The following is a 243,793-nucleotide window of genomic DNA, read 5'->3' as shown; positions in this document are numbered from 1 at the left end:
GACATCATGTTGCCTGTGAAGTCCTTGTTTTGTATAGATTGTCTCTGTGAATTTCTGTTCTATGTCACTCTTGTGTTCTTTCTTCTTTTATAAAACCTCCTTTAGTATTTCTTGTAGTGCCAGCTTGATGGTCACATACTCCTTTAAACCTTGTTCTTCTTGGAAGCTCTTTATCTGTCCATCTATTCTGAATGTCAGCCTTGCTGGATAAAGTATTCATGGCCTCATGTTCTTCCCATTTAGTGCCCTGAATATCTCTTGCCCGCCCTGTCTGGCTTGCCAGGTTTCTGTAGATAGGTCTTACATTATTCTGATGGTCCTCCTTCTGTACATAAGGAATATCTCCCCCACCCCCCGCCAGCTGCCCTTAAGACATCTTCTCTGAATATGTATTTCATGTATTTCACATGTATCTCATGTGTTTCACAATAATGTACCTGGAGGTCTTTCTACCCTTGTTGATCTTGAGGGGGTGTCCCCTCTGCCTCTAGGACACAAACACTTGTTCCATTCCTCGGATGAGCTTTTCTTAAGCTCTTCAGTGTCCCTTTATGAACTGCTGAGGGCTACAGGCTCCTGAAAGCAAACTTCTTCCCCATTAAATTGTTTAACCTTTTTTTGGAAAGATCACACTCAGCTGCTCACATGGGCCATCCTTAGTGCTGCTTCTACACTCTGTTCCATTAGGCAAGATATTGCAGAAACACAGAACCAATAGGATATACATATGTATTGTAATGATTGACTCACATGATTCTGGTGGCTGAGAAGTACCAAGATCTGCAGTCAGCAAGGAGAGAACTAGGAGAAGCAGTGGTGTGGTTCTAGTTCAAAAGCCAGCAGTCCCAACACCCAGGATGCATCCTGGTTTCAGCTGAAGTCTGTGGGCAAGGAAAGATAGGGCAGTCAAGAAGGAGGAATTCTCTCTTACTCATGGGACGATTTGTCTTTTTGTTCTACTCAGGCTTTCAGCTGATTGAATGAAGCCCACCTATATTGGGGCCGGCAATGTTTTATTTAGTGTACCCACTCAAATCTGAATTTCATCCCAAACTCCCTCATAGACACACCAGAATAATGTGTGATTAACTGTCTGGGCAACCCATGGCCCAGTCAAGTTACACGTAAAATTAACCATCCTATATCTTTGCCCTCCTTCTTTTTACCTCTTATGCCCTGAAGACCTTTCCATTCTTCTGATCAATATCCATATCCCACCCACTCCATGATGTCACATGTAATTTTGAAGGATTCTTCACTGGTTATTTGTGGCAATCTATCTGCAAGATTCTAAATTTCTAGATGAGGATGACAAGGATTTTATTTATTAAAACAAGAGATATAGGAATCTGTTATATTTTCTGTCTCTTCCTTAATGGCACATAAGTGGGCATTCAGTAAATACTGTTTAGTGCTATACATTCAGTCCAGTTGGAGAACACGTTTTCTGATAACTTGGATCCCAGGAAAGCAGCTAGGGAGGGTGAGTGTTAGTAAGCTTGGGATGGACAAGGGGATCTCAGGCCTTCCCTTAACCCTCTGCATGTCCTCACCCTGGGGCTTTGGACTAAGGCAGAAGAGCAAGAGCTGCTTTGCTTCTTCACTCTTGCTGGGTGAGAAGGGCTGGACCTGAGAGGTTCCCTTTAAGGTCATAGTCATCCTGGCACACCCAGGAGATTTGCCTGTATCCAAACCCTAAGGCAGTCTTTCTCAACTTCAGCACTATTAGTATTGAGGCCAAAAGACACTTCTTTGATGTGAGGGACTGCCCTGTGTATTGTAAGATGTTTAGCGATGTCCTTAGCCTTGATCTGTTAGATGCCAGGTAGTACCTGCACCCCAAGTTGGGACAATTAGAAATGTCTCCAGATATTGGCAAATGCACCCTGGGGAACAGAACCACTGATTCTGGGTTTTGTTTTGTTTTTTTTTTTTACAAAGGAGAGTCACCTATGTGATCACATCTGTGAATCAAGAAGGAACTTGTTCTTTTATCTATTTTACACAGCTGGTCAAGTGGCAGGAAAAGAAAGAACTCGTATCTTCTAACTTTCAGACTACAGCTCTTTCTCTTATATCTCTCCAATGGCTCAGTAAAAAGACCACTAGGAATGAAGGATTAGAAGAGAGAGTGGATTGACCCCACCCTGAAGGAGATACCAGTTTTGAGCTGAAGAATGAAAATCCTTATTGAATTACAAGTCTTGATGAAGTGATATCAGTAGCTACATTGCTATTTTCAGACTCTGCTTCTTAATTGTATTTGGTGACCTTTCAGTTTGCCCTTTTGAAAGGGAAGACATTTAGATTTCCTTTCTTAGTGGCTAGTCTTATTTTGACTGCTAATATCTCCCAAACTTCCAAACCTTTGAAGGGGAGAGTTAAGGTCCTAATAAAACTTGTTCACTTCCTCTTGAAGATGCGTCACTGTGATAACCTTGTGTGTGCGGCCTTGACGGTGGTGGTTTCCAAGAAAACCAAAATACAATACTGCCCTTCAAAACAAAAGTTTGCACCAATTGTTACTGAGACTAGATCAGAAAACTAGAAGTACTAAAAATAAGCATCTGAAAGGCACACAGTTTCTGAGACTATATTAATTATTTCTTTTAAAAAAAGAAAATGTAGTGTCTTTTTAAATTGGCTATAAAACTAAAGACCTAAAGTTTGCTAAGTATGGGTACACTTGAACTTAAGATTTTAATTACATTCTTCACCTCTGAAATATAATTCAACTATGCTTAGGTATCTAAGACTTTAAGTTCATTGTATTGGAAGCATGTTATAATCAGTGATAATCATTATTATTCAGTGAGAGCTTACTTTTTGCTGCCACTGTTCCAAGATTCAGTTTTATAGGGAGGCAGTGTGTGTTAAAATGCCTTGGCCTATTCTAGACGTTTGACCTTATGTAAATTATGCAGCCTCTTTGAGTCTAGGCTTCCTTCTTTGTAAAATGAGGCAATAATATGAACTCCTGTATTTGGATTAACGATATCAACTTTTGTGCAGACTAAATGAAAAAAAAGTGCAAAAGCTTAATTAATATTAAATTAGTATTTAATGTTGATAATTATTAACATTGCATAAAATTACATACTATGCTATTGATAGTGTTAATTATTAATATTACATAGAAACATTGATATGAAGTGAAAATCATGTGAAAGAAGAATTAACACTAGTATTAATTATTATAATTAATAATTTTGTGTATGCTGAGTTAGTTGTAAACAGTTAAGAACATTTTTTTTTTTAAAGATTTTATTTATTTGAGGGGTGCTTGGGTGGCTCAGTGGGTTAAAAGCCTCTGCCTTTGGCTTGGGTCATGATCCCAGGGTCCTGGGGTCGGTTCCGCATTGGGTGCTCTGCTCAGCAGGGAGCCTGCTTCCTCCTCTCTCTCTGCCTGCTTGTGATCTTGGTCTGTCAAATAAATAAAGTCTTTAAAAAATAGATTTTATTTCTTTGAGAGTGAGAGTGTATGAGTGGGGGAAGGGCAGAGGAAGAGAGAAAAACAGACTCTCTGCCGAGCAGGGAACCCAGTGTGGGACTCCACTGCAAGACCATGGGATCATAACCTGAGCCAAAGTTATGAACATTCCTGATCAACAAGGTGGGTTGGTGTTTTGGGGTTTCCATAGTTTTCTCCAAGTTCGGTTTATTTATTTTTTGTATTTTTATTTTGAAATTGCTCGTGTTCCTCATTTAGGAAAGTTCCTAAATGAACTTCTTGGACAGGGGCCAATCTAGATATGAAATAAGTGTCATTAAAAAGATGGTACATGGAATTTGCATCACTGGTTACACTTATTTTGGGAAAGTGATCTGGATTGCATGTGATGATGGCATTTTTGAGCAAGTGCACAACTAAATTTTAAGTCTGGGATAAATAAAATGTTCCTATCTGCTTTCTCTTCCTCCCTGCCTGCCTGCCTGCCTGCCTCCCTCTTCCTTTCCTTTCTTTCTCCCTCTCTCCTTACTTCTTTCTTGACTCAAATGTCTCATGGTCAAACATAGGTTTCCATTTTGAAATACCTTTTTTTTTTTTTTTTTAAGATTTTATTTGACAGAGGGGCACCTGGGTGGCTCAGTGGGTTAAGCTGCTGCCTTCGGCTCAGGTCATGATCTCAGGGTCCTGGGATCGAGTCCCGCATCGGGCTCTCTGCTCAGCGGGGAGCGTGCTTCCTCATCTCTCTCTCTCTGCCTGCCTCTCTGCCTACTTGTGATCTCTCTCTGTCAAATAAATAAATAAAATCTTTAAAAAAAAAAAGATTTTATTTGACAGAGAGAGACACGGTGAGAGAGGGAACATGAGTGGGGTAGGGAGAAGCAGGCCTCCTGCTGAGCAGGGAGCCCGATGCCAGGACTCTGGGATCATGACCTGAGAGGAAGACAGACACTTAACAACTGGGCCACCCAGGCACCCTTTGAAATTTCCTAGTAGTAACACAGAATGCTGTTTCCAGACAACAGGTCCTAGGGTACTGCCTGGCATTGTTCTCAATAGTTGCTTCTTGAACTGAACAAGTTGCTTAGATTATATTAAATTTGTTACAACTGTGAAGATTATTTTTCAGTTGTCATATGAAGGGGAAAAAAAATCCCTCAAAGTCCTACTATAATAGAGTTTCATTTAACCTGTATCATGTTCTGATTTTTTTTTTGCATTTTGTACTTTGTTATGATATCTTCCTTTATTTTCATTCTGCTTTTTAAAAATAGTACAGCATAGGCATTTGTATTTTTTTCAAGCATAATTTTAGGATGCATAATAGTTAATTGTTTACCTATTATAGCTGAATCTAAAACACATATGGAAATGCAAAAATGCAAAGAAAAGTTGACAAGCTTGAACAAAGATTAGATTTGAGGGACTTTAATTGCTAGATATTGAGACTTATTAATAACTCTATAGTAACTAAAAAAATAACAAGTAGATATATGGAAGAGAATATAGGATATGGAAACAGATCCTCATATAGTCATCTGATTTAGGAAAAGTGCTACTACAGTGACATGAAGAAATGATGATCTTTTGCATAAATGGTCCTGGAGCCATTAAACACACAATTTTTAAAAAAAAAAGCAACTTGACCCTCTACATCATGTTCCGTTTATCTATTATTGCATAATAAATACCCCAAACTGTGGTGGCTTAAACCAACAGTCATTTTACTGTATCTCAATTCTGTGTGCCAGGAGTTCAAGTAGGATTCATTTGGGTAATTCTTCTGCTCTGTGTGGTGTTGATTCATCTGATGGATGGTGGTGGTCTGGAGAGTCCATGGTGATTTTACTTGCCTGTCTGATCCCTTAGTGGGAATGGTTGGAAATCTAGGCTCAGCTGGCACTATTAATTAAAACATGTATTTGTCTTCTCCAGCATGGTGGTCTCAAATAGTTGGGCCTATAACATGGCAGCTCAAAGTTTCCTGAGTGTTCCATGAGGCCAAGATGAAGGCTATAAGGCTTTTCATGGCTAGCCTCGGAAGTCTCAGAATGACACGTATGCCACATTCTATTGGTTATGCAAGTCACTAAGGCTAGCCCAGATTCACAGGGGTGGCATTTAGACTTGGCCTCTCAAGGAGTTCAGCAAAGAATTTGGGCCATTTTTATCATTCTAGATGGATCATAGACCTGAAGGAGAAATATGAAACAAGGCTTTTAGAAAAAGACATGGAAGAAAAATCTTCATGACCTTAGGAATAGAATTAAAATACAAACTACATATAATGTATCCAGAGTATAATAGAACTGTTCAATCAATAAGATAGCTAATTCCATAAAAAAATTAGTTAAAAGTAAATAGGTACTACACAAAGAAGATATATAAATGGCCAATAAGAATATGAAAATGTTCTCAACTTCATTAATTATCAGGTAAATGCAAATTGAAATCACAAATCCAGGGATGCCTGGGTGGCTCAGTGGGTTAAGTGTCTGACTTGATTTCAGCTTGGGTCAATATCTCAGGGTTATGGGATCAAGGCCAGTGTGGGGCTCCACACTCAGTGGGGAGTCTGCCTGAAATTTGCTCCTCCCTCTCGCCCTCCCCCAACTCTCTGTCAAATTAATAAATAAATCTGAAAAACAAAACAAAACAAAGGACCACAAACCCACCTACCAGAATGACTAAAATGAAAAGGATTGACAATTCTAAGGGTTAGCAAAGATGTGGAACAGTTAGAATTCTAATACACGGCTGATGGAATTGTCACTTGATACATCTGCTTTTAAAAAATGAACATATGAATATCCCATGACCTAGAAAATCCACTCCTAGAGATATAATAAATATATTAATAATAATAAATGCAGGGGTGCCTGGGTGACTCAGTCAATTAAGTGTCTGACTCTTGACCTCAGCTAAAGTCTTGACCTTAGGGTTGTGAATTCAAACCCTGTGTTGGGCTCCATACTGGGCATGGAGCCTACTTAAGAATGAAATGCATATGCTCACCCCAAAAGTGAACAATGTTCATAGTTTATGAGGTGTACTAAAAATAGTCTCAGATTGGGAAAACAACCCAGATGTCCTTCAACAGTAGAATGACAAATTAATTGAATATTAATACACTTTTTATTATAATACTAATTAAAGTGGAACAAATTATAAATACTATATGACAAGGTCGATGAACATTATAGATGTAATTACGAGCAAAAGAAGCCAGGAACAAAAAGGGATATACTGTAAAATGCCACTATATGAAGCGCAATAAAGGCAAAATTAAATGGTAATAAGTCAGAATAGTGATACTGTTTGGAGGTATATTGACTGGGAGGGAAACGTATGAGGTGGTAAATTATTCTATATTGTGATCTGTTGGTGAGTACTCATATGTTGAACTATGCAATTAAAATTTGTGCCCTTTTCTGTACATACATTATAACAAAAGATAAAGTTCGGGGCGCCTGGGTGGGTTAAAGCCTCTGCCTTCAGCTCAGGTCATGATCCCAGGGTCTTGGGATCGAGCCCCATATGGGGCTCTCTGCTCAGCAGGGGGCCTGCTTCTCTTCCTCTCTCTCTGCCTGCCTCTCTGCCTACTTGTGATCTCTCTGTCGAATAAATAAATTAAAAAAAAAAAAAAAGATAAAGTTCAAGTAAAAGCAATGCTGAACTTAAATAAAGCAATACTCTGGGCAAGATGGCAGAGAAGTAGGAGACCCTGTTTCAACTGGTCTCCTGAATTGAGCTAAAATATCTACCAGAACACTCAACACCCATGAAATCAGCCTGAAATGTCAGATTATCCACTTTTGGATCTCTGCAGGGGCAGAAGATCATCGTGGAGAGGTAAAGCAGAGTGGGAGCCCTTGGACTGATATCAGAGGATAAACAGAAGGGGGAGGGAGCCACCAGAAATGACCCACTGCAAAGTAAGACCCCAATACAAAGTGCCCTATGCCTGGGGACCGGCATTAACTTGGAGTCTGGTTAAAAGAACACAAAAAGAACAAAGGATTTTAAGGAGGAATTGGTGGAATTGGGCAGCCACAGGCATGGACCAAAGCACACGGTCCCAGGGTGGTCAGGCTGGGGCTCACCCATGTCACCATGTCTGAGAGAGCCCAGTGGGGCCTCCAGTCAATGGTCCCTGAGCCCACAGCTTTCCGCTGCTTGCATCACCACTGGGGCTGCACACACCCCCGCCGCACCCTGGAAAGCTCAGCACAGTCTCCTGCTGGAGGTCCCTGGACCCACAGCATTCCGTGACCTGCGCCGCAGCCCATTCTGACCACACCCAGCATGGGAATGGACTTTAGACAGCAGTCCTGGCAGCGGCAACCACTGGAATTCGGCTCGCCCAGACCAATATCACTCGCAGCTTTAGAGGCATGGGGGTGCAGAAACAAGCAGGGGCCTCGCGTGACCACTGAGATGGTGGCTGGGAGTGCACAGCACTTGTGGGAGGTGCAGTGTTCAGCAGAGATTGCAGAGGGGGGAGTATCTGTGTGTTCTCTGGACCACCTAGAGGGGAGCAGACGGAGGCTTCTTTCTGAGGCAGAGGTCTCGGTGCAGAGAGTTTACTTGGCACTAATCCTCTGAAAAGCCGCAAAAAGCGACCAAAGAACAAAAATCGCCAGAAAACAGAAGTCTGAAAAACCAGTTTCCACACACCCTAGCCACACAAGCCTAGCCTTGACAGGGGGCAGGGTGACTCAGCCGAAGCAAGACTGACTGAAAAACAACGCGCCCCAGTCAGACACTTAACCCACTGCCCCAGAAGACAAGCCAAAAGAACAAGAGGACAATAACCACAGGGTCCCCATAAAACTAAAACCCCAATATCAGGAGAAAACAATATACTAAGGCCCTGGTATTACCCCAAACCCTGTATATTTCACAGATATAACTCTTTTCTTTTTAAAAATTTTCTCATGATTCTTCTTTCTTTAACCTACTTACCATTAAAATTAGATGCTTAATATAACATATTACATAATAACTTTTTAACTTGAACTTTTTCATACATATATCTATGTTTTATTCTTTTCTTTTTTTTTATACATCTATAGATATAAACTTCAAGGTAATCCTTTTCCCCTATTCAATACTACCACTATATATAAAATATATAAACCAGTTTTAATTTCCCTATATCTCTGGAAAGTGAATCCTTCACTGAAGATAATAAGATGTACCCAGGAAGAACTGAAATAAAATTCCTTGCCCACATCGGAGGTTTATAACCACCTTCCCATCTTATCCTTCTGTTATTGTTTCTGTGTTTTGGTTTTGTTTTTGTACTATATAAATTTTATTCTTGGGGTTCATTTTGGCTGGAATTTTTCTTTTTTTTTCCCCAAAACTTATGGGATACAGCAAAGGCGGTCCTAAGGGGGAAAAACATAGCCATCCAAGCCTCACTCAAAAAAAACTGAAAAATCCTGAATACACCAACTCTCTTTACACCTTAAAGAACTGGAAAATCAACAACAAATTAAGTCAACCCCATGCACAAGAAGGGAAATAATCAAGGTGAGAGCAAGATCAAAGAGTTAGAAAGTAGAGATATAGTAGAACACATCAACGAAACTAGAAGCTGGTTCTTCGAATCAGTAAGACAGATAAACCACTGGCCAAACTAATCCAAAAGAAAAGAGAGGACTCAAATTAATAAAATGATGAATGAAAGGGGAGAGATCACGACTCACACCAAGAAAATAGAAACAATCATCTGAAATTATTATCAACAGTCACATGCCGATAAGTTAAGCAATCTAGAAGAAATGGATGCATTCCTGGAATCCTATAAACTTCCAAGACTGAAACAGGAAGAAATTGACAACCTGAATAGACCAATCTCTAGTAATGAGATTGAAGCAGTGATCAAAAACTTCCCCAAAAACAAGAGCCCAGGACCTGATGGATTCCCTGGGGAACTCTACCAAACATTCAACGAAGAAATAATAGCTATTCTCCCAAAGCTGTTTCAAAAAATAGAAACAGAAGGAAAACTTCAAGACTCTTTCTATGAAGCTAGAATTACCCTGATCTAGGCAGAGACCCCATCAAAAAGGACAATTTCAGAGCAATATCCCTGAAGAATATGGATGCCAAGATTCTCAACAAATTCCTAGCTAATAGGCTCCAACAGTACATTAAAAAGATTGCCCACCATGGCCAGGGGGATTTATCCCTGGGATGCAAGGGTGGTTCAGCATTCACATATCAATCAATGTGATAGAACAAATGAATAAGAGAAGAGAGAAGAACCACATGGTCCTCTCAACTGATGCAGAAAAAGCATTTGACAAGATACAGCAGTCACTCCTGATTAAAACTCTTCAAAGTATAGGGATAGAGGGAACATTCCTCAACTTCATAAAATATATCTATGAAAAACACAGAGCAAATATCATTCTCAATGAGAAAAAGCTAACAGCCTTCCCTTTGAGATCAGGAACACAATAAGGATGATCATTCTCACCACTGTTCAACATAGTACTAGAAGTCCTAGCAACAGCAATCAGAAAACAACAAGAAATAAAAGGTATTCAGATTGGCAAAGAAGAAGTCAAACTCTCTCTCTTCACAGATGGCATGATAGTTTATGGAAAACCCAAAAGACTCTACTACCAAACTACTAGAACTCATACAGCAATTCAGTAATGTGACAAGATACAAAATGAATGCACAGAAATATGTTGCTTTCCTATACACTAACAATGAAAATATAGAAAGGGAAATTAGAGAATCGATTCCATTTACTATGGCACCAAGAACCATAAGATACCTTGCAATAAACCTAACCAAAGAGGTAAAGGATCTGTACTTGAGAAACTACAGAACACTCATGAAAGAAATTGAAGAAGACACAAAAAGATGGAAGAGCATTCCATGCTCATGGATCTGAAGAATAAACATTGTTAAAATGCCTGTACTGCCCAGAGCAATCTATACTTTCAGTGCCATCCCAGTCAAAATTCCACTGGCATTTTTCAAAGTGCTGGAACAAACAATCCTAAAATTTGTATGGAACCAGAAAAGATCCTGAATTGCCAAGGAAATGTTGAAAAAGAAAAAAATCTGGGGGCATCACGTTGCCTGATTTCAAGCTCTATTACAAAGCTGTAATCACTAACACAGCATGGTACTGGCACCAAAAGAGACACGTAGATCAAGGGAACAGAATAGAAAACCCAGATATGGGTCCTCAACTCTATGGTCAACTAGTCTTCGACAAAGCAGGAAAAAATATCCAGTGGAAAAAAGCCTCTTCAATAAATGGTGCTCGGAAAATTGGACAGCTATGTATAGAAGCATGAAAGTTGACCATTCTCTTACACCTTACACAAAAATAGACTCAAAATGAATGAAAGATTTCCACGTGAGGCAGGAATCTATCAAAATCCTAGAGGAGAACATGGACAGTAACTCCTTCAACATCGGCTACAGCAACTTCTTTCAAGACACGTCTCCAAAGTCAAAGGAAACAAAAGCAAAAATGAACTTTTGGGACTTGATCAAGAACAAAAGCTTCTGCACAGCAAAGAAAACAGTCAACAAAACAAAGAGGCAAACCACAGAATTGGAGAATATATTCGCAAATGACAGTTCAAAGGGCTGATATCCAAGGTCTATAAAGAACTCCTCAAACCCAACACCTAGAAAACAGATATTCAATATGTCAAAAAATGGGCAGAAGACATGAACAGATACTTCTCCAAAGAGGACATTCAAATGGCTAACAGATACATGAAAAAATGTTCCATTACCATTAGCCACCAGTGAAATTCAAATCAAAACCACATTGAGATACCACCTTATACCAGTTAGAATGGCCAAAATTAACAGGACAGGAAACAACATGTGTTGGAGAGGATGTGGAGAAAGGGGAACCCACTTAGACTGTTGGTGGGAATACAAGTTGGTGCAGCCACTTTGGAAAACAGTGTGGAGATTCCTCAAAAAAATTAAAAATAGAGCTACCCTACAACCCTGCAATTGCACTACTGGGTATTTACCCCAAAGTTACAGGTGTAGTGAAAAGAAGGGCCACCTGTACTCCAATGTTCATAGCAGCAATGGCCACATTCACTAAACTGTGGAAAGAGCCAAGATGCCCTTCAGCAGACGAATGGATAAAGAAGATGTGGTCCATATATACAACGAAGTATTATGCCTCCATCAGAAAGGATGAATACCCAACTTTTGTATCAACATGGATGGGACTGGAGGAGATTATGCTGAGTGAAATAAGTCAAGCAGAGAGAGTCAATTATCATATGGTTCCACTTGTGGAGCATAAAGAATAACATGGAGGACATTAGGAGAAGGAAAGGAAAAGTGAATTTGGGGAAATCAGTGGGGGAGATGAACATGACAGATTGTGGACTCTGAGAAACAAACTGAGCGTTTTGGAGGGTTGGGGGGTGGAGGCTGGATGAGCCTGGTGGTGAATATTAAGGAAGGCACATGATGCATGGAGCACTGGGTGTGGTGCACAATCAATCAATCTTGGAACACTGAGAAAATAAATAAATAAAACAAGCATGCAAACGTGCACTATGCAAATGATTTAAGACACAGGATATTTCCAGTCCATTTTCATAACTGCTGTGATCTAAATGTTTGGTCCCTCCAAAACGCATATGTTGAAATCCCACTACCCAAAGTAATGGCATTAAGGAGATGAGATCTTTGGGAGATGATTAGGTGGCAAGGGCAGAGCCCTCATGAATGACATTGGTTCCTCTATAAAAGTGGCCCCAGAGAGCTAGGTTGCCCCTTCTACCATGTGAGAATACAATAGAATTCTGGGATCCAGAAGAAGACCCTCACCTGACCATGCTGCTACTATGATATTGGGTTTCAGTCTCCAGAACTGTGAGCAATGAATTCCTGTTGTTTATAAGTTATCTGGTCTATTGTATTTTGTTATACCAGCCTTAATCAATAATGACAATTACCATACATATAGAGGCCCATTAACTTGGTATTTTATAAAAATAAAAAAGGATGTTTGAAAAAAATTCGGTTCATAATATGAAATTTAAGAAATTATGTATATTTAGTACTTTAATGAATAAATATAACAACAACAAAGATCATTCATGAGTTTTGATCTAAACTCATCTCCTTCTCTGGATGTCTGAGAGGAATGATCTTCAGTGTGACTAGGAGAACAGTCTCCAGCCTGGTCTGATCTAATGTGCAGTCTTGTTTTCTTTGCCTGATTTAGATTTGGATTCTGGTCATGCCTTTCCCCCATCATCCATGCATGGTGGAATATTATATAGCCATGATAAAGGATGAGCTCTTTGTCGTTTGGGACAAGATGGATGGACCCAGAGGTTATTAGTCTAAGTGAAATAAGTCAGACTGAGAAAAACAAATACTATGTGACTTTCCTCATATGTGAAATCTAAAAAACAAATGAATAAACAAACAAAAAGCAGACTCATACCTAAAATACAGAGAACAAACTGATGGCTGCCAGAGGGAAGGGCGGGAGGAAGGGAATGGGTAAAATGAATGAAGGGGAATGGGAGGCACAGGCTTCCAGTTATGGAATGAATAAGTCCTGGGAATAAAAGGCACAGCATAGGGAATGTAGTCAAGGATACTGTAATAGCACTGTATGGTGGCAGATGGTAGCTACAACTGGAATGAACATAGCACATAGTATGGAGTTGTTGAATCACTATGTTGGACACCCGGAAATAATGTAACATTGTGTATCAACTATACTTAAAATTTTTTAAATAAAAAATAAAACATTGATTTTCAAATTAATGACTAATTGTGAGTTAATAAATTATCTTACTAATTATTAAATTTAATGTTGATTTAAAAATCATTCCCTCCACCCTTTCCCCCTGCTTGTGCTCTTGCATTGCTTGTGTGCATGCACTCTCTCTCATTCTCTCTCTCTCTCTCAAATAAATAAATAAAATATTTTTTAAAAAGATGGGTTTAGGGCACCTGGGTGGCTCAGTGGGTTAAGCCTCCGCCTTTGGCTCAGGTCATGATCTCAGGGTCCTGGGATCGAGCCCTGCATCGGGCTCTCTGCTCAGCAGGGAGCCTGCTTCCCCCTCTCTCTCTGCCTGTCTCTCTGCCCACTTGTGATCTCTGTCTGTCAAATAAATAAATAAAATCTTTAAAAAGTATGGGTTTATCCAGGAATGAAAGAAAACTACAACCTGGAACAAATAACCTGCAGTATAACCATAGGAAAGTCTGAGGAATGAAGGAGAGGTATGGTTTCTTAAGGAGAAAAGGGGTAAGGTGAGAAGGCTTTTAGGAACCAGAAGGCTGTTGGAGTAAACTGAGAGTTGAAGTGTGGTGGCTTCTCACCAGCTGAGCTGTCTTGGAGGGGAGTTGAGAGGGTTGGTGCTGGGTGAGGGGTAGAGTGGGGGATGTGGAAAGCATCTCTTTTTCTGGCTGGAATAGCAGAGTGATGTCCATGTGCGAGGTTAAATCCATGCAAGGTCAAGTCCAGCTCTTCCTATTGGGTCTGCAATTGACTGTGAGCATAGGGCACGAGAGCTCTCCCTGCTGAAACCCCTGACTCCATTTTTGTGAGGTTTCCCACTACTAATTTTCACGTTCTCATGGGGCTTAAATTCCAGTAGTGCACACCTAGAAGGCAATAAGCTCCATTATAGAAGTACACACAACGGATGTGCTGTGGGAACACAGTAGGAAGTTGGACATCATCAAGTGGTGGGCATGAAGGCTGAGGAAGTAGTGTGGGCAGAGGTAATGACACATACAGCCTGACAGAGCGTGAGCAAGTGTTCTTTTGGTTCAATAGACTGAGAAATGAATCAAAATGAAGAACTCAAGAATGGGAAGAATGATGTAAAACAAAAACCAGTAAGCAGAGAGGCCAATAAATTTCAGAGTTGTTACTAAGTTCATAACACCATGAAAATGTAAATAATATTTCCTACAAGATAAGATACATAAAGTAAGAAAAAATAAAATAATCATCTGGATCAGAAAGCTCAGTCAAAGCTTGTAAGACAGGCAGGGGAGAAGTCAAGATTTCACAAGTGGAAATCATTACTGATTTTTATTTAGAAGTATGGGTTCAAACGTATTTATTATAATTACTATAATGTAAAGATGACAGTGGTGTAAGTAGGATATATGACGAGTTCATCACTAGAAAAGAAGAGAAAGCTAATATAAGTCAGTGCAGCAAAAGATAGGATCATAGAGAAGGGAAATAGCAAAAAGTATGGAAATAGCATACAAGATGATTGTAATCATAACAGGCGTATTGCTTAGAGTAATTAATATGAGTGCTCCAGGGGCACCTGTGTGGCTCAGTCATTAAGCGTCTGCCTCTGGCTCAGGAGGCAGGGTGCCTGCCTCCCAGGGTCCTGGGATCGAGCCCTGCATCGGGCTCCCTGCTCAGCGGGAAGCCTGCTTCCCCGTCTTCCACTCACCCTGCTTGTGTTCCCTCTCTTGCTATATCGCTGTCTCTCTAAAATAAATAAATAAAATCTAAAAAAAAAAAAAAAAAAACTTTAATATGAATGCTCCAAATGTCCCCACTATAAAGTCCATTCCTAGATGGACCCCTAAAAGCAAAATCCAAATATTGCTATTGACATACCATAGACTCACCTAAACCTAAATTACCAGACAATTCAGAATAAGGAGATGAGATTGGCTTGCACACTAGGAAGTGTAGCATGTAATATGTGTATATGTGTAATATGTGAAGAGAAAAAATATACTTCCCATGATTAACGAAAATTGACATGTTTTGAAGAGAAATATTGAGAGTCTGTAAAAAATGTGCTCAATTCTAGGAGAAATTATATAAAGTATTCTTTTAAAAGAAAGAAAAACCCAGAAGAGATCAAAAGCAGTGGGATAAATTCTTGAAAATCACTCTCGTACCTTCTTAGAAAATGTAAGAGCTGTGATGTAACACTGATGTATGGGAGATGAAAAAATATACTGTCACAGGTAGTGTGTTCCTGCTTGGGAGAGGTGACATTAGAGGTATGTTTATGTGCGATCTGATGGGGGCGCCTGGGTGGCTCAGGTAAGTGGCTGTCTTCCGCTCAGGTCATGATCCTGTGGCCCCGGGATCCAGCCCCACATCGGGGTCCCTGCTCAGTGGGGAGGCTGCTTCTCCCTTTGCCTCTGCCCCTCCCCCTGCTTGTGTTCCCTCTCTCACTCACTTTTTCTCTCAAATAAATAAATCTTAAACACCACCCCCCACCCATACGTGAGATCTGACGTTCCAAAGTAATTCTGAAATGGGCACAGTAGGCACATAGTTGAGAACGACACTGAATTGTCCAATAAATGAGTGAGTTGTTAGTAACTAAAAATGTTAAAAGGTTTTATCTTGTGTTCCTAATGAATTCTTCAGAGTCCTTGCATTTTCTGTCAAAATGCTAAGTATTCAAAATATCTGTTTTTAGGAAATCACATAAAAATTGAAGCAAATGATAAACTATAAGGGGAAAAAAAGGCCTGCAGATATCGTTAATGTATTGAGATCTCTCATGTAGAGGAAACCACTTTCTCTTCTTCACAGAATCCCTACACAGGCCACCAAAATAGAATGTTCAAGTCTGCAGTAGAAAAGGAAGGGAATTTCCACCCTACAATCTGTTCTACTCAAAGCTTCTGAGCTACTGAGAGAGAATTAGGCGCTTGGGGCTACCATTTCCACAGGCTGCCCCTGTGCCGGAGACTGGGGGCTGAAGCTGAGCTAACGTTCAGACCTCATGCCCTGGAAGAGAGCTGGGTTCACCTGGAGGAAAGAGTGAATTCCAGCAAAGACATTGTGCCTGGGGGGTCTAGATTCCCCCCTCAAAAGTTTACTTCTGTCTATAAAGCTGACCCCCTTACTCGCTGGGGACCTTCTGTATTTCAGCCCCTTTGGGGTTCTTTCCTCCTTTAGATCTGCCTACCCCTGAGCCCCACAAGTATTCTAAGGCTCCTTTTCTTCTGTGACAAGCCTAATAGGGGAGACATTGTCTCCTGAATTAAGAGGCCTATGGTTTATGCATGTAACCGCCAGAGGGACTGGTGTTAAGTCTGATTAATTCAGGAGTGAAGTATTAGGAGGTATTAGCATTTGACCTCTGAATTCCCTAGATTGTCAGTATGAAAGCTGATAATTTGATTTGATTCCTGCGCTTGGAGTCTTTGCTATTTCCCCGTGATTAGATGTAGCCTACGCAATCTCAGCAGGCATAACTGCGTCGGTAAGCTTTTGTCCTTAGTCCATCGACAGTGTCTAATTTGACCTGGCATGAAGTAGAGAGTCACTGTATCTCATCTTACTGCTATATTTTTTTTTAAAGATTTTTAAATTTATTTCAGAGAAAGAGCGTAAGTGCTCAAGAGTGTATGAGTGGGGGCAGGGGCAAAGGGAGAGGGAGAGAATCAGACTCCCTGCTGAACAGGGAGCCCGATGGGGGCTCCATCTCGTGACCCTGAGCTCATGAGCTGAGTTGAAACAACGAGTTGGCTGCGCAACCTTTACTGAGCCACCCAGGTGCCCCTACTGTTGTGTTATTTATTTATTTATTTATTTATTTATTTTAAAAAGATTTTATTTATTTATTTATTTGACAGAGAGAAATCACAAGTAGATGGAGAGGCAGGCAGAGAGAGACAGAGCGAAGCAGGCTCCCCGCTGAGCAGAGAGCCCGATGTGGGACTCGATCCCAGCACCCTGAGATCAGGACCTGAGCCGAAGGCAGCGGCTTAACCCACTGAGCCACCCAGGCGCCCCAACTGTTGTGTTTTTAAGGTGAGCAATTTCTCAACATTTTAACTAGAGAACGAACTGATTTAATAAATAAAATTTTATTTACTTATTTAGTATTCGATGTATGATTGTGTCTGTATGGAAGTCGGCGATGAAAGCTCCAACAGAAGCAGGTTGCCTAAAACGGACCCTTGCGAGTGGCAGGTAGTAAGATAGTGTACTCAGACGCAGTGAGGATGCTTCAAGAAAACCATCTGGAGAGTTTTCATGGGCTTCTGACATGGGACGGGATGGAGGGCCTAGCATCGGACCCACCACCATGGAGTCTGAAGACGAGAGTCAGTGGCCTGAGCTTCACGGACTTGCAGCAGAGCGAGGGAGGTGGCTCTGGGGGAGTTTACCACAACTTCTAGCCTCTGGTGGGACAGGGATGCTTGAACTCCCCAGGAACCTGGGAGGCCCCATGGCCGGAGGGAATCCTACTGGGCTGTTCTCAGTGGGACTCCACAGGAGGCGACTGACCCAGCAGACAGGCGGCTGCGAGAAACCAGCAGCTAAAGAGGAAGCTGTGAGTGGCCAGCTGGAGGCAGCAGAGCCTGCGTCAAAGGAACTGCAGGCAAGAGATTGCCCGTGATGGAAGCTGTCTCTGAAAGAGGCCACAAACCAGTCCAAGAAGAAAAGCACGGACATTTCGAACACTGAGAGGCTGTCTCTGCCCGAGTAGAACTGTGTTATGAATCAACAGTACTTGGACTGGCCCTGACTTCCTCTCACTCACCTTATTCCGTCCCTGAAAGGTCCCAACACCTCAGCTGTGGACTGAAGGAGAAGGTGGAAAAAGAGGTTGACAGGAATCTAGTCACTCCTATCTTTACTCGTTATAGGCTTCCAAGCCTGAAGTAGGTCGGCGCTCCAAGAAGGAAAAAGTTTTATATTAGATGACAATAGAATTGTGCTTATTATACTTGAATAGATTTTGGCGGGGGGGGGGGGGCGTGAGAGAGAATCTTCAAGCAGATTCCATTCTGAGCGCGGATCCCAACGTAGAGCTTGATCTCATGACCCTGAGATCATGACCTGAGCTGAAATCTAGTCGGAGGCTTAACCGACTGAACCACCCAGGCACCCCTTGAATAGACTTTTTTAATACTGGAAAAAGAGACACTAAATTAAGATGCTGTTGATGATAAGGTGCTCCATTATTTTATATACAACTAAGGGAAAAAAAAACCCTTCAATTATGATTATAAGATGACATTAAGACTCAGATGAGATGTTAAGATGGAAACATATGCACATTTTAGATAAAATACGGTAGTATTTTACCATTTAAGAGAAAAATTAGGAGATCTGCTTGAGATTTCATTGAGGGGAGGGTAAATGAATGAATTATAGAGAATATCAAAGGAGGCAGTGGTGATAAAAAGTAAAGTTTACTCCTGCTTGTACCCTTCAGTGTACAACTGGTTTAAGAAACTGGTTGAATGATGTAATTTCTCAGCCTGATTACTAGCATAGAAACACACCAGAGACATACATGTCTTCCACAGAAGTCGGGACAGAAAAGAGGATCTGGGTACCTGAAGACTTGTTTTAAGGTTCACATTCTCCAACTTAAATATGTCTAATCCTGCCCCAACAGAACAGAACACAGTCCTTGAATGCTCATGTAGGTGCTAAATTTTCTTGTTTGGAACTAAAATTTGGAATACATGGAAATAATGACCACTTGGCATGTTCTTACAGCTTCTGAGGACTAACAGGAAAAAATCAGATCTCATGGCCTCGTGAACACAGTTGGTAACAGGTAGAGGTTCGCAGTGTAACTGAAGTATCTTGTGGCCTCCCTGCCTCGCAGATGTCTAGATAAACTAAACCACCCACTTCTATGGTCTGGGAAAGTCTGAAGAACTCCCTTTTGTTTCTGTCAGTTCCTGGAGAATTGTGCCTCACAATCTCCTCAGGTTCTGGCTCTCATAGGCATCAATCTGGACTTGAAAGTAGACTCCTGTGCTGGTTTTGAAGCATGTCCACAAAGTCCCTGACACTCCCCTCTTTGAGACATGGCACTTGGTGGAGTACAGAAGGACTCCTGGAGGAGGTCGGTCCCCTGAAGTGTGGGACAGACAGACTGCACGACTTACTTCTAATGAAATGCATGGGGCAGATGTCACCTTGAGCAACTTCTGAGACTAGGTCGTAAAGCATGTGGCTTCCTCCTTGTCCACTCTCTTGCTCTGGAGGGAGTAGCTTTCATGTCCTAAAGCTGCTCAAGTAGCCCTCTAGAGAGAGAGAGCCATTTAATTAAGCCATCTTGGAAGTGGAGTTTGGTTCTTTGGCAATTTAATAAGGGCAAGGGCCATTTTAGAAGGGAAGGTCCGAGTTTGTACTTACACTTCTGACAGCAGTGATGGTATCAGGGCCCCAATAATACTTAATACCGTAATCAAGTAAGTAAAGTAATAGCTTAAAAAGGAAAATATTACTAAAGTATAATACTTAAATCTTTAAAAAACCTCTTCATTCATGAGCAACTGGGTCTCCTTACCCCTGGGTTTTCCCTCTTCTAAACCACTATCTTCAGCTGCTATGATCTTCCTATGTCACTTATCTGATCATGCTCTCTGCGCAGGAAGGCAAGCATTTGTGTCCCACCATCTCCCATTGCCTCCAGCATGAAGTCCAAAGTCCTTTACTTGGTTTATAGGAATTCTAAGGACTGCCGTGCTGTGAGATTGTGGTCACTGCTCTGGCCACGGGACGTTGAGTCTCATGCAGTCAAGATTTTATTTTTCACAAGTTTTGTATGATCAGAAGACTCTGTAACCTTTACCTGAAGATCTTTTCATTCCAGAAATGAATAATTATTTCTTGTCAACATTTCTTGCATACACAGAATTAGTGGACCAAGTGACCAAAGCTTCTGGGAAACACAGAAATGACTGTTTTCACACGCATATAGTAGAAACAACTAACAGTGTGTGGGCGGTTCACACTGGACAGGATGGGGAAAAGAAATTGGTGGAGCAGTAGGTCTTTCTTCTGAAAAGATCACTGTATTAGATTCCTAAACAAAGAAAAAGGAATAATTACGGTATGCCCACTGTGTAGCAATAGAAAAGACAAAGCAGATCTGTCTTGTTGACTTGAGATATTGTCTGTTGTATAGAGTGGAAAAAGAAAGAAGTGGTTAAGGAACTGTATGGAGTGAATGGCCACAAGAAGGCAAAGGTTCACACAGGCATAAACAGATACGGTATAGACGGCAACTAGGTCGGACTGTAAATGATGATTGTCTCTGGGGAGGAGCTTATGAGGGGAGTTGGTGGCATATTTTCTACATTATTCCCTTCTGAATTTTTTTTAGATTTTAAGATTATTTATTAATTTATTTGAGAGAGAGAGAGAGAGAGCACAAGTAGGAAGAGAGGCAGGCGGGGGGTGGGGGGGAGGCAGGCTCCCCCCGGAGCAGAGAACCCGATGCAGGGCTCGATTCCAGGACCCTGAGACCATGACCCGAGCCGAAGGCAGAGGTTTAACCCACCGAGCCACCCAGGCGCCCTTGACTTCTGAATTTTAAAAACATGTATAAAAATATATCCTTTTATAATTTAAAAAGATAGTTTCATTTTATAAAGATCAAGGATCACAACTAGGAACTTTAAATTAATGTCTGTCCCTTTGTCTTCACACAGACTCTCATTCAAATCCTCCTGGAATGATGTAAGGTTTGATGTCAGGGTTTAAAACCCATCTTGAAACCATATTCCATAGGTATCTTTCATAGCCTCGTTAGTGGCTACAACACTGTATCTGTTATTAAATCACCCCTCATAGCTAACCTCAAGCTGCTCCACATATATTTCCCCCCAGAATTCAGTTCAATCTGGAAAAAAAGAGTTGATAATTCTCCTTTCTTTAATGGTTGAGTAAATTTAATTTTCTCTATAGCCTGTGTCTCTTTGTCCAAATTTCTTGCCCTTGGTATTTCTTGGAAGCAGCATGGTGGCCACGGAAAGTGTGGGGTTTGAAGTCACAGGAGCTGTCCACACAGCCTGCGGTGTTCATTTACGCAGGACCCCTGTGGGGGAGACCATGCCCTTAAACTCTCTGGACTTGAGTTTCCTGATCTAGAAAATGGGATGAGAGCCGCCGTGAGGGTCCCAGGAGATCATGAAAGTGATGAACGGCCGCCTCTGGCAAATAACGCTGCTGGACCCCTCGCTCCCCCGGCCTTCCTTCTCTCTTTCCTTGCTCTTTTCTTACCAGTCAGAAGAACTCGGTACATACTAGTAAAAAGCAGAATGAATATAGTTGCTGCCCTTTCGTGCCACAATGGGTCGCATTTCTGAGACTCAGTGGGCAAAGTCTCACATATTACCAAATTCTCTGGGAGAACGTGGTAAAGAATCAGGTCTGAATGCTGGCTACGTTTGTGTATTTGTAGGTTTTGCCACAGGACAGCCCTCCAAGTAGGTTTGTCAGAGAACACTTCATCCTTCCTATTTTACACACAAGGACATGGTTGGAGAACCTGTGACTTGCCCATGGTCTCACAGCATGAGAGCCCAGGCTCCTAGAGGATCAAAGGCCACTTTCCCATGTTATTTTGCTTCTGTGACCTGCAGGGGTGACAGGATAGTGTTTTGGACAAGGTGGGACCCAGACCGAGCGGCCAGAGAAGGACTCTCGAAGCAGATGGCAGTGAGCTGACTTAAGAGCAGGGCTTTCAAACTATGGAAAGAACCTAGATGTCCATCAACAGATGAATGGATAAAGAAGATGTGGTATATATATACACACAATGGAATACTATGCAGCCATCAAAAGAAATGAAATCTTGCCATTTGCGACAACATGGATGCAACTAGAGCGTATCATGCTTAGCGAAATAAGTCAAGCGGAGAAAGACAACTATCATATGATCTCCCTGATATGAGGAAGTGGTGATGCAACATGGGGGCTTAAGTGGGTAGGAGAAGAATCAATGAAACAAGATGGGATTGGGAGGGAGACAAACCATAAGTGACTCTTAATCTTACAAAACAAACTGAGGGTTGCTGGGGGGAGGGGGGTTGGAAGAAGGGGGGTGGGGTTATGGACATTGGGGGAGGGTATGTGCTTTGGTGAGTGCTGATTCACAGACCTGTACCCCTGGGGATAAAAATACATGTTTATAAAAAATAAAAAATTAAAAAAAAAAACCAAAAAACAAATGAGAATGGCCATGTTCCAATAAAACTTTATTAAAAAAAAAATGGGGCGCCTGGGTGGCTCAGTGGGTTAAAGCCTCTGCCTTCAGCTCAGGTCATGATCCCAGGGTCCTGGGATCGAGCCCCACATCAGACTCTCTGCTCAGCAGGGAGCCTGCTTCCTCCTCTCTCTCTGCCTGCCTCTCTGCCCACTTGTGATCTCTGCCTGTCAAGTAAATAAATAAAATCTTTAAAAAAAAAAAAAAACTTTATTAAAAAAAAAAATGGGGCGCCTGGGTGGCTCAGTGGGTTAAGCCGCTGCCTTCGGCTCAGGTCATGATCTCAGGGTCCTGGGATCGAGTCCCGCATCGGGCTCTCTGCTCAGCAGGGAGCCTGCTTCCCTCTCTCTCTCTCTCTATCTGCCTCTCCATCTACTTGTGATTCCTCTCTGTCAAATAAATAAATAAAACCTTAAAAAAAAAAAAAAAGAGCAGGGCTTTGTCTTCACCATGTGTCCCCCGTTCCCAGTGATGAGACCAGTGCCCTATAAGCAATGTGCGTCCCATTGGTTTGGTTGAATGAATGACTCAGTGAACGGAGGAGCTGTGCCTGCAGACGACAAGGAGTGTCTGGAAACGCTTTTGTGATAACAACTCGTTCGCTGAGCTCGTTTTCTCTTGCTCTTATTACATTCCAGAGATTTATGCTTAATGATTTCCATTTCTTTAAAACTTGAATCCTCAGGACAATTCAAAGAATGAATTACGCTACTTCCCCATTTATCAGATAAGGGCTATAATGACATTAGTGTTAAAGGGAATGGAATTTCACGTTTTAAAAACCTTTAATATTCTTGTTACTCCTTTTAATCTGAAACACTTAAAAAATAGTCACATTTTAATTAGTCAAATGCTAAGAAATGTGGTTTTCTGACTTACCTAATTTTCTATCAACCATACTTATTAAAGTTCTATATAAAAATAATAGTGTCTCTATCTGCTTCATTCATATGTTAGTTATAACTGAATCATAGAAAGTCTGGGTTGAAAGAAACCGTAGAATTCAGCTAGTCCAATGCTACTGCTTTATATATAAAGACAGGCAAAAAGAAATTAAACGAATCTTTTTCTTTTCTTTAATGACTGTGGGGTTTTGTTGTATTTGTAGTTGTAAAACTATAACAAGAGTGACCATCGTTTGTTAAGCTCACAAGTCACGTGTTCAACAAACAGTTCATGTCCCCTTGGTAAGAACTGCAGTGACACAGACGTTAGAAAACCCACTTTACTGATAGACACCTGAGGTTCCGGGCCCTAAGTAACTTGCTCAAGGTCACATTAACCATAAATGGTAGACCTGGGATTCGTGGTCAGATATACTCTTTCAAAACACCGTGCTGCCACTCCCCAAATAGGACCAATTAATAGTGAAATTATTTTAGAGACCGCTCGCAGGAACGATAGCAGGTTGGATTGAGAGTTTACTCATCCCGGGGCACTGGAATTTATGTTAATTCTGTTTCTTGGGAAGGCTGCAGCAAATGTGTCTCCATCCGAAAAGAAAGGGGGGAAAACCCCAGTTATTCGCGTTTCGATTAATGCCTGTAGCATTATCACACATCCATGATCAACAAAATCCAGGTCCTTTGGTCAGTGAGACAGCAGGCTCTGGGCAGCTACAGAGAGAGGAACTTGTCAGAGACTCTTGGGGAAGTCCCGACCCTAAGAAAATCCCTCCAAGATGACAAAGTGCCCCAGGGACCTTTGAGATTCCGCGAGGGCTGATAAGGTGCAGTCTAAACACGGCGGGCCGATACCATCTTTCATGGCTTTTCTGAATGACTGAGGACTTCAGCCTCTCATATTCTTCTGTCCTCTCCCCCATAGGAAGTTCCTGCCTGGAGAAACCCCCGGTAGGGGTGGGCTAACGAGAAAGAACTCTGGGACTGCTTGGTCTTCCCCAGGGGCTGCTTTAAAAATTAACTTCAGCTTTTATTTTTGTCCATCATCTATCTGTCTATGATCTGTCTATCATCCATCACCGATCTTCTACCTACCTACCTGTCATTTGTCTGTCCTCGCCATCTACCTTTCCATCATGATCTGTGTTGGAGGAAGTGGGGGATTATAACGAGCCGCTGCCTAACGACCAAAAGACCCTAGTGACTGAATTTATAAAACGTGCCTTCCAGAGGTTGGGAGAAGCTAGCCTATAAGAATTTTAGCCATTCAAGGCCATTCGAGGATGCATGTGAACATCACCTAGTCCTTGCAGCCGGGGAGACCCCGAGCCCTGACGCCATCCTCCCCGGCCCCATCCCCCACATACATCCATTGTGGGCACACGCTGAAATTCTAGTTGATCTAGTCATCGCAGACTCAGAAACAGGTGCACTTTGCATTCATGACTACACATTCTAACTATTTCTGCAAAATCATTGTTAGGCATCAGCCCCAGAGAGAGCCTTAATCCCAAGTTTACAAATCAGTCACTACAAAAAGCACTTCTGAGTTAACCTGCTGCAAATATTTTGATTAAAACATGATGAAATTTAGAAGTTAGGCTCTCCTAAGCCAGTAGAACAATATTCCAAGGAAATAGGGAGAAAAAGTCTTCGGCTCCTGAAATTATGTAAATGCCGAGCCTTGATCTTACTGAGCTAGTCCTTCGGACTCTTCTCATGCGTCCTGACAGGACTCTTCCGAACGGATGGCCACAGCCTTCTTGGCCACTGAAATTAGCGTGAAGAGAGAAGAACAGAAGAACATTTTACAACAGAAGACTCTCAAGGGACACGCTATTTTCTGTGACTGGAATTTATACTCTGTTACCCCTGCTCTTCCCCAAGATAAGGCTCTCACCGAACACTGGAATTACGCCTTTGCTTCTTCGCCTCCCCCACTAGACCGGCTTCTTTCACAGGCAGCTCACCTCGCCCGTCTCACGGTGCTTGTCTGCGAGAAGATTCGGCTGGAAAACATCTCTGCGCGACAAGGACCTGTGTACGGGAGATTCTCACCCCTGGGAGGGAATGAAGGCCGTAGGATGGGCACGACGGGAGAGCTGAAATGGGGAACAGTCACAGCGAAGACCTCCCGAGATCCCACGGACACCGGGGCTTACCTCCAAGGCTGGAATGACCCCTTCAGAATCTTCCCACCTTGGGACAAGGGAACTGGACCGTTTCTGCTCGTCTCCTAGTCTTGGGGGCAGGGTGGCTCTCTGAGGGAGGCACGGCCTCAAGCAAGGCAGCTTCCACGGGCTGAGGGCAGTTCTCAGGAACCAACGGAGCCGCCAGCTGCTGTCCAAACACCCCAAAGCTCAGGAAATAGTGAGTGTGACGCAATTCCGAATGCAGGGATCTGGGGGCCGGGCCCCAGCGTCCCCTAGAGCACTCAAAAAATATTCTTAAACAAGAGACATTATAGTCCAGACATTTCTCCAAGCGACTGGTGTTATTTGACTTCCTCTGTGTAACCGGGATATTTTAGCCGACTGGGCAGGCAGCGTGCATAGCTGGCAATTTAGAGGCCTCACTTTCAGGGACTCGTGATATCGCTGCCAGGGGTCAGCAGGAATGTGATTTGATGTGTAATTAGTTTCATTTATCCAGTGTGACCTGCTGGAAGAAATTCGGAGACTTGGCTTGAAAGGCCTGGGCTCCTAGTAGAAGCCTGCCGTTTACCACAGGACAAACCATTAAACTTCTTTGTTCTCAGTTTTCTCATCTGTAAAATGGCAACAATGATACTCTGCCCGACTCTCGGCAGGCTTGTGGCCCACAGTAACGAGATGCTTGTCAGATGCTTGTCAGAGCCGCTGCTCCTGGCAGGTGGGACGGGCCCGAGGAAGCCCTGGGAGCCCCCAGTCGGCATGGGGAGCCCTGGACGCTGAGGGTCGTGCAGCTGTAGAGAGAGGAATGGGGGGAGGGGGCGGTGAGGGGAAGGGCCCGGGAAGGAAGGTAGCCTTTTCCTGAGGGGCCAAAACCCGTCTCTTGCTACGTCACCACGGCAACTCAGACCGGCTCCACTGAAGTGAACTCAGAACGGAACAGAACAAAACAGAAAAGACACAGACAGTCAGGCGATTGAATGATGTACGTTAAGTCGGTATGCATTTTAGAACTTGTTTCTCGCCTCCTCCTGACCAGGAGAGGCTGTAGTAATCGCACTTTGGGGAGGAAAGGAAACCCACTGTGTTTGTTTAGTTCTGGGGGTTCTTGGATACATGCGCTGCAGGAGCTGTCACCTCAACACCGCTTTGACTCAACTCGCTCATCCGAAAGCGAGTGGGTGTTCATTTCTAAGTCTCTCTTTATCTCTCTCTTTTTGTTGTGGTCGTGGTTGCTCTGGTCTCATTTTTAATCTTCCCCTGTGACAGCCCTCTCTCAGTCCCTGTCCTCAAAGTCAGTGATCATCCTTCAGGTCAGGGCAGAGCGGGCGTGGATTTCCCCAAACCCTACCCGCAACAGTGGAAACGTTTCCTTTGAATTTTAAGCTTTTCGGCACTGATGGCACAAACTCGGTTTTGGTTGAAAACTAGAGAAAAATGTCATGTGGCCACCTCCAGGGACGTGGAGTCCGCTTTCTACCCAGAGGCATTTCCCAACTGGCTGCCCACATGACCCTCGTTTTGCCTTCAGCCCCAGAGGATTGCTGCTGCACATTCTGCTCCTTCCCCTCTACTCTCTTCTGAATACCCATTCATCCGTCCACCTCCCTCCTCTCTGGCTAAGAAGCCAGCTTGGTTGCGTTGCGTATTTTAGAATTCCCTTCCGCAGCGTCCTTGCCTGGGCCACATGTAGATGAATTCTGGGACCCACATTGTTTCTGGCTTAGCTTCCATCTCTGGGAACTGCTGGTTGGCTAGGATAATTTCAGCAAAGCAGCAGGGCTGACTGGGGTCAGGTCTGCTTTGTGCTTCCTGTTGTTTCAAGACTTACGGGTTAGATTAATCTGGCACTCAACCCTGACCTTGCTAACAACGTGTTTGTGTTTGTCCATAAAGTGCCCTAGAAGGAGAGCACCAGTGGCTGGGAAAGTTGACTTCACTTGGTCTGTAACAGATCTGGCCTCTATACCAGTGCTTTTTTTCCAGCGTAGACAGAGAACTCTTCCTTTAACCCTTGAACTCCTGCTCTAGTGTTTAAAGGAACAAGGTATCACATCTCACTTTGTGGCATATGGATATAATGGAAGCATTTTTCTCGTGGAAGCGTACCCTGATCCCCACCCCAGCCTGCAACCAAGGGTAGACTGTGTACCTTTCTTAAGCCCTTTAAGGGCACCATGTACTTTTCCTTATATTTTTTTGACTTTTTTTTTTTCTTTCTACTTTCTCTTCTATTAGACCCTGTGCAGAGGAAAAAAAAAAAAATCTCTCATTCATCATTGATTCTCCAGAGTATGGAACAGAGAAGTGTCAATATACATTTGTTCATGAATTAACTACAGTTCAGAAAGTGTGGTTCCTCTTTTAGTTTTCTGAGAAGGAGGAAAAGTAGCAACATCTGATTTTCTGGGTGCATCTACCCAGGGTTCTGGGGCTCATGAAGAGGCAAGGCTGAGGGTAAGAGGATATTGGCCTCTTACCATGGGACTGTCTCCCTGTCACTTCTGTCTACCCATTCCAGTCTCCTTGCTCTACCTAGAACTCGGCAATCTTCTCCATGGGGGGAGCATGGCTGGCAATGGAGAAAACTGATGAGGAAGAAATAGCAAGCTGGTAATAAATGTCTTTCTCTTCCTGCCTACCCACATCCATTAACCTGGTGAGCAAATGTGTGCCTAGAAGTACATCCATGCTGTCAAGGTCCTTGCCAAACTTTTCTTCTTTCATTCTTAAATCTCCCTACTTCTCCCTGCCAGTCGTCTCTTCTGCCGGCTAACAAAGCCACCACATCTTCCATGAGACTAGTGCACAGCTTAGGTGGTATCTGAAACTGATGGGGGTTACTCTGCAAACCCTGCACAGTTTAAGCCCTGTCACCCCCACATCGGGAGCTCCCTGCGAGCATGGCTCTTTCTCACACTCTGACCCCCGCGAGTAGAATAGATGCCTTCTCCGTGGCAGGACTGTGACCACTACTTGTTGGGTGAGACTGACATGCACAGGGGTCGCCATCTAGGCTGTGATGGACCCATGTGCTCCACAGCACCACCTCTCATCTCAGGCGGTCAGGGCTCCCGGCCAAGCACATTCTCTTCTAGCTCTGTTCGGCTCCCTCATCCTTATCTTAAAAATGCCTTCCTCTGAGACATTTTCTTGGGTGAGGCAGACTTGGGCTAGGAGTTCCTCCTATGTGACTGCATAGCACCCTGTACCATTATAGCTCTATCATGTTGTAATTGCTTATGTAATTTTTGTCTTGAGGCCAGACATTTCCTTAGGGCAGGGAACTTTTCCATGCCTTTGCTTTTTTGTGATCTGTCCACGAAAACTCTCAGTGACGGGGGAAATGCTCTATTCTCCTGTCCACTGAGGTAGTCACTAGCCCGATGTGGTTACTGAACCCTTGAAGTATAGCTAGTCTGACTGAGGAACTACATTAATTGTATTTAATTTTAATAATCAGTATTTAAATTTAAATAGCCACACAGTGACTAATGGTTGCAGTATTGAGCAGCACAGTTAGAAACTTCTCTGTTTCTCTTATTCTTTCTGAAGAACTAACTCTTAGCTTTTTTGATTCTCTATTTTGTTTCCTTCTTTTCTGTTTTAGTCAGTTCTGCTTTAATCCTTATGATTTCCTTCTACTTTCTTTGCCTTTTTTTTTTCTTCTTCTCTTGTCCTTTTAAATTCTTCTCTTGGAAGCTTATATTATCAATTTTAACATTTCTTCTTTCCAACATATGCATTCAAAGCTGTACATTTTCCTCAAAGTGTTATTTTATCAATCTACAGTATTTTAATCTATAGTATTTTATTTATTTTTTAAAGATTTTATTTATTTGAAAGAGAGAGTCTTTTATTTGGGGGGCAGAGAGAGAGGGAGAAGCAGACTCCCTGCTGAGCAAGGAGCCTGACATGGGGCTCGATCCCAGGACTCTGAGATCATGACCTGAGCCAAAGGCAGACGCCTAACCAGCTGAGCCACTTAGCCATCCCTAATCTATAATACTTTAAATCAGCTTTATTGACACTTAGTTTACACACATTAAAATATACCCTTTTTAGGAATACAGTTAGATGAGTTTTAGTCATTATATATAGTATAATAAATACTATATAATATATACTATAATTAAAATATGGACTTTTCCCTTTATCCCCAACTGGACACTCATAACCCTTTGCAGTCATTCCCTTTCCCATTAACCTATTTTACTATAGATTAGTTTTGCCTTTTGTAGAATTTCATATAAATTAAAACAATTAGCATCTACTCTTTGCCTCTGTTTCATTTCAGCAGAATGTCCTTGAGAATTATCTGTGCTGTTGTATATAACAATAATTACTCCCTTCTTATGACAGATGGATAGATCACACTTTGCTTATGCATTTATTTCTCAATGAATGTTTGGGTGGTTTTCAGGCTTTGGTTATTATGAATAAAGCTGTTGTGAACATCTATACACAGGTTTTGGTGTGGAGATACATATTTTAATTTTTCTTGGGTCATTACTAGGTGTAGAATTGTTGAGACAGATGGTACATGTAAGTTTATAAGAAACAGCCCAAGTGTTTTTTTTTTTTTTTAAAGATTTATTTATTTATTTGACAGACATCACAAGTAGGCAGAGAGGCAGGCAGAGAGGCAGGAAGAGTGAGAGGAGGAAGCAGTCCCGATGAGCAGAGAGCCCGATGCGGGACTCGATCCCAGGACCCTGGGATCATGACCTGAGCCGAAGGCAGAGGCTTTAACCCACTGAGCCACCCAGGCACCCCCAGCCCAAGTGTTTAAAAAAATTGTATAATTTTCAGTTTTTAGCAGGAATATATGAGAATTTCAGTTGCTCAACATCCTCATCAATACTTGCTATTGTGGGTCTTGTAAGTTTTAGACATTCTAATGTGTGCAGTTATCTAACTGTGGTTTCGTATTGCAGTTCTCTGATGACTAATGATGTTGAACATCTTTTCATATCCTCATCAGACATTTGTGTAATTTTTGTGGTATCACTATTGAAATATTTTGCCCATTTAAGAAACTGGATTGATTATCTTCTTAGCATTCAGTTGTAAGTGTTCTTTATATATTGCTTTCTTTTCAGTCTTAGGGGGAAATATTAATCTTGCAATATTAATTGTGGTAATAGCTCTGGGTTTCTTACAGATGCTCATTCTCGGGTTTGCTGGGTGGTTTTATCACAAAAGGGTGTTTAATTTTTTAAATGCTTTTTTTTTCATCTATTGAAAATTTTTAATTTCAATTTTAATTTTTTTAATCTGTTACTATGACTACTGTCATATAAATATAAATATACAATATGTGTCTTTTTGTTAACATTATGGTTTAAAAATGTATCTATGTTGTTTTGTGTATCAGTAGATTTGTTTTTTAAAGTTGTTCTGAAGAGGGACACCTGGGTGGCTCAGTCAGTTAAGCCGCTGCCTGCAGCTTGGGTCATTATCCCAGGGTCCTGGGATCGAGTCCCGCATCGGGCTTCTTGTTCCGCGGGGAACCTGCTTCTCTTGTTGCCTCTGTCTGCTTGGGTGTATTCTCTCTCTGACAAATGAATGAATAAATAAAATCTCTAAAAAAAAAAAAGTTCTTCTGAAGAGCTCCATTGTGTAAATAACTTCCCGTTCCATATTCCCTATTTAGGTTTTTTCCAGTATGGAGCTGTAGTAAGTAACCTTTCTACAAACATTGTTGCGTATGCCTTTTGTGGAGAGAAGAAACATTCACATTTATTGGTAAACGCCCAGGAATAGAACTGCTAAGGCACAGATTAAGTTTGCATATCATTTTAGTAGATACCGCCAAATAGTCTTTGCAAACTAACTGCACCAATTTCCTCTCCTGTTAGCACCACATGAGAGTTCCACATGCTCTACAGACTTGCAAGCACTTGGTGTTGTCTAGCTTTTAATTCTGTTAATTGCTGAGTCTGTAGTGTGATCTGATTGTGGTTTTTAATTTGCATTTCTCTGATGACTAATGATGTTGAACACAGTTTTATATGCTTATTGGCCATTTGGATTTTTTTTTTTAAGTGAATATTTGGATTCTGGCTCATTTTACCCCCACAAATTTGTCTGTCCATAACTTACTGATTTACAGAATTTTAAAGGTATAATAGTGTCTTAATTTCTTCAGTTTCATAACGTCTTGAGGTCAGATAGTGTGAGTCCTCCATGTTCATTCTTCTTCAAGACCACCTTGGCTATTGTAAGTCCTTTACGTTTCTATATAAATTTTAGAATTAGCTTTTCAAAATCCAAACAAAATTAAATAAACCTCTGCTGGGAATTTAGATTGAAATTAAATTGAATCTATAAAACAATTTGGGGTGAAATGATGTCTCACCAATTTTGAGTTTTGTAACCCATGAGTATTCTTCTATTTATTTATATCCTCTTTAATCTGTCTTGTCAAGATTTTGTTACTTTCTGAGGCTGCTTTGTTAGTTGCCAACAGTTAATTTAAAAAAAAAATATCTTCTAGTCTAGCTGAATCTTTTAACCTTTCCATGTGTTTATTTTAGGTCAGGTGTCAGCAAACTCTAAAGTGCCAGAATAAATATTTTCAGATTTGCAGTGCATAGTCTCTGGTCCAATTACACAGCTCTGCTGTTGTGGAGTGAAAAACTGCCATAGACAGTGTGTAAGCAAATGGGCATGTCTGTGTCTCAATAAAACTTTAAAAAACAGGCAGTGAGCATGATTTGGCTTGGAGGTCATAGTTTGCTGACAGTCTTACCAAGTGCTCTTGTAAGAAGCCTTTAGCTGGCTCTCTTGTAAACAGGATATAACTGAATTTCTAAAAGGTTAAACCAACGATCTCTTTTAATTGTTGGCTTTAGTCCATCACATTAAAAAAAAAAAGATTCTCATATATTGGCTTTTTTCCCATCCCATCTTACTGTTACTTTGTATTTGTTCTACTTTTTCGTGCTTCTGTCTTGTCTTTTTATTAATTATATTTTTATTTTCCTCCAGTTTTTCATCCTTATTTCTACTACTTTTAGTAATTACTTTTGAAGTTTTGCCATCGTATTTATCAAAGTCTAACTTTTTGAACAAGAAAAGATCTAGAATATTTTACTTTTATTCACTTTCCTGTTAGCTTATATACTATTGCTGTCATACATTTACTTAGGTCCTTATTTTTTAACCTGTTGATTAGCCTTTACTACTGTGGTTTTCTTATAAAAGTGTTTAAATTCACCCATACATTTACCGTTTTCTTTGCTCATAATGTTTGCCCCACCATCTTAGACTTTTTCGGCGGAAAGTTTTCCTTATTACCCAAAATAAATTCTTGGAATTCTCTTTAGAAATGTCTGTTGGTGGTGACTACTAGTTTTATTTATCTGGAAATGTCTTTATTTAACCTTCATTTTTGAAAGGTGGTCTTAATAGTATACAGTGTTTGGTTGACAGTGATTTCTTCTCAAGACCTTAAAAACACCAGTTTGGTTTCCATTGTTAAAGCTGCAGAGTCAGCTCTCTATTTAACCTAATTTTCATTCCTTTGTAAGTGATCTGCCTTTTCCCTCTGGTTTTCAAAACTCCTCTTCAACAATTATGCTTTTTTATTTCTAAAAGTTCTATCTTCATACCTGTCTGCTCCTTTCTGATGGTCCTTCAATTATTGCTCATTTTGTGACTCCATTTCTAGAAGGATTTCATACGTCATCATTCTATATATCAGCCGATTCCAGAATTTTAGTAATTTCTCCTCTAAATTTACTGTTTTTCTCCCCCTCGGTCATTGTGCTTTCAGTGACTGGGAAACTAAGAAGTTTTCCTTTGAATTCCTAGTTGCTTGAAATTCATCTGTGAGGACCCTGAGGCCATAAATTGGGAGTGTTTGCACTCAGTAGAGGATTTTCAGTTGTTTCTCCTGCCTCCAGAAGGCACCAGCAAACGGGGACTGCTTTCACCACGTTCTAGGTTTCTGACTTTCCGTGGGAGTCTTTGATTTAGATCTCTAACCTAATTTGAGGCTCAGTTTCTTATTTAGCTGCAGTCCTGACCAAACAACCTACAGAAAAACTTGTCTTTTTTGTCTTGCTTATTACTCATTGAGTCCCGCTCTGGTTTCAGCTCACTCTTTTTTGGGGAGGGAGGATTTGGCATTGGGGGGTTGTCATTCTTGGAGTCTTCAGAGACATCCCAGAAGTGTGTTTAGAGTTTTGTTTCATCCAGGAAAAAAAGAGGAGGCGGGTCCTGCAAGTATGTACCACAGAGACTAAAGTTGAGGTCTTCAAGAACCATGCTCAGGGGTGAACTCAGGGTGAACTAGACCTGGGGGGCTCAGTCGTTAAGTGTCTGCCTTCAGCTCCGGTCATGATCCCAGGGTCCCGAGACTGAGCTCCATATCAGGCTGACTGCTCAGGGGGGGTCTGCTTCTCCCTCTCCCACTTCCCCGCTTGTTCTCCCTCTCTCTCTCTCTCTCATAAATAAAATCTGAAAAAAATATATTATATGCTTCAAATCAAAGACCCATCACATGTTCAAGCTAAAAGGAACATTAGACTTTATAGAATTTAATAATTTAATTATAAATATTGATACACATATTATTCAGAACCAGGAAGTTTAAGTGTCCAGGCTAAGATGCAAAAATTGACTCTAAAGCCACGAAGGACAAGCAGATTTCTGACAAGAGGTTTGGGGTGGGGAGGGAACCTAAGAAAATCTAGCAGCACACATACCTAGCTCTGCCACTTAGTGACGCGTGACTGGGCAGATTCTCACTCCTTCTTAGTTCACTTTTCTTTGAAACAGGACTCTTTTTGTACCTCTTCCACAGCATTGCTGTATCAAATGAGACAAGGTCTGGAAATCATTTAGCAAATACCTCCTGCATAATGGGTTCAGTAACTGTCCTCTGTTGTAATCACCTCATGCCTCTACCTGCAGCCAAATATAAACCTCAAGAACCACGGATGGGTATGTACTGGTCACCTTGAGCCACCAAATTATCTTACTGTTGCCTTTAAAAAATGGAGTAATTGGGGCACCTGGGTGGCTCAGTGGGTTAAGCCTCTGCCTATGGCTCAGGTCATGATCTCGGGGTCCTGGGATCAAGCCCCGCCTCGGGCTTTCTGCTCAGCGGGGAGCCTGCTTCCCCCACTCTCTCTGCCTGCCTCTCTGCCTGCTTGTGATCTCGCTCTGTTAAATAAATAAATAAAATCTTTTTAAAAAAATGGAGTAATTTTAGCATTGTTATGTAATGTGTTTTATGCATAATAATAACGAAATTTTGCAGTTTAAAGAGGGTGTATAATAACTCCCTGTGAGATGCGGTCATGTATTAGTGCTTATTCAATTTCTGATGATGACATAAATGAAATTAGGTTTGTATCGACCACTTTGCCAGATTCCCACATTCTTACATTCACTCTCAGGATGAAGATTTTGAAGTTTAGAGGCATGGAATAATTTGCCCAAGGTCATAGAGTCAGAATTCTAAGATTCTATCCCAAAGCATCCAGGATTTAAGCATGGGATGTTTCCACGTAGAATATAATGTATCCTTCTACATCGTGATTCTTCCATAACCAGAAATAGAGTATCTAATGAACTAGAAGAAAAACTGTGGGTGTGTGAGTGAGAGAGAGAGAGAGAGAGTTTTATAAGTGAAGAGTGATCAAAAGCATTGAATATCACTGGGAGATGAAAATAAAGTGGAGAAAGGTATATATATTTGATTTTGAAATGGGGTACCCTTGATTACCATTCCTTCTTAAAAAACTAGAAGTTGTGATTTTGACCTACAATTTGCTAAGGGGAACGAGCTGGCTGACTCTTGAGACTCACCAAGTGATAACTGAGTCAGTGGCCAGGAGAAAAGAGAATTTCTGGCAATAACAATTTATGGTAATTGGACAAATAAAATAACTACTATGTTTCTTGTGTGCTAATAAGTATTTCTCTTCAAATATAGAGTTTTAATATTATAAGTTTTCATCACACTTGTGATGTTCCTCAAGATTTTGTTGTTGTTGACGACAGTGGGCACCCTAATTTATTTTATAACAACCACTGTGGCTGGTTTTGCATCTTGCAGGGTTTCTAGTGCTTTTACTGGAAGTTCTGATCTTGCCTTCCTTCCTCATTACTTGGCCAAATTATATCACTGTATCAGTCTATTTCAAGGATGCTTTTGTTATCTGGGTCACGTATCCTGGAAATTCCTCCCCTTATGGTGCCTCCCATTTCCCCAACTAGAATTGAAACACCATTTGTGTGAAAGGATAGTTTCACCATATTTATAAAGTCGTTTATATATGAGCTGTGCTCTGAGATCATATTTGACTTGTTAGGATGTTAAGTGTAATTTTTTGAGAACTTCATATTCCATATTGGGCTCTGCCTCTTAGATGTCAGGTTTCCGTACTGGTGTGGACACGATCTCCAGATGGTGGTGGAGTTACTGAGTAAAGACAAAGACAGTGTTATTAAAGTATCCATCCAAGCTAGAATCGGAAATAAATAGGAATAAAAGAAAAAATCTCTCTCTGACTAATCTCAGGGAAACCAGAGATAACTAGAAATGCATCAGTTTGAAGGCTCAGGAAGAAGAATATAAGAGATATATTGATTCATTTACTCAATCATTAGTGTAAACACTTAATTGAGCATCTGTTTGATAGCAGGCTGGGTGCTAGGTGCTGATGTCTGGTAGTTAAGACGACCATCCAAATCTGTGCATCGTGTGGCGGGAACAGAGGAACGTCTTCTTCGTTGGAGGTTGTCTGGAAAGGCTAGGGAAACTGAAGACGAAACTTGGATGACGTTTTTCTTAGATGGGCAAATCTCACCTAAATTCTCACCAGAATTTAGGTCTGCACAAGATAGAGGAAGAATTCAGACCTACTCTGATGTGGGCACGCTGCCTGGATTTCTTGGTGGAGTCATTCTTCCCGAGCGCGGGCCTCCTCTTACGCGCGCCATGTTCTTTCTGCCAAGAACCTCTCCTGAGAGCTTGACTGTGTAACACAGCGACGAGGAACATGAGCTCAGAATCCGGCTCACTGGGGCTCTAGTTCCAGTTTGTCATTAATGAGCTCTGTGTCATTAGTTAGAGTTCTTTCTCTTTCTTGAATTTGTTTCCTGTCCACTAATTGGGGGCAACAACAATGCTTAATTCACAGGACTCTTGTGAAGATGTAATGAAAGAAATTCCCAAATCTTTCGGCGTAATATCTGACTCATACTTAGTAGCCATCATTATTGGACTGGGCTGAGTTCATTTACTAACATGTCCCAGCTTTGTGCTAAGACACTTATATGTGAGTTAATAATGTCTCTTTCTCCTTACCACCTTTCATCCCTCATTTTTTTGGGTCCCTACTGGTGAAATCCCCAGGAAGCCTAGAAATAGAGCCTTCCCTAAATATTGGGGTAAGGAGCCTAAAAAGATTACACAGGCCTTAGCAGAACTCTGATTTTTGATTCCTGGGTTTGAGACCCCACTTTCCCTCCGATCTGAATTTGGACCTCTTTCTGGTCACTGTCATGGTCAAGACCCCAGAAGCTGATGGGACAGAACAGATCTCGAGTAGTTACATTTATGACAGATGAAAACTGCTGCAAATTCCCCCATGTTCTTCACTCCAGACGGGTTTCTGTCTCACCCCTGTGGAAGGTGGTGGGGCGAGTACCATAAAACCATGTGCTGCTTTCTTTTTTCACCGCAGGCAGAGTTTCACTCTGGTTGAACGGGTTCAAAGAAAAGGTTTCACTCTAACTGATGGCCTTACAAACACCTGGGACGTTTGAAGCATCATGATTGTAACTGACTGATTCCGAAGAACTAGGGCTCTTCTTATTTCGAGGGACTATAGCTGTGTGTCCTTGTGTGAAGGGGATAGAAATTTTATCTTCAGAAATGACAGTTTGATCACAGCATCACATGTAGGCGTTTTACCTCATACCCAGCTGCAGAAGGAAGCAGCCGTGCTGTGGAAACCGAGGGTCTCAGGAGCCTGGTCACTGGGTTGAGCCTGGCTCTTGGCTCACAGATGAGCAAGTTCCTCCCTGATCCTGCTTGTGATTCACCTGTTTTCATCTCCCTTTCTCAAATGCAAATAAGTATCAATTTTCTTGTCAATATTTTTGCAAATTTGGAATACAAAATAGGAAGTCTGTGCCAAGCTGAGTCCTAAAGTAACGACAGTCATGGGAGCTAAGCAGGGATGCAGCTGGGCTGGACGTCAGCTTCTAGTGGCCTTCTAGTGGCCACACCTTCTGTGGCCTGCAGGGTCCGATTCAGTGACTTTTCCTCCTCTGCTACTTCGTTCATTTCCACCTTAATGTGCTCTTCCCTTGAGCACAGTTACAGGGTTCTGAACTGGTGCTTGAGAATCTTTCCCAATCACGGGATGTTGGGAACAACTGTGTAAAGTTTGAAGATGTTAGTAGCAGAGGCAAGGAGAGGAGGAGGAGGAAGACACGTGGGAGAAAATTTGGAGCCTGTAGCTTAGATGGTGTCTTCCTGGGGAAAAATTCCACTCACTGTGTAGCAGAGTTAGAGAGACAGGTAGATTTGGATCAGTCTTTCTGTAAATCTATATTAGGATTTTATTTTTATTATTTATTTATTTATTTATTTTTACATCAAACAGCTGTCACTGACCCCTGTCATTTCTCTTTGGCATGGGATCAACACAATTATCTTTAATTTTTCATTCCTCAGTATGATGTTGATGTTGATTTGAAATTGATATTCTTTATCATGTTAAGGAAACATCAATTATAAATGTTTAAAGAATTCATTTAAAATCAAGAAATAGTGTTTGATGACAGATGTTGGTGAGGATGCGGAGAAAGGGGAACCCTCCTACACTGTTGGTGGGAATGCAAGTTGGTGCCATCACTCTGGAAAACAGTATGGAAGTTCCTCAAAAATTTGAAAATAGAGCTACCCTACGACCCAGCAATTGTGCTACTGGGTATTTACCACAATGATACAAAAGCAGTGATTCAAAGGGGCACGTGCACTTCAATGTTAATAGCAGAAATGTCCACAATAGCCAAACTATGGAAAGAGTCCAGTTGTCCATTGACAGATGAATGGATAAAGAAGATGTGACACACACACACACACACACACACACGCACCATGGAATACTATGCAGCCATCAAAAAATGAATTCTTGTCACTTGCAACAACATGGATGGATCTAGAGGGGATTATACTGAGTGAAATAATTCAATCAGAGAAAAGACCATTAATCACATGATCTAACTGATACATAGAATTTAAGAAACAAGGCATAGGATCATAGAGGAAGAGAGGGAAAAAAAAATGAAACAAGACAAATCTAGAAAGGGAGAAAAACCATAAGAGAGTCTTAATCTTAGGAAACAAACTGAGCATCGCTGGAGGGGAGGGTGGTAGAGGGGGTGGGGTTGACTGGGTGTTGGACACTGGGAGGGTATGTGTTGTAAACGAGCATGGGGTATTATATAAGACTGATGAGGGGCCGTGGGTGGCTCAGTGGGTTAGAGCCTCTGCCTTCAGCTCAGGTTATGATCCCACGGTCCTGGGATCGAGCCCCACATCAGGCTCTCTGCTCAGCGGGAAGCCTGTTTCCCTTCCTCTCTCTCTCTGCCTGCCTCTCTGCCTGATTGTGATCTGTCAAATAAATGAAATTAAAAAAAAAAAAAGACTGATGAATCACAGATGGTACCCCTAAAGCCAATAATACATTATATGTTAATTAATTGAATTTAAATTAGAAAAAAGAAAGTGATCTGTTGAGAACTCTTACGGAAGCAACCTAAGTGTCCATGGATAGATGAATAAACAAAGAAGATGTACTATATACATATGATATACAACAAAATTTTACTTAGCCATAAAAAAGAATGAGAATTTGCCATTTGGGACAATATGGATGGACCTAGAGGGTATTATGTTAAGTGAAATAAGTCAGACTGAGAAAGACAAATACCGTATGAGTTCATGTATGTGTGGAATCTAAAAAAAAGATGAACAAACAAACAAAAACAGAAACAGTTCCACAAATACAGGGAACGAATGGATGTTTGCTAGAGGGAAAAGGACAGGAAGATGGGCAAAAGGCTTGAAGGGGAGTGGGAGGTCCAGGCTCCCAGATGCGGAGTGAAGACGTCCCAGAGAAGAGAGGTACTGCATAAGGAATATAGTCAGTAGTATTAGAATAGTGTTGTGTGGAAACGGAGCGTAGCTACACTTGTGGTGTACAGAGCATCACTATGTTGAATCGTTACACTGTAGAGCTGAAGCTAATATAACAGGTACAGGTCAAGTGAAAGTCGTGTGTCAGTTGTATCTCAGTTAAAAAAAGAAATTACCAAATTCGATTTTGTCAAATTTTTTTATAAAAACCAATTGAGATGCTCTTATTGTTTTTCTCATTTAATATAATGACATTTTCAACCACACTGTTGTAAGATTTGAATGGGTCTATGTATGTAAAGCTCTTAGAAATGTGTCATATAAGTGTTAGCTATTATAACTGATGTGCTGTGTTACTGGGAGAGGAGGGTCTCCAAGAATCAAAAACACTTTTTTTTTCAACAATTGAAAATACATTTTTTTTTTCAGGGATACAGCGGGTGCCCTTGAGATTATAACTCTTGTGTGTAATTCTTTCCTTCTCTCCCAGAAAACCCTGGTCATAAGAGAGCTGCCCGTGTTTACAAATTGAATGGATGGACATGGTCTTATCTCATCAGTCAGATTAGAGTGCGGGATAGAATGTTCTACTCAGAGAAGTGTGTGGACAAAAGGTAGGTGTGTTTGAAGGCAATTCTCCGTGGTGTTTTTACACAACTTGTGTCAGCTTCCATTCCAGACTGCCTTTTCTAGCATTGTAGAGCACAAAGCCTCATTCAAAACTAGAAGTGGTGTCCTTCCTGGGGGGAAAAGGACAGATTTGCTTCCAGCCCAGGACAACAAAGATGGCATCTCTCTGTGGAGCGAAGTCTGGACAGAACTGCTTACAGCTCTTTAGAAGACTGGAAGTTTGCTAAACTTGGGGTTCCTCAGCTGGGACATGGACACGAGCCCTTTCCCTCGGCACATGGGACCCGGGGACAATGGGGGCAGATGTGAACATGGAACTCATGCTGCCTGTCGTGCCATGAGTACAAAATGTCTAAACCATTTGGGTTATTGTTTCCATCGCCACAGATTTTGGAAGTGCAACAAGTCAGTTCAGTATGTGCTCAAGCCCTTGACAAGACCTGGACGCATGACTCAAGAACAAAATGGTCAAAGTACGTGAAGTGGGGACTCACAGAAGGGGAAATCTGAACAAATAAAAACACACGGCAAGGTACTCAGTCTTACTCAGAAATACAAAATAAAGGGAGTCTTTACTGAAAATGTATCAAAAATGAGAAAACCTTTCCTTATCCTTGAGTCAACTTATCAAATTGACTCAGTTAAACAATATGCATAGTTAACTTTTGCTGCTGGTAAGATGAGAAAAATAGGTACCTGGTGCATTGCTGATGGAAAGGTAAATCCTCACTGTATTAATTTTCTTTGCTGTGTAACATTACGACACACCTGGGGGCTCAAAACAACACAACCGTATTAGCTCACAGTGTCAAGAGGTCAGAAATCCAGGGACGGTGGGGCTGGGTTCTCTTCTTAGAATCCTGCACGGTTGAAATAAAAATGTGTGTAGGGCCACAGTACTTATCTGGGGCTGCATCATGCCCTCGACTTGCCGGCAGAATTCGTTTCCTTGCAGCGGCAGGACTGAGGCCCCTCCCATTTCCTTGCTGGCTGTCAGCCACGAGGGTGACATAATCAGGGAATCCAAATTACTCAGAGGACTGGGGATTATCGCAGGGCGTGTACATGGTGGGGAGAAGGAGGTCATCCTAGAACTCTGCCTGTCATCACTGTAATTCGGGAAAGTAGTCTGGTAATATTGAGCATTCATATACATTTTAATTCTGCATTCCTACTTTTAGAACTCCCATTTTATAAGAGGGATGAACGTCCAAAGATGTTTACTGCATTATTTGTGATGACCCCAATTCTTCACCAGAGGAGTAGGTTGAATAAATTATGGTTTATCTATCACATTCTTTAAATGAATAACTTAGATCTTTATCTGTTGATAGAGGATTAATCAAGATCTACATTTTTCCCCAGTTGGTTAACAATTAGCCCGATAACATTTACCAAATACTTATCTAGAATGACTAGAAATGCCACTTTTATTGTATATTAAGTTCTTTTTCTTTTTTTTCTTTTTGAAGACTTATTTATCCAACAGAGGCAGAGACAGTGAGCCCAAGCGGGGGAGGGGCAGAGGGAGAAGCAGACATCCTGGTGAGCAGGAAGCCTGATGTGGGGCTTGATCCTGGGACTCTGGGATCATGACCTAAGCCCAAGGCAGATGCTTAACCAACTGAGACACCCAGGTGCCCTAGAGACATCAGATTCTTATATAGATTTCTGGAAATTTCATTCTGCTCCATTGGTAACTCTGACAGATAAAAAATCCTACTAATTAGATCAGTGTCTTGCAGTGTGGATGAGCAGTTACTATTACGTATACAAACTAGCAGATATTTTGTTTCCATCATTGGATGGATCTGCTGGTATGTGGAGCAGGAACCAGCATTTGCCATTTGTGACAGCACCAGGTAAAAGGTGATCAGTATTTTACCTTCTTCGATCAGGCGGTGGCCTTTCAAACTTAACGCTTATCACTTGCTGTGGAGCTGCTCTCCGTAAACCAAACAGTTATTTGTTGGTCAGTTGGTAGCTGTTTCCAGGGCGCTATCCAAGCGGTGATAGGGTCTGACAGCTTTTAAAGTGTTTTCAGAGAGAACCCTATGGGAAAGAGGATCCCTGCTCACAGGGGCCGCCTTGCAGTCCCCCAGCAGCATGTGGCTGTACCAACAAGTTCTGTCTTACCACGGAACCTTCTGGGCGCTGCTCTCTCCGTTGGAACTATTCTGTCTGCAGAAGAGAGAGGCAGAGATTGCAGATGGCTATGAGGCAGATTCCCTGGGGGAAGGCCCCGCACATAGTTGGCAAGTTGGACCGATACTAGTAGCTCCAGAAGGCTGCAAATGGTCCAGAAAGGAAGACGCTTCGGACACGGCTTTGCCTACTTGGTGATACATGTAAATGCTAGAAATAGTCTAATAGGACCAGAACAGAAAACTCTGCAACAACTTGGATCACTGAATCACAATTCTTCAGTCTAAGGAACACATTTTAGAGTCCATATTGTCTAGCCATGGGCAGAGGAGATCTCTTCTTCAGATGAGCAGTTTAAGAGAGAACTGGGTAGGGTAGCTGGAGCACTGGCTGTCGAAGACCAACGGCAGGAGAGACAGACACGAAGGACTGGCTTACGTACTTTCCTAAGTGTGAGCTCACCTTCCACATGAAGGAAGCCAGGGGAGGGCCCCGCTACATAAATCCCTCTGCTTGCCTGGTGTATCTGGGGGAAAGGACGGGGGGGGGGGGGTCATGGTACGACAATGACTGTATTTTTTCTTTCTTCCCCACATCATCCCAAATGTTCTTTTCCTTACTAATGCGGTGGTCCTAGGATGGGGGACACGACTGCAAGTACTGGAAACAGGGATGGTTTGTAAACAGGAAACTATAATGTACCTTGAAACCTTTGGGTCAGAATTCTTTTTTTTTTTTAATATTTTATTTATTTGACAGACAGAGATCACAAGCAGGCAGAGAGAGAGAGGAGGAAGCAGGCTCCCTGCCAAGCAGAGAGCCTGATGCAGGGCTCGATCCCAGGACCCTGAGATCATGACTTGAGCTGAAAGCAGAGGCTTAACCCACTGAGCCACCCAGACGCCCTTGGGTCAGAATTCTTAAGGGCTTGATGGGTTGGACCGTGCCTTAACCACATCTGGCAAAACTGACCTTTATGTTAATGCAGCTGTACCTCCTAGTGGTAGAAGTAGCCTGTTCATTCCCTACATATATAATCACTCCCCGTATGGATGGCAGTAGATGTGGGGGAGCGAGGGCTCTTGCTGAATGAGTGTATCTGGCAATCTACACCAGCTCAGCAGCTGAAACGAACATCCTTTCCAAAGGTCCAACATTTCGGGTACAAATGGAGGGGAGAGATAATAGCTAAGGGAAAAATGAATGAATGGGTTACCCAGTCAGGGAATAATGGGTTACCCAATCAGGGAATTCCAGTGTATCACATTAACACCTGGAAAGAGGCTCGGAGCAAGTGACTGTATAGTCCTTTAGCTCAGTTATACCAGATGCCTAAAACGGTGATGACATATATTTCTGAGACAACTTCTATTTTGCGCACAAGCCTCATTTATGTAACATGCAACGTGTATAGGTGTGTTTCCTTAAGGCACGTGCACTGCCTTATGCCAGCCTCTTACATACTACAGCTTCCCTAAATACTCGTCCTAACCCTCAGTAAAGGGAACCCATCCACCCTTGCTCAGGGAGTCCTGGCTTTGGAAGTTACTCCTGTGATCTCCTTATTTGCTGCAAATAAAGTTCACTTTGTGCAACAACTCCACCTGGTGTGTCTGTGACTCACCACAAAGTGAATTCCCGTTGGTTCTGTTGCACAACGGCTTAGTGGGACTCCAGTAGTATGCCAGATCTTTTTATCCTTATTTTTCAGATTACATGTATCACACTTAGGGTGGAACAGTGCATTGTTGGTGAGATAATACTGATATTGGTCAAAAGTACTGTGACATTGGGTCAAAAGCCTCCTGAACCTACCCCACATTGGCTACTCCAGATGTTAGGCATACAGAAAGAACCATAGCCAAAGGCCAGGGGGTAGCCTGTATAATAAAGAATTGGGCTTTCTTTTATCTCTGGTTTCTGGGCCATCGCCTCAAAACTCCTGGAATTTCCTGATAGGAAGTGTCTTTGCTCTTTATGGTCAGTCCTGATAGTTTAACAGGCTGACTTAGGGTGGGTCCCTGATGGTTTGTGTTGATGAGATGACTCAAGATGAGAGGCGGGCTATGCCTGAAGGAGCAACCATGTGACTAGAGGGCTGGGGCTTTGAGCCACAGTGATAGATCTCTAGAGAGGGAAGGTGGGGCTGGAAATTGAGCTCAGCGGTTGATTCTGACAGTGATTAACTATGTAATGAAATCCCCATAAAGTTTTGGACACCAAAGCTTGAGTGTGCCTCCCCGGTTGGCGTTGTTCTGTTATCGAGTATTCTGTTGATGTGTGAGGAGGGTGATGTAACTTGGCTCCATAGGGAAAGCACAATGGGAGATTGGAGCATAGAACCTCCCAGACCCCGCTTTATGATTTGTGTCCTTTTGCTGAGATAATACTTTAATTAAAAAAATAGTGGTTTTCTGAGTTCTTTGAACTGTTCTTGTGACTTATTGAACCTGAGTGGATATAAATTCGAGGGGACCCTCAAATTTATAGATAGTTGGTCAGAGGTGAGGGTGACCTGGGGACCTCTGCAGTTGCAGCTGCTGTCTTAGTGGGCAGTAGTCTTGTGAGTGGCCATGCCCTTCGCCTGTGAAGTTTGGTCCAACTTTAGATAGTTGATGTCAGAAGTCATTGCAATGCCCCCACCCCCGACCCTGCCCCAAATTAATTCTGGTTAAGAATATTAATAAAGTATTATCTAAAGGTATTCTTCTCAGTGTAGATGCTGTATGTCTAAAACCACAATTCTGCAGAAAACGGAAGTCAATCATGAGGGACTAGATTAACGTCTGAATCTCTACCATGCAGTATTTGGAGTTTTGTGAATGAAGACATGATGAAGCTTCCATCTCTTACTGCATTGCCCTGTCCTACCTTAGAAGCATGATTTATAACAACTACAAAAAAAGGACCTTTCTTATCTACCAGGGAAGACCCTTTGAAGTGGGTGGTTGAGCCATTCCTCCATTTTTAACCACATTCCTACCTAAAAAGAGCACTCGGGAGCTCCTTCTAGGTCAGTATGCAGCTTCATCTTATCTTCAGTCTCTCCAAGTTTATTGTTTCCAAGGTCCGGATTTAAAACAGGTTATGAAAGTTTCTCAATTTGACTGTCTCTCTTCTATGGTTGCCACGGACAGAACTGTGTCCCCTAAAATTTGTATGTTGAAGCTCTAACTCCCAGTGTGCTGGTATTTCAAGATGGGGCCTTTGGAAGACAATTAGGTTTGGAGGAAATCATGAGTATGGAGCCCTTATGATGGGATTAATGCCCTTATGGGAAGAGAAGAGACATAGAGTGCTCTCTCTCTGCCATGTGAGACACAGGGAGAAGGCTGCTGTTTGCAGTTTTGCTCAGCACCTGGTAAATCTTTTATTAAATATTATGATAGGATTTTTCTGTTTGTGTGATTCTTCCAATCTTCATAGATATGCTGATCAAGACAAAGTCTTATATATAGGCATATAGATATGCCTGACAATCAAGACAAGGCACTATTATTTCTCTATTTTTTTAAACTAAGAAGCTCAGCCTTGATATTTTTGAGTTAACTTCCCTTATCTTTTTCAAGTCTGAGCTGCAACAACTATCTGATCTAATTTCTCCTATTAAAAAAAATAATACCCAAATAAGAATAGTGGTGTTATTAAGTGATATTTTATTAAGACGCAATCCAAACACTACCTACAACATCCTTCCCCATTCATAGTGAGGATGAGGATGGGGGAGCAGATAAAACCTGACAGATGACGAAGGTGAAGCAAGACAAGGCAAAGAAATATTAGATTAGGTGCTAAGCCTAGTGCAGAACTACAAGAGGTTTCAACAGACCCCATGAAGGACTCCTTTTTTGCCTATTTAGCCAACAGTGGAAATTATTTCTGTCTCCCCTAGAAAAAGCCCAGTGCTGGGGCGCCTGGGTGGCTCAGTGGGTTAAGCTGCTGCCTTCGGCTCGGGTCATGATCTCAGGGTCCTGGGATCGAGTCCCACATCGGGTTCTTTGCTCGGCAGGGAGCCTGCTTCCTCCTCTCTCTCTCTCTGCCTGCCTCTCTGTCTACTTGTGATCTCTCTCTGTCAAATAAATAAATAAAATCTTAAAAAAAAAAAAAATTAAAATTAAAAAAAAAAAAAAAAGAAAAAGCCCAGCGCAAATCAACTCTTTTCCCCCTCACTTTCCAAAGAAGAGAATCCACAGCCACATTATACCAGTATTAACTTGGCAATATGGTGCCATCTCATATCAAAGAACCAGTAAAATCCTAAACTTAAACCCAAGCAATTCTCCCTGGGACGGAGAAAGAAGGGAGGTGGGGAGAAGGAGCCTTGAGCTCCCCCTAGAGGTTAGCAATAACATTCCCATGAAGTAGGATTTCTATTGGAAACTGACATTTGTTTCTTCATATACTAAATTTTCCATCATCATACTGCCAAAGTCTGTTCAAGAATTTGAGGAGCATTATAGTAATCAACAAATTGGAAAAAAAAGCATATATATAATACATGGGCTATAAAAAGCACGAAGACACTGTCGTTTTATCTCTTTTTTAAATCCTTGTTGCAAGCATCCTGGTGTGGACGTGAGTATGGAGGTTCAACCCATTGTAATTAGTAGTATCAGTCAGACATGACCACATGAGTTGCTTTAAAAGGAGAAATGCTAGTCTTACTTCCTTTCCCAATCTCTCCTCAAACCAGTTAATCAGAATTTCTGGAGGTGGGCCTAGACATTAGTGCTTAAAAATTTTTCTCAAGTGATTCTAATGTGCAGCCAAGTAGAAAGATGTGCTCATCAAACCTACTTTCTTCTTGTGAGCCACATGTTTTTTCTTCTTTTATATTTTATGTTTCTATTTTCTGTGGTTCCATTTTGTTGCTGGCAATTCCTCTTTTGATCTCTTTTATATTTTAATTTTATCAATCTAATTTTATTCTTGAATACTCTCTTTTAGCCTCTGTTCAAAAGATGCTTCTAAACCGCATTTAATAAACCCAAGATATTCTAGGTTTGTCCTATAATTCTCACTCTGGTAATTCCTACTCCTCTAGGACCCTGGATCTTGTTTATGAGAAATAAGGTAGAAATCTATATCCAGGTACAGGGCCTCCTGAGAAGAATTTGAATGTTAATGATTTTTCAGTACTTACCATTCTTGGTCTTAGAGTTGCCTTTGCATTACATTCATTTTTCAAAATTGCTCCACCTAGAACTGCATTCTCTTTTTAGCATATTTTAAAAAGATTTTATTTATTTGAGAAAGAGAGAGAGAAGAGGGGGGAGGGGCAGAGAGAGAGGGAGAAGCCCACTCTTCCTGAGCAGGGAGCCTGATGTGGGGCTCGATCCTGGGACTCTGGGATCATGACCTGAGCCAAAGGCAGACGTCCAACTGACTGAGCCATCCAGATGACACAGAACTTGATTCATTAATAGAACACGGAAGAGATTAAGGTCTTATGAAGAAAGTCATCCAAACATAACCCTAAACGCAGTACTAGACCTAAAAACGCCAAGTCCTCAGTTTTGTACCTCTCATTCTGGGATGCCTTTCAGAACAGCTGGGAAGACTGATGACAGCCTACCTATCTGCTGGCTACTGCGTCCACCTCCTCCTACAACTAATGTTTAGCCATGACTAAAAAGACAAAATAATATGGAAGCTTTCAAGGAAACAGCTTACTTTAGTTTATGTGCTTGATTCGGCTGAAGCAGGAAAACTCCATAATGCCAAGGGAACTTGTCTAGTTGTCTTCCTAGGGCAGGTCCAGCGCAAACCCAGAAGCTGATTTATCTTGGCTTCCCTTTTACCTATAGCTCAGCTCTCTGCAGGCAAGAATCAAATGTGAAGCAACTGTGAGGTACTGATGTTTTTGCCTCAATTTCCGTTTGTGCCAGTAACACCGAACTGTGGGACCCACGTCCTCCTCGCTATTCCCCCCTCCAAGGCTCAACTTTCAGTTTCTGAATTCTCCTCCTGTGTTTGCTCTGAGAACCCTTTGCCAGCATGGTGAAGGGCAGTCGCTGGTCTGGTGGGGATCCCTCTTCTTCTGGCTTCTGCTGACCCTCTTTGGCATGTGCCTTTCTTATTCCATCCTTTCCAAGTGAATTTGTTTACTCATGTTTCAGGATCCTGGCTCTTGACCTCTCTCTTGGACAAGTAGAGGTCTTTAGGCTGAGTTTTGTGTTTGGAAGGGATATAACTCGTATATATGTGCAGGACTTCAACAACTAAAAAAAGGTCTGATGGCTGAGTACAGAGGACGACTTGGCTGTGAGAGGAGGTAGAAATATCAGGTCCAAATGAGCAGGGAAACAGCAAGACACTAAATTGAAGGGTTGGTAAAACAAGAACAACAAACAAAAACAAAGAAATAAACAAACCTGGCAAGACAGAATGAGTAGGTACAAGGGAAAAAACTCGAACATATTTCCAAATGCAAGGAGGTGCCGGGGGTGGGAGTCTCAGAGTTGCCCATAGTTAAGGCATGGAAGAAAGGCTTGAATGATTCCTAGGAAGTTCTGAAACTTATCTTACTGGAAGTGAGCTGGTAACCATTTCATCTGCAACTTCTAAAATACATTTTAAGTAGAACTTCTATGAAAAAAAATTTCAGTGACGCTTTGGTACTACCAAAGTGTTCCATGAAGTGCCTGCTGCAGTTCCTTGTTAAACTAGGGACATCTCTCTTGGTCTTGATCTGACTGGGGCTCCTTCTGGTGCCCGAGGGGCTGCTTTCTCTCCGTGTTCATTGCTGGTCCGCCCACAGTGATGGAGCACACAAGCTACCCTGGTGGGAAGAGATGTTTCCTGATGGGAATCCAGGTCATCTTACAATCCACAGAAATATAGAAGTTGAGATACTTGCCATGTGAGACAAATAATCATTCTTCCAACCTCGACTCAGGGCACAGGTGCACTGTGTATTTAACCATTTAGTGCTAAGTATTACATAGATAATTATCCCAAAGGAGGAGAAGAATGGAAAGTTCCATTCTGGAAGGGCTCCTTAAGTAATGACCTATATTTAATTTCAGTAAACGAGTTTGTGTTTTAATGATTTCAACAATCTGAGCTTCAAATCTCTGATTCGATTTGGATGAAGATTGTCTGAAGATATATCAAGAGATCCATAATTAAGCTGTTAGAATCTGAGGCCAGCATTCCTCCAACATGATAGTTAGCAACTGGATTCATCATCCTTTAAGATCGGACTTCAGGGAGCTTTTTATTTCTTCTCTATCTTCCTTCCTCCATCCCTCCTTCTACCCCTTTATATTTTTCTTTCCTATCATCAGAGCTAAGAACTGGATTTATTACAAAAGTGGCCAAATCTTTACTTTGACAGATGTTTCTATAAACACTAAACTTTTGACCTTGTTTAGCTAACTGAAACCTGCCTAAAATTCAAGAGTCATACAATAATAGGGCATTTATCTTATTCTCTGGTTATAATTCTCCAGCTCCTAGAAAGAACTTCAATAAAGAAAAATTCCTATGCTTCTTTCCAGGGAAAGCAGGTTGCCGGATGGGGTAGGCTGAAGTCCTAATAATGTAAACTGAATAAGACAGGGGTCTCATGCCTAACCATTGGTTCCTCCACAGTAGTGTTACTGAAATGACAATAAAAATAATTTAAAAATTACCAAAAGGGCTAACATTAGTTGAAATTTCATATATTGCAGGCACCCTGCTATGTACTTTATAGGTATTTTCTCTTTTAATCATCAGAATAACTCTATGGGTTAGAGACTATTACTATCTTTGCTGCCCTTTAAGGGCAATAAAGCTTAGAGAGACTAATTAGTGTAAGGTCACTAGCTACAAGGGGTGGAACTGTGACTCAAGCCCAGGTTAATTTCATCAACTTCCCATTTGGACCATGTGGAAGAACCTCCCGGGTCAGGTTTTCCCATGTGTGTAATACACATTCATTCTACAGTTAGGTACGAGTACCTTCTACATGACAAGCACCTTTGTGGAAAATGGGGATCCAATAATGAACAATATCTGTCTCTACCCTCAAGGAATTCATAGGTTAACTCAATTTATTCCCACTTTGTTCTAGAGCAGACTTCCTGTTCAGATCTGTTTGTTGGGCAATTAACCATAATTAATTAAACTCAGATGCCTAGATGGAATCTGCAGTTAACTTACATGCTGTGAAGTTGCCAGGTGAATGTAGAATTCTGGAAGCAAAATGCTTGCATTTTGACCAAGACTTATATATCTGCTTAGTATTTTCCATTTTAAACACCCGGTGGATCTATAAAGTCTAGGGACCGACTTTGTGCCTTCCCCCTCAATGGTTTCCCAAACTGAGCTTATTAAAGTGGAATGCTTAGCAGCCCCCACCCCTCCACCCCAGGGTTTCTGATTCAGAGTTTGCATTTCTGAAAAGTTATCTGATGATATGAATGGTGCTGGTGTCGGGCTCACACTCCGGAAACCCTTGCTGGATCATCTATGCATGATTTTAGCCTTCTGAGTATATTATGAAATAATTCCCTCTGCTGGGATCCCTAATGAGTTTAGTCTCTTAAAAGACATTTGATCTTAAAAGCCCCAGATTTCAATCTACTTTTCTATCATCCATTCTTCAAAAATATTTGTTGAGATCTTTGTTAAGAAACTGGAGATATTGAGGGGCACCTGGGTGGCTCAGTGGGTTAAAGCCTCTGCCTTCGGCCCAGGTCATGATCCCAGGGTCGTGGGATCGAGCCCCACGTCCGGCTCTCTGCTCAGCGGGGAGACTGCTTCCCTTCCTCTCTCTCTGCCTGCCTCTCTGCCTACTTGTGATTCTGTCAAATTAATAAATAAAATCTTAAAAAAAACAAAAGAAACTGGAGATATTGACGTGAATAAGACCCTATGGTTGGAAGTTTTGTATATTTAAGAAAGAAATTTCTACCTCTTAACTTCTAACTCCATACTAACTTTCAATGTAATCCACTAAAATGTTAAAATGAGCATATTCTCTCTAATGTTGAATGTTTCCAAATGATTAGCTAAGCAAAAATTAAACTACAAAATCATTTATGTTTTATTAATGTGCTAAATTGGACAAAATTAGTTAAATCCTTTAAAGGTTTTTATAAGACAAAGAAATACAAAATATCAAGATCTCAATTTAGCGTATAGGCTAAATCTGTAGATGCCATATACATAAAATAGATATTTAATAGTTTTTCAGCTCTGTTGATGAACAAGGGCTTATCAAATTTTGAATATTTGGAATACAATTAAGGATACTCTGCACTAACTTTTTTTAAAAAAATACAATAGAATTAGATGATTTGATGACTTAAGAGTTTCAGGATCACACAATGCCGATGAGTCATGAGTCTGACCCCCACCACGCCACATTTATTGAGTACTTAGCATGTGTCAAGCGCTGTACTTTGTGCTCATTATGCCTGAACTTTCACCCCTCCCCAAATCTATGAAGTAGGTACTATTATTATCTCCATTCTACTAAGGTTTAAATATTTAGCACTATGTATTGGCACTGTTGGTATTGTTGCTAAGGGCAGGAAGTTCTGGTGTCCAGGTGCACGGGCTTTGACTTCAGGGGGGGGGTTATACTGTGAAACGAGTGGGTAGACGGGCTACTTCCCAGCAGTCACAAGTCCTCTGCCCAAGTCCTCCCACTGACTCTAAAACCCAGCTGAGCTTTGCCCTTTTCTTTTTCCTCCCACCCTTTGGTATGCAGGAAGGATGTGGCGTTGCTACAAGAGTGATGTCACAAGGAACAGGACATGCCGTCCATTCAAAGGCATCAAGAGTATAACTTCTCCTGGTATGCTATTTTGGAGAAATTGAATGGACAGTTTTATCTTTGGATTTTTCACTTAACCTTACATTTTAATGATGTAAGCAATCTCCTCAGAGACTAACAAAACCTTTTCTTGATATCTAGATCTTTTAGTACTCATAATCCTCTTGCTGTTTTAAAATGCATCTCAATTCTGCTATGTCCGAAACAGAACTTACCGTCTTCCCTCCCCTGCACACATGTGCCAAGCCCCTCCTCTTTTTCTCACCTTGAAAAATGGCTCTATCACACACACAGTTGTCCAACCCAGAAACTATCCTTCATTCTAGTTTCCTCCTCACCCCTCACCCCAACCCAATTAATCAAATCTTGTCAACCTACTTCCTAAAAGACCATCCACTCTTCCCAACTCACCGCACTACACTTCCTGCCTTTTTATTTGCGACTCTCTCATCTTTTAATGCATGTTACTGTGAAAGTGATTCTTCTAAAACTTCAATTATTATGTCATGTTCTTTTTTTTTTTCATTTTTTAAAATACTTTATTTATTCTTTGACAAAGAGAGAGAGACAGTGAGAGCAGAAACACAAGCAGGGGGAGTGGGAGAGGGAGAAGCAGGTTTCCTGCTGAGCAGGGAGCCTGATGTGGGGCTCAGTCCCAGGACACTGGGATCATGGCCTGAGCTGAAGGCAGACGCTTAATGACTGAGCCACCCAGTCGCCCCTATTATGTCATGTTTTTAAACACCCTCTAATACCTTTCCACTGCTATTAGTATAAGTTTCAAATTTTGTGATGTGGCTTATGAGATGTTCCATGACTGGTCTCTGCCTACCTCTCCTGTCTGTCTCTGACCACTTAGACTCCAACCATGATGAATTTGTTTTTGCTTGAGAGGACCACATCCTATCTCCCATACATGCTGTTTACATGCTGGAACACTCTCCCCTCAATTTCCATTCATACATCTGACATCAACATATCAACTTAAATATTCCTTTCTCCAGGAAACTTTTTATTCTTCTACATTAAGGAAGGTATGGACAGCATATGTATTTTTTTTTTAAGATTTTATTTATTTATTTGACAGAAAGAGAGAGAATAGCAGGAGGAGAGGCAGGCAGAGGGAGAGGGAGAAGCAGGCTCCCACTGACCAGGGAGCCGGATGCGGGGCTCAATCCCAGGACCCTGAGATCATGACCTGAGCCAAAGGCAGTTGCTTAACTGACTGAGCCACCCAGGCGCCCCAGATACCGTATGTATCTTGAACTTCTCTAATGAAACACTCCTTCACTTTATTATTAGTTCTTGTTAATAGCCTATTTTTTTCTGCTTGCCTGTGAGCTCTGAGATGGCAGGGGCCACATCTAGTTGTTGATAAATGTATCACAGGGCTTGCAACACAGTAGGGGAAAAATAAATAGCTATTTAATTAATTGACTTAATGAAAGACTTGAGTAGGGACAAGTATTGTATAGCCTTATACTTTCCTAAGTCACTGAAAACATATATATAGCATTTTTACCTTTGCTTTTCTTATTTTTTTTTTAAGATTTTATTTATTTATTTGACAGAGATCACAAGTAGGCAGAGAGGCAGGCAGACAGAGAGAGAAGCAGGCTCCCTGCCGAGCAGAGAGCCTGATGCGGGGCTCCATCCCAGGACCCTGAGACTATGACCTGAGCTGAAGGCAGAGGCTTTAGCCCACTGAGCCACCCAGGTGCCCCTCTTATTGGTTTTAAAAAAACAAAAAAGTAAGTAATTCCAAAAGGTATCAGAGGTGTCTGAAACCTTGGCTTTTCTCTAGGTAAAACTGTGAAATGAAGAAAAAATGAGTTTAGTGGTCCTTATGGTTAGGTGGCTGAGGTTCCAGCTTTGTTCTCTTCTGTCTCATGCTTGCAACTGAAAATATTTATAGGCCCAGTTTCCTTTAGGATTTGCAATTTTTCCCATTAATATTTTAAAAATCTCACTAAAACTTACCTCAGCTGCATCATGGAGCCATTGAATCACAGATTTGGATGGAACCTCAGACAACAGCTAGTGTCCCCCAGCATCCTATACTTTAACTCCTACTTTTCATCTTCATGTTAAGAGTTATCCAGAATGAGTGGCAAAAATACTCAGTGATAAGGAGCCCTCTACCTCCAAAGGCCACCCATACAGATGGTGCTAATGGGTCAGGAGCCCCCGTTGAAAGGGTATGCATTCCTGGAAGGGAGGAGACATGTGGCTTCATCATCACTGTAAACTTTGAAGGAGATTATCCATCTTTTTCTGAGACCAGGTTTGGTAGAAAACAAGAGGAGATAACATTTAAGGCACTGGGTTCCCTGGGAAAAGGAGGTTAGAAGGAGACCCTAAAGAAATAGGAAGAAGGGTGTGGAAAAGGAGAGCTGTCATTTTCAGAAAATGGAAAACAACATGGAGGTTCCTCAAGATGGTAAGAATAGAGCTACCCTCCAACCTAGCAATTGCACTACTGGGTACTTACCCCAAAGATACAGACATAGTGAAAAGAAGGGGCACATGAACCCCAATGTTCATAGGAGCAATGTCCACAATAGCCAAACTGTGGAAGGAGCCGAGATGCCCTTCAACAGATGAATGGATAAAGATGTGGTCCATGTACATAATGGAATATTACTCAGCCATCAGAAAGGATGAATACCCAATTCTTGCATCAACATGGATGGAACTGAAGGGGATTATGTTAAGTGAAGTAAGTCAAACAGAGAAAGACAATTATTATATGGTTTCACTTGTATGTGGAACATTAGCAATAGCACAGAGGACCACAGGGGAAGGGAGGGAAATACAAAGGGGGAGAAACCAGAGAGGGAGAGGAACCACGAGAGACTGTGGACCCCGAGAAACAATCTAGGGGTTTCAGAGGGGAGGAGGGAGAGAGGAGGGGGGTAACAGGGTGATGGGTGTTGGGGAGGGCATGTGCTATGATGAGCACTGGGTGTTATACTTAACTAATGAATCACTGAACATCAAGGACTAATTATGTACTATACAGTGGCTAACTGAACATATCAATAATAATAAAAAAGAAAGTGGATATACTTCCAATTTTACATTTTTTTCTTAGACTTGGGAATGCTTAAAAAGAGAGAGAAGATGCTTGGAGGACAGAAGACCCAAAAACTAACACTGATAGGTGGTGGTGGTATATGTGTTGGGGAATGAGGGTAGGGCACAAGGGAATAGAGGGGACAAAGTTGTATTATTAATCCTTATTATTTGCACATACTTTATCATAGGTGGCAACTAGATTCTGAGATGAACAAAAAGGACTTCTTTGCAACTAATATGTCAACATATGTGTTTGTAAACGGATCAAAATATTTTGTCAATGCTATTGTTAAATATATTCACCAAATTTATGTTCAAATTTTCTTAAGAAATTCTTTTTTTTTTTTTTTAAAGATTTTATTTATTTATTTGACAGAGAGAGATCACAAGTAGAGAGGCAGGCAGAGAGAGAGAGAGGAGCAGACTCCCCGCCGAGCAGAGAGCCCGATGCGGGACTCGATCCCAGGACCCCGAGGTCATGACCCCAGCCGAAGGCAGCGGCTTAATCCACTGAGCCACCCAGGCGCCCTTCTTAAGAAATTCTTGTTAAGAATTTGTCGTTTTGCACATTGATCAATGATGGAATAGAAAACTGAGAAATAAACCCATAATTACATGGTCAATCAATCTTTAACAAAGCAAGAAAGAATACCTGATGGGAGAAAGACAATCTCTTCAACAAATGGTGTTGGGAAAACTGGACAGCCACATGCAGAAGAATGGACCTGGGCCATTTCCTTACACCGTACACAAAAATAAAATGAATTAAAGACCTAAATGTGAGACAGGAAATCATGAACATACTAGAAGACAGCACAGACAGTAATTTCTCTGACATTATCCATAGCAGTGTTTTCTCTAGATATGTCTCCTTAGGCAAGGGAAATAAAAAAAAATCAAAATAAAAAGCTTCTGCACAGTGAAGGAAACAATAAACAAAACTAAAAAGCAACCAACTGAATGCGAGAAGATATCTGCAAATGATGTATCTGATAAAAGGTTCATATCCAAAATATACAAAGAACTTGGACAACTCAAAACCCCCAAAAACAAATAATCTAACTAAAAAATTGGCAGAAGACATGAACAGACATTTTTCCAAAGAATAGAGATGGCCAAGAAACACATGAAAAATGCTCAACATTACTTATCATCAGGGAAATGAGAATCAAAAGCACAATAAGATACCACCTCACACCTGCCAGAATGACTGAAATCAACAACACAGGAAACAACAAGTGTTAGCAAAGATGTGGAGAAACAGGAACCCTCTTTCACTGTTGGTGGGAATGCAGACTGGGGCAGTGACCCTGGAGAACAGTATGCAGGTTCCTCAGAAAGTTAAAAATAGAGCTACCCTTTGATGCAGTAATTGCACTACTGGGTATTTACCCCCAAAATACAGAAACACTAAATCAAGGGGATACATGCACCTCTATGTTTATTGCAGCATTATTTACAATAGCCAACTTATGAAAGCAGCCCAGATGTCCACTGATTGACGAATGGATAAAGAAGATGTGGTGTATATATATACAACGGATATTATTTAACGGTAAAAAGAATGAAATCATGCCTTTTGCAACATAATTGGAGCTAGAGAGTTTAATACTGAGTGAAACAAGTCAGTCAGAGAAAAACACATACCATATGATTTCACTAATTTGTAGAATTTAAGAAACAAAACAAATGAGCAAAGGGAAAAAAGAGAGAACGAGAGACAAACTAAGAAACAGACTCTTAATTATAGAGAGCAGACTAATGGTCACCCGATGGGAGATGGGTGGGGACGGGTGAAATGGGTGATGGGGATTAAGTGTTCTGGTGAGCACCAGGTGTTGTACGGAAGTGCTGAATCACTAGATTGTACCCCTGAAACTAATATAACACTGCATGTTAACTGTACTGGAATTAAAATTTAAAAAATTTGTTATTTTGTTTGTAATAAAGTGAACATTATAAATGATGAGGAGAGCAAGTAAATCCAAAATACTTGTTCCAAAAGCAAAGATTTTATCTATGAGACATGAAATATTATGTAAAATAATAAATAGTATTATTATCAACACTATGGATGAGAAGCTTTATTCATCATCTAGTCCAGTTACTTCAAAAGTTTTTTTTTTTTTTAAAGATTTTATTTATTTGACAGAGAGAGAGATCACAAGCAGGCAGAGAGGCAGGCAGAGAGAGAGGAGGAAGCAGGCTCCCAGCCGAGCAGAGAGCCCAACGCGGGGCTTGATCCCAGGACCCTGAGATCATGACCTGAGTCGAAAGCAGAGGCCTTAACCCTCTGAGCCACCCAGGCGCCCACTTCAAAAGTTTTTAAAGGAAAGCTGATTTCTGTTTCTGTTTTTGCTTTTTAAATGAAACACCATGCCAAAACTAAATAGAAATTGAAAACAAAGCTGCTTTGATTAAAGTGAGGTGAGACCCTTTAAGTTCTGTCCACTTGTTTCCTCTTCCCCTCCTCTGTAGGAATTGAGGACTCTTTGGAATTCAGTTTGAAATACTCTTCTAGTATAACCCATCACCATACAGATAAAATTAAGATCATGCTAGTTTTATCTTACTTAGTCAGATGCCCTTCTAAAGTAGCAAGAAAAGGTCTGGTTGGACAGGAACAGGACTAAGAAGTAACCCACTCTACAAGCAGGTGGTACTTGCACACCTACACACATGTGATACAGACACACCTGCAAAGAGATATTCAGAGCATGCTATTATATTACAAAGTAATAAATAAATACGTCACCTGGGAAGGTGGGGTCAACCTTGACCCTTATGGAAAATTCCCTGTACTCTTTAATATTTTTACTGATTTCTGAGCATATGTTTTCATAGTTGTCTCTATTTTAAGCTCTTCCTTCAAAGGGATTCGCTAGATTTATGAGCTGTTGTACTGTCTAGTTGATACCTTCCCTCCTTCTCACCATGTCACAACAGACATGAGACTCAGCCCTAAGATGTAACAAATAATCCAGTTCATTTTAAGTGTCTTTATCTTATTGTAGTAATATAAGTCCTGCAATGATCGGCTTAATTTTATCCTGTCAAATATATCATTTTTATAGTTTGAGCTTTATGATATAAATTTTTAATATTTCTTCCTGAGCATGTAAACACTTCTGTGATCAGTAGAAGAAAGACTGGCTTTGACAGGGTGTATAAAAAGATTAGTGCACAGACATAATTTTGAAATTACAAGTGACTGCTTCTAGTTCTAGAAAACTTACAATGATTTATCAAGACAAATTTTGTCCTATCGACTCTAATGAGAGAGAGATGATTAAAACTGTTGTGGAATCGAAGCGGAAAGCAGAGAAGTAAAAGAGGGGACTGTGAGACAGCCTCACCACCAACCAGTGGAATGGTGAAGACATGGGCAGGTGTGTGCGTCCTGGAGTCAAAGCAGAGGGCATGGAGATGCCACCCTTGTGGGCTGGTAAGTGACGTGTGAGAATGTGGTGGGAGAGGCAGACCGGAGGGTGGTGATATCAAAGGGGAAGTCATAAGGAAATGGAAAGATTTTTATCTTTGACTTTTGTTCTGTTTTGGGGATGGCTACATGCCTTTTATTTTCAGACTGGCCGAAATTAGAAATGTGTATTAGTTTTCTATTGCTGGTGTAATGAATTAACACAAACTTAGTGACTTGAAACAACACAATTTCATTATTTATAATGCTGTAGGTCAGAAGTCTGACATGGATCTCACTAGGCTAAAATCAAGGTGTCAGCAGGCCTGTATCCCTTGAGTTCTAGGAAAGAATCCACTTCTTTGCCTTTTCCAGCTTCTAGAGGCTGCCCGCCTTCATCGGGCATGACTCTCCTCCATCTTCAAGACCAGCCACATTATACCTCTCTGAACATTCTTCCATAGTCACATCATCTCCTTCTGTGGAAAGTTTCTTTACTTCTAAAAACTCATATGATTAAACTGGGTTCACCTGGATATTTCATTGTAATCTCTCCAAGTCCTTGATTAAATCACATCTGAAAAATCCCTTTTGCCATGTAAGGTAACATTCTCAGGTCATTATTCTGCCGACTACAGGATAATTCCTTCTCTAGTCTACTCTAGATCTTTTAATCTGAATGAAACAAGGACACTAATACAAGCCAAAGGGATTCTATTCTCTATTTCTTGTGAAATTCACTGCCACGCAAGGCTCAGATATAATCTGTGTTTCTTCTTCCTTGTCTAAACATGAGAGTCACAATATCTGAATGGCGCAGGGTCTCAGGCTTAGCTGAGTTTTGAGTTTCTTGGTGTCTAAAAGCTGGATTACAAAGCAGAAGTAGTTGTGACTGGTAAGCAGGCTTCTGTCTGCATAACCGCAGTATTTTAAAAAGAGAAAGCCTATTTGAACACTCTCATTTTTTTCCTCAGGGAGAACATAGTGGCCTGCCGTGCTAGCCAAAGTCTTACCTCATTTTTGACTGTGATGGCTACATTTAAAATTTTTTCTTAAATTTAACACCAAGCAAGCATAATTGATAGAGAAAAGGACCTCAAGTGATAAAACCATAAGCATTACATATTGTAAGACCTAAAATTTTAAGTGCTGCTTTGACATCTTTGAGCCTCCTAGGACACCGGAGGCCACACCATGAGTTTTCCTGCTCTTGCCAGATATGCCCCCAAACTAGTGGGAAGGCTCCCAATGGGGCTCATTCCCATATCAACCAGACCTGCTGCAGCCTACGTAATCCTCAACCTAATGGGCTTTACCTTCCGGCCAGTCCATACAATTATTCAAAGAAGCAAATCACCCTTTCCCACAGGAACCAAGGGTCACGCCATTCTCTCATTATTCCAAAGCCTGCCTCCCACAGCCCCTGCTGGTTCACTCTGCTCCCGAGTGCCACCCCATATGGCCCAGCCTGGCATGTGGTATACGCACTCCCCTGGGCTGTGAGCCTCTGTGACTAATGCACTGCTGCCAATCCCATCTGTGCGGTGTCAGGTCGTGTGTTCTGCCATCTTGTTTATTGAGGGGGGAAACTCCTCCTTCACCAATGGTAGAATAGGAAGTGATCAGAACCTATTTGCTTTCCTTGTTGCAAAGTATTTGGTCTTTGGACTGAAAAAGATATGTGAATGCTCTGGGTCCCGTAACAAGAGCCTCAGGCCCAGTCTTCCTCATGGGAAAAGGAACAAAGTCCATGTATGATGCTGTTATGTATTCCTGGGATTTTTCTAGGGGCTTCCAGTAACATTGCAGGAATGTGGCAGGGGACAAAACCCAAGAAAATTGGTTTCACATGCAGCTCACTAGCTTCTTTGGGTGTGTCATAACCTTTCAAACACCAAATTAATAGACACTGGAATGTGTTGAGGAGGAAGAGGTTATTGGCAAGAGAAGGCCGCATTCCATCTTATTTCCTCATCAAAGCTTTTTGTCTTGACTTTTGTAGAAAAGCAAAATATGTAGCAGTATGATCTAAACTGAGATTGATATCCAGAATATAAAAGGAACTCCTAATAATCAACAAGACAGAAAATTTAATAGAAAAAAATATATAAAGATGAGGCTAGGTAAGTGACAGAAAGGAAAATCCTGGTCGTTAATAAATATTTAAAGAGAAAGTAATTCTCACCAATAATCAAGGGAATACAAGTTAAAATAAAAATACTACTTTACACTCATCATTTGGCAAAAATTAGAAAGTCAGATAATATCAAGGGATGATGAAAATGTGGGAAACTTCAGGAACTATTAGGAGCAGTATAAACTGGTGTATCTAACTCCAGAGCACAGTCTTACATGAATAGTGAAATTAAGCCAATAGCCTGCGACTAGCACGTTTGCTTCCAGGAATATGTCCCAGAGAAGTCCTCAAGGAGATTACGAGGGTGTTCGCCCAGGTCTTATGTATGGTAGCAAATAATTGGAAGCAAACTAAATGGCCATGGATTTCCAAGGCAACAGTAAAATGTGACAAGATCAGATTCTCGGCATCATCCAAAAACAGTAATTTAGATCTACATTTAGCAACATTGATAGATCTCAAAAACTTATTATTGAATAAAAAAATAACTCAATAAACAGGATGACACTTATGTAAAATCACTTTCATTTAAATTAAAACCTAAACACAAAACATGCCATAGCTTTAAAAATACACCTATCTTTAAGTAAGTGTGAGAAAAATGGATTAGAAAGTGTTTGGCTATGGAATGGGGGGGGAATGGGGTTGTAGATGGGGGACGGAGATGCAAAAGTAATAGAGTAAGATACCACCAAAGAAGGGGACTAATTCTAACTGATAATGATAGTATACCACACACGGGAGCTCTGATTGACTTGGTTCCGTCCTCCTGATTCCAAAGAAATAGAAGAGAGGAAGAAAGAGGAGGAGGAAGAGAGGGAGGAAGGCAGGAGCGGGTAGAATGTGTCTGTAGGTGCAGATTACGAGGCCTTGACTTTTGGGGAGTGCATTTCCAACCACTGAGCCCATTCTCTTGTAGGCACTTTGGACTCCAAGTGAGGACGAACAGATAAGAAGGCATCCTGCTGTACAAGACAGGAATTTGGAGTGCGAGACAAGAGATGTGCACCTTTCTTTCATCTTTATCACAGCTGGTTGAATAATCTTTGGTAGGTCACAGATATCTCGGTTAAATGGACCTGCTCTGTGTCCTGCAGGATCCTTGTGATGAGGAACTTAGGGGAACATGTGGCAGAAAGTATCAGCTTTGCATAAATATCAGATGACGAATCTGTTGCAAGATTTGGGGTAGACAAATGATTCTAGTCAAAAGAAGGAGAGTCGAACTGAGTTTCCTAGGCCCTGAACTTGCCCGGGTCCTTGCCTCCTGGAAAAGGAAAAGGACAAAAGCCAAATCGAAGGGAGATTCTTTGTTTTAAGAAAAAAATTGCAGGGGCACCTGGGTGGCTCAGTCAGTTAAGCAGCTGACTCAGTTTCAGCTCAGGTCATGGTCTCAGGGTTCTGGGATTGAGACCCACATGGGGCTCTATGCTCAGTGAGAAGTCTGCTTCAGGATTCTCTCTCTGCCCCTCCCCCTGTTGTGCTCTCTCTCTCTCTAAAATGAATAAATCTTTTTTCTTTTTTTTTTTTTATTTTCAGCATAACAGTATTCATTATTTTTGCACTACACCCAGTGCTCCATGCAATCCGTGCCCTCTATAATACCCACCACCTGGTACCCCAACCTCCCACCCCCCACCCCTTCAAAACCCTCAGATTGTTTTTCAGAGTCCATAGTCTCTCATGGTTCATCTCCCCTTCCGATTTCCCCCAATTCCCTCTCCTCTCTAACTCCCCATGTCCTCCATGCTATTTGTTATGCTCCACACATAAGTGAAACCATATGATAATTGACTCTCTCTGCTTGACTTATTTCACTCAGCATAATCTCTTCCAGTCCTGTCCATGTTGCTACAAAAGTTGGGTATTCGTCCTTTCTGATGGAGGCATAATACTCTATAGTGTATATGGACCACATCTTCCTTATCCATTCGTCCGTTGAAGGGCATCTTGGTTCTTTCCACAGTTTAGCGACCATGGCCATTGCTGCTATAAACATTGGGGTACAGATGTCCCTTCTTTTCACTACATCCGTATCTTTGGGGTAAATACCCAGTAGTGCAATTGCAGCATCATAGGGAAGCTCTATTTTTAATTTCTTGAGGAATCTCCACACTGTTTTCCAAAGTGGCTGCACCAACTTGCATTCCCACCAACAGTGTAAGAGGGTTCCCCTTTCTCCACATCCTATCCCACACATGTTGTTTCCCGTCTTGCTAATTTTGGCCGTTCTAACTGGTGTAAGGTGACATCTCAATGTAGTTTTAATTTGAATCTCCCTGACGGCTAGTGATGGTGAACATTTTTTCATGTGTCTGATAGCCATTTGTTTGTCTTTATTGGAGAAGTGTCTGTTCATATCTTCTGCCCATTTTTTGATATGATTGTCTGTTTTGTGTGTGTTGAGTTTGAGGAGTTCATTATAGATCCTGGATATCAACCTTTTGTCTGTACTGTCATTTGCAAATATCTTCTCCCATTCCGTGGGTTGCCTCTTTGTTTTCTTGACTGTTTCCTTTGCTGTGCAGAAGCTTTTGATGTTGATGAAGTCCCAAAAGTTCATTTTCAGTTTTGTTTCCTTTGCCTTTGGAGACATATCTTGAAAGAAATCTTTTTTTTTTAAATTACAGTATATTGTTTATTTGTTCTATTTTATTATTGTTGTTAATTTGTTACTGTGCCTAATTTATAGATTAAACTTTACTGTAGGTATGTTTGTATAAGAAAATCATAGTAATACAGGTTTTGGTACTATCTGCAATTTCAAGCATTCACTGGGGATCTTGGGACATATTTCCTGCGGCATAAGGGGAAGTACTGTAGTTCCGTGCTGTTAGGATCTCCCCCAAACCTCTGAATATTCTTCTTTCAGTTCTTCCTTTACTGAGTCTCCTAGCTTGACCTTGGTCACATTATTATACTTAGAAATGTCTCTGGATCTGGTTGTCCCCAGACATTTCCTTGCTGGTGTATAGGGTTGGACTCCTGTCTTACAGTATCATTAAGATGTTACATATTTACATTTAGTGATAAGACAAACTTTTAATTTTCTAATCTCTCAGAAGTTACAAAAATTATTCAAAATCCACAGAAGTAAAGAAGGTGCTTTTTGCAAGAACTATGAGTCCTTTTCTACTGGATGCTGAGAATGATTCTCCGAAATCCTTAGAACCTCAGGAAAGCTCCTCTCCACTAAACCTGTGGACAGTGCAAGTGCCAAGAAACATTAAGGGATATTCTCTTAACTTCTACCCTGGCTTATTTCCTCCCTACCTTCCCTGCCTCCTTTCCTTTGAAGTTAATGCTATTAATTTTGGGTGTCAAGAGCTAGATTTTTGGGTCGGTAGATCTCTGTTTGGCCATGCATGCGGGCAGGTTTGGCTCCTGAGAAAATCTGAACATACTGGGTTCTGGAATGGCTCACTGATGAAGGAAGGAAGGGGAAACCCCATTTCTTGAGCGCCGAGAACCGATATTGGAGGAATCACTTAATTATTCCATAGTCCAGTGAGGTAGTGATCGTTGTTTTCATTGGAGAGAAAAATGATAGGTTAAGAGAGACCTAAAATGTTTTCAGTGGACAAAAGTATCACATACAAAGTGACAGAATTGGATTTTGAATCTGATGACAAAGCTCATTATTCTGTTTCTATACTCCTGTGAGGTCTTGAGAGGTCACCTAGCACCATTCTCCTCCCCTAACACTTGCCCTGCATTTTCAGACGAGAAAACTGAAGTCCTCAGAGATCCCCTGTGTTGTCCTAGGTCCAATGGTAGCTAAAAGTAAAACTGGGTTTGGAACTTGGGTGCTCTGGGCCACTGTTTGCCACTTTATGCTTCCACAGTTACAAAATTAGATTATATATAATGTAGTTATGGTCATAAAAATCATGTGATACTCTCTTTGCTTGAAGATATTGCTTAATGTTTTTCTTTCCTGCTTTTCTGCCCATTTCACCACCACAGCCTGCCGTATGTCCTCTTTTTGGACATATCTGCTGCCGCACAGACAGAGCATCAGGAGGTCCACGTGGCTGGGAATTTCTAGGCATTCGGCCTAGGAGTATGAAGAAAGCAATGACCGGAAGCTGGATTTGAGGCACCATAAGGAAGGCGTTTCTTACCAGGTAACCCACGGAGGGAACATTCTCTAGGCAGGGGACGTGCCCTTGTTGACGCGGAGACCGGAGCACTTGGTGGGGACCCAAAGCGACTCCAACACGTACAGGAACTGGGCAGTAGATGGTCGGCCAGAGGCTGACTGTATCTGGCTTGTAATTTGTTTCTACTTTGAACTTAAATTAGGTAGGAAAGGAATACTCTTCAGCAGAAGAAGAATTGAGTGTATCAACAATGCCCACAAGTCTGAAGGAGCCACTGTGCATTTTACGTAAATCTTCTTTCCTTCAGAGGGGCTTCAAATTACCGGCAGACAATGGCAGACAATGGACGCGTGCTCTGTGTCTCCTGCTCCGAGGACGGAGACACCTCTACATTAGGGGAGGCCTGACCTTAGCCTTCTTTCTCTCGCTTTTCCCCCAGTCCCAGCTCTCATTTCAGGATCATATGAGATTCACGCAAGATCCTGCTCGCCTCCCTAATCAGGGAAGACAGATGAGATTCAGGTTCCTGGGGAGTGGAAGCTGCTGTTGAGCAGAAGGGAATGGGAGAGTGATCTGGGGCCGAGAACGCGGGGGCGGGTGTGAGACAAACTGTGCATTCTCGGGAGGGACAGATAATACTAGAAAGCAAGGTAAACTGGATGAAAGTTTGTAGAAGAATCAACACAGAAAGCTTTGTGGCCAGGCTTGGGGGAGGGACACGGGATAGGGACGTGGTACACATTCAAGAAAGGGAGGGACGAAGGGAGGGAAATGATCAGGCTCTTCCTCTGCACCTGGGAGCTGCTGGGTCTGCTTGTGGCCGGAGGTCGGTCTGTAACACGCGACAGATTTCGCAGGTTGCTTCTGAAATTACTGAACGATGTTAAGCATCTGAATGGGGCTTTGTGGTGGGTGGTGGTACTGTTGATGGGCGTGGGCGAGTTCCAAGGATGTGTATCATAGGAAAAAGTTCTTTCTAAATCCGGAAGGATGTGATTCTCTGACTCTAAAAGTTAAAAAACAACGCAAGACAAATAGCATGGAGGACAAGGGGAGATGGAGAGGAGAAGGGAGTTGAGGGAAATTGGAAGGGGAGGTGAACCATGAGAGACTGTGGACTCTGAAAAACAATCTGAGGGGTTTGAAGGGGCGGGGGCTGGGAGGTTGGGGGAGCCAGGTGGTGGGTATTATAGAGGGCACGGATTGCATGGAGCACTGGGTGTGGTGCAAAAACAATGAATACTGTTACACTGAAAAGGAAAAAAAAAACAACAACGCAAGAATACTGAAGCCCTCTAGTAACCCTGTTCTGGCCTAAGGGACAAATAATATTTCATCCCTACTTTTGTAATCATTCTGTATTTGTTTCAGTGATAAGGTTCCTGGAAAAGATGGCTTTTGCAGATCAGTTTTGAGTCTCAAACTCACAAGCACTGGAGCAAATTCTCACTCACCCATGCCTCACATAAATCATACTAAGAAATTCCTCTACAAAAGGTCCTTCTATAGGTTTTCTCTATAGCCCATTCTGGAAAAGTTTTCTTCACTTCTAATCAGACACCATTGAAGCCACTTTTCCTCGTTTGCTGTTTTCAGTAAAGATGGAGTACAGTGTTTTTTCCCCCAGATATTTCGAGATTTTAATCTTCACAACCTGTTCCACAGAAATAAATTAAGCGCACCTCTGTTTTCTGAGCATGATAGAAAACACAAACTGTGCATTTCAGATAGACATGATTTTAAACCTAGTTCCACTACTTAATGGCCATGTTTCTGCCTCCAAAATGCTATGCTTTTGCTGTGCTATGCTCCAAAATGCTGTTATCTTTATAACATTGCCTGGATCTCTCCTTCATATCATGTAGGTGTCTGTTCACCCCCATAGTTTCCTACCCTGCTTAGTTTTCTTCATAGTTTTTCTAATACTCAACATCTTGCCTGTTTGATTTTTTTTTTGAGTCCTCCTTTATTGTCTGTCCCTCCATTAGAATAATACTTGTCATAGAGCACACACAAAACAAATATTTGTTAAATGGATGACTGAGTGTGGATTAGTGAACTGGGGAAATTTAGTAACTTTCTTGGAGCCTCGGTCTCTCCTTTCCTGTTAAACAAGGGCTATGAAATCCCACTCAAGGGATTGCACTGAAGATTAGATAATATGATGCAACATACTAGCCCAGTGTCACATCAAGTGTATTCAGGACTTCTTATTTTTTCTTTCCCTGGTGACAAGTGATTCCCCTGTAGTGTTTGCCTAACGGAGACCTAAGGAGAGATACCTTAGAGATACCACTGAGAGATAATTACGTTGGTATCTGATGATCAAAGGACAAAACAAAAAACGAAAAAACAAAACTCAGAAAATCTCAGTGCTTTCAATGGGTTATCTGACAACGGGAAGGAACATGAAAACTGAAGAACATTCTGTAAGACAGCGTTGCTGGGAAAGGAGCTTGAGGTCTTCAGTTTTCTGATTTCCTTCTGTTACGGCGAAGACCGCATTGGCCCAGGGAAGGGAGGTCACTTGCCAGGTCACTAGTAGCAGAGCTGGGTTTGGAACCTGGACGCTTTGTGCTTCTGCCTCCTACACTTCACTTGCCTCTAACCCTGAATTGCTTCAAGCTAGTTTCAGAGTTTAGAGACTCTGCAGATGGAAAATGTTAATCATTTTGGTTTCAGATTCTTGGCTGATTCCCGCTTTCTAACTCTTTAGTTATAAACATGTCTTAATCTTCATCATAATAAGCACCTTAATAACAATAAAGATTAGGAGGCTACTTTTTTCTCTTACTAAATGAGGTGACCTCTTCAAAACTTTGTTTGCAGCCCTAAAATTACATTGTAGGAAAGAGCTGGAAGAAGTGATATAGGAATAAGGGGAACGCAGGGAAGATGAGAAGAACAGAACATAATGCTGGAAATACTTTAAGATCAAACCTAGTATCAAATCAGAGACTCTTGGTCTGAAATCAGTAAACGGTGTGAGATGATGTGATAAAACTGTGAGTGTGATCTGAATCTGTCATAGAAAATAAGCTCAATAATAAAAAAAGTATGATCTAAAAATCACACTTTCATTTTTTTAGACATGGGCTATCTTCTATGACTTTTGATTTGTCTACCATGAAATCTTGACAACTTTAACATAATTAGACATGCTTTATGCTAAATCAGCTTTACAGAAACATCGAGAATGAAGTGTGTTTTAGACAATCACAGTTTCCATATGGCTTATTTTGGGTAGAATCAGAATAGATACCTTTTCAAAAACGTAGTTCCTAAAAAATGTGCTAAATTTGTTTCTCGTGGGCTCCGAATAACTTTGTTGGTTCAGGCTACACTTTGTTGGGACTTAGTCATTAGTGCTTTCCCCTTACATGCCCCAGGCCCTTAGTCCGCCCTTCTCTCTCACGTCTTCCTCGCCCTCCTTCATTCTCTTTCTTCTCCTCCCCCATGACACTCCTCCTTCCCATTCCCATAATTTTCATACCACCCCGCTCTGTCCATCTTTCTCTCCTCTTACTGGCCCAAGCTAATTTGAAGAAATTATAAACAAAGATCTTAATGTCTTGAAAAACTGCATAGATGAGACTTTTAATTTGAAATCTGTGTAATTTTTATCAGAGGTCATGATCTTGGATGCAGATTGTAGTGGATTGCATTGATGGCTCCAGTTCTTCCCTGTAACCACATTCTTTGCCATGTGACTGTGAAGTTCTACCCTCGGAAAAGGTGTTGGTGTATTTCCCCACTCTTCACCTTGTTTTGGCTACATGTCTTGCTTTGGCCAACAGAAGGAAGTTGAAGGTCTACCATTTCCAAGCCTGGGGCCCAAGAAGCCTTGTATTATTCTGTTCTGCCTCCTTGCGCCTCTGTCATTGCCATGAGAAGAAAATGCCAGGACTCCTCCTTGGGTCTCAGAAAGAGAACGAGAGGCACCTGGCACAGAACTCCCTACCCAAGTCAACTCTTTGTCAGCTGACCCCCAGCGAACACACAAGTTCATGAGCTCAATAAACGCTATTGTTATGTACCACTGATATTTGGTGGCTGTTTGTTACACAAAGTTATTGTAGCAATAGGAAATTGATATACTGTTCACATCAATGTCTTCCATTTTGAACATGTGCAGACTGAGGCCCAGAGAAGTATACAGTTATAAACTAGTTAAGGACAGATCTGGAGGGACGCCTGGGTGGCTCAGTTGGTTAAGCAGCTGCCTTCGGCTCGGGTCATGATCCCAGCGTCCTGGGATCGAGTCCCACATCGGGCTCCTTGCTCGGCAGGGAGCCTGCTTCTCCCTCTGCCTCTGCCTGCCATTCTGTCTGCCTGTGCTCGCTCTCTCCCCCTCTCTCTCTCTGATAAATAAATAAAATCTTTAAAAAAAAAAAAAAAAAAAAAAAAAAAGGACAGATCTGGAGCTAGGACCCAGAATTTCACATAGCTGGACCTATACTTGTCCAGTGAACCATGTCTTGTGTGAAATGCATTTGCATATGCCTGAAACTCTTAATGCCCTTCTGCTGAACTTCTATGAATACCTCCTTATTATTTATTCCTATAAATAATTTGACTCTATCACTTCAGCAATCAATTGGGCTAACTTAATTATTCAATTTACGATAAAAGGCAGGAAACAGAAGAAGTATTGTTAAGGCTTATCCGTCTTAATGTGGTGCATATGTGTATGTGTAGACGTGTGTGTTTGTGGTGGAGAGCTATGAAAACTTGTCATCATAGCTACCACTGGCGGAGCAATTACTGTAATTAAACCATACTTCATGTATTGTGCTAATACTTAAAAAAAAATTTCAAGTATAATTAACATATAGTGTTACATCAGTTTCTGGTATACAATATAATGATTCAACCATTTTAGACATTACTCAGTGCTCATCACGATAGGTATACCTTTTAAAATTAAAATTTAAAATTTAATTTTAATTAAAAATTTTTAATTTTTAAAATTAAATTTTTTTTAATTTTTTAAATTTAAATTCAATTAGCCAACAAGCTTGAATTTATTGGCAAAGAAAATACTGCCACATGTTTTTCTTGAAGTACCAGGCTCATTTCTTTTGTTTAAAAGAAAATGTCTGCCAGAAAAAGTTTGTTGATAGCTGCTCTTAACAGTTTTCAAGTGTCATCTGTGGATCATGAGGTGCCTTAAGAGGTCTGTGAGGTCAAAACTGTTTCCTGACAGCACTGTCACATACTGGACTTTTTCACTTTCACACAGTGCCTGGCACTGGCACCGAGGGTGGATAAAACTGTCGTCATTTTGGTGTCAGTTAAGGCAATGCTGACACTCTGCGATGGTCACCACATTCTCTAAAAGTCAATCACAGCAAACAGAAGCAGCCAGTTTCACATAAGAATGCCCAGAAAAAATTAATTTTATCAAATTTTGACTTTCAGTATCCATCTTTTTAATATTCTGAGTGCGGACACGGTCTGTGCTGCGCACTGAAATACGGTTTCTAGAGGGAAAGTCCCTCTGTGACTGAGTGAAGAGTTCAGTAGCTGTTTTTTTCCTTGAAACAGGGAAGATTTTTTTATTTTATTTTATTTATTATCTGGCAGAGAGAGAGAACACAAGGAGGGAGAGTGTGAGAGGAAGAAGCAGGCCTCCTGCCTAGCAGGGAGCCAGACGTGGGACTTCATCCCAGGATCCTGGGATCACAACCCAGCCAAAGGCAGACACCTAAAGACTAAGCCACCCGGGCACCCCTTGGAACACAATTTTTGCTTTGGGAGAAAAAGACTAAGAAACAGTCTTTTTGATTTTTTTAGACTTGAGTATTTGGCAGATACTTTCTTTTAAACAAAAGAAGTGAGCCTGTTGCGCACCTGGGTGGCTCAGTGGGTTAAGCCTCTACTTTCGGCTCAGGTCATGGTCTCAGGGTCCTCGGATCGAGCCCTGAATCGGGCTCTCTGCTCAGCAGGGAACCTACCTCCTCCTCTCTCTCTGCCTGCCTCTCTGCCTACTTGTGATCTCTGCCTGTCAAATAAATAAATAAAATATTTTAAAAAAATGAGTCTGTTAACTTCAAGAAAAACATTTGGCAGTATATTTTGTCAATGATAAAATTCAAGCTCTCAAGTGAAAGTCCATTTTGGAAAACTTGCATACCACCTTGAGAGTGATTGCTTACTAGTATAGTGCTTAATGACTTTTCTGGTGACCATAGCAGTGATATGAATGGATGAAATTTTTTTTCCTGGCTTTTGAATAATGTAATGGGTCAGTGTTAGGAAGATTTGTATAAATTCAGTGAGCCAGTACTTAAATGATCAATGAATCACGTTACAAATTCATAGATGGTAAAGGATCCTTTCAAGATGCAAGATATTCCAATGGATCTTAAAGGAACAGTATAAATTTATGGATATAATTTTTTATTTACAGGGCAACTAATTTTTAATAAACTACCACTTGTTGAGTTCTGGTATATAATCAAATGATGATATCCGCAATTTTCTGAAAAGAATATTAAAACGCTGCTCTCTTTCAACTACATGTATAGTTGATTAGATTTTCTTTGTATACCTCAACCAAAACAGCATGTCACAACAGACTGAATGTAGCAGATGTGTGAATCCAGTTGTCTTCCATTAAGCCAGATATTTTAAAAAAATAGATAAAAACATAAACTGTTCTCATTAATTTTTCTATAAAAATTTGATGTTAATATGCCATAGGGTTAATTTTTAAATGAATAAATTATTCAAAATATTCTCTTTTAATTTTTGGTATAGTAAATATTGATAGGATAGATATAGTACATATAAATAAAAGCTCTTAAGGGTCCTTAATAATTTTTAAGAGCATAAAGAGTTCCTGAGTTAAAAAAAAATTAGAACTGCTGGTCTTTATATACTCTATGATATGGGATAATTACTATCCCAAGTTTATGGATGATAAAACTAAGGCTAAGAGACATTCAGTAACTTGCTCAAATTCAGATAGCTTGTGGTACAGTTAAGATTCAAATGATTCTGGAACTTACACTTGTCACCACTAAAAATGCCTTTAAGCATTTCTGGATTTAGAAAGCTGAGAAGAATCTGGACAGTCTCTCTACCGTCCCTTCCCCACTTAGAACAGACCTCTTCTGGGATGCCTGGGTGGCTCTGTTGGTTGGTTTTGGCTCGGGTCATGATCTCGGGGCCCTGAGGTGGAGCCCCAGGAGGGCTCTGCACTCCGCAGGGGTCTGCTTGAGATTCTCCACCCCTCTCTCCCCCTACTTGCTCTCCATCTCTCAAATAAATAAATAAATAAAATCTTAAAGAAAAGAACAGACATTTTCTATGCTCACTTTTTTTTTTTTTTAAGATTTTATTCATTTATTTGACAGAGAGCTCACAAGTAGGCAGAGAGGCAGGCGGAAAAAGGTGGGGAGGGAAGCAGGCTCCCTGCTGGGCAGAGAGCCCGATGCCGGGCTCGATCCCAGGACCTGCGCCGAAGGCAGAGGCTTAACCCACTGAGCCACCAGGTGCCCCATCTACGCTCACTTTTTATTCAATCCCCCTCACCTCCTTCTAAGTTCTAAAGACACGAGCAGTCTGTATGCAGAGCCGCACTTAGTAAATTAGGTGGAACACAGGACACAGAGCAGGTGGAGAGCGCGTGACCGCAGACCTACCTAGTAAAGCTTTTCACTTTCTGCTCGTTAGGAGGAGGAGAGAGGACGTAAAGCCACGCAGCGGTCTGGAGAAGCCGGCGCAGTCGGCCGGGGCAGGCGGCAGAAGATCAGACTCAAATCGGGGTTTTGCCCTGTTCCACGTTCTCGTTTCCGGAGTGTCCCAGAGAAGGCACGTCCACCTCCGGGTCCGTGCACACACCGAGAATCGCTTAGAACCCTCTTTCTCTTTGAGCTGAGCGACAGCCTCACGGTCTGGCCTTCTCAAGGGCAGGTCCCCTACAGACACTCCACATAAAGGATATGGCATATACGATGAACCTTATTACTATCCTGGCATTATATCGAACCTGTGACACCATCTGTGCAGCAGGCGTGAGTCTCCTGAACACAGAGCCCATTGGGAGGCTGTGTTGCTTCATTCCCAGGACTAGAAAAGCAAGTTCTGGCATTTCTGCAGAATTTTCACTGGCTGCATTCATTAGGGAAGATCTGTATATTCTTCCTCCTATGCCTGTGACCTAGAACCCTCCTTTGTGACCCATGCCCTACAGACAAAGATATAATTTAGCAGCATGGGCTCTGGAGTCAGATTATCTGGGTGTGACTCTCTAGTGGTACTGTAATACCATTAATATTATTATTATATTAATATCATTTACTTAATATAAATGAAACACATTTAACAGTACCCAGCTTACAGTAATGCTCAGTGAATATGAGCTATTTATTATTACTATTATTGTCATTCTGTGGCAGAGTTCCTATTTAGGAAAGTGTAACTTGTTTAAAACAAGGAATTTCAGCTCTAGCAGCAAGGCGATTAGCTATCCTGAATTATCCTCCAGTTGAAAACAACCAAAAGAAATGGAAAGAATATAAGGGATGTTTTATAAGTCCGTCTCTGAGCCAGCGAGAACAGAAGACATTCACAGAGGCTGGAAACTCAGTGAAAGTAGGAACCTTAAGGGCAAATGCACATCAAAGCAGATTTCATTTGGGATTATCTAACAAACCTTGGTGACCTTGATGTTTTGTTCTGATGGGTGCACAGGACTTAGAAGACAAGGGAAAATGACTAAGATTGGACTACAGTGGGGATCTCATAAGAAACTCACAAATAAAGCTGGGACACCTAAGGGCTCTGGTCTTAGTTTAAGGAGAAGCTCAATCTTCCCTTGTCTGGTCTGCCCTTGGTTTGAGCAGAGCAAGAGAAGTCTCCCCTGAGAATTTATAACCACAAGCCAGTCCTCTCTGGGGCTTGAGCATGAATGGAAAGTCTGAGCGACAAAAAGAAACGGTGAGCAAGGATGTGATTAAAGATGTGGTTACATAAAAACAAACACTGACTGTGTAACGTAATAACAGCAATGATAATACCTACCTGGTAGGACAAATCAAAACAAGACGGAACCAAGATACCAGACCGCTACAGCACTTAAATTCAGGGAATTACAGTGATGAGAATGAAAACATTCTCAGATCTGTGTAGTGCTTAAGAGACGATAAAAATATGAAACTTGGAGTTTGTTAAGGATGCATGTTAAACGATTTAGGTTAACCACTAAAGGCACAGACAACAAATTCTCCTTTTCCTGAACACCTTTTGAAAATCTCAGGTATGACGATTTGGCACTGAGGTAGCATTATCTGAGGTCCTGCCTTTAGGTCATAAAGAGAAAGGAAAGTTTTTGCAACGTAAAATATTCACAAATGAACTGGCTAACCACGGAATTAGTCCCCACATAAATATCCTTCTCCTTCTTTGCTAAGTCTACGGTTGTGAACATTTGAATGCAAAGTAAACTGAGCGTTGAGTAAAACTGCAGAGCTTGCAAGAGAGTCAAGATATGAGTCTGTGAACGTACAACCGAAGAGTCGCACTTGGAGCTGTTGAGGAAGGAGGCTCAGGCAGGTTCCGATCAGTGGACAGCTGAGGAAGAGGGGGTCACAAAGACGGTCGCGTGATCTGATGATTTAAAAGGGAATGATTTTGACACACGAAGATTAAGAGTCCTTGAGAAAATGGATGAATCTCTCTCTTTAATTGTACTGATTATGGAAAACACCCAAGATGCTGGAAAACGGACCCCAAAATACAGTGACTTGAGATAGCGATTACAGTCTAGCTCTGGAGGCTCTGGGGGGGTGCAAGTTCCTTTCGTCTTAGGGCTCGGACTTCTTCTAGGGGGTGATGCTCACCTGCGGAGTTGGAGAGAAATCTGTCGCGCGCCCGACTTTCCATTGAAAGGAAGGGGAAAGAGAGGAAGTCCAGAACAAGCAATTTCCTTTTAAGCAAGTGATAACAGAAGATACGTGTTTCTATCACTTCCTCTCACAGTCCATTGGCAATAACTAAATTGCATGGCCACAACAGCTAGTCAGGATGAGACACGTCGTCTCTGCACGGATGACAGAGGGCGTAGCATAAGAGGAGAACAGACTTGGGGGGACCACCTGTTCCCGCCCAGTGTAAAACTGACTCTGTGATCGTGTTCTGAAAAAAACATGAAGTCGTGCTGCACTGTCTGTACAGCGATGTGTGATAATTAGGTCTGGTAAATTACGCCCTTCCAAATCAAAACTTCATTCATTCTTTACCTTAAAAAAAAGATCACCATATCATTATTACTCATATTTAGTCAGATAGAGTGAACTTATTTAAAAAAAAAACAAATAAGCAAGGGTTTATTAGACTAGGTGCTTGCTGACTTTTGTTTTGTCTTTTTATTTTCTAGCAAAATGACTAGAAAACTCGTATTTCTCCTCTACCTCTGTAGTTGGTGTGGTTCTCCATCTACGATCTCTGTGTTGGAGAATTGAAACACACTTAATTTCTCTGTTTCTATTTTTAACCTCTATGTATTTTGGTCCAAGCAGTTGCAATTTAATTTCACTTCACAGTTCTTTTCACTCTGGTTGCACCTAAATTCTGGCACCCAGAAGTTACTGGGGCTCTGTCCCAGCTGGGACAGCTCTCACTCCCCGGGCCCCCTTCATGAAAAGAAGGACTTCAAGCAGATAGGGGCGCCAGGCCCTGAGAAACACATCAGCCCTTTTCCTTCGCGAGTGACTTTCCCTGCGCGGCTGAAGATTCTGGCTCAAGAGCAAGGTCAAGCCCACACGCATGTCAGAGAGAAAAGTCGGTTTAAAAGATTGGCTCCAAGTGAGGAAGAAGAAAGTTAACGACTAAGTGGAAATCTGGGGGTTGTTTATGATTTTTCAGTTTCAGTGAATTTTTTCAGGTGTGTATGTACAAGGAAGAGTGACTTCGGTTTGCCCTGGGGAACTTCTCTTTCAGCGCTGGGGCCAGGGCTCAAGATGTCTGTACACCTGAACTGCAGGCCGCGGCGTCGGACCCACCTCTGCGTGCGCGGCTGTGCCCCCGGCTGTGCCCCCAGCTGTGGCCCCGGCTGTGCCCCCGGCTGTGCCCCCGGCTGTGTCCCCGGCTGTGCCCCCGGCTGTGCCCCCGGCTGTGTCCCCCGGCTGTGCCCCCGGCTGTGCCCCCGGCTGTGCCCCCGGCTGTGTCCCCCGCTGCTGCGGGGCGTGGAAGGAGCGAGAGCCCCGGCTCCGAAAGGGGCTCAGAGTGTCCTGGTGAAGAAGAATGGCGGGACAGGCGGGAGGCCGAGCTCTGCTGGTGAACCGCCGCGGCGGGCGGGAAGCCCAGCCCCGGAGAGGCCGCGCTAATCCGGGGAAGCGGGACGGGTGCAGGGCGAGAGGACAGTGCGGTCCGCTAATCGCAGAAGGGCGGCGAGGCGCAGGGCGGGCGGAGGGCGCGCGGGCAGGAGGACAGGCGGCGGGGCCGAGGCCGGAGCGGGCAGGTCGCCTCGTGGCTACTCTCTTTGCTCAGCTACTCACCGAGGAGGAGCCTCTCCTGGGCCCGGCTGAACTGTGCTCCTCTTCCTGTAGCCTCGTGGGTGAGAACACCGGCCCTGCAGCCCGCAGGCCGTTTGAATTCTGCCTCAGGACTCGGGAGGGTGTGAGCTGGGGGAGCTACTCGACCTCCCCGTCTCCACCTCGCCCTGCGGGGTTTGGAGGGCTGCCCTGAGCTACCACATGTAAAGCATCCCACGGAGTTTCCAGCGACTCAGTGTGACCAGCAGTCATCCTGATGGTCAGCCCTGGGGGGTTGGGGGAGCAGCGGGCAAAAAAGGATGAGCTGCTGCTTCCCAGTGTCCGGAATTCACAGGCCATTTGCATCACTTCCCTAAAACTCCCGGTCTGCCGGGAAGGCATGAGATCAGGAACATGATGTGATCCACCGAGGCCTGGCGTGTCCTAGTGCTTTTAAAGATGTTCGCTCCCTCCCTCACACTTATCCCCCCTTTTTTCTTTGTTCCTCAGCATACCTCTTCTACTGCGCTGGTCTTGTGTCTGTGCTTGCACTAGGACAGCGGACACAGAGGAGGGGGGACCTGTGCCGGCTTGCCCGGGCAGTCCTGGTGTGGGCTGTTGAACTAACATTATCTTGAGTAGTTTTGAATATTCTTCCCTTTCACTGACAAAGCGTCCCAGGTCCCAGTTCGGCAGTGAATCACTCTGGTGCGACCTCAGGCCTTCTGGCCTCCCGTCCTGCACGCTAGCCATACTCACAGGCTGCTTTTTCTGAAGAGGAAATCACCTGGGGGCTTTGGGCTGGGGCATATCCCTCCAGAGCGGGTGCAGACCGGGCAGGGCTCTCCCCAGGCAACCCCCTTATGCGTATCTCCTTCACCGTCTGGGGGTCCCCAGGATTACCTGGCCGGCTCTCTGGGTTCCACCACATCCTATTCTTTGCCTGGAGCTCTTGGTGAGATAAGACCCAGACAGACAACAGAGCTTCCCACCCTCCCCTTTCCTGTTTGTTTCCAGCCAACGCGGATTTTCTGGTCATCTGACAGTTTATGATATGTTTGGGAAAAGGAAGAAGGGGGAGCAAAATTACACACAGGAGAAAACCTCAGCTCCACACTGGGACACTAGAATGCCCCTAACCTCCGCAGGAGTATGACAGTCGGCCTTTCTGAGCCCTCCTTACTCATCGCTTCCAGCGAACTTCTGAAATCCACTTCGCTTTCGTCTTCCGTCTTGACTTTTTTTATTCTTGGGACTTTATGCAATAGTTCCCCCATTATTTTCTTCAGCAACTTATTTTTGGAACTTATTGGGTAAATATTCTTTTCTAGAACGGGGGTAAGCAAAGACATGGACTGAAAAGGGACGAATTCCGGGCAGTTTTTTGGGTTTGTTTTTGTTTTCCTGAAAAGACTCCTTCTCTAAGACATTCTGGTCTAATCAAATAAAACTCCAGATAGAGACAGAAGAACTACAAATGCTTCCTGAAGGCTGTGTGCTGGGGGTCGGGGAACATTACCTCACTGGCGTCTCACAGCGACCCCGTTATTACACTTTTTCTCACCTTCACTATACAGCCATTATATTCTTTCTCATATTTATTACTGAGAAAACCAAGGCTGAATGAAGTTAAGTTGTCCAGTTACTTCAGTTATTCTTCCATTATTACTGAAAAGGGTGGCGCAAGCTGGACTTGAGCCTCAGGCAGCCAGTCCCTAAAGCACCTGGTCGCAGTCCCTGAGGTCGACGGTGTCCCCAGACTGCAGGAACCAGACACTCCATCCCGGACTCGTAGCTAGGGTCCAGCCTAGAGACAGCCTGCCCGGCATGGGGCTGAGTCTGGGGCGGAGGGAGCCCGACGCTTCTGGGAAAAGGCTCGACACTCTGATCCCCTCTACTTGGCCTCTCTGTGGGGTTGCTTTGCCTTGCTTTCTCTGACAGCTTTTTACACCAGTCCTAGCGATCACATCCTCATCTTTCCTTTTACAGTTATTGAAAAGGCATCATTTGGGGACACTTTGGAAGGGTCACCCCCCCACCCCCTTCCCCACTTCAGCTAGCACTGATTTCTCCCTGTCCTATTTTCTTACCAGAGAGAGTGCCACGAGGGGGGAGGGGCGTGCTGAGGCGAGGGTGCCCAGTGGGACGGCGGAGGAGGCGGCACCTGGGTACACTCAGGGAAGGAATTTTCTAGGCATTTAATAAGCTAAACCTCTCAATTTTGCTAACTTTGGATCAGTTCTCCTGTGAGGTCCGCGTGGGGGAAACGTTCTTGATTACTCTTCACCTTTGGCTTTCTGGGATCAAGATCTTTACTGTCTGATTGTATCATGTGTGGTTATTATTATCTTTTTTTTCTTTCACTGACACAACTAACTTTCCCTGATTAAGGCTGGGACTTTTTCTCTTTGGTCATTTCAGACCCTTTCAGTGGAGTTTTTGTGCCTTGTCTTCTGCCTCTGATGTTTCCTTTACTCAATCGGGCTTTATTTCATGTCTCACTGGCTTCTCCCCTGCCCTCACTTTCAGAAGTCAGAGAGTATCCAGCATAGGCAACTGGGCTCTCATTCTGGAACGCGGCCTTAACGATGAAAGAAGCAAAACTAGTGTCAAAGCTGAAGACCGATTGGAGGAAGAACATATACCTCATAGATGGGTCCGTTTAGTAGGAGTAATCCGGAACCATAACGCTATGATATTCCTAGCTTTGGAGATAACGTTAGTTAACACTTACCACACAGGTGTTACACGTTATGTCCTGCAAATTGCCTATCCTGCTGCACTTGACTCTCACTCAAACCCTGAGCAGGAAACATTCCATTTTCAAGAGGACAAAATCAAGGCCTAGAGATTTTAAGGGCCTTGCCAAAGGCTCACAAAACTAGCAAATGGTGGTTGTGGGGTTAGGATTCATCCCTCTTAACCTCTACACTGCCGTGAAGGAAGAGATCCCACGGAGTGAGTCAGCCACCAAAGATCTTAACCTTGTTACATACCCTCTCTGGGCTTTAGTTTCCTCATCTGTAAAATGGGAAGAATAAAATGACTCTTGGAGTCATCTTAAGCACCCCGTGGTGCTTCAATGAAGAGCTGTCCAAAGCAGATCCCTTGATTTGCAAACTGCCTCCTCCATGTTCCTCGCTACCATCTTCCTCTTACTGAGTCAATGGCACCAGAACACCGCGGCTCCGTTAAGTCATCCAGAAATCATCTTTGATTCCTTGAGTTCCTTCACTTGTATTTAAACCAGTAGGTCTTGCCTGACCTGCAAAACACACCCTAAATCTCTGATCATTTGTCAAAATCTCTTCTGCCTCAACCCTAGTAGTCAAGGGGTTTCACATTTTGCCAGGATTACTGTGTCTTACTGCTTATATAAATTATTAGGATTAATTCATCTCCCACACAAGTAGAAATAGAAAACAAATAGAACTTTCTCCTTTTTTTTTTCTTAAGTAGTAATGAAAAGATCAATGAAAAAATTTTTTTTCGCTAACCTTGCAATAACAGAATCCCACATTTTATACACATTAGGAAGGAGCTTTGGTTAATATAGTGTGAAGGTTAGAGGTGGGGCAGCTAGGAAACATCAAAGGTATTTTTTTTTTTTTTTTGTATGTTAGGGGAATTTTGCTCCCCATTTCTGGGTAATGCACAGAAGATGAGATCATTAGTAAATGGAAAGAGAGAGATTCAGAGTGTCAAGGAAGGGGGGCTACTGTGCGTAAGGAGCTTTAGAGTATTTTCATCAATGGGCCTTGAGTTGGCTCTTCCCTGGAAACTGAGATGAAGCATATAGGGGCCCGTGAGATAAATATATTGGTTTCTTGGGTGCTGTCAGTAGACATTTGTAGTAGCAATGGAGGGGGTCTCAGCCACAGCCAACAGGAACAGGGATCTAGAGAGATCAACATGGAATGTCAAGGTGATTAGACCATGCAAGGAGGCTGAAGACTCAAGAAGAACAGAGGTTCCAGGAGAGAACTGTTGACCAAGATGAAAAGCATCAATCTGGACTGATTTGTGGCTCATCTGAGCTCTCCCCGGAATGCCCAGAAATTCCTGGGACCACACTGTGGAATGCGACAGGCTCAGACTACCACGGGGTTAGGATCTGTCTAGCCCAATAGTGTCCACTGGAAATATCACAATGTAATCTAAAAATGTTTAGTAGCCACATTAAAAAAAAAAAAAAGCAAATAGAAACAGGAGAAAGTAATTATAATAATGTTGTATTTAGCCTAATAGATCCAAGATACTATCATTTCAGTATGTGGCACTAGTCCAGTGGTACGCTGGTAAAGTAGTTCTCTCTGAAAAAAAGTCCCAGCTTGTAGTGCTTACCGATTTCCCTGATATAAATAGTTACTATGCTCGATCTCAAGTGATGATAATGACAGCTAACAATTATTGAATGCTACTTTGTATCAAACAGCTTCTCTCAGCACTGTGCCTTATTTGTCCTTTTTGTTAGCATTTTGTTATAACATTTCTATAAGAAAAAAAAGCCACTGCATTTCGAGATTTTCTCTTAATTCTGTTATAACTTTATTTTAGTCGTTTGTAAATCTTTTTATACTGGAGTGTTTTCCTTTTTTTAAAATGACAGCTGCAGTATCCTAATTAACGAGGTTATTATCTATGTATCTATCATCTTTCTATCTGTCATCTGTCTGTCATTTACTGGTTGATCATAGATAACTAAATGAAGGCCGTGACATGAAATAATTTATCAATAGGAGGTAGTACATCTTTTATTTGCATACAAGTCTTTTGAGTCTGCCCAGTATGTCAAGAATAAAAGCAAAGTGTGGCAGGGAATGGCAGGGAATCATGGAACTAGAAGTATAGAAGGACAGAACCGCAGAAGCTCCAAAGAACTAGAATAAAACTATAGCTCTTGATCTCATTGAATTCAGTCCCTGTCCTGAGCACAGCCACGGACAGGTGCTGGGGGAGAGCAGGGACATGTGACAATGGCTAAGGCTTGTCCTCTCTTCCCCGTGAGGTGACAGGCACATCTACGTGAAACGCTGACACAGGGTAGACTGCAATTGGTGCTTAAAAAAAAAAAAAAAAAGAAAAAAAAGAACCTAATCCAGCTTTCCCAGACTGAGCCTAGAAAGCACCAAGCAACCCCACAGAAAGTAGGAAGGAAAGGCCTGGAGGCGGTCCCTAAACCGACTTGCATAAAGTTGCAGGGGTTTTTGTTGTTGTTTTCTCTGTGTCTCTGTGTGTGTGTGTGTGTGTGTGTGATTTTTGCACAAAGGACATACCCCTAGGACCTATTAGTACAGCATAGGGAGGTGGAAATGAGTGAATAAACTATATGGTGGTATTGAGAGTAGGGAGCTAAGGGAAAACCACCTTCAAGAAGAGAGACTGCTGACCAGACTTCAGCTTTAAGAGGTGGTTAAGGAACATGTGTGTCCATGGAAAAATAAAGACGAAAATGCCTGCACAGATTAAAAAAAAAAAAAAAATCACACTACAGCATCTGTTGAAGGCCTACTCTGTCCAGAAAATCGCTCCGTGTGTTTCATAGATTCTTATACTCTCGATCCAAACTAGAAGCACATCCAGAAGAGAGTTCCCTAGAAGCACCTTGAGGATGGCAGGGGAACGCCGTCGTTATCACAGAGTGCGTGTATCTGGAGGTGGAAACGAGAGAGAGTTCGACGCACAGTGCTCCTCTGGTACGGCTTTTATGGCCTCCAGCTTCCTCAGGCTGTCCAGGCGGCCAGAATAACATGCCGTAGACCCGGGGCTTAACAACGGAAATTTATTTTTTCACAGTTAGGAGGCCAAAAGGCCATGATCAAGGAATCAACAGAGTCAGGTTCTGGTGAGAGCTCTCTTCCTGTCTTGTGGCCGCCTTCTCACTGTACTTGGCAGGTGGAGAGAGAGAGAGAGAGAGAGAGAGAGAGAGAGCAAGCGAGCCAGCGAGCTCTCTAGTGACATTTCTTATCAAGACACTTGTCCCATCAGACAAGGCTGCACCCTCATGATCTAATTACCCTCCATCGCCAGTTACCATCCTTGGGGGACTAGGACTTCAACCGCCGACTGTGGGGGACACAAGCTTTCAGTCTATACCACTAGCTATGGAAGGTTTGGAAGAGTTAAGTGAACAGACAGACCTGAATGGTCTCGGTTTAGATCCCAACACTGTAGTGGTTGAGTTACTCTGAGATTCTGCTTCCTCATCTCATGAAGACATGATTAGTAATAACCGCGTTCAGTTGTTCCCAGAAGGATTGAATGAAGCTCAGAGGGTTTGTTCCTGGCACACAGAAGGCGGACAAGAAACAGAAGCATGTATTCTGTTTACTGACACTTTGGGGGGAAAGATCAGATCCAGCTGGTAAGAAGCTATTTTGTTACCGAATTAGTGGGTGTATGAATCTGGCGACGTTAACATCTGCTGAGATATACTAATTGCTTACTAAGTGCCTGGGCTGGACACAGAGCTTTTATTTTCACTTAAAAAATTAATAGCTTCAGGGCACCTGGGTGGCATAGTTGGTCAAACATCCGACCCTTGGTTTTGGTTCAGGTTGTGAGATCGAGCCCTGCTCAGTGCAGAGTCTACTCAAGTTTCTCTCTTCCTCTCCCTTTGTCCCTCCCCTCTGCGCTTTCTCTCTCTCAAATAAATAAATCTTAAAAAAAAATTAGTAGTATCACATAGAGTTTAAGAACAGACCTCAGAGTACAAGGATCTGGATTCAAATCCTATATCATAAGGTTACCATGTGACCTTGGCCATGTTAGTTCATCTCGCTAAGCCTCAGTTTCTCTCAATTCTAAAATGGGTACCAAAAGAGTACCCTCCTTATAGGTTTGTTGCTGGGCGGTGGAGAGGGTTTCAGACGGGACACTAAGCAAATGCAGCATTCAGAGAGAGTGCGGCAGTGCTTCAGCCATGGTCAACTATGGAAACGGATCTATACCAGGGTTTGTCAACCTCACTGCCACCGACATTTTAAACCATTAATTCTTTGTTGTAGTGGGGGCTGTTCTGAGCCTTGTGGGATGTTTAGCAGCATCCTTGTGTTCTACCCAACAGGTACCTGTAACATCCACCCCAAATCCAGACAATCCAAAATATCTGCAGACATGGCCGGAGGACCAGCTCCTGGGGGAGACAAATCACCCCCTGTTGGGAATCACTGGTTTACATGAATTCCAATTTATACCCAATTAAACACACTTTGGAAAGAGGAAGGCATTTCTTATGTACCCTGGATTTGCTTTTGGAATGATTACTTTCAAAAGAAAAATCATATTTTGGGTGTGAATAAAGATTCTGTATGTGGTGGTAGTTTCATGAGTATCTACAGTCAAAACTCATCTAATTTTTCACTTTAAAGAGATAAAGCGGTTTTTTTTTTGCCTATAATTATATTCCAATAAAGTTGATTCTTTAAAAAAAGAAAGTGGCCTACATTTTCTATGTTAAAAAATCAACTTACAATTTTTTACATATTCTGGCAGTGCCATGTGTTATACCTACACAACTTGCAAATTAATATTGCGTCTAGATATCTTCTTCTCATGGTGGTGTAATACTTCCTGGGCAAATTTCCACAGAGAGAAAAATTTCTGTGGCTATTTATGCCACTAAGTTTTAGAATCTGTCATCATGCCCTAAAAGAACTGCCGATGATCAACTTAAGATAAAGAAAAGTAGCAAATATGAAGAATAAAGGGGAAAATCAGCATCAGAAGAAAAAGGGGTTGACAAGATGAGGGGCTGATGAGTCTAAAACCCCAGTGAAATATCACTAGAAGAGTTCACATTTGCATTTGAAATAGTGGTGCACGTCCGGTTTCAATGAAAATTACACATTTCAGGTTTGCTAATCTTTCACATCTAAGACCAAAGTCCAGCTATCAGGAAACTTCTGTATTTAATAGTGCCATTTTCAGTTTTGTTTAGACTCTTATTCTTTCTGGTCCTGAAAATAGCCACCTCAGATCTACTGCAAGCAAATCCAATTTAATTTAGTAAATCTTAGAGAAAGAGGACTTTGGCCCTGGCAGTGAGCTCTATACAAGACTCTTAACCTACGGATTGTGCAACATCATGGAGAAGCTTAAAATAGATTTAAATTGTTATGACGGAAGAGAGATCATGATAATGCTTTTGACACAGGAGTGGAAATAACTGCATTCTTCTGGGAGGTCCAGGGGAGGCTCCTTATCATTGAAATGTAATATTGCAAGAAACCTTAAGTGGTCATCGGGGGAGAGTCATAAATCTGGCTGTTGTTGAAAGTTTTAGAAATACAGATTCGCAAGGTTTTACTCCAAACTTCTCAAATCAGAATTTCTAGAATGAAGGCTCAGGAATCTGAATCTTTCAAAAGCTACTGTGACTCTGATGATCAACCAGACTGTGGGAACTTCTGTTCATACAACCCTTCCCTCTCAATGGATTCCTGGAACAGGATTCCTTCAGGGTTTTTCTTTAGGGTTGTTTTTGTTTGTTTGTTTGTTTGTTTTTTGTTTTTCTGGAACATTGCAAGCTAAATGCCTCACAAGACAGCCAGCCCTTCATGGAAAATGTGTATGTAGTGTGTAGGCTTTGATTGTCAGAGGTGGAGGGGAAGGATATTTGAGGCACAGTGACGATCAGAAATCACCAGGAAACAGAGGGAGACAAGTTTGGAGTGGACACATGAAACCTGCGGTCCCATTACGGAGTGACTTGATTATTAAGCTAATGAGTTTCAGCTGCGTCCTCTTTGCGAGGTAGACCCTGGATAGGATTTGGCCATCACTGGGTTTAAAAGAGTTTGCCAAAGCCGAATGGACCGGGGAGCACAGACACTGGAGACAGGGAGGACAGCTGGGAGTTCAAGTTCAACGTTCAGGAGTTCAAGTGCGGAGTCACAAGGACTCGCCTCAGAAGCAGCAGGAAAGGCAAAGAGCAGGAAAGTATGAGCCGTGTTATAGGGATAGTCCTACACAACTTGACCGAGTGGGGGAAAAGTCCACAGAAAAGGAAAAGTCAAAGCTGATTCTGGGGTTTTGAGATGCTTGAGTGCTGAAACATTAACAAGAATGAGGACATGAGGATTGAGAGCAGGTTGGGAAGTCAGATGGCAAACCAGGTTTTTGACATTTGAAATGTGTTGTTTCCATCACCAACTATTTTGTCACCTGTCCCAAGACAGAGCTTAGTTATGACTCCCCTGGTATGCACAGAGGTTGGCATAGAATAGGCCCTCAAAATATTTGGTGAGTTAACAGCCACTGTAAATATCTTCTCCTCTCTTCTACTGTTTAGGATTTTACTAATTCTCACTTAAAGAATTGCAAGCCCTCAGGACTGCCCCAGCTCCTGCTGCTGTCTTTGTGTGAATTAGAGCAAGGTGCTCTCTCCGAATTTATGAATTTAAAAAGGGGGCTTTTATACAGATGTAGTGAAAAGAAGGGCTACATGCACCCCAATGTTCATAGCAGCAATGTCCACCAAAGCCAAGCTGTGGAAGGAGCTGAGATGCCTTTGAACACGTGAATGGAATAAAGAAGATGTGGTCCATATGTGCAATGGATTATTACTCCGCCATCAGAAAGGATGAATACCCAAGTTTTGCACCAACATGGACGGGACTGGAGGAGATGATGCTGAGTGAAGTAAGTCAAGCGGAGAGCGTCAATGACCGTACGGTTTCACTCATCTGCGGAGCATAAGGAAGAGCACAGAGGAGATCAGGAGAAGGAAGGGAAAAACGAAGGGGGGATCAGAGGGAGAAACCATGAGAGACTATGGACTCTGGGAAACAAACTGAGGGTTTCATCGGCAGCAGGGGGGTGGGGGGGATGGTTCAGCCCACTGATGGGTATTGAGGAGGCACGTATTGCATGGAGCACTGGGTGTTATATGTAAACAATGAATCACGGGACACGCATCAAATGATGACTAACATAATAAATGGTGACTAACATAATAAAAAATGGGGGGCTTTTAGCTAGGTGGATGCTGCTTTTTGTCCACCTGGGGCTTAGGAAGCCAAGCACACCTTTGTGGGAAGATAAGGGCTGCCTCTTCCTATAGGGCAAAGCCTCCCATTCAAGAATGGAAGACAGGGACTGCTCAGGGCAGAAGTGGCTTCGGACCTCACTCTTCTCATCAGCTGGGTGTCCCGGACAAGTCCCCCAGCTGGTCCCCGATCCCTCCCCTCCATTTCTATGTCACAAGAACATATTTTTCTAAAATGACACCGTAACACATTCCACTTCAAAGCTTTCCTTTTTTCCCCAGGACCTTCAGGATAAAGTTCAAAGTTCTTAACTTAGAGCTAAAGTTCATCTGCGACAACTTCTCAGCCTCCTCCTCCACCACTCTCCTGCACAGTCCTTGTCTCCAGTCACAGTCCCCAGACCAGCAACGCACGAGCAGCTTCGCCAGGTTCCCTCACGCCCCGCGCAGCCGCCGCTGCTCCTCCTTCGCCACCTGGACTGTCCTGCCTTCCTGTCCGTGATGTCCTTGAGGACTAAGAACGTGTTTAGTTCATGTCGCTTCCCTAGTGCCGGTATCTTGGCAACTGGCTAACGCTGGTTGAATGGACAGCTAACTTAGAAACCAATGAAGAGCCAGATTTTACACCCCATCCCACTCCCAAAACCAAACCAAAAAACCAAATAGAACAACACAAAACAAAGTCAGGACACTCTTCTGCTTCTTTTCTGTTACGCTTAAAATGATCATGTAGGTGTTTCCTAAATATCCCCCACACACCAAAAAACTATTTTTTTTTTTTAAGTTTTTGCTGCTTCTTAAGCACGAGGTAGTCTATTAGTTGTCAAAGGTTTTTATGTTCTGTAATCTCGAAATGGCTGTTCATTTAGCGATCAAAGATCTATGGGAAGATAATTGCTTGGAATGAAGTCCGAGGCTTCCTTCGAAGGCTGGTTTGCTCTGGTGGGTCTGTGTGTGTGGCTTCGGCGAGAAGCCTTACAAAAGGGCTCAGAGATTCAGGGAACGCACTTGACCTGGTTGAAAACCTCTCCTTGGAGGCCGGAGCGCTCTCCTCACCTGCCTGAGCGAGAATGCCTTCAGCGCGGTCTCAGACGGTGCTTCCACCTGTTCCAAATGCCGGGCCAGCCCGACTTTGAGATGCTGACGTGGTCTGTCCGAAGGCCTGGCCTGGAACCTCCAGGCCAATCTATATTTATTTTTTCTGGGCGTATTCCTCTGCTTCCCACCAGGAAAGTGAACAAGTGGTGAGAATGTGTTTAAGAAAAGAAAATGTTTCAATGTGCGCCATGGTGTGAAGTTCAACCCTAACTTTCCAAGTAGGCAACATAGGGTGTTGGAGACCCCGACAGGTCGGTGACAGGTGCGACACGGTCACGCAGGTTCACACACTGCCACGTGGTCGACCCGTGCTCGTTTGGGACAACGCAAAAGTGGAGGCTTACTCTGTTCCGAGGTTCTCTTGGTCTCTAACAAAAACCAGTAATTGTAGTTTTTTCCCTAGAAACCACGATTTTAATAATGAGAAGAGATGCGGGTCGGGCATAAGTACATACACTAAACGATTATTTTTTCCATGCTTTCGGCAGTCATTGAAAAGTATTTTCTACGATTTCAGCAAATAACAGTTTTCATGGATCTTCTCCAGCTAGTCTTTATAGTTGCTGATAGCATCTTAGTTTTTAACCCTTTTTAAAAAAAGATTTTATTTATTTATTTGACAGACAGAGATCACAAGTAGGCAGAGAGGCAGGCAGAGAAAGAGAGAGGGGGAAGCAGGCTCCCTGCTGAGCAGAGAGCCCGATGCGGGGCTCGATTCCAGGACTCTGGGATCATAACTTGAGCCGAAAGTAGAGGCTTTAACCCACTGAGCCACGCAGGCGCCCCAGTTTTTGACTCTTTAAGTCGGGTTTTGAAAATAAATGAGTAAGTTGTTACCAATTTTAACATCTATTTATGACTATCAACTATTACACTATTACACTGACTTTTCGTTCATACTTTTCCCCTCCACGTCCTGTACGTTACACATACTTTGCTCACTGGAATCACTAGCTAGAGATAAGTTCCAATGAAACTTGCTTTCTAATTTTGGCTTGGTGTCTATGATAGTGTTACCTTATCTTCCAGACAAAAACTTGAATGTCTGAAGACCAGAGTGTTCCCCAAGTGCAAGGCATAATGATTATAATGAGGATATTAATTCATACTTCCTCTGATTTATGCTGCAATCAGAAAAGTACTTTCCACTTTCCACAAACTGCTTCTCTTTGCAATATGCCTAATATTCACTTTCCATAAAATTAAGTTGATATATCATTTCATATTGCTGATATCAAAATAGACCTTCCCCTCCTTCTTCTTTCTTTGAATATCTGTTGAGTGTCTCCTGGGGAGCTCAGAGAGACCTATTTGCCTATAGAAGAAACAGAATCCTGCCTTAAATGCCCCCTCCCCTGCAGCCCCACGGGCTCCAGTGCAGCACTGGATTTATTCTGTATCCAGTAAATATTTGTCAATCTGGACTTGACGTTATAAATCATTTCATCATTTATTTCCGTGCTCAGCGGTAAGGAGTGCCCATCTATTGGTAGAATACTCTTACTTTCCAAGTTCTGAGTCCTACGCACCCCTGACCTCAAGGGAAGGAACAATCTATTTCAATCTATTCATTTCTTCATTCACACAAAAATTATGTAAGGGGAAAAGGAAAAGCGGAAGGAAGGGGGAAAAGTCAGGATACTCTTCTGCTTCTTCTCTGTTATGCTTAAAATTAATCATGTAAATGTTTACTAAATTTGCCTCGAGGGATGAACTGAGCAAAAGATCGTAAGGCTGTCTAGCAGTGTCTGCTAAGGGGGACGCGCAATATTTATTAGAATGTAATGTACTACCACCAGAGGATCTCACTCCTTTATTGCTTCATGACCGCCGTCCTGTTTTCTTCTTGACTCTTTTTCGTCTCAGGAACGGTCTGGGTGCGCCTTTATACACACGCGTCTATGTGTCCGACGGTTCAGTGCTTCGTTACCCAGGGACGAGCCCATGAGCAATTAAGTCCGACGCTTTCCTCAAATCTCTTCTCTGGTCTGAGAGACGCCTCAGGGAAGGGACAGAGGAACTCCTACCTCAACGGATGATGATCTTTATCTCCATCAGTGACCCACAATTTGGTTACTGGTGCAATGAGAAATGAAGAAATTAGCACACTTGTATGACTGTCATTTCACAGTCACTCAAATCAGAACTGGAATGCCACAAAAACAACTCCCTGTTCGCCCAGAGAAAAAAAAAGAAAGAAAGTAAAGGGGAAATTCAGATTAGTCACAGAGAAGTTCCCCCGCCTGCCTGCAGAAGCTGCGGTGTTAAAACTGAGAGAGTGCGTTGTGCCCTCTCAATCGCCTCTTCTCTCGGGCCCTGGGACCTCTGTGTCTTTTCCCACGGAGCAGCTCTGTTCTCCCTTCGTCTCCTCCCTGTGGAGAAGAGGTCGCCCCCCTGAGGCCCCTTTGCCGCAGTTTTCCTCTTCCTTGCATCCAAACCGCGGAGATGGAAGGGGTCCAGCCCCTGGACGAGAACGTGGGAAACGCACCAGGGCGAAGACTCCAGAAGAACAAGCTATTGCTGGTGGCAGCCGTGATCCAGGGGCTGGGGCTGCTCCTGTGTTTCACCTACATCTGCCTGCACTTCTACGCTTCCCAGGTAAGACGGAAGCTCCCCGCGCGCCTTCCCCATCCCTTCCCCCAGCTCACGCTGAGGCAGCTCCAGCAAGCTCCAGGAACTTGGAAATCATCTGGTGCCCAACCTGGTCATTGCCCCCCAGCCTGCCCCTCGGAAACTGGAGAGTGTGGTCAAACCCTCCTGTCTCTCCTTTCCTCCCTTCTTTTCAGGAGGGGCACAGGTGGGGCGCAGGAGAGGTAGGTAGGGCAAGGGCATTGCTTCTGGTTTCTTCTCCTCCTCTTCCTCCTTCTTGCCATGCAGGAAATCTGGTATTGCTTTATGAGCTCTCACTCTGAAACCTGGAATCACTGATAGACGTGCTTTAGCCAGATTCTGCTACTAAGCATCTGATCAGGGAATTTATGAAAAAGGAAATAAGAGAGGGACCTGTGCCACTTTCCCACTGTATTCATAAACCCCACAGGCGATGTGCTGTTGGAAGAATGCCGAAGGCACCGGGACCAAGTCCTTTCAATAGCTCATCTATGGGTTCTAAGGCCAGAGAGGTGTGTGTTCACATGTGTGTCTGCATATGGCCAAAGAGCTGCCCTGATAACTTAATCAGAGATTTTTTTTTTCACTCTCTCTCTGCCAGTCACAACTTACAGACACCGCTTTGCCTTTTTCCACTTTTTCCAGTATGTTATGTAGTGGGTGATTATCTTTCTAAGTATTTCTCCCACTTAATGAAGATGTTCTTTCTCTTTTCCTTCTCTTTGTTCTGGTTCTTTCTACATTTTTTTTTTCTTATTTACTTGTTCATATCTACAAACATTTTTTGGTCTTTAAGGATGTTTCAGCTGCAGGAGATTCCACTGAAGAGAAAATAAATGTAGAGTCTTCCCACATTCCCTTGGTGGGGCCAGTCTGAGAGTTCGTTTTCTTGGCAGGTCATTTTAGGTTACAAAAGTGTCTCTCTGGTAAAGGTGAGACAAGGGGAACTTTAATCTCTGATAGCCGTGTCAGAGACTGGGTACCTCAGATGAGACCAGGAGAAGATAAGCAGAGTCCTAACCAATGCCTGGGCTTGTCTTTGTCTACAGGAAGTCGGGGTTTTTGGTGCACGGAGGCTGGTGGGAGTGTGGTTGTGTTCAGTGTACCGCGCAGAGGGCTCATGTTCCTAAATTCCAAACGTGTAGCTGGTGTCGTGTCAGGTCTGCAGACCGCTGAGCACAACAACGCGCCAGTGCTCTCTTGGTCTTGTCACCTGCCTCCTTCCCTGTGCAGAGCCCCTTGGATGAAACGAGCGTAGGCGACTGGGGGAGGGGTGGGCAGAGGAGTAACGTGTCCATGGCAGGATGCCCAAGACAGAGACCGGAATTAGGCTTTTCTGAGAAGAAAACAAAGAGAACGACCCAAAATAGAACAGCTGAGTGCGTTCACCAGGTCTGGGAGCCCTGAGCGCGTTTTTTCAGACAACCACAGTGTACATATTTCCTCACACTGTGGGGTGACAGAAAGACAGGGCCGATGACCCAGTCAAGACTCAACAGTTGCCCTGGGGCTCCGAGCAGGACAGAGGAAAAGGTGGAACAGAGAAGCAGCGGGTGGCGGGTCCGCCCGAGACTGTGAGCACCTAAGAGATGCTGAGAAGGAGAGAAGTCCTTTCTGGCAAGTCACCCAGGGACTCTGTGACAGAGCCTGGAGGGAAAGCTGACTGCGGGCTTCCAGGATGCTAGAATTCACTGAGCCCATCTCTGGGAGAGGATCAGCCTTCTCTGGTCCTGGCGCAGAAATGGAAGCAAAGACACAGGAGGTATGTTAGATCCACTTGCTCAAGAAATGTGCTCTCATATACTCCCGGTACAAAATTTGGGGGGCACAGATATTTGAAATTCTTCACCGCACATCACCTTTAATGTTTTTTCTTATTTCTTCGCTAGACTGTCATAGCTAACGTCATTTATTGTGCTGTTGTAGGACCCAGGGCAGCCCAATGGGGCCTTTCGTGTCATCTCATGGGGTCTGTCGGGGGGAGGCCAGCATAGACGAGTCATGTGTGTTCACCCTGGAGTTTGATCAAATGGGGTGCTGGGGGCAGTTTGTGTGTGGGGGCGAGGGGTGCAGTGTAGCTGACAGAAAGGGGACCTAGACTGGTAGCCTTCCTAAACTCACTGATAAGATTGGAATTTTGGTTGAAGGAAGGGGTAGTTGGTGGTATAAATCCAATGTCTATTTTACAAAACATAATATTCCAGTGATGTATCTGAGGGGTGAAACTGAGCTTAAATGCTGATCATTTGTCCAGCTGAACTGGATCTCTTTTATTGTAGGAAAATGTATTCGGAGAATAATTGTCATTTTTCCTAATTTCCCAGATTTAACTTTTAGCTTTATAAAATAACTGCCTCCATATAGAGCTCTGTAAAACAAACAAACAAACAAACAAAAAACAACAATACAGATGTTGCTGTTAAACTGCATTTGACAGTGGACTTTCCCTTCAATGAAGTTTATTTAGTAAACTTTGTTTTCTCACAACTCTGCTAAGTTGTATTGACTTATGTGAAAAGCAGAAGTCTTCGTTTTTGAGATACTAGAAAAAAGATAGGTCTTACCCTCTCCTCCTTGTAACTTCCCTCTTTGGGCCTTGATTTACTCATTTTAACACAAGGCAGTTGGATCACATGATCAGAAAGAACTCTCCCAGCTCAATATGCTGTGAGTATGTAGTTTATATATATAAATTTGTAGAACGGTTATGAGGATTTGAGAAATACAAAATATAAGTAAATAGACCTTTGTGTCTAAGCTTATGAATTTCCTGCTTCTTAAGAAGGGACTGGAGCAAATAAATTTTGCACAAGTATTTGTAATCTGTACCTACTTATATACCACACGCTTCTCTGCATCACCTGTTCTGGGCTAGGGAAATGTCTTATTTTGAAAGGGGAAAGAAGTGTCTGTCCTAGAAGTATATTGAGGATACAAGTTATAAAACCAAGTGTTTCTTTCACCAGAACCAATACACACTGTTTGGATATTTACTGGGACTGCCATTAAAGTACGAGGCTCCCAGCTGGACCTGTATTGTTAGCTGGGAACAATGGCAGAAAAGAGCTGACCTATAATATGCAAAGCTTTTGTAAATTATATCCACGTGGGGCTCAGTCGGTTAAGCTTCTGCCTGCAGCTCAGGCTATGATCCCAGGGTCCTGGGATCGAGCCTCGCGTTGGGCTCCCTGCTAGGTGGAGAGTCTGCTTCTCTCTCTCCACACCCCCCCCACCCCTGCTTGCTCTCTCTCTTGCTATCTCTCTCTCCTAAATAAACAAATAAAATCTTAAAAAAAGAAAAAGAAAAAAAATTATATCTGCGTGCCTCAGGGCTTTTGATGCTTTCCCAAGGTTTGTACCACCTTTAACATAGCACTTAATATATGTGAGGGCTTTTGGCGATAATTCTTTAGCAAATCCCACAGTGAAAGGTTTATACTCTTACCACTTTAACTGCTGGAAAGAACAGAGTGGGGGCAGTTGGAAAGTGATTGATCTCTTCTGTACCAGTGATGCCCAGAATTCATAGTTTTCCAACCAAGTTTCAGGCAGTAACTTGATTTTTTTATTCGTATCAATTAGGAAGAAAAAGAGGTGTTTTTGCCTGAAGAAATCTTGTCTCAGATTAGCTCAGTTTAAATGCATCCCCATGTAAACGAACATTTTTAGAAATTCTTTTTTTAAATGACAGACATGCAAATAAGTGATTTCCAATACATCTGAGTTTTTCATAAGCAATTCTGTGAGAGTGAAAAAGAAACGTCTGAAGTGTTGAACTAAACTTGTCATTAATTATTTTCAGGTCTTCAGGGGGAAGTACTAATAAAAAACACAAGAGAACCTTTGGATTTTTGAGCAGGCATCGGACATAGTCTATTTACAGATAAAACCCCAGAAACTCAGAGATGGTAGAAGCTGGGGGAGCAGGTAGTGCTTCAGCTAATACTAGAAGGAGGAGTGGAAAGTCTTTCAATGGACAAGACAGGTGGTGGCCTCGGACAGGGGCAGAAGGCTTCCTCGGTAGAACCGCAATTTGTTCAGAGTGGTTGAAGTTGAGTGTTCATAGGGGAAAGTGGCAAAAGGTGAGGCTGAAAACCTAGGCGGGGGAAGATCACAAAAGGTCTTGTGACTCATGCTAAAGGAGCACACTTCCCTCTACTCTATGCAAAAGAGAATACAGGACAAATTACTAAAATTGTTGCTTCTCCAAATTTCGCTTCTCTCGTGTGGTCTACCTATTGCAAGTGAGAGAGTGAGTCACATCTCTTGCAGCACTAGGGGGCACCACAGTAAAACGAACCATTCTCGGCTTTCCCGTTTTCTGCAAGAGCGCCTGCTCCTTTCCTGAGGGCTTCGGATTACCGGATTAGAAAGTTTTTCTCAGGAACCAAGTGCTGATCCACGTGTGAGAGAATGAACACTTGGGGGGGGGGGCCCGAAGTTCACTATTTACACAGCGATCTATGACCAATGTCGGTACGTGTCCTGACCCATGTACTCAAAATAGGACAGAGTAATGTGGCCGGAGACCAGGCTGGAAAATGCCACATATGTTTACGGATATAGAAACACACACACACACACACACACACACACACACACACGAGGTTTGGGAAGTGAGCAAAGGGGTCTCAGTATAGCCCCAGGAGTGTAGTCTCCCAGGTCCTTTTCTCTGACCTCAGCCCCTAGCTACAAGCACGGACTAGACCCACCTCCCAACTTGCCCAGGGCCGCCCACCCTGCCTTCCAATTCGACTTCTTCTAAGAGCAATTACTCTCGTGCCCTTTACTCTTAGAGAAACTGCAGTTTTCCAGCCTTTTCAGGGATTCTTTACTCATGGAAAACGAATGTTAGACTGGAGGTAGCTAGGTTAGGGGAAGCATGTACGATGTTTTTATGTTATATTTCGTGAGTTAAAGGAAACAAGAGAAGTACGGAGTAGAGGTTGTTCCTGAGTCACAGGTGAAGCTTGTGGTCCTGGCTTCCTATAGCTGTGTGTTGTCTGAAGTCCCCATACTTCTGCTATCCATACTTTTTCAAGTGAAAGAATGAAAACACTTTCTTATAGGACAAGACAAAACCTCTCAAACTTCTGAAGGAGCTGTTGGGGTAAAGACAACAGTGTGCTGGGCCGGGAACCAGACGACTTGTCCAGTCCGGCCTTCCAACTCCCTGACCCTGGGAAAATTCTGTGACATTCCCAGACCATCCATTTAGTCGTTTCCAAAGCTGGCACTTGGCTTGCGTGAGGAGCGAGTGCTGTGGTATCGAGCTCTGCAAATGCCGAGACTACGATGATTCCTGGACCTGCTTCCGTAGCCAGAGGAAGGACCACTAGAATGTCTACTCTGTGGCACTTCTACACCTGGACAAACACCCCATAACTCAAACCTCGGAAACCGTATCATAGTCAAGGTTGACCTTAACTTCACGAAGCTTGACTTTGCTACTGAAATTTATACGATTAAAAACAAACAAACGAATCCTTGTAATAATTCTAGCATTTCTGAACGTAGATTTCTAAGAGCTCATGACTGCGTTAGAGCGGAAAGGAAGGACGAAGGGGAGAACTTCTGAAGGTCTACGGGGTTACTAGCGTTAGTGGCCAACAGGGGTCCAGAGACCTAACGTACACTCTTAGAACATGGCCTATTCCATCCCCCCAGCCCCCACCCCGGTCTGATGTATTTCATCCAATTCTCCAATGACTTGGTTGCCGAAATGGGTAGAAAATTATGTCTAGAAAAGGCATGTTGTCTTGTTCACAATACTGAAAACACTGGGGAGCTGATTAGCGTAATTAAAAATTATTTTTCCGGGGCACCTGGATGGCTCAGTGAGTTAAGCCTCTGCCTTCGGCTCAGGTCATGATCTCGGGGTCCTGAGATCGAGCCCCACATCGGGCTCTCTGCTTGGCGGGGAGTCTGCTTCTCCCTCTCTCTCTGCCTTCCTTTCTGCCTATCTGTGATCTCTATCAAATAAATAAATAAAATCTTTAAAAAAAATTATTTTTCCTTTCAGCAGACCTTCATTCTAAAATGTACCTTAGGTGGGTTGTAAATTTGTAGAAATCAGTCTAGCTTTGCTAACATTTAAATGCTACTGAAGAACATACTCTGACAGAAAAATAAGCAAACACTCAAGCCTACTGCTCACAGCACTAATGTAATAAGTGCCTGTGGATAGAAAACCATTGCCCAAGCGTTGCCCTGTATCTGTGGAGAAGGGAGGGTCCCGTGTGTAGACCACGGACCCTCAGGGCTGGGCTTCTCTGTAGCTAGAGCACAGGCCTAGAGAACCACAGAAACCATCAAAGATCTGGATGAAAACGACAATATCACAAAACACAAGCAAGCAGCACGACCGACAGTCATTGAGGGCAAACATAAAAACCTGTTGGGTTATAAAGTAAGTTGTAAAACACATTTTATAGTTCAGTAATACAAAATATATTTTGAGTTACTTGTGTGTTGGGTGCCTAATGTTTTCAGCTTCCAATGCCCTGAAAGGTCGTAACTTGACCTTGTATCTGATGAAGACTGGGAACTCAAAGCTCTTTTGGGGGGATAACGGAGGGGTGTCACTCCTGCTGTTACTTGCAATAACAGCCCCTCGTCTTGCAGATTTCCCCCCTACTTTTGTCCTCTCTAATTCATTATAACTTTGGAGGAAGTTAGGTGTTCAGTTTTGCAATGAGGAAATTTGAGGCATGAGAGACTTCCCTAGGTTTATGTAGAAAAGTCAGGGTTAGAAATTAAGACTGGAGGGGCAGGGCGCCTGGGTGGCTCAGTGGGTTTAGCATCTGCCTTTGGCTCAGGTCATGATCTCAGGGTCCTGGGGTTGAGCCCCACATTCGAGTCCCTCCGCATCTAGCTCCCTGCTCAGTGGGGAGTCTGCTTTTCCTTCTGCATCTGCCTCTCTACCTGCTTGTGTTTGCTCTCTTCTCTCTCAAACAAATAAATAAAATCTAAAAAAAAAAAAAAAAATTAAGACTAGGTCTAAATTCTAGTCCTGGTCATGACTCCATGACCCTAAGCTTTAAATATTTTGTCTGCCTGTTTTAAAATTTGTTTCCTTTTCTGACATCAGTAGTTTTTGAAGAAAAATTAAGGGAAGTATTTACAACCTGGTATCAAGGAAGAAGATTCTTTTTCAGAGGAGAGTTAAATCTACTTATGCAGATGTTGGTAACATGATCAATGAAGCTTTCCAGTCACGTAATAGCTTACAGGTTATTTTTGTAAGTTGGAGTATTGCATATGTGGTCTATTCATAGACAAGAAAGAGGACCTCAATTTGGGCACTCATTATTTCTCTGAGCCTTATTTTCTCTCTTTCATTGCTATTTTTTTTTTAAATAATGAGATTCAACTGCATAATCTCTCTGCACCTTTCTAGTCCATCACACTCTGAATTGAATACTTACTTTAATGTGAAAGCGTGATTTGTTCACTATTTCAAATACCTATGCAACAATGGATTTGTTTTTTAGGGTGGCCATAGTAAATTACCATCACCTAGGTGTCTTAACAGAAATTTGTTCTCTCACAGTTCTGGAGGGTAAAAAATCACAGTGCTGGCAGGGCCACTCTCCCTGTGCAGGCTCTCGAGAAGACTCCCTCCTTGGCTCTTTCCAGCTTCCAGTGGCTCCTAGCGGTCGCTGGTGTTTCTCCGCTTATAGGTGTGTGACCCCAAGCTCTGCCTCCCTTTTTGCTTGATCATCTCCTTGTGTGTATCACGGTGTCCTCTCTTCTTGCTTGAAGGACACCAGTCGTACTGAATTTAGGGTCCGCCTGAATCTAGTTGGCCTCATGTTAACTTAATTAACTACATCTGTGAAGACCCTATTTCCAAATGGAGTCACTTTCTGAGGTGCCAGGTGGACATGAACACGGGGCACTTGTTCAACTCATTATGAACTACTTGTTCGCTTACTTGTTTAGCAATATCTGCGGAGGGACGCTTACCTGTCAGACACAGAGGAAGCGGTGGTTTGCAACATACGGTCTTCCTCGCCCTCCCAGATTTTCCGACACAGCGGGGAAACAAGAGGGTTAAAGAAGCAGTCGCACCGTGTGTGAGAAGCACTGGATAACCAAGTGGGGTACAGTAAGAAATTTCACTAAGAGGTTTCAGAGGAAGTTATCTACCTGCTTCAATACCTGGTTTCTTGACGGCAATTACAAAGCAAGCATACTTTTCTTTTGCCTTAGGTGCTTTGTTTCTCTACCACTTATTTGCAGAAAGTCTTTCATTTTCTTTTTTAAAAATTTTTTGAGTGTAGTTGGCCCACAATGTTACATTCATTTAGGTGTACCACATAGTGATTCGACTTCTCTATACAGTTGCTAGGCTCATCACCCGTCCCCAAACAATGTGACTACAGTGTCATTGACTACCTTCCCTATGCTGTGCCTTTTAGTCCACTGACTTATTCATTCCGTAACTGAAAGCCGGTCCTCCTACTCCCCTTCACCCATTTTCCCAGCCCCCTACATCCATCAGCTTGTTCTCTGGATTCATCGCTCTGATTCTGCTTGTGTTTATTCTTTTTTTTTTTTTAGATTCCACATACAGGTGAAATCATATGGTGTTTGTCTTTCTCTGCCCAACTTATTTCACTTAGTGTAGTACTCGCTAGGTATATGCATTTCCTTTTATTTAAAAGATTTTATTTATTTATTTGAAAGGGAGAGAGAGAAAAAACACAGAGGGAGAGTGAGACAGAGAAGCAGACTCCCCAGTGAGAAGAGAGCCCGAGGTGGGGCTCAATTCCAGGACCTGGAGATCAGGACCTGAGCTGAAGGCACACTAAGCCACATAAGGGTCCCAGATTTCATCCTTTTTATGGTGACATAATATTCCACTATCTACATCTATGCCAATGCTTGTGATTCTATCTATCTATTATCTATCCATCCACCTACCTACCTACCTATCTACCTATCTTCATACCAGATCTTAGGAAGGCTTTAATTTAAAATTTCATTGTCACTGTCACCACCATCATCATCCCACTGATGAATTTTACCAGCCACCAATCTCAGTTTGCACCAGAATACAGGTTGAGGATCATTTAGGCTCATGCAAATGAGGCTAAGAGCTTCACTGCACAGCCAGCACTAGAGATATTTTTGATTGTTCACTAACCATCAGAGGGAGCCACTTGGGGAGGAGGCCTGCTGTTTTTATTATAGTAGAAGGATTTACAGTGTTGAGAAGATCTTCTGTTCAAAAGGTCTTCTTATCACCCAGTCTCTTGGGATTTCTCTTTTGAATGTTGCGATTGGCCTGCTCTGGGACATGAATGTCTGTAGGCACTGCTTGGTCCGTCCACGGTGTGAAGAAGTACGTCCATGGTGTGAAGAAGTACTTTTTATTCTATACCGCTCATTCTACCAGTTTAACTGAGGCTGGACATCAAGATGAGGAAATTAGAATCTGAGGAAGGGAAAGGACTTGTTCTGGCTTAAGACAAGACCCAGGTGTTCCTATTCCCAGATCAATGCCTTATCTGCTCTACTAGGTTGCCCTCCCAAAGCAACTGTCCTTGCTTTTTGTACAGCAAGTGAGATGGGAAATGAGTGACTTCAAATAGAAAGAGATTGATTGTAATAATTTTGCAACTCCCTTTGTACTCAAGGATGAATAGGGCCATTTCCAAAAAACCCTGAGCAATGCAGAGTTGGCTAGAGCCCGTGTCCGATATTATGTGATTATGGAGTGTCATGCTAAGGTCTGGGCATTGTCTAAGGGGATAAGTTCCACCTTAGCTCAGCAAACATTTATGGATAAGCCATTATGTCTGAGGCATGGCAAGACTTATGAAAATGCAGCTGGGGGGCGCCTGGGTGGCTCAGTGGTTTAGGCCTCTGCCTTCGGCTCAGGTCATGATCTCAGGGTCCTGGGATCGAGCCCCACATTGGGCTCTCTGCTCAGCGGGGAGCCTGCTTCCCCCCTCTCTCTGCCTGCCTCTCTGCCTACTTGTGATCTCTGTCTATCAAATAAATAAATAAAAATCTTTTAAAAAAAAGGAAAAAAAAAAGAAAATGCTGCTGGTACACTGTAATGGACCTTTCCAGCTGCTTAGAGACTAAGCTGCTAACAAGGATATTATAGCGGAGACTTCACTCAGTCACTGTGGTGAGGAAGGGAGCTCTTGGAAATGAGCTGGCAGACCCTCTGTCAGTGTACTCTGAGGACTTTCCAGTGTGGAAAGGGAAGCCCAGATACAAGGAAATCTTTCCCTTGAGGATATAAAGAATTGGTCGCATTAGGTCAATCAGATCATTGTCAAAGTGTGCTCAGGTCACATGGATGCTTTTGCTTTTTCATTTGGTTGTTAACCTGAATACCTAGATTCCTCTCAGGAATTTGTTAATTGCTAAGCATTCAGGACCACGAAACCACAGTTTCTGTTCTCTGAGATAGAAAGGAGAGGGCTAGTAAGTGCCTCTTGGAGGGATATCCATTACTAAGCAAACCTGACAGGAAGAGTGGAGGGGGTTACAGAGAGCAGGCTACATTTAGAGCACGGAATGGGCCATGTAGGAGAGAGAGATCACAGCACAAAGGTGCCCGCGGCCACGGGAATGCAGAAAGAGAGAGTTTGGATGGCAATTAAAATGGCTTTTCTTTGTGTTCATTAAAGCACAAAAGCCTATTCAAAGAAGTTTTCAAAGTCACACATTTTCATCTTTAAAAAATATGCCTTTTGGAATAAGTTTTTCTGAACAGAGAAGCCTCTTTGGCCAAAGAACCAGATTTTGCCCATTCTTCTCATTTTTTCCCCCTCTGAGTGATAAGAGGTGGGCCCCTCGCAAGGTGGCTGTTTCACTGAGGACACATCAAGTGCACCGGGGTGAGGGTCTGCTTGCCCAGCCTGCTGTAAGGAGTGAAGTGCCGAAACGTCGCTATTTCCAGAGGCTCCTTGCTACATACCCTGACAGCTTGCGAGGTTTTACTCTCAAGATCTCGGAGGCCTCTTCTCTCGACTGAAGGCTGGGAACGGGGTGGCTCACATCCCAGTGGAGGTGGCGTGGTGAACTGGGGAGTCCCGTTCAGAGGCCTGTTTCCCCACCGTGCAACACGGATGCCCGCCCCCGCGCACGCCCCGCCGGATCCGGGACCGAGGGGAAGGGCAAGGCCCGCGCCGTGCACGCAGAGCTTCCTGCTTCCACATCTGATGAGCGTCATTCCCTCTTGCCGCAGACGCCCCTCTCAAGGACAACTGCCAAATGAGTACAGAGTTGGCAGCCTCATGCCACATCCCAGTGAGTCAGAGTTAGAAACTCACACTCCGAAGCTGAGCTCTTGAAATAAGCGTCACCTTTTTGGGAACATGGTACATAGTGCCGGGGAAGTTCTAGACACCAGACATTTCCTCACCATGTTTTCGGCAAGTCAGTACGCAAGATGCTAAGAGAGTCCAGGAAAGGACCAAACTCTGGCTCTTCTTTGTAGCACCTGTTTGCTGCCTACTTTATACTTACTCATGGGCTCCTGCTCCTCGCCAGGACAATTGTACCTAATCAGAGCTGAGCTAAAAGTTTTGCCAACCTGTACTATGCAGACAACCTTGTAGAATTGGCTGGAGAGCTTTTTTTTTCCCCTGAAGAACCTCTGGATATTTTGAGATATATCTGAATATTTTAACAACTATTTAAAACCTAATATGTTAGTCTTGATCAATACTGATGATGAGAATAATTCCAATTAATCTTGGACCATCAGACATTATTTTCATAGGGCTTCTCTCTCTCTCTCTCTCTCTCTCAAGATGGTATAGGATAAGAGAAGGGTTATTATCAGGAACTTGGAGTTCAACCAAACTCAAGTTGAAACCTGTTTATTCATGAGCAAGTTCTTAACAGCATTGATTCTCATTTTCCTATCTGCAAAACATGGGTAATTATTATTCATACTTACGAAGATTATTTTGCACAGCGAATGAGGTAATGAATCTGAGAAAGAATAACCTAGTGCACGGCATGTTGAATTTTTATTTTTTCTTGAATGCCAAGAATGGTCTCATTTCCTAGACCTTCCTTCCACAGAATCTCTTTTGCTTCTCTGGTTCCTTTTCCTCTTTCAGGCAGGGCCTCTGTCATGTCTTTCCTCCTTGAGCTGCCAAAGCCTGCAGTGATTTTTTCTCTTCTTTTCTTTTTTTTTTTTTGTTCTCTGGAACCTTATGGGATATATTGTCTATTGACCATTAGTTAAGGTTTCATGTAGAGGAAGGGTTTTGTTTCCTCAACTGGCATATAAGTTTGTCAAAATACGAACTGTCTGTTCTCTTCCTCTCTGTGCCCAGAGTTGACTCTAATGCCTGCCGCACAACAGATACTCTGTAACTGCCGATGCTGTGTCAAACCACCAAATAATATGGCAATCAGATTATTCAATCAATTACTGAATAATTCAGTAGAAAAAACATTTCTTGTTTGCAGCAAGGAGATGATTTCTTTTATACTCATGCTTCCGAGACCAGTTCATTCGAACACCAGGATTGGACTTTCTCGGATGCACTGGCCCTACACTCACTTTGAGAATGACGTGGGCTCTTCAGATTTTCCAGATTGAAGAATCTTTATTCTACAGCTTGTTCTTATGTGGAAGCTCTCTGGGACCTTTGATATTTTCCCATTTCTTTTAGTATTTGGAGAGGATCTGAGGATTTTGCTTTTCAAGATATTAAAAAGACCATGTTTATTTGCATGTGGGTAAAATAAGTATCTCTGATTATTTTCTGGTAATCTTTCTCATGAAGCCCAGATCCTTTTCTTTGGGCTACAGAGAGCCAGAGAGCGAATATTTCAGGGACGTTGGTAGTCTTTATTCAGTATTTTATTAATTCCTTGATTCTGTCGTCATACATGAGGCTTGACTGATGTTGCACAGAATAAATTAAGAATGTGATATGGATCTTGTCTTCCATGTGCACCCAGGAATAATAGCTGACACCTGTCAACTCCTTTCACTGTTCCAGGCCACATACTGAAGACTCACAAAACATGAGCTTATTCAGTCTTCACAACAATGCTCTAAGATATAGATCTTACCATTTCCACTCTGAAAATCAGCAAGGTGGTACCGTTTACCAGGGTCACACACTTAAATAGTCTTGTAGAGCAGATGAGACTTCTATCCAGTGTAGAATGGAAGTCAGTAGAGTGTTTTTATTTTATTTCATTTTTTTAATTTTAGGATTCACTCTTGGTGTTGTACATTTTATGGCTTTTAACAATTGAATAATGGCATGTACCCACCATTACAGCATCACAAAGAATAGTCTCACTGCTCTGAAATGTTTTTACTCTACGTATTCATCTCTCCCTTCTCCCTAACTCCTGGAAATTACTGATCTGTAGCTGTCTCTGTGGTTTCGTTTTTTTCAGAATGTTTAATGCGTAGAATCATACAGTATGTAGCCCCTTCAGATTGGCTTCTTTTACTTAGTCATATGTATTTAAGATTCTTCCACCTTGGGACACCTGGGTGGCTCAGTGGGTTGAGCCTCTGCCTTCGGCTCAGGTCATGATCCCACAGTCCTGGGATTGAGCCCTGCATCGGGCTCTCTGCTCAGCGGGGAGCCTGCTTCCCCCTCTCTCTCTGCCTGCCTCTCTGCCTGTCAAATAAATAAATAAAATCTTAAAAAGAAAAAAAAGGATACCTCCACCTCTTTTCATGGTTTGATGGGCTTATTTCTTTTTAGCGCTGAATGACAGCACAGTGGCTGGACGGATCACAGTGGGTTTACCCATTCACTTACTGAAGAACATCTTAGATGCTTCCAAGTTTTAACAATAATGAAAAAAACTGCTATAAACATCCATGTGAAGATAGTGACTTTTAAACACTTGCTATGGAGGCGCAGAAGCCAAAAATCAGGGATCTGATTTAGGCTTTGAAGGTGGTGATCTTTTGATGAGTAGACGCGGCTGGAGGGCCATTCTTGGCAGAGAGAATGAGGAAAGCGAGTATTTTTCAAAGGCTTTTGCCAGACTAACTGTTGGGGGCGTTCCCGTGTTATCTTACTTAAACTTTACAGTCATCTGAAATAGTCCAATAGTAATATTATGCCTTATTTTCACAGAGCTAAAAACTAATGATCAGAACTAGTATATAATGCTTCCAGACTGTTTTTCTGGAGCAGAAAGGTGCCCAGCATGGCACTGTGAGGCTCTCCTCCAGAAGGGAGTGGGTCCATGCCCTGCCAGGTACTTTAGGATTTGTTGTTCTGAATCCCAACCACTAGCTGGAGATAAAATACAGGAGAACTGTGACCCTGGGCATGTTGATGGCTGGGCACAGACAAGTTGAGGGCAGGGATCTAACGAAAACTGGGACACAGAAGAGATTGTTCATTTTTCCATGAGGGCCTCCTGAACAGGGAAGCCATGAGTTTCCCTCCCTGGGGCGAGAGGGTGGGGTAATGCCATTTTCCACACCCCTTCCCCCAGCACGGCTGAACTTTAGCATGAAACACAGCACCTCCAGTAGAAGCTGGAGTTACTTACACCAAACCCTGCCCCTCTGCACCTCATGGGGCATCTTTATTAGGGCAGGTCTGTGAGCCAGCACAGTGGACCTCTCCATCAGAAGACCAACACAGGCCCCCTATATGGACCAAGTCTCCTGATCACGGAATGCTCCAAAGCATCAGCTTCAGTTAATGGATATAGGCAACATGCTAAACGGAAAAAATATGCAGGCAAGAATACTTTATTTAGCAAGGTTGTCATTCAGAATAGAAGGAGATATAGTCTCTAAGACAATAAAGAACTAAGGAGTTTGTGAACAGTAAACAGTTCTGCAAGAAATATTAAAGGGAGCAAGAGAGACCAAAAGCAACAAAGACTGGAAAGGAACTGATACAATCTATAGGAATAGTGATTTTACAGGTAATACAATGGCACTAAATTCATATCAATAATTACTCTGAATGTAAATGGACTCAATGTTTCAATCAACAGACATAAGGTATCAGAATGGATTAAAAAAAAAAAGGACCCATCAATATGCTGCTTACAAGAGACTCATTTTAGACCCCAAAACACCTCCAGATTGAAAGTGAGGGGGTGGAGAACCATCTATCATGCTAATGGACATCAAAAGAAAGCTGGACTAACCATACTTATACCAGAGAAACTAGATTTTAAACCAAAGACCGTCATAAGAGATGAAGAAGGGCATTATATCATAATAAAGGGGTCTATCCAACAAGAATATCTAATAATTGTAAGTACTTATGTCCCCAAATTGGGAGCAGCCAAATATATAAATCAATTAATAACAAACTTAAAGAAACTCATTGATAATAATACAATAATAGCAGGGGACTTTAATGTCCCACTTACAGCAATGGACAAATCATCTGAGCAGAAGCTCAACAAGGAAACAATAGCTTTAAATGACACAGTGGATTAGATGGACATAACACTTAAAGAAGAATTAATACCTAATCTTCTGAAGCTGTTCCCAAAAATAGAAAGGGAAGGAAAACTTCCAAACTCATCCTAGGAAGCCAGGATATTTCTCCAAAGAAGGCATACAAATGGTTAACAGATCCATGATACCACCTCACACCTGAAAGAATGGTTAAAATTAACAACTCAGAAAACAGATGTTGGTAGGATGTGGAGAAAGGGAAACTCTTGAAAAGCTGGTGGGAATGCAAACTGGTACAGCCACCCTGGAAAACAGCATGGAGGTTCCTCAGAAAGTTAAAAATAGAGCTACCCTATGACCCAGCAATTGTGCTACTAGGTATTTATCCCAAAGATACAAATGTAGTGACCAAAGGGGCACCTGCATCCCAATGTTTATAACAACAATGTCCAAAATAGCCAAACTGTGGAAAGAGCCAATATGTCTATAGACAGATGAATGCATTAAGAAGATATGGCATGTACAATGGAATATTACTCAGCCATCAAAAAGAATGAAATCTTGCCATTTGCAAGAACATGGGTAGAATTAGAGTATATGATGCCACACGAAATAAGTCGGTCAGAGAAAGACAAGTATCACGTCATTTCACTCATATGTGGAATTTAAGGAACCAAACAGGTGAACATGGGGGAAGGGAAGAAAAAAAAACCAAAACAAGCAGGGAGAGGGAGGCAAACCATAAAAGACTCATAATTAGAGAGAACAAACTGAGCATTTCTGGAGGGGTGGTAGGTGGCAACTTGAATTAAAAAAAAAAAAGATTGTGCATAGTACTGTTTTGTATCAAAGAGAAAGAAAGAAAGAGAGGAAGAAAAGAATATATAAAGTTTCCAAATGCACAAAGCTAGGCAAGTCACAATTTCAACTGAGTCTGACTCCTAAGTCTGTGATCTCTGTCTCCTCCTACCCGGCTCAGCAAAAAGATGACAGAAAACAGCTGGTGAGAGCCTAAGACACAGACAGGATATGTGTGGCTATAAAGCTTGACAAGGAGGTTGGAGCCAGGCCACGGCAGGTCTGGAACTGGGCACTGTGGAGGGGTTTCAGGGCAGCGGCGTTGTGAGTGGGAAGTAATCAAACACGGAGGCTGAAGGAAAAAGTTGTGGAAGGGCAGGAGCAAGAGAAAGGAAGGGTCGCCTTATTTTATTCCACAACATTGCCTGGATTTGATGGTACTGATGTCATGAGAGGCTTCTGAGAACCCAGGAACGTCTAATGCTGGGCAAGCTTCAGGAGAGGGAACAGGAAGGCTGAGTCTGGAGTTCTGTTAGATCTACCCCAGAGAGGAAGTCATGTGCACTTTCCTTCCTGCCTCTCAGCGTTGCGGTCTCAGAGAATGTCCTCTTGATGACTACCGACTCTGCTCCACCAGGGTACTTCAAAACATTCGGAAATGTCTTTGATTTGCAGGGACCTTTTCGAGATTTTGCAGAGTCAGTCAAATTAAATCATGAGGACTTTTAGATCTGAGAGCTACATGTAAGTTTGGATGAAGAGGCTTCCTGTTTTCTTCTTTTATTACAATTGACCTAGAATTACAAGTTTTAAAAGCCAAATCTTGGACAGTTAATGCTGGAAGGGATGCCTGGAAATTTTTGAAAATGAAAAAACTGACTTCTAGGGAAGTTATGAAATTTGCCCAAGATGTCTGTGAACCTGCCTGGCCAACGTTAGCCCTGAGGTTGCCGTGTGCTGAGCCCTGTGCTCGGTGTGCTATTCCACACGCTGCTTCCGACTTTCATTACGTGGCCACTCGTGCTGGGCCCAACCAGCTGGAGAGGAGTGGGGGGCATGTATCTACCCAGGGGATTATGGTGCTAGTGTAATATGCCCCTTGAGAGGCTCTCTTCCAGAACATTGCCTTAGGCACGACGGACCCAGATTCCAGCATCGCAAACAGTTCACGGAGGGGACAGAACCATACCCCCTCAAGCTCTCATGTCGTCCCAAGTCAACACCTCTCTCCATGGGCTCACCACTGAATTTAAATGGCCTCTGGGGTTCACCCACTGGCAGGCTCAGAAAGGCTCTCTCTTCTTCCTAGGCTGCCTGCTGTTTCAGCTTGGTAAGGTTTGTGATTTGACTTAGAAGGGAAGTAGGGGATTCCTCTTCTGTGTGGGCAGTGCCGGTGGAATCCGCTTGACTGCAGCCACTGTGCGCCAGGAGAGTGGGAAGCTGGGGTTCCACACCCCAGGGTATGAAAACAAATCCCTCCCCGTACCTTTGATCACAACGTCTTGCCAAAAATAACCTGTGAGGAGAGATGTTCTTGGCAGGAGTAATAGGTGGTGCTTTTTGGTTTTGGTTTTGGTTTTAATTTCCTTTTTTCGCGGGTAACACAGCATATGGTGAAAGATTTTAAAAATGTGAAAAAGTAGATCATGAAAAGTAAGCTTCCTCCCACTTCTGACCTCAGGCTTCCAATTCCACTTCCCGGAGGCAACATTTATGAGCTGTCTTGTGGGTATTCCTTCAGATATAGTCAATGCCCATACATGCATTATTAATATTTTTTAACATGAATGGTGATATACTTTATGTATGATTCTGCCTTTTTTTCCACTTCATGTATTTTGGAATTTGCTCCGTAGGGAACTGCTTTGTTCTTTTAGCCGTTAGATTACTGGAGATATCTGATCTATCAGCTTTCTTTAGTACTTTACTTCTCTCTTGCTGCTGAGCACCCACTTAGTTCAAGTTAGGTTTTTCAAGTCATTAAACAGAAGAGGAGGAGACATTAGAAATATATGCACTCAAATCTACTGAACTCTGCATGATTAGACCAGTTCCTATTGCCCGTATGACCTGAAAATACAACAGTCTTACTCCCAGGTTGCAGCGAAAGAACAAGCAGCCAGGAAGCTTCCAGAATTCACTCCCGGTACACTCTGTGGTCTTGTGGCCGTGATGGATTGATTGGTCACAGCCTTGCTCATGAGGGGATCTCTATGACTGAATGGATTTCTCAAGATGACTATTAAATGCTCCATTATCCAAAATGGGAAAATGGGGCTCAGAGAGCCAAAACAGTATACCAGAGAAGAGTCTGGCAGAATCTTAGATGCTTGCATAACAGAGCAGAATATTCCTAATTTACCTGAGGAGATGTTATAGAAAATAAGGGGGCGGTAGAAAGTCCGAGTCTAATCTTCGTAGAAAACACGCCATGTCTTCTCAAGTCATTCCTTCTACAGTCCTGCATTTTTGCTTGATAGAATATGACTTGTCAATTTCATTTGTTTGCTTTTTCCCCTAAATATATATCCTTTTTCCTCCTTCAGGTGCCACCTCAGTATCCTCCAATTCAAAGTATCAGAGTACAATTTACCAGTAAGTATTGTTTAACTGATTCATGTTTTTAAAAGAATCTTCCTTCTAGTCTCCTAATTTCTTCCAAAAACAGAATCTCTCCTTACCCTTTGGGAAGCACAAAATCCTGCAATTGTTAGAGCCTGCGTGCCATTTTCATTAGGTACATAGAAGGTGTATAGAGAAGACAAGAGAGTAATTAGTTACCAGAGATGTGGTTGTCACTGTATTGATCACGTTATGTGCCTCTCGCTTACTCCTTCCAGGAACCCTCTGAGTAGGAATTATTCTCATTTTTCAGGAAAGAAAACTAAGGCTTCACTTCTTACAAGGCTGTCTGACCGTATGACACATTATTTCCCACTAAATCAATTACAGGACAAGATTTTGTCTTAAGGAGAGTGGGGGGCAGGCGTGTCTTGGACATGAAGACAAGGTGATCTTCTAACTACCAGGAGAGCATTATTCGGATCCATGATTAATATTAGGACAATCACCAGTAGTTTCTATATGGATATTCATTTATTTATTACATTCTTCTGAGTCTGAAGGGAAGTATATCTTGCCTTCCACCAGCAACCCTCATTTTCAATTCAACTTAATCCCCCCGGGGCCTGGTGCAAAGTAGAATTAAATGAATTATGTCCAGTAGTGGAGACCTGTTCTTTCCTATCACTAAGGGTCATGGGCAAAAATGGGGAATCCGAGATGTGGTTGCTTGGCCATTCAGGATGATATTGTGAGGTAGAAATAAAAGAAATTTAGTCTTTTTGCTTTGCGCTTGAAATGGCCCTATAAAAGCTACCAAAGCCTCCTTTACCCCCATATTTTCCCCCCTGTGGTGGCAACTCTTCCCAAGTCATTTGCCAGGAAAAACTAGCAATAAGATAAAATGGAGAAGCAGGTCTGTGTTCCTGAGCTCTTTCTCTGGCATCTTACTGAGCAGAACTGAGCCCACAGACATTCTGTGCATAATGCTTACTAAGCTTAAGTGACTGCTGGCAAAGGCCAGTCATCCAGTCCCAAGGCATATGAAAAATTTGCATTTCACGGTCAGGTGGCGAGAGGTTAGAGAAGCGGTAACAAGCTTTGTGTGAGGTGGTGTGCAGGATCTGGGCAAGGGGCCTCTTGCTACCCTTTGCCCTAGTCTATCTGTTGAAAAAGAAAAGAAGCACCGAAATGACCAGCCCTTCCTGGTTTTGTGAAAAATCGGGGAAACCTCGGAGTTCCATTTCCCGGCCCTGGTCTGTCGTGCCTACGGCCGGTTGCTGTGACCTCTCTGTTTCTGAATCCCGTCTGTACCTGAAACTCTCTGGGCCACTAATATTATCAGCTGTGCCTTGTCTTCCATTCCACTGTGGAAGCAGGCTCCACCCCTCACTCAGAAACACAATGCTCTCTTTCTTACTTTCCTTTCAAAACCTGTCCCTACCACCATCTCAAGCTTGTAGATGGATTAGAAGGTTGCCCAGTGCTGAGCTAAGGAATCTTTTTTTTTCCTTCTTGCCCTCCCCTCCTTAGGGTGTGAGAATGAGAAAGGTTGCATCATCACATCCCCAAACAACGAAGAAACCATGAAGGTGCAAGATAATTCGATCATTATCAACTGCGACGGGTTTTACCTCATCTCCCTGAAGGGCTACTTCTCCGAGGAGCTCAGCCTCAGCCTTTATTACCGGAAGGGTCGGAAACCTCTGTTCTCCCTGAGCAAGGTCACATCTGTTGACTCCATTGGAGTGGCTTATCTGGCTTTCAAGGACAAAGTCTACTTTAACGTGACCACTCACAGTACCTCCTACAAAGACATTCAGGTGAATGGTGGGGAATTGATTCTCATTCATCAAAATCCTGGTGGATTCTGTGCCTACTGAGGACCCAAGGGCTGCTCCTGAGCCGGACACCAGCACGAACAACGAACTGGGGTTGGACAGGACTTTGATTCTTCCTTGGGAGTGAAGACATTGTCCTAGCTTAGCCCCCATATATGGCCACACGGGATGTGACCAGAATCAAATCCCCCAACTCAGGGATATTTAAAACTTATTTTTATGTACCAATTAACTTTATTTATCCTTATGTCTTCTAAATCACCTACCCCTCGTCCCTTATGGTTGCTTCAAGCCTACTAGGCGCCTCTACAAGAGTGAGAAAATAGGTGCCTCTTCCTCAAGGCACATTATATCTACTGGTCAGGAAACTGTCATAATAAACTTTCTTTATTGAAAAAGACACTTGACTACCATTTGCTGGAAATTTGACACTGGCTTTGTGAAAATGAAGAGGACCAAGGAAGGGGCTCTGAATTGGCCAAAGGTGGTGTGGACTAACGGTTGGCAGCCAAAACGGTCTCTCCAAGATGAAATTAGTTGCGGTTTGTGTAGTGTCTAATACCTCTCCCATTTGTTGGAGTTCAAATGGAAAATCATCTTGAGAACAGCTGGCAGGACTTGAAGACAACCAGCTGAGAAATACTCTGCTCTGGGCTTTTTCTTTTTTCCTTGCCACTTTGCTTGCTTTCCCTGCCTCCATTGTTCTTAATAGAAATTTCCCTTCAAAGAATCATCCTGGTGATGTGATGCTGTGAAAAAATATAATCACTGATTTCAGGAAAACTGAGGGAGAGTTTTCTAAACTGGGAGAGTGAGATAATTTATTGTTGAGGGTTATCTTTATGGCATGGGAGAGCAGTGAAACTGGACAGCTCGGGGTAAAAATCAGTAAGAATTTTGGTGGTCTGGAATTTTAGTTCTTTGCTACTGCCAACCAAACCAACACACATGCATTTTCCTGCTTATACTGAGATATGCACTCAGCCCTATTTCGTGTACGTGTATACTGCGTTGCTAGCTTCAAAAATGAAGCAGTTCTATTCTTGCATGCAACTTTATGTCAAGATACTCAAGTTATTATAGTATATGAAAAACAGTGATATCTGTAATATTGCATATGATCTAATACTGAGACTAGAATGACCAATAATCAGCAATACCAATAAGAAAATGATCCCTTTATTTTTAGTTTAAATATCCCTCTTGATGCCTCAGGCTTATGGCACTGTGAACAAATTTCCAGACGATTTGTAAGTTCTCAAATTTTTGATGGCAGCAAATGGTTTCCTCCCATTTTAAACAGACTGCATAACATGACATAGACTCTTTCTGGATGATTCTGTGTCATCAAAGGTATTGTACTGTGCTGCAGTACAGTGATATCTCCAGGATCTCCAGAAAGGGAGAAGACAGTTTGCCCCATACTAAATGGTCTCAATTGCATTTGGATTTTTTCCTATCTATTTAACACAGTTTTCCATCCCCTCTTAAGTGTTTATTTATGAGAGAAACTGCATATGGTAAGAGCAACCGAGCTCTGAGTGGCTGTCCAGGCGCTTTCATAACCGTAGTCACGGTCACGATCATAATCACAGGTAAACATCAGCGGAGGGTCTGCTGTGGGCCAGGCATTGGGCGAAATGCTGTACATGAATTGTTCTGAGCAAGATATTCCGTGATATTTGTCTTGACGACTCAGAGGATTGAAGTGTGTGAGTGTGTGTGTGTGTGTATATTTGTTATTCACTCTGGTTTTGGAAAGTTGAAGCTACTCAGAAGATAGTAACTAATAAGTAAATGTTTATGACTATAGATAATATTTAAGAAAATATATATTTACTTTTTAAAGGTTGGAATTTCTAACTATATTTCTCCTGAACATTCATTCCAGTCCTGGGCATAGATGTTCTGTGGGTTGTCTGTGCTGTCAGGGTCCTTCCCGACAGACGCCCACTCCCTTTAGGTACACGTGGTTTGCCCTTCCCATGGGGCCTCTTTTGGCCATGCAGGGATTTTTCTGTCATGCACCAACTTTAGTGCCCGCCCCCAACTCGAACCCATCAAAATACGCAGGTTGCCTTTCAGTCGTTTCTCCAGAAAGATAATTAAACCTTCTGTCCGCACGGCGGAGTTTTACGGAAGGAGAACGAGTGAGAAGTCAGGAGACTGAAAATCTAATTTGATTCAGTCTCTAATGAGCTAAGTGACCTCGGACAAGTAATTTCCCATTTTTGGGTCCTGCTTTCCTCTCTTGTTAAGTGACTGTCTTGGAATCTTGTGCTCACAGCGCCAACCGTGAATGTTCGTACTAAATGTCTAGGTACTGGTTGCCGTGAGTCAAGATGTCCAGGCTTCTCTCACCCTGTGTGGAATTCTGTTTTCTGAAACGTCTTCCCTCAGCCTTCTTGACCACTCCTTCAAGAGCAGTTCCAACTGTTACTTAGTACCTTTCTATTTAGAGGCTGGCATAAGGGATTCTAATCTTGATCCAAATCATAATTTGTTCTTAAGCATACTGGGCAGGTCCCCTATTTTAAGTTGTAATGTTGTAGTTAGTGCTTCTCTGGCTCTCAGGAAGTATTAATATTGATATTAATAATATAGCTAATAATAATATTGATATTTACATGGAAACAAATAAAGATTTCAGAATTCACTACTAGTTCAAGTGCTAGAGTTTTTATTTATCCTCTCTTCCTTTTCTTGTTCTTCTTTTTTTTTTTTTGAAGATTTATTTATTTTTAGGGGCACCTGGGTGGCTCAGTGGGTTAAGCCTCTTCCTTCGGCTTGGGTCATGATCTCAGGGTCCTGGGATCGAGCCCCGCATAGGGCTCTCTGCTCAGTGGGGAGCCTGCTTCCTTCTCTCTCTCTGCCTGCCTCTCTGCCTCCTTGTGATCTCTCTCTCTGTCAAATAAATAAATAAAATATTTTTTAAAAAATTTATTTATTTTGAGAGAAAAAGAGTGAACGAGCGGGGGATGGGGAGTGGGGGGAAAGGGCAGAGAGAGAAAATCTCAAGCAGACTCCCCACGGAGCTCAGAGCTCATCGCGGGGCTTGGTTTCATGACCCTGTGATCATGACGGGAGCCAAAATCAAAGGTTGGACACTTAACCAACTTAGGCACACAGGCACCCTTTCCTTTCCTCATTCTGATCAGCTAATTCCCTGATGAGGGAAGGACAGGGCAAGTATTCTGATTTCCTATCTGCCATCAGAGCTATGATCAGGGCATCCTCGAGCTGCCAAACTGCACTTCTGCTTTTTGTTCACTTCAAGTGAATGAAAACACTTGAAGTCCTCAGGGCTCCTCTTCATGGTTCAAAAAGACCAATTCAAATACAACTCTACAATGAGGAGTTCTTGCCTCATTTCCAAACCTGAGAAGATCTCTTAGAGTTACGTCCCCTTTCCTTAGTAGTAATTACATCCTAATTACTCCCCTTATCTGTAAAGTGGGGGATATGAACACATACCTTCTGGGTTATTCTGAATATGAGAATACCTAGTATATTGCCTGAAACATGGTTGTTCTCAATACTCAATAACTCTTCATTTATAAAAGTCACTAACTCTACAAGGCAAAAAGTAAGTGCCAAACGAATAAAAGAATTACGGGGATTTAGGACGGAGAGATCACTGAAGCATAATGGAAGAGCCTTGTAGGATTTACACTGGAAAAGAGAGGAGAACATAGCTGGAGAAGAACAAGATGTGTAAAGGCCTAGTCCTAGGAATTCTCATGGTTTTCAGAGGACAAGGAGCTACCATGAAGGATATGGCTCTCATTCACCCATTTATTTGAGTGTATTCTATTTTTCCAAGGTAGGAATTTGTGTTTGGTCATGGCTGGAGATAGGATTAATGGGTAGTTTGAGGATAAAATATGGAAAGCATATTTGGATCATGTCCTACAAAGGGAAACACTGAAGGTTTTTGAATAAGAATTTATCATGGTTTGGGAAACAGAGTGAGCTCTTGTCAGTATCACTTTTCATTTTGATCTAATTCATATGAGTACCTTACTTTCTGTCAGTGAATAAAAGCTTCAGATTACTTTTATTAGAGGAAAATGAGAAAAAGAAACATCATAAGAGCTACATTTTTAATACTTTTGGGAAAAGACATATAGAGAGCTTCTTATTAAACTCACTCTGAATGCTTAATAAAGACTACACAGGATGGTTTAAAAATATTAAATATTTTCTAAAAAGTAGTATTTTAAGATATCAATCTGAGATGTTATGAGCACTAAAATATAATCCCTGAGGATTTCAGTCACTCTGCCACATTTCTTTGTTTATATCTTAAATATACCCTGTTTCTCAAATTAAATTTTTGGCAGCACTTTGGAATTGCCTTTCATCTATCTGTCTGTCCATCTATCATCTACCTATCTATAAATAATTTCCTCTCCCTGGCAGCAGTCTCAGTCACAGAATATGTGGGTGGCTAGCAACCTCTCTCTAGCATCCCTAATAACTAGCCATGGTGGCTGATTCAATCCATGATCCATGGGATCTTTACACAAAAGGATATTGATAAAATCTAAAAGTAACTGTTACTTAGGAGAGCTGACACATGAAATCTTTTAATGTTTTAATACCACCACTCCCCTCCCCTAACCAACAGAAGTTGGTCAGGTGGTTGGTTTCAATCTTGAGGGCATGGGACGCAAAGCCCTTCAGCTTTGACTGGTACCTGGGGGGGCAATTAGGGTAGCATTCCATCCAAAATCAGGCAGGAAGTTGACATAGGAAGAGGATGCCAAACAGCCAGGGTGTTCTAGTGTTCTGACTCAGTCCTTGATAAATCTGAAACCATTGTGTATGGGGCACAGTGAAACACGGTCCTGACCTGCATTTTGGTTGATGGAACTGTTTGACTTTTTCATCTTTTTAGGGCCTATCTGTGGGATAAAAATAGAGGATCTAAGAGCTGAAACACAGACTTAGAGCATTTAGGTTTTCTTGGAGTCATGCCAAAGCTGAGGAAATACTTTATTTTCATATATACTCTCTTTATTGCTGATGTGTATGAAAGATTTTTCATGTTCCTCCCGATTAAGCTGTCCTCACCTTTGGTTTTTGAAATTTTAAGATAAAACAAAAACAGTAAAAAAATTTTAAAAAGTAATCAGCAAGAAGACTTGCAGGACAAGCAGGAAGTAATCTCTAAAGGCCATTTCAGTCCAGCTGTCTACTTTTATTTAGGGCGCACTATTAATAAAAACATATGTCACCTTAGAGATTATTAGTATTTGATAATCTATATCTTCACCTTATAATGAATTTTTTTGATAATCTATATCTTCACCTTATAATGAATTTTAAGAGGTAACATTCTATACTCCTACAACCATTCCTTAAGGCAACTTGAACCTTTCACTTTATAAAAATCTCTTCACTATTATGAATCAAGCAACAGTCAGTCAATCAACTTGAATTAATTCTACTTCTACTCTATGCCAGGCGGTGTGCTAAGCACTTAGTAATATTCTTTTCCTCATGAGAAATGGATAGAAGCTGTTATTCTCGATCTTCTTTTACTCTTCAGCCCCCAGCCCTTGCTGTTATCGTGTCTATCACCCATTCTGCCTCTAACAAGCATGTATTATCCATACTGGAAATATAAATACAAATACAAAACAGTTTGCTTCTGCTAAGTATTGAGTAGAGTGTGTAGTATTAACTGGATTGCAGAGAAGCTAGAAGCCAGGATATCAGAAAAAAAAACTAAGGGTTGATGACTGTAAAGGAAAAAAAGGGTTTGAAAAATAACAAAAAAATTAATCAGACCCTTGGACTGGTAGGATGTCAGCGGTAGGTAAAGGGAATAATTAATTTGTTCATTCATTCAAACAATCAATTTGTTCCTTCTACTCTCCGTTCCTTTGCCATCTGTTAATCTTAAAGAAAAGAAAGGAAAAGATGACATTTAACTCAAGATCTGAAAATTGGAAGAAACCAGCTGTTTGAAACCAGAAGTGTTAGCCAGGCCAGGGGTGGATAGTGGGAAAAGGAAGTTAAAAAATACCACCTATGGCCATGTGACCAATTTCAGAAATGAGGACTATAATACTTCTATTTCTTCCTTATTTTGATATGACTATATTGATGTATATGACAATCAATTTGTTCCTTCTACTCTCCGTTCCTTTGCCATCTGTTAATGGTAGTTAACTTTACATCTTATATTTTAAGTAACAGAATATCAAAGAGGGACTGTGACTCAGCTGAAAAAACAATGAACACCAACCAAAGATGGATGAATGGATTTCGTATATCATCTTTGGGGGAGAACCAGCATGTTGTACAAGGGACAGCTGCATCACTGTGTGGAAGTATCATGTTTATCTTTATTCGGAAGTAAATTATGATAAAAGGATACTATGTGGACAAGGGGTGAATTGTGGTTTGGTTTGTGCTAGTACAAGTTAGCTAAGATGGAAGCATAATTCCTAGAATTCTTTTAACCCTAGAGTTACAGGGAGAAGTCTGCATGACAGATATAAAGTGGAAATAAAGGAATAGCGATCTTTATACTCAAAAGCCTAGAATACAGTGTCAGGTACTGTGGCATCCCACAGTCATTGCTGTGGATCTGCGGACTCACTATGCTGCTGGGGGCAACACCAGAACCACAGCTCATCTTGCTCCTTCCAGATCTTCCAAGCTTCTCCAAGTCCTAAGGCCAGCATTTATGCAGCTCTGTGGTACAGGGATCTAATTTCTCCTGCAAGGCACTGGTGTCTTCAAGGTTAGTGGTGTCTAGAGACAGATGTGTGTCCTGGCTTGTTTTCATGGGCTCAGTGTTCAAGAAAAAGTGACAGTATTGAGATTAGGCAAAGAAGATCCAACATGTAAGGTAACAGTAGTCCTCAAAAAAGAAAACTCATACAGAAAATAGAAGAAATGCTAAAACTATAATTTCAAAAAACTCTTCTGAAATAAAGTTTTGAAATCATGTATTAAAATGCCTAATGCATAACCTTGGGAATTCTGACCCTGAATGACTGAATTTTTAAAAATTCCTGAACTTAAGATATTTAAAGAATTCAATAATTGTCTTGGCAAAAAACATTATCACCAGACTAGCACTCTATTACTTTCCTGTCTGCTGCAACAAATTGCCACAAACTAATCCGCTTAAAACAACAGAAATTTATTCTCCTAGTATTTTGGAGACCAGAAGTCTGTAAAGAGTCTTACAGGTCCAAAATTAAAATGTAACAAGGGCTGGATCCTTCTGGAAGCTCTCCAGGAGAACCATTTCTTTGCCAGCTTTTAGAGGCTATTCTCATTCCTTGGTTAATAGCCCCATACCACCTCACCTTTTCTCCCCTTGCTTCAACAGTCACATTGTTTTCTTTCCTTTCTATAGTCTGCCTCTGGCCCCATCTCATAAGGATTCTTGTGAATACATTTAGGGCCTCTTTGGATAATCCAGGATAATGTTCGTATTTGAAGTTCCTTAACTTAATCACATCTGCACCATCTCTTTCCACATATAAGGTAAGAGTCCCAGGTCCCAGTTATTAGGACATGGATATCTTTTGGGCAGGAGGCATTATGCAGACTTCCACAAACACTTTAGTCAGAAGAAAATAGAAAGTGTATTTAAAATACCCAAAGGAAAAATAAATACGAGCCAAGGATTTTTATATCCAGCAAAACTGATATTCAAGCACAGTGGGCATGGATCAATTGCTGTTTCCAACTTTTAAGAACTCAGAAAATCTTGTTACCATAAGCTCTTCATGAAGAATCAATTAGAAAATGAGCTCCAGACAACTGAGTACACAGACACGGACCTAAGGACTTGTGGTGATGCAACACCTGGTTTCTACAAAAACAAGGCTTACAAAGAAGAAATTATAGTAGATAATGGTTGTATCCTCTGACAATGTAGGTATATTATAATTTTAAAATAGGCAGGGGAGAATGAGGAGGATATTTTAAAAATATCTTTTAAGCTGTTCTGACTAATTGTATTAATGGTAGTTATATATTAGAATTGCTATTCTGAAACTGTTGTGTATGATGTGGAATAAAGTAAATGTATAATAATGATTCAAGGCTCAGCTTGGAGAAAATAAGGCCTTTTTAAATTCTACTAGGCAAAAGAAAGCTTTGCCTCTCTGAATTCTCATTTTAAAATTCTTTTATGACATTATTTTCATGATGATGAGTTTCTGTACTTGGCAGAGTGCTAAGCATATCAAGTTGGCCAGTAAATATTTTTTGTGAATAAGTTATCTTGAAGAAACTTATTAGGTACAGAGGTAAAACAGAGATACCGCTAATAAAATTCCTATACTGGATCCACATTTCTTTTTTCCCAAAGTGATGCAGTATCTGAAAGATAAAGTATCTTCATTAGTAGTGTCTCCTCATTAAATAGTTAAAAGTTCCTTCTACAAATCCAGGTCCTGCCCCCTGGTAAATGTTTTGTTTTGTTTTGTTTTGCTGGGTCCAACTTGGTAGGATGGAAATAGTTCCCCAGGGACCCATAATTTTACTGATTTCTGAAGGTAGTTACTCTCTATGAGTACAATTGATTAGATAAACATCATAAGCCATAATTATCTACTCACAAAAAAGCAATTACACCATTATTAATTACCCACTCAAAACTTCCTTGTATACAGAACAAGATACTTTGTACAAGATATAAGGAAGCTGTAGGATTTATTCTGAGTCTCTACCCTAGCCATGTGCTTATAAGCAGAAGACATTTGTAAGATGAAGCTTTACCAGCTGGTCTTAAACAAACAAAAACAAACAAACAAAAACAACCCAAAAGATTACAAACCAAAAACCAACCAAACAAACAAAAAAAATCCCCCAAAACAAGCAAAAAAAAACCCCACATGACTTTCTTCTAGCTTGGCAGGTTGTCTGTTAATGTGGTGTCAGTTGGTAACATAACTCATATACTATCCAGTAGGGGTCTTCCTGGAAGAGGAATCAAATCTAGCTGAGGAGCCTGGAGAAAAATACAATGTCCCAAGGAAAGCACAAACATGCAGACAGATGTGTCTAGATTTATATTCCACAAGAATGCCTGCATTTTTTTTTCCATAAAGTTAAATAATACAGGAAATATTTTCAGATTACAGAAAGTCATGCTCTTCATAAAACTTTTGCCAGAAATTCTCAAGTGGCTAAGTGTGGTTATATGTGCCATAACTTCCTAAGTAATAGCTTCCTTTGGTTTGGCGTGCTAGATGGATCTTAGGAGCATCAACAAAAAGAATGATGAAGTGCAAGTGAGAGGAAAGGAAAAATAAAGCAGGCATGGAAGGGACAAGAAATCAAAGAAGAGACAATGTGTTTCCTTCAAGAGCATAGGTTTACACTATTGGCTTATTAAACTTAAGGATAAATAAAATTCAATTCAATTTATTTCAACAAGTATTTGTTCAATTTTTTTTTCACCAGGCGCGTGACACTGTGCTAGGTGTTCTGAGGAATCTGAGCAGAAAAGAAGTAGAAGGTTCAGAATAATATGATTGGTATAAACCCAATACTTGTACTCAGTAGAGGCTAGAGTTCAAATTGAGACTTGACCATCCCTTATCAGCTGAGTCCTTTGGCTGATTACTTACTTGTATGGCCCCTACTTACTGCCTTTCTTGCTCCACCATCATACAGGTAAGGGATAAGAAACCTATTCCACTGGATTGTGGAGAGGATTAAATAAAGCCGTTCATGACATTTTCAAGATGTTTAATAATCTTTAGTTGCCACTAGTAGAAACCACAGCCCCTGTCCTGTAGGATAGTAATTCACAGAAACAAAAGACATAAAAGCCTCTAAAAGAAGTAGAGAAATATAAAAATGTGTATGGGGTTTCAAGAAAGAGGCAAGATTAAATGGAATATTTTGGACTATTAGCAAATGGTGAAGACTTTTTGATCTGTATGAAGTGGTAAACCCGTAGGCTTTTGTTTTATTATTGAAAATTCTACAGTCTTAAAAAAGTTTTTTAAAAAAGTCAGCCGTACCATTTTACAGGTGAGAAATGTAAGGTTTGCAAGAGCAGAGACTACTAGCTAATCAACAAAATTGTTTCCTCTTCTTTCTGGGACTCCCAGCTTCTCTTGCAGTCAGTAGGGGTCATGCAACTGAATTCTACCCGATGAAATGTGAGTCATAATCCCTCCGGCTTGCAATTATCTGTGCTCTTCTCCTATCTCCTGGTGGATATTAACCTCCAGGGCAACTTTGAAGCCTTCCACAACCTGTGGAATTGTGACAAACTTCATGGAATAAAGCCTGTTTTCCTTCTCTTTGTCACCAATCAGAAAACACCTATTTCATCTACAAAGCCAGCAATTTCCAGTATTTTATGTCATTGAGATCTGGGGATTTTTTTCTTTTACAGTAAGCAGGATTGCTCAACTGAAACACTTGGAGAAAATAAGAGACTGATTATATAGAGAACCACTCACAAAGCCAAATTTAAAACCTCAGAGCATCAAGGAACCAGTAGAGAATGTTAGAGACAGGTGAAATTTTAGAGATTATACTCACATTCTAGTAGAGAAGCAGCCATATTTAAGGATAAAAGGTATCATCAGTGCTGCCACCAGTTCCATTATCGTGATCACTGCCATAGTTCCACACACAATAGTCTGTGCAGTGGCTAGGAACGGGCTATGGGGCCAGACAACTCGTGTGAATCCTGGTTTACTATTCACTAGTTGTGTGCCTTGCACAAGATCCTGAACTATTCCAGGCCTGTTTATTCTTAAAATAGGAATGAGGATATTAATATTTATTTCACAGAATCACTGATGGTATTGTTATTACAAATGTGTGAAGCATTTAGAAGAGTGTCTGGCACATAATAAACACTAATTGTGTAAAGCTGTTATTATGGTTTTAGGATGAGTCAAGACACTGGGGAAAGTATGAAGCCTTTGAGACTTCATATTGTTGTCATCTTTCCTTGTCTGAGAACATGGTCATGGGTAGCTGAAAACCATGAATATTTTGACTCTGTGTGGCTGATGGCTTTTAAACATGAAGTAGAACTAACCTTCTGATTCTTAACTTATATAGGGGATAATGAGTATTCATTTTATTATTGTCTTCCAAAATGTTCACATACATATATACTATTTTGCATGCATAGATATTTTATCAAAAACAGGATTTATGGGGACACCTGGGTGGCTTAGTGGGTTAAGCCTGGTTATGCCTCTGCCTTCGGCTCAAGTCATGATCTCAGGGTCCTGGGATCAAGCCCCGCCTCGGGCTCTCTGCTCAGCAGGGAGCCTGCTTCCCCCCTCTCTTTCTCTGCCTGCCTCTCTGCCTACTTGTGATCTCTGTCAAATAAATAAATAAAATCTTTTTTTTAAAAAACACGATTGGGCACCTGGGTGGCTCAGTGGGTTAAGCCTCTGCCTTCGGCTCAGGTCATGATCCCAGGGAGCTGGGATCGAGCCCCACATCGGGCTCTCTGCTCAGCGGAGAGCCTGCTTCCTCCTCTCTCTCTGTCTGCCTCTCTGCTTACTTGTGATCTCTCTCTGTACAATAAATAAATAAAATCTTAAAAAAAAAACACGATTTATGGAGTCCTATTTATGAATTTATGGAAAATTATATAAATATATTGCAAATGTAATAAGAATCACCTTTTTAATACCTTTTTAAACCTTTCTTTTCTTTAAAGATTTTATTTATTTGTCAGAGAAAGAGAGAGAGAAAGTGAGAGCATGAGCAGGGGAAAATGGCAGGCTGAATCAATTAGATTCAAGCTCCCCGCTGAGCAAGGAGCCCAATGTGGGACTCGATCCCAGGACCCTGGGATCATGGCCTAAGCTGAAGCCAGGCACTTAACAGGCTGAGCCACCAGGAGTCCCTACTTTTTTTTTTTTTCTTTTTTAAATTAAGTCGTCTCTGTACACAATGTGGAGCTTGAGCTTATTATCCCAATATCAAGAGTTTCCTGCTTTACTAATTGAGCCAGGTGCCCCACAAGTCCTGAATTTTTCCAATGAACCCAACTTTAATATGTGGTATTTTTGTATGCCAAACTGAGGTCTTGTCCTTTGTATACAGGGTAATGTTGGTTTTATGACTACTGTTAAAATACATTTGCTATGATTAGAGTTCATAAGATTATTTCAAGTAGAAAAAAAAGAATGAATTTTTAATATTTAAAAAATAATGGGGCGCCTGGGTGGCTCAGTGGGTTGGGCCGCTGCCTTCGGCTCAGGTCATGATCCCAGGGTCCTGGGATCAAGCCCCGCATCGGGCTCTCTGCTCAGCGGGGAGCCTGCTTCCTCCTCTCTCTCTGCCTGCCTCTCTGCCTGCTTGTGATCTCTCTCTGTCAAATAAATAAATAAAATCTTTAAAAAAAAAATAATAGGACACCAGCACTCTGATTACCCCAGTTATAGCATAACATCCCAAAGAGCTAAGTTAAAAATGCAATGTTGGCTTGCTTTGCTCAGAAGAATGAGGCTATGTGGGGATAAGTCATATCAGATACAATGGTAAGTAGGTGAGAGTTATCTTTGATGTCAACAGGATTCTTATCTTTACTCCTTTATGCTCCTGGTTTCACCTTCTGTCCTTATCAAATCCCACTTTTTGGCCACCATGACCTATTGCCTGGTTTTATTTAACATCTTCCTAACATTTGGTCACTAATCATATCCTCTTCAATCCTATCTCTACCCCCACATTCAAGAGGTCCTTTTGAAGAAACAAAATTTGAGGGGCACCTGGGTGGCTCCGTGGGTTAAGCCTCTGCCTTTGGCTCAGGTCATCATCCCATGGGATCGAGCCCCAGCATCAGGCTCTCTGCTTCCCCTTTTCTCTCTGCCTGCCCCTCTGCCTACTTGTGACCTCTGTATGTCAAACAAGTAAATAAAATCTAAAAAGAAAATACAAAATTTGACCATGTCACTCCTTGACTTGAAATTCTTGGATGACTCCATTGCCTTCAGGTAGAGTTGAGATGGTATGGCAAAGCAAAGATCATTAGTTGCCTTGAATATCTTTTTTTTTCTTTCTTCCTTACTAATAGACCCCAATTTTATTAGGGAGAATTGTGCTCAGCTAAGAAACCATACATCCTAGTACCCCTTGCATGTAGAAAGGAACACTGGACAAAGTTCTGGTTAATGGAATAAAAGCCAAAGTTTCAAGTATAGCATTGAGAAAAGGAACTGACTTGGAGGGACTGTAACCAGTTGTTTTTCTCTTCTTCCATCTCCTTGGAGGAAATGGTGGCTCAAGTTGAAGTGGCCATTTTGAGACTTTGAAATGGTCTTATGGAGATGAGTCTGCACTAAAGATGAAAGAACTGAGCTGAAATCTTTAATGGTTTCCCCATCATGGAGATAATTTGTACTGCCTCTTCCTGGATTTGTTGTACATGAGAGAAAAATAACCCCATGTCTTATTTAAACCATTGTTTGGTGACTTCCATGTCTTACAGCCATATACAACTTCTAAATGGTGTATGTGACTTCAAGGTCTGGTGTCTACCTATCTCTTCAGCCCTACATAGCATATCTACCTAATTTTGCCCTCAATCCTCAAAGACCTACATCTCAAACAGAATAAATTACTTTTGGTTCCTTAAACTGGTTGCTCTATTCTGCCTAAAATATTGTCTTCCCTCTCTTTGATTAGTTAATGTCTACCTTCTCTCCAGTTTTAATTATTACTTATTCCAGGAAGACTTCCTTTTCATTCATTAACTCCTGTATTTTCTATCTTGTCTGTTATCAAGTGTAATGGATAAATTACTTCTGTGCTTCCTTTACTTCCTTTACTATATATTTCCTTTACTTCCTTTACAATAGGTTCAGTGAAAGCAGTAGCTTTGTGAAGTATACAGTTTTAGCTTTAACATCCAGCAGCAATTCAGGCATCTTAGAGCCAGTTGGTAAATGTATGGTGATTGGTGAATGAATAATGAATAAATTAGTGGTTAAATTCACACCAAAGTGAAAATTATGGGTTTATTCAAATGAGCTACTAACAGGGCTATTTTGCCTATAAAAAGAGGTCAGAATGTATCTTCTCTGAAAGCGATGGATGGTCCTTTTTGCTTTCCCAATATCACATGACATAGCCTCCTGCTCCACAGGAGGAAGAAAAGATGGTAGGTTTCCACTTTTGTCTATGATTTGCCATTATCAATATGCACTCCTCCTCCCCTTCCTCCTCCTCCTCCCCTTCCTCCTCCTCCATCCCTCATATCACAGCTTAGAGGAAGATTAAATCAAGGATGAATATTGCTTCAGAGAAAACATCATCTCTATTTTAAACCAAACAAAATCCAAGGAGTCAGTTTGGCTTTTTTGATGTTGAATAATGGGTTTGGAGGAATTTATCGCCATGTGCCAAATGCTAAACTGATACCATCAACTCTACATAAGTTTGAATTTATTTTCCAGTTTTTATTGTTACTCACACTTTCCTGTTCTTTGTTCCCTTTCTGAAAAAAATAATTTGTCAAAAGTTAGCTTATCTTGGGGTCTGCATCCAGGGAGAGACTGAAATCTGGCTGGAAATATTTTTTTGCCAAGAGGGAATTACATTGCTTATGATTTACTTGGATTAATCTGTGAGTCTAAGATAACTAACATAAAATTCTTACTTAAAGCAGATTTACCTGGGATTTCCAAAAATTCTTATGATTTGGGCAAGTAATTAAACACCCCCTCTCAAAGATTGACCAAGTAAAGTAGCTGAGTTTCAAGAGTTTAAAAAATCAGTTCTTTATTTCCCTTGGCTTTATGTTCTGTCACGGAAGGAGTAGTTTATAAGTTTTCTCCTTTTAAGGTATTCAGATGGAGTTCTGAAATTCTAAAAAGGAGGTTTGGGATCAAGAAGCAGAGAAGCTGCATTTCTGAAACTCATATATCAAATTTCTTTTTTGTTTAAAAATTACTTAATGAAATTACTTACACATGTTGAAAAAGTTTTGTCAATAGTCACTTACTCCTACCTTCCTGGTCAATGTCAGAATGGATTGAAATACAAATAAAATTCACTGCCTATCTATCTGGATTCTTTTTTGTAACTACAGCAAATTTGGTTAAAGTCAGCCAAATCCTTTAAAAGTTGCTGTGAAACAAATAGGTAGATATTCTTGACAAATGAGAAATATCCTGATACAAGTCTATAGGTATATAATAATATACTTGAGTCCCATACTCACTAAAGGAAGTTTAGCCAATAGAAAAGATGGGTGATGGTGAGCAGAGATGCAGGCAGAATAAGTGGGGGAAATTATAAGTTTCAGTGTCTCAAAGGCTGTCACCATTCCCTGTATGGCATGGCAGACATCGCTCATTGATCTAGGCATTCTCTTCTGTCATGCCTGAGTTAGCGTCATTATTTTTGTTAACCTGGTGTTCCAGGTAGATGCTAAAATTGATTGACATTAGTAAGATAAAGAAGGGTTCTTTGTAACTAAAGTATTAAAAATGTAAGTACTGGAGGTACTCAAAACTTAGTGAAAAACTAACCAGAGAGATGGGCCTAAATCAGGAGTTCCAGTCAACATAAGTAAGGGATTAGGTTGGGATATGAGTCCTACAGGGAGGAGAGCTGTTACAGTGGGGAGAGAGAACGTGGAGGGAATTTCAGCACTTTCCAAGAAAACTGAGCATCCTGTGACCTACTTAGATGGCACAGAGTACAGAGACCTCTTTTCCTTCATTTATGGTTGTTTGACTTTGCACAAACCACTAAACTCTCAAATTGCTCTGTCTTTATTTGTAACATTTCATGACAAAATTGTGAGAACTAAGTGAGATAATCATAAGAGTTTTGTAAATTATAACGTGTTATGAAAACCTCTGATTAAAGGACTATTTATTTGTAATAAACACTAGCCAGATAGATCCAAGATAGTTACTATGTCAGTGAATGTGAGATTTTTGAGGATACTGAGTGGATAAAAATCACACTAGAGCCAATCTACAGAGAAATCAATCCTCCAAAACTATAAAGCAAATTACAAGCAGGAGAAAATAATGGCAGGGGTAGAAGTGACTGAAGGACTTTCAACCCTAGAGTCCACAGATACAAGAAGAGGGAGGGGATCTTGAGCCTTCATCAGGCTGATGAATCGAGTCACTTTATCTGGAGTAATTTGGCTGTTGTGCTACGCAGTGAGCAGTGCTACATGTGCATGCTCAAAGCAAAGAGTAAGACTAAGGTCCAACGTCATGCCCCTCTCCTCTCCCACAATGGCCAGAGGCAGGTAACCAGAATAGGCAGGCCCAAAACTAGTTTTCTCAGTACAAAAATGTACAAACACTTAAAGAAAACCTATACCACGGAAAAGAGGTACCAAACTTAACAAACAGAACTATTCCCTCTGGTTAAAAGCAGTGTTAGAAGAAACTTATATGAAGAAGAAGGGACTGGTTTTCACAGCAGACCAAGTGGTCTGCAAGGGCTTACCTATGCCCCAGAAGCTCTTCAAGAGCCAATGACCTACAGCATATGTCACAAGTCACACAGCTTACGACATGTCCTCATTACTCATACTGGTATTACAGAAACTTTCTTCGGAGAATTGTGAAGAATAACTTGGAAGCCAGCCATGCTTTTGGGATTGACACTGAAGTGGGCAGGGATACAAGGGGGGGTGGAAAACAAGCCCTCACTTAGGTACCTTGTGTGGGCAGGCTCCCCAAAAGCCACAGGTAAAGCTGGCTACACATGGAAAAAGGGGCAAAACTTTGATTACAAGACTTTGGATTGTTTAACAGAAACTTACTAACCAGTGGTGGCCTGACTTCTAAATGCGGCAATTATAAAATACTTGCTGAACACCTGTCATGTATCGTGTATGAAAGCCTGTGAGAAAGAACCCGAGTTCTCTTCCCTCCATTCCAGCAGCCTTTACAAATAAGATAGAAGATAACAGTTAAATAACAACACAGTGAAAGGTGTTACAAGTGTAGATGAATGGTTCAGATATGCACTGCTATTGTATTGGAAAAAGAAGTCCTTGTGAGTTGGAGCTCCCTGAGAAGTTTGCATGGACATGATGGTCCATAGCTGAATGTTAAGATTGGGTAGGGAAAAGAAGTAACAATATTAAGCAGCTATCCCGACAACTTGTACTCTTTGTAGATCCTAAGCAGGTACAAACCTCCTATAACTAAAAAGAGCTATGAAACCTAGACATTCCTCCAGGCTTTGGAAGAAAGTCAAGAAATACTCTACAGTGCAAGGAACAGGATGAGAAACTGGAATAAAGGGCCTATTACGTACTTACGTCATGAGTTAAAGACATCTGTCATGTGTGGCTGTCTAACATATATTTTTTAAAGATTTTATTTATTTATGAGAGAGAGAGAGTACCAGGGAAGGAGCAGAGGGAGAGGAGCGAGCTGATTCTGCATTGAGTGTGGAGCCCAATGTGGGGCTTGATGTCAGGACTCTGAGATCATGACCTGAGTGGAAACCAAGAGTCAGATGTTAAACTGACTGAGCCACCCAGGAGCCAAGGTCTCTTGAACAGACTCTATAGTTTGATTGTTCTCCTATTATAATTTCCACCTTTGTTGGGTAGAATGGTGCTGGCAGGTCATCTAGGTTCTGCCAAGTAGACACTCGACTTTGGAGTGAGTTACATGAGGAAAAATGCTATTCATGGATGGATGTGGCTTGGTTCTGGGCCTGGGGTTAATAGTAGAAGCATTGTTCTGTGGTGAGTTTCTGGGAAGAGTTTCTGGAAACCCAACCATAGGTTTATTTCCTCAGCCCCTTGTCCTATTTAATATCCCATAAATTCCTTTTCTGGTTAAAGTTTCCAGAGGAAGTTCTCTTTTTGGAACTAAGAGGCTTAGTTGACATTCTCTCAGTTCTAGGTAGCCTTTAGAACTGCCCTACATCCCTCCAAGGGGATGGATCACATGAAGTCTAAGCAGTGTATAACTCATGATATAAGAAGAGTACTATCCCTTTAATATTTATTCAGAAGAAGTAATCTCCCCCTACTCTGAAAACTATGGTAGACGCCTGAATTTCTTTTCTATTCAGGATGTATGGTCACTTTAAATAAAGAATACATAAATATGTTTAATAATTACAGTATCTAGGAAAAGATATTAAAGAGATCTCAAAATGTGATTTATTGGCTCATTTCCTCCTACCTATGGATCAGCTGGTTTCAGCCTGGAAAATTCTAGTGGGGAAGGGGGTCAGAGTTAACTTCTTCCTTAACTCTCTTTTTAACCTTTCTTACCTTGCTGGTGTGGCAATGTAAAGGAATAGAAAAAGCATCCATTGAAGTGACCAAAGAAAGTCTGCTTAAACAAAGAAAGTCTGCTTAAACAAAGCAGAAGTCTTTCATGAAGCTCTTTGTTGGCTCTTTGGAAGCTAGGATCAGGTCTCTCAGACTTCAGTTCCCTTACCTCAAGCAGATACTTTTCCAATCTAGATAGTTACTTGAGCTTTCTGTAGTTACTGTGCTTTCTGTAGGCATTTATTTCCAGATTTTTGCTGTTGGAGTTCCACTGCTTCTTTAGGTGGCTATACAGAGCAAACACCCAGAGCTCTCATACCTGGTTCCCATCAAGATCTTTGCCTTGACAAACTCAAGCAGTGTTGGCCAATCTCAATATAATAGCATGTTCTGTTTCCTTGCCACCAGAGCAGTTAGCTCATATGTGAGCTGAGATTCTTTGGGTGAACATTATTTATCTTATTTTAATTTAATACTTTTATTTTTAGAGAGAGAGAAAGAACGCACGCGTGAGAGTGAGAGTTGGGGAGGGGGCAGAGCAAGGGAGAGGGCGAGAGAACCTGAAGCAGATTCCATACTGAGCACGGAGCCTCAAGCAGGTTTCAGTCCAACAACTGGGAGATTGTGACCTGAGCTGAGATGAAGAGTCAGAAGCTTAACTGACTTAGCTAGTTACCCAGACACCCCATCTTTGGGTGAACAATAAACCTCAAATCTTTATGACATACAGTGATCACAAATTGAACTTTTTTCAGTAGCCCAATGGAAAGCCACCTTCCTTCTGTAAGATGAAGGGGCAAGCATCCCTCCCTAACATCTCGTAATAGAAATAAAAGACAGGTTTTTTTATTTTAAACAAAATACTTTCTAAATTTGATAAACAACTCAGCAAACATGTATGCAGTGGGTAATCAGTTGCTCTGGGGATGCAACAATAAACAAAAAATGGTACTTGCTTCCTGTGTGACAGATTTATAATTGCAAACAAATAATTGCAGAATGGCGTGTGTCGGGGAGAAATGATGTTAACCAGTCTGCTGAAATGATGTGGTCGGAGGGAAGATATCTAAAATATGAGTAATGGTGTTTTTAAGAGGAACCAAACCATAATAACTTGACGGAAAATGTCTGGATATACGAGATTGACAAGAAAATATGGGAAATTTCGAAACTGAGAAAGAAAATTAGGCTAGGAATTTGGCTCACCAAGGGGGGGAGTTTCCTTTCAATTTGCTACAGAGCAATTTTAGATTGTGATGTCTTATCTTGTGATAGACCTCAAGTGATGTCTGGGAGGCTCATGGCTTCAGACATCTGCATACTTTGTTTGGCTTTAGGGAACTACTTAAGTTGTTTGAGAACCTCAGCAAATATCAATAAGACAACTATCAGGAATTTCTAATGAGTAGAATTCTTTTCCTTGGGTCCAAATAAATGAACAACAGAAGAACTTCTCCAAGGTTGTGTTCTCTGGTCACAGTGCAATAAAATGAGAAATAGTTATCAGTAATACTTCACTATTATTACTATTATTAATATTATTATGTTATCAGAGAGAGCACAAGCAGGCAAAGTGGCAGGCAGAGACAGAGGGAGAAGCAGGTTCCCCATTGAGCAAAGAGCCTAACGCGGGACCGTATCCCAGGACACCGGGAACATGACCTAAGCCAAAAGCAGCTGCTTAATCAACTGAGCCAATCAAGCGTCCCTATTGTTATTATTATTATTAAAACAAGAATTCAAGTAAATAACAACAAAAAATTATATGAAAAATGTTTTAAAGCTCTCTAATATAATCACTGAAAAAGACACGAGCCAATGACTTAATAACAGACTTTGGATAAAATAACAAAAATTAGAGTTCCTCATAATCCAGAAAACCTCTGGGACAAAGTCATAGAAATACTCAGAGGTCAGTTCTCAGTCTTCGATGCTTTTACTATTAAAAATAATGAGAAAATAAAGAAAGCACTTAATTTGATTAGGTAGGAGGAAAAGGCACATGAAAAGTTCTAAGGAAATTAGCAGAAATGAAATAAGACAAAACCTGAAAAAGGTAAATTGGTAAGCAAGAAATGTTCCAGCAGAACTAACAAACCTAAGTGCTACTGTCACTCTTATAAGGCTGTAGCTTTATCAAAGAAGAAAAAATAAAAATAAAAAGGAGGAAAAAATACCATAGAAGAGACCATTAGCAAGGGTTCTCCAAAATAAGAGTGGAATCCTGTCAGAGGGCATGATGACAGAGGGGCAGCATTGTCACAGATGACCCAGGTAGTCAGAGGGCAGTGGCTGAAGCAAAGCTTCTTGCCATCCTGCAAATCAGGGACCCGCCTAGGGCAGGTACCTGGAATAAGGAACTCCTTCTGATACGGAGACAGAGGCAGAGGAATAGCAGCTGCTCCTCAGAATGAATCCAGAGCATCTGGGAGTGATGATTTACTATAGCTTTTTAATTTCTTCTCTGCTAGGGGGAGACCCACGCGGTCTTCCTTGGGGTTAGGAGTAAGGAGTGTGAGACTTAAAACAAGGAACAGGAGAGATTTAACATAGAGGTCCCTGAGCCCAGTTGTCGCCATGGTCTTGAAACACTCACATCTCAGGACCGCACTCAGCAGACAGCGCTGTAGCCGGGAGCCGGGCTCGCCTCCCTTTTGTCTTTCAAGTGGCACAGGAGAGCATGGGCAGAAGCTCAGCCACATCCAGAACCTCAGCTGTGGACTCTGGGAAATGTAGCCTATAGCATTTCCGATGAACAACAGAACTGAATGGATGCAAACCAAATGGAACCCACAGAAGGCGGTTGGAAAATTATGTCAAGTGCAGAGAAGTATTAATTCAGCACAATGCATCTGGATGTGAGTTTCCTTTCACTGACCCTGTTAGGGGTGTCCTGAACCTGAGAGTAAATTTTTAGCAATTCTGGATAATTCTCAGCCATTATGTACTTAAACATTGCCTGTCTTTTTTGGGTTCCACTTTCTTTTGGTTTTTAGCCTCTGAAGATTCATTACCATTATTTTCTTTCTTTCAGTTGATTCTTGCCTGTGCTCTTTTATGGTTTCAGGTCTCACATGTAGATCTTTCATCCATTTTGAGTTTATTTTTACATATAAAGTAATAAAGCCAATCCAGTTTCATTCTTTTGCTTATAGTTGTCCAGTTTTCCCAGCACCATTTGTTGGAGGGACTGTCTTTTTAGCATTGCATATTTTTGCCTCTTTTGTCATAGATTAATTGACCATATAATTGTGGATTTATTTGGGGGTTATTTTTTTGTTCCATATATTTGTGTATCTATTTTTGTACTGTCTTTGTCAGTTTAATTTTCAAGTCTGGCCAGGAACCCTAAGAAGGTTGAGAAAATTTTTTCTTCTCCTACACTTAAGTAGGGATGCTTCTAATGTAATTCCCAAACATGCAATTAAAAATAAAATTTTCGGCTGTGGCAAGGGAAGGACCTAACTGGGGGAGTTCGAGGCGGCGGGCGACGGCAGCGACCCCGGCCTGGATCTGCCCCGGCGCGGAAGTGTCCCGGGGTCCGTGGGGAGTAGGGGAGGGAGGCAGCGGCTCGGCCCGCACGGGGCACAATGTTGAACATGTGGAAGGTGCGGGAGCTGGTGGACAAAGCCACCAATGTGGTTATGAATTATTCAGAGATTGAGTCTAAGGTTCGAGAAGCAACGAATGACGATACTTGGGGACCTTCTGGGCAACTCATGGGAGAGATTGCCAAGGCTACATTTATGTATGAACAATTTCCAGAACTTATGAACATGCTTTGGTCACAAATGTTAAAAGATAACAAAAAAAACTGGAGAAGAGTTTACAAGTCATTGCTGCTTCTAGCTTACCTCATAAGGAATGGATCAGAGCGTGTTGTTACAAGTGCCAGAGAACACATTTATGATTTGCGATCCCTGGAAAATTACCACTTTGTAGATGAGCATGGCAAGGATCAAGGTATAAATATTCGCCAGAAGGTGAAAGAATTGGTTGAATTTGCCCAGGATGACGACAGGCTTCGTGAGGAGCGAAAGAAAGCAAAGAAGAGCAAAGACAAATATGTTGGGGTTTCCTCAGACAGTGTTGGAGGATTCAGATACAGTGAAAGATACGATCCTGAACCCAAATCAAAATGGGATGAAGAGTGGGATAAATACAAGAGTACTTTTCCATTCAGTGATAAATTGGGTGAACTGAGTGATAAAATTGGAAGCACAATTGATGACACCATCAGCAAGTTCCGGAGGAAAGACAGAGAAGACTCTCTAGAAAGATGCAGCGACAGTGATGAGGAAAAGAAAGCAAGAAGAGGCAGATCTCCCAAAGGTGAATTCAAAGAGGAAGAGGAGACTGTGACGACAAAGCATATCCATATCACACAGGCCACAGAGACCACCACAACCAGACACAAGCGCACAGCAAATCCTTCTAAAACCATTGATCTTGGAGCAGCAGCACATTACACAGGGGACAAAGCAAGTCCAGATCAGAATGCTTCCGCTCATACACCTCAGTCTTCACTTAAGATTTCAGTGCCTAGCAGCAAGTCATCTGGTGACCTTGTTGATCTATTTGATGGCAGCAGCCAATCGACAGGAGGATCAGCTGATTTATTTGGAGGATTTGCTGACTTTGGCTCAACTGCTGCATCAGGCAGTTTCCCTTCCCAAGTTACAGCGACAAGTGGGAATGGAGACTTTGGTGACTGGAGTGCCTTCAACCAAGCCCCATCAGGCCCTGGTGCCTCCAGTGGTGAGCTCTTTGGCAGTGCCTCACAGCCAGCTGTGGAACTTGTCAGTGGCTCTCAACCAGCTTTAGGCCCACCTCCAGCTGCCTCAAATTCTTCGGACCTGTTTGATCTTATGAGTTCATCCCAGGCAACTATGACATCTTCCCAGAGTATGAATTTCTCTATGATGAGCACTAATACTGTAGGCTTGGGGTTGCCCATGTCAAGATCACAGCCTTTGCAAAATGTTAGCACAGTGCTGCAGAAGCCTAATCCTCTCTATAATCAGAATACAGATATGGTCCAGAAACCAGTCAGCAAAACCCTGCCCTCTACTTGGTCTGACCCCAGTGTAAACATCAGCCTAGACAACTTACTACCTGGTATGCAGCCTTCCAAACCCCAGCAACCATCACTCAATACAATGATTCAACAGCAGAATATGCAGCAGCCTATGAATGTGATGACCCAAAGCTTTGGAGCTGTGAACCTCAGTTCTCCATCAAACATAATTCCTGTCCGGCCCCAAACTAACCCTTTGATGGGGGGACCCATGCCTATGAGCATGCCCAGTGTGATGACTGGCACCATGGGAATAGCGCCTCTGGGAAACACCCCAATGATGAACCAGAGCATGATGGGCATGAACATGAACATGGGGATGTCAGCTGCTGGGATGGGCCTCACAGGCACAATGGGAATGGGCATGCCCAACGTAGCCATGACTTCTGGAACTGTGCAACCCAAGCAAGATGCCTTTGCAAATTTTGCCAACTTTAGCAAATGAGAAATGGTAAAGGAGCAGATTGAATGAAGGATTTTTAGTGGTGAAGATAGGTGATGTTGGGATGGAAAATGCTAATCAACTCCTGTTTCTTTTATTAATTAGTTAAAATAAACCTACATAAAGAACCAAAAAAGGCTGTTTTATAAAAGTGAAATATCTAGTATTTCAGATGACCAGGCAAGGGCACTTCAGATGAGGCAGTCAAAATTATTTTTCCCAGTGAGAATAGACTACTCGTGGGGTAGTGAGACCTTGAAAGCCTTTATAAATTGAAGAGCCCATTTTAACATCATGATTTGTGGGAAGACTGGAATAGGGCTGAATAAATGTGTTTGAATCTCTAATTTTATACTTTTCTTTTCCTGAGGAACTTGATTTTTCTGTCCCTGAATCGCCTTGTCCCTGAATCGCCTTGTCTGTTCCTTTTACTACCACTCTTGAGTCCATAAATGAAATCATTAATGTTGGATGATCAGTTTTTTATAAAAATATATATTTTTGTCCAAAAAAAGGCATACATAGGTGATTATGGCTAAATCAAAGGTAACTGGAATGTATATTACTTTTGCTAATGTTCCAGCAACTCTGCTATTCCTATTATACTATTCCAAATTTTTATTGTAACGAAACCTCTTCAAGCGACTTGTGATAGCTATGGGACTTTTCCCATATCTTCTGCTATAATTATCCTTTGCAGAACTAGGAAAAAAAATTTTTTTTTTCAGGACTGCTCTATGGTTTCCTTTAAAAGAAAAAAAAAACCCTCCAGTATTTTTGTTTGTTTTTAGCAGTCATTATTTACAATTTGCAGTGGTTAACTTGGCAAGGCTTCTTTCCGTGTTTATCCCTGTAGCCACCACTTCTCAGTCAGGAACAGTTGAAAGAGAAAAATATTTATTTTTATTTTTTTGGTGTCTTTTAAAAAATTGAAAAGGTAAAAATTCATTAAAATCTTAAGTTAAATATAAATGTTAGAACTCAGCAATGTTGGCTTTTAGATTTTATACAGTATTCGTTTGGTTTTGGTTTTGAGTGTATATAATACGGCATTACCAGTATGGTTCCAATAGAGAGGAGTTAAATATATATTATTAAAGGAGACCTGTAGCAGTCAAAAGGTTTTATTGATTTAATGGCAAATAAAGGAGATTAATTAAAATGTTTTCATTTTTCCTGCTGTAATTCTGCATTAAGCTCACATGAAAATCATGATCCTAGAGTTTGGAATGCACAATTAATTGTTTCACCCTCCACCTGGGAATATTTTTAAAAATAAATATTATAATATAGGTATCAAATTATTACCTCCCCACTTTGTGTTGAAATTTTTTTTTTATTAAACTGATAAAACTTTGTTTCCATTGTATTCATAATGTTCTGTTATACATAACATTAAAATGTCCATTAAAATAAAAAAAAATAAAATTTTCCTCTTACTTGAAGGTCATGATGACTCTGGGAAGAGCTATGAAAGCTGTTTCCTATCACCATAATCCCTCAGACGCATTCTCTCACAGCAAGCAGGGCCAGGGAGATTGTGGTGAAAAAGCTTTCTTGGGAGCAGAACCCACAAATACTCTCTTTTTACGTGGGTCAGGACCTAGTGTGTCCCACTAGGTTTTGCCAATCCAATTAAAAGAGGCAAGGCATCTTGGCTGTTGGTCAAGGCAAAAGGCTAAAGGTGGGGCCCAGGTCATTGCCACTGTGAGACTGAATCTCGCATGAGTCACAGATGTGCAGAAAGGAGACACTGTACGTAGTTCACAGGCGCTGGTGCATGGCCGCACCGACCCGAGAGCCTCCTACTCTTGTCTTCCACATTACAGTGTGCTTATAAAATAGACTCTTATCCTGCCACTACCCTGTTTAAAATCCTCTGATGACTCCTTCCTTACCTTCAAAGTAAAACCCAAATATGTTATAGAAGACCATTCATGATCTTAGCCACTAGGGACTTCCCCACTTGAGCCATTCAAAACATTTTGGTGTTTCATGAACATATTTCATTGTCCCAAATCTCTGGGCGGAGTCAACCATTCTCTGGTATCCCAGACTGAATCAATGAACTCTCTGTCAAAGGACTTTTGGACTTGAGAAGAGAGAAATTGAGGGTGGGGGAGACATACCATCTCAGATGGTAGAAGGTGCAGAAGGTCAAACTCAAGAGTTGCTGGTGACCATGTTTTAACCAAATATGGAGAAAACCACTCAGCAGTGAGAGAGGACGAGTCCCACAGGCAGATAAATGAGAAAAAGTCTGAGCAAGGCTTGGTAGCAACGAGTCCCCAGTTCCAACTGGGTTTTAGTATATTGCTGACCTGGCGAACTCCTCCTTAGCCTTAAGCGTTGCCTGTGAGTTGGGGTGCCTGGGTGGCTCAGTGGGTTAAAGACTCTGCCTTCGGCTCGGGTCACGATCCCGGCGTCCCAGGATGGAGCCCTACATTGGGCTCTCTGCTCAGCAGGGGGCCTGCTCCCTCCTCTCTCTCCACCTGTCTCTCTACTTGTGATCTGTCAAATAAATAAATAAAATCTTAAAAAAAAAAAAAAAAGGAGCTGCCTGTGAGACATTACACAAAAATAAGAGAATGAGTTTGTGGTCTCCAGTGAAAGTGCCACAGAGAGCAAACCATCCAGAGTACTCCCTTCTGTTTGTCTGCTTGGAATAGCAAATGACTGAAGGACAGGTGACATCCAGTTGTTGCCAGCTTTGTCCTTAAAGAATGTGCACAAGGGGGCGCCTGGGTGGCTCAGCTATTAAGCGTCTGCCTTCAGTTCAGGTCATGATCCCAGGGTCCTGGGATCCAGCCCCTCATCAGGCTTCCTGCTTGGAGGGAAGCCTGCTTCTCCCTCTCCCACTCCCCCTGCCCGTGTTCCTGCTGTAGCTATCTCTCCTTGCCAAATAAAATCTTTAAAAAAAAAAAAAAGTGCCCAAGTCTTTTATTTATAAAAACATTTTTGAGACTAATTCTCAGCAATTAAGATAGTATCCTGAGCTTTGTGAAAAAAAACCCTGATAATCTGAATTTTATAAAGGTAACGTGTTTGGAGGATTCAATGGAAAAAATATGCCTGTTAAATATTTTCCTTCTGCAAACTGCCTCTGAGGTACAAATTCAGGCCAGCAATATGTGGAATGCAAGAAAGAATCTAAAGAATTAAGTTAGAACACACTGATCACCTGCAGAACATTCCTTCTGGGCTTCAACATGGAGCAAGTTTGTGCCCATTGACGTTGAGGTGTGGAAATTTATACCCTAGAAATTTCCCTTTCATTGTTCGCACAAGTTAATACCTGGGAAGCTGTTTGGGAAAAGCTGCAGTGGGGTGTGCCTGGGATGATTCCTTCCTTTTCATTCGTAAGAAGCTGGCTCAGCTCTCTCGGCATCTGGGCAGGCAGTGACTGAGCAGTCTCCTCGGTGCCAGCGGAGAGAGGGAGCCCATGCCGCAGCTCCTTCCGCGCAGCTGGAAGGGGTGCCGCCATCCCAGAAGTGGGTAAAGGTAGAGGCGAGGAGCCGGGGCACCAGAGGAGTAGAATAGGATGTTTATAGCCTCGTCTTCCAACTGGAGTCCCCCTCAACCTATCAGTACACAAAGACGAAGGAGAGTTTTCCTCCCTTGCCTTTCTTTATTTAAAAAACCCAAACCCCAAAAACCTTCTTAGGCTTTGCATAACAAGGAGCTCAAAAGCAGGGGAGGGAAGAAACTCCTGGTATCTGCAAAGCTGTCTGAATTAGGGACTAGTCAGTGCCTCCTGGGCCTATTTTGCATGATTTTCCAAAATATCATTATTCCAAACTCTCGGGTGCCAGGGTCGTCTTGGCAATGAACCCTGGGTCCAGTCCACACCAAGCCCCTCAGTCTCTCCAAGAGCAGGACCCAGCCCGGATCTCCTTATTTGGGTATTAGGAAGGCAGGACCTCTTCAGACCACTTGGAGAACCTGACAGCTGGAGGGAATTAAAGGCAGGTTAACAGACATTTGAGTTGTAACTGGGCTCTGAATCATGAAAGAAGCTGGGCCTTCCCTTCTGAGCCCAGGGCCCCCCTCCCTTGCCTCACTAATCTCAGGAATGTGCTAAATGGAGGAAGCAGATGGTTGGTTTCACTTTTTAAAAGTCATAACAACTCAGAGAAACTGGCAGAGATGAGATTCCCCTCAGGGCTTCCTCTTCTCAGTGATGCAACTGGCCCTTTGCAGTCAGGGGTGATGCAAACAGCTTGGGCTGGCCCAGAAGGAATCTCTGGTGGGTGGAACAGTCAGGGGGATTTTCTTTCAGTTAGGATAAAAACTGGCATCCCTGCCCAGTGGGAGGAGCAAGCCACGAGGGCTTTCACTGTCTGGAATCCGGCCAGTGATGGAGACGCGGCCGCGGGGACGGAGTCTGTGCTCTGGATGGCTCAGCTCCCCTGATGTTCAGTAGATCTTTGTTTCCTCCATGGAGGGGTCTTGCTTTGACCACCTTAAGCAAAGACTGAAATAGTTTGCTCTCCTTGGGGAGGGAAACTGATCCCGCAGATCTCTTTTTAATCTCACATGCCCTCTTTGTGACTTGCCCTCCTCCAGGGACTCCCGGCTACAGAAAGTAGAAGGCAGCGCACAGTAGATCAGGGCCGGGCTAGCCTGTGTGCGCAGCAACTGAAGGACAGACTTGCTCAGGAGGCCCTCTGCGTCAAAACAGAAGTGCTGACTCCATTGAAAGGGTGTGTGCTTAACGAGATCATTTCCAGGAGTGATGACAGAGTTATAAGGGCCATAGGGCCTCCTACTCCCGCTGACTTGATTTGTAAATTACACCCTGTCTTCTCCCCAGAGAAAAGAAGACTGTGGTGACTGATTACCAAAACAAACAAAATGAGTGACGACGTGATCAGTCTAAACAGAAGACCTAAGACAGGTAGAGGGAAGCGCTTGGTTAATAAATACGCCAAAAGGAACATCGATATTATTACTGGGAATTGCACACTCAGGGAGTCAAAAGAAAGTAGTCCGAGAAAGTAGGCAAACAGCCGACTAGGAAGCGAAGAGGGAAGGGAGGCAGCAGCAGTGACAGAATACCTAGCATTCCGCTTTCAACAGGCACTTTTTATAGCCTAAATCGCCCAGTCCTAGAACAGCTAGAAGAGCAGTAACCATTTCCTGTTTTACGAAAGAACATTTGTCTTTTCAGGTCCAGAAGACAGTGAGGCTCAGTGCTTAACAGTGTGTTCTAGAGAACCAGGCAGGGGTTCAAAGCCTGGTCCCACCAAGTACTATCTATCTGTGTGCTTTCTGGCACACTCTTTAACCTCTTCATGCCCCATCGCTGAGATGAGAATAAAGTAGGTTACATGAGACAGGCTGAATACAGCAAGTACACTAGCACCTAGAACACAGTGAATGCTCAAAACCCATTAGTTATTATATAGAAACTGGTGGGTGTGGGTGGGGCACGACTGAATTGTGTTTTGTTTTGTTTGCATTTTTGGTTTTTTCTTCCTAGATTTCTGTCTTCGTCTGTTCAGGCTGCTGTAACAGAATGTCATAGACGGGGGGCTTATAAACAATAGAAGTTGATTTTTCACAGTTCTGCAGTCAAGGTCCCAGCAGATCTGGTGTCTGGGGAGGACTACCTGATTCACAGACAGCCGTCTCTCACGGCGCCCTCACATGCTGGAGGGCTGAGGGAGCTCTCTCTTCTGCGTGCATGTGGGTTTATGAGGGCACTAATGCCAGTCAGGAGGGCTCACCTCTCATTACCTAGTTATCCCCCCAAAACCCCACCTTGTAATACCATTACATTCGTGATTAGGATTTCAATATAGGAATTTTGAGGGGACACAAAGCAATCTATAGTACTCTCTTTTTAAAAACTACATTCGGGGGTCACTAAGCATCTGACTCTTGACTGCAGTGTGGGTCATGAGCTCAGGATCACGGGAGTCCATGTTGGACTCCACACTGGGCGTGGAGTCTGCTTAAGATTCTCTCTCTCCTTCTCCCTCAGCTCCTCCTCCTCCTGCTCATGGGAGCTCTTTCTTAAAAAAATAATTAATTAATTGAATTTAAAACCAAAGGGCAGGGCGCCTGGGTGGCTCAGTGGGTTAGGCCGCTGCCTTCGGCTCGGGTCATGATCTCGGGGTCCTGGGATCAAGTCCCGCGTCGGGCTCTCTGCTCAGCAGGGAGCCTGCTTCTCTCTCTCTGGCTGCCTCTCCGTCTACTTGTGATTTCTCTCTGTCAAATAAATAAATAAAATCTTAATAAATAAATAAATAAATATAAATAAAACCAAAGGGCACCTGGGTGGTGCAGTCAATTAAATAAGACTCTTGGTTTCATCTCAGGTTGTGATCTCAGGGTTGTGGGGTCAAGCCCCGTGTCACACTCCATGCTCAGCACAGAATCTTCTTGAGGTTCTCTCCTTCTCTCTCTGCCCCTCCCCAAGCCCCCTTCCTCTCAAAAAATAAATAAATAAAATAAAAGGTCATCATCAAACCAAGGTCATCCAGATTTTCTCCTATGTTATCTTCTAGGAATTTGATACGTTTAGGTCTGTGGTCCATTTTGAGTTGATTTTTGTGAAACACATAAAGTTTATGTTCAGATTTTTGATTTTTACATGTAGATATCCGGTTGTTCCAGCACCATTTTTTTTTTTTTTTTGAAAAGTCCATCTTTATTCCACTGTATTGCCTTTGTTCCCTTTGTCAAAGGTTGCTCGACTATATTCTTGTGGGCCTGTCCCAGAGATCTCTATTTCACTCCATTGATCTATTTGTCTCGTCTTTCACCAACACAGAATTTGTTTTTTATGAACAAAAGCTGGGAAATTTTAAAAAAATTTTTTCACTCTTTATTATTAAATGCCACAGCTGTAACTTCTTGCCCAAGGGTCAAGCCTCAGAGCACTCTGGCCCTGAGATCAAGAAGGACATTGTCTGGGGTTATGGACATTGGGGAGGGTATGTGCTTTGGTGAGTGCTGTGAAGTGTGTAAACCTGGAGATTCACAGACCTGTACCCCTGGGGATAAAAATATATGTTTATTAAAAAAAAAAAAAAAAAAAGAAGGACATTGTCTCCCTAGTGCCCTTGGCTACTGCCTCAGCTCGTAGTTTTCAGCTGCCAGGTTCCTGTCCCCATTGGACTAGTCTTCAGGGTGTGGAGGCCATGAAGCCTGAATCATAGTGGCTCTCAAAGCAACCTCTCATTAAGAGTCTTCTCTTTGGGGGGCGCCTGGGTGGCTCAGTGGGTTAAGCCACTGCCTCCAGCTCAGGTCAGGATCTCGGGGTCCCAGGATCGAGTCTCGCATCAGGCTCTCTGCTCAGCGGGGATCTGCTTTCCTCTCTCTCTCTCTCTGCCTGCCTCTCTGTCTACTTGTGATCTCTCTCTGTCAAATAAATAAATAAAATCTTAAAAAAAAAAAAAGATTCTTCTCTTTGGGGCAAAAAATGGGATCCAGATGCCTGATGATGGCCTGCAGGCACAGGTTGTTCCTGCGGGCCAGGTGCATGTGCAGGTAATACTTGTAGCTTATGAGCCACCTGCTAGCCTTTCCTTGGCTACCCTCTTCCCTGGTGAGGAATTTCTACGGCCAAGTGGATATGGCTACCTGGTTCCGTGAACTACCGTATTTACCTGCTTCCAGGCCTACCTGCTTGGGTTTTTGCCCTATGTCCATCCTCCAGAGAGTGAACCATGCTTGGTGTGCACGTCGTTGGCCCTCAGAATGGTCAAGGCAGCAAGGATAGGAAAGGTTGGGAGAGAGGAGGGCTGTGAAGATTGCCTGGATGTGTAAGGTGTTGACACACTGTCATATGAGACCCTTCAGAGCCAAGGCCCAGAAGAGCAGGGAGGGGGTAAGGGACAGGAGCTGGCTTTTGGCACCATCATTTTCCAGACCAACTCTCAAGAGGCCAAGAATTCCAAATTTGTAACAGGCTTTCCAGATTATTATGGGAGCATATTTGTCAAAGTAAGAGGGCAGAACATATTTTATTTAACAGCGTGATGCTTGATTTTAACCTTTATGCTATATAAGGTAAGGACCTCTTTGTACTCTGCCTATGGCTCCACAAATTTTGAGGGTAGGCCTGCAAGTTCTTTCAACTTTATTTTTTTTTTTTAAGAGGTGGGGAGCTGCAGAGGGAGAGGGTGAGAGAGAATCTTAAGCGGCCTCAATACCCAGCATAGCCCCTGACATGGGCTCAATCTCATGACCCTGAAGTCATGACCTGAGCTGAAATCAAGAGTTGGACGTTGAACTGACTGAGCCACCCAGATTCCTCACCAACCCCCCCCAACATTTTCAACTCTTTTAATGAGGTCAGCTCACCCTTACTAAAAAAAAACTGCTTCTCCTAGATTTCTTCCAGTTTTACCCACTGGTCAAGTATGAAATTTAAGGCTGAACCAGAGAAAGTACGCTCATCCTGTTAAGTTAAAGTGCAGTTTGTTCTGGGCCCCGAGTCTCCCTGTCTCTTCTCAAGAACCATTAACTTATGCTGCAGTCCATGAACTCACTCTCTTTCTTTCTAAAACTCATCGGAAAGATGACCCCAAGAACTTGGATGGGTAGGCTGCAGTATCTACCCATCTCCATAGTTCATCATACAATGGAACAGAGCCAGAGGGGGGAACAGGGAGCCGGCTTTGGGCTGGGGGTCTGAGGAGGAGTTCTCTCCTCCTACCACATTCACGGGCAGAACTCTAAGAGGAGGCTACAAAGTCTGAATGTGAATTGGGTCTTCCAAACCATTATAATCTATATAAGATGATAAAATATGTTTAATTTAACAGTCTTTTAGTTTGACTTGGAATTTTCGAAGATTTAGAATATGGTACGTGGCTCTTCATTTATTTTTCCAGCCCTGGACCTGAGAATCTTAGGAGGAGATCTGCTTAGAAGCTATGCTGCTCCTCTTGCTGGAAAAGGCCTGGCAGAGTTTCCATCCCAGTCTACTTTTAAGCCTGACCTCTGGCTGATCTTTACTATCTTGCTGGTTTAAGGTAAGGAGGTCCTATACAGCTTTTCCAAATGGCCTCAGCTTGTTTTGGTTCTGTGTTTTCTTAGGTCCTTCCTGAAGTTTTCCCCTATCCTGGGTATGTTGAGAATTAGCAGAAAAGGATAAAGCCCTCTGCATTCCACTCATTTTTCTCACTCCAACCTCAAAAACACAGGCACACACATGTACAGAGTCAAACAAGATTCCTGTGAAACTGGGAAACAGAAAAAAAAAAAAAACCGCTGATATTTTCTGGAGCTTCCTTCTACCTCTTACTGCTCTAGGGCATTTTCCACTCAAACCCATTGACTTAAACAAAAAAACAGCCTTAAGACAAAAGAAAAAGGAAGGGTTCTTGTCTGAACATGGAAAACAAAATTCAAAAATAACTCATATCCTCATATTTTCCTACAGACATGATGTAAGCATTATCCAGTTAAGGAACTGCTGACACCAATAACATGATTTCTGGTCCTTTAATCTTCTTCTTTCCCATCAAATGTTTTCTCAAACCTGGGTTCTGGTCAGTGACTCTTGAATACAACCTCATAAATAATCACCCCAAGATGACTACAAGAAAATCTTGGAGGTGCAGCCCCCTTTAAACTTGCACTTGTATTTTTATATACATATATATTTACAGGTCTTATGTCTTATAAATAGCTCTTTAAATTTTCCTGATATGGTGAAGGGGACTGAAGGACATAGAGATGGGATAAATGCAGTCAAATGCATTGGGAAGGTAACCAAATAGTGTTGATAAATTTGGGTCCAACTCAACAGGTTTTAAAAGTATCAAGACATTAAGATAATTCATCAGGCCATTCATTCATTCATCTAATATTTGTTTCCTTTCTTCTACTCTAACAAAAATGGATTAAAGCAGCTAAACTGAACTTATGGTGCTCAATCACAAGGATTGTGTACACTATTATGGACAAAATAAGATTGTGATACATTGGATCACAAAACTACTGGGAAAGGAAAACACGCATTTGAGAAAGTTAAAACAATGTCTTTGTCAGATATCATACCCTCCATTTTACATCATTTCCTCAGTTCATTTTCTATATGATGACCAGCGTCATCTCTTTATAATGAAAACCTCATCACATAAACCCTGTGACCTTGTCTAGGTCCACCATTCAAGATCCACCTGTGTGTGGAATGGGAGGCGGTGGACAGACATGAAACTCTCAGAAGCCCTCTGCATTCCCTTTTGTCTCTCTTCAAAGGTGAACACTCAACCCATCTTTTCATCTGTTCTCAGCTCAAGCCACAATCCCACACTTCACCTCACCTCTGTGATCTTTCTTCTGACCTCATATAGCCCTCTTTCCCTCTGTGATCTTTTTTTTTTTTTTAAGATTTTATTTATATATTTGTCATAGAGAGAGAGGTGAGAGCAAGCACAGGCAGACAGAGTGGCAGGCAGAGGCAGAGGGAGAAGCAGGCTCCCTGCCAAGCAAGGAGCCCGATGTGGGACTCGATCCCAGGACGCTGGGATTATGACCTGAGCCGAAGGCAGCCACTTAACCAACTGAGCCACCCAGGTGTCCCTCTCTCTGTGATCTTTAAAGCACCTATTTCTTTAGCATTCATTTAGCTTCGAGTCAGCCACAGCATCTCAAAAAAAGTACTATGATTTATGATATTCTTCTTGTTTTTCATGTTATTTTGCCTTCACTGTAGGTATTTTTGTGTTTAAGTTTATTTCTTGGTGTTTATTCTTATTTTTAAATTTTTTTACTTGACTACAGTTGACACACAATGCTATATTAGTTTCTGTGCAACACTGTGGTTCAACTTTGCTATTCTCTACATTATAATTGTGCATGTTTTACTTTTATAGTTAAGATCTCGTTATACATGCTCAATGGATATTTATTGATTGGGTAACCAGTGGCTGAGTGAAAGGCAAACATATTAGAGCATGTAATAGGCAGTAATTTACTCAGCCAGAGAAAGAGAAATAGCAGAATATAATCTACACAAATATATAAAGGGAGAGAGAGAGAAGAAAGACGTTGTTCTGAGGTAGCACACATGAATATTCAAGAGTTTCACAAACTGAAAGTCGTACTTTCCTTCCTTATTCACTTCTTCACATCATAACAGATATTAGGAATTTTAGGTTTGCATCTGATTTAATCCTCATGCATTTTAATGTCTCTGGTTTTGATTAAAGGAGGCATTTAGACTCCAGTAGTACATGTCTCTCTTCAGCATTTCACTCTAAAGAAAACATGGCCAGAATATGGGCCAGACTATGGGAGGAACCCCTGACATGGATACTTCAGGAAGAATTCTACATGGGGAAATTGGAAGAGATTACACTGAAAATCTTTCCCACCTTATGATTGCCAGAGTAAATGAAAACCAATTTGCAATCTAAATATAATAATTAAGTCTGCAGTTTTATTTAGAAATTAAGTTGATGACATAAGTCTATGACATAAAGTCATAATTCAAGTATCTCCTAGATTCCACTCAGTAAATACAGTTGACGCTTTTATTCAACCTATATCTACCTTTTCAACTCTTGGATGGAATAACAAATGTTAAACACATAAACTTGAATAATCTTTTCTTGCTCTTCACATACTGTTCAATGATTCCTCCCATCTTACCAATACTTTCTTTCTGGAATTTGATTTATTAATTGAGGTTCAAATAAAACACATCCTTCTATATGAAGTCTGTCTTGATCCGTCCTGAAAGTTAGGGCTTTGTCTATTCTGAGCCAACAACTTTTTTCTTAGAGTATTTAATACACTGGATTTTGAAGGTGACCCCAAAGAATTATAAGTTCCTCAGCTTTAAGGACTGAGCTCTATTTAGTACTAAACCTATGATAGATGCTTGATAATTGGAGTGAAAAAAAGTACAAAGTAGTAAAATTTAAGCAACAGAATAAAAAGTAATGAACAGCCAGTACTGAATGAATAATTTCTTTTTTCCCAGGTACTAGATTAGACACTGACAAAAGGCACCCCGGAGTTCACAGTTCAGTGGGGGAATGCGTGTGGCATTCTCTAGAACCTTATTCTCATTCTCAGTGGACAGCCATTCAGATATATTTCCTTAGCTGGTGACCTTTCAGATGTAGCTGGGTTCACTTGACCTTTTGGAGGATATGTAAGCATCTGTGATTAGAATCCACAGTCTATGGCATTTATATGAAATTTTAAATATGGTAACCACTTCATTCAGATCCTGGGTCTTAACCAGTTTACTGCTCCTATCAGCACCTCAACATTTCACTACATGTTTGAATACCACACACAGGCCATCAAGAACAAGGAAAGATACTTTAGGATCACCTTTCTGAGCACCATCCCTCACGATTCCCAGGTATATGCATCTGGTTGTTTCCACGGAGTCCCTTCTACAATTAGAACTGGGGGAATTTATTTATTTATTTTTTTAAAGATTTTATTTATTGAAGATTAGTTGATCATAAAGTTGAGGGTCCATATCTGGGTTCTCTACTCTGTTCCACTGGTCTATGTCCATGTTTTTGGGCCAGTACCATGCTGTCTTGGTGATCACAGCTTTGTAGTAAAGTTTGAAATCAGGCAAAGTGATGTCCCCAGTTTTGTTTTTCTTTTTCAACATTTCTTTAGCAATTTGGGGTCTCTTCTGAGACAACAAGTGTTGGAGAGGATGTGGAGAAAGAGGAAACCTCTTACACTGTTGGTGGGAATGCAAGTTGGTGCAGCCACTTTGGAAAACAGTGTGGAGATTCCTTAAGAAATTAAAAATAGAGCTACCCTAGGACCCTGCAATTGCATGACTTGGTATTTACCCCAAAGATACAGATGTAGTGAAAAGAAGGGCCATTTGTACCCCAATGTTCATAGCAGAAATGGCCACAGTCACCAAACTGTGGAAAGCACCAAGAAGCCCTTCAATGGATGAATGGGTAAGGAAGATACAGTCCATATATACTATGGAGTATTGTGCCTCCATCAGAAAGGATGAATACCCAGCTTTTTTATCAACATGGACAGGACTGGAAGAGATTATGCTGAGTGAAATAAGTCAAGAAGAGATAGTATATTATCATATGGTTTTCCTTATTTGTGGAGCATAAAGGATAACATGGAGGACATGGGGAGATGGAGAGGAGAAGGGAGTTGGGGGAAATTGGAGGGCGAGATGAACCATGAGAGACTGTGGACTCTGAGAAACAATCTGAGGGTTTTGGAGGGGAGGGGGGTGGGAGGTTGGGCGATCCTGGTGGTGGGTATTAAGGAAGGGACATATTGCATGGAGCACTGGGTGTGGTGCTTAAACAATAATTCTGGAATACTGAAAAGAAATAAAAAAATAATTTTTTTTTAAAAGCTAAGGAGAAAAATAAAGATTTTATTTATTTATTTGACACAGAGAGATATAGCAAGTAAGGGAACATAAGCAGGGGGACTGAGAGAGGGAGTAGGGGCCAGGACCTTGGGATTATGACCTGAGCAACTGAGCCACCCAGGTGCCCCTAAACTGGGTGACTTTAAAAAGCCCTTATGCATTGCTGAAGATCTAGAAGACAGTGTGTATGCAAGACTTGATCTGGGGAAAAGAAGGTTCTAGTTGTGTCAGTTCATGTTTGAGTGACACTGAGGAAATGAAATGAAAGCTAAGGAATGAAATGAAAGCTAAGTGTCTTTGGCAAATGGCCTGAGGTTTGAAGGCATGTCTTTACACACAGATCTCACTGGCAAAGGGTGACATTTATGGTAAACAATAGATGGAAATCTTCTGAAAGATTGCTGGCTGCCGCTACATAACACTGGTTCAAGGATGACCCTTAGCAACCCAGCTTAAAAATAAAAACAAGAATAAAAAAAAAATTCAACAGAGAACTCAGTGACCACATATTATAGAATACCAGCAGCAATAACAAGCTTTGGAAGGGATGGGTATCTGATACCATAGTTCTTACATTGTAAAATATATTCTTGAAAGTATCCAGTTTCAATAAAAATTATGAGAAAAAAACACAAAAAATGAAAATATGACACATATACAGGAAAAAAAAGGAGAACCAATGGAAAATGCTCCCCCGACCCCCGAGGCTAAACCAGTTATGGACTTTGTAGAAAAAAGTTTTAAATCAGTTATTGTAAACATATTAAGATAACAATATAATTAAAGGAAAGTATGACAACAAGAACTTATCAATTGAAGAATATCAATAAAAACTAAGAAATATTTTTAAAAAAACTCAGTAGACATTCCAGCATTGAAAAGTACAAAAGTTCACTCGAGGTGCTAAAAACATTGAGCTTGCAGAAGAAAGAATCAGTGAATTTGAAGATAGTCCAATTAAGATTGGCTAGTCCTAGGAATAGAAAGAAAACAATGAAAAAGAAAATGAACATCACCTCAGATGTCATCAAGCATATAAACATATGCAAAATCAGTATCTAAGAAGGAAAGAAAAGAAAAAGGAGCAGAAAGACTACTTGAAGAAATAATAACACCAACTTCCAAAATTTGATGAAAGGCATTAATCTAAATATCCTAAAACCTCATTAAACTGTAAATTAGGGGTGCCTGGGTGGCTTAATGGGTTGGACTTTTGCCTTCGGCTCGGGTCATGATCTCAGGTCCTGGGATCAAGCCCCGCATCAGGCTCTCTGCTCAGTGGGGAGTCTGCTTCCCCCCTCTCTCTGCCTGCCTCTCTGCCTACTTGTGATATTTGTCAAATAAATAAACAAAATATTTTTTAAAAACTGTAAAATAAACTCAAAGAAATCTACACAAGGACACTTCATAAACAAACATTAGAGAGACAAAGACAGACTCTTGAAATTCAATAAGAGAAATAACTCATCAAATACAAAGGATCCTCATCAGAAACCATAGAGGCCAGAAGGAAGCGGGATGACATATTCAAAGTACTAAAAGAGAGAGACTCTCAACCAAGAATGCTACATCCAGTAAAACTATTTTTCACAAATGAAGGAGAAATTAAGATATTCCCAGATAAACAAACTCTGAGACAACCTGTCATTAACAGAGTTATCCAATAAGAAATACTAAAGAAGCCCTTCAGGCTAAAAAGAAAAGACACCAGATGGTAAATCAAACCCATATGAATAAATAAAGAGCACTAGAAAAGGTAAGTACATATATAAATATAAGACAGTATAGACATATTTTTGTTTCTCTTTTATTCTTTTACCTGATTTAAAAGACAACTCTATTAGGCAGTAAGTATAAAACTGTTGTACTTGGAGTGTATAACTATATAATCTGTATGAAAACAATAACACAAAAAAAGGGGAGGAAGCAGAAGTATACTATTGAGTAAAGTTAGTATAAACCAATGCTAGATTGTTTTAAGTTAAAATGCTAATTGAATCTCTGAGGCAACCACTATTAAAATAACTTAAAAATATATAACAATAGAAACAATAAGCAAATCAAACTGGTATGGTAAAAAATATGTATTCAACACACAAAAAATACAGTAGCAGAAAAATAAAGGAACAAAAAGAAAAAAAAATATTTAAAAAACAAATAGCAGAATGCCAGATATAAATCCTACCTTTTCAACAAGTAGAATAAAGATAAGTGAATTAAACAGTCCAATCAAAGGGCACAGGTTGGCAGAATATATGAAAACATAATATGATGCACTTATATTTTGTCCACCAGAAACATGCTTAAGATTCAAAGACAAATAGGTTGAAAATATACAAACAAAGTGTATATAACAAAATATAATAAACAAAATGTAAAGCAAAGAGTGACCAAAAATAAGCTTGGATGGCTATCCAACATCCAACTACGTCCAGCATCAGAGTAACTGATTTGGAAAGGTTCTACCACTACCCTTTCTGAGAGAGATGGGGGACTTTTCTTGATCTAAAACATTTAGAATTTCAAGCCTCAAATTCCCACAGTTAGTTGAAATGTATTATTGTTATACTACTAAAAGAAAGGAGGGCAACTTTTCCTGACTTTTACTACTAACATATAATTCTAGGTAATGGCTTTATAGATTTGGATCATTTTCTAAAGTATTTTCTCTGAAAGTTGATCCTTATGAGATTCTCCTTGAAGAAAAAAAAAAAAAAAAACAGACTCTGGCTAGTAAATTTGGTCAACTATGCATCTGTAGGGCTGAAGGTTGCTGCTTTTTAAAATTTCTATTATCCCTCCCTGTTCTTTAAAAGATGAACATTTATGGGGCGGCTGGGTGGCTCAGTGGGTTGGAGCCTCTGCCTTCGGCTCAGGTCATGGTCTCAGGGTCCTGGGATTGAGCCCCACATCGGGTTCTCTGCTCAATGGGGAGCCTGCTTCCTCCTCTCTCTCTCTGCCTGCCTCTCTGCTTACTTGTGATCTCTCTCTGTCAAATAAATAAATAAAATCTTAAAAAAAAAAGATGAACATTTATTATTTTGATTGGACAGATTTCACAATGCTTATTTGAACCTACCTAAACATTATTATTCATGCATTTATTTATTATACAAAATGAACCAAGCTTCTGTTATGCCCTATAAGGAAGAAGAGAGAAATTTCTTAAAAGGAAATAAGAGAAGTCTTTTTCTCTAGAAGTGCTCACACTTCATTAGGAGAGATATATGCATAAACAATTCCAATTCAGCATGACAAATGGTATATAGTAATGGTGTGAACAATTGGTATACTGGAACGACCAGTTCTTCCACAAAGTTTGGGAAAGTATCCCAAGTTGTGCATTTGAACTGAGTCTGGAAAAACACTGGTCGCTCACCATGGACAAATGAGAGAACCTTTAAAGTGCCTTCAAGAATACAGCAATTTAAAAATGAAGTGGTATATATGCCTTTGCCTGAGTTAGAGCGCCTTAGACTCCAAGGAAGGAAGAACTGAGGAAGCATTGGGATGAGCAAATTTCCAACAGACTCACTTTCACACCCACAAGCTGCTTTGGAAATCCTTCAGATTTCTTTTTTAGCTTCTGTGTGAGTTTATGTTTCTCTCAGTCACTTGATAAGATAAAGTCACACCTGTAGAGTGAGGCAACTCTTTTCCATTCATGATAAAAATGGTAACAATAATGATGATCATAGTAAAGTAATCAACAGGTCACAGGGTCAAGAAAGAAGTGTTTTCATGAGGTCAAACCATCACCACATTTGAGTTGATTTAGAATTTGCTCCTGGTCTTAGGACTAGGAGCTAACATCGTACAGATCTATAGCTTTGCCGAAACAAAACAAAAGAACCACCCACCGCTACCACCCAACAGCCTCAACAGACAAACTATCTGAGTAGGTAAGTAATTCCACTGGGGTTGGATTGCAGTAGTCCCAGCAGCCAGCTGATGGTTCCTTGAGAAAAAGATCGCCAGGAACGTCTCACACTGTAGAGTGCTCGGAGAAACACAGAACTGGGAAGTCTTACTCATTAACTTTTATCAGGCAGCTGCCCTAGTAGACCGCAGACTTCAAAAAGATGGGGCCCTCATATTTTCTGTTGTATTTCTTTTTTTTTTTTTAAAGATTTTATTTATTTATTTGAGAGAGAGAGAGAATGAGAAGGGGGAGGGTCAAAGGGAGAAGCAGACTCCCCACTGAGCAGGGAGCCTGATGCAGAACTCGATCCCAGGACTCCAGGATCATGACCTGGACAGAAGGCAGTCCCTTAACCAACCAAGCCACCGAGGGGCCCCTTTGTGTTGTATTTCCAGCATCTACCATATAATAGGGTGACGATAAATGTGTGTTGTGGTAACCGATTGGCCCAGAGAATGCTCCTTCACCAAGAAAGCATCAAACTAGAAGTGAAATTCTGGATCTGAACAAAATTGTTCCTTTGTTGGTAGAAAAATTTCAGTTCCTGCCTCTTCCTTGTGTCTTTCAGAGAAGAATTTGTACCTCAGAGAGAAGAGTTGGGAGCAAATAGTGTTGCCCTCCCATGTCCTCTCTTCTTGTGCCATAGAGTTTTTGTTCCTTCTCACAGACTAAAGTACACCAGAATCTCTCCCCATAAATTCTCTTGACTCTAGAGGGACTAAAATCTCTTTCTTCTCCCAGCTTGTGGTCACTGTTCCACAGACTTCACCTCAGAGGTTCATATAAAGGGGGCATTTTTCTTTTTAAGTCAGGACCATCTCCATTCTTACTGAGAAACAGCCTTTTGTCCTCATTATATTCCAAGAAACGGTATCTGAAAAATTTTGTGCAAAAGGATTCCATGATACCCAAAGATGCTGTCAGTGTGACTCTATCATGAGGAATCCTGTTTTCTCTCCTTCTCTGACCCTCCTGGACCTATGAGCAGTCTCTTCCTTCGGCTCCTCTACTCTCATGTAAAATCTGCTTTTCATGCTTCCCTCCGTGTAAAAAGCCCAATTCTAAAATGCCCTCTCCTTTAGGGACAGCACTGCCCTTGAGTCATAGTTTTGGATCCATCTGTTAGTCATACTTCTTTTCAGGGATTTTCAGTTACATAGGCATATTTGGTATAAAATTTAAGACCCCCATATTTTCATTTTAATACATAAATCTTGGTCCCTTTTCTGGGATTCCCCTCCATATATTTCTTGAGGAGTTGGTTGTTTTTCCAAAAAGCCAGAGCCCTATAACATTATTAATTGATTTATATCCTCAAATTATCAGGAATGAATCTGAAGGTAAAAATTTACAAATCCCAAATTAGTCACTAATAATTCTTTTAAGAAGGATTAGTAAGGCTAATAGAGCATAATTTAGAATTGATGGTAATTCAGCCTTAGACAATGGGGCTTCTAGACAGGCCTGGTAGCCATTAAGTCTGCTACCATCTGCTTGAGTGGAAGCTATCCCACTGAAACCTCAAAATTCATTTTGGATGGAAAGTTTTGGCAGAAGGCTTGGTGCTCTGTTAGGAGAGGATGCAAAAGCAGATGTCAACATTAAATTTTTCAGGTACTGTGCAAAGCATATGATGTATACAATATAGACCTCACAATAGCCCTTTGGGAGAGGGTTAAGTGCTATTATTATCCCCAGCCCAGATAATGATAAAGTCAAGGTACATAGAGGTTAAATAATTTTCCCAGGACCACACAACCAGTAAGTGGCAGAGCCAGGGTTTGAATACCGGCAGTATGACTCTGGAGTGCACAGAACTATAGACTTTATCACTCCTTTTACTTATAAGTAAATAATAGTTATATGTGAGCCTAAGTGCTAATGTAATTCAAATGCTCCAAATTCTCCAGCTTTCTCCAAATATCTTTTTACCTTATTATTGTAGGAACTGGTTCAATTTCCATCCCAGACACTATAGGATGCTTGATATACTTCCTGCAAGCAAAAAGAAGTCTGGGAGTACTTTTCACAGGAAGCACAATCAGGATTGAGGGGAAAATGAGGGCAAGTTTTGCTCTTTTTCTTCCTTTTTTTTTTTTTCTTTAAGCTGGAATTCAGAGAGAAGTAAAATGGAGACTTGCTGAGTGGAGCAAAGCAGACCTGCTTTTGCTGAGTTTAGGTGAAAATGAGAGAAGAGAGGTGAGGGTGAGGAGTTGGCAATTCTATAGCTTTGTACATTTCTCTCATTATTTTGCTTCTACATCAGCCTTGCTGGTACTTTCTCTAGTCAATAAAAGCCAAATTAAAAAATTCTTTCGGAGTAAGAGGAAGTGGGCAAATCTATATTTTCTTGGTCAGTCGCTACTGCAGCAAACTTTCCTATTCCAAACCCAATTCTAGACATGGCTGTCTCTTCTCTCTCCCTAAATCAGTTTGGGCACGATATAGTAAATGGCTCATTCTGCTCCCTGAAATCCCCTTGCCCCAGTCCCTCTCCCCAGGACTATATATAAAATATACTTGCAGCAGAATTTTGCTAAAGGTTCGGGAGTTGATAGAGGAATCTGCAAAACAGCTCGGTACAGCATTAACTTAAGCAACAGGTTAGATGTTATTGCTTCAAAACCCCATCAGCTGATTTTGTAGTGCTGGGAAATACTTAGCTCCAGCTTGCTGTCAAATGTTCTAGTCTGTTGTTCTTTTGAAGTACTCTTTTTGTAAAGTCTCCAAACCCTTAAAACTTGTTGGGTTTCCAATAAAGTGTGATCTGGCTCTCTGTGTTGGCTCTCTCTCTCCGCCTCACACTGACTGCTTGGGTGGTAGATGGGTGGGAAGAGACCATGCTTCATAGCCAGATCTTCTTTGACAAAGAGTCACTACTTCACCTATGATAAATTTTGCCACTGTCTACTGTATGAAGGTTTATACAGTCAATTCTTTCTTTCTCTTGTCAGTCAGTTATTTATTTATTTAGTTTTAGTTTTTACTTTTTATTAACATAGAATGTATTATTTGTTGCAGGGACACAGGTCTGTGATTCATCAGTCTTGCACAATTCACAGCACTCACCATAGCATAATGTCCATCACCCAACCAATTCTTATTTCAAATAGAAGAGGTTTCTTTTTTGTTTTGTTTTAAGATTTTATTTATTTATTTGACAGACAGAGATCACAAGTAGGCAGAGAGGCAGGCAGAGAGAGGAAGAAGCAGGCTCCCTGCTGAGCAGAGAGCCCGATGTGGGGCTCAATCCCGGACCCTAGGATCATGACCTGAGCCAAAGGCAGAGGCTTTAGCCCACTGAGCAACCCAGGTGCCCCTCAAATAGGAGGTGTTTCTATCTACAGTGTCCCAGAGGAAGGGCATTCAGGGAGTGTGTAGGATGTGTATCTATAAGCTACAGGGGTGGTGGAGAGATTGGCTAGCAGAGGTGATAACTCTTAAGGATAAGAAAGAGTGAATGAGGTGAAGGGAATGAAGAGAAAGACAAAATATGCCAAACCAAAGCCCAGGGGTGAAAGAATATCCATTTAAGAAACCAAAGATAATTTTGTGGTTTTATAGATTAAGGATTGATTTTTTTTAAAGTGGCAAGAGATGAGAAAAAGTAGGCAGACTCTTGGCAGCTGGACTAAGGCATCAGAATTTACCTAGGTCAGTGAAGAATCATAAAAAAAAGGGTTTTATGTGATCAAAGTTTCTCCCCTCCCTTCCTGTTTCCTCCCTTTGACTTTCTCTTGCTCCTTCTCTCCACGCACTGTCTTTCTGAAAGATCATGGCCCAGCTTTGTAGCGAGTGAACTAGAGGAGAGCAAGAGTGCTGTAGTAGTTTGGCTGTGGGTCCAGAGAAAAATGGGATAGATTCAAGAGTTGTTCAAGATTTGAATGAAGCAGGGGAGGAAGTGAGGAAGAAAGAGGAAAAAAGAACTGGAAGGATTATCAGTAGAGCGATGGATTCACTAGATAGGCAATCCAAAAGGAAGGAAATCGTTAAAAGGGCATCTGATGAATTCAGTCTTAGACATGTTGAGCATGTCTAAGATTTCCCCATGGAGGCTGGTAAAATGCTGGAGCTCTAGGGAGATCTCTCGAGGCACAGATTGAGGATTCATCAGCAGATAGGTGGTAATTGATGCTCCTGGAGTGGATGGCCTTACCTACTTAGAGGGGCCAAATGAGAAAAAGACCACAGACCAAATACCACTATTTTAGGAATCAACCAGGAAAGAAGAATACATCATAAAGACTAAAGAGGAGGGAATAGAGAAATGTGAAGTAGGGCCGAGGAAGCAAGGTAAGGAGTATTTAAAGAACTTCATGTCAAAGCTCAGAGAGGTATTCTGGAAATGATGCTACTCTGAGTTATGTTTCTCCAATTTGATTATAAGCTTCTTGTACTGTTGCTGAGTGTGAAATTTCTCGACTGGTAGCACACATGGTTCCTCTTAACCTCCCACAATACTGCAAGTCCATTCTCTACTGATAACACATTGTTTTACTTTGTGAAGAAAAACTAGTTACTCTCTTAATAAATACTTCAGGAAATCTGAGCTTCGGGCCCCTGGATGGCTTGGTTGTTAAGCGTCTACCTTTGGCTCAGGTCATGATCCCAAGGTCCCAGGATGAGCCTCATGTGTGTGTGGGGGGTGTCCCTGCTCAGCAGGGAGTCTGCACATCCCCTTCTCTTTACCTTGCTCCTGTGCTCTCTCTCTCAAATAATAAATAAAATCTTAAAAAAAAAAAAAGAAAATCTGAAGCTGAGTTCTTCATATAGATAAATACAGCAGCTACTACTGTTTTGGTACATCATCTCATTACATGGAAAATAATACATGATTTACAAAAAGGTGACTTTTCTAACTTTTTCTTTTACTCCCCACTAGGGTCCATGGGTGAAACCTCTTATTCCCTCAGGCAACTGAATACCTAAATAAATTATTATTTGTTAATAAATATGGAAATTTGGCACTGGTGTGTGTTATAAGGGGTAGATCTCAGGTTATATTCTGTAAAGAGTGACTGGTGTCACATACCTTATCAGAGCTGGTACTAAGGATTCATGAATGTTTGATTCTGTGTCCTACAGAGCAGTTTCCACTTGGACTCAGGAGCACTCTGAATCAGCTGACTTTAACAAATCTTTCTACAGTTCTGGAAATTAGGTACCCATCAGCCACCCAGAAAAAAAAAAACAAGTTGGGAAAGTACTTCTTGTAGCTAAAAACAGGAATAAAAAGCTTTCACTTCCTTTAATTACTGTAAGATTTATTTGCTGAGGCTTGTGAATGCTTGGAAATTATCTACTTCTTTCTCTTTTTTCCATTGAGTTAATTTTCATCTAGAAAGACATTTAAAAGCCAGCCAGAAAACACATGGCTTTGGCAGCCATACTTCTATTCCACCACTTCCCTAGAGAAAATATCCCAGATGGCCAGAAGATGGTAGCTATAATACCATGGTGAATTAGCTCAAAGTCTAGCTTCAAAGGAATGCAGGCCATTCACTTTCAGGTTGTGCTGAAAATTCCAATCTTGAGTAAAATCTAGAAATGATCACAAGACTACATTATATTTGTTTGCTTAACTCATTGTTCTTCAGGTACAAGAAGATGAAAAAAAATATCATCCTCCTCCTTTTACATTTCTCATTCATCATTGGGTAATATTTATCTACAAAATGACTGAATACAATTTGTCACCCCAGGGTCTTCTAATATTCTGGCTTTTATGAGAGTGTATTTTCTTTCATTTTTCCCTCCCAAGTACTAAGTTGTCTAGGTCCTGTTATTATCAGCTTCTGCAGAATGGCTTTCATCTAACATTTTACACATTAGTCTTCCCTTTATGCAGAGTCACTTGATACATCTGGACAGCACTTTTAAGTCTTAGGTAAAACCACAGTAAAAATATCAGATATTATCTACTCTCAGAGATACACAGTTCCAGAAAATACTTTACTTTACCCCTGAAGATTATTTGGTGCTTAAAAAAGTAAAAACTCCAAAAAAATAAAAAAATAAATAAAAACTTCATTATTTACCACATTTCTGTCCTTTTGCAATAGCTGTCAGAGACTTCAGAGCCAAGTATATTGCTGAAATACTGTAAGCTCATTGGCCCTTTACCTGATAATGGCCATCCTTTCTGTCTGGTATCCTAATGTCTCCTATTCTAGAAATAGAATGGCTTTCATCCACAGTCATACCAGAGTTTGCTACTTGCCTCTTGCTACTGGCATGAAGCCACTTGACCTCTTGGCAAGACATCTGACTTCTATATGCTTCAGTTTCCTTATTTGCAAAAAGGGTAATGGCATCTTCCTTTTATCAAGTTATTTGTGAGAGTTAAATGAAAATGTGTGCTGTAACCTTCATTAAGAGCTAAAGATAAATTAGTTCAGGTTTTTTGAAAGTGGACCACTTTGAGTTTTGTTTTTTAATACTTTGCTGAATTCAAAGATGTTCCTGGTAGAATGCTGACTGGAAAGAGTAGGTGCATCTTTGCATCTAGTGCTGAACATCCCTTCATACAAGAAGGAAGAAAACCTATAGGAAGCCAGAAAGTTGTTTATGCTCTCCTGCATAATTGGAAGATTGATCTATTTGAATTTATTTGTAGCAGAACATTGTTTTTGAAAGCTGTTCAATGTACTGCTCCAAGAAACCACCACAACTGACCAGTTATGATGAAAGAACTAAGTTCACCTAGCACCCCTATATTGTCACTAAAAACCTAGACATGTGTTTATAAAGTTCTCATCTAGAGTAAGAGAGTAATTCACCTGGCCTCTTCACAGGCTCTCACCTGTGATTTATACTATAATTATAGAAATTTTTTCAAAATGGTTATTGGGAAAATCAAGATTGTGTCTGGCCATGGAACAAATTGTTTTAAAGATGAAGATGCAAAAGACTCCAAGGAGAGAAATTAACCTTAAGTTATAATCTCTATTTTGTTATCAATTTCTTGAGTAACAAGTATAATTCAGTTCACAAGTGAATTATTTTTTGAAACTAAAATTAGAGGTAGTTTAGTGTAGAGGCTCAAAACACAGATTCTGAGTCCAGACTACTGGCATTTAGATCCTGCCTTACTACTGAGTTTTTGGGAAAATTACTTATCTGTAATATCTTCTTCTTATCTGTAAAATGAGAACTTAATTTCTCTGTGCTTCAGGTTCCTCATCTGTAAGATGTAAACAGTAATGATACTTAACAATTGTAAGATTGTTTGAGGATTCAGTGCTTTAATACTGGCAAAGCACTTAAACAGTGCCTAGCATGCAGTAAGTTCCTTATAAGCATTTGTTAATTAAATAATTTTAAGCCAGTCAACAATGAAGGAAGCATGGATAGATGTGTAGGCAGGTTTTATGAAATAGGAACATAGTCTTTGGAGACAGACAGGTTAAACTTTGACTCTATCCCTTGCTGACTGTGAAGGCTTGGACCAGTCACTTTTCCCATTTGAGGAATAAACTGAGTAATCAGTTTGTACAACTGTTGTGAGGGCTTGAGATAACCTGTGCAAATCACCAAACACAGTCCCTGGAACATGGGAGGAGAGCACATTAGAGAAGTAATTATTTAACATTGCCCTTAAAAATGAAAAGGTAGACTGTTTCCTTTGCTGTGCAGAAGCTTTTGATCTTCATGAAGTCCCAAAAGTTCATATTCGCTTTTGTTTTCTTTGCCTTTGGAGACATATCTTGAAAGAAGTTGCTGTGGCTGATATCGAAGAGGTTGCTGCCTATGTTCTCCTCTAGGACTTTTGGGACTTCATCAAGATCAAAAGCTTCTGCACAGGAAAGGAAACAGTCAACAAAACAAAGAGGCAACCCACGGAATGGGAGAAGATATTTGCAAATGACAGTATAGGCAAAAGGTTGATATCCAGGATCTATAAAGAACTCCTCAAACTCAACACACACAAAACAGACAATCATATCAAAAAATGGGCAGAAGATATGAACAGACACTTCTCCAATGAAGACATACAAATGGCTATCAGACACATGAAAAAATGTTCATCATCACTAGCCATCAGAGAGATTCAAATTAAAACCACCTTACACCGATTTGAATGGCCAAAATTAGCAAGACAGGAAAAAACATGTGTTGGAGAGGATGTGGAGAAAGGGGAACCCTCTTTCACTGTTGGTGGTAATGCAAGTTGGTGCAGCCACTTTGGAAAACAGTGTGGAGATTCCTCAAGAAATTAAAAATAGAGCTTCCCTATGACCCTGCCATTGCACTACTGGGTATTTACCCCAAAGATACAGATGTCGTGAAAAGAAGGGACATCTGTACCCCAGTGTTTATAGCAGCAATGGCCACGGTTGCCAAACTGTGGAAAGAACCAAGATGCCCTTCAATGGACGAATGGATAAGGAAGATGTGGTCCATATACACTATGGAGTATTATGCTCCATCAGAAAGGATGAATACCCAACTTTTGTAGCAACATGGACAGGACTGGAAGAGATTATGCTGAGTGAAATAAGTCAAGCAGAGAGAGTCAATTATCCTATGGTTTCACTTATTTGTGGAGCATAACAAATTGCATGGAAGACAAGGGGAGATAGAGAGGAGAAGGGAGTTGAGGGAAATTGGAAGGGGAGGTGAACCATGAGAGACTATGGACTCTGAAAAACAACCTGAGGGTTTTGAAGGGGCGGGGGGTGGGAGGTTGGGGAACCAGGTGGTGGGTATTGGAGAGGGCACGGATTGCATGGAGCACTGGGTGTGGTGCAAAAATAATTAATACTGTTATGCTGAAAAAATAAAAAATTAAAAAATTTTTAAAAATGAAAAGGTAGAAAGCAGACTACATGCATAGCAGAAGGATGTGGATTAACCAACAGGAAGATTTTCCTGGCAATAAAGCTTATAAGAGGTTGGAACAGTCCACAAGGAAAATGTGTGGACTCTCCCTTTAAGGCAAACCTTGATTCCATGATATTTAAGAATCTGACTCAGTCCAGTTGGGTAGAATACAAACTCTAGAGACAGAGTCCACAAATTTCATTCTTTCAGACCTCTCTCCTTTTACTCCTCCTTCCTTCCCTTCTCTTCCTTCTTTCTTCCACACTGAGTGCCTATCAGAGGTCAAACATCATGCCAGGCAATGGTGGTACGTGTATAACTAGAATCCAGTTCCTCTCCTCCCAAGGGTGCTATTCAGTGCCTGTGTTTTATGGAGAAATTTTGTTGGTACTAAACATGAACTACAGATATTAAGAAAGTCATCTAGGTCCATTATCCTGACACAGCTCTTTATTTCTATAAATAAACTTTCTTCCTTCTCTCAATTCTTTCTATCAATGAACTAAAACCTAAGCACCTATTGTGTGTTAGGTGTTCTAAAGAGTTTTGGGGATATAAAGTTTATTGACACAGACTTCTGGTCTCCAGATGCTCAGAGTGTCATAGGAGAAACAGACGTGCACACAGACAATTGCCAGGCATCACTGATGCACTGGAATAATGACAAAAGCCCAGAGTGCAGAGTGGAAAGTATTTACATTTTTCTAGGAAGGTCAGGGAAGGCTTCAAAGTGAGGAAATATTTTTATCTAGGTTTAAATAAGGAATTAGCATTTTCTAGATGGAGAAGGGAGAAAGTTTCCAGACAGAGAGAAGAACTTGAAGTCTGAGGGAAACAGATACTCTGTGACCTGTGCGCCTGAGGAAACATGTAGACAGTAGCAGGGAAGAGGCTATGATGACAGTGGACTGCAGGAAGCTATTCAAGGAGTTCAGATTTGTCTTGCAGGCACTGAGAAGGCAACCGAAATTTTTAAGAAGGCAGTGCTTTCTGGGAGTGGTGCATAAACAATGAATCTTGGAACACTGAAAAAAATTAATTTAAGAGGTTTTTAAAAAGGCAGTGCTTCAATCCATTTTTTCAGGAATGTATTGCTAGTGGAGAAGGAATGGTGATAAATGGACCAATGAAGACACAGCTGCAATAAAAGGCTTGAACTTAAGGGGAGGGGTAGGACTTACAGGCTAAATACACAGGATTTGGAAACTGACAGGATCTTAGGGCTGAGGGAGAGAGAAGGACCAAAGTGGATTCCAAAGTGTAAAGGTGGGTAATCTGATGGGTAGTTTGGTCAATGACTAAGTCCTGGATGTAGAAGTAGGTCAGAGAAGAGGAAAAATACATACTTCCAACAGATTAAGTTTGAGGAGTTCTTTTTAGGTATTTCACATTTTAGCTATCGTGAATCATGCTGCTATGAATGTAGTGGTAGAAATATCTCTTTGAGATCCTGCTCTCAGTTCTTTTGAGTGTATATCCAGAAGTAGCATTGCTGGGTCATACGGTAATTCATTTTTAAATTTTTTGAAGAACTGTTATACTGTTTTCCACAGCAGATACACCATTTTACATTCCAGCCAATATGGCACAAGGTTCTAATTTCTCTACATTTTCACCTACTCTTGTTATTTCCTGTTGTGTTGATAATAGCCACTCCTAAAGGGTGTGAGATGGTATCTCAGTGTGGTTTTGACTTGCATTTCCAGTGACTGATGATGATTAGCATCTTTTCATGTATTTGTCATTGTATATATTCTTTAGAAGAATGCCCACTCAAATCCTTTGCCCATTTTTTAATTTGCTTGTCTGGTTTTTTGTTTTGTTTTTTTAATTGTCGAGCTACAGGAGTTCTTTACATATTGTAGATATTTAATCCCTTATCAGATATATGATATGCAAATATTTCCTCCCATTCTGTTGCTTGCCTTTTCACTCTGTTGATAGTGTCCTTTGATGCATATATATATTTAAAATTTTATGAATTCCAATTTTTCTATTTTTTCTTTTGTAGCTTGTGTCTTTGGTCTCATATCCAAGAAATCATTGCCAAATCCAATGTTTGAAGATTTTGCCCATGTTTTCTTCTAAGAGCTTTATAGTTTAAGCTCTTATGTTTAAGTCTTTGATCTCGTTTGAGTTAAATTTTTTGCGTATGATGTTCGTTTAGAGTCCAAATTCATTCTTTTGCATGTGAATATCTAGTTTTTTTCAAAACTACTAGTTGAAGAGACTATCCTTTATCCATTGTGTAGACTTGGCACCCTAATCAAAATTATTTGACCATATGTAGGAGGTTTTAGCCTTTATTCTTTTCCAGTGGTCTACATGTCTATCTTTATGCTGGTAACATACTGTTTCAATTACTGTAGCTTTGTAATGTTTTGGAATCTGGAATCTTTGTCAAGGCCCTTTTGCTGGGGGGGGGGGGGTTATTTGGGTCCTTTTAGATTTTGTATGAATTTTAGGCTCAGCAGGAGCACCTTTACCTCATGGTTCTAGGTGGAGTAGGTAGAGACCATCTGACCTGTTGAAACCTAGGTAGTGGTCTCAAGCCAAGCTCACCTTTTGAAACCAAAGAGGCAACACTGGTGATCTCTGAATAACCTTTGGGGTCATTCTTCTTCTTCTTTCTCCTCCTCCTCCCTCTGCTCCTCCCTTCTTCTTTTAAGAATAGCATGTGTTTGGAGCGGTATAGATTTATTGTCCCTTCCCATGGAATCTAAGAAGTCGTACCTTCATTGTACCTTCACTCTATCCCCTTCAGTTAAAAATGGCAGTGTTTCTGCTTATACAAGCCCATAATGGTTGTACTAAGTGATAGTTCAGGCACTCCCTTCAGAGAATTTTCTCATTTTTTGTAACATGGACAGGCTGAGAATTTTCCAAATCTTCAAGTTCTGGTTCCTTTTGCTCAACAATTTCTTCAATTTGTCTCTCCCTGCTTCTATTCCACTATAAGCAGTAAAAAGAAGCCAAGCCACTCCTTAAATACTTTGGTTGGAAATGTCCTCAGCTAAATAACCAATTTCATCTCTTCCATGTTCTGCTTTCTACAAAACACTAGAAAACAAGGCATGCAAATTCTTCATCTTTCCTCTGGTTTCCAAGAATCTCTTCCTCATTTATGTTAGGGTCTTCACCAGAATGGCCTTCAATGTCCAGATTTCTACAAACATTCTGTCTTAAAGATGTGTGTGTGTGTGTGTGTGTGTGCGTGCGTGTGTGTGTTCTGTGTACTCTAAGATGACAGAAGCTTTCTTTACATCTTTGCCAGCATTTGTTATTTCTTGCCTTTTTGATAACAGCCATCGCAACAGGTTTGAGGCAATATCTCATTCTGGTTTTGATTTACATTTTCCTGATGATTAGTGATGTTGAGAACCTTTTCAAAACTTGTTGGACACTTTTAGGTCTTCTTTGGAGAAACGTCTATCCAGGTCTTTTGTCCATTTTTAAATTGGGGATTTGCTTTTTGTTACTGAGTTGTATGAGTTCCTTGTATATTTTGGATGTTAAATTCTTATTGGACATGTGGTGTGCAAATATTTTTCCCCATTTCATAGGTTGCCTTTTCATTTTGTTAATGGTTTCCTTTTCTATTCAGGAGCTTTTTAGTTTGTTGTGGCCCTACTTGATTATTTTGCTTGTTTACTTTGATTATGGGTCAAATAAAAAAAAAAATCATTGCCAGGATGAAGGTGAAGGAGCTTACCCTGGTGTTTCCTTTTATAAGGACTTTAATCCTATCATATCAAAGCTCTACTTTTATGACTTCATTTAGACTTAATTACTTCCTCAGAGGCTTCCTCACTGGGGTTCAACATATCCATTTTGGGGGGACATATACAGTTCATCATATACACATCTTGTTTATCCATTCATTTGTCAATGGATATTTGGATTGCTTCCATCTTTTTGGCTATTGTGAAAAATACTGTTATGAACATGTATCTGTTCATGTCCTTGCTTTCAATTCTTTTGAGTATATACCCAAAAGTGAAATGGCTGGGTCATATATAAATTCTATGTTTAGTTTTATAGGAATTGCCATACTGTTTCACAGTGGCTGTACCATTTTATATTCCTACCAACAATGCATAAGGGTTCCAATTTTTCCACATCTTCACCAACACTTGCTATTTTACTAATTAATAACAAATAGTCATCTTAATGGAGAGAACATATTTCACTGTTGTGATTTGCGATTCTTTAAAGATCGGTCCTATCAGCATCTTTTCATGTGCTTATTTGCCATCCCTATATCTTCAGAGAATTCCTTTGCCCGTTTTTGAGGTTTTGTTGTTGTTGTTGTTGTTGAACTGTAGGAGTTCCTTACATATTTTGAATGTCAGTCCCTTATCAGATATATGATTTGCAAACATTTTCTCCCATTCTGTATGTTAACTTTCATTCTGTGTATAGTGTAAAGTGATATCTGATCAGTTACAACTGAATGAAGCAAGCAAAGAAATGATCCTAAGGAGACCAAGATGTTGGGTCGAAGTAGGAACCAGCTCATTTGATCTTGATCCAAGGCCAGAGAATGTAGCCTCCTTAATTAATGTTTTTTGGTTATAATATAGGACAAAATATGTGAAAGATGATGGGAAAGCCCATTCCTATGTGGAAAGATAATTCAAATTATATGGAACATTTGATTCCAAAAGGATCAATATATTCTTTCACTCGTTCATTCAGTCTTTCTATACACATTTGCTGAATACCCACACTATGCGAGATACTATGGATATAGAGACAAACACTGTCCCACCCCACCCCTTCAGGGGTTTGCAGTTTAATATGTAGACACCAATACTATTATGGACATAGGAACAATGTATCAAAGTAAGTGAAAGAATGAGCAAAACCAGAGTGATAACAAACTCAAGAACTGCTTGGGAGGCAAGCCATTTTACATGAGCTGATCATGATTATCCTTCTTGCTAAGAAACTGTTCACTGTATTTACTTCTTTAACAGGATGTGGTTTTGTGGTAGGGTTTATATTACATCTTAGTTTGATATACATCAGGAAACAAACATACAGGGTAATCACTCAGTGCCTACAGGGTGTCTAGTAAGATCCTGGTAATTACAAATCACAGGCAGGGTGCTACCGGGCCTCCAGTTTGGACAAGACCAATATGAGTCATGCTATTTATACTATAGGGTTTACATGATGAGCACAAACACTGCTCTGTTCGCCTTCTGCAATGTCACCTCAAAGCCCTCAGCAGTCAGAATCTCATAGGAGAGAAAGGCTTGAGCATTACAGTCAGCTATGAGACCACCAGATTTGAGCTGTACTATTTAAAAATGTTGTTATCAGTGTTACGATGCTTAGGGGAAAAACAATCATGAAGTTAAACGTGAAGCAAAAAATTCAACATAGACTTCGCTCTGGTGATAGCTGATTCTGACTAGTGGGAATAGAATGGGGTGAACATAGGACTTGTAAACTCAAGCCTTAGGAGTTAAACCTATCTGGGTGTTGCTGTGTGATGATCTAATGTTAGTAAAGCCACTCATTCACCCATCCATCTCTCCACCCAGTGTCCACTGAGAATAATCTATGGACCAGGCCTTAGGTAGGGTTGGGGTATAAAGAAATTAGAAAAAGAAAATCACCACTATGTGCATACATAAGCAGATAATTATACTGCAGAAGGTTAAGTGCTATAATATGGAAAAATATGATGAGGTTTGAGAGCAAATGTAAGAGGCACTTAACTAAGATGAGAAGTCAAGGGATGGTTTCTCCAGAAAGTAACGCCTAGTGGGATTTTAGAGGATGATGTAAGAGTTGGTCAGCAGAGGATTAAGAAGGAGAGAAAACAAAGGGTTTTTTCTAATACTAGCCTCTCTGATACTGGTACTTCTAGAAAGCAGGTTTCCGCCATGAGCTAGAATGCTTATTAGCCTATTTTGAGATAAGAGCTTCCTCTGAGCAGGGAACCAGCAGGAACCCTTCTCAAGTACAAAGAAGACTATTGTTTGTAAGGGATGGACACTTTCAGTATCAGAACAGCACTAAGCCTCTTCATATAACCCTAAGACTGTCTCTTAGCTGAAGAAACTTGTAGGAATACTTTCTAGAGCTTAGATAACTACTCTAAACAAATCATCAACCCATGCTTGAATAACCATTATGTCCAGTATTGAGCTTAGATAATAAGCTTGAGAATATAGGCCATAATCTCCAACAAGTTTTCTACTGGTTAGGGGCTACCCAGACACTTCCTGTTGATTTTTTTTTTTTTTTTTACGTTGCTTAGCACCAAGAGGAAAAGAAACATGCAAGTGAATGAACTTGAATATATACTAGTTTTCATATTCCTCAATATTTTAAAAAAAATTCCAACAGTGTTATTGCTATATCCATTCAGTATGGGTACCAGGCATCCATTACATATTATTTTGTGAATTGTTTAAAGAATATACTAGTTACGCTATACGAAGTGTAAAAAGCAAGCCATGTAACTACACAGTAAAAGAGGTATCCATTTTCTTCTCCTTCAATGTCTTACCCCTTGATGCCCGGTGCAGGTATTTTTATAAAGGCACCTCACAGCCTAGAATACACAAGTGGATGTTATCTTCTAAGATTAAACTTCTAAATTCAAAAATTATCTGTTGCAGATTTCACAAAGAGGGTCATTCCACCAAATGTTTTAGCAACCTCCCTTTTCCTGTATAGATAAAATGGCTGGCATTGAGGAAATAATTTGCAGCAAGGGAAAATAGTAGGAGGACAAGCCTTCTCACAGTTACCCAGTGTGTCAGAGGAGTAACAGGCGAGAAGTGGCTGCCTACCCCAAAAGACTTGTGGGGGAGAAAAGATAAACCTGCACTGGGGGACACTTATTTTCCCCCCCAGCTTTATTGAGACTTTATCGAGACTTTACATATAGCGCTGTGTAAGTTTAAGGTATACAAGTGACGATGTGATACACATATATTGCAAAATGGTTACCATCACCATGTTAACGACGGAATCATGTTACCTATTTACTGTGTGTGTGTGTGTGTGTGTGTGTGTGTGTGTGTTGAGAACGTTTAAGATCTACTCTTTTAACAACTTTTAAATATGTAATATACTATTTACGGGCACCTGGATGGCTCAGTGGGTTAAGCCGCTGCCTTCGGCTCAGGTCATGATCTCAGGGTCCTGGGATCGAGTCCCGCATCGGGCTCCCTGCTCAGCAGGGAGCCTGCTTCCCTCTCTCTCTCTTTGCCTGCCTCTCTGTCTACTGTGATCTCTCTCTGTCAAATAAATAAATAAAATCTTAAAAAAAATGTAATATACTATTTTTAACTATGATCACTATGCTGGACATTAGATTCCCAGAACTACTTATCTTATAACTAGATGTTTGTACTCTTTGACCAATATTTTCCCTTTTTCCACATCAGCTAGCCCCTGGTAACCACCATTTTAGTTTCTGTTTCTATGAGTTTGGTTTTTTTAAATGACACATACAAATGATATTATGCAGTATTTGTCTTTCTTTGACTTATTTCCCTTAGGATAATGCCCTCAAGGTTATCGTTATCCATCCAGTCACAAATAGCAGGACTTTCTTCTTTCTCACAGCTAAATAATATTGTATATATATAGTGGTGCTTATTTTTATTCATTCCTCTTTGATTGGACACTAAGGTTATTTACATATTTTGGCTGTTGTGAATAATGCTGCAAGGACATGGGAATATAGACATCTCTTTGAGATCCTGTTTCAATTTCCATATATATATATATGAATATACATTTAGTTTATTTTAAGATTTTATTTATTTATTTGTTTGACACAGAGAGAGAGAGAGAGAGAGATCACAAGTAGGCAGAGAGGCAGGCAGAGAGAGAGGAGGAAGCAGGCTCCCTGCTGAGCAGAGAGCCCAATGCAGGGCTCGATCCCAGAACCCTGAGATCATGACCTGAGCTGAAGGCAGAGGCTTAACCCACTGAGCCACCCAGGCGCCCCATATACATTTAATTTCTTATTGAATTATATATATCCCATATATATGAGTATATATAAATATGTAATTTCACATAATTTCAAAACATCTATAATTACATGTATTATATATAATATATATGTTATATGTATTATATACATCTATAATTACATATATTATATATTATATATAATTATATATATTATATTATATATTATATATATGTAAACATATATGCATATATGTTTATATATATATGTCATATAATAGTTCTACTTTTAATTTTTTCAGGAACCTCCATACTATTTTCCATAGTGGCTGTACAAATTTATATTCCTACCAATGGTGCAAAAGGATTCCATTTTCTCTACATCTTCCCCAACCTTTTTTATTTCTTGCCTTTTTGATGATAGCCATTCTAACAGGTATGAGGTAAGAGCTCATCATGGTTTTGATTTGCATTTCCTTGGTGAATTGTGATGTTAGAACCTTTTCAAAATGTGTTTGCCAGTGATGGATATTAAGCGTATGGAGCACTGGGTGTTATATACAAACAAAGAATCATGGAACACTACATCAAAAACTAATGATGTACTGTATGGTAACTCAAATAACACAATAAAATTTTAAAAAAGAGAATTTGTTGGCATTTGCTCTTAGTGTCAATCCAAAAATATTATTTTTAAGACTGATGTTAAAGTAGCTTGCCCCTTAATGCTTTCTTCTAAAAGTTTTATGGTTTCAGGTCTTACATTTAAGTCTTTAATCATTTCTGAGTTTATTTTTCTGCATAGCGTAAGATAATGGTGCAATTTCCTTCTTTTGCATGTGGCTGTCCAGTTTTCCCAACACCATTTATTGAAGACACTGTTTTTTCTCCACTGTATATTCTTGGCTCCTTTTTGTAAAGTAATTGACCATACTTGTGTGAGTTTATTTCTGGGCCCTCTATCATGTTTCATGGACTTATATATCTGGTTTTATGTCAATATCATACTGTTTCAATTGCTAAAACTTTATAATATAGTTTGAAATCAAGAAATGTGATGTTTTAAACTTTGTTGTTCTTTCTCAAAATTGCTCTATTTGTGTGGTCTTTTGTGGTTTTATACAAATTATAGGATTTTTAAAATTATCTTATTTGTCTGTGAAGAGAGAGAGAACACACAAGCAGGAGGAGCTGCAGGCAGAGGGAGAAACAAACTCCCCACTGAGTAAGGAGCCTGATGCGGGACTCAATCCCAGGCCCCTGGTATCATGACCTGAGCCAAAGGCAGAAGCTTAACTGAGTCACTCAGATGTCCCCCAATTTTAGGATTTTTAAAAAATTTCTGAGAAATATTCCATTGGATTTTTTTCTTTTTAGAAATTATTGAATCTGCAAATTGCTTTGAGCAATATGGACATTTTAACAACATTAATACATTCAAACCATGAGCATGGGATATTTTTCCATTTATTTGTGTCTTCTTCAATTTTCTTCAATGTCTTATAGTTTTCAGCATACAAATCTTTCATCTCTTTGGTTAAATTTATTCCTTAAGTATTTTATCCTTTTTGATGCAATTGTAAATACCATTGTTTTCTTAACTGATTTTTTGATTGTTCATTGTTAGTAGTTCAAACACAATTAAATTTTGTATATTGATTTTGTGTCAATTTTGTATATTGTATATTGATTTTATATTGATTTTGTGTCAATTGATTTTGTGTCAAATTTACTGAATTCATTTATGAGGTCTAACAACTTTTCTGAAGATAGAGTCTTTTTTTTTTTTTGGTCAAATATGTATTTCCATGATACAATACATAATTAGTTGCTTTTTTTTAAGATTTTATTTATTTACTTGACAGAGATCACAAGTAGGCAGAGAGAGAGAGAGAGACGAGGAAGCAAGTTCCCCGCTGAGCAGAGAGCCTGATGAGGGACTCGATCCCAAGACCCTGAGATCATGTCCTCCATGTTATTTGTTATGCTCCACAAATAAGTGAAACCATATGATAATTGACTCTCTCTTTCACTCACCAAGAGTTTTAAGAAGGGTCCACAGTTCCCTCACTGGGAAGATGAGGGAGTTAAAGTAATTTCTTCCAGCTTTTACATTCTAGGCTTACAAGGTGACAAAAGAACATCCTAAGGATCCCACCTGTATACTCACATATCAGACTCAAAAGTGTCCAAATTCTTTGCCATTTCATTTATATGTGTGAACTTAGCAACTAAATAAACTCTTTACAAATTTGGCTACTTTATAGTTTTATTCATTTACTATCCTAAAATAACACATGTGCTGTGTAGTTGCCTGACTTCAAGCTATATTACAAAGCTGTGATCACCAAGATGGCATGGTATTGGCAGAAAAACAGACACAGAGATCAGTGGAATAGAGTCTCTGGAAATGGACCCTTAACTCTATGGTCAACTAATCTTTGACAAATCAGGAAAAAATATCCAATGGAAAAAAGACAGTCTCTTCAATAAATGGTGCCTGGAAAATTGCACAGCTACATACAGAAGAATGAAATTGGACCATTCTCTTACACCATACACAAAGATAAACTCAAAGTTGATGAAAGACCTCAATGTGAGACAGGAATCCATCAAAATCCCAGAGGAGAACATAGGCAGTAACCTTTTTGACATCAGCCACAGCACTTCTTTCAAGACACTTCTCCAATGGCAAGGAAAGCAAGGGCAAAAATGAACTATTGGGACTTCATCAAGATAAAATCTTCTGCACAGCAAAGAAAACAGTCAACAAAGTAACTGGCAACCCATGGAATGGGAGAAGTTATTTGCAAATGACATAACAGATAAAGAGCTGGTATCCAAGATCTATAAAGAAGTTCGCAAACTCAACACCCAAAAAACAATCTAGTCAAAAAAAATGGACCAAAGACATAAACAGACACTTCTTCAAAGAAGACATATAAATGGTTAAGAGACACATGAAAAAATGTTCAATATCACTAGCCATCAGGGAAATTCAAATCAAAACCACACTGAGATATCCCCTTAAACTAGTTAGAATGGCAAAAATTAACAATTTTTCCTGAAAAAAACAAGTGTTGATGAGGATGTGGAGAAAGAGGAACCTTCTCACACTGTTAGTGGGAATTTAAGTTGGTGCAACCACTTTGGAAAATAGTATGGAGGTTCCTCAAAAAGTTAAAAATAGAGCTAGTCTATGGCCCAGCAATTGCACTACTAGGTATTTATCCCAAAGATACAGATGTAGTGAAAAGAAGGAGCACATACACCCCAATGTTCAGAGCAGCAATGGCCACAATAGCCAAACTATGAAAGGAGCCAAGGTGCCTTTCAACAGATGAAAAGATAAGGAAGATGTGGTCCATATATACAATGGAGTATTACTCAGCCATCAGAAAGGATGAATACCACCATTTGCATCGACATGGATGGAAGACTAGAGGGGATTATGCTAAGTGAAGTAAGTCAAGCAGACAGACAATTATCATATGGTTTCACTCATACGTGGAACATAGGAATAGCATGGAGGACAATAGGGGAAGGAAGGGAAAACTGAAGGGGGAGAAATCAGAGAGGGAAACAAACCATGAGAGACTATGGACCCTGGAAACAAACTGAGGGTTTCAGAGGGGAGGGGGTGGGAGGATGGGGGTAGTCAGGCAATGGGTATTAAGGAGGGAATGTGTTGTGATGAGCTCTGGGTGTTATACATAACTAATGAATCACTGAACACTACATCAAAAACTAATGATGTGCTATACGGTGGCTAACTTAATATAATAAAAAATGTATGTGTGGTGTGTATAGATGACCGTGCAGGTAGGGGGGATTCTATAGGGAAAAGCAGAAAACTCTTTATAACTGAGAATAAAATAAAATAAATGATGAAGTATGAAGAGGCCTGGTGAATTCAACTGTAAAGTCAGGAAAACATCCTGAATATTTCACACTTGTATGAGACTTAAGAGTTTCTACATGTAGAATTCAGAATGGTTGGCCCCTTCACTAGATTCTTTATATCTTATCAGGATGCTTTCCTGGAACTTCTTCTCCTATCTCATCACATAGCACAGCAATACCAGCTGGCCTCCCCATGTCCACCAACTCCAAGACACCATGAAAAACTGAGATAGACAAATTGCAGGCTGGACTTGGAAAGGGGGAATGATGGAGCTAGAGCCATTTCTCCTTTCCTTGGCTCACTCTTTTCAGAAGTCCATGCCATTTAATTTTCTTGTTCATCCACTCACTGACAAATCACATGTTTTATGTGTTTATAGAAATACAACTGGCGGTGGGTTTTACATTTCCTACCTTGAACCTAAAATAGTCTTGCCAATAAGATGACTTCAAATTGCATGATAAAATCCTTATAATGGGCTATTCAACTCCTACTTAAAAGACAGAAGGTGATCTATAAATGTTAGCTGCTATTGCTGTTGTGACTGTTGTCAATATAGTTACAAACTGTAGAATCTTCTCACCGGTCTTTGTGCTTTCAGCACATTCATGAATGACTCTAACAGCTGTTGAAATAATCTGTCATCTCTGCCACAGTTACTGTACTGTCTTCCCTTTGAAACTTCCGGGGCCTCTGTTTTCTTCTACCTTGAAATTACCACAACTAACCTTTCCATTTGGTTTCCACAACTTTACCTGGCTCTAAATTTCTCTTTTAATTAATAAACCTCTGACTTTATGTTTACCCATAAATTTTACTATTATCTCATCCTTAAGATAAATGACAGATAAAATTAAAAATAGATGCATGCTAAAAAAATAAATAATAATAAAAATAGATGCATGCTATATATACAGTGTTTATATATAACAGAATGTAAAGAAATTTTTTTCAGTTGACATTTTCTACTAAAAAAATTGAACACCATGGGGGATATTATATGATTGGAAATCATTTTGACATTCCACCACAATCAATATCTTTTATCCTAATTTAAAATTTCATTTCACATCTGACTCCATTTGGAAATCTGAGTCATTTTCAGATAACGAGGAATAAAAGAAGGAATATGAAATTGAAGACAGAGCAAAAAATATGTCTGTTTAAAAAAGATACTATTATTTACTAAGACTCTTCCCTTCAAAAGATATATTAGTAAATATCATATTCAGAAGTGGAGCAGGGGTGCCTGGGTGGCTCATTCAGTTAAGCATCGAGCTCTTGATCTCAGCTCCCAGGTCTCGATCTCAGAGTTGCAAGTTCAAGCCCCATTTTGGGCTCCATGCTTGGCAGGGAACCTACTTAAAAAACAAAAACCAACCAACCAACCAACAAAAAGTTAAAAAGACGTGAAACACTTCAGGATCCTTAACATTGTAAATTGTTTTCTCATTTTAAAATCCTTCTCTTACCAAAGCCAAATTCAGGTACTTGTTTATGTATCAAGACAGAATGAATAGATTTTAAAGTTAAACAGATCTGGATTCGAATTTGGTCTTGGTTAAATTGTTAAACCTTTCTCAACTTCGATGTTCTCATCTGTAGAATGTGATTAACATGGGTTCCTCTGTAATGTTTTTGTGAGGATTAAAGAAATCTAACAATGGATGTGAGAGTTTAAACTTTAAACACAATGCCTGGCTTTTAATATATATTTGTTTCCTTGTTTTCACTCTTTATAATTTTATGTCTTCTTTTTTTATGGTTTACACGTGAAATCAGCACTCAGTGATGTTGCCATCAGTAAGGCTGGTGCCTGACATGATCTATTAATTCACAGGATGAGGGACCAGAAGAGGATGTAAGAGGCTGTGTACGTGTGAGGAGGAGAACAGCCTTATTTTCAGCCAAAAATAGTTCCTTTAGGCTTGTTGGATGATCAAAACCCTGAAATAATTTGGGCCTTATCTTAGTATAATATTCATAGCTAACTCCTTCAAGTTGTTCATTCTTTATTTAGCAAATGGAAACTGCCTGCTACCTTCAGTTGGCACTATTCCATCAAGCAACATTCCACAACGTTGCCTGTGATTCAGTGTTTTTTCCATTGGCACACCAACCTGAGATTTCCTCTTTACTGTGGAACATCCTACTGTATTCATGGCTAGAGTCATCAAACTGGATAGACGAGTACCTTGGACTGAACAACTCTAGATGATTTGCCAATTCTCACCTGAATCGAATTAACTGGTAACTCTGGGAAAGTTAAATAAAATCATATAAAAAGATAAGGGAAACTTGAAACACATTTTCAATGCAAGTTTGGAAGGATCAAATGTAAAAAAAAAAAAAAAAACATAAGAAACAAACAAAAAAAGCAATTATCAGTCAAGGGATTCCTTAAGATCAATAAACTTGCCTTACTTCTGAATTCTCCATTGTCAAATGAAGTGCCCAAGAAGCTGTAAGACTACACATGCATACACAAACACACACACATGCTTGGACACACATTAAATATATATTTTGGCATTATACCATAAGGAATACATATTTATATATTATGGTGTTTTGAAAATTATTAATATATGACACATACATATTATATATCAACACATTTACTGAACTGCAATTGATTAGCTTAGAGAAATAGTATGTTATGAGGTTTTTCATCTGATTAACCTCTCTTCAGATGTATATCTCTGCTTAGATATTGCCTCCTTTACAAAACTTCCCTTCCTCTGAATGAGGTCAGGTATTTAGTTCTCATCCTATTTCCATACTTTTTTCTGCAATGGCCATTTGTATTTGTCTCTTTCCCTAACTAGTCACAAAAAAACAAAACAAAACAAAACAAAACAAACAAACAAAAACAAATCAAACAAACCAACCAAACAAAAAACCCAAAAAACAAAATTGGAAGAATTACTTCCTGTTTGGAATCTGAACTGAAAATAGATTTTCCATTTTGTAAAATGGTGTGTCATATCCTATTTAAAAATATCAAACATCACCCTGGGAGCCATAATGAATGGGCATTGCTGAATCACACAGGTCATCAAAGAGTTATGAATTTCACCTACCTATCAACCTGACTGAAATAAGAAGATCTTACTATATCTGAGACTAAGCATTCCCCAAATGTCCTGGATTTCCTTGGGAAGCCCTGGCAAAGATGACATATATGACATTTTCCCTTTATATTTTTCTACTTGGTCTTCCCATTTGACAAACTAATACGAAACAGACCTACCAGTGGTGAATGGTCATCACATTCACTGCTTTCAACACCCAACTGTGACATGTGTCCGCACAGAAATCTATGAGACCTTTTATCTTCTGGTTTTCCATTTTTAGCCTTAGCCTTACATAATGGGATTTAAATATTCTGGCTCATGGCTAGATTTGTTGGTTTTGGTACTGGGAACCTAAATGAATAAAGAAAGTCTGTGGCTTTTCTATAAAAAGGATTCCAAAATATTACAAAAGGGCACGTTGTTCCCCTTGTTCATTTAGAAAACATTACTTAATGTCTTCTATGTACCAAGTACAATGTTAAAGACTTGAACACTGATGGACAAGTATTTCCTCAGTAGTCACACCAGTTTGCATTCCCGCCAACAGTGCATGAGGGTTCCTTTTTCTCCACATCCTCACCAATACTTGTTTCTTGTGTTTTTTATTTTAGTCTTTCTGACAGGTGTGAAGTGATAGCTCATTGTACTTTTGATTTGCATTTCCCTGATAATCAGTGATGTTGAGTATCTTTTCATGTATCTGTTGGCCAACTCTATATCTTCTTTGGAGAAATGTCTGTTCATACCTTCTACCCATTTAATAATCCAATTAAAATGTCTTTTGTTTTATGGGTGTTGAGTTTTATAAGTTCTTTATATATTTTGAATACTAACCTTTTATTGGATACATCATTTGTAAATATCTTCTCCCATTCAGTAAATTTCCTTTGAGTTTTGTTGACTGTTTCCTTTGTTGTGCAGAAGCTTACATTTTTATGTAATCCCAATAGTTTATTTTTGCTTTTATGTCCCTTGCTTCAGGAGACATCTAGAAAAATGCTGCTACTGCCAGTGTCAGAAAAATTACTGCTTGTGCTTACTTCTAAGATTTTTATCATCTCAGGTCTCACGTTTAGGTCTTTAATCCATTTTGAGTTTGTGTACTGTGTAAGAAAGCAGTCCAGTTTCACTCTTTTGCATGTAACTGTCCAGTGTTCCCAACACCATGTGTTGAAGAGACTTTTTCCTATTGTATATTCATTCCTCCTTTGCCAAAGATTAGTTGACTATTTATTTGTGGTTTATTTTGGGGTTTTCTATTCTATTGATCTATGTGTCTATTTTTGTGCCATTACCATACTGTTTTGATTACTACAGCTTGAAAAAAATACAACTAGAAGTCTGAATTTTGGTTTTCCTTTTCAAGATTGTCTTGGATACTTCTGAGTACTCCTCTATTCTGGTTCCATAAAAATTTTAAGATGTTTGGTCTAGTTCTGTGGACAATGCTGTTGATATTTTTATTAAATCTGTAACCGATTGCTTTGCGTAGAATATATCTTAACAATGTTTTTCCTCCTAACACGTGAGCATGGAATGCCTTTCCATTTCTTTGCATTGTCTTGAATTTCTTTAATCTGTTTTATAGTTTTCAAGGTACAGGTATTTTATCTCTTTGGTTAAATTTATTCCTTGATATTTTATTGCTTTTGATGCAATTGCGAATGGGATTGTTTTCTTAATTTCACTTTCTGCTGTTTCATTATTAGTGTTTAGGAATGGAACAGATTTCTGTACATTGATTTTGTATCCTGTGACTTTACTTTGAATTAATTTGTCAGTCCCAGTAATTTTTGGTGGACTCCTTAGGAGTTTCTCTGTATAGTATCATGTCATCTTCAAATAGTGAAATAAGGAAAACCCAATTTGAATTTCAACTATTTCCTAGACCATCCTGATAAGGGTTATTTTTTGTTTCTTAGAATGATCTGGAAATTGATACAAGAAACTTCTGAGTATCTTTTAAAATTTGTTGTACATATCACATATAAATATGTGTATAAATATGTATGTTATACATATATGTGTATAGTTGTATATATATTTATGTATAATTAGCTGTACACAATTCTCTTTATTAAATGTGTTTATTAATTTTAGTAGATACTGTTGTTGTCTTTATAAAATTCTGAGTTTAAGACCCTATTTATGTATCATGCCTATTATAGATCATCTATGTATCTATCTATCATCTCTCTATCTATCTAGATCTATGTAACTTCAAGCTAAATGGGCCTTATTTGTCACAAGAGTGAGTACTCTGGTATCTAAAGTAAGAAAAAGCAGCTGTGCAGCATTACTGAGTTCTGATATATTGAGTATTTCTGACGGAGTATGCTACACCATAGACTGTCCCAAGGATAAAGTCATGGTAAGTAGTATATAAAAAGAATGTGGCAAGGCATGCAGACCTGAGTAATACATGGTTTTGGAGGAATCTTATGTCCATCTAATATTTTCTCACAGATTTTAATATGTATCCCACTCTGTTTCTTCCACAAGGCATCCACTTCACATATATTTCAGCATATAGAGGCAGAAAAATTAGAGCTCTGGGATCCAAAAGATGGGGATTCAATCTCTATTAGTATGGACTACTGATTTATCCCCTCAAATGTCAGTCTCATCATTTTAAAATATGGATGTCAATAGAGGGTTGCTAAATGCTCAGATATAACTATCTGTGCACAGAGAAGACACATAATCGGTGCCCAATTCATGTTAGTATAATGTGGACAATAACTGAGCTAGAGCCACGTTTCTATACATCGAACTCATCCCAAATTTGAAACAACCAAGAATACAGTTAAAACAACTTAATCAAACATGTCTTACATTCTTTCTTTTAAACCCAAAACATACAGGGTTTTCCTGAGTTCCTCATTTTGCAGCCCTTGAATGAGAACTACTAGATCCATTCAAAAATTTGGCATTTTGCCTTTGTTCATATTAAACTTTTAAAATGTTTTCTAACATTTGATGATGTTTATACCTCTGAATATTTATTCCTCAGGTTTTATGGCTCCCACAAGAAAGAGCTCCTTTCTCTCTCCTCTCAATCCATTTCTAACTTGTGTTCTCAGTTAATTTAGTTTATCCAGATCTTTCTGTTCTCTGAGACTCTGTCCTCCCTCTGCTTAAGGTTTCAATTTAGTGTGTGGGAAATTCCTTGACACCTGTGATTTTTTATATCCCCCAAAGCTCTTAGAACAGTAGCAAGCTGATAGGAAATGTTCAATATACTTAATTGAAAAAAAAATCTCATTCTAAATATGTGATCCATGTTAGGTCATAAATACAAAAGCTTGAGTTTGGTGCTCTTGTCGCGTCCTAAGAGGTCACATCTGAGATGTCAATTCTTTTTTTTTTTTAAAGATTTTATTTACTTATTTGACAGACAGAGAGCACAAGTAGGCAGAGAGGCAGGTAGAGAGAGGAGGAAGCAGGCTCCCTGCAAGCAGAGAGCCCAATGTGGGGCTCGATCCCAGGACCCTGAGATCATGACCTGAGCTTAAGGCAGAGGCTTAACCCACTGAGCCACCCAGGAGCCCCTGAGATGTCAATTCTTATAGCTTACACCAAAAATGAACCAATGGTGACTCATTACTCTAGAATTTCAAAAGTCTTCCCTACTAGCACTTGTTCTAACTTGAAGTTCCTTCATTTCGGAACCCCGTTTCACGAAAAGAAGCCCTGGAATGTATTCTTCTTGAGATAAGCATGTTATCTTGCTTAAGATACTTTCATTAAGTTAAAATAATAAATAAGGGTATAGCAGGGGCCAACGTTGGTTAAGGGTAGAAGGAGGAACTGGATTTTATTTGGAACAGTTCTTCATTTGAATAAATGTTTACAGAAGTGAGTAAGCAGAGACATTTCCATCTATAGTTTGGAAAGGAGACAGGAGAGGGAGCAGTTCAAAGAAGCAGAAGTCTAAATTTTCAGGAGCCAGTTTTAAATTCTGTCCTTGTGCATGTGCATTACAGACTTGATATGAGTACCGGAGTTCTAGGTACAATGTATGGTTCTTTTAGGGTCAGTTTGTTATTCATCTCTGTATACCAACACCTAGCACAGAGTGACAGAAACACTGTTGTACTGAAAAATTATTCCTCTCTGACTCTGGATTCTTCTTCAGAGACAACTGATTGATCAAGGTAAAATAAGGCCAAGTTAAAATGTGACAACACAGGGAGAAATACTGTTAAAAATAGTGTGATATTAAGAGAAGATGATAGGTTAGAAGATGGTTAGTATCCCTGAGCTCAGGTTCCCACTCCACTACACCCAGCAATGCATGGTGTGACCCACCACAAAACCTCTATTACCTTTAGCTTTCTCTTTTATAAATGAGGATTGTAAATCAGTAAGCCTTTTGCCCCTAATTAAAAAATAAAAACAAGCAACCTTTGATTCTCTTAGATTAAAAAATATTTTTTTCAACTGAAGAAATTGCTTTCATTTAAACTTTTATTTAAAAGAACTTCAGTTGAATAATATCCTGCTGTACATATTTCTTTAAAATCATTACTTTCCAGGATTTTGTGATGGATTCCAACTTTAGACTGTATATCGTATACTACAGTATAGTATTTAAGAAGGGTGGAAAAGAGATAAACACTTATGGAACATTTCATGTAAGGCAGAATTTTCCCATTTATTTCATTCTCAATCCTTGTGAAGTGGGAATTTTCTCAATTTAAAAATGAACAAAACAGAGAAGTCAAGTATCATGCCAAAGGCCAGGTAAGCGCTGGGCGGTGCCAGGCTCTCATCTCAGTTCTGATTTAAAAATCCATGTTCTTTTTAGCACATAATCCTGGCATTCTGTTTAAAAAAAAAAAAAAAAGGTAGGTATTCCATTGAACAGATGGAAACACTGAAGTACAGAGAACCAGAGACTTCCTCAATTTTGTAGTAAATCAGCACTTTCGGTGCCAGGAAGAAACTCAAGTATTTTGGAGTATAAGCTCACAACATGTGCAAGTGTAGGAAAACATCCTTTTTATGATAACTTTATTTGATGCCAGTATGAAACTTTCAGGGTTTTTAAAATGATTAGATGTGAGAAAACTGGGCTTGTTGTGTTTATATTTTTTAAAAATGAAATTCTAGTAATGCCTCTGTATTCTGGAGACTATTTCAAAAGGAACATATTTTATATCCTAGAAATTGATGAAACTCTTTTTTCCAAACCATGCACCCTAGCCTCCCTAGATCCCCAACCCCTGCCTCACACATACATGATATCGAGAGCATGACAGGGCTTAATGTTGAACTTTATTTCTTCTTTTATAAGTAACTTTCTTATCTGAAATTAATTTGTAATGTTACACAGTACTCTACTTCCTCTTCGGAAAAGAACTTTTTCCCTCTGTAAGTTCCTTGTGTTGGTTTTTTTCATCCTCTCTGTCTGTGTTGGCTTCTAGCCCTCTGTTCCTTTCAGTGCATTTGGTCGTTTGCCAATTGAGAGTCATCACTTAGCCCAAAAGTATCGTTTTCCAACACACAGAATCAAAAGGAAAACCCCGCCTATTACACCCACTGCTAATTATCATACCACAAAACTGACTAGTTGCATCACTGGACCATCACTTGTGAATTTCTGCTTTCCAGAGCTCTTATTCCTGCAGAGAACGAGTTTGAGCCTCATGGAAGATATGCCTTTAAGCCATTCAGGTCCTCAAGGGACACGCAGATCATCCTGGAAGCAATGGTGCCTCTACTCAGTAATAGCTCTTTTGCTGTTGCTTTTCTCCTTCAGTACACTAATTCTCACTTTTCTTCCACTCAAGGTAAGATCATAGTACCTAAAATTGCTGCCTTTCTTTTGAAGTCTATTTATTATCATTGCCATTCAGTATTGTTAGAGCTAGTTGGAAGAGATGTGTGGGTATAGAAAATGCAAAAAGTTTCAAGTTTGGCATGGCATATGGCTTTTGAGGTCTATATAAATGTTTTTGAAATGAAAGGTACTAGAAAATGCTACATGTTAGTTGCATAGCTGGGTCAGATAAAATCATTTAATTAAATCAGTCAATTGATAGATGCCTTGGAATACTTTCTCCCTTTCTGGAACTCTGCTAACCCCTCTTGGTGGAATAAAGGTATAAAATGTATAGAGGTATAAAACATATGCCTGCCTTCAAGGAATGGGATGCAACATATAGTCTTACTGAGGGAAAAGATAAAAGGAGATAATGGAAGACAGAAGGAGGTGAGTGACCAGCGATTAGTGCATCTTCGTGGAAGGAAATGGCACTGAACGAGGAGGTAAGATCTGGATTCTTGTTCTAGGTCTCCCTAGCTGTAGGAATTTAAGAAAGACATTTAGTCTTTCTGGTTTCTTCATCTGAAAAATGGTGGTAGGAGAATGGATTTGTTCACTCCAGTGCCCCTTCCAGCTATAAAATACAGTGATTAATAATTCATCTACGGATAATAGAGAGCATAAATGCTTTAGGAATTCAAAATAGGGGACAATGGCTTTGGGCTAGAGTGATCAGGGAAGGCTTCATGGAAGAAGGAGGAAGCACATTCGTATTTGGGAAGCCCCTGATGCTTATCAGGAATTTCCCATTGAGCTCCAACCCAAGTTGTGGGTCTAGTAAAAGAACTGGAGATATATTAGATTCTTCTTAAGTTTTTCTGACTGTTGATACGTAGCACTGACCAAAAGAAAATAAGAAATGTTTTATTTAACTTAAAAGCTAGACTATTTGGGGGTACATTTGAAGATTCTGCGTCTTGGAGATAATATAGTAGTATATGCCTATCTAAGAAAGGGCCATATGAAATTAGCACCTGCAGACACATTTTTCTAAGGGGACTGGCTGGTGAAATCTCCAAAAATGTGTTTCTGTGACTTAATTTAAAAGCCACTGAGAAAAGATGCAGGAGGACGGGCACGTAGTTGCTGGTATTAATTTAGTTAGGGGAAGTGTAGCTTTGGTCGCATTCCTAGACATTAAACCATTAATCTGTATTCCCCAACTGTACACAAGGATATGCAACAGAGGCCTTTCTAATCACGCCCCTACTCTCTCCAGGAATGTATCAAGCAGAAGTCTGAACTTCCTGGAGAAGTGATGCTTGAACAGAAAGAAAAGAATGGTCAGGAATTCTGAGGGCTTTGATTTGTGAAGAAAAGGAAGGGTGAGAATAGCAATAGCTTAACTTCGGAAGATCTCGCCCCTTTAGAGCAACCTCAATTTTTAACCAGATTTCCTGAAGAATATAAGATAATGTTACAGGTGTTATCCATTCCTGCATATGGCTAGGGAACCAATGCATAGAAGGGGCTGAATATGTCCTTCTCAAAGGAACACAGCGGCTTCTGCAAAGGGAAAGAGGATGTCTAGTAATGCCAGAGGTACCTAGAATACCTCTTGCCAGAATTGAACTTGACTAAGCCCATGTGTTTAAGCTCTGATTCTCTCTCCTAGACAACATGCATCTTCTCAATGAAAGGTTCCTCCTCTAAAGAAACAGCCTAGAGTTTATTTCAAATTTGGAGAGATTTTAAAGGTTTTCAGGATACGATCATGATTGGATGTCATAAAAGCTTATTTCCTATAGGAAAAGCCAAAGGCCTGGCTGACCCGATGCAATAACTCACTTTCCACTTGCCTGCACTTCCCGTTCCTCATTGGCCACAAATAAGTATCTTAGGAAAAGAAGGCTGTGTGGCTAGCGGATGGTGAGTCATTATGAGGTGGCTGTTCCACCTTCTCACCACACGCATGAACCTTGGAGGTTTGGTGGTTGTTTTTTGTTGTTGTTATTGTTGTTGTTTTTAATCCTTTCTAGTTTTTATATACAAAACCCCACTTTCCAACATCCCCAGGCACTAATTCAAAAAGGATTAGACAGGAAGATTGGCTTCCTCCACACCAACAGAAATTTCTTTGGGAGCACAGTCTTTCTCCTCCCCCATCCCTATCTTTCAAAAGACATTCAACTGGAAGGATTGGCTATGAACCCAAGGAGTTTGGTCCACCCCTCAGTGAAAATAACCTCACAGAAGTTATCTCTAAAATGAAGCACAACAAAACAAAAAAACCCCAAAAATGAATGTTCAGAAGAGTTCCCTGCTTCAATGAAATGAAAGATGCTTCCAAAAAGAGCAGTCAGGTTTGTACTTAGAAGCAAAAGAGAGTCTGTTTCCAAATGTGATCTAAGTAGGGTTGGTTGTTGGTATGAAGAAAGAACTATTGTTTTGGTCACTTGAACCCAAACATTTAAATCTGGGCTTATGTCATAATGGAGTTACAAGAGCAATTGCTCCTTCAAAGCAAAAATGAATTAAATTAAATGGAAAGTCCCATTTGTTTCTTCATAAATGGATATTTACCTCTCTCGTAAACATCAGCGGTATTATAAATAGAAACTGCCCCCACAGAGTAGCAGGGGTGAGACTTTTGAATCAGACGGGCTGTTTGGATCTCAGCATAGCCTCTTATCAACTGCATGACGTTGGGTTAGTTACTTAATCCCTCGCAGACGCACTTCCTCATCTGCAAATGAGCTTGCTACTTCCTACCCCATAGACCTACAGTAAGGATTAATGAGATCGGAGGGTGCCTGACCCGTAGGGGGCTCTGATAGATTACAGTGATTCATATTCACATTATTGCTGACATTGTAATTTAATTTAAAAAATTTAAACTTAATGAGGATAAATTTAAAAAGGCTTTTAACAAAACGGACATTCCTTGTTCATCTGTTTCATTTCCTCAGCTAAAGACATAAACAATGAGTCTTGGAACACTACATCAAAAACTAATGATGTATTGTAGGGTGATTAGCATAACACAATAAAAAAAAACAATAAAAATAAAGATTATACCTTACTGCCAAATAGAGGATTTTTGTGATTGGACAGATTCTCATTTGTGGCAGTAGAAAATGTCAGTGGCGGTTTCTGTAGTTCTAAGTAGACATTAAGGCAGCCCTAGTACAGCACCCACGATTTCTGTCTCCGGCAACTAATTTGTCTGTGGCCTCAGGTTTCTCCACACACTCTCTATGCACGATGGGAGACACCACAGATGCTATCTGTGCCACATTCTTTGGCACTCACTTATATTTAGGTTGTTACCCAATTGCCTCATGTGTGTGATCATGTGTTTCTGGAAAAGTCATAAGCTGCCTAAGAGGCGAGGACTATGAATTGTGTGTGTTTCTCTCAGCTTACAATGCTGGCTGGGATCAATGTTTTGTTCTGTTCTTCGTTATGACCAGCATCATTATCAAAACAGCTAATATTTAATAAGCAGGACCAGATCTGTATGGGCAAAGCCCTTCTTCACGATTATTATATTTAAGTCCATAAACACCATCAGTAAACTAGGTGCTATTATGTCTCCCATTTTATAAGTGAGAAAACGGAAGATAAGGGAATCTAGCACATGCCTATCATGGATCAAACTAAACTGAATTTCAGCATTTAAGACACCCCAAAAGGGTGTCTCGTAATAAAATGATTGCAAGAGCAAAGACAATTGTAGGAATCCAAACTTTCTGATTGAACCTCCTTATCAACAAAATATTTTTGAGTATAATCCCACTGTATATGCTAATTTATTATGTTAGCTATAAGGGCTAATACAAGGTATAATAAAAAGATACACAAAATGAAAACTTGTAAGGAACGAAATGACATGCTTGGAACAGTATATTCACAGTGCAAAACTATTTTGCTTTTACCAAAATATTATATTTTACATGTTAATGTCATATAAACATTTCTAATATAACCAAAATAATATTTCAGTAATTCAATAAATGTGTTTCTTTTATTTTCTTAACCTTAGTTTAACACTTTGTGATACAATAATTTGAAGATTATATTCTAAGCTCATTTACTTTGATTCACAATTTTGACTGTCATAACCTATATTTATTTCTCCACTCTCCTCTACTGGACTATTTTATTCCTTTGACTTTAGTTTAAATATGCAATATCTTTTCTTCATTCTCTTTCTCACTTGAAAACCTTGCCTCCAAATTCTATGAGAAAATAGAAATAGGCAGGAAAGAAGTTCCAAAGCTCCCCACCATATCTACCACTTACCTGCAATTTTGACCACATAGACTGTGTTTCTTTCTAGTCACTGTGCATGAATTGTTCATGAACCTATCTAAGGCCTCCTATGAACCAGATTCTGTCCCTCTTACTTAAGGGCACTGACTGCTTCAACAATGATCTCCTGCTCTTGCGTTCTATTTCACACCCCTCCTTCCCCTTTGCTGGAACATTCCCTTTAAATGGCAACAGATAACCATGTTGTCAGTTCCTCCATGTTAAAACAAAACCAAAGACTATGAAAAACAATAAAATCAAAACATTTCTCTGACCTCTCCTCCCCATCCAGGCTCCATTTAATTTTTCTGTCTTCCCTTACACCAAAATTCCCCCGATTTTTCTTTTCTCATTTAGCCTTAAATCCATTCTAATTAAGCTTCTGTCCTCACCGCATCACAGCAACTACTTTTGCCAAGAACCCCAATGGCTACCATATTATCAAATCCATCAGTTAATTCCCTGTCCTCACCTCACTTGACCCAGCAGCAGCATTTGATAGAGCTGATCACATCTCTCTGAAATACTTTCTTCTCTTTGTTTCCAACACCACACTCTTCAAGTTTCCCTTCTGACTCACTGGTCTCCTTTGGTGTTTCTTCCTCATTTCCTGACCTCCACACCCTGCAGTGTTCCAGTACTCCTATCTGTACTCACCCCCTTGACAATCTAGCACAGCCTCACACCTTAAAGTGTCTCATCGAAGCTAAATATTCCAAAATGTATATCATCAAAACTCCTTAAATTCCATCCTCGTAGATCCAAAGGCCTACCTGACACTCGTGTCTACCTGGGTATGTCAGAAGCATGAGTCATAAACTTGATGTGTCCAAAAGTGAGCTCATGATTCTTTCCTCTCAATTTACTCCTCTTAAATCTTGCTCTTTTCAGTGATGAACAACTTTATCTTTTCAGTTACCGATGCCCAACATCTTGGACCATCTTCGTCTTCTCATTTTCTCATCCCATATCCACGTCGGGATAGCCAGCACCTTGGTCAGAGGCACCATGCTTTCTTGCCTAGAGGATTTCAGTGATCTTTTGGCTGGTCTCACTGCTTTTGCCCTGTCCTCTCTTTGCTTTATTCCTACCACAGCAGCCAAAGAAATCCCATAAAAGAAAACTGTGCAATATCTTTAAGTTCAAACAGTCCCCTAAGCCCTTTTCCGCAAGGAAACTAATGAACTTTACACAGTACAAAAAAAATTTTTTTGTGGTTATGCCTTATTTTACTACTAAGTATTTTAAAATCTTTAGCATTTAAGTACCAATATTTATAGAATTAACCACACTGGTAGCAAGTGAACTGTGATATGTCGCAACAGTTTGAAGCTAACCCCCCCATGTTACCTCAGTTACTGTAAACGGTGTGATTGTCTGGATATTAGATGAGGCGGCTTTACCAGTCTGCATTGTGACTACTTCTATAGTTTAACGTTATTAAAAATAAAGATAAACTTAACTAGAGATTCTATTATTTTCTTTTCACATGCCGATGGATCACGGTGTAGGGACTGGGGTGTGGAGACTACTGTTGATAGATAATTCCTATGGCCTACGAGGAGGAGAGTCTGAGATCAAATAGTTGTCCTGTTAGGTGGATGGGATGAGACCTTAACTTTGGCCGAGAACACCCAAAAGGGCTGTTGGGTGATGAAAGGGGAAGACGGAGCCAGCCATCTGCAAGGGAGATATGAAACAGGCAAGGCAAAGTGGAGGGCAGGATTTTGTAATATGGCAAGGGAAAAGAAGTTTGCTTCAGGATCTGAAGCCTCTACCAAATAACCCCATCAAGAAGGTTGTGCCATGGCCACCCTCCTGACTGGCTCTTTTTTTTCTTCCCCTACAGACTGCCAGTGAACCCTGCATAGCTAAGTTCGGTAAGTAACCTGTCTTGCCTGCCTCCTTTTTACTTTTCTTAGTATTTGTTCCAAGAAGGAAGCCCATCTTTCCTCACTTTTCAACTACTATTTATAACTGCTTGTCACGTGCCGAGCAGTTTCTAGGAGCTGAGACTTGAGAAGTCAACCAGACAGACAAGTTCATGCCTCGATGAAGCTTACATTCACCGTCACACATCTGGGCAGGAATGCACATCACTGTTACAGAGCCAGACACCTGAAACCCCGGAATCCACCTTTAATTTTGTGTCTTCAATAAGCACAGGTTTCAAATTTCTACCACCTTTCCCTCTGACGAACTCAAAGTTCTCACAGTTCACATGTTGCTGGTACTCAGTAGAGTGTGTGTAGGGCGACATTTTTGTTTCCAAATACATAGAAAAGGAATGAACATCAGGGAAGTGGCCACTTTCTTTGTGCCTGTCCTCTCCGCTCCTGAGCCCCTTTCCCTTAGAGTGATGACCCGGTACTCACTAAGAACACACGTTACAGTTTATAGGTACACTGAGCCTTACGTATGCCTTAGAATCCATAAAAAATAAATGCATTTGAATTGTTTACATATTTCAGGACCCCCCTCCCCCCCCCCCACACACATTTCAGCCAAGAGCAGAACATTTCTAAAGTTAACAGCAATCCCTCTTTTCCCATAAAGTTCTAAATGCCGGGCTTCCCTGGCTTGTGGGAATTACGGAATCTCTTTTTAGTACTTGTCTCTGCCTTTGTAATTTGTTTTTGTTTTTCTAGTAAACGGAGTAAAAATAATATGTTTGAAATTTCTTCTCGAGGTGATAAAATGTTGAGAAACTCAAGTGCTGCTAAGTGGCCTCATGTCTTTAAGTGGCTCCTACTGTAGAATGAGAGAACCAGTAACACTTTTTCCTGGTGACTTGCCTTTTGTCTGTTAAGTATTATGTGTAAAGCAGAAAGAAATTCTGGGCTTTGGGCTCACTGAAGGTACAGAGAGACTTTACTACTTGCTCTAGTGATCTCTCCTTCATTATCCTTCAGAATCTACCCTCAGAGTCTTATAATCAATCAGTTATATATAAATAACAATTTAAGTCAATGTGTGATCTCTTGTGCATTGCTTTCTTGTCGAGGTTTCTTTCTAATTATGAAATAAAAGCTTTTCCCTCATAAAAAAATTACAGAGAATTAGATAACAGGCCAAATAAGTATTTTTGAATGATCCAGATACTCCCTGGGGCTCTGAAATACATTACTATGCAAAAACAATTAACACTAGAAAAATATGTAAATTCCCCATATCCCTATGAAAATAAGTGACAAAGTCTTGACTCTTTCTCCATCCCTCGACAGTTTTAAACTAGGGATATTTATATTTAAACACTTAAAAATTTAAATTTTTGTATTTAAAAATTCAAATAATTTCCATTTATAAACTTGTGAATTGGGGCGCCTGGGTGGCTCAGTGGGTTAAAGCCTCTGCCTTCGGCTCAGGTCATGATCCCAGGGTCCTGGGATGGAGCCCCGCATGGGGCTCTCTGCTCAGTGGGGAGCCTGCTTCCTCCTCTCTCTCTGCCTGCCTCTCTGCCTACTTGGGATCTCTGTCTGTCAAATAAATAAATAAAATCTTAAAAATAAATAAATAAATAAACTTGTGAATTTACCATGATATCCCAAGCCATAATTTAGACATAATACATCTAATTCAGGAGCATGGATGTATTATTCAATCAAGAAATATTTATTGAGCAAACAGTAGGTTTGGGGAACTTTTAGGTGCTGAAGATATAGCAGTGAACAAAACAGAGAAACACGTGTGCTCAAAGACATTATATTCAAGTGGGTATAATACAAACAATAAAGAAATGAGCCACTTAATTTATAATGATGATGACACACCTTCTGTGAAGAAAACTAAAGCAGGATAAAGGGAGAGATGGCAGGAGAGCACTATTTTCTGTAGACTGATGAGGAAGGTCTCATTGATAAAATGATACACAATAAATAGTATTTACATAGAAAAGCATGAATATGCATCCTGTCAATTTTGGTCATCACAGTCCTGGTGTGTGACTCCTCTCTCTCTTCTCCTTCTTTAGTTTCTTTTACAAATACTGATTGACAACAGATGGAGTGACCCCTAAAACTCAACCCATTTTTCTCCTCCAAATCCATTTCTTTAGAGCTCTATAACAAGGACTAGATACTTAAAATATTAAAATTGTGGTTGGAGAAAACGAATACAGACTAGGGAGAGAAACAACCTGTAAGTGGGAAAGAACTATAATCAGGAAGGGGATGAAATGAGTAACCACGCTTTCCTTTCTTTTCTCCTCTGTAAACGTCTTACAGGACCATCCCCTTTAAAATGGCAAATGACATGTCCTAAGCTTCCTTGTGTGAATAAGACAGCGAATGAGAAACTGGAAATACTTCAGAATGGCTTGTATCTCATTTATGGCCAAGTGGCTCCCAACACAACCTACAAGGAACCAGCTCCTTTTGCGGTGCGGCTACGTAAAAACGAAGACATCATACAAGCTCTAACAAACAACTCTAAAATTCAAAATGTAGGAGGGACTTATGAATTGCGTGCTGGGGATATTCTAGAACTAATATACAACTCTGACCATCAGGTTCTAAAAAACCACACATACTGGGGGATCGTGCTGCTGGCAAATCCGCAGTATAACCCCTAGAGACGCCTTTTGGCCTCCGCGCCATCTTTCCCACGTGGAGAGATGCTGGTGATTGCGTTGGAGGAGGCAGACTTTCCACACCCGCAGCTTGTCTGAGCATACAAATCAACACACATAGAACCTCTCTGCATGTGTGTTTTCATCTCTCAAGCTTATCCAAAAGAAACTCAGAGGACAGGCCAGAGACATTTGTTTACCTTCGACCTTGGGTCAGCGAAGATGCTTTATCAATCCACGAGAAATGACTGTGGGTCGCTCGAGGACAGAAGGTTCTCAAAGAGTCTGTGTCTAATTCTTAAATCCTTGGATGGGAAAAATGTCTTATTGCCCTGGGAGCCTTAACTGGTGTGCAAAAAAAAGATCCAGGGCAGTGGCCTGGCCTTGTTCTCATATTCTTGGGCTGTTTCACTTTATTCTTCCCATACTCCTGTCTTTCGAGGCCCTCCTAATAAAAGTAACCAGACTGGGAGGGTGGCCACAGATATGCCAACAACACCCCGCTTTAGAAGTGATGATGTTAAGAAGACAGAGAATACTCTAGAGATTTATTGGGGCACAGCCACAGAGGGCATAGAATGGAGTGCACTTTACTTGGGAATTTCCCTTGATTTCATCACGTTTGGGATGTAGAAGGCTTTATAAAACAAGCTGGTCAAAGCCTCCTTCTGAACCTTGACACAGGGCTCATGAGAAGGTGTTGATGTGTCTACATGTCAGTAGTAAAGAAAGAGTAATCATTAGTAATCCTAAAATTAAACCCTAGAAATTGGTATCATCAGTAATGTATTATGCCATGTAATAATTTCATATTTTTAGCTGGCTCGCCACAGTTGGCAAAGTGCTTTCATGTATCACGGGGCGACTCTATGAAGCAAATGAGGCAGGTGTTTTTGGCACAATTTTAACAGTGAAAATATGAATGCATCTAGAACATAAGTAACTTGCCTCAACCCACAGAAGTAGTGATTGATAGGGCCATGGTCTTCCCCAATGTGTCATAATATCTCAGCTTTAGGGTTAGTATTTCAGCTACGATGTTAAGTCTAAAGAGCTTAGCAGATTATCAGCCGCACTCCCTTTCAGCTCAAGGTGGGTAGAATAAAGCTACAACGGACTTTCCTTTCTTAGCAAACTATTTTTCGTTTCCCTGTTTGAAGCAGGGCACATGAGGTTGTTGCTCAGCGCTTACTCCAACCAAATCCCCGTCCTCACTTCAAAGAGCTGGTCTTGGTCAAACATGTTAACTTCCAAAAATAATGACTAACCTTCAATTCAATGATAGCTTGCTAAAGATTTTAGACTCTGTTAAATTAATTAGCTGTCTGTGGATTCTTGTTGAAAGCTATGTAATATGATGACGTGATAACCCATTTAAAATATTTATGGATATTTGTAAAAAACTATATTATGTTAATTAATAGTGTTACATATAAAGTTAATTTAAAAATATTTGTATTGTATAGTACAGAAATCGCTGGGGAGCAGAGTAAGCCTAAGGCCAAGATGTTTTTTAGTCTTTTTAAATAAAACATCTGCTGAGTGGTTGTATTGGGCAAAGACCTAGACACCTTGCTTCTCTTGCATTTGCATATCTTCTCAGAAAAGTAAAGTTATATCACATATTTATAAAAACTTGTTATTGATTGTTGTTGATTTATAAGCAACAGTGTGTTGCAGTGCTAGAGGGATCAAGCACTAAGCTCGTGACGGCTGATTGTTAAGTTTTCCAAAATTTTGCAATCTGGTTATTAATTACAGCCATTCTTGAAATTGGCCACAGTGGGACTATTTAAACCATGGGAATTGGTGACACTGCAAATTAGGGATTTTCCTTTGGGACAGCCTGTTCACCAGCACACCACTGTTTGTAAAACTCTCCTTCTTAATGACTCCTCTCTGCTCCTGCCACGTTCCTGGGAAAATCAAGGCAGGCAAGGGAGAGAGTAAAACTCTCATACTCCCAGCAAGAGTCCCACCTGGTAGTGATTTCTCAGGGTAAGAGTGATCTTGGCACCTGAAGCCAGAGAGAGGGCTACTGACAGGTGACCTTGAAGTTTCCTGGTGGTGTCATTTCTGTCATTGTTTTCATGTATACCGTTTCCTTTTTTCTTCAAATACTTGAAAGAAATAAATGACAATAAAAATAAATAAATAAAATAAAAATAAATAAATAATACATTTATTATACAAAAATTATACATTTGTATAATACATACATACAAAAATTATACATTTTTGTATAATAAATGTATATCGGTAAGTGTACTGTAGCTGACTTATCTGTGGGTTTATCAGTGTAGCGTCTGTGATGTTGAGAACGTTCAGGGGCATCAGAGAAAACCTTGCCCGCGTGAACACACTTGCTCGGCTAGCATTAGGCAAAAGCGAGAGCTGGATGCAATTAGTTTTTGATTACGGGCTGTCCCAGTTTCTTTATCTTTTTCTTTTTTTTTTAAAGATTTTATTTATTTATTTGACAGAGAGAGAGATCACAAGTAGGCAGAGGCAGGTAGAGATGGGGGGGAAGCAGGTTCCCCGCCGAGCAGAGAACCTGACGCGGGGCTCCATCCCAGGACCCTGGGATCATGACCTGAGCCGAAGGCAGAGGCTTTAACCCACTGAGCCAGCCAGGCGCCCCGTCCCAATTTCTGATGAGTTCGTCCGACAGTCTCACATTCTGTCTTCCACCCACCCCTCAACTCCACCTCAGCCATTCTCACAACAAAGCCATCACCAACACTTCTTACACTAACTTTGTTTTTTTTTTAAAGATTTTATTTATTTATTTGTCAGAGAGAGAGCAAGCGAGAGAGCGAGCACAGGCAGACAGAGTGGAAGGCAGAGTCAGAGGAAGAAGCAGGCTCCCTGCGGAGCAAGGAGCCCGATGTGGGACTCGATCCCAGGACGCTGGGATCATGACCTGAGCCGAAGGCAGCTGCTTAACCAACTGAGCCACCCAGGCGTCCCAACTTTTTTTTTTTTTAAACCTTCCATTTTGCTCATCAAAACTTACATAGAGTGTGGAATTTCACTGTGGGTGAAGTCTCTGCTTCTGAAGATGGCGGTTAATTGAAAAGTAATACAGGTTTGAACTCCTTAAATGAAGCCTGTCTGTTCATCTTGGAGATGAAATTCCTGTCTTTTTGCGTTTGATCTCAAAGAAGCAATTTCATTGGTGGGATGAGAGGACATTTTTAAAATTTTTTATGTGAGAAGAAGAAGCAAAAACCTGATTAAGTATGGGTGAGGAGTCTAGTCAACTACCTTCAGGTCGACGTTTAAAGGAAACCTTGGTACATAAAATTTTCTTGATCTGATAGGATGCATCTCTATTTTGGCGGTCACTAGCAACCCTGGCAAAGTCACTCTATGGATCGTGACTCTTGTGAGTCCCACATCTATCCACAAGAAACCTGTATACATGCTTTGCACCTACAAACTCAGAGAGTAGGACTGTAGCAAGATTCTCCCATTTCTACTACCAAGGAGCTGGCCTTCCTCTTCCCAAGGGATTTGCTGGGTGGGGTCAAACTCAAGCTCACTATCAACTTTTGCTTTCTTCAGTGGGACTTAGGCACTCATTCTCTGTATCTCCCAATTGCAAGAACTATACTTCAAAGTTCTTTTAGGGGTTCCCTTGAAGTCCTCCCATCAGGCTTACTATTAGAAACTTTCATTGCTCCTCATTCCTTCTGTAAAGGAGTGGGTGGAACTCAGCATGGCCACAGCCTTTTCTTTATAAACGTTATCACAAACGCTCCTCCTTACTACTCTGCTCTCACTTTATTTTTTTTAAAGACTTTATTTATTTATTTGATAGACAGAGATCACAAGTAGGCAGAAAGGCAGGCAGAGAGAGAGGGGGAAGCAGGGTTCCTGACGAGCAGAGAGTCCAATGCGGGACTCAATCCCAGAACCGTGGGATCTTGACCTGAGCCGAAGGCAGAGGCTTTAACCCACTGAGCCACCCAGGCGCCCCTCTGCCCTCACTTTATGTCCTTGATCCAGCTAATGCGTCAAAGAGTATCAGAGGAAAGGGGCTTACCTTCTTTCCTTTTGTAAATTCTGCATATTGGTGGGGGCAACTGCCTTACTCTCACTTTGATGTCTTAGTTCAGTCATACTATGCCCGAGTTGAAGCTGAATCACGTAGAATCCCACTTTAACATCCTGCTATACTCTTAGATGTCAAAAAGGGATCAGAGAGACCCATGATAATATGCAGAAATACAAAGCACTCCAAACTCTCATCACAGAGAAACAAAATATAAAAAGGCGGAGGGAGAGGGAAATTATAGTTCAGAAAAGTTAGGCTTAAGAACATTGTTACAAATGAACATAAAAGATTGCTTTTAATTTCTTGAGAATCTAGGAAAATTAAAGAAGCATGATGGGAATAGAGTTGTTTCGTCCAAAAAATTTGTTTTAACACACACTGTTTTATTAGGAAAAATAAACTTTCCCCTGGTCCTGCGCTTTAAGCACTCTCTCTCTAGGTCCACAAGGAATGCTCTAGATAGTAAAATGCAGACTTTCCATTTATTTTATTCGAATGTACTAGATTCTGTTAGCAGTTAACTAGTTTAAGGAGTTCCAAGCAGCTTATTTGAGCGACCACTCGAAGACACATGCCAGTATCGATGAATCCCATTATGCCATTTGGGACAGCAGACTGGAGGATTTTTTAGGACCTGCTTCAAAGAACTCAGGAAACTTTTAGGAATAGGAACATGAAAATTCAATGAACAGAATCATTAGATTAAACCACCTCTGTCTTTGCTTCAATTGCATAATCAGAGTGGGAATCTCTGATTTTTGTGTTCAGAGGCATTGTTTCCAGACAGCTTTCTACAGGGGTAGCCTGTTGCTTACTCTGGGCTGCAAACATACAGAGTCTGATGGACTGGGGTGAACTGGTGAATTTCAGTTTTGCAGGATGGAAGACACAGAGACCTTTAACCTTTCCTCCATGCTTATGGGTTGCATCTCTTAACCAATGGGCTAATCTCTAAAAGGAATCCAATGTCCAAGAATCCAGAGTCTGACACAGTACCTAGTTCATAGTCCTTTTCTCTTTTGGGTGAACAAATAAATCACAAATTTACTTTGGCATTGGTAGGAACTCAGCATTATCATATGTACTCTGGATAACAGTGCCCAGTGGGGAAAGCCTTCAGTCTCCCTGTTCTTACTGTCCCCCATCCCAACACCTACTGCTCTCAACTACTCTCCTTCCCCATCAAAACCTGTTCTGAGGAACACTGTTAATATAAGTAAGATAAAGAACCTTGTAAATTCACTTGCATTAAGGGAAAATAGCCAGTAAGCTACCTTTTCTTGAATCAGTAAAACAGGACAAAATCCTATTTGTTTTAAGCTCTGCTGGGCAGACATACTTGGAAGCAACTACCTTTATAATACCCTAGGGCAAAGCAGTTTATTCAATTTATTCAATGATCAACGGCAGAGGTTTTCAAAGTGAAGTTTATGGACTTTACATCAGACTCACTGGGGATGCTTGGAAAACAAAAACAAAAACAAAAAACAAGAGATTCCTGGGCCTCATTCAAGTCCACCGAATAAATGTTTCTAGGAGTGAGGACTCGGGATCAAATGGATTTTCCAACATGGACTTCTGCACACCACAGTTTATGAGCTGCTATTTTATGGCATATAATGAATCTCAGCTGAATATTTCTCCAAGTATTTAAAAAGATTCAAAGCTGCTAAACAAACAAACAGACAAGTAAATAAATACGCAAAATGAAACGAACAACAATCTAAAACTAACACAGGTGCTGCCCATGAGACTTACTATAAACCCGTCTCTCATCACAAAAGCAATGGCCATCTATCCTCTGAGTCTGAAAAGAAAGGTCAGGCTCTTCGCTTTTCAAAACCTAATGGCAGCTCTGACACTTGAACGCTGGTGACCTAAGGCATCTGAGCTTTGCCACAGTCAATACCACATTATCGGCCTGTGTGCTGTCAGCTCTCAAATACTCCTCTTTCGCCCAAGTTGCTCTGCTTTACGTCAGATGTGTAAATGCACCTGTGGAATCAGCAACTTCACGTTGGAAACAGAACAGAGATCTCAAAACCGACATCTCTGAAATGTTTTCCCAAACTGGCGTTTCTTGAAGCCCCTCCTCATTTCAGTTGCATAGAGAAAAACCTCTGTGGACCCTCTCTTCCATACATTTAATCTGTTAGGAAATCATGTCATCCTTACCTTCAAAGAGAATCTGACCTCTTTTTCTGCTAAGTCTCTTGTCTGTGCCACTAGGGTTATTTCAATAGCATCATAACTTCTACCTTTGTAGTCAAACTTGTTTTCAAATCCCAGTTTTGCCATTTACTACTTATTTGGATCTTGGACAAACTGCTCGCCCTTTTGGAGACCTTTCTTACTTATTTTGCTTACTCTTGCTTGTCCAATGTCTGACATGCAGTTGGAGCTTAATAAACATTTGTTGAATCAAATAATAAGTTAGTTGGTTTAGAGAGGAGAAGGGAGTTGAGGGAAATTGGAAGGGGAGGTGAACCATGAGAGACTACGGACTCTGAAAAACAATCTGAGGGTTTTGAAGGGAGGGGGGTGGGAGGTTCGGGGAACCAGGTGGTGGGTATTGGAGAGGGCACGGATTGCATGGAGCACTGGGTGTGGTGCAAAAACAATGAATGCTGTTACACTGAAAATAAAGTAAAAAAATTAAAAAAAAATAAGTTAGTTGGAATTTAAACCTACTTTAAATTTACATAAAATTCTTGAGAACATAGTAGACATTAAAATGATGGCTGCCACTGATTTTTATTGCAGATTTGGATCTATTCCTAAGTTACTGACCTTTGTCATTTCTCAAGTTGAGATATTTAACATCTCTTTTATTCTTTCTCCTCCCCAAGGTAAGGTAAGTTCCATTTTATATGTTTAATATGGTATGAGCAGTACCTAAAATAGTGCTTGGAACATTAAAAGAACTTAAGATGTACTGACATGAATAAGCGAAGAAGATGGAACTCTGGTTCTTGGTTACACTGACCAGCAAGTTACACGATACATATGCTGTCAACAACCTCTCAAAATGGTATGCTCACTTCTATTCCTCTAGGTTTTTTAGACCTCTAAGTAATGCACTGAAACTTCTAAGTACGCATATAACAAGTGCCCAGTCAGAGTTGGCTGCTATCACCATTGCCCACACCACCACCGTCATCATGATAGTCCTCAGTTCATTATCTTTGTTTCCCTAGAAAGCAGTGTTCTGGAACACAGTACTTTGCTCCACCACAGTAATGTCCTCACCAAATTTTAGGTTAAGCTTCTACCTTGGCTTTTTTTTGGAAATTTATATTAGAAAGATCCATGGGTATCTTCTCAAAAAAAAGGTTCTTACAACAGTGTTGTTATGGTACTGATCATTCTTTAAAGCAAACATATTCAGGAAAATCGATTTCTCATGAACTTCACAGCATAGCTCCAGGGGTAATTTTTCCTCACATATTTTTATAGAGCAATTAAAGGGCTCAGCAACATGTGAGATTTTAGAATGTGTACATATTTCCTCTGCAAGAGCACTGACAATCTTTAGATTTGTTACTACTTACTCCAAGTGAATATTTTCATAAACATGAACTATAGTCTCTGAGCACAGATATTGACATATGCTGCCTTACTTAATGCGCTGCCTTTTCAACAAGGCTGTTCAGGGCGGTTATTTCAGAATGGTGAAGTTACCATGTCTAATGTCCAGTGTTCACATTTATAGGTACAGAAATGGAATTTTATCCAAGTCTTAGAGTTTATAAATATCTCAGGGACCATATAACCAAATTCACAAGAGCATGAGATATAAACGAAGGTGGAGTTTGTTAGTCAGCCTGTCCCTCCCTGAGGAAGCACTGAGTGGGAATTCTAATTACAACCAGGAGGTTATTGGCAGGCATAATCTGCAGACCAGAGTGGTTAGGTAGAAGGCCCAAACGAAAAAACGGCCTAAGATACTGAAACACCTTTTATTCATTGAACAAATACTTCCTGGGGCCAATTACATCCCACATATTATGCTAAGTCCCAGAGGGGATACAGAAATCAAAAGATATATTGCCTGTCCTCAAGAAGTTCAGAACTTAGCTGAGAAAGATCTGTATACAAATGATCAGAGGACTGTATATATGATCACTCTAATGGCAGTAAATGAGCTACAATAGAGATGAGGACTTAAATAAGGACAATGGCATTAGCCCTGGGGATAGGGAAGAGACAGAGAAAAATTTAGGTCATAGAATCATCAGACTTTAGTTATTGTGGTAGATACTACTAGAGTTTCTGTCAAATTCATAGTGGTTTCCTTACCAGACTTTCTTACCCACAGGGCAGATTTCAGCAGCCTTGTTTTTACCAAGTAACCCTATTCTCTTAGCTGAGCTTGACCTGTCCAGAATTAACTACCTAGGACCAACTGGACAAGATAAAAACGTGGAGCTACTGGGAAGCCTATATTCCCTCTGGTTTTCTCTGAGAAACAGAGAAAGTTGATCTAGCTGAGACAAAAGAATAAAAGGAGTATGCAGAGAGAAGTAGCAGTGAAAGATGGAAAGAAACTCCACTTAACTATTAACTCATATGGCCCAGCTACGTGCTTGTCCTTGGATCCTATGAGAGTCACTGTACCTTTGGAAAACATTCCTCCTTTTCCCTCAGCTGGGTGAGGTTGGTTTCTATTAACTGAAATCAGAGTCTTGACTAGTAGAGTGATAGATTCAAAGTGAGGGATGGAGAAGAGGGAAGGACCCTCTTGGTGATACTGAGAGGATGGTGTTTTCATAGTAAGGGACAGGAAAGAGAATCTAGAAAAAGTTTGGGATGGATGAGATAATGAATTCAGATATATAAGTGTATGGTCTGAGATGCTGTAGACTACCTAAGTGGTCATGACTCACAGGCAGTTAGAACTCAGAAGAAGTCTCATGGGAAGGGATGAATAAGTAAAAGTCAACAGCCTTTAGGGTAAGGTCACTGTTGTGAATTATATCACAACAGCAAGAGTTTAGAATGAAAAGGGAGCCAGTGAATGAGGCCCGGGAGCACCAATATTTGAGGATGGGTAGCCAGGGACAAATGAGGTCTACTGGTGGAATGGATCCAAAGAAACGGGCCATGAGTGATGAAGAGCAAGGGAGTGCTCAACAATGTTGGAAGCTCCAAAAAGTCAGACACTATGAGGATTGAAAATTTCCCATTGGATTTTGCTGGTAGATAATTTTTGGTGACATCAGCAAGATCATTTTCAGTGGCATAAGGTTGGGGGGAATGTGGATTTCCAGGAATGAGGAACAAATGAGAAGCACAGTTGCCAGATGTAGAGTAAATGGAAGGCGAGTCAATAAGCTACACTAGTCTGTAAAAACTTGATTGTGAAAAGAATTGTGGAATGGTAGAGAGTAAGTAATCCCCAGGAGAATGGAGCGAAAGAGGCATCTACGGGGCAAACAGACCTGGTATTAATGTTGGCTGATCAGGGTACCCTCTTCTGGAAAAATCCAGAAGATTTCCTTTCTCAGGAAATTTCCTTTCTCATCCCCCCCCTTCCCCTCCCCCCACGCTGCAGCTGCTGACACAATACTCACTCCTGTTCTAGAGCCTATAAACCACCTTTCTCCTGGAGCTACTGTAAGTGGGTCCTTTCCCTTCGATGGGATGAGGCCCATCAACTCTAAGATGTCCTTTCAAAAATATTTGAAAACATCTGTTATCTTCTGGCTATATCATCTCAGGAGAGGCAATCAAATGCAGTGGTCAGGGGATGCATTTAGGGTTAGAACAGGCCTCAATTTAAATCCTGACTCTGCCCATTACACTCTATGTGAGCTTGAACAATGTGTGTAGCTTCTCCGGAGGGAGGTGTTTTCATCAGTAAATTAAGGAAGGTTATTTATACTGCATGGTACAGTTTCAGTTCCTGGCAACAGAAAGTTCAATATATGCCAATGAGTTTTGTGTTATTACCAGCTTACAACTAGCTACATTAGGTAGGAAGTCTTGCCTTTCCCTTCAATTTGTTTCCTTTTCTTTCCATGAGCAACCTCTTCACACTTTACATATTAGCATACCGATACTTGCATCGTGCTTGGAATGATGCCCATTAAAAAGCTTAAATCTCTGTAACGTATTCTTATTAGTTGCCTTTTCTAGAACTTTTCTAGAAACACAGTTAAATGGAGGCTATACTTTATCGAAATGCAGTATTTAAGTTACATAAATAATGGTGACTCAATTTTACATCAAGAAAATATCTTAATTATTCATTCATTCATTCACTCATTTTACTCAACAAATACGTATCATGGTTCTCCCAGATACAGAGGGTAGTTAGGTGCTACGGATAATGTGAATATTTATAAGGAATTGAGATTTAAGAGGATAGATCTAGTAAGAGAATCAGATGAATTCAAATCACAAAGGTATCTTATACAAAGATATAGATTGTCCTTGACTTACGATGGGGTCACATCTTAATAAACCCATTATAAGTTGAAAATACAAGTTGAGAATTCATTTCACATACTTAATCTTCCAAACATCACAGCTTCATCTAACCTACGTTAAACATGCTCAGAATGTTTCTGAATTCAGATCAAATCTGTTCCCCGCAAAACAGCCCTCCAAGTCCAGAGATAAGGTATTGGGACAGAGAAAGTGACTTCATTCAAGAAATTTCAGCTAACCAAAGCGATGTTAGACTAATGTCCTCAAAAAACCATTTTCCCAGCTCAGTTCAGGCAGGGAATTTTAAAAGGGTGAGAGAAGTGGATGGGGGGAGGAACCAGCTACAGCTGCCACTAGGGCTTAAACAATCAACCAGGTGATTGTTTTCAGTTAACATGGGCGAGGTTCTTCAAGTTCCCAGAGAAACTTTAAACAGAATTGATTGCTATAAACTTACCGTGTGCTTAGAGGTTGACACATGCAGGAATGTGCTGATTATAATTTAGTCTTGCTGCAAATCCACACCCCATCAATCATTTTCTTCCATAACCTTACAGAACTAAAGGGAAAAGGATGTCGTCCAGAGTCTAACTAGTTCCTGATGAACTGGGACATCAGAGGGAGGTCACGGAGTGAAACAAACAGACTTGTTCTAGAAAATCATTTGTAACCTTGCTAGGTGAGGACTTAAACGCAGCGAATAGTCTCTTATCAGTTTCATCCTACTTAGAGCACCTCTTAGCTATGCAAATCATAATCACCTGGATGAACATACACATATGCCAACTCCTATTGTAAGTACTATTAAGCCCATTTTAGTAGTAAAATAAATAGCATAAAAAGCTGAAGTAAGTTTGTGGAATCTGTGTTCCACTGACTCACATGTCCACGAGGAAGCTTCAGGTTGTTTCTGATTCCTCAAATGGGGCTGTTTTCACCCATCTGTGATGTATCCAAGATTTCACGACAGCCAACGTGTAAGAGATGATTAGAGAGCCACTAATAGGTCACGTGGTCCCATCCACTTTTTAGCAAGTTGGCCCTGTTCCCTGCAGGTCCTGAGTAGCACCTGGTCACCAGAGATGAAGGGGGTATGGTACTTCATCAGGTCACTGGGTCTAGTGGAAACAAACACATGCATACTATTTAATTATCAACTTAAATTTTAAACATATCGTATAACATTTAATTCATGATTGATTTGAGGACAGGGAGGTCAAAGCTAGCCTGGAGAGGCCTCCCATGCACAATTTCAAAAGGGCTTAATTTCAACCTGCTTTGGGGAGCTGCCCTTATCTTGAGAAGTGCAAAAGCAATGTTTTATCCCAAGTTAAGCTAGGCTCTTCACAAGTTTTAGCTATAGTTTTCTTCAAGGTGTGATTCATTTCTCCAATCTTTCCTATAGATTGAGGCCTTCAAGAGGAATGTAGTCTCTGTATTATTAAGTCCCCATTCTTCAGCCTGTCTCTTGCAGTATACTTGCGATAACTGCAGAGATCTCTACGAGGAATCAAAGTACCCTAAAAATAGTTTCTTTACCAGCCCATTTTGCCACAATGTCTGCTAGCTGAATTTCCTTTAATTACATGGGTTTCCCTCTTTGAGGTCCCCAGTGTTTGCCACCTTAGATGTCTGTTGTATAGCCTTCAGTAGAGCTAAGATTTCCACAGAGTCCTTAATATACTTAATTTAGATGTCAGCAGTCCCTGGTCCTTCCAAATGGCACTATGAACATGCACTATGAAAAAGATATCCTGAGAGTCAGTGTATATATTTACCTTTTTACCAGCAGACAAAGGGAGGAGCCCTCATTAGGAAAATGATCTCAGCATTCCGAGCCGAGCTTCATTCCGAGCCGAGCTTCCCGGGGGCAGTTTCTGGGCCTCAGTTATCTCCAACAGTCCCCACAGTATATCCAGCCTACAGCTGCCCTCATTCTGTAAAGCTTCTTTCATCCATAAAGAGCTTCCCAATCTAGGTGTTCTAAAGCCTGGCCTACGAGGTCTGGCCTGCTAGAATGTGCTAAGTTCACAATGTCTAAACAATCATATTCAAGATGATCACTGGGGTCAGGAAGCAGAGATGCTGGGTTTAAAACAGAAGTAGCCTGCAATTTCACATTGAGGTTATCAAGCAGAATCGCTGGATATTTCCCCATTCTGCCAACCGCAAGAAAAAGCCACTCTTCTCTTCCAACAGAGCAGCACTTGTGGAGGTACGAAGACCTTATAGGTTGGCCAGGTGTAAACTTTTCAGCATCCTGTAAAGCATCACAAGCTACAGCGACTGCTTGGAGGCAGGGTGGCCATCCTTTGATTATCTGTTCCAACTGTTTTGAAAAATAGGCTATAAGTTGGGGAAAATTCCCCCAGCATTTGGGTTAACACTTCTAAACTAATGCCTCTTCTTTCATGCCATGCACATATAATTTAAAAGCTCTCTTTAGATCAGCCAACCCCAAACAGGGGTTGAGGCAGACTTTTTTTTTTTTAAGATTTTTTAAAAGATTTTATTATTTATTTGACAGAGAGAGCGATCACAAGTAGGCAGAGAGGCAGGCAGAGAGAGAGAGAAGAGGAGGAAGCAGGCTCCCTGCCAAACAGAGAACCCCATGCGGGGCTTGATCCCAGGACCCTTAGATCATGACCTGAGCCGAAGGCTGAGGCTTAACCCACTGAGCCACCCAAGGGCGCCGCAGACTTTCTTTTATAGTATCAAAGGTTTTCAGGCACTTTTTTGTACAAATTAGATGCTCAGCATCCAATCCTTTTAATATCTCATGTAAGGGCTGAGCTATCAGTCCATAATTTGGAATCCAAATAGGGTAGAATCCAACTATGCCTAGGAACCCATATAACGGGTGCCTGGTGGTGGGTGCCTTGAGCAAACCAATAGTCTTTTTCCTCTCAGGCAATAAGCTTCCTTGCCCTTTTGTTAGGCTGAAGCCCAGGTAAGTTACTTCTTGTTTGCAAATTGGCACCTTGAAGAGGGATACTTTGTATCCACAGTCAGCCAAATGATTTAATAAGAGGATGGTGTTCTTTAAATATCTTTCATAAGTAGGACTAACCACTAGTAGATCATCCACATTCTGTAAGAGGAATTCCTCTATCAGTGAAAGATCCTCAAGTCTCTGAACAGTAACTCCCCAAAAATGGCAGGGAAATTCTTAAACCTTTGAGATAAAACTGTCCAACAGAGAAAAGCAACCACTTTCCGGAAGGTAGGACACGTGCAGAAGTGAATCCGAGGCAACACCTGGGAAGACAGACAGTGGGGGTGGGGGAGGGGCCTCCGTCAGCCACTTACCAGCAAGCGAGAGAGCAGCGGGGCCAAAATCAGAACGTTTAGAAGTCTGCTCCAGGGAGGGACGTCGCTCCAGTGGCTAAGGGGGGTGGAGTCCTCGCAGGGACAGTGTGGTCTCAGGACCCTCGGGGAGACGGAAAGAGTGGGGGTGTCCAAGTGTGGCAGCGCTCCCGGGTATCGGAGCAGGGAAGCTGGGGGCAGAGATGGAGCTGAGGAGTGAGGTCTCAGCTCCAGGTTACCTTAAACCATGATCTGAGTCACAGTCAGGCCACTGCTCCTCCAGCAGGGACCCCAGAAATGGCAGATCCTGGGAGACAAGCCCCTTCCTCTTACGGAAGGAGCGGCACAGGAGCACACTGCAGGAATCTGCTGGGTTTGGAAACTCCAAAGGGCGCTGTGCGCCAGAGACAGAAACACTAGGTCAGGCCAGGTGAGCATGGAGCGTGGGCGGAGACCAGGGAGACGGGAGGGATTGACGACTATTATCTGAGGGCGCACTGAGGAGTGGGGACCCGAGCTCCGGGCTCCTGGGGGTTGGAGACCGGGCAGCCGCCATCTTCATTCCCGTCCTCCAACGCGGTATCTTCATTCCCGTCCTCCAACGCGGTACGGAAAGCGCTCAGGGAACAAAAGCTCCGAGCGCGAACCGCAGCAGTTTGCTTAGCCGGGCCCCTGGCAAGGGCGTGCCGTTCTGCCCCAGGCAAAGACATTTGAGAATCGAGGTAACAAGCACCTCCTGCAGAAGATCAGCAGGAACGTCCAGCCAAGACCACGATTACCAATTAATAAGAACTGGAAAACTCCAGTGTTAGCGGAATGCAACACATAGAATTCATGGTTTTTTTTTCCATGAGGCTTCAATCTTTCAAAGTTAAATATTTAAAAATTTTTTTCTTATTCTATTTTTTAAATTTTTCCTCTTTCCTATTTTAACTTTTTTAAACTATTTTTTTTTAACTATTAAGGTATTTTTTTAATACCTTTTTAACAATTTTTTTTAATTTTCATTTTTATAGTCATATTCTATCCATTCTTTATATTTAACTTTATTTTTTGTATACACATAAGTTTTTCTTTCTTTAAAATTTTGGGGTAGAGTTTCTTCTAACAGACTAAAATGTGCCTTAAATCTAGCGTATAGCTTTGTTCTAGTCTCCAGCCTGATCATATTCTCTCCTTCTTTTTTCTTTTCTCAACCAACTTCTTATCAATTTCTTTTTTAGACTCTTTTTTAATTTTCAGTTTTACAGTCTTATTCCATCCCTTTACTGTGTTTACCCTTAGTTCCATATATATAGAAGTTTTTCTTTCTTTAAAATTGTGGGAAGCTGTTTCTTCTAACAGATAAAAACACACCCAAAATCAAGTGTGTGGTTCTGTTTTATTCACCAGCCTTATATTTTTTTTTTCCTTTCTTCTCCCTCCAGTTTTGGGTCTCTTCTAATTTGGCTAGTGTATATTTTTCTGGGGTTGTTATTACCCTTTTAGCATTTTTTTCTCTCATTCATCTGTTCTCTGGACAAAATGACAAGGTGGAAAAACTCACCTAAAAAAAAAAAAAATGACAAGAGGCAATACTGACTGCTGGAGACCTAATCAATATGGACATTAGTAAGATGTCAGAACCAGAGTTCAGAATAATGATTATACAGATTCCAAATGGGCTTGAAAAAAGCATAGAAGATACTAGAGAATACTTTCTGGAGAAATAAAATCCCTTTCTGGAAAAAATAAGAACTAAAATCTAACCAATTTGAAATCAAAAAGGCTATTATTGAGGTGCAATAAAAAATGGAGGCTCTTACTGCTAGGATAATTAAGGCAGAAGAGAGAACTAGTGCTATAGAAGACAAAATGATGGAGAATAAAGAAGCTGAGAAAGAGGGAAATAGACAACTACTGTACTATTAGGAGATAATTTGAGAGATAAGTGATACCAGAAGATAATATTAGAATATTTGGGATCCCAGAAGAAGTAGAAAGAGAAAGAGGGGCAGAAGGTATACTGTAGCAAATTATATCAGAGAACTTTCCTAATTTGGGGAAGGAAACAGGCATCAAAATCCAGGAGGCACAAAGGACCCCCCTCAAAATCAATAGAAATAGGTCCACAACCTATCATCTAATAGTAAAGCTTACACGTCTCAGAGACAAAGAGAAAATCCTGAAAGCAGCTTGGGGCAAGAGGTTTGTAATCTAGAATGGTAGAAATATAGATTGGCAACATACCTATCCACAAAGACCTAGCAAGGACTGGCATGATATATTCAGAGCACTAAATGAGAAAAATATGCAGCAAATAATACTATGTCCAGCTAGGCTGTCATTGAAAATAGAAGGAGAGATTGAAAAGCTTCCAGGGCAAACAAAAACTAAAAGAATTGGCAAATACCAAACCAGCCCTATAGGAAATATTGAAAGGGGTCCTCTAAGCAAAGAGAGAGCCTTAAGGTAACAGACCAGAAAGGAACAGAGACCATATACAGTAATAATCACCTTACAGGCAACACAATGGCACTAAATTCATATCTTTCAATAGTTACCCTGAATGTAAATGGACTAAATGCCCCAGTTTAAAGACATAGGGTATCAGAATGGATAAAACAAAACAAAACAAAACAGGACCAAATGATATGCTGTCTGCAAGAAACTTGTTTTAGACCCAAAGGCACCTCCAGATTTAAAGTGAGGGGGTGGAAAACAATTCACTAGTTCATGCTAATGAACACCCAAAGAAAGCTGGGGTGGCAATCCTTATACCAAACAAATTCGATTTTAAGTCAAAGATTATAAAAAAAGATAGATTTTGGTCAGGGGGACCCAAAAGACTCCACTCCAAAACTGCTAGAACTCACACAGGAATTCAGTAAAGTGTCAGGATATGAAATCAATGCACAGAAATCAGTTGCATTTCTATATACACCAAAAAGACAGAAGAAAGAGAAACTAAGGAATTGATCCCATTTGCAATTGCACCCAAAACTATAAGATACCTAGGAATAAATCTAACCAAAGAGGCAAAGAATCTGTACTCAGAAAACTTTTGAGTACACATGAAAAAAATAGAGGCGGACACAAAAACTGGAAAAACATTTCATGCTCATGGATTGGAAGAACAAATATTTTGAAAATGTTTATACTACCTAGAGCAATCTACACATTTAATGCAATCCCTACCAACATACCTTCACTTCTTTTCAAAGAAATGGAATGAATAATCCCAAAATTTATATGGAACCAGAAAAGAACCCAAATAACCAAAGGAATGTTGAAAAAGAAAACCAAAGTTGGTGGCATCACAATTTCAGATTTCAAGCTCTATAACAAAGTCAGAATCATCAAGATAGTATGGTACTGGCACGAAAACAGACACACAGATCAATGGAACAGAATAGAGAGCCCAGAAATAGACCCTCAACTCTACGGCCAACTAACATTCAACAAAGTAGGAAAGAATGTCCAATGGAAAAAAGTCTCTTCAACAAATGTTGTTGGGAAAATTGGACAGCCGCATGCAGAAGAATGAAACCAGACCATTTCCTTACTCCATACACAAAAATAGACTCAAAATGGATGAATGACCGCAATGTGAGACAGGAATCCATCAAAATCCTTGAGGAGAACACAGTCAGCAGCCTCTTCAACCTCAGCCACAGCAACTTCTTCATAGAAATATCACCAAAGGTAAGGGAAACAGGGCAAAAATGAACTATTGAGACTTCATCAAGATTAAAAGCTTTAACACAGCAAAGGAAACAGTTAATAAAACTGAAAGACAACTGACAGAATGGGAGAAGATATTTGCAAATGACATATCAGATAAAGGGTTAGTATCCAAAATCTATAAAGAACTCAACAATCAAACTCAATTCCCAAAGAATAAATAATCCAATTAAAAATGGGCAGAAGACATGAACAGACATTTCTGCAAAGAAGACACCTAAATGGTCAACAGACACATGAAAAAGTGCTCCATATCACTCGGCATCAGCATGGACAGGTGGCCAGATACTTATGGACTCTACGTCATCAGGGAAATACAAATTTCTCGGCATCAGGGAAATACAAATCAAAATCACAATGAGATACCACCTCACACCAGTCAGAATGGCTAAAATTAACCAGTCAGGAGATGACAGGTGTTGGTGAGGATATGGAGAAAGGGGAACCCTCCTACACTGTTGGTGGGAATGCAAGCTTGTACAGCCACTCTGGAAAACAGCATGGAGGTTCCTCAGAATGTTGAAAATAGAACTGTCCTATGACCCAGCAATTGCACTATTGGGTATTTACCCTAAAGATACAAACGTAGTGATCCAAAGGGGCACGTGCACCCGAATGTTTATAGCAGCAATGTCCACAATGTCCAAACTATGGAAAGAACCTAGATGTCCATCAACAGATGAATGGATAAAGAAGATGTGGTATATATATACACAATGGAATACTATGCAGCCATCAAAAGAAATGGAATCTTGCCATTTGCGACAACATGGATGGAACTAGAGCGTATCATGCTTAGTGAAATAAGTCAAGCAGAGAAAGACAACTATCATATGATCTCCCTGATATGAGGAAGTGGTGATGCAACATGGGGGCTTAAGGGGGTAGGAGAAGAATCAATGAAACAAGATGGGATTGGGAGGGAGACAAACCATAAGTGACTCTTAATCTCACAAAACAAACTGAGGGTTGCTGGGGGGTGGAGGGTTGGGAGAAGGGGGGTGGGGTTATGGACATTGGGGAGGGTATGTGCTTTGGTGAGTGCTGTGAAGTGTGTAAACCTGGTGATTCACAGACCTGTACCCCTGGGGATAAAAATATATGTTTATAAAAAATAAAAAATTTTTTAAAAAAGCCACCTAACTGAGAATCTGGCAAACTAATGTCCCCCCCCAAACCCCCACATTCCCTGTTCATGTAGGCAGGACTTTTTGAAGGGGGAGAGAAGTGGAAGGGACCAGAAGCGAACCTCAGCTGCCACTGAGGCTTGAACAATCATTCGGGTGTCTTTAGTTGGGTAGGATAGGTCAAGTTCTTCAAGTTTATTAAGACACTTTAAACAGAATTGATTGCTAGAAACTTATCATGTGTTTAGAGCTTGACATGGAGGAATGCGATTGGTTTAGTCCTGCTAGAAGAGCCCTTACATTAGCCTACAGGTGGGCGAAATCATCTAACACAAAGTCTATTTTATAGTAAGTGATGAGTATCTCCTGTAATTTGCTAAATACTGTTCTGAAAGTGAGAAACTGGTTGTGTGGCTACAGAATGGCTGTTAACAGTAACAGTCATTAATCCTCCTGATTGCCCGGTTGCCTGGGAGTCATGGGATGGGATTGTCCCACATGTGTATCACTTTTATACATTGTAAAGTCGAAGAATCACGAGTCAAACCATGAGTCTGTAATTAGTCCCACGTTTATAATTTACAAATGGGAAAACTGAGATACAGTGAAGATAAGAAGTAATGCAGGAATTGGAATCTACATAATCCAAAACCTAGCCAAGTTTTTTCCCATGGTTCATCCAATACAATAAATAATGGAGCAAGTGCTATGATAACTATAGGTCCCTAATAAAGGAAAAACACATTCCAGCCAAATGAGAGAAGGGGGAGTATTTGAATTTATGTGTGATGACACAGTGGGAAGTAGCCCTCCAGGCAAAAGGCAAGTGCAAGCAAAGGCACAGAAGTATGGAAGAGAGCAGGGGTGGTCCCATGGCCTGGCCAAGGTGGCTTGTGGAGAGAGAAGATAGGAGGTGATCCTGGACAAGAGGAAGCCAGATCCCAAGTAGCTGCAGTGTTCCAAGGAATCTATACTTTACTGTTTAGGGGCTTTTTATTTTTTATTTTAGGAGTTCATAACTCGATGGGATCTGTTTTAGAGAAGACAACTCAGGGGCCATGGTAGCAGATGGGCGGGTGAAGCAGAGCAAAGCCACCCAAGAACTACAGACACAGCTCAGGTGAGGAGTGGTCTGTGGTGGCAGTAGCAATAGAGGGGAGGGGAGACTCTGCCAAAGGAGGACAAATAAGAAAATGCAGATCCTGAAAAATAAGACATGGTTATGCTAATGATGGCTTTGTTATAACTATTTTGGACAGTTTTGTTTTAGCAATAAATGGATAGAACTATTGTCATTAAAACAATCAGATATATTTTGAAGTTTAAGTAGTTTAAAGTAACATGACAAGGTGTTTTTCAAAATATTTTTAACAAGGTCAAGAAACTAGCTTTCACGACTAGGCCAAGTATCTTCCTGCTGGGGCCTCTTTGCCCTTCGTAACTGCCTTCTATGGTAGTTGACTTATACTTGTTACTATAGTAAGCATCTGTATAAACATCTATTTTCCCAATCTATCATAATTTCCTTGAGAATAGGAATATGATTTTATTTTGTTTCTCTAGTGTCTAGCATAGTCCTTCATCTGCACCTTCATCTACACAAAGCCTCCTGTGTATTTTCCTTTCCTGGGTCCTGGGCAAGATCCTTTCATTGACTTAGTGAAGGGCACACCCCCAACAGAACATCAACCTGGATGCATCCTTCCATCTTTTTTATAAGGATTGAAAAATTCCTTGATAAAATCCGTAGGTTATGAATCCACAAAATCCTTTTCCCATGCCAGCAAGACACATGTGTAAAAACTGAATATGTGGCGGGGGTGGGGGTGGTCTGAGATGTCTTGTTTTTAGTGAAACTATCCTCATCCTAAAATATCATCACTTCCTTTTCTGTGGTTAGAGTCTTTAAATGTTGTATTTTGGAATCTTTCCTGTGAGTGAGGCCAACCACTTTGATCTGTAGCTTGTAGAGTTGTTAAACAGTTCACAGTCATCAAGAGCCAAGTTGTACCGGTGCTCTTCTAAGCACTTTCCTTGTAATCCTCACTACCACCTTTTTGAAATCTCCTCTTATTCTCCCATTTTATAGATGAGGAACTGAAAAACAGAGATATTCAGTAACTTGGTTAAGGTGATACAACAGTAAGGAGTAAAGCCAGAACCCCATCTTAGCAGTGTAAATCTGGAGCCTGTCCTCTCAAACAATCCACAACATTGTCTTTCATTGAATCCTTCCTCTTAAATGGAAAGATTTATCAGTCTTTAGTCTTCTGAAATTTGTCCAGTTCCCTACAATCTCCAAAACTTGCCAGACATCATGAAACCGTAGTAAAAAAAAATCTTCTTTAGCAAACTGAATGAATTCACCAGGGCCAGTGGAGCCAAACTCATTCAACATGACGGACAGTTCTAGTTTATTCTTATCTTCTATCTGTTACCCTTTCCACTTTGTACAACATTTCATGGAGTGAGATATCTCAGTGTAAATGCTGTTCTTTCTGTGATTCCTCCTCTAGAACCCCAGGCAGACTGGAGTAATTTTTTAGTTATGTCTCCCTTGGACTTCATACTCATCTCTATTACTATAATTACTTTAGCGTATTTAATTATACAGTTTATATTTATTTATTTGCATGCCTCTCTCCTTACTGTACTATCAACCTCTTGACAAGAGCAATTATATTACATCATTATAAAAGGCTCAGGATTTGAAACAATGCTTGACACTTAACAGCTGCTCAATAAATATTCCTGACAGATATGAGAGGAAAGCAAAATAGGTCCTGAGAAACTCGGGTTCCTCTGTCTGCAAGTTAATACGGCACTATTATCTCCAAGGAATCAAGCTCTTACTCTTTTCTTGTTAATCTTCTTTAAACAAACAAGCAAAAACAAAAACACAAATAAAACAGTCTTTTTCTTTGTTTCAGAATGTTTTTTTTTCACACACCTTAGTTCATTTCAGTCTAAAGCAAGTGTTCCTACCTTCATTCTGGGAGGCTTGTGTCACTGTTTTATTTTTTATTTATTTTTTAAATTTTTTTATTTTTTAATAAACATATAATGTATTATTAGCCCTCACAGGTCTGTGAATCTCCAGGTTTACACACTTCACAGCACTCACGATAGCACATACCCTCCCCAATGTCCATAACCCCACCACCCTCTCCCTAACCCCCTCTCCTGGCAACCCTCAGTTTGTTTTGTGAGATTTAGAGTCTCTTATGGTTTGTCTCCCTCCTGATCCCATCTTGTTTCATTTATTCTTTTCCTACCCCCCCAAACCCCCCATGCTGCATCTCCACTTCCTCATATCAGGGAGAGCCTATGATAATTGTCTTTCTCTGATTGACTTATTTCACTCAGCATAATACCTCTAGTTCCATCCACGTTGTTGCAAATTGTGTCCCTGTTTTAAAATTGTCTTGGTTATGTGCCCCATCTCTCATCTTTAATTTATATGCTTTTGGGCCTGAGCCCGTCATAAAAGCTGTTTCTATAGCCACCCAGCTCCTTCCATATGGGTGATCCACTACTGCAGTGTCAGCATTTCTTTCTGAGAGTTTCTCAACTTTCTCAGTCCACTCCCTCCCCTCTCCCAATTATATTTCACTGAATTCTACTTAATTTTCTTTCAATTTTTTGAAATCTGCCTTCTCAAAAATGTAAGGATAATGACCAGTGATTCCCTTCATTGGTAAGGTACATGACAATGTTATGTACATTGCGAGGCTTGAACTCATAACCCTAAGACCAAGAGTTTCATGCTCCACTGACTGAATCAGCGAGGCACCCCTCATATGCATTTTTCTTTCCACAACTTTAATAGCATATGATGGAACTAAAGTTAGAAAAATGTAGTGAAGTGCTCAAGGTGAGACATCTAAGTGGCAGGGAAGTGCTTTAAAATCAGGCTGTCTGACGCTAGAGCATGCACTCTAAATCCTTGTTACAGAGAGCATATTCTTAAGTTCTATATGAGGCGCCACAGGCCTTGACAGCCCCATTGCCTAGTGTAAACCTGAGTGCAAGCTTGCCTAAGGCCGGTCAGGTGGTACCTAGCAGAACTGCAGTTAGCAGCAAAATTCCTGACTACTAGTTCAGTGCTCTATATACTATGTCTTGATTCTCCATTACTAGGATTAGGTAGAAATCACCTTGATATTTTATATGACATTTTGAAGGATTACAATGAATTTTGAGTGTGGAAGGATATACTTCTGCTCGATCTAGACACTGTCTGGGGGAAAGATTAGTCTCTCACCCTTACTCCCTGACTTCTTTCACGTGCAGTGCGAATGATTAGTATGTTTCATAAAAGGCTTTTCTGAGGGAATCCTGAAGTTTTAGGCAGGTGGCACCATCAGTGGTTCCTTTTCCGGAGTCACTTTCAAGACATGCTCCCTCCCATTTTTCCACTTCTGCTTTCATAATAAAAATAGAGAGAAATTTATAGAGAGAATGAGAGTTAAGGAAAATTTTGCACAAACTCTTGTTCGGGAATTTTCTTGGAAGCATTTTTTTAGAAAGCAAGTTTTCCCAGGGAACACAGCTCAGTCTACTGACTCTTACTTACATGTGTTTTGTGTTACAAAAGCACATGGAAGTAACTTACCTTCACCTTTCTACTCCTTCACTGACAGTCATCTAGCCTTGACTCATATCCAGCTCTCTTAACATCTATCCACCTTCTCATCTAATGATCCTTCCAGTGTTTGAAAAGTGTTAACATGAATCCCTAGATTAAACATCACAGTGGTTATAGGAGGGTATCTAAGAGTCAGGGACCTGGTTCTGTCCCTCATTAACCATCCTATCTTGGTCAAAGCACTTAATGCCTTTCAACTTTCAGTACTGCCATCTACAAAAATTGATAGAATAACATTTATCTCACAGTATGATTGTAGGGATCAAAATCAATATATTAAAGATGTGAATACTGTGAATCGTTCTATAAATATGATCACGGCTGTCCCGTCCCTGCTCACAGTCCTGTTGTTAAACTGGAATAAAGCACTTCAGAATGGGGCTGATCTGTAAAGGTTATGGGGAGGTAATTTGCTTTCTCAGTGAAAACACTGTTCTTTAGTACGTTTAAAATGGCATCAGATGTCACTAGAAGCTATACTGGGTCATCTTAAACCTGAGATCAACTAAAATACCCAGATCTTTTTCACAGCTCGCCTCCACTTTGCTCAAATGCAATCGTAGTATTTAACTTAGATGCTTTGTGCCAGTTAAATTTCATGCTGTTGTTCTTGGCCCAATATTTGAATATGCTGAGGATATTCAGAATAGTGGGTGATTCTTCTGGATGAGATCTGTTATCCAGCTCTGCCATCTGCAAATAGATTGATTTTCTTTCCAATGTTCTTTGCCTATAGTCTGCTGAAGGGAAAGATTTCTCCTCTACTTTTCCATTGTAGGGCTAGATGGATGCACACATTTGATGTAGAAGGCCTTGAAATACTTCAAGATGGGATCTTCCACAGTCTCTGACTCCATAATCCCTTGAAATTTCTAAGAAAAACCCCATTGCTGGAATTTTGGTGTGTGTGTGTGTGTGTGTGTGTTGTGGGAGTTGGCGGCATGGAAAAGAGCTATTACTGGCTTACGTTGCAAATGCTTATGAGAGGTCTCTACTTGTTGATGAAAGATTGTCAATGCCTTGATGGTCTGAGAACTCGGTCTTTTGGTTACTGCAATGATGAAAGACAACAGCCTGACTCATCTCACTTCAAATTCTGAAGACCTTTCCATACTAATTTATTGCATAGGAGCACTTCCTCTTTTCATGGGAATGGAGAAGAATGACCTCATATGACAGAATTTATTTTCTAGGTTGTTTTTCCATATGCCAAGGATATATGTCTTAACAATTCTTAACATCATCTCAAAGATGAAGATAAGTAAGTTGGGTCCAACATCAAAGTGTCCCACTACAGATAGACCAAATGATAAAAAGGCACAGCTTTTCATGAATGTTGTAGTTTAAATAGCCATGGAGAGGGAAATAGGTAGGATTCACTGTGGTACTTGGACTTTAAAAACATGTACACCGATCTTTTTCTGAGCCTTCGTGCTCACCTGAGCATTTCAGTTTAACTCTTCTCATGTACCCTACTTCCTTAATTTTTTAAATTGACATAATGTATTAGTTTCAGGGGTATGACATAATGATTTGCTATTTGTGTATATTGCAAAATGATTACCGGAATAAGTGTAGCTAGCATCCATCACCATACAGAGTTACAATGCTTTTTGTCCTTGTTATGAGAGCTTTTATGATCTACTCTCTTAGCAACTTCCAAATACGCAATACAGTATTATTAACTATAGGGGTGCCTGGGTGGCTCAATCGGTTAAGCAGCTGCCTTCAGCTCAGATCATGATCCCAGGGTGCTGGGGTCAAGCTTTGTGTGGGACTTCCTGCTCAGTGGGGAGCCTGCTTCTCCTTCTCCCTCTGCCCCTCCACCCCCATCCCCCACTCATGCACTATTTTGTGAGGTTTCTCTCTCAAATAAATAAGTAAAATCCCTTTTAAAATAACCAATATTATTATTATTAACTATAGTTAATATAATTAACCATATTACTATATATTTTATAATATATGTTTATATTATTATATAAATTATATTATTATATAATTATATATAGTGGTATAATATATAAAAATAATATAATTAACTATAGTTAATAATTATATAATAATAAAATAAAATAATAATATAATAATAAATAGTTTTATTAACTATAGTTAATATTATTAATTATAATAATATAGTTATATAATTATAGTTATATATTAACTATAATATATTATTAACTATAGTCAATAATAATAATATAGTTAATAATATTAGTTACATGCTGTGTATTACCATATCCATAACCTTCAATGACTTAATGACATCTTTAACTTCTGCCTCTATCCCCAACCTCTGTGCCTTCAAACATGTTTAAATTTTTCTGTCTTGAAAAACTTTCTTTGACCCTGCTACTAACTCTAGCAATAAGGGAAATGAACTTTTCAAACCATAGTCTACACACCCTTTGTTTCTACTTCCTTGTCTTTTTTTTTTTTTTTTTAAACATATAATGTATTTGCTTCAGGGGTACAGGTCTGTGAATCATCAGAGTTGTAAAATCACTGACACTGTTTGGAGGGTTCTCAGGATAATTTAAGATTTGAATTTTACAATCTTAAGTCACAGGAAATTTTTAACAAAATAATTCCTACCAAAAGTTATCCTACCCTAAAAGTTAATCCATATTAAATAATGTCTTTCCTCATGTAATAGGATTATCTTTCTGGATTTTCTTTGGTTTTGATGCAAGAAAATCATCCAACATCTTTGTTAATTGGCTTATCATGGAAACATAGAAACTATCAAACCATGAAGGGTTTTTATTTCTTTGCCTTTGCCTACTGTTTGTGGGGAACTCTTGAAGTGCTTTTAGATAGTCTCTGACAGTAGGGTAGGGATGGATATTATTTTTCAGAGATTATCATGGGGAAAATCCAAATCTAGGAAGGAAGTAATCCAAGAAGGAATTTTTCCATATAGCAGTCTCAGAATGAGAAATACGATAACTTTTTGACACCCACTGGAAGAATTTAATTACTAGGCAGCTCTCATCAGTCATGTTGATCAAAACCCATTTCAAAGAACTATACAATTCCAAGTATTTGTACTGAACTTTGGTCCGATCAGGTAACATTTAAGAAACAAATCATTTGTCTGAGGGCTTGGAAATTTCTTTGTTGTACAGTGGTCTGGTTTGTATGAATGTTTCACTGAAAAGGAAGCAACAAGGAAAAAATACGAGCCGCTGTCATGTTGTCACAGAATGTCTTGGCTCGTCAATGTTCATTTGAACTTGGGACAAGTTGGCAACTCTGGCCTTCATAATGTGCTCCTGCTCCAGCTCCACAGGGCAGCAGGGAGCTCCCTGTCCTTCCACAGTCGGCTCTGGGGGAGGGGGTGGCATTTACCTTCCTTCAGCCTGTAAGGTGGTTAAGAGTCTGGTTTCAAAGTAGAAGAAAAAATTCGGAGTACAGAGAGGGTACGTCTAGACGGCAGACATAACCTCCGGAGCTAGACAAGATGAATAGCTAATAATAATTAGTATCTACTGAAAATTTGGTCTACTAGGTGCTTTCCCAAGTATTTTACATGGATCATCTCATCTAATCCTCAAAATAAATAGATGCCGAGTAAGAAAAGTGAAATGCAAAGGGAAACAAAAACAAAAAACACGTTCAAGTTCACACAAGAAATAAGTAACAAAGCCAAGCTACCAGCTCAGGTGGTTCGACTTTGAGACCAAACATTTCACCATTCTGCTAGATTAACTCCTCATCAATGCAGATTATAAGCTCAGTTAAGGCATGAAATACTTTCAAGTTACCATGTTGGTGGGAGAAGAGTTATTTCCTAGACTGAGAATAACTAGTATGAAACATACTGGTAATTGAAATAAAAATCACAACTGAAGGCGTCATTTAATCAAGTATTAAACGAGTACCACATAACCAGCCTCTGAGAAAAACTAAGGGAACTGCAAAAGGATGGGAACTGAGTGTTGGCCCAAAGGAGCTTGTGATTTGAAGGCAAGACAAGGGATATCAAGGAGTAGATATGTCCTTTGGAAATCTGCTATTGATGGAGCAGGTCTCTAATCACCAGGAAATGGAGTTTTCACGTGATTTCTGGCATCAAGGCTCCCTCCTAGTGGGTTAACACCAGAGTTTTGAGGAAGAATATCTGTTTCTGTTTTCTTTTCTTTCTGAAGTCCTAGGATAACTTGTTGGCCTTTTAAGTCTCATTGACACAGTCATTCCATAACATGGGAAATAGGATCCAGGGAGATAAAATCAGCTGAGAAACACCCCCATAGTTTCCCCTGTGTATAACTTGTTTTGTCACTTTTTTCTTTGGATACATTAGGAAAAAATGATAGTAAGTTCTACTGTATCTTTTCTCTTAGTAACTCCAGCAGTCATTGTGTTTGGAAAGTTTTCACTTAGGACAGGGATGCTAAACAGACCCGAAGCATGAGAGGCTCCAAATAGAACAATTCACCAATCATCACTTTCTCAGTGTTTAATCCAATGCAAGCAGCAGGCGGGAGTGCAAGAGAAGTACTGTGTAAGGACAGTCCCTCAGGACACATCCTCAAGGACTTTGCTTTTTGGTTGGAGACAGAAGGTAATTATGTAAAACTCTGGAAGATCCAGATCATTAAACGCAGTGGACATCATCATTGGTAGGTGGTTTGCAGAAAAGAGAGATGAATGAGACCTGGGTAGCCAGGGAAGGCTCGCAGAAGGAAGTACAGATCAGGTTGTGTGAATGCACTGTGCATGTGGCAGGGGTGGGATGAGTTTGAGTTGGTGATAAAAAATACCAAGGTCCAAAGAAAAATAAGGTAATGACCCTGTTGGAGGGAGCCATGCAAGAACCTTGGGGGTATTTTCTCAATGTTTGCACACAGAAGACCTCTAGAAAAAGCCACCAATTTGCCAGCTTTGTTTTGGTTACATTTCAGGAAAGTTCAAGAAATTTCTTCAAAGGTGGAGCAGCTACTTCTTGGCAACTTATTTGTGACACATATTTTCTTAATACGCCCATGTGGTATCTTGTCTTTTCTTCCTCTTGTCCCTCAGCCAGTTTTAAAATGCTCATTTTTTTCTCTTCTCTATAGAACATTTTTGGGGGAGACAGAAAAAAGATTTCAGCCTGATGTGCATGAAAACTTCTGGAAAAAATTGCTAAGCTCTGTATGTAGAGGGAAAGAATTGTTTTCTAAGGTTAATAAACAGGGTCTCTTCCTTGAATGCGGCAAAATTGTGCAACTTGATTATAGATCAAGTGAAGAAGTAATGTGGTCTTTGTACACTTTCATTTCTCTCCTTAACACCTTTCCTATAACCAGAGTCTCCCATCACACAAGATATATAAAGCTTTCATTGTGTGGCATCACCATATTCTAGTGTTCCAATACAGACCTGAAATCCTATATCCTAACCTCCATTTTCCTCTCTAGCAAAATCATCCTGTGTGATCATAAGATCTTGCTTGTAGTTAGTTGTCACTTTGGAGAGATCTAATGATTGAATGGGGACCTCCAGTCTTTTTCCATTTAAAGGAAGCATTAACCTAAACGTAAAGAGTTGAAAGGCATTGCGTTGGAGTAAACATTTTCATTCTTTCACTCACTCACTCACTCACTCACTCACTCATTCATTCATTCATGATCTACTTTGTCCTAAAAAAATTCCAAAATGAATGCTAGAAACTTTTGGGGTCTTTCCTCCTCTTTCATTTATTGGACACTCTACAGGCATCAGCCTCTCTGTTAAGCACTGAGGTGCAAAGACGCGCGTGGTCAAAGTAGCACAGTGTCCAGAACTCAAAGAACTCACAGTCCAGCCAAAAAAATGTACATATGAACCCTAGTACCAGATTGTATCAGGATGCAGAACCAGATAAGAATTTGTGTACGGGGGGTGTGGGGTGTGGGGGAAGACCTATGTGCTCTGTCCTGGGAAGAGGGAACAAAAAAAGAATTCTCTTCTTTGCCTTCTTTTACTGGGCAAGTGTTAGAAGAGAACTAAAATCATGCTGAAAGTGCTGGTTTTCTGGGTGTGGTGCATAAACAATGAATCTTGGGACACTGAAAAAATTAAATTAAATTAAATCTTTAAAATATTTTTTTTCTTTCTTTCTTTTTTTTTTTTTTAAGTGTTGGTTTTACAATCTGGAAGCAGAAAAGCAATTGGTCAAAACTTCTCTAAAAAACAATTGGGGGCCCTATCGGGGTCCCAAGCCAGTGTGACAGAGGCCATGCACTTAACACTCAAGGGTCAGCCTGTCTTCCTGGCTGGCACCATGCTGGATTTGCCCATGCCTTTCTTGGTGTGAACAGCTCTTTATGATGCTAGATTGTGGTGCTGATGCGGGGTAGGAGTGAGAGAAAGGAATATGGGGAAATGAGAGCTTTCTGTAGCTAGTCCTCACTGCGGCCCTAACAAGGAGAAGGAAAACACAGTACCTAGCTCGCTCTGGTTCGCTATAACTTAAGGTTACTCCCTGAACAATACCTTCAGTTTTCTCAGTTACCACTTTCAAAGGGAGTCCTAGGATTCATAAACAGACTCTAATACATAAGGAAGGATGGTTAGAATCCAGGAAAGGCAATTCAATGTTCTAAAACTTTCTGCTCTGTCATTTGGTCTCTCCCTGTCCCTCACCCCCTTGGCCAGGGTCCCACATACTTGCTCTGTACACTTTAGCTTTTGTGTTTTTAATTCCCACTGTTTGGAACAGCCTCCCTGTGTTCCTTCTCTAGCCTGCTAAGTCCTCTAAGGTGTGGCTGAATTCCTCTTCCTTGGGTCCTTTCCATGACATCTAAAGAAAGCCTAGAGCTCCCTTAATTTAGGATGTCCCTTTGAGAAGTATGCATTATGCTTTAGATAACTTATAGCTTTTTAATTGCTTCAGATGTGTTCACTTTGTCTTTCAAACTGTACAGAAAAGGACTATATCACAGAATTTCTTTACATGCACAACAGAAGGTACATAATCTCTGGCCCCCGAGTGGGCCCTGTAGATAGTTGCTTGTTTAACTCTGTGGCAGCCTGTAGCAATAGAAAACTAGGATGGGTGAAGGAGTGGAGACTCAGGAACTGAGAGTAGGTGGAAACACAGCCGGGATGATGGCCGTGATGAGTAGAACACTCAGAGAGCCACCAGCTGGCTGCTAGTGTATATCATGGCTCATTTATGGGTGTCCTGTTCAAGTTTCCATTTCAGGAGATCGCTAAGGAAAAGAAGTCCGTATTCAGAAAGATATGCATGCATGATCTTTAAGGTTCTTAGCCAAAGACAAGCTAGATACCAAAACATGCTTCGAATACCTCCCAGCTCAGCACTTGGGTGGCACATTCCACCCTTGGACTCAGTTAGCTGTAGTATCTATAGTACTTTGCATAAAAGCAGGAGGTCAGTGTACTTTACGCACATGGATCTTGATGAGGTGCAAAAGAATATAACACGGTTTCTTACTTTTCCACATTGCATAACACACTTGTGAGCCGACTGGAATGCTCTGGAGCCACCCGAGAGAGGAAATGAATTTACGGTTGTTAGTGTATCAAAGGATTGTGCCTGGAGAGGTTATTCTAGCCTCAAGAATCAAAAAAATGCAGACAGCTCCCCAAATAAGAGCTCCCATCTGGAGTAGAGCCGCTGCTGGGCTTGTCTTAGGTAATGTCTCGAAGTTGCGGATGTGAACATGTGGAGAGACATTTTCCTCTTTGACAACAAATAAAGCCGTAACTGGATAAAGTAGGGAAGACATTCTCTAAATCTCCTCTCATTTCCTGAGCAACCACAGGGAGTACTAAGGAAGTTATACTTACCAGAGCCTAACAAGGCTGAGGATTTCTCAAGAATCTGTGGCTTAGTGTAGGGTTTCCTACCACAGTATGTGCAAGAAGTTTCACTCAGTTAGACAAGATAAAATAATAATGTTCCAGGCAAAAATTCCAAGAAAAAAATCACTTTCTTTTGTCATTAATTGTGATAACGGTAAGAGCAATAACAGCTAATTGTGATCACTATATGCCAGACTCTGGTTTTGGTGCTTTACACATTCTAGCTCACCGAATCTTCACACATCTCTCAGTCTGTCAGCCATTGGCACTACCTCCGTTCTACAGGTAAGTAAACAGAAGCACAGAGTGGGTCAAGGACATCCCTAAGATCACAGAGCATATTAAGTAAAGGAGGCAGGCTTTAGGCTCCAGGCTCTGCTCAAGTAAGTGGGGGGTGGGGGGTGGGGGGAAGGTCCTTGAGCCTCTAGAGGCTGGAATCTAAGCCTTCTTCATTCACAAGACCTGTGCAGTCCTCAGGCTAAATCAAAGGTTTATCAAATATGTGTCTTGTGGCTGCATAGACCAATAGTAGAATGGTCAGGGCTCATCCTTTCATACATTCTACCTGCTGTACTGATCTTTAAACCCAGGGCAGTCAAAAGTTTAACTTCTATTGCCATGGTGTGGTCTTAAAGGGCAGTAAAACCATTTATTTCCTTTTCTATACTTCCTGTGTTAGAAAAATCCTGAAAGAATGTTAGCTGAGGGGGCACCTGGGTGGCTCAGTGGGTTAGGCCGCTGCCTTCAGCTCAGGTCATGATCTCAGGGTCCTGGGATCGAGTCCCACATGGGGCTCTCTGCTCAGCAGGGAGCCTGCTTCCCTCCTCTCTCTCTCTCTGCCTGCCTCTCCATCTACTTGTGATCTCCCTCTGTCAAATACATAAATAAAATCTTTAAAAAAAAAAAAAAAGAATGTTAGCTGCGCAGTCAGGCTTTAGGACAGCCAAGTTTTCTGCTGTTGTGAAAGCTTTGGTTTTAGCAACATTTCCTCATGAGATCCTAAGAATGTACTCTGATGATAAGGACTGCCTTTCACTTGCTTTTGGCTTTTCCTCTCTCCTGTTTTCCCCCTCCTATACTTTATCTTTTATCTTTTTTCTTTTTCTCCTCTCCCACTTCCCATTCATTTTATGTTAGAACCATGTCTTCACATCTAATTCTATTGTTCTCTGATTCGCACGCACGAGATCTCTCTAAGGAGGGTATTAAAACACATAGCTACAAACCCCAATCTAATTCCCAGCCCATGTAAAATTAGATTGAGCCAAAGACAGCAAATGATCATTTTAAACAACCTCTCTGAGTCTGACTCTGATTATTTCATCAGAATGAAAGTGTTTAGCCTGAATGAGAGCCACGTGGTATTGGTGGAGAACAGTCTAGATAGACACAAATGTGGTGACTAGATGATTCTGGAAGATATGTCTTTGGGGTTTCTGGATTGCCTATGACATACTCATGTACACGAGGTATTTCCCATGTTAGATGTAGAGCCCTCACAATAAAAAAACTAAATATTTTCTGTAAAATCCTACCTGCCATAGCTTCCATATGGTATGACATGAAGCAAAATTCTACATAGAATCAATATTGAATCTGAATTTTTTTTTATTTTGGATGAGCACATTCCCTCTTATTTCCTCTGCTTATAAAGTTTTGTCTTTTTGGCTCCTGTTCTCTCTTGAAAGTGTTTAGATTCCTGTCACTAAAGACCTCCAAATAGTCAAATAAAGTACACTTTATAGTCTTTACCTTACCTGACCTTTTTGAGTATTTTATGCCATTGACTACTGCCTCCTTCTCCGTAGCGTGGCCCCCGGGACACCGCTCTCTCACAACTTCCTCTCCTATCTCTCCAACCTCTCCCCTTCCTTTTCCTGTTGCAAGATCGCCTCCCAAACCCTGTCATTTCCCAAAATTCACTCCTTGGTCTTCTCTTCTCCCTCCTTACAGTTTCCCTGTGTTGTCTCTTTCACATCAAAAGCTTCTGGTATTATCTGTATAATGATAACATTCAAATCTGCATCTCCTGCCCAGATCTCAGTCCTAGCGTCAGAACCCTATGGCTAACTGCCACATAGCTCCATACGGATGCACCAGAGAAATCTTTAATTTAGAAGTTTCCTGAATAAACTTAACTCCTCCCACTCCCAATATTTTTCTCCTCTTGGATTTCCTCTTCTGGTTAACCAAAAAACCACTGAACCTAAAAATCCATGCAAGAGAGCCAAGAATTATCTGTGAATTCTTCCTCCCTCCCCCTCACACCACTTAGCCAGTTGATCACCTCTTAAATCTTCCTCTAAACAGATTCTTTCTTTTCATACCTACTGCCATCACCTTAGTTTAGGCTTTTCTGCTCTCTTACCTAGACGGTCATACTAGCTTCATAGCTGGATTCCCTGACAATTCCTCCCTTATACCAGCCCGTTCTCTAGACTGTTGCCAGCACGTGCTTTGTAAAACACAAATCTGTTCACTGCCCCAAATTTTTCAAAGATGCTTTTACTGTCCAGGTAATAAACTCCAAAGTCCTTAACATAGTTTAAAGGTTTATTTATTTATTTGCGAGAGAGTGAGGCAGCAGGAGCAGAGGAGGAGACTCTTCAAGCAGACTCCCTGTTGAGTGTGGAGCCCGGTGCAGGGCTCAATCTCAAATGAGATCAGGACCTGAGCCAAAACTAAGACTTGATGCTCAACCAACTGAGCCACCCAGGTGCCCCTAAAGTCCCTAACACAGTTTAGCATTCAGGACAGTTATTGGTCATAAGTTACCAAAATTCAATTTGAAGTGGCTCAGGTGGAAGCCATGTAATGAGAATGTCCAGGCGTGGATCAAAATCTTCAAGCACAGGGAACTAGCGCTATCACAGGGCTCCGTCCTTCCCTTTCCCTTGCTCTCTCAGTGTCCCTGGCTTCTATTTTCCCCGTGTTTTTGACTCATTTGGCAGACAGCTTGTAGGCAATGAGTGGAGGAAGCTACTTACAGCTACAGGCTTGCATGATCTATATGGCTCAATATTCAAAAGGAAGAAAGACAGGACCTTTTATCCCAATTTCCACACATCAAGTCTTAGTTCTTTATTGGCCTGGCCTAGGTCATATGCCTTGAAGTAATCACTGTAGTCCAGGAAGACTGACTGGGTAGCTTGAGTCACTGTCTCCAGCAGGTTGCAGTGAAAGACAACCAACCAAGACCACAAGGAAATGTGGTTCTTCAAAGAAATTCAGAGTGCTGCTATCACTGGAAGGGTGAAGAGACATTGGTCCTACAAGAAAATGCAAATAAACTTCCGATGACATGCCGCCCTCTCACTGATTGCTGTCCGTCTCCCCCATCTCTATTCCTTCCCATCCCTGGACCACTTACCGTCTCGCACATGTGCCCGTCCGTTCCACACCTTCTTGCTTTTGCAAGTGCTATTTGCTCTGCCTGGAAGGCATGGAGGGCTACGTTTTATTTCTCTTTACAACTCCAGCTGAGATTTCTTCTCTGAGAAGAAATTTGCTGACCTCTGTTTTACAAGTTGATTTCTTCCCTCCTTTGTGCCTCTATCATACATACCATTCACCAACATTATTATGAGTTGGGTTTTTTTTGTTTGGTTGGTTGGTTTTGTTTTCTATTCTATAGTAGACCAATAGCCTAGGAGAATATTACTAGATCTGTAAAGCATAGAACAGATGGAAAGTAGCTACACAATAAATTATTGCGTCAGTAAATGTTGAGTGAATGAATACATGAGTGGCTATGTTTTTCAGTTATAGAAATGTTTAAAGCCTACACTTTCTCCTGAATATCAGGAACACCCTTCAAGTCACCCATCTGCTCCTTCAACCTACCTCTTGACAGATGCACATGTGTATCAATTTCTCCAAGAGGAAAAAGAGAGCTACTTCCTTAGGATTACACAAGGATTATCCTTACGGACTGGGCATATCCTTTTGTGCCTTATACAACCAGAAGGGTAACATGTTGATCTTTGAAATGCCCTTTTTTTTTTTTCCTTTTCGGATAGATGGAGAAGTATGAAGAAAGCAGAAGGCTGAAGACTGTCCAAAGGGAGAAGGGGAGGTGGCACGGAGGGGAAACGATGAAAGAGAACAATAGGATCCCAAAAGACAAACTTACTGGGCATTTCATTTTGGCTCATGGTTGGCTAAGTCTGTATCAAATGATGAGAAAATGGTACCTGAAAGTACTTGTGTCTGTATTACATGGTTCTGATTTGTGTGATTTATAAGAAAGTTTAGTTTTGTACAACTAAATTTCTCTCAAAGAAGCATTCTCAGACAATACACTAGTAGTATAAGAAAGCATGGATTTGCCAAACAGAACATGTGTGATCTCTGATCATCTGTCTCTCAACTCACCACATTTATTAATCTCCTGCAAAATGGAGAGCATTAATCTTGTTTTGGCTTTCATCTTCCAAAGGTTATAGGAAGTTTTCAAGTGGGGTGTGTCTCAAAGTATTTTTTTAATGTGTTAAGTGCAATATGTACAACAGTGAGTCATTAATATTAGAGAATGGTTACAACTCCTCATAGAATGATATTTAAGAAACCACAAACTGCCATTTTTTAAAAGTTTACTTTTAAGTTTTTGTTTTATATTAATTTTCAACAATCAGATTTTTTTTTTTAAAGATTTTATTTCCTTATTTGAAAGAGAGATCACAAGTAGGCAGAGAGGCGGGCAGAGAGAGAGGGAAGCAGACTCCCTGCAAAGCAGAGAGCCTGACCCGGGGCTTGATCCCAGGACCTTGGATCATGACCCGAGCCAAAGGCAGAGGCTTTAACCCACTGAGCCACCCAGGCACCCCTATACAATTGGATTTTAAAGGTGCAGTAATAAGACTGTAAGTATATTTATTAGATTTCTCTGTTGAGCTCGTGAATTAGATAAATGAGGATTTTTCTTAATTTGGCTGATCACATATGTATCTGTTTTATATGAAAGGAAAGGAGGAAAAAGAAAGGCATGGAAGAAAGAAAAAAACAAATGCTAGTGAAATTTGTTAAGGTGGATGTTCTTATTAGAAGAGCAAAAGGATTTTGATGACCTTAGGTCACAATAAGCAGCAGCGAGAGGAGGGGGCTGGGTTCACATCCCACGTCTTTCCTGTCTTGCTATGTGACTGTAGGAAAATATTTTTCAGCCTTGTCTTTGGAAGTGTCTGAAGGGATTGTACAAGGGAAAAGAAGAAAATTACCATGTAACCACAAGACCAGATTCAACTGAAAAGCATACACATTTTGTATAGATTTGTACAGAATCCGCGTTCACAAAATATTTGTTGAATGAGTACATGAATGAGTGTGGGAGTCGGAGGAAAAGGAGGAAATAATCCTGTACTTGACCTTCAACATGTTGTTAAGCTTAACTTTTCTCTGTTTTCCCATTTATGATGTGGAGCAAAGATAATTTATATGCTGAGAATTAATGGCAAGGGGGGGTTGCCAAGTAAACACAAGATAAAAGTGTTTTCCACCTGTAGGCTTAATATTTTTCTAAGTTCTTTTATGTATACCCTCTCTGAATCTCATTAAAACGAAAGACTACGGGAATTTTACAATATTTAAACATGCACACTTGGTTGTTTTCCCTCTTGCCCATAGGACTGATATCCTCTAACCCGTTTTTGTCTCTCTCATGCTCAGGGAACATTGAGCCATTTCAAGGAATGACACCAGGTTCTCCACTGGTCGAGCCGCCTGAGACGAGTGTAGACAACTGGCAGGATCAGATCCTTTGGGGATTAAGAAACTACCTTGATTTATTGCCTCAGCAGGGCTAGCAAGGACTTAAAGAAACTCTTTCTTCAACCTCACCCCTCCCTCTCACCCTTGTGGTGTAAATGGAGTTACCAGGAGAGTGGATTTAGGAGAGGAAAGGGGTAGAGGCAAACTCAAGTAGACAAAGTATCAGATCAACAAAGCAGCCTTGAGCGAAAGCTAGGCACTCCCAAGTGAACCTCAGGGTTACTGTCAATCAGCACGAAGCCCTTTTCCAGCTTCAGATTGCCAAACAGGAGAGGAAGCCCCAATTCACAAACACTCATAAGAAAGATCTCACTTCAGGTCATCATGCATAGGGTGCAGATTTAGGTACGCACAGGAATTTAACATGCCAAAGCATGACGACAACCTTTTAAAGCTAGAATCTAGGTGTTGAGCTTCATCTTCAGAACTACTGAAATCCTAACTACTTTTGGGATTTCCTTCTGCAATCTCAGTATCACAATGAGCAATCTGAAAATTCTTGCATATTGAATCTAAATATTATCAAAATATTATCAAAAGTGACATCAATATCAATTGTCTGTATATTATCAAAAGTGGAAACCTAGAAGATCAGCATCTCTGAAGTAGAGAGGGGCATGGTCTGTCGATTCACTGGTTTTTCTTGTGGCTCTCTCGGCTTTGACAGGGCAGAAATCATGTTGTGCTCTGTGTGTTATTAACGCCTGGGTTAACTTAGCAAATACTGGATGATGATGAGAATTGGAATGTAGCAGATGGGAAACAAAAACAAAACAAAACTTCTAAAAAGTCTGAAATCTCGATTTGGGCCTTGTGAGTGCCCTGGTAAAATCCATCTGAGCCAGCTAGTTCCCTCTGGGAAACAGTGGGGGAAAGAGAATGGTACCCAACAAGTGAACTGTCTCTGCCTTGTGACTTTTGCCTTCACTCAGACAATTGTTTAATAAATTACCTCCATTAGGGAAAACAATCTCATTAAACGACTCAAAACATGTTACTCTCCTGCATAAAAATTGGTCATATTTTGATTTTTTTAATTTTAAGTGACCAGAAGGCCATTCAGAATTCATTACTCTCAGCTCCCACTACCTGCTGAGCAGGAACACTTTTCTATGGTGTCATTCTGGATCTCGGTGTCATTGGTAGAGCGCCACACAGAACATTAAAGTGCCTATTACTATTGCTCTGGACAGAGCAATAGTAATAGGCTGGTAATTTTGCAATAGAAGCCTAATTATGAAGTCCTAAGCACATACCACAAACCTAATTGCTCTTTAGGTTGAAAAGCAGGATATGAAATAAATCTATGAAAATCAACAACCAGACAGGAATCTTGATAGGGCACATGATTGTGCAATTTACAAAGAGGAAATCGAAAGGACTAACAAGCATATGCAAAGCTGCTCACGGGCTGCCAGGGTGGCTCTGTGGGTTAAGTGTCCAACTCTTGATTTTGGTTCAGGTCATAATCTCAGGGTTGTGAGACTGACCTCTGTGCTGGGCATGGAACCCTCTTAAGATTCTCTTTCTCTCCCTCTTTCTCTGCCCCTCACCCCACTCCCTCTCTTAAAAAAAAAAAAAAAAAAGGCAGGGGGTGCCTGGGTGGCTCAGGCATTGAGCGTCTGCCTGCAGCTTGGGTCATGGTCCTGGGGTCCTGGGTTCGAGCCCCACATCGGGCTCTCTGCTTGGCAGGAGGCCTGATTCTCCCTCTTCCACTCCCCCTGCTTGTGTTCCCTCTCTCGCTGTGTCTCTCTGTCAAATAAATAAAAATCTTAAAAAAAAAAAAGAGCTGTTCAAATGCACTAGTAATCAGATAAAGTTAAATTAATCAAAAATAATATGTTATTTTACATTTATTTAACTGGCAAAAAAAAAAAAAAAAGAGAGAGAAAGCTGTGCATTGTCAAGTGTTGATGAAGATATGGGGATATTTTTCCTGGACAGTAGAAATTGGTGCAGAGAACTCTTTAGTAATACATGGTTCAAATAAATATCCCCATACTTTATGATAGTGCCACTGCATACTTCTGGATAACCTATCCAAAGACATATTTACACAGTTCTATAAGGAAACATTTTTTAAGGAAACTCATCATAGTTTTTCTTTGGTGGTGAAAGTTAGAGGCAAGTCTGCTGTCCAGTCCTGGGGGAAGATAGGTTGAAAGTGAAGACTTTCCAGCATAAAGGACTATGCAGTGAAAGAAGTAATAGACCACGCACACCCACAGTTCCATGAATGAATGCTAAAAATTTTATGGCTGAGTTTTTAAGAAGAAGGAAAAGATAGAAACAAGAGTGAAATCTATAAATGATTCCATTTGCACACATTTAAAATTCATGCACATAAAATGCATGTTTTGGAGGCGCCTGAGTGGCTTAGTCGGTTGGATGTCTGCCATTAGCTCAGGTCATGACCTCAGAGTCCTGGGATTGAGCCCCATGCGGGGAATCCCTGCTTGGTGAGGAATCTGCTTCTCCCTCTCCCTCTGCCTCTCTTCCCAGCTTGTGATCTCTCTCTCTTTCTGCCTCAAATAAATAAATAAAATCTTTTTTTTAAAAAATGCATATTTTTAAGAACAAATACACACAGAAGGAAACATGTTAAACACATTAGAATACTTGATGTGGTATGTGGGAGTGGGGAGAAGAAGTGGAAAAGGAATAAAAAGGAATGAAAGAAATTAAGCAACAGACTAGTATGGACCTATAACAATAGTGTACATTCCGAGGAGTATGGTAAACCCAACTCTATCTATGTATCTGTATCTGTCTATCCATTTATCCATCTCCCCATCTACCCACTATCTATCTATTATCTAACTATCTATGTATTATCTAACTATCTATCTATCTACCTATCATCTATCCAGAGACATGGACATTTTCATTTCCAGGTAGGAGCACAGAATGGAATCACAGAATGTTCTTGATGAAGAGATTGTTCAAGATTGAATTTTATATATCCTGGCCTGCTAGGGGACTCTTCTTCAAACTCTAATTCCTTAACTAGAGTATATGTCAGTTTCAAACGGAAAAAAAAACAAAAAACAAAAAACAAAAAAGAAGGAAGGAATACAGACAAACAGGCTCCAGGAACCATTTATTATTGATATCATTAAAATTATTGAGTAATAGAACCTTAGTTCTATTCTAAACATACCAATAAAGACTAAACATACCAAAAGAGACTAAATTTCAATTGAGTCATTGGAATATTTTGTTATCAGGCAGAAACAGCCTCAAAATAGGAATGTTACCGTGGCATGTTACTGGTTCACAGTTCATTTGGACAAGGTTTGTATACTCGTAGTAGAATGTAATTGTATGCTCTGTTTCATGTAAATTGTATCTGTTTTCTCATTTTGGATAACCAAACAAGGAAAAGTGACTTTTCAGTAGTTTAAAAGTCTAGAGAAGGGAAACAAACTGTTCACCTAATGGATTTTATAAGAAAATAGCAACTGCTTCTGACATAAGCAGACAGGCACCCATTATCAAGCAGATGGATTGGTTTCTTTGGGGGAAATGTAAACAGGAAAAACAAACATTCTTCTCACATACTTTTTAAAAATTTTCCTTTGGTATTTGCTCAGTATCTCAATTTAAAACATAGGTCACAAGAAACAGAATGCCCAAACTGAAGAAACTGAAGGCAAAAATGAAATGAGAGCCATATACCAAAAGGGGGCCAGGATCAGAGATCAGCACACATGATTTCCCATAGTCCGCTGGAGCAGCGAGTGCTCAAGGCAATGGTTTCTGAGTAACCTGAAGTTTATTCAGTCTTTGATTCCTATCGAACACCTGTATTGTTGGCCCCAAGAAGCCCAGTGCTAACGTTTTACGTCTGTATAGTGAGCATTCTCCAAAGAAACAGAACTAATATAGTGTATGTGTGTATCTATATTTCTGTAATCTCTATCTATCTATCTGAGAAATTTATTTTATGAAATGTGTTCATATAATTCCAGAGGCTAGCGAGTCTGATTATACAGACGAGCAGGGTAGGACCCGAGGCTGGGGACCCAGAGAAGAGTTGATGTTGAAGTTCATGTCGAAAGGCAGTGTGGAGGTAGAATTCCTTCTCTTCGGGGAGAGTTTAGTCTTTTTCTCTCGAGGACTTCAACTGATTTGATGAGGTCCACCCAATTTATGGAGGATAATCCATACTCTACCCAAACTTTACTGATTTAATTACTAATCTCATCTAAAACATAGGTTCACAAGGACACCTAGACCGGTGTCTGATCAAATATATGTAGGTACTGTGACTCATCTACATTGGCACATAAAGTTAACCATCTCTGTGTTCATCCTTAGAGTTTAATAAGGATGGTTTTATTTATTCTATATAACAGGGGAAAAAATCCCCAGAAACCTGTGTAAGAGAAAGCCTCAGTTATAAAATTCCGAATTAAGGCAAAATCATTTCACGCAATTTTCTTCATCATTTCTTGACAAGAGGAGACTCCATTATTTTATGGAGTTTTCCTAATATCCAAGCTTCATTTCTGTCTATTCATCCATTTTCACCACTCTCTTCTTATCAAATACCCCTGATGAAATAAAGGTGTGGGCATTTTAAAAAGAAATGTAATTGTCTTTAAGGAAGAAGAGAGATTGCAAGCAGAAAGGAAACCATATTCCCTACTGGAATGCTGACAGTATCAGCCTTCATGCATATTTGGTAATTATTGCTGGGAGCTGAAAAGGACAACAGTAAAGTCATGCTCTAGGCTTCTACCCACTGCTTTCTCCTAAAACAGGCCATGAACTCAGTAACACTGACTCACAGCTGAGAAATTACTGAGGAAGTGATAGCTCCAGCTCAGCTACATTGCATGATGACCTACAGCTGTTTTCTCCTCAGTGATTTTGGAAGGAATTGACTAACCCGAACTAAATGTAGTAAACCATTACCAAATTACCAGCATGCATCCTCATGTTTATTTTCAAAGTGGGATATTGTTAATATTTGTAGAGAGATGTTTGAGATTCACAGAGCATGCTCTGGCCATGTTTACTACCCAAGTATTTCTGAACTCAATTATCAATCATCAATAAACCCATGTTTATTTATTTTCATTAATCTCGTGGGAATGCAAATGCAAGGATCTTATCTCTTATGAGATTATGACAAATACTTAAAGTCAGCAAAAAGTTCACCTCTAGTTACCCAGGCAGGAAGTGTGGGCAAACCAGTTTGGTCCAGTCGTGCTGGTAGTAGAAAGGAGAAAATGACACTCTAGGAGAGTTTCCATATGCCATAAGGGTAACACGACTTCTCACACATTTGAGGGAAACTCCATTCAATTCAACAGTATTTATTGGGTTTCTGCTATGTTCAAGACCCTGGAGTAAGTAGAGGTAGTGGTGGGAGAGAAAATTTAGAGATGAGTAAACTATAGCCTTTATTCTCCTTATAATTATAACCTAGAAGGAAGAATAAAAGCAGGATAGATAGATAGATGATATATAGATATAGATATATCTGAGATATAGATATAGATATAGATACAGATATATATATATATATATGCATCATACAGGGGAAAATATAGTCAGTAACTCAAGAATAAAAATAGTCATGTAGTGGTTTATTGCCCAAAATGTCTTTTTGTACTTCTTGAGGATGACCACTTGGACTACCAGTCATCTATTAGCTTTAAAAAATTTGTCCAGTGGCCAAGAATATGAGGAAGAAACTCAGCTTATTTTGGATATAGTCTCTAGCTCTTACAGCAAAACCTTCCATATTATTTTATTCTGTTCTTGGTCTTTAAATTTAAGTTTCTGGTGAGAATTTAGAAATATGCTTCTGTTGATAGCATCCAGCCAACATGGTGCCCGAAACCATACGTGCCTTTAAAAGATCCAGGCTGTAGATCCCAGAATGTAAATGTATACTAAGTACTACTAAGTTTACAAACTCCGTGTGTCTTCCGCCTTGTTCTTGACCTGCTATGCATCTGCCTCTCTCACCTGTTGTCTACTCCCTTACTCTTCCCTGGGTCAAAACCCAGAGATCTTTGCTTTTTGTGACAAAATCTACTAAACTTGGTAGTTGACTGACTTTACCCTAATCTTCAGTTTGAATGTCTTCTCTGGCCATAGGTGGTTGAGTCTAAGCTTACCAACTATCTTCATTATATAACCACACTTTAGTAATTTGGTAGATAATACATCTTAGCTAATACATCTTAGCTACTAATACAGCAGCTGTTGAGTTCTGAGGAAGCTCCTGGTAGAACCAGATGAAGTGATGTGTGCCAAACCATACCCTTCCTCCGCTTACATTACAGTGTAAACAGATTACAAAGTTATTTTGGGTGTTTTCTTTTAAGAAATCTTAACACTTGCCACAAAAAAGCAAAGCCGAATGTTTTCAAGGATTTGATTTCCTCTCTACCTACTTACAGGCTACTCATAAAACTAAAGGCATCTGCTTTTGAAACTTGAACTCTGGTGACACCAGTCATATAAAGTTCAGAGTGTCTAGGTCCAAATAGGGCTATGCCTGTAATAGTTATTCATTAAATATTTCTTAGAAAAATATGTTTTCCCATTGCTTCTGACCATTTTTACCTATTGTTTCATTCATTCAACCACTCAATTATTCATCAAATATTTATTGAGCTCTTGCCATGTGACAGGGACTGGTATTTTTTTTAAGAGATTTTATGCATTTATTTATTTGAGAGAGGGAGAAGGAGACTCCCTGCTGAGAAGGGAGCCTTTTGTGGGACTCTATCCCTGGTCTCTTGGACCATGACCCCAGCCTAAGGCAGTCACTTAACCAACTGAGCCACCCAGGTGCCCTGACAAGGACTATTCTAGGTATATAAAATACATCAGGAAACAAAAGAGACAAGAATCCTGCCTTGGTGGAGTTTTCACCCCTTATTGTAGTAGGAATGAAACAATGAATGTTGGCATATCATATATTATTATAAATGGCCATAATCAATATAGAGAAACATAATGTAGGAGAAGGGGAAAGGGGGCTGGGTCAGCAGAGGGGTTGGACTGAATAGGGCACTTCTATGTTAAAATGCTGGGAGAGTAAGAAGAGCTAGAGGGGAAAAAAAAAAAAAGAGGAAAACAAGGGATGTGCGATTTTGGAGATGAAGAGGATGAGGTGAGAACTAAGAAGTGATTGACCAACATGGAAGCCATTTGCTACTTACGACAGCAGTTCCATTGGACTCATGGAAGTAAAAGTATGGTTAGAGTTATTTAAACAATAATGGAACACTTAGGTCCCTTCCATATCTCAGTTATTGTAAGTAATATTACAATAAACAGAGGGGTGCTTATATCTAGTGCATACATAGAGTACAGTCTAAGTGTCCATCAATAAATGAATGAATAAAGATGTGTTATACATGCACAACAGCATATTGCTCTGCTGTAAAGAGGAATGAAATCTTCCCATTTGTTGGCACCTAGGTGGCTCAGTGGGTTAAAGCCTCTGCCTTCAGCCCTGGGACTGAGCCCCACATGGGGCTCTCTGCTCAGCAGGGAGCCTGCTTCCCCCCCTCCCTGCCCTGCCTGCTTCTCTGCCCACTTGTGATCTCCATCAAATAAATAAATAAAATCTTTTTAAAAAATGCCCACTCTTGCCACTATTGTTCAGCATAGTACTAGAAGTCCTAGCAACAACAGTCGGACAATAAAAAGAAATAAAATGTATTCAAATTGCCAAAGAAGAAGTCAAACTCTCTCTCTTCATAAATGACATGATACTCTATATGGAAAACCCAAAAAACTGCATCCCCAAATTACTAGAACTCACATAGCAATTCAATAATGCATCAGGATACAAAATCAATACACATAAATAATTTACTTTCTTATACACTAACAATGTAACTATAGAAAGAGAAATTAGAGAACTGATTCTATTTACAATAGCACCAAAACCCATAAGGTACCTTGGGATAAACCTAACCAAAGAGGTAAAGATCTGTACTCAAGGAACTACAGAACACTCATGGAAGAAATTGAAAAAGACACAAAAAGATGGGAAAACATTCCATGCTCATAGATTAGAAGAAGAAGCATTGTTAAAATGTCTATGCTGCCCAGAGCAATCTACACTTTCAATGCCATCCCGATGGAAAACAGACTCTTAAATACAGAGAACTGGTGGTTGCCTGAGGGGAGCTGGGGTGGGGGGCATGGGTGAAATAGGTGAAGTGAATTAAGAGGCACAAACTTTCAGTTAGAAAATAAATAAGTCATGGAGATGAAAAGTATAGCACAGAGCATATAAAAAAAGTAGAAATTAAAATAATGTGTTAACTCATGGATAGGCTGAGAGACTAATGGGATACAAGTTTCAAAAAAGGAATAAATGTATAAGGAAATTTGATATACAATAAAAGACAGCAATGTTAAAAAGGAAGGAAGGAAGGAAGGAAGGAAAGAAGGAAGGGGCATATGGAAAGCTTCAGCCATTAGTTTTTACCAAAAAATGCAGAAAAACACCATAATGAGATACATCTAATGAGATACATCACCCCAAATTGAATTAAATTGGAAGGACACCACCACCAAGTGTGGGTGAGAGTATAGAGATTTACATTGTTGGCTATGCAAATTGGTAAAACAACTTTGGAAAATTTTCAAGCAGTATCTTCTGAGCTACATGACCCAATGACACAACAATTCCACTCCTGGCTATATATACACAATAGAAATGAATGCTGTGCAATAAAACACATATAAGAATGTTCATTGCTGTTTTATTCATGGCAGTAAAAAAAATTAGAAAGAACTCAAATATCCATCCAATAGAATGGAAAAATAAACTGTGGTAAGTTTGCACAATGGAATATAAGAAATGAAGAAAAATGAACGACTACTACCCTCAACACTACAGATTAATCTCACAGAGATATATTGCATGAAAAAAGCTAGACACAAAAGTGTATACTTCATCATTCCATTAATAAAACATTCAAAACCAAGGAAAATTATTCTATAGTGGTAGAGTAGAAAACAGATATTGCCTTTGGGAAGATAGTGACTAAAAAGGCACATGAGGGAACCTCTCTTGGGGACTGATATTCTAATTTTGATCAGGGTCATGCTTAAACACTATATGGTTAAGATCTGTGCACTTCACTACACGTAAGTGAGACATCAATACAGAAGGGTTTTTAGAAGATTTGGGAAAAGGGAACAGGGACAACTTTTTCATTTCTTTCCACAACAGTAACATGAACTTCTAAGGACACAGGATCTTAGAGTAGGAAGGACTGAAAGATTATTCAGTGCAAACTCCTTCCACGGGAGCCTGGAAGCCTTCCACGATGCTTTACTGTAGACTGGAGTATGGGTATGTGCCTATGGGTGTCGACCACTTTTCTAGATTTCTGCATGTAATTAAGATTGACCCTTTCAATTACGGTGGTGTAGCAACCAAGAGAGAAACTACAGTAAAAGATTTGTGGTAAATTTAAAGAGTGACTCTCCTAAGAATCAAAAAGACACCGAAACATGGATTCCATGTGGAGATGGAAAATTGTGACCAACTCCTCCCTGATATTTTATGAAAAGAAGCACCATCTCTGCGTTGAGAAGGCATATTTCCGGTAAAACTCTGGATTATTCCAAACTGAGTGTTTCTCCATATATGAAAAAATATATATATATTTTATATATATCACTATATAGCATATATATTTTTTATATATAATATATATACCATCTATATGTCTCTATATAGTTTTTGGCTTGAATGTCATCATTTGAATGTTTTTAGTTGAGCTGATATAAAGATAGCACACACAAGAATGTCATGTCATACACCCAACTGAGTCACTCAGCTTGTTCTGAGGTGCATCTCAGCTTGTCCCAGTGAAGACGCTTTCCCTTAGTGTTGATTTGGAAATCACTAATGATGCAGCATAGACCAAGCCCTCTTTCTCTAGAAGCCAAGCCAACTTGCAGAGCTACACCTGCCAAAGAACACCCTCTGAGCTACGTGAAGCTTGCTCGCATGGTCTTCAGCAGTGTGATGAGGCACCAGCAGTGTGGACTGGCACTCACGGACTGGGAGGACAAGGTTGCTGAACAAGAGGGGATCTTCTCCCTGCGTTCCCTCTCGGGCATGCCAAGGCCACGTAGGAAGGGAAATGTTCCCTTCCCTCTGGCAAATCCAGATTCAAAGAGGGTGGAAACTACTTGTGGGAACATCTAGCACGATACAGAGAAAGCTATGCCTTTTGTGGGAAGAAGTTGGAGCAAGGAGTAGAGAGGAGAAATCCTGCCTGGTTGACTACAATCCACGCTAAAGGAAATTACATAATAGGTTTCATCAGCACCTAGGTTACTGAAGCCAGTGCTGTTCACCTCCAAAGACATGAGTCATAACTGAACACGCACACAAACACACACACACACACACATACACACTAATCTAGAGGATCATATCTTTTGGGGACCGTGCATTTCAAGACATTAATTCTGAATGTCAAAGATGGGAAAATGATAGAGACAACTAAAAGAATATCTGGTCTTCAACACCCACCAGTTTCACAAGATGTGCACGAAGGTGGTGATTTGAAGATCCAGGTGATGCTCACGGACAGAATAAAGGTGTTCATTAACGATGCTGATTGAGAAAAGCATGGATGTGGACTAGCAGGCCTTGTTAAAGGTAAACTCAGATAAAATTAAGATTTTTTTAATAATATAATTTTTCAAGTACTGAATTAGAAAATAACTTCGATAATAGTTAACAAAGTTTGGTTAAAGGGGAGGAAATGGAGACTCAAATATGAGAGTACAAATCCGTATACATTTCTCTGTAGAGAAGTTTGGTAATATGCACTGAAAGTCTTAAAACACAAATTTCATTTACCCACTAATTCTGATTCTAGGGATTTTTGAGGATAGCTTTAGGACAGCTATTCACACAATGAGATAATATAACAGCATTAAAAGTGATTTTTTTCAGAATACATTCATTGATATAGAAATGTGAGAATTTGTTCAAGGTATATTGATGAGCAGGAAAAACATAGTTAAAAACATATTAGAGGGCTGCCTGGGTGTCTCAGTAGGTTAAGCATCTGTCTTAGGCTCAGGTCATAATCTCAGGGTCCTGGGATCAAGCGCTCTATCTGGTCCCCTAGTCAGCAGGGAGTCTGCTTCTCCCTCTCCCTCTGCCCTGAGTCTGGACCATGCTCTCTCCCTCTCTTTCTCTAAAATAAATAAATAAATTCCTTAAAAACATATTAAAATATGCTGTGAATAGTATGCCCATTTTGTAAATTAATGTCTTTTTTTTTTAAGATTTTATTTATTTATTTGACAGACAGAGATCGCAAGTAGGTGGAGAGGCAGGCAGAGAGAGAGGAGGAAGCAGGCTCCCTGCTGAGCAGAGAGCCCGATGTGGGGCTCGATCCCAGGACCCGGGATCATGACCCGAGCCGAAGGCAGAGGCTTTAACCCACTGAGCCACCCAGGCACCCCGTAAATTAATGTCTTAATGGTTGCACAAATATAGAATTCAGAAAAATATTTTATTAATAGTATGTATCTCAAAATTAATTCTGTTGAAAAGCTCCCTGTTTCTTTACGGCTAGGCCTTTAATGAGTCAGCTAGATGTAAAGGGAAAAGAGAGACAAAGTAGTGCAACTTAAGGCTTAATAAATGTCTAAGGCACCAGATCAGTATTTCTCAGGCTAATGTATAGATGTCACAGTCACTTTGGATATTATGACTTCTTTGGTCTGGAGGCCCCCAGAGCTGGTATTGCTAAGCTTCCCAGGAGATTTTACTGTGCAGCCACGGACGGGCTGAAGGCCTTAGGGCAGTGGTTCTCGAAATGTGGCTCCTGGATCAGCGTCATCAGCTTCACCCTGGATCTCACTAAGAAGGCAAATTATTGGTCCCCTACCCTATAAACTGGATCAGAAACTCAGAGAAGGCCCCAGCAGTGTGTTTTCACAAGTCCTCCAGGTCATTCTGATGCAGGCTGATGTATGAAAAATACTGCATCAGGGAGTCATCAGAAACAATGCCATCAGCATTCAGACGATCAAGACACAGGAAACCTGTTTTAAGAAGACCAGCTCAGGGTGCCCAGGCGGCTCAGTTGGTTAAGCCTCTGCCTTCATGGCTTAGGTCAGCATCCCGGGGTCCTGGGATTGAGTCCCCTGTTGGGCTCCCGGTCAGCAAGGAGTGCTTCTGCCTCTCCCTCTCCCTCTGCCTCTCCCTCTGTCGTTTTCTCTCTCTCTCTCTCTTTCTCTCAAATAAATAAAATCTTTAAAAATAATAATAAAAAATAAAAAGACGTGCTCATAGCTCTACATGATAGTGGATTGATGGACCTATTCCAGAGGTCAGCACAATTACAAATTTCCAAAATTGTGTGAAATAAGTCGGGAAAGGAAACGGTCTCTGTGTTCATGCTCACGGGTGGGAACATTGCAAAGCAGGCTAGACAAACATGTGAGAAAGCTTTGCTTCTGCTTAGACACATGATCACACATTTGCAATTCCTGGAAGTGTTATTATTGAGCTGCTACAATTCGTGATCCTTTCCCACACTAACACATCCTCACGTTACAGCCAAATGAAAAGTTTCCACATGCAACATTGATCATACCGCCTCCATACCCAGGCTTAAAAACTTCAAAGTTTTTAAGTTCCCCTTGCCTGCAGGTTAAAGACCAAAATCCCCAACAAATCTTAGGAGGTCCCACACGTTGTGACCCAAACCCACTTCTCCATTCTTGTGTCATGTGACGTCGCCTGGTGCATTCTGGGCTTTGGCCACCTTGACCTTCTTTGTGCCCCTTGGACTCCCAGCCATTCTGTCTCCCACATTCTTTTCATATGCTGTTCCCTCTGCCTAGAACACTCTTCCTTCCTCTTCTTTGTCTATTTACCTTCTGGTCATCCTTCAAATCTCAGTTCAGGGCTCGTCTCCACAAGTCTCCCTTTCCTGACCCCCCTGGCCATGTCCGACCCCTCTTTTATATGTTTGAAGAGGACAATAATCTCCCCTTCCATACTCTCTCCTCTTACATTTCATCTCACGTTCATGTGGGACACTCCGGGGCTGATACCTATTTCCTGCACATTTGGTCAGCTCCAAACGGGCAATCTCTCATTCACTTGACTGATGGATCACCAGCACAGAGCTTGACATGTAACAAGGGCTTAAAGATGCTTTTACTGAGCAGATGAATGGCTGCATAGGTGAATAGATGAGTGACGAGTATTTGAGCATATTGCTAGGACTTCCTACTATTGAAGCTGTTGACGGTAGTCCTTGTCTGCATCACACCGTCCCCATTCCTTGTTCAAAGTCCATATAATCTTACAAGAAGGAAAACAACACTTTTTGGAAAGTAGATCAAAGTAGTTTAGTGCCTCTTGTGTGTCACTCACTACAGCCTGCGTGTTGAGATCAGGTTGAGGGAGAAAACTGAAATAGAAGGCAAGTGTTTTTCCTTGCTATGACTCTGTGAATGGGACGGGAACCATTTCCTTCTTTCTGACATCATATGAGCAAGCTCTGCCCCTCCACTTCTCTCACTTGAGCTTGTTTTGACAAGCTTAACCTTTCACGCACTAAGAGCCCCAAATAGTGTTCAGCTGCCCAAAAAGGCATTACATGTGGGGAGGGATTTGTGTGAGAGCAAAGCTTTGAATAAATAGCTAATAACACGGATCATACTGGCAGCCCAAACCATTTGAAGGGAAAAGGAGCCCCTGGTTGTACCATGCTTACAGGAAGAGCATGAGTTCCTTCCTGAGGAAGTAATCAGACTTGTCAACTGCAGTAGTGGATGCAAAAAGATAAACAAAACTGTATTTTGAAAGTATCGAGGGAAAAGACCTTTGAACTAAGAATTTTATGCACAGTTGCATTTTCATTCAAAAAATGGCCTAACTGAAAATATTCTTAGGCATGTACTTTTTCAGGTTTACCTCATCAAGATACCATATTGAATATACTCTTGAAGAAAGTTCTAAATAAGACAAACACGCGTAGGTAGAGATGAGAATATAAGGTTGATCAAATATCTTGGTGAAGTTTATTCTTTTTTAAAAAGCTAGAACCAAACAAAAGGAAAAAGGGAAGTATCTCACCCAGAACTAAAATTTAAACAACGGGTATCCATGAATATGAAAAGAACACATAGTAAAGTGTTTTATAAGACAAGTTAAAAGTATTGACATGATTAAGCGACAAATAAGGGGTTACGAACAGAAGTATGGATTGTATAAGAAAAAAGTGGAGTCACAGCATTTAAAGTAGTAGAAGAAACCTCAGTCTATCCCCTGGGAGCAGGAAAGGAGACAATGGAATTAGAGAAAGCCAGGGAAACGAATAAAGACAAACTCTCTGGGCACTCAAGGGTGGGGAATTTGAATCTGATAGAGGTCTGGGCATAAAGCAGAATTCAAAGCCATTCTGTTTTGGAGGACAAGCCTTCAGTGACCCGGATGTGGTCATTCACCTTTCCCTTTCTGACCACAGCAAAGCGCAGGGGCCTCCATGGTGCCCAAAACTCTTAGTCAGCCACTGTGTAATCAGATAAAGCCACTGGCAAATTAGGGATATTATTTCCCCTACCTTGGGCCCCGGAAAGTTCTTAGAAGTCTGGCCAGCCTTCAAATTTCAAATTAGGGAGCTGGCTGTCAGAAACAAGTGGCAAGGACAGATGAAAAACCAGCATAACAACCTGTGTAAGTGTGCTGGACACACTTTTTTTTCAGAGGGTCTGTTCCCTATTCCAAGGACTAAGGATAAATCAGTTGTTTGAAATGTGCAGCAACCATACTTGTCAACTAGAGACAAAATTTGGGACTAAAAGAGTCTTAAGAGACAAAAATCTGGGGCGCCTGGGTGGTTCAGTGGGTTAAGCCTCTCCCTTCGGCTCAGGTCATGATCTCAGCGTCCTAGGATCCAGCCCTACATCTCGCTTTCTGCTCAGTGGGGAGCCTGCTTCCCCCCTCTCTGCCTGCCTCTCTGCCTACTTGTGATCTCTCTGTCAAATAAATAAATAAAATCTTAAAAAAAAAAAAAAAAGAGAGAGAGAGAGAGAGAGACAAAAATCCCTGAGTACTAAAAGTTTATGTATTTGACTTTTCTATGTATATAGAAACACAAATACCTTGACCCTGATAGTAAGTTCAATACGGAAGGAGGGTTAACTTGCATGGGGAGACTTAACTTCCTGGGTTAATGGATTGGTTTATGTGGGCATTAATCCCTTTCCTGAACATTCTCATTTCAAAGGATGATAATAAGGGAGCACGGTAACTTTTCCCAAATAGAGTGTATGTTCCCTGGCTGGCTGGAACATTGCCTGAACAGGGCAGACCTAACCCGCCTCGGTTCTGGAGGCTATGTCCGGTGAACAGTAAGTCTGGATGGCTTCTTGTGGGGGTGAAGTTTCCAATCCCCGTTTTAGCAAAGCCAGTCCCCGAGTCAGATGAGGGAAACTTTCAGGGTGGAGCCTCCTGTGGCATGCAACATGCTCGGAGAAGTTCACGATCACTCTTCATTTCCAGGACAAGAAATCACGAGGGTACACGTGCTCTGCCAGTACACGCAGTTAGCTTTCTCAAGGGAAAACAACAAACAAATGAAAGAACATAGAGAAAGCATTTTAGGGCCCACCATTTAACTCCCATTCAGTGTACTTAATTTTTCTTAAGTTCTGGGAGCACCAATTAAATCGCTTTCAAATACATTTCTATAACTTTTTCTTTTTTAAAGAATACTGCTGGCTGGCTTCTCTTGCCTCCCTAATTTTTCAGGACACTCAGGGATTTCGCTTTTCTTCTTCTTCTTTTTTTTTTTTTAAGGATTTTATTTATTTATTTGACAAACAGAGATCACAAGTAGGCAGACGCAGGCAGAGAGAGAGGGGGAAGCAGGCTCCCCACTGAGCAGAGAGCCCGATGTGGGACTCGATCCCAGGACCCCGGGATCATGACCTGTGCCGAAGGCAGAGGCTTTAACCCACTGAGCTGCCCGGGCGCCCCGGACACTCAGGGATTTCTAACCTTAGAATAAGCATTCTTTCACAAGGTTGTATTAGCAAGTTTAATTAATAGAAAATCCTGTATAATCCATATATCCGACAAGCAGTTTCCGCAAAACTGCCCAAACATGCTTGTGTTCTCTTGTTAACATTAGACATTTTCCAAAAGTCAGAGTCAGAGATGTCTGTATCTTTGTAACTCAGGCCTCACAATTTATCTTTGAAATTCCACAGAACTTTCTCAATGAAGTCCCTACCATGAAACTGTCATTTCTGCTTAGTGCCAGAGGGAGCCCCAGAGGCTTGAACTTCACGAGCAGACTTACTATGCTCTAACCTTCAACGGGTTAGTCTGGGGCTGTGGGCTGACTACTTGGTTTGTTTTCCTTCTTTCTTTGCATCAAGAAAGTCCCTTTATTTTTCCTTTTTACCTCATATTTTAATTATGACGGATTTTCAAATTTGCCAACGAAATGATAATATTTCAGTAAACCATCAGATGCAACAATGGTCCACATTTGGGAAAATTTGCTTATCTGTTTTTATTTTTCTCTGTCTCTCTCCTGAATCCATCTGAAGTAAATGCATCTCAACACTTCATCCTAACGTCTTCTGCTGGTATTTCCTAAAAACAAGAACCTTATCCTACATAAACAACAACATGAGCACACCTGAATCATTAAACTGTAATTCCTTAGTATCTTCTTCTTTCTCATCAATATCCAAATGCCCCAGTTGCTTCTAGACTTTCTTTAACCAG

At 40.8% G+C, this 243,793-nt stretch overlaps 3 protein-coding genes and 1 long non-coding RNA gene across 5 annotated transcripts; 3 read left to right on the top strand and 1 right to left on the bottom strand.

Moving 5' to 3' along the window:
* Window positions 1–341: 341 nt before the first annotated feature.
* LOC116575987 lies at window positions 342–204,176 on the bottom strand. The gene is made up of 3 exons (XR_004279998.1): window positions 203,956–204,176; window positions 201,529–201,764; window positions 342–881 (listed from the first exon to the last, which is right to left on the bottom strand). It is a non-coding gene; the product is annotated as an uncharacterized LOC116575987 (long non-coding RNA).
* TNFSF4 (TNF superfamily member 4) lies at window positions 89,772–113,391 on the top strand. Of its 2 annotated transcripts, none has more exons than XM_032317612.1 (3): window positions 89,772–90,118; window positions 108,866–108,914; window positions 110,415–113,391. In XM_032317612.1, the coding sequence occupies exons 1-3, from the start codon at window positions 89,966–89,968 to the stop codon at window positions 110,762–110,764; spliced, it is 552 nt and encodes a 183-aa protein (XP_032173503.1). In that variant the 5' UTR covers window positions 89,772–89,965; the 3' UTR covers window positions 110,765–113,391. The 2 variants fall into 2 exon arrangements, with proteins under 2 accessions (XP_032173503.1, XP_032173504.1); XM_032317613.1 differs by lacking the exon at window positions 89,772–90,118 and adding an exon at window positions 91,250–91,892 and having other exon boundaries at window positions 110,415–113,390.
* On the top strand, window positions 132,408–134,708 carry LOC116575979 (clathrin interactor 1-like). The gene has a single exon (XM_032317606.1). The coding sequence runs from the start codon at window positions 132,551–132,553 to the stop codon at window positions 134,480–134,482; it is 1,932 nt and encodes a 643-aa protein (XP_032173497.1). The 5' UTR covers window positions 132,408–132,550; the 3' UTR covers window positions 134,483–134,708.
* TNFSF18 (TNF superfamily member 18) lies at window positions 181,070–192,292 on the top strand. The gene is made up of 3 exons (XM_032317616.1): window positions 181,070–181,298; window positions 187,437–187,467; window positions 189,811–192,292. The coding sequence occupies exons 1-3, from the start codon at window positions 181,155–181,157 to the stop codon at window positions 190,155–190,157; spliced, it is 522 nt and encodes a 173-aa protein (XP_032173507.1). The 5' UTR covers window positions 181,070–181,154; the 3' UTR covers window positions 190,158–192,292.
* Window positions 204,177–243,793: the final 39,617 nt, after the last annotated feature.

This window comes from Mustela erminea, chromosome 17, assembly GCF_009829155.1.
Source record: "Mustela erminea isolate mMusErm1 chromosome 17, mMusErm1.Pri, whole genome shotgun sequence".
Taxonomy (NCBI): domain Eukaryota; kingdom Metazoa; phylum Chordata; class Mammalia; order Carnivora; family Mustelidae; genus Mustela; species Mustela erminea.
This window is presented reverse-complemented; position numbering and strand designations above follow the sequence as displayed.

Excerpts from the sequence above, each read along its gene's own strand:
- TNFSF18 (XM_032317616.1), top strand. The coding sequence starts at position 181,155 with ATGGAAGATATGCCTTTAAGCCATTCAGGTCCTCAAGGGACACGCAGA. Across the intron at positions 181,299-187,436 it reads TCACTTTTCTTCCACTCAAG|ACTGCCAGTGAACCCTGCAT; the intron begins GTAAGATCATAG and ends CTTCCCCTACAG. Across the intron at positions 187,468-189,810 it reads ACCCTGCATAGCTAAGTTCG|GACCATCCCCTTTAAAATGG; the intron begins GTAAGTAACCTG and ends AACGTCTTACAG.
- LOC116575979 (XM_032317606.1), top strand. The coding sequence starts at position 132,551 with ATGTTGAACATGTGGAAGGTGCGGGAGCTGGTGGACAAAGCCACCAAT.
- TNFSF4 (XM_032317612.1), top strand. The coding sequence starts at position 89,966 with ATGGAAGGGGTCCAGCCCCTGGACGAGAACGTGGGAAACGCACCAGGG. Across the intron at positions 90,119-108,865 it reads TGCACTTCTACGCTTCCCAG|GTGCCACCTCAGTATCCTCC; the intron begins GTAAGACGGAAG and ends TTCCTCCTTCAG. Across the intron at positions 108,915-110,414 it reads TATCAGAGTACAATTTACCA|GGTGTGAGAATGAGAAAGGT; the intron begins GTAAGTATTGTT and ends TCCCCTCCTTAG.